This window comes from Prinia subflava, chromosome Z, assembly GCF_021018805.1.
Source record: "Prinia subflava isolate CZ2003 ecotype Zambia chromosome Z, Cam_Psub_1.2, whole genome shotgun sequence".
Lineage (NCBI taxonomy): Eukaryota > Metazoa > Chordata > Aves > Passeriformes > Cisticolidae > Prinia > Prinia subflava.
In genome coordinates, this window is record NC_086283.1 from 51,019,572 (window position 1) to 51,236,465 (window position 216,894).

General features: G+C 38.1%; 1 protein-coding gene across 7 annotated transcripts; it reads left to right on the forward strand.

Annotated features, from left to right (window-relative positions):
- The first annotated feature begins 21,233 nt into the window (after positions 1–21,233).
- On the forward strand, positions 21,234–207,698 carry AOPEP (aminopeptidase O (putative)). Of its 7 annotated transcripts, none has more exons than XM_063422452.1 (17): positions 21,234–21,378; positions 30,087–31,037; positions 38,833–38,999; positions 45,430–45,592; positions 49,669–49,917; positions 90,765–90,954; positions 92,685–92,794; positions 97,871–97,973; positions 98,081–98,188; positions 104,966–105,009; positions 110,973–111,033; positions 132,470–132,532; positions 133,163–133,246; positions 183,966–184,082; positions 201,174–201,260; positions 203,860–204,004; positions 206,896–207,698. In XM_063422452.1, the coding sequence occupies exons 2-16, from the start codon at positions 30,226–30,228 to the stop codon at positions 203,998–204,000; spliced, it is 2,499 nt and encodes an 832-aa protein (XP_063278522.1). In that variant the 5' UTR covers positions 21,234–21,378; positions 30,087–30,225; the 3' UTR covers positions 204,001–204,004; positions 206,896–207,698. The 7 variants fall into 7 exon arrangements, with proteins under 7 accessions (XP_063278522.1, XP_063278523.1, XP_063278524.1 ...); XM_063422453.1 differs by having other exon boundaries at positions 92,688–92,794; XM_063422454.1 differs by lacking the exon at positions 133,163–133,246.
- Positions 207,699–216,894: the final 9,196 nt, after the last annotated feature.

A 216,894-nucleotide genomic window follows, 5' to 3' on the forward strand; every position in this document is an offset into this window, starting at 1 on the left:
CTTTGCAGTTTTCTGGATGGGGACAAAGCTCTTAAAGTGCGGGCAGTGGATCCTGGAGAGGAAGTCTATATGCCTCTGAGATACAGATATTGAACCACAAGTTTTAAATCTCTGTACTTTTTACTTATCCACAAGATTCTACCAGGCAAGTAAAACAAAGATGTTAAATATAAGTTATTGCATTTGCTATCACTTCTCACATTGTAAAATGTATGCACTAAAAGCTTTTTAAGTAATCACAGCAAGTCTATGTAAAGAAAAAATAAATTAAAAAACCCAAACCAGACAAAAAAAACACGGAAAGAAACCCCAAAACCTCAGTTACAACCAGATAGAGATTTCAGTGCTGAGATGAGATTTCAAAACTAAGCTACAAAGGTAATTAAAGTGGAGTTATAATTATATAGTTATAACAGTTCCCTTTGCAGAAATAAATAATTTCTGTCAATACTGAGTGACATGATGTAGGATTACATGACACAATTTGTCAATGTAACAACCAATTGGAAAAACTTTTTTTTAACATTCAAGCTATAAACCTGCAAAATTCAAGGTTGATGGAGGAAGAACTCTTGATATAAATGCTCAAACTTCATTCTTAAACCCTAATCATATGTTAGATTGCTGGGAGATATCTTCCATTAATGTCATTGTATTAACTGTGTTAAATAACTGTTTATATTGTAGTATTTCCAAGTATAATCTGTCTAGGTTTTTCAGATCCTGTTCTTCAGGAGGCATTACATGGACAGTGTCACAGAGGCTCAGAGGTCCAACTCGTCATTTTTTTAGCTATGGTAATTTTAGCTGTACATGGTTCAATTCAGAGTTTCTAGATAATCTGTGTTCATCAGCACAGCTAAAGCTGTTTTCCTACATAAAGGTCCAGAAGAGTGGTTGGCTTTTCCAGGTTTATCAACAGTGTGAGGAGAGTCTGATTTGAACACTTCTAGCAGTGATATACATACTATGAAGCATGATGCAGAAATGCAACATATCCACAAAGGACTCCTTTTGTGTAAATGATGAAAAACGTGGGCAACAAATGAATGAGTGATGGTTTAGATGGTCATTCCCTGTTAATCTTTATCATACATATTCTGTTTCGTGCCTGACATACAGTCAATAAACCTATTTAAAATTACTGATAACTGTTACACTTAAAAAATTAATTTTATCCATAGTTTGCATAGTTTACCACAGCTTCTGAATATTGAATAAGCATTAGCTAATCTTTATAATCATGTTCTGATGTAAGGAGGGTGGTAAAGAAAATCAAAGGAAAAACTTTATCCTGTGCCATGTAGAAAAATTGTGATGGGATGAAAAGCTTACTGGTTACTTTGGGAATTCACTCAGTTTGAGAAAGAATGAAGGAAAATGGGATAGTGATGTATTTAACTCAAATATACAAGAATTGCATTTATATATATTATCTTTTGCTCTACTAACTTGATCTTTCTTTGGTGGTACAGCTGTGAAGAGTATAGAAGAAAGTGGAGAAGGGACACACCAAGAGCATACAGGGCCAGCTCTGGAGAACTGAAAAGAAAGTTGAACACATACAGCTAGGACATTACTGCAAGATGGTATGACTTTAAAAACAGGAATGATAGGTGGGTAGAAAGAATGCTTTAGATTGCTAAAGAGTCTACTTGATTGTGATAGGATTAATAAACAGCTCAAAATCCTCTTACATTAACTAGTTATAACTATTAAATCCAGTTCTAAAGTCAGATTTTTATCTTAAAACTTACCATCATTGCTGCAAATAATCTTTCCTTAGTGATGGCAGCAGTAGCAGAAACATTTCCTTTGACAATGGGAGTATCAGAAACACATTTTGTGCTTTCTGTGTACATCCTTCAGCAAGCAAGGGATCTAGTCCACAACTGAATCTTGTAGGTGACAGTGCAATACAGAAAAGGCAGTCATCACCCTTGCTGAGATGCGCATTGATCAACTTTGTCTTGACATCATATGCTTATGTTCTTACCAAATTATCTATTGTAAAATCCAGTTGACCCATTCATTAGTACATGTACAGGTTTAAATGAAAAGCATAATTTTTAAGACCACTTGAGATTCAATCTCATGACTCACACACATGTGTAGGTGCATAGGCTAAGCTCCAGGCCTTGCCTTGCATTGTCCCAGTGCCACTTCATCACACACCACAAGGTTGATACCCAAAACACAGTATGTGTCAAGACAGGAAGAACTCAGCCAGCTAGATGCCTATGTCAGAATCAGGCCTTTGATCACTGGGAAAAGTATTTCCATTTGCTCAAGCTCCAGTATCCAGGCATACAGGTTCCCACTTGAATTTAGAATGTAGGTATGAGAGCTGAGTGGCATTTCTAGCTCAGGGTTCACCTCCTGCAGGACCAGCTAGAGGTGCTGCTTAGAAGAAGAGATGAGTATGGCCTGCACATTTTCCCTTCCTTCTCCTTCCCTACATATGTGGACTAGTGCTGCTGGAAGGTGCTGTACTCCAGCTATTTTTGTGATCAATAACCTAATAGGAAGGCATAACCTAAACACTAATGCATTGCAAGATATGGCTCTGGCACCCTAGGAGCCTGTTACATTGTTAGGCAGGGGTATGTCTTTCCTCAGGTGAATCTGAGGAAAGCAGCATGAACAGAGAAAAGGCAATAAGGATAACACAGATATGTCTGATGCCCTCAACATCCCCACTGAAGGAGACTCCACAACCTCTCAGGGCAATCATCATAAAGTAGTGCCAGAAAAAAAATGCAATCGGGCGTTCAGTCATAGACACTTCATTTGTGGACAAGTCACTTGGTTTATTGCCGGCTTGCCCTGGGTACAGAGACTGTGCAGTACCAGGGCTCTGCCATCAGATGGCAATGCTTATTTGACAAACTATGCAGAACCAGAGCCTGTCAGCTCTCCGGAGGCAGGAGAGGCTGGTCTGGGCAGCTTCATGTCTCTTCCTTGGAAGGAGGCAGTGAAGCTCTTAGCACTGATGGTGACCAAGTAAACGCAGAGGAACCCAAAGGTCGGCTCTCTCTGTCTATACCAGAAGACAAGAGACTGTCACTGTATTTCAAACCTACTGTTAATACAAAACCATAATTTAGATCCTACTGGGAATGTGCATTCATAATCCCAAGGTCTCTGCTTGTGTTCACTGAATACGTCACACACTCCTGTCTCTGCATCAGTCCTCCCAGTCTGGTTGCTTTCAGACAGTTTCCCGTGGTTCAGCAGCACATGATTAGATTTGCATTTGACATCCTTACACACAGCTGTTGGTGATTATTGGCTGTGATTATTATTTTTAGTACAGGAGTTGTTTAGGTTGAAGGGCATGATTTCATGAAAGTAATTATTGGCACTGTACAGAAGGAAAAGAAAAACACAGTCCTTGCCCTACACAGTCCACATTCTAAGAATGAGACAAAACAGAAAAAAAAGAGGCATATAAAGATGGTTTTACAGAGGAGCTGCTGCAATGCTTCCACTGCCATTCAAAACTTTACTGTCAGTTATTCACCTTTCCCTCTTTGCATGGTGCAGTCTAGTGTTGATCTGTGAATGGCATTCTGCTAATATTTGCTGAATATATCACCTTAAGGAAAGAAAAAAACTTTAAAAAAACTTAACCCCCCCCCCAAAAAAAAAAAAAAAGAAAAAAAAAGGAGTTTTAGGAAAAAATGAAAAATATCCTGCAAGAATTACATATATTGAATAAAAAAAAATATTCAATGCTCAAATTATATGAGACTGTCAAGTAACACATCCCTAACTCTTCCAGCTTACAAAAACAAAAACCAGAAAGCTATCCCTGTACATTCAGTACTGCCTTCTGTTTGCAAACCCAGATTGCAGGTTCAGCCATTTACAGGCTGAATAGCAAAACCAATCAAGTAGGCCTCATATGTGTTTTGTGATGTGAAACCCTTCTGAGACAGAAGGAGTCAAAACATCCTGTCCTCAGTTTCCATCATGTCTTAATTGCAAAGGATGAGCAAGAACTGTCAAATTCTAGGCACAGCTGGAAGTTGATTTCGTTTTTTATAGCAAAGAAGAACCTGTTTTTATCATGACTAACAGGATTTCTCTTTCATAACACAGATACAGGCCTTAGTAGGGCATTATACATGTATTTTATTCATTACAGATGTAATAGCTGCATAGTGCTCAAAGTGAACTAGATGGTCTAGAGCAGAGGTCTAAATATTTTTGTCATTGTGCACCTGTGCAAGTGAAAAGTTCTTGAGTGCATTCCAATATACGTAGATTTATTTATAAATTATATACATGTAATATTATAATAATGTTAGGCACAGTAATAAAATATACACAAAATAGAAATGAAAAAATTATGATATAAAGATAAACAACACTTCAAAATTCTACTTTATTTAATTATTTATTGGTAGAAATATGCTTTCTTCCTGCACCACAGTGTCTTGTCTTCTGTATCGTGTGAGGTGCAAGAATGTCAGTTGGGAGATGACTGCTCTACAGACAAAACCTGTAAGGTCTAATATTCACTGTCTCATATCCAGCCAAAGGGATACCTCTGTTCTGACTTACACAGGATATGGCCTGTCTCTCCATATCCATTTAACCTTTACGCATGTGTATGTCTGCAAGCAAAAGGTGTTCATAGGTGAGAAGGACTTAAAGAGGACTTGTAAGGACTTAAGACTGACACCCACAGGTTAATAAGATCCTGGGATCTCACAGAGCAGACAGAACAGGTTTTGGGAGACAAAAAGATGTATGAGGCTGCTTGTTTATGAAGTATTTGAGCATTAAACCAGTTTCATGCAAGTGTTTTTTAACAGCATTTTGGGAAATACTTCAGTTTGAAGTGTAATAGAGAAGTGCTTTTAGAAACAAAAGAATGAGATTAAATAATATAAAAATTAGATATTGGGAAGGGAAAAAGTGAAAAGGGGAGGACAGGCAAACAGGGAAACAATAATGAAAGAAAATATTATTGCACTATTTTAGAACAGGAATTAGTGCAATTTATGGAAGATGTTCACAACAGCTGTGGAAATGTCATGGCAGATAGTTTCTCCAATGTTAACACTGTCTTTTAGAACACTTCTTTGTAATCCCTCACAGGAACTTCATTTTCCCTGATTTTTATGTAGCAACTTTATGTAATACAATCTTGAGCTCCTAAACTTGAAAACATTCATATTTAACCATAATTTATCAAGGTATACTATATTATTGCCTTCGTAATACCAGGATAATAATAAAGTATTACAAAGGCAATAATACTACATAATAAGAATTTTAAAATATGCCTTCAGGGAAACCACTGAGGCAAAAGACCTTGAGTTTCCAGTCCTGCTTCCACTCAGGCAGGACTGTTAATGCACTGACTCCTGAGAGCCCCCATCTAAAGCTAGCTGTGAGATACCTGCTCCCACCTCTCACAGCATCACATGGCAACTTCTTTGGTCTGGTCACATAAACCTAGCTGAACTAGTAGAACTGCTGTGAGACAGAACAGCACCCCCATGTCAGACTTTAACAGTCTGAAAACTTTTCAACTACAAACCTAGGGCTACTGAAGCTCTTGAGGAATAACTCCAGTTTATCAGTATTTTTCTGAAGTTTTTAGGGTCACATTTCTGCAAGTAACTTGAAGGCTGCTGTGAGCACCAAATTTAAACCAAATCTTAGCCAATAGCCTCTGCATGTCCTACATCATACCACAGTTGTTTGGCTTATAACCCAATTCTAACATTTATACCGGGTCATTTGATCCTTTCACACAGAAGGATAAATTGGATGAACCACACTTAGAGCTAAAAATGAAAACAGATTTAAGCAAGAGATAGACTTCTTGACCTCCTGCATTCTTAAAGACAAAAGCTGCAATGAACCATAGGCTGCTGTGGCAATGAAAAAACTCACTAATTTTTTTTTGGCAGCCTTCAGATATATGAATGTTTAATGATACATTTAAAGTAAAATAAACACTGTTCTCACATTTAGCCCATTTTTTTCTTACACTAATTTACCTTTTTCTTGTCTACAATCTAAACCAAGTAATTTTGGACCTGGAAAAGGTGATGTTCTGCTGTGATGTTCTGCTCTCCTCACGCTCCCCCCTGCCGCCCCTCAAATAATCTCATCATTTCCAACTAATAACATGTATTTAATTCACTTTAAAATATTAACATTAGTGCCAGGGAATGCAGGTTCTGTGCACAAAGGCTTGTCTGAATAAGTACATAATTTCTGAGTGGGCATGAGTTATGGTTATTTTGCTTAATATAAAAGAATTTTGCTGCAGGTATACCCTGTTGGTAGAGATTATATCCTCTACTCAAAGGTAAATTATCTTGTCAGCAAATTTGTGTGTCCTGATTTTACATAAATCACACAAATATTTAGCAAGTATGTTCTTGCTTCTCACTGAACTCCTTTTGTTTGAACGTTTTTTATAAAAGCATTGCTATCTAAAATGGCTTGGGGAATGTATGGCATTACTTTTTAATGAAAAGCTAGACTGGAGATTCTAAGGGAAGAAATGAAACACCCATGTGCCACCTTTGGTGTTGGTCTTGTGGAAGCCTTACAAAGTTGACTGGTACTTGATAGGACTGTGGCAGGACGATACAGGGTTTCTGCTCAACACCGTGCACATTTTTCTTAGCCCATGTTCCATGAGCTACTTATCTTCAGATCCTGGTCGCAACTGCCCTTTCCTTCTTAAAACCAAGCTAGGAGTGGTTTTTACAGGCTGACAGAATTTGAGTAACAATGTACTGATATGCTGCCAGAGCCTATCAACAACAGGGAAAAGGTAAAAAGGTAAGGTAAAGGGTTTTGTTGCCTGATGGTGTGAATAAAAAAGAGCTCTGAAGAGATATGAAGTAAAAAAAGAAAGATATACAAATGAAAAATAAAGTTTCTCTAAAATAAGGAGAGTGTTTGAATGAAGAACATAAGTCAGTGAAATGCTGGGAATCTCACTCTAACAGAATACCAGGCCACCTCTATACTAGGATGTATTTAAAATCTGATTTTGAACACTTGTTTTGGAAATGTAAGTCTCAGCTTTCTAGATCTTCTTGTTTGACTTCAGTAAGACATGCACTGCAACTGTTGGGATAACTCTTAGTTATTTTTTTAAATGATCTTTTATGTCTTGCTGGCTGAATAGCACTTGTGTGAAATATTGTCTCCTCTACCAAGGAAATCTGATAGGTTGTGATCTTTGCCTATAATTTTGTTTAGTCACTAAAGAGCATGCTCTTAAACTTATCTGAGGTGACAGCTCTCACTGGCATTCAGTTTTTACTTTGGATTCTGTTTCAGATATTGGTTTCTTCGTGGTTTGAGGGATTTCTTTCTTATACTGCCAGCCCTGTTATCTCAGTCTATTGTCTAAGTTCTTAAAAGCTTTGCATCACTATTAACAAGGAAGACTCCACAGCTCAGACTCAACATCTCTGTAAACTGGGGAAAAAGGGAGGATGTGTGCTGTTCCTCCTGGATCTCAATCTGCTCTGGAAGTTTAAGATTAAAAAGCTGGGAAAAGTCATTTTACCGAGAGAAGTAAGTAGATTTACTTATAGAAAAAACTAAGTAAAACTTTGGCCAAATGAGTGGTTACTAATTTTATATTTTCCTGGGTTTGGAACTTACAATTCTATTTTCAATCTGTTAATTTCAGTTTACACAACAAAATAAAAGCAGAAGATTGCTGGAAATGCTGATGGCTTTGAAAAAACAGACTATAGCTATGGCCAAGGTAAATGTGCTCTACTGAACAAGCAGAGCAAAAGCTATCTGGTTGCTATGATCAATACATGAACAGTAAACAGTGGCATACGTTAAGGTCTAGCACCCTATAGGAACCTAGGGTTATCTTATATCTGAACAAGAAATTAAAATTTACAATAATTTATGTAAAGCGGCATGCTTCAAAATGAGGCGTTGTAACGCCTCATAAATCAAGGATTTATGAGTAGTAGTGATGTAAGAACCAAGATATTTGAATGAATTAGTGGGTAGCTATCCATAAATGTTACTGTTTCTGTGTATTCATTGAACGTCAAACCAGCAAATTATCAATGGAAAGCTCTACACTCTAAAATAACCAAAAAGCCAAAGACCTCTCTATGATGGACTGCCAGAAGTACCCCTTGACCCATCTGTGTCCCATTTAAACTTTCAGTGGAATTGAAAATGAAGAAAAATGGAAGCACCACTTAGGTGAAACATGATCTGATATGTTATTACAATTTTTCTTCTCTTACACAATTATAACAGTCAAAAGGTCAGGCTACAAAATTCCAAGAGCATCTCCTGGCTGATTTGTTTATCCTGGGAATGCTTAAGAAGGACTGCATGGGCAGTCATAAAATTTTAAAGAGCTATGGTAAATCTCTTTGCAAATACCACCTTCATTTTTACCTTAAAGTAGTTCAGTCAAACAGGAACAGGTCACTCACCTGCAGTCATGAACCCATGTAGGCCCTAAGAGCACATCTTATTTAATCTCTCTTTCAAGGCTTTTTGCCTTCCCAGCAAACCTCTGAAAACACAGCTGGCTAAAGTGCCAGTTCAGAGCTCTTTTGCTAAAACTCAACTGCAACCTACTCTTCAGATGATCAAAACTGATACTTATGTGCTAAGCAATAAGTACTCGTTCATACACAGCATGAAACAGGAAAACGAAATCTAGAAGTAATGTTGTTATATTCTCCCTGAATTACAACCAAAAGAGATCTCACATACAAACTAACAATTACAAGAACAGCAGAGGACTGAGTGATGTTTTTCCACTGAAAAGCATTACCTCATTTTGGTTAAACTTTCAAGGATAACTATTTGTGAATGAAATTGCACAAAATTGCTGTCAATTTTTTTTCTTTCTATAGAAATATACAAATGCATAACAAGAAGGTTTCTTCTTGGACTTCCATTGAATTCCCAGGTTATATGAGAGTTTCAGTTCCCTCCCCAACATCAGTGATACAGATATATACAGGTACACGTCAAAACGGAGGCAAGGTGACTCCCTTTGCATTAGCATTTACAGTCTGTGCCGCATGTCCAGCAGTCAGAAGCAACAGGAACTGATTTTCGTACAGAAGTATAACTCAAATTCTGTCAGCATGGCTGTAGACTGACCTAAAAATATGACTACTAGATTATGTATTAGTTGTACATGTGTTGCAGCATAAGGAATCTTATCACTCTGTTCATATGCTGTCTGGAAAACATCACCTCAATTCTTCACCTTTGTTCAAGTCCCTATCCTGCTAAAACCAACAGAAAGTTATGAGAGGGAACATAAAATGTCTTTATACCTTTTCCAGTGACTTTTTCCTTCTTTACATAGGACAGAAAAGACCAGGCCTCCAAAAGTCCAAAGTGTTGTTGCCTAGTTCTAGCAGAGACACACCTTTCTTGTGCCAGAGAAACACAGGGGTGCTCACCAGAGCAATATGAACTCAAATACAGAAGAAAATCTGTTAAACATTATGGGGGACTTTGTAAAACTCAGCTTTGGATTTTGTCTTCAGGCAGAAAGTTTTGAAATGTTGTTTTGTAAAGTCATTTGTTCAGTTCGCCTTCATTAATGGAAGAATTGTCCCACAGACCTCTGAGGTGCTCATTTTATTAAAAAATCCAATGTACAGGAAACAAAAAGGAAAGGAAGAAATTAAGAGATTATGAGAGGTTTTGATTATGGAAAGAGAACAGATGAAAAAATAAATATATAGTATGTCAATAAAGAATAAGCAAACACAGCAGTTTTGAGTTATTATGACAAGAACTTATTTTGTGAATTTTTCTGTCACAGCATATGTGGGTGATCCCGTGATGAACTAATGGTAAAACGATAAGTTGTCAGTGTGTGACAGTTGTCATTTGCTAATATAAGCTCAACAGAACAAATTCACCACAGATGTAAGCAGGCATTTTGAGCTATAAATCTGAGATTTCCAGAGCTGAGCTTTACTATATTAGGCTTGATTTGGACACAACCAAGGGATTATAATTCTTGGTGGAATAAATATATAGAGAATTTGCATATGCTAAACCTGATATCTTGAAGATTTGCTCTCTTATTTTCTTACAATTCTTGTAGTACAATAACACTGAGTATTAGTACAGTAACACTAGCATTGAGTTAGTGCAAAATAAGTTTTATTTTAATGTATTTGTTTATATCTTCACTCTTACAGTCCAATCCTAGCTTTATATTCACATAGCATTTGTGAGCCTTCTGTCCCCCTGGAAGGGAAACATCTAGAGACAGCTGGAAAGGAAGCATTTTTCCATAGTTTGAACCTCTTTATGACACTGCAATATAAATACTTAATAGTAAATTGGAAGTTCCAAAGCTCCCATGACAGCTATTACCTGTTTCCAGCAGGTAGCATGGGATCTGTAGCTATTAATAGCCTGTGTACCCAGGACACAGTACTACCTGTATCTTTACACAGATTGTTATTGAAGTTTGTACTCAACTAAAACATTACTGATGAAAGAAATTTGTTCTCCCAATATTAGTCTTTTATCATACATTAGTTAGCTAATGAATAGTTAATATGATCTTAAGTATATATTTCTAATAGTTTAGGACAATGTTGTAAAACAGCTTGAGTTATTTTAGGATTTTCTAGGTCCGAAATTGTACTTAATTATATTTACTAGAAATGTACATACTTATATACAGATTTTAAAGTGCCATTAATTGTGTGTAATATAAACATGGTTTCTATTGGTAGGGGATGAAATTTTAAATAAAGAAGGATGAGGTATTAATTTAGTAGACATTACGATACAATGATTACAGACATAGAGGCAATGTTAGTGAATTTTTAATTAGTATCTGAAAATCAAACCATGAGCAGTTTTTGCCATAACTTTCAATAAATCCAGTTATCATCATTGCTTTGCTTCATTGTGTGTTTTACTTCTCTCAAGTGAAATATTACCTTCTGTACCTTTTTATTTTTATTAGATTTTTTTTTCTAGATTCAGGCAACTTATTTTAATAAAACAAAAAAAATTTGATTACTATGCCAGCTTTAAGTCAAAATGATGGTACTTACTTTTGCATCGAGGTAGACTTGCCTAAGTATTGAATTTTGCTTGCATTTCTGAACAGCAAACGCTCAAGTATTTGTCAAGATTCATTTTATCAAAGATTTAACATCCCCACAGACAGTATACATGCAAAACCAATATCCGTCCCCACAAAAGGTTTTTTACAAGTTGCTATTGATCATGGCTGCAAACCAGAACATATTCAATGCCATATTTGACTATGATGTAGAAATATTTATTACCTTTGATATAATTTCGTAGTGCCAAATTTAAAACCAACCATTCACTGCCACATAGCAAGTTAAGTCACTTCAAGCACAAACTGGCAGCAACAAATCACTAAGAGATGAATCTGCCTACCTAACACCTCCTCATTCAAGTCATTCCCACAAGCAGCAAGTTCTCTTATGACCTCTGACTAGTGAAAAAATATGGTGTTAAGTAGAGTTCCTAGGAAAATACAAAATTCTCAAGGGTTATTTTTACGTGTATTTAGATCATAAAAAAGCTAAAACCCCCCTTATGTGTAGCTGCATCTACTGCATGCCAAAAACATGGTTACATCAATTTGCTTAAAACAAGAAAAGTAATTTGAGATTTCTCAAAGAGTCCCTGATTCCCCATAAAACGTTCTTGTGTAGCCTACTTTGTTGACCCAATCCTTAAAATGGAGCTTGTGGGAATAAGAGAAAACTTGCCCCAAGATAAAATCATATCACTGGGATAGCTCACCAGTTCAAAACAGGCCACTGAGTTTTATCTACAAAGCCAGACCCCACCCTACACAAGCAGTGAAGTACAATGGGAAATATTAACTGTCCTTGAGAAGAGAGTTAGCCAGGTCCTTGACCATAAAGACAAATTGTTGGATACTGTTGAAAGAATATCACAGACTAAAAAAAGCCTGTACTTCAAGAAGACTTACCAATTGACACCTCCTTTCCAGTCTTCTTCCTTTTGTTAAGATTGGTGAAAGCTTGAACTCTTACATTATCTTAATCATGTAGATTGCTCAGTCATGCTTTCCACCCATGAATGCAACAAAATAGTCTCAGAACAGGACTAGAAGTTTTTATTTCTGATCCTCATAAATTAAATAAGCTTATTTAGTGATACTTTCAGATATCTCTGCAACCATTATTGTGTGATATCGGTGGCAAACTCACCTATACTTTACCTGGAGAGTATACAAGACAACACACAGAATTAATGCATTGTTAACCTACAGGTTTTAGAGAGCCATTATGGTCACCTTTTCCCTTCAAATATTTCAGTTCTCAAGTTATTCTCAAGTTATTATAACCGTCCTATATTTACATATGGTTGACAGTCTCTTCTCAGCTGGGAAAACCAGAGAGCCTATGACTTGCAGATTAGTTTTGGGACACAGATCCAGATCTTTAGTCCACTTTATCAAACTTAACCACAGAAACATAGTAGCAAAGAAGCACAAGGCTTGTAAATTAGGCAAATCATGAGCAAGATAGTGGTAATTCCAATTACACTTATTGTTCTCAAAGGTAAAATGAAGATTCATAAAGAATTTGATAAATCACTGTAATGGTTTAAGCAGCCCAAAGTAGCACAGTCCTACACAATTGTTTAAATTTTATTAGCAAAGGCTGAATAACTTGAATTAGCCTTAATACTATTCCTAAAGTATGTTTATTATAGATGTTGTAATTTTCTTTCAAATATTAAAACATTTCACATTATCACTGCAGATGGGGAATCATGGTTTAGGATTTGAACAGTTCCTCTTAACTGATGTTCTTATAATTTTAGAGTAACTTCAGAAAAATGTTTCCAAACTTGCAACCTTTAAAAATTACTTGATATATGATTGTTGTTTTATGTATGTATGTATGTATGTATGTATGTATGTATGTATGTATGTCGTTAGTTAGTTAGTTAGTTAGTTAGTTAGTTAGTTAGTTAGTTAGTTAGTTAGTTAGTTAGTTAGTTAGTTAGTTAGTTAGTTATATGATTGTTATAGCATTATAAACAAGTGTGTTTGGTTTGTGTGTATTGCTTCTTGGTAGATTATGTATACATCATCACAAGAGTCTCATAAGAATAAAACCTCTAATACATTGCTAAGCTGACAAAAGTTATCTTCCAAAATTTATAGCTGCTAGTAGTAAGAGTTAGAAACAAGTCATTTATGGTATGTAATGCATGTATTATAGAATGATGTGTTTAACAATATGTTCTCTTCTGGAAGGTGCAGTGTACACTTTTTGGAAAAAGTATCATAATACTAGTCTTGTGAAAATTGAGATTAATACATAATAGGAATTTCAAGAAATTGTTTTTCAGATCATCCTCTTTCACACATTATAATGTTTTGGTTTGAATTTCTTTGGCCTGTGTCATGCTGAATACACATAAAATGTTAAATCTTCCTCATAAGCAAGTCTACAATTTACTAGACACATATCAAATTAGGACAAAACCTTATCTTGAGTCCTGTGAAAGAAATGCTGAATTTTGTTTTCTAAATTTGATGCTTCAGAGATTTTTCCTCAACACCCTGGTGCTAAGATGATGGACTGATTGCCCAGAACAGGCATAAGTTGTGCCAAAGGTCCAATGCATACTCCATCAACCTCCCCAAACACAGTCTTCCAAGTGCTAACAAAAGGATTTTCACAAACAGTTGATAAAAAATACCACTTTGAGTTCTAAATGGCAACAGCTTTATTTGATAAAAAGCATACATGTATTTCCCTCACTAAAGCTGGCATAGGGTTTTTATATGTCACCATCATCCAATATCTCAACACTTTTAAAATGTTTTGAAGTAGAAATTCTGTCTCCAGTACATGTAATCTCTTCCTTGTCGAAACATGGAGTAAGAAAGTCAGCTACAGAAAGCAAACAACTTGTCCACAGCTCAGTTCCTAGGGTAGGAAATGTGGTGAACATGCAGAAGAAAGCCAAAACCAAGAATTAATTGTTGTTGGGGTTTTTTTAATTAATTCTTAATGGAATCACTTTAATTTATTATAGTCTCAGTCCAATTCTGAGATCTTCGTTCTCAGGTTCAGTAACCACAGGACAATTAAGAAAGGGGGAGATGACTTTGTCACACTTCTATGCTAAGCCACTTTGTAGTCAGTTCAATCAGTGCCTTCTCAGAGAGGTGTGTATGATACTTAAATATTGAGACAGTGCTTACTGGCCTGAAAGAGACAGAGAATTTTACAGAAATCCTTTTATCAGGTTCTCTCAGCTTGTGTCCTCACCATCCAGCCCTGGATAAGGTTTCTTGTAGATTTTGAATCAAATTATGTGGGAAGCTGAATGTCATATGACTGCAGATCTGAACCCTCTATCATATTTATTTTTTGGTATTGTCTGAAAAAGCTACACAGACTGCAGCCAAAGATTTCAGTCCATTCCTGTAGCTTCTTAGGATGTGATGGACACAGCTGCTGATAAGCAGGGGCACAGCTGGCAGGAAGGTGGAGGAGGAGAGCTGAGAGCAGAGGGGCCAGCAGCTGCATCTTGGACACCCTTTGCATCTCAGCCTGACAGCAGGCAGCTAAGAATACTAGACCTTGTTACCTTTCGACCTCTTCTTGCTTAGAAAAGGAAGAATACACACTGCAGGGTCAAGACATCTCCAGGCAACAAGTGAAACTTATTTTGGCACTGAGCAACCTATATTTTTAAGGAATACAATCATATTTCTTGCTGACATATATGGGGCTGGAAGGGTTACAGTGCCACAGGCCATTCCCTGCAGCCATTCTCCTCCAGTATTGTGTCAGACGTTTTACAGCCTGTCATATTATAAAATATTCTCTAGACACTCATTTGCTTATATTTAGTTCTACCCTCTAGCATTTTTTATGTTCCTGGCCTTTTCTTTCCTTTTGCTAGTGGCAAGTCACTATTAAATTATGCATAAGTTTACTTACATTCTTTGTTTACATTACATTTGGAGATCAGAGAGTGAACAAGAGTTTTTAATGATGATTCAGGACATTCAACTTCCCCTTGGTGTACCAGCTGGGAGGATTCATAATGAGCTGATCTCTCCATTAAGCATAATGAAATCCACAGTCTCGGGGGCAGCAAATATTTCTTTTGTTCTTGTTGAGAAAGGTTTTCTGAAGGCAAGACTTTTCAGTCTCTTTCTCCAATATATAAAACTATATTAAGGTCTGATCAGGCCAAATTTGTATCAAAGCATGAGGCCAAATTAAGACAACAATTATGTGGGGCATTTATCTGCAGACAAGGATAAGGATCATTGCAGCTGAAATAATTGGCTGGAAAAAAGAAATAATTATTTTAGGAAAACACAAGTTAAATTAGATCACAAAACTCCTGTGATAATAAAGATATAGAAAAATATTATATTTAGCAGTTTTAACCATAATACTTAAAAGTGATGAGCAGTAGTCACTGAATCCACATAAAATTTGATCCTAAGATCAGGAGTCCATTTTTATCTTTATATTTGCCTCCAAAAAGGTAACTTCATGTGAGAGATATCTCTGGAAACCCAGGAGTTCAAATGCTGTATGTGTCCAGCTAAGAGAAAACACAGCATCAAAATTATTTTTATCTTCTTTTTAATTATTTTAATTATTTTATCTTCTTCTTTTATTATTTAAATAATTTAAATTATTTACTGTTTCAAAATATGCACTCAGGCAAGGTATAATTTGTTTTTTCCCTAACTCTCCTGGAGCTTCAAGGATCTCTCCACAACTAATTGCTTTACAGGTTTCCACATATGGTATACTTTACACATTGATTTTGAATATTCTAGAAATCACTTGCAGGTAAGTCTCCCTTTATATATGGACAAAGTGGGACAGTGCCTCCCAACTTCAGCTTCAGAAACAATTAAAGCAGAAGGGGCTTCCTTGGAAGAGGATAAAGCTTAGCTGCAGCAGGCCCATCTGACCACTCTGAACTGTGAAAGAAAATGCACTAGTTTTAATGCCAAGTAGCATACCCAACAACTTAGGTTGGACAGAGGAGCAGAGATAAACAATCTGAAATTCATCAAAGGCAAAAGCAGGGCCATGCACTGGGGAGGAATAACGCCAGGCACCAGCACAGACTGAGGCTGATCTGATAGAAAGCAGCTCTGTGGAGAAGGACCTGGGGGTCCTGGTGGACAACAAGCTGTCCATGAGCCAGCACTGTGCCCTGGTGGCCAAAAAGGCCAATGTTGTCTTGGGTGCATCAAGAAGAACACTGCCAGCAGGACAAGGGGGATGATCCTGTCCTTTTACTCAGCCCTGGTGAGGCACATCTGGAGTGCTGTGTCCAGTTCTGGGCTCCTCAGGACAAGAGAGACAAGGAGCTCCTGGAGAGAGACCAGAAAAGAGCTACAGAGTTGCTCCAGGTTCCGGAATGTCTTGCAAGTAAAAGGCTGAGGGAGCTAGGCCTGTTCAGCCTGGAGAAGAGATGACTCAGAGGGAATGTCATCAATGTCTGTGAGTATCTGAAGGGAGGTGTCAAGAGGATGGAGCCAGGCTCTGCTCACTGCCAAGCAATGGGACAAAGGCAATGGGCACAAATGGATGCACAGGAAATTCCACCTGAACATGAGGAAGAACTTCTTTACTGTGCAGGTGACCAGGCACTGGAACAGATTGCCTGGAGAGGTTGTGGAATTTCCGTTGCTGGAGATATTCAAGAACCACTTGGATGCAATCCTGTGCCATGTGCTCTAGGATGAACCTTCTTGAGCAGAGAGGCTGAACCACGTGACCTACTGTGGTCCCTTTCAACCTGATTCATTCTGTTATATCCAGTGATACTTTTAAGAGCATTTTCTCTTTTTCTAAATATGTGGCATTGGGGGGAAAAAAAACATGACAAAACAAGTCAAGAGTTTGGTAGTAAGAACCCCTGTGAAAGCCAACAAAATAAAATAAAAAAGACGGAGGTATCCAAGTTTCCCAGGTTTTAAAGATGTTTTATTCATACCGGCTTTTATACCACCTTGTCTGCTGTGTTTTCTTACTCACACTTTTGTTTCCTTTATAAAATTTCTATAATTTATAGCAGTTCTTACTTACATGCCACTGTTACTACTGTGAAGGTGTGTGGGAGACCCTTGCTGCCATCACACTATTCCTGCTGCCTCTTTGTTAAATCCTTTCCCTGGATACTAAGTGTGTTCATTGTTCCTTCATGTGGTAACTCTCTAAAGTACACCATGCCTCTTCCTCTGTGTTGATAGAGCTTTTAGCTTAACTGGATTTTAAGCTCTATTGTCACAAGCAATAATTAACAGTGTAAGGCAAGCCATTTGCTCAAAGAAGTTTGAAAGCAGCCAACATCAAGTTTCAAACTATTACAAAATTGTGCACATTCTTCATCAAAAGCATCTTCAATATCAACTGCCAAATACAGTCTTCAACTACTATTTAACAGCATAGTTTGGTGTGCCGACAAAGTGCTATACTCACATGTACCATTTCTTTTTGTGGCCTTTAAGAGGTCCGTTTTTAACATGGGCTCATACTATTCCTGAACAGCACAACCTCGTAGTGTAATTGAAAAAGAATTTATATACAAGCTCCAATCTGCCTTGACTTCACAGGATGGAGAAAATACTAGTTACAAGATCACAGTAATTACAAGACAATGGGCATAGCAATTAGTATTATCAACTATGCTAGTTAATGGCAATATTAGTCACTCCAGAATACAATCTTTATGTCTTTTATTTCTTTGTCATTGGCATCTTGTGATCAATTAAAGGTGGTTTATAGATATAGTTTGTTAATTGTGAGCAGTCTAGACACCACTTGTTAGACTGAGTTTTCTTCTCTTTTCAATGTTTCAAGTATTCCCTACATAGAGCAACTGCTCCAAATAATTGCCTCTGCTGTCAGGTTTGGCACCAAAATACTAGTGATACATTATTTTTTAAAGTATTCAGCAATTACTTTCAGTATTTTTTTCTTTTAGGACTTAAGTGTGATTGTTAAAGGTGTTAAATATGAATAGTCCTGAAATATTGCCTGAATGAGCTGTTATAGAAATACCTTCTATGTAATCTAGTTTGGTAAGAGCCACAGTAGTATTTTTACACTAGGCTTTCTTTTTAGTAACAAATAAAATGCATTAATGAATTATAAGCATGTTAACGACTTGGCTTATGTTTAATGTCAAATAAAACAAGCCTCTAATATTCAAAATATCAGGCTATCCATTGTTCACTTGACAAGAGCAATCCAGAGTGATTTATTGTAAATGGGAAGGATGATGATAATGTGCCATGCCATGCCGTATGCATTTGGGCAGATGCTATTTGTCAGAGAACAGCTCTTCTTTCAAGAAATAAGTAGATTTTGGGTAAGTAGAGAGCAAGAAACAGGCTGATTTATGCTCATGATAATATTCTGGTTTATTTTCTGTAGGCCATAGTGGCACATTCTCTCAGTCCCTGAAAAAGCTGTCATGTTATCAAGTAAAAGTGATAATAGTAAACAATGATGACAATCTACAGATCTTTAACAAAATGAGTTAAATTAAAGAGCTCTGTACATCACTATTACATCAGTAGGAAGCTTGAACCATACAGTGCACTGAAAACAACAAAACCCTCAAAGGCTGCTGTAGTGCAGCATTTGCTTAAGCCTACAGCCCATTTTTCTGATCAGAAAAAATAATAGCTTCCTTTTCTAATATTTGCAAAGTATTGTGCAATTTCATTGTTTATATCTATATATATGTATCTGCATATCTCAGATCTTCTCAAACTGAATTGTTAAAATAGCGGTTTTATCGGGATTCAAGATAATTAAACCTAGCCAAAGTGGCATATTGATTTTTAGCCTTCCCTTGGTTACTGCAGACCTAGACCTAGTCAGAAAGTTCTTCCTGAGTATGGGTAGTGTGGATGCAATTCTCATACCAAAGACCCTGTACTGGATCTGGCTGTGTCAAAGATATTTTCTATTATGTTCCTACCAGCACTAGTATGCTCCAATTACTTTGGAAAGACTGAGATCTCTGGCAGGTTTTGATGCTTTAAAAACCATTTCCATTAGACCTGCTCTGAATAAGTTTGCAATTCACAAGGGCAAGTAGGCATCCAAATGTCATACGGGCTCCTGAGTCCAGTATTTGTGACCCTACATTTTCTGTGAGCAGGCATTTGCTACCAAAACCCAGGAAAAATAAAAGAACTCTTTAACACTAGTGTAGCATTAAGAAGTAGGCATTCTTTATTCAGCCAGATACATGGAGGGCTATCTCCTCCAGAAATTGTGCATGCTGAAAAAATTCCTGTTTGTATACTATTCTTTACATACATATTCATTGATTTTCCCAGAATAAACATGCATTGATTGCCCTGAAGTCGCTCTCATGTTTTTTCCCCTCTGCGCATGTGTTCTTCTGTCCTGTGGTCTCTTTGGGGGTCGCTGGTGGTCCCCAAAGTGCTACCTGGCTACCTGGTGAACTGGTAAAATTTGGCACACCTGAGCTGTCTACTTTCCAGTTGTTGTTCCTCCAGAATAAGCTCTGTGTGGTTCTACAGGCCAGTGGTTTTTGAAGAGTAAGCATTGTATTAGCCACCTGGTGCAAACAATTTTTCATCTGAAAATGCATTCACAAAACTCAGCCAAATCCTTCTCCTGAGGATGATTTTCAAATTACATTACTGCCTAGTATGATTTGTCCAGTGGGGACAGAAAGTCTCTGTAATCCAAGGATAACAGCAACTGCTTGGTGGAGAGAAATTTGTTTGCTATTTCTGCTGGTTAACAAGGATCTGAATCCAAATTTCCCACCAGCCTTAAAAATGGCTTAGAAAATGCAACAGGAAGTTCTGGGAGAGAATCCCGGTTTTGGCTGTCAGTGGCTTTCCATGTTGCATAAGTAATTAAATGTTCATGGGGTTGCTTCAGTGCTCAAAATCACTGGAAATGTTTCATGGCTCTTCATTTTACTGCCAGAAGTAACAGAACAACTTCCTGCTGAGGTGCATCCTTGGCTTGCCTGGGAACCTGCACCCAGCCAGCCCTGTCACATGGAATCAGCTTATCAGTGATGAACTGCTCCCAGAGCTTAATCATTCATTGCCAATCTACATGAAGCCTCTACTCACACATATGATGTAAAAATAAATGTTTTTATTTATGCTGTAAGCAGAGGCTACTGGGATTTGGGCTGCCTTGCAGATCAGTGATAGGGCCCCACCTCAGCGTGCAAGCAAAAAGTGTGTGTCTCCGTGTGGGTATTTCAGCGTACCCACCAGGGCTGGTACAAATGGCTGATGGACAAGGCTGACACTGGACACCACAACTAGAGACAGCACCACTGCATTTCCTGCCCTGCCTCTTTTCCCCCACAGCCGGGCAGAGGGAAATTCACAGAATCATAAATTAGGTTTGGAATGGACGTCTGGACATGATTGAGTCCAAACCTCCCCACTCAGGGTAGGGTCACTTACGGCAGGGTACACAGGAACACACCCATGTGGGTTTTAAGTATCTCCAGAGAGGGAAACCCTGCATCTCTTAGGCAGCCTGCTCCAATGTTCTGCCACCTTCAATTTAAAAGAAATTCTTATGTTGAAGTTCTTATGTTCTTATTTCTTATCTTTATGACCACTGGTCCTCTTCCTCTGTCTGCACACCACTGAAGAGTCTGGCACCATCCTCTTGGCACCTGCTGTTGAGATATTTCTATGTATTGCTGAGACCCCCTCTCAGTCTTTTCTCCAGACAAAACAGGCAGACTGCTCCTGCAGTCTCTCCTCATAAAAGAGATGCTCCAGACCCCAAAACATCTTTGTGACCCTCTGCTAGACGCTCTTCATCTAGCTCCTTGTCTCTCTTTAACTGAGGAGCCCAGAACCGCACACAACACTCCAGATGCAGCCTCACCAGGGCCGAGCAGACGGACAGCACCACCTCCCTCAACCTTCTACACTCCTCCCGATGCACCCCAGGATACGCTTGGCCCGCCTGGCCACCAAGGGCACTGCCGGCTGATGGGCAACTTGTCAACCACCAGATCAGCCTGCAGCCGGGGAGCTGCGGCCGCGTCTCTTGGCAGCGGACGCCTCACCCTGCGCGGAGGGCGGGCCGGGGCGGGCCCGGGCGGATGAGCTCATCCGCGGGCGCCGCAGCCGGGCCGCGGGGGCGGGAGGTGAGGTCGGCGCGGCGCCGGGCGCGGGTGGGCGGCGGCAGCGACAGCGGCAGCGGCAGCGGCAGCAGCTTGGGCGCCTGGCGGGGCTGGGCAGGGGACGGCGTGTCCCCGTGTGTCCCCGCACGGCCCGGGAGCCGGCACGCAGGCGGGGCAGTGGCCGCCGCTGTAAGTGTTCCTTCCTTGTGCGTCGCCCCCCGTCCCCGTGCTTCGGGCCGGGCCCCGCCGCGCTCGGCTGGGAGCGCTGGCATCCCTGTCCCGCGGCGCTTCCCGCCGCTCCGGCACGCCTCGTGCGAGGGAGACGCTGCTGGAAGTGACGGAACTGTCCGCCCTGCCTTTCCTTGTAAACTGAAAGGCTGCACGCAGAGCGCAGGGAGCAGTGGAGGGGCAGAGTGCAAGGCAGTAGGGAGTGTGCGGCCGGCAGTCGCTGCTGTCCTTTTTCACGCAGCTTGGGTCAATGGCCTTCTTGTGGGCTTCTAGTGTCCTGAATGAACTTTAAATGTGGATCTGTTCGACCCTTTCAAAGCTGATTAATGAACTGTTCCACTCATTGGCCTCTTTAACACTGGAAACATGTAGGTGAAACTCCTGTCTTAATAAATGGTGGTGTGCAATTCATCTGAGGATTTCATCTTAGTTGTATGTTAGTTCCTTTACTCAGGATAATGCTTAGATTGCAGAAGCCTGGTTAAATGGCTGAGGTGGCTTGCCAGTGTCAGCATTGCAAAGACTTTTTCTGAGTCCAGCTTTAGAGATTTAGTTCTTTGACACTGTGGATGGTACTCATTAACAACAGCTTAATTAAGCTGAAAACGGTCATTCTGTTTCAGCACTGATTTCATTTGGGTGCTTCATGTGTATGAGTAGCATCAGATGTGCGTGCTCCGTGTCCTGAAAGTCAGTCACACACAATCTTTCCTTATGTATTTGAATGGAAATAAAATCCAAGGTAGTTCTATGCCTCTTTAATGCTGTTCAGCGTGTCCATAGAATCACTCACTTTGGAGGGACCACTAAAGATCATCTAGTCCCTGTTCAAGGAGGAGTTAGGTATAGTGAATTACCCAGGTCCCTGAACACCTTGAAATCATCTTGTGAAATAAAACCTGAAAAATTCTGTCCTTACCCAAATGTTAGTCATAGGGTTTGTTTTTGGTCATGGGGTTTGTTTTTGGTCATCTTTTGTTTTTGCAGGATTTTTGGGGTTTTTTTGTTTTGTTGTGTTTGTTTGTTTTTCCATAAACAAAGTAATGGTACATTTGGGGACAGAAAATTCTAAAACACATATTTGATCTCTCTTTAATTATTCTAGGTATTCAGTCAGTACTGTAATACAGATAATTGTCAGTGGAGTAAAAATGGGTTAAGGGCAACATCCGGAGACTCTTCGTAGCTCTTTTGCCACTTCTAAGTTATGCTTCTTTCTCAGTCTTGGGTGTTTTTCTTTGGGAATTAGTATTTTGGGGGCAGAAGGGGACTTGTTTGTTTGTTTGTTTTGTATTTCTCTTTTTATTTAAGCTGAAAGATGGAGTTTTCTCTTTTGGCTTATAATTTCAGCTCACAGAAATAAATATCCCTCACTCCTAAGTTGCTGATGTAGTTGGTAAAGAAGGTCTTCCATTATGCTCATTATTCCTATAGTTTTCAGGCTTAAAAGGAGATTTCTGGAATGGTACCAATTGTTTTATCAAGGGATATCAGTGATTGAATTAATTTTCACATCAAAGCCTCATTATGAAATGCATTGTTTTTCTTGTGACTCACAGTGAGGTCTGTAAGCTCTCTTCTGTGGATTGTTTTATAGTAGTTTACCATGAGCAAATGTTTCTGTGAGTTTGTTTAAGCCTTGCTTTCATCAGTAGAACCCATTCTTGCCTTAAAAAGGCTTAAAATCACTTAGGTGTTTGTCTTGGATGTGTATGGGGAAAAAAAGTTTGTAACTACCAAAAATATTGTACATACTACTTGGTATTTAAAGAGTAAAATTATTGTTGATGCTGATGGTCAAAACTGAGTTCTTGGTAAGATCTTGGTGTCTTATATTGTATGGAAAATGTATAAACCTGGATTTGGAAGAAGCTGCCTTGAAAACAGTTTAAAGAGCATTAGTTATAAACGTCTTCTAATTATTAAAGAGAATGTTCATCCAAAAGGCACTTTTTTCATTTTTAAGTTTCTTTAAAAGCTAAGTAGAGAGCATTATAGCCTTAATTCTAACACCTGCTTGTTGAAAGAGATTGAATTAACTTTTATGTGCGGATGAAGAAAATCATGCTTGGCTGAAGATGAAGAGAGTCCAAACATGGCTTTATTTTCTTAGTATAAAAAGCCGATGTGTAAATATGTCTGGATATTTTCCAGTGGTGTATAGGGAAAGTTTGTGTCACTGAAATTCTTCTACACCTTTTGAAGAATATCGTGAGTACATAGCACAAACAAGCGAGTCTCTGTGCTTCAGAGAGCCTTGTTTGTGTATCAGGATATTAGCTGACATTACCAGCTCAGGTGCGTGTGCCAGGCTGTGTGCTCAAGCTGTGCGTGGAAGTTGCTAACTCTGTTGACTGTTGATCAAAGCAGATGATTCTGGCAGAATCAGCTGCTGGGAGAAATATCTTCAGACAGGCTTACCATAAATTGATAGGGTTCATCTGACTGTCCTTAGTTTGGTAGAAAACTCAATTTGCGTAAACTTCTATGGAATTACTTAAATGGACTGTTATTTCAGGGAATGAGTTTGTGTGTGGTGTGAAAAACAGAAAAGCTGAGCTAGAAATGGGCACTTTCTTAGGGATTGATGCCTGCTACTTGTGTCAGCTTTTGTGTATAGGTTTGTGCAACTGTGATTTTGCACAATAAAAAATACTGATATGGTTTGTAGGGCATTAACTGGTTTATGTATTCAAATATTTGCAACAACTCCATGTTGGGAGTTTTCCAGGACTTGGCAGATACCAAGTACAGAGCTGTAACTGTGTGGATTGGTTGGAGACTTGATCTTCTACTGTAAAGCCCTCTCTTTCATTCATTTTTGTTTTCTAAGATTTTGGAAATTCATGAAAAGTGACAGCTGCAGTTGTGCTCTGAAACAAGACATATTTTGTGTATGTTTCATGTTTGGCATACACCTTCATGACAAGATTCAGGACTGTATTAGGCAGCTGTGTTTTGTGTCTGCCTTTCAGAGTCATGTAAGCCATGACGGTGTCACATGTGGGACAGTCCTTCACTGGCTAGTGTAGTAGGAGTGCAGCGAAATTAGGCGTGTGCTTAAAAAGGGAGTAGATAATCCAGTGCCTTCTCAATAGTGTGTTTCTAGCTCCTGACACTATTATTATGAAGTCATCTCTAATGACCACGCATCTTCTGTTTTTCAAGGTGAGTTTGTTTGGATATTTTTTAAGTTTGTAGGCCTTTCACTTGATTCCACCTAGTAGTGCCTCTGAGGGACTTTTCAGCAAGTTCAGAGGCTTTCGAATTTTCCCATCTGGATTATTACTGTTAGAGTGGAGTTAGACTGGAGTAGTTAGCTATTAGCATTCAAAATAACAGCTTCTTGGAATAACAAAACATCAGTATCAGATGTCATAATTGATCACTCTAGTTTTTAATGTGCTGTTTACAAGTTTGACTGGACTCCTTTGTGTAATATTCTTCTTCTCCCCTTCCTGGTTCACCATTTGAAATGGATATTCTGGGTAGTTCAGCTGTCCCTGGGGTTTTTTTCCTCAACTTTCACTGGACATTTCCAAGTTCTTCCCTATCTCCTTATTTGCTTTTTCATTTTAACTGTAGAACCCGAGACTGTGAGTTACAGGGTATTCCCTGTCAAAAAGAAACTTTTTTTTTCCTATAGATATTTTTAGGAAGCTTAATCTTGTCTACTTTGCAACCATGTTTTATGTTGCCTGGAAACTTTTTTCTCGTGTTTGCTTTCAGAGACCTGTGTTTCTAATTCAGGCTGATGCTTTTTGTATTGAGTGGAAAACAATGTTATACAAATATAATTCCCTGAAGGATCATATCTCTCCTGTTTCCCATTCTTCATGGCTTTTATGCAACTCTTGTTATGTGCTGGTGATCAAGATTGACTCTATTAATGTTGGCCACCATCTGCTGTTATTGTTTATTCTTTTGCCAACATCTGTCTTCTAAAATATTAAAACATATAACCAAGTAATCCGCTTTCCCTGTAATTTTATTACTTTTATTACTTACAAAATGTACTTACACAGTACATTTAATAAGAAAGATGTATTGAATTTGAGGTCTGTCTTTAAAATATACTAGTAATTTTTTACATCTCTGTGTTTGGAAGAAGTATGACATGAAACACTATTTATGAAATAATCACCAGGACTTTGCAGCAGCAATAGAGTTTCTAATATTTTTTTTTTCATGCCTGGAGTTCAGCTAGTGAACCTCCTTTTCTAAAGGTGAAATGCATTAATTGCACAGAAATGAAAACCAGATACTCATATTATGGGCATAATGTAGCACAAAGTATTACAATGTTGAATAAGATATGTATTTCAAAAAAAGATGTCTAAAATCGTGTATCTTTTCTGTGATGCCAGTACCTTGAAATATGTGTAAGGTAGTGAAGAACTTATTGTACTAAATCTGAGGAATATTTCTCAGAACAGCTTATTTATGAAGCAGTAGTAAAAGGTGTACTGTTTGCATACACAAAGCTCGAATGCATGCCAAGAACTTCCTGGGTGTACAGCAAGGGTTTTGCTTCAGAAGGTGAGGTAGCGTGTTTCCTGTATTATGTCAACACCATGATTAGAATTTTCTCTCTTAACTGTTAATGAAAAATGAAAAGAAATACAGAATGAATGACAAATGCTAGACTCAATTAGTTACATGATCGTACACAGTTTCAGAGTTACGTTTTTTTACGCTCTGTCTCAATCTGTACTCAATTTCTCACAAGAAATGTAGGAAAGAATTCTTCCTTTGCAGGAAAGAATCCTTCCATTGTTCACCTAGGCTTGATTTGCACATTTGCATAGCTTTGCAGCTCCTATTGATTCTGCTTAGGATTTCGATAGGCTGTATTTTAGTACCTGCAGGAGTAGTCATGTTGGAGCCATAGTAACACTATGATTTGTTTACATTTTTTGGGAAGACTTGATTGAAGAAAAGACACCCAAAAGTTATATTTATTCAAATGCAGTTGAAATCAAATGGTAAATAAAATCATTATTTACAGCCTGCTCAGTTAAACTCCCTAAATGATCACATATTTATGAAAAGACATCACAGTCCATACAAAGAAGAGCATGGGATTTACATATTTGATAGTTGCAGAGCTACCTTTTTCCTCCTCACCAGTCCCTAGTACCTGTCATTACAACTTTTTGCTTCTGTGAGTGCACACATGCTTTGTGTTTATCATTTCAGTGGTTTAGTTATGTTGGACCAATAGGGATAGTCTGTGTGTAGATGCTAAATTTCAAACAAAGGATCAGTGTGTTGTTTTACAAAATGGTTGAACTAGCATTACTGATGAAAAGCAAATGTACAGATACCTAGACTTTAAACAAATGAAACAATATATATACATACAAGTAATTTTGTACTGTTCAGTTATGTGTTTTGGGAATGGTCCTTTTAAAAATGTGTGAAAAAGATCATTACCTTTTAACTATGATATTACATTCTGTTGTAATTTTTAACCTCTTTTGCTGAAGTGCATTCTTCCTTTACCATTTTTTGTTTGCATTTTTTTTTCACTTGGCTTTATTTCAAGTTTGCTTTAATATGATTCTTTTATGTTTTTATGTTACTTTTTTCATTGCTACAGAAGTTGTGTGTGTGGTCATTCAGTGCCCTGATATTTTACTTTTTCCTGGTAATAAAAAGGCTGTCCATTTAAGTGTCCACTGTCTGTTTCAGCATCCAAATAAACGGTTCATTCCTATCCTTTCTTCTTGAATAAAACTGATGCTTTCCCGAAGCGGTTGAAGTCCAATATTTGATAAGCTAACCAGAGCCTGAAGGAGGAGTAGATACCCATCTTGTCTGGGACACAAGCATTTATCCATGTATTTGAATGTCATAAAATTAGCAGTGCTGTTCATGACAATACATCTGTTCATCTCATGTCAAGTTAATTTTTATGTAACATAACTTTAAGCCCAAATGAAACATTAGATTATGTTTCAAGCTCCTAATTAGATGACTATCACATATATATGCATTAAACTATCTCTACTCAGTTGTTATAAATTCTGGATAACCTTCCATTATTGTGGTTTTGGTTGGTTTTTTTTCACCACTGTAAATGCTGTGTGTTTTCTAAAAGTACGTTCTTTAACCATCAAATTTCTTGCTTGTAAAGCAGGTTAAATAAAACAAGATTAAAATGCACAACTGTTTTGCAGCTCTATTAATATTTGCTTTAAAAAGAAATCTTGAAAATGCATTGTGTTAGCACTTCTATAGATTTTGGGCTCATGTAAGTCTGAAGTTGGGAAAATAATAGTTTAAAGGTAGTATATATTCATATTTTATAATGATTTGTAATTTTAGAGAGTTAATTTTATTGCATATGTGCTCAGCTGATATACTGCATAGAGGGGTAACACCTGCACACAACAGGGCACACTAGGTACTCTGGAATATAATTACAGAAAACCTTTTCAATTAGGGTAAATTAATATCTGTAGAGAAAATAATGAAAACACACTTTAATATAGTACTGGTTTTAATGTTGACAAATGTTCTGTATGAGTATTTTATGTATGTGCGAGAAAACGAATCTTATGTTTAAATCCATTTGGTTTAGTTTAATAAATATTGGGAAATTCTGTGGCTGAAGATTATTATTGTTGTTTTAAGTGGATTAAAGAAAAGAAAATATTCTGGGCTTCTATTGGAAGTGTAGAGAACATTGTTTACTGGGAGTATATTTTGGTATTCTTATACTTAAAATTGTATATTTCTGTTCTTATTCTTTATTCACTCATTCCCTTTTCATTTAGTGTTTCAGTTCAGTAACAAAAAAACCAGCTCTATAGAGTACAAAAACCAATCAATTTTTACAGTTTTAGAAAATTAGCTCAGTGTAATGGCTTGGAATGCATGGAGGATAGTTACATTTGCAAGATAGCCTAATTTTTTTCCTTGTCATTTCTCCATGCCCCTCTAGGGAGAGGCTGCCTGCATCTACTGTACACACCCAGTCAGGACTTTGGGTATAGCAGGTAATCTTCCCAAGCTGCCTCATCCCAAGGCTGGCCTCTCCTCCCTCTAATTGTGTGCATAGGATAGTAGTCAGATTTTATAAAAGGTGTCAGTTTTATATTATGAATATTTACAAATTATGCAAATACAAATTGTGCAAAACAGTTTTGAATGTTAGTTCAGTGTTGGGTTTTTCCCCACTAAATCACTTTATTTCTTTTCTCTATCACAAGTAATTACTTGACCTACTAGCAGTCATGAGGTTTTGGTAGTCAGAAAAAAATCCAGGTAATGTCAGGTTCAGTCCACAGCATTACACACAGACGTCATTGATGCATTGCGCATGTTGCCTGAATTTACTGCGCTATTTCAGTGAAAGAGAACCTTCTGATGTGAGCTTGTTGCCCTGGTATGTTTGCAGAAGTACTGAAAGATTGTTAAAAATTAAAAGAAAGGTTTTTCTCAGCTTGCCTTCAAAGGCAGTCCTGAAAGAGCTGTTTCTGACAGCTAGAAAGCTGCTGAGGCAGGGAGATACTTGCTGTGTTTTTGTGCTTTGTGTGACACTAGTTTAGGGACCTGTATGGACAGTTTCTTGCCCTGAGTCTTTCACTTAATGTCTGTACCTTGATAGGATGCCCTGAATTCCTACGAAAAAGATATAGCAAGTCTTTGCGGGTCTGAGTTCCCCTCTGTGCTGACTCCAAGAACTATATAAAAATTGGCTTTGGACAGTGAAGTCTATGATGAGGTGTAAAACTGTGAAATAATGTCACAATGGAGTATCTGTTCTCTTAAGGCACTTAGAAGCAGGCCCGGCTGCCTATCATGGTAAGTGTTGCTGAAATGCCAGAGAGGGAACTGTCTGAATTTCATCCTCTGATACCTATTCCTCGTCTAGAAGGTAAATAGAAAGAATTTAAGTGGGCTAAAAGTGCATGACTTTGGCTTAATGGTCATAGCAAAACAAAGAATGCATGTCATTTTAACTTTGTGATGAACTTCTGCCTATTACTGCAACAAATGTTGGTGCTTTTTAATATTTTTGTGCCTTTATAGTTATTTACATATTTTGCAGTGAGAAGACTTTTTGTTCTCTGTAGGGTGCTATTCTGAGTGTTGTGAGTTTCCAGCTACAAAAATGTAATTATAAACCTTAAGTATTTAATTATAGATTTAAAAAAATCTTCATGAGCAATTTCAAAGGAATAATTGGAATGCACTCCTTGTAAATTGGCTCATTTTCTTGTAAGTGCTGATATGAGAGTGGTTTTAATATGGAAAGTGTATGAATCTGTGGACAAGCATTGTACACAGGAATTTATTACTTTAAAAATATAAGACCTATGGGGTGAGTCAGACTTATTCTTGTTATTTAAAATCCCAGCAGAAGTATATCACTATCTTTTGATACATTTGGTTGTTTCTATCGATTTATAAAAGATGTCTAGAAATACTTTCATTTGAATTCTTATCTGGAAAAGACAGCCACTGGTCCTTGACAGGCAATCCTGAAGCCAACCAGATGCCATTCTACCCTGATGCCATTGTGTGGAGATACAATCACCCTTTAGCTGTACTATTGTAATAAAGGCAACTGGGCTTTAAATAGATTTAGAATCACTGCATTTCAGAAATGGTTGTAAGATGATTTCCTTTCTCGTCTTTTTTTTTTTCTCTCTCTGTAGAGTACAAGAAGTCAAGAAACTACAATTTCGATATTCTAATCTTAATTAAAATTATTTTTGGCACTGGGAGGCTGAATATTATCCTTCTGTCATCATATATCAGAACTGTGAAAGGCTTTGTAAAACTGTTGCCCGACAGATGAACATGGAGACACAGCTAGATCCCATGAAGGATGACTTGCCTTTAATGGCAAACACTAGCTACATGCTTGTAAAGCACTATGTATTGGACTTGGATGTGGATTTTAAAAGTAAAGTTATTGAAGGCAGCATAGTTTTGTTCCTTGAGACTGGGGGCCAGTACATGAGGACCAGCAATGCTGGCAAAGAATGCTGCCAGTCGCAGTTTGATGAAACTTGTAAAATGGGGGCATCTGAACCCTGCCACATTCCTATGATAAATGTGAGTACCTGTTCATCTAAAACAGACTATAATGACTTTGCTGTCAGTCGTAAAGAAGAGGAAACTACTTCTGATGAAAATAGTAACCATAGCAACAACGAACAGGTTTCTGGGATTTCTAGTTCAGAGGACTGCTGTGACATAGAGAATCATGGAAACAAGGATTTTCTGCTGGTATTGGATTGCTGTGATTTATCTGTGCTGAAGATTGAAGAGGTAGATGTTGCTGCTGTGTCAGGCATTGAAAAATTTACAAAGTCTGCCAAGCCAACTGGTGTTTCAAAGGAGCTGGAAAATTTCAGGAATCGGATTGTACATGAACTTGTGACTTTACCTGCAGATCACTGGAAGGAACAGCTATCCTATTTTACTCACTGTAGCCAGGCACCTGGCTGTGGGGAGCTTCTGTTTAGTACTGGCACCTGGAGCTTGGAGATAAGGAAATTAGGAATTCAGACTCCAGCAGACTTTCCTCATGCAATAAGAATATGGTACAAAACCAAACCAGAGGGAACGTCTGTTACATGGACTACAGACCAAAGTGGCAGGTATGTAACCTGAAAGCTAAAAGCTTTGTATGCTATAAATTTAAATAAGTGCAGGAGTGGAGAATCATATAATTGCTGATGAACTGTGAAGAGGATGAGTACACTTTTCCACAGTTTTCATTTCATCCTTGGCTTGAATCCTTTTGCTGTCCTGTAGAAGAACATCTCTCTGCTCATGAAACCCAAATGGGCTTGAGGATCTCAGGCTTGTCTTAGTGATTGTGTTTGCTCTTTCTGAGTGAGAGTAAATAACTTCTGTGTATTTCAATAAGTGTGTGCAGCAAATGGGGAATTATCATTTAGGGAAAGACAAGGTATGAATGACAGGTTACTTTGTGCTGTTTTTCCTTCCTGGCTTACACAACATACAGTTCAATATATATAACATTTAATAGAATTACTTCACAATTCGTCTTTTATCAATATTGTAATCAGCTTAGAAATACAGTCTGTTCCTGTTTAGTTTTTCATAATCAACTTTCAAAATCTCCCTTATCTATAACGTTAAGAACATTGATGATAGTAAATGGACTGCAAACTGAAAGAAGAATTATCTAGTGTTAGTGAAAAGGACATGGTATTGTACTGAAATCTTCAATATAAGCCTTTTATAGAAGGGAAACTACAATCCACTCTTGACTTCTACAACTGTAATTGTTTTATTGCAATGTTGAAAAGTGGATTTTAATGACTGTTATTTCTTTATGATGTCTAAAAATCAGGAACAAATTTGACCTAACTGAATACTTGCTTTTCTTTCCCAATCAAGAGATATATGGTTACATTTTATTTCAGTTATACTCTAGAATCTATGTTGGTGAGGAAAACAAGGGCTTTTGATTGCATTTGTGACGGTTAAGGAATTCTGCTTCTAGTCTATAAGCACCATCAAGTCCAGAAATGTCTCAGTCGTGTCCATTATTTCTTTGCCTTCCTTTCCTCACTCCCTGAGGAGTTACTTTTGGTATGAGTTTAGGAAATTTACCTCAATATAGTACCCTTATATCTGAAAATTCTGAATTTTGACTGCATCCAAAGGTTGAGCAATTGCCCATAATCACGTCTGTGTCTGTGTCTGCCTCCCTACTAACTAATGATAGCAACACTCAGCTGGTATAGGACTCCTCCTCTGTGTGTTTTGAGCATTTGAATGCTTCTTTTAAGCATCTAAATCGTGAACAGTTTTGACTCTTTGTAACTGTTTCACTGTAAAGCATTATTTTTACTTTAGTGACATTTCAGGGTAGTTGTACACAAATGGATAGAGTTTTATGATCAGTGGTGGAGCAGAAAAAGTAGGCTTGACATGGGTCTAGCAGTTTGATGGTATAAAATAGCATAAATGGATTTATTTTCAAGCCTGTGTAGGGTATTCCAAAAACTTATGCCTGTCAGAAAGTTTTCATAGCACAGTCATTAGAATCTTTCTTGGTATCTTTTTAAAATCAAGTGCTGTATGTGATGAGCCCATAAACATAGTGGTAAGTCTCATAATGCCATTGTAGGATTCTTCAAATTGTTCCATATTATGTATCTGGTGCTTTTTTTTCACATGTCATATCCTTTGCCAAAGGAGTCTGTATTGTGGTTCCAGCCCTGAAGAAACGTAAATAACAAAGTACAGACATTGTGTAGCCACTTCTAACGTTTCCTGTAATTTAACAGTAGTACAATGTTTTGAAGTGTAGCCTATGCACAATTTTATCAAGACTTCCATTTTATTTGTTTTAAAGAATGATGTATTTTAATACACAAAAAAAACCCCAGTTGAAACAAAGCTTTGTGGGATGAGTTGAAGCAAGATTAGATATGTGCATGTAAACATGTTACCACAGCAGGACACACTTCTATTTTTAGTAAAGGACCTGGACACATGGAATTTCAGATTTCCTTGTCTGAGCTTTTGGCAACCACTGAGCTGACTTGTGCTAATGGAAGGAGGGAAAGTGTAAAGGAATGACCAGGAAGCCTAACAAAGTACACGTGATGAAAGGAACACTTTTTTGGCCTCTCTAAACTTGGATGCTAGTTCCTTCCATCAATGGTATGATGACAGGTGTGTGTACAGCTGGATCGTAAGGCATATTAGGGAGCTAATCTAATTGAAAGTAAGTAGAGGTGGGAAGAGAATAGAAGAGAATAAGATGTGTTTGGAAAATACTACTGAGGCTAGTTTGGAAGGTTGAGTTATTTACTAAAAATCAGAAAATGTGTCATGAAAATATGTTTGTTTTTCAGTGGCATGAGTTAACATTGTTCTGTGTTCTTGGAAGCTGAAAATGCAGGAAGGGAATAAAGAATTTGGTTTTCTTCGTAGGTGAGGTTCGGTAGAATAACATAGTCCAGATTCCTGGTAGGTGATAGACCAAATCCTAAGAGACAATCTTTAACTGCGGGGAACCTCTACTGTTGTTTATTTTAGTTCCCAGTAATGGGAACATGGGAATATAAATATTTAAGCAATTAGTGAAGCATTTTGAAGTTTGTTGGATTATTCGTGTGCTATGCAGTGACTACTAAAGACTGACAAATGATGGGAATGGAATAGAAAAGTAAAACAAACAAACAGAACCCCACAAAAACAAGCACAAACAAATGAAAAACCCCAAAACCCAAAAAAAGTAGGCAAACCCTGAGTACAAAATAAATGGGTTTATTATTCCTGAAATGCGGACACTAACAAACAAATATTTGTAAAAAATTTAAATTCTCTCCTCTGAATTAGTTGTCCTAACTAAAAGGAAGACAATGAGAAACACAGGTGTTATTGACTGGTATTTTTTTCAATAGTAAAATGTAAACAAGGATACCTGCTCTGATGGAATCTGATGGCAGTCACTGGCACCTCGCAGATATGTAAATTGATAAGGCAGAGTAAAAAAAGTTCTTGTGATTTTGATGCAAAAAAATCCTGCTGCTTCGACAATGTAATTTAAAGTAAGAAACAGCTTTGAAGAGCAGTGCTTTTACAGGGATTGGCCTTATAGTTAAAGGAGGGTGCCCCCTTACATCCCTGAATAGAAACAACCTTTGCAGAAATAGGGAATGTAATTTTTCAAATACAGGAAAGGGATAGAGTTTCTGAGCTGGGCATTTTCCTTGATAATTTTTTTTATTACTTTCCTTGCCTGAGACATTAGGCAAAGCAGATTGAGATAGGTGAGCCTTAGAGGATGTTTCAGGTGTTTGATGGCAGGTATCTCAAGTCCTGCAGATTCCTGTTCAGAGAAAAGATTATCAACTGAACATTATTATTATTAGCTTAAAGGTAGTGTTAATTCATTATTATAGTGGATAGGCCTACATGGGAGATTTGCCAAGAGCTGCTTTGAACTGATTTTATTGTGTTGTAAAGATGTGTGGACTATTGATGAGTTACAATTGCATGAATCAAATTTTCATCAGAGACAACAGACAGTCCCATGTCTCCTTTTGGGGCAAAACCAAACATTACCACAACTAGTACTTGATTTTCCCAATCAGTCTGGACGGCTGTTCGCTTGGGAATATTTACCCATATTTCTCATGTTTCATCTTTGTTTTAGTTAGAATAACTGACTCAGAGGAGATAATTTAAATTTTTTATAAATATTTGTTTGTTGTTGTCCACATTCCCAGGAATCAAATAATTTTGTACTCAGGGTTTGCCTATTTTTGTATTTTGTTTTGTTTTGTTTATTTTTTATAGTTGTCCAGAGGAGTGACCAGAGATGTCGCTCCTGTATTTTGTGGATGCTTGTTTTTCCAGTGTAACAAATAATTAAAGAAATATTCTGATAATATCTCTGCTTATCTTTCTTTTGCTGCATGAAATTTTTTTAACTCTTGAAACATATCTTGACAATGATTGTGGTTGGCATAAATATTACATAAGTAGATGATTTGAGTATTACGAGGCCATTGAAAGTTAAAGAGCAGGGATGGAGGGGATAGGTAGTAGAAAGAGGAAAGGAACTGTGAAGTTTCTTGCTAGGAGGGATAGAGGGAAATGATTTAAAAAGTGCAAATAGGGTTACAACCCTAGGTTTTGTCAACTGACAAGTTGACAAAAGCAGTGTACACCTAATTATTTATCTTCGCTATTTTGTCATGTGCTTAGGTTAGCTGGTTATTTTTCTGTGTCAAATGAAGGAACTGATAGAAGAGGAAGAATTACATTTCTGGTCCTCTTATGGGCTGAAACTGTGCTACCTGACCCCAAACAAAGACAATTGTCAGCAGCAGTGGATATGGTAAAGTACCATTGCACTATTACCAAGGCTCTAAAAAGAAATGACCACTTTAAAAGAAATACAACAAATATCTAAAATTAAAGGCTGGTGTAATTGTTCTTCTGATAGTTTCCTTTAAAAATTTATAACTTCTGTGTTTCATTACTATTTTTTTAGCACACTGACATAATTTGGTATATTTAGGTATGAAATAATGAAGTTAATAAGCATACCTGAACAAAAATTGTATTAAAATGGGTGAGAAGTGCAAAGAAGTCCTAGTTCTGAAGAACAGATGATATACTTGACCAGTCTTTCTGCAATTATCTAACTCACTTTTTACTTGTCCTATTGTGGTAGAGATTGTGACCTTCCTATGTGTGTATTTTAACATTAAAATGTCTTAGGGAAAAAGAAGCTACTGTAGTGGAGGCTTAGCTGTAGGAGCAGCTTGAGTGCTAGCACTGTCTGCAAAATACTATTGACATTATCTGTGAAATACATTACTGTCTGCAGATAAAAGTGCTCTCTTGAGAGCAGATGACATTAATGTTCCTGGTAGCATCTACTCTTTGTGAAATTGATATTGTATTTGACACAGCACTATAACATTTAGTTTAGCACTATTCTGCCAGCCAGTTTTCTCCCTCATTGTGGCATTTCCCTCTACAGAGTATGAGGATCCCCTGTACTGCTCTTAAGAGTGGGTTGTACCAATGGCACCTGGCAAAACAGCCCTCACAGTGCATGGTGGATCATTGTGAAAGTGCGTGTACCAGTAATCACTAATCCCACCATTCCTCTACTAGGATCTCTTTTTATAAACCTGTGTGTTTTGATAAAGTTTTCATGAATGAGAAGTCACCTTTTCATGCCTTACCAGCACGTATGTGTTTTAGGGCAGATAATAAGCCCAGTAGCTTTGACTAACATTACTAGAAGAAAGCAGGTCTTCCTGGCAGGTGAAAAAACAGGTTCTTCATTTTTCCTGTGAATTTACTGCTGTGCACTCTTCCTTTTTATGGGAGAAAAGCCAATTGTATGTATATCAGTGTTGGTTACAGATTCAGTTTTATGATTTTAATTCCATCAAGTTAATTAAAAATCCATGCAGATGAGTGGTCTATTACATTTAGCTGTACATTGTGTTTTACTGTTTAAAAGATAACCAGTTGGCTTTCTCTCCACTGCAGTTACCTGAACTTCACTTGATGTCTAGGTCATACTCTTTTCACTCTGGTACATGATGGGGGAAGTTAGATTATTTTGTTTTGCTGCTTGTGTGCATTAAGAATAGGCCTACTTAAACTACAGCTTTTCATCCCTGTTTTGCTGGAAGATCAGCTGGCCTGCATTAGGTAAGCCACAGTAATTTAAATATGCCAAGACAGCTCTGGATCCAACAGCACAGATAGCAATGACAAGAGGACAAAAATGTCTTTGGAATATATTGCATGTATGACTGTCAGTATTTCCAAGTTCTTTCTCTATGTATAGTTTGAAGTTGGCTTTAGAGAAGGAATAATTTGAAAAGAAAAGCAGTTAGGAGAAGAGTAAATAAAATACTAAACTCTTAGCTGTTGCAAAATCACTTTTTCTGTAACAATTTGTCTCCTAGTTTCTAAAGTGTTTTGATAATTTTTCAACTCAAATGATGAAAGATACTGATCAGAATATTTTTAGCCGCAAGCACTGTCTTGGTTTGAAAGACAGGTGTCTGCTAGGGAGGGGCAGGACCTCCCTAGAGATGGAGAATTCAAATCACCTCCCTCCAAATTATTCTAATTTAGAAAATTAAAGGGGCTTTCAGGCAGAGGTATGGGGATAGGAATAACAGTTCTTCACTAGTATATATGACAAAACAACAAACAAACAACAACTACAGCATTAATAATAAACAGAACCAAGAACCTTGAGGGCTTTCTTTTACAAAAGCCCAGAGCAGTTTGATCTTGGTGCCCCTGCAGGACTCTGAGAGGCCGAACTGGAAGGAAGGAAAAGTCCCGGGCTGGTGGATGAGATGAGGTCTGCGCTGGCAGCTGGAACAGCAGGGGTGTCTTGACAGGGCTGGGCAGTGCAGGGCTACAGAGTAGCAGGAGAGCCTCAAAGCTCCGAAGAAGCAGCGGCGGTGGGGGAGGCTGGAGAAAGCGAGTTCAGGATTCCCGGTACACGAGCAGATGATGGTAGATATCCCAGGACGAGGCAGAGTGATGGCCGTGAACTCTTTGTGCAGCAAGCAGCAGCCCAACCATCCTCTCTCCAATGCTGAGAGCAAGAGAGACAAACTGCCCGCAGCTGTGTCCTTTACCTCCCTCAAAACTTGCGTTATCTTCCCCCTCTGGGAGGGAAACTCCCAGACCCCAAAGCAGCAGGTGTAGCCTGGTGCTGCCATCTCCTTTTGGTCACTTCTCTGTTTTAGTCAAGCATTCAGTCATTAGTCTTGTAGCAACTTATGGGAAAAAATTCTCAAAGTGAAAAAGAAACAAATCAACCCCTAACAAGCATTCACAAAATAATGTATTTTGCTCTCATAACATTTAGCTTTAAATATCATAGGTTTTAAAAAGTTCAGTGTAGTGAAGTAATGCTTTCAGGATTTTCTTTCTTTTACTGGAGAAACCTATTGACTGTAGATTTTTTATATAATTTATAATTGAAAAATTTGTTTTTTTTTTTCCTTAAGATAAGTGGTGTTGTTATACAGGTAGTAGGAATTTAGATAAAACTGCAAAATGCAACAAAATAAGTAAACCAAAAATCATTAAATCCATCCACCAACAAGAGCAAGTTAGAAGGAGGTAATGAAAGGCCTTGTTACCTTCCCACCTGTGGCTAAATGGCTAATAAGAAATTTAGTGGCATAAAATATTGCAGCTGAAATTGGAAAGGGGTGGTAGACTAAGAGGTTCTGCTGGGGAAAGGGTTGGAGTAACTGCAAAACCAGCAGTATTACAGGGAAGATGGCTATGTAAGAAGCAAGAAGGAGGCTGGAGCTGACAGAAATCAATTATTGTATGCCCTGTGGTCAAAATTCCCAAAGGCAGATGAGCTAGGGTGCATTACCTCTAAGATTAAATGTAAAGATGTCAGGATTTATTGAGGTTTGGACTAAGGAAGACTCAAAACTAGATCTACTGCTGAGTTTGCATGAGCTTCCAGGTTGCTAATTCAGGAGTCTGGATTCATGATAGTGAGAGCATTACTGGTATTATAGCAAGGGGGTGTCACTGGTGTTGGTGAAGTCCTGTAATCAGAAGATACTCAGAAGCCTCCTTTGGCCTTATGGTTTCAACTGGAAGCTGTTGTATGAGGCTGGTAGACTCATGCAAAAGCAGGAGAGGGAAAAGACTTTAGTCTTTTTAGAGTTAGTCTTTTCTAGTTTGAAGGTATTGTAGTAATCTTATATTTCTTATCTTAAATGACTTAGGTTGGACTTTGGTTCATGCCATACAGGTTTGAAACCTGCAGAGATGAAGTTAAAGAGAGAAACCACCTGAGTACAACGGCATCTTTGATTTTTTATGTAGAACTTAATTGTCTTTCCTATTGTAATTCCACCTTCAATCTTTTTTCCTTCCATCTAGGCCATGTGTTTATACAATGGGATCACCAATAAACAACAGAGCCCTCTTTCCATGCCAAGAACCACCCATTGCCTTGTCAACATGGCAAGCCTCAGTCCGAACAGCTGCAGGCTTTGTTGTGTTAATGAGTGGTGAAAACTCAGCAGAACCAGTCCAGCTTCGAGAAGGTGAAATGTATTTTTCAAGGCGAATTATTTATAATACTTTTATAATTAGAAAGCAAGCTTAGTAAACACGTGATTTGTGAAAGAATGAAGTTCCTAACTTTAAAAATACTTCTCTGTCTTTTTGTAATCTCCATGACATTCTGTGGTAAGTTACCAACTCAAGAATAACTCCAAAAGTAATCAAAGTATCTACATTTCTGCATTTAACTGCGTTGCTTACTTTTTTTCTGCCTCTGTGTTTCCAAACCTGAGCTTCACTTTTCATAAATTTGCATTATTTTGATCACACTGCACTCGAGTTTTGTAGATGAAGTACCTTATCAGGCTTCAACAACTTCAGGCCTTGGGAGATAATTATCTTTCAGTTTTAGTTCTGCAGTCTGAGTGTAGCATGTTATTAGGAGCAGCCATTGTGTCATATCTGCTGCCTGGAATACATGGAATAGCTGAAGAAGCTGAAGAATATCAGATCAGTGCCCTGAAAATCTGATCTCCGTTTTTTTTGCACTGATAAACCATACCTTTTTCAGCAGTATGCAAATAAGCATTTCTTCTGTGTTGGTTGTACTTTATTATCTAAACTTCTTTCTGCATAGAGAAGGAAGTTTTTGAGACTTGTGTAAGTTCTACATATAATTAAATATATCTTGTTCTCATGAGTTTCGATATAATCTGTCAAACTGGGTCAGTATTTTCTAGTGTGAGTAGTTCTGAAGAGAAATAGCATATAAGAAAAGGTTAGAATTAAGCTTTTCTGGGTAAAAGTATCTTCTGTTCCTGTTTAAATAGGCAGATTTATTCTTGAGTGGAAAAAATGAGAAAATTTCCTTGATTTGAGAATCATCAGTTAATCCAATTCCATTTTCATGGAATTGTTTTATATATATATATAGATATATATAGATATTATAGATATATATGAGCCATATATGAGACCTCTTTCAAGGCTTGTCTCTGCTGCGATGAGCTGCTCAGCTCCCTTAGAAAAGAATGCATTCCTGTCTCGGCATCAAGAAAGCAAGGACACTCTTGACTTTAGACTGGGATAGCAGCTTTTCCATCAGCATTTAACTAGTTCATTGAGAGACCTTCATTGTCTTGCTTACATACAGCTGGAAATGAAAAACCAGGAAGCTGTATGGAATTGTAAAAATTTACAAAACTAATACAGAGGCAAAAAAGGAAACCAGTAATATTCTGAGAAATGTTTTAAAATCCAAGTAAACCCGATTTAAGTGCTAATCGGAAGCCTTGAATAAATTCTTAATGAATTTAGGAATACAAATTCATGAGTTTAATTAATAGGACTTTTAAGAGTTAAGACTTTTGAAATGTCCTGTTGTTTTGAATAACCTGTCCACATAGATCTTGTTGCTTGGCAATTCTGGAATGTATGTGAAATGTATCTAACTTAAAATTTTGTCTTCACACACCAGAAAACCTTTCAGGGTAGCTTCAATTTAAATAAGTTTGGCACGTTGTTTACATACAGTGTGCTATTGCTGTGCTACATATTTATTAAACCATACATAACTGGCAGAATAATAAAATCTATTTTTAAAAATGCTATTTATTGGAAAGAATTAGCATTTTGGTAAGCAGTTGTGAATAAATTTATTATGAATAGAATAACAAGTTAGCTGAATAATTTAAAAGTCATATTTAAAACCAGTGTGCAGGCAGACAGTAAGAGAACATTAAGCAAAGTTGATTCCTTCAAGCGTTTAGAGATCTGCTTCACAGACACACATCTCTACATGTAAAGATGTAGTAATCCAGTGCATAGCTGGGCTAGATGTACTTTCATATGCAGACTCCTCATTTACCACTTTTATTTGCAGGTTTTGGCAAGGGTCTGTTTCCTCCCATATGTGCCATTTTTGCATTCTGCCTCCTGCAAAACTGTGGTTGATCCTGCCATTTGAAATAAAGGGAGGCTATGTTTGTATGAAAATAGTGATAGAATACTTACACAAATGGAAATGGTAGCTATTTTAGTATGACCAAAAGTGCCTAAAATGTCCTGCATTCTTTATGGGGTACTCAGAGAAGAGCAGTTAATCAGAAAAATGCAATTAATAATATCCTTTGGGAGGAAGCTTGATGGTGAGCACAACGTGTGTGTAATGTGAGCCATTTAAACGTTAGATTTGTTTTTCTACACTTGTCAGTTTTACTTTCCTTCAGCACATTACTAAAACACATAGAAGCTGCAAATGCATGTAGTCACAAACACCTTTCTATTTGTTCAATTCATATTCAAGAAGTAGATATTCAGCTTTAGGTGTGAAATAGGCTTGCTCTTCTACCATGTAATCCTTGATCTTGTTTTGACATCTGCACTCTAAGTGGGGAGTATACTGGTACTGAGAAAGAATACAGTGCTAGAAGAGCCACTGCTCCTGCGATGTAGTTAGCAGCAACAACAGTTGCCTTGGCTTGTGCTCCTCACTTTCTACAAGGCAAAACAAAAGAGTGCAGTACTTGTGTTGATTATCTCTAGCATTTATCAGGGACTACAGCAGGGTAGTTGAGTGCTTGTCAAGTGCTGCTCATTGCTCTGAGCCAGTGCTGAACTAATGCTCTGGCATGAGTGTGAGGGAGCTCTGTGGGAAGTTCTGATTTTCAAATGAGATAAAAAATCCCTACAAGTTACAAAGAGTTTCAGAAAGCTGGAGGGTTCTTAATGCTGGTGCTCCAGCCAAAGAGTAGTTTTTACAAAACTACTTATTTAGCTGCACGTCTATATATTAGCCCTAGCTCTTACTTGTATATCTGTTGCTATGAGGGGCTATCTCCTCTTTTTCGTAGAGGTAGTTGAACTTTGTGGCTTTTAGTAGAGTACAAGTCAGCTGTATTTTGTGGTGTTTTTGTTAGTGCAAACTATTTGACAAAAAATACACTTCTGAGTAAAAATGTTCATAATGTTCTGGCATTAACAGATACAGCCTTGGCATTTTTTTCAGTTATAATGAACTCTACAGGACTCAAACAATTTTAATGATTTCAAACATAGCTGAATGCATTAAAAATTCTAGGAAGTAATTACATCATTCATAATTATTATTTCAAGTAGGAGAAATAAACTATCTTTAAATTGTTCTGTTGCACAATTATAAATAGATTAAAACTTCCTGCTCTTGTTAAACACTTGCATGGAAAGTTTTTCACTTTTAACTCAGAGAATAGGTGATTGTTGCTGCATGATTAGTGCAGTTATGACACAATAGATTTGCTTTGCAGAACTGAAAAAAAAAAAATTTCAGAATTACGGGTAGAGAAAATAACAAACTGTTTTGAAAATATTCTAATTGCCTAAAAGAATTGTGTGTAGGAATCAAGTTGTTTTAAAATTACATTACAAGTGGAAGAACTGGGGTGATCTACTTCTGTTTTTCTCATGGACTAATTCCAGCTTAAGCTCTTGTTTTTCTCAATGTGTTCCTGCTTAGTCTGAAGATGTTTTTATGGTAGAAAATGCTGTGTTTGGTAAGGAAAGCCACGTCCGCATTTCACCTGCATTGTTTTCTGTTATCCTAGAGGTGGAGCTGTCTCCAAGGTTGACACTGAAAAGCAGTGCAGCCAAAAGGAATTGAGTGAAGCTTGTGATCCCAGTCTGGGATAGATCGTAGGATAGAGATGAAGGAAAACTAAACAAAGCCCTTTGACGTGAAGACAGTGTAAGGAAGTGAAGTTATGAGAGAGGTCAGGCTGGGAGACAATCTTACCAGTAGTGAAAGAAGACACAAGGTCAATAAGTTAGTTAAGCTGTCTTTGAAACAGTGCTTCATGGTTCTCTCCAGAGGGAACTTCTGCCACAGAAAGACCTTTTCAGTTGCTGATCAGCAAATGCACCATTTCCAAACCTGAAGGATTCTGGGGTTCTGTAGAGAGAACCCACTTGTCATGCCCATATGTGTGATTTCAATCAACACCTGCAGGATAAATATACAGGTATTCTACAGAGTTCTTGAGTATGAAATCTGAAGACATCAAAAAGCACTGCAGGAAACGGACTGGGCTCTGGGTAGATATGCAGAGACATTATAAAACTCAGATCTTGCTCTGGGAGGATCCATAGGTCATATGATTTCTAAAATCCTTGCAAAATAAAAGGGTCTTTGGTACCTTCACTCTTTTTGCATTGAGTCAGCTCTAAATAGCATGTGTTCATTGCTAATTTGTATAAATTTCTGAGTGCAGTACATGCTGTTCTTCTCTCTAGACTGCTAATCTGATTGCCATTCCTTTTAGACATTCTGTTCAAGCTGTTTGTGGAGTGTTTTTTAGAAAAATACATCTTGCTTGCTCTAACCTGTCTTACTAAACTTGTTTCTCACTGTAACCCTCTCTGATCTGTTTGCCTAGCACAGGCCAACACCCTTTCCTTTTAGACAATCTCACGGTTGTGAGAGCTTTCTCCTTTATAGCTCGTGCCATTTGGAACAGTTTTTCGTAAATGCTTTTTGACTTCAATGCTTTTTTCAGAACATAGTCAGAAACACATGACAGGTTTTTGATTACAATTTTCTCTGATGCTATTTAATTCTTAAGATATTACGATTAACATAACTACATGGAGCATTTTGTAATGCTTTATAGCATTTAGATGCAACACTTAAGTACAGAACCTCTGAGCCTTGTCCTGTATGTATGTAAGTTAATGGCATAGTTGTTACTAACTACAGTGTGTGCAGGCTTGGACCTCTGGCACAGTGTCTATCAATGAAACTCTGTGCATCAGGCATTCAGCATTCTGAAATAATGTATTATTGCTGCCCTGGATGACCTTTTTCTCTTAAGGTTGCATTTGCTTTTCTTGGCTTACTTGTAGCTTTGTTAAGTTAATTAAAAAAAAAAAGGCAGAATGAAATTTGGCAAACTTACTTCCTTATTCTTAATGTGTTAGGAGCAAATAAGACCATTCTGCTTATGTACTGACAGGAGATTAGGAAAAATACAGGAGTAATATATGTTCACCTGGCAATACTGACAAAATAGTTTTTGATGGTGGATGTTGCCTGAAGTGGAATGGGGTGAAGGAATATCACTGGTTTTCAGTGCATATAAGAGGCAAAGATTTCATCTGCCTCTCAGCAGACTGCACAAATGGTATTGTTTTTCATACTAAATAGAAGGTGGAAAACCTGTTGAGGCTTTTTTTCAAAGAAAAAAAAAGATTTTTTTCTTTGTCCTTCTTTGGTCATTAGGGCAGGAAATCAAGTGATGCTTTGCAGCAGCTGTCTGTTTCCCTTCCTCTGTGCCTTGTGGTCTCCACTTAGTTGTGTTTTTTTTCTTTTTTTTCCCCTTTTGATAGTGTTCCATAGCCCTAGTTGGAATACTTCTGCAAAAGAACAAGTACTAAGGTTCTCTCAAAATAGCTGAAGTTCGTATGTTTCCACTGTTTCCCTAGCTACAGTCACTTGCACACGATTCATCAGACTGTAACTCATGGTAGGCTCTTTTCAAGAGAATTAATCTATTAGTATGATGTAGCAACTGTATTATGACCAAATGAATACATAGATGTAATTCTTAAACTATATCTTTTCTTAAGGGAGAAACAGAAAATCTAAGCAATGTTTGAATTAATGAAAAGTTCTAAAACATACTGTTCTAAAACATCCTCAACCTTATGAAAATATGTTTGTACATACAGTAATCCTATACCATACTCTTTGTCTTCCCACATTGTGTTCCCATTGTGATAAAGCTTAGGATATTTTTACCTTCCACAAGATTCTCCTCTTGTTTTAGCACCTTTGAGAGGTAGCATGACCAAATTGCTTGGGTAATGACTTGGGTAATTACCCAATGACTTGGGTAATATCTTGTCTAAGCTTTGATTTCTTACTGCATGATTGACATATTGTGTACCTCAAATAGCTGGGTGCAATTCACAAGCTTTAGTGGTTTTTGTTAAAACTTGCCTATCTGTTTGGTACTGCCGAGAACACAAAGGAAAGGTTTTGGATTGTGTGAGATAATACAAACAAGAAAAAAATCATAAGATAGTAGATTGAGGTTGAAAGAGTTTATTTTTAATATTGTGTGTGTGTGTGTGTGTGTGTAAGTATTTAAAGGTGTTACTGTATTTCATGTCTGATGTAATTCTTGGGCAGTAACAGTGCAATCATGTTACATTGCATTAATAACATCCCACTTATGAATGATTTATTTACAGGTAAAGACATCAGCAGTTAGAGCAAAATTGCAAGTGTAAGTAAACAGTACTTAGAACACAGAATCCATGATGGGTAGACACAATTGTTCTTATCACGTCTCAGTGCAATTATTTTTATTTCCTCCACAAAAATACCAGGATGTAAGGTGGGAGGTTTGGCCCAAAATCTCAATTACATGAAAATGCCAAGTACCTAACATGTGCTGCAAGACTCATGAGTCTATACAAATGTTCTTTTGTTTACAGGTGTCTTGAGCTGGTACTACTATGTGTCTATGCCAATGCCAGCATCCACCTTCACCATTGCTGTGGGGTGCTGGCAGGAAGTTAAACAGCAGTCCTTCAAACAAACAACTGCTATTGAAACAAACACTGAGTTTTCCTTGCCATCACCACAAACTGATTTCAGGTTGGTGTTTATAATATTGTTGAAAAAATAGATATATGGGTAGCATTTCCATTTACTCTGTGGAATATGAAAATGAGTCATATTAGCATGGGAATCAAAATAGAACTTGTTTAATCTGAACAGAAAAATCTTAACAGGAAAATAATTCCAAAGGCATTATTTCATGGGAGTGGTTCTTTTTATGTGAAAACAAGCTGCTTAGTGAGCAACAGGGTTTGTAAATTCTACTGTCTGCTAGATTTGTATCCTATATCCTTAACACTCTGCTGAAGTGATGCTAGGTGCTGTCTTGTTTCTTAAAACACTCAGTCCATTCTGGATGCCTAATTACTCCTGCTACAATATTGCCTACTTTTTATTCTGCTCCAGTCTCATTGCACAGTTACAGCTGGCCTGTGCAATGGTTTGCCTGGGGTAATGTGTAATGACCAGGTACCTGCACGGTCTAGTACAGTGGTCCCATAAAGTAGAGTCGGACCAATGATTCTTAGCATTTTTTGGCCAAACTAGTAGAAATATAATTATTTTGGATACATCTATTCCTTCTCCCAGTCTGGTCAAAACTCACTGAGTTTGAATTATTACAGAGTGGTGGATGAGCTAAACAACATACGCGTGAAAATAAGATTTGAAGGTAGGACACAAGTTTCTGGAAAAATACCATTTGTTTTCACATGTATTCACCTTAGTTGGCAGAAGTTTCAGACATGGGACTTGATTTCCATATATATTACTCTCAGCTTTTCAATTTCATATCATAGCATCAGAGAACAAGCCAGGCTGTAAGGGACCTTGAATGTTCATCTAGTCCATTCTTTCATGGAAAGGAGCTTAGATGAAAATATCTGACATCCACTGGCTTTTGTCTTGGCCATGTGGCTCCTTGTAAAGAGTACCCTTTGTAGACGCCCTTCAAGTACTGAAATACTCTTTCCTCTTCCCTGAAAAGGCCTAACTCCTCCTGTCTTTCCTCACAGGGGAGGTTCTGCAGCCCTTTGTTCATTTTTGGCCCTCCCTTAGACCCTCTTGGGGCTTCCTTGAGCTGTGAGGATCAGAAGGAGACGCGGCCCCTCAGGTGCTGCCCCACAGGCTCTGTTCAGGGCGGTGTCCCCTCTGTCCCTGTGCCTGCAGTGCCCCTGCAGCTGCAGCCCAGGGGCCGATTTGCCCTCGTAGCTGCAGTGTCACACCGGTGACTCGTGCTCGAGCGATTGTCCCCTGAATTTCCGTGTCCCTTTCAGCGGGGCTGCTCCCCAGACACGCAGGCACAGCCTGTACTGGGCCCTGTGGTGGTGTCACCCCAGGGGCAGCACTGTGCACTTGTCCCTGCTGCCCCAGGCACTGCTCTTGGCAGCCACACCCTTCCAGCCTGTCCAGGTCTCTGAGATGGCTCTCCATTCTGATGTGTCCACCTCAAGAGCTAACATGGTGAGGGTGCTTCCAAACCCGTCATCCAGAACGTGTGTGAAAATGTTGAGTGTGGGGCCCAACATAGTTTCTTGGGGTACTCCACTTGTGACAGGCTGCCAACCCTAGTGAAAACCACTGATCACCCCTCTCTGAGTTTTGCCTGTTCGTCAGTTTTGTACCCATCTTACAGACCACGTATCTAGTTTGTACGTTGCCAGTTTGTCCAGGATGTAGGAATGTTCTGCAAAAGTCCAGGGAAACAAGGTCCACGACTCTACCCGCACTGACAGGAATTGTTATTTTATAATCACCTTATTGCACAAGGTGATTTGGGTTATGAATATTTATGTAACATTTTTCTGTTACTCAGTTTGAAACTTTGCTGAAAAAATACTTGTCTTTTAGACAACTCTTTTAGACAACTCTTTTGAATAATACTTTGTTAGCATTAAGACAGTGGAACTGCTGAGTCCTTGGAACTTGAAGACTTAATATGGATTCTTTTTCTTGGAATTTAAAATTAAATGATTCTAATGGCTTGCAGCTTGGCTGATTTTGGTTAAAAATGCTAATTAATGTTGAGAATAGAGATTTTCATACTTCACGTAGAATCAGTCAGAAATGCCTGTTCTCATTTTAAAATAGCCTATCAGTTTGATGAATTTCTAGAAATTGCTTTGCATTTATTTGTTTGCTACATATATGTTTATGATATGACTACCTCTGCAAAAATAAGCTGTAGATATACTTCTCTCAAAGGTACAGCACATTTGATAATAGGGATTTATTGGTTTTGGTGCAAAAGATTATTCTGGCTCACTGTTGATAGAACAAACGAAAGTTTCTGGGTTTTTTGTAAAATCTCTGAAAAGAGGGAAATATTTTTGCAATTTTTTGTAGCAAAAATTAGTGGGAGTTTTAATCAGTGTGATGGTTATAGTTATGAGTTTATCTATGTGATGGTTATTGGATAAGTTAATTGGCACAGATAGTGTGATGTATCTGCAGCAGTTAGTGAAAGAAACAGAACTACTGTGTCTTGAGAAAAAAGTGACCAAAAAAAATTCCAAAAATCCTCGGCAAATGTGGTATCTGTTGTATGTAGACAAAAAAAGACACCTTAAGTGTACAAGGTTGTTTTGCAGCTAATCAGTAAAAATCTGTGTCCTTAAAAATGTACTCTTACAGCTATATCCAGTTAATCTTTAGCTGGGAGTTTGCACATCAGAGATTGTTGTGTATTTTGGTCAGTGAGACCAGGTAACCAAACTAACATTACTCACAGTAGCATTTCTGGAAAGGATGTGAAATGGGTAAACAAAAAAATGTTAAGCTTGTGTCTCAGCTAAGATGGTGGAGATAAAATCCAGGGCAGCAGGAAAAGAAAGGAATTCTGAAAGAAGCCGTTGAAATGTGTAATGTAATTTTCATCCAGGTGCCAGTGACTTTGACCTAAGGAGGCTGTATCAAACTAAATGTTAAATGGAGCTATAATGACTATAACTTTTTATGTCCTAGTGGTCATTAAGGAATTGGCAATTTTTGTAAGAGATATGGTGCTAGCTTTCATGTCTCTGCCTAATCTCAACTCTGAATATAAAATACTAAGTGACATTGTTTTAGAGCAGAAATATACTTGATTAAACCACTCTTAGAAAAAAAAAATTGCATAGCAACAGATGTGGTTTCTTTACATATGTAGGTAATGACAGGACTTAGAGTCCACTTCTTTGGCAGAAAGACTTATGTAAAGTGCTAAAGTGTTAATACTTTAGCAAAATCTCATCCTTTTCCACATGTCATCATTTTGTTTTCTGTGTCAGTATGATCTTCTAAGGATAAGTGCTTTGGGCAATGCTACGTGCTTTGCCTGTTGAGGCATATTAGAACCAAATTACTTAAACTGAAGTTACAAACCAAGGAGAAGCTGTGTGCTGGAAAGGACATACGCTAACAGGTGAAAACATGAAGCTGATTTCTGTTTAGATAAGAATTTCTTTGGGCAGATAACTTATTGTGAAGCATATGACTCAGTGTTTAGCAGGATTTGATTTACCCCTCCTTTCTTCCAGCTAGAGCTCTAAATATTCTGTAAAAGTACTGTAAAGTAAGGTTGGCCTTACGTGGTATTATTAAATGTCTAGCATGATACGCCTGAATTGACATCTACTGGGGTTTTTTTACTTAATAATAATAATTTTAAAATTTAGTTGAAGTTTCTGGAGAATCTTAGTAACAACTACAGAAAAAATCCCTCCTGGAATTTACACTGTAATTGCACCTAAAATATTTGTGTTAATGTTATGTTAATGTGTATAGAATTTTATTTTTATAGCCAAGTTTGAATAGAAATTCTCTGAGTAAATATTTTTGTATTCTTATTAGTTCTCTGTACATAGCTTTTGAGCACTACTCTTTTGATGCATATCTGTTGTAAAAATAAGGTGAGACTAGTCTCTCCCTTTAGTTATGAGTTCTAATCAGATGTAGTAGTGAGTGTTTCAAAGTGCTGCACGTGTGTGAACAGGGTGAGAATGCAAGTGAGCTGATTCTATGGAAATTAATTCTGTCATTCTGATACCTATAGATTATCCTTGTCTTAGCGTAGTCAATTGTGAACATTTCTGATATGACAGTTAAATATTGTTTTGTTTATTTTGTATTGTCAGATGGCGTGAAGAAATCTGTGGTCATGTGGAATATCCCTGCCGTTTCCAAAATCCTGCTGCCAGGTTGCAGGCAGTCATTCCTTATAGAGTCTTTGCTCCCTGGTGCCTTATGGAAAGCTGCGAAGAATATTTGCTTCAGCTGATTCCTCAGTGTCTCTCAGCTGCTTATGCCACACTGGGTACCCATCCCTTTTCCAGGCTTGATGTTCTGATAGTTCCTTCCAACTTTTCCAGCCTGGGAATGGCTAGGTAAAGAAACTTCTTAGTATCCTATGTGCTGTATTTTGTTAGATTCCTTCTTATCAGCTAGGTAACGGTGTCAAGTTGCTGTCAATATATAGTTGCTGTGCTATTTTTGTTAAACCAAGCTTAAAACTCTTGGTCTGATTTTATGTGAGTGGGTTTGTTTGCATCCTTTTTGATCTTTAATTTTAGTTTTAACAGGGCCAAGGGAAGGGAAATATAAGATTATTAGAAATGTAGGTCTGAATTTTTGCATTTGTCAAACTAAAGTTCTTTTGGTTCTGTTGGTCTAAATACTTGATGACATTGTCTTGTTTTCTTTTGGCATTGATTTTAGCCTTCTTTTGACAGAATAGGAGTATGTTAAAATCGAGATCTAGAATTTCTTCATAAGTATTTCCAATGTATAAGTTTCTAGTCAAACACTTATCTTCAGGAGCTGAAGTCAAACACTAGTGATTATATTATCAAGTCTTCATGGAATTGTGAGGGCTCTCAAGCCTGTCCAGGTACATTTAAATGGGATCTGTTCTCTCCAGCAATTTGACTGTACCACTCGGATTGGTATCATCAGCAAACTGGCTGTGTGCATTTGGTCCCACTGTCTGTGTCACTTAAAAAGATACTGAACTTTGCCAGTCCCATTACTGACCCCTGAGGATAACACTCGTCTCCGCTTGGACAACGTGCCATTCATTGCAACCCTTTTGAGTGTGACCATCCAACCAATTCCTTATCCACTGAGTGGTCCTTCCATTAAATCCATGTCCAAAGGTGTTGTGCAGGACAGTGTCCAATACTTTGCATTCAAGTAGATGACATCAATTTCTTTTCCCTTGTCTATCACTGTTGTAACCTCATCTTAGAAGGCCACCAAATTTCTCAGGCATGATTTGTCATTAGTGCAGCCATGCTGGCTGTCACCAAACACGTCTTTATCTTTGATGTGTCTTCGTATAGTTTCCAGAAGGATCTGCTCCATACTTTTGCTGGACCTTGAGTAGAGACTGACTGGCCTGTAGTTTCCCAGGTCATCCCTGTGTACCTTTCTAAACATGGAGATTGTGGGGTTTTTTTCCAGTCAGTGGGAACTTCACTGATGCCAGTAAGATCACAGCCTTGCAGACCATGTTTATTCCCCATGCTGCATGCATTAGCATATAGGCTTTTAAGCTGGGCCCTTGAAGAAACTGACTTACTGTCTGGAACTCCTTTGTGCTGCACTTCAGGTGCCATTGTGCTGACCTGTGACCTCTCTCCAGGCTCTGGGCATCATATGAGTGGGGTGGATTGAGGTTGCCCTTCCCCAGCAACTTTATTTTAAAGCTCTCTTCGCCAGCCTGGCCAGCCTAGGACTGAAGATGCTCTTACCCTTCTCTGACAGATGGACCCCATCAGCAGGCCATGTTTTGCAAAGCAAGTCCCATGGTCCAGGTTGCCAGATTCCCGGTGTGGCACCAGTCCTATAACCTTTAGCTGATTTGCCAGATTTGACTGGTCCTTTCAAGCTGTAGGGTGTTTTTTTGACAGCTTTCGTCTTGCAGTCCTCTTTTGGATTGAAAGTAGAAAATTATGTTGGCACATTAACACTGTATTGGTATATGTATACTATACATATATTGTATAGTTTTATTTGAAGTTTGCTTCCTTTTTTTATTTCATTAAGAACTAGAAAATTTAAAACTTTCAATTTTAAACATTCAGTCACCCTCCTCTGTCATATAAGGCTTGTTGCTTTTTTGATCATTTTTGCTGGTTACTGCATTTTCAATGATAGTTCTTCAGTCAATGGAAGCATAAAGTTGGTTTGTGCATCTGCCACAACTTCTCCAGTTCTTTGCCTAGTGGTTTGATTTGTAGCGAGGTGTAGTACTGTGTGCTGTATTCTCAAAGCCATAAGAAATTTGCTGCTGCTCAGCAGTCCTCTGTGACTTCAAAGGCATGGTACTAAAGGGTTGGCACAGGGCCTTGTTACAATTGAGGAAGAAACCAGCATTTGACTTAGCTGTGAGATAGGAGCAGGGATCTGTGGAACTGTGAAAGACAAGATGCACAAATAGTTCAAAATGAAAGAGAAAGCAGATAGTGATGTCTGGGTCAAAATTACAGCAGTAGCAGAAATCTTCAAGATTTAGTTGTTGATATGCCATTGCTCTTTGGGAAATTTTCAGTGTCTTCCCTGCATGCACCTTTCCCAGAATTTATAGGGAAAAGGTACCTGCAGGGAATTCTGTTGCAAAACCATCTGTCATTATCTGAGTCCAGACTGCATGTTCAAAATGCTATAATTGTGTTTTCTTTGAGAAGGAGATGAGAAAAACCTGTGCTTTTATCCCCCTGTGCTTCATCTAACCACTGTCAGTTCCAAGCAATCCGTATCACTGAAAATAAGGATGAAAGAAGGGGCATGCATACTTCCTGATGCCTGTCATTTAACAGTGCCTCAAGCCACATACGTTCCAATTTTTCAAAATTTAACTAATTTAACAACTAATTTAAGATGTTTAAGTGTCTGGTTACATTTGGACAAGAGATTATTAAGTGACTCATAATAGCTCATTTGTTCTTGTTTTTGTGATTTTTCCAATAAAAGCTTCTATGTATATAGCAAGCAACTTAAATGGTTAATTCCTATGCATGCAATGATAATGGCATTAATTGCTTAAGCTAACAATAAGCTGTGTGCAAAACCATGTCAAAACCCATACAAAAAAAAAAAGTTAGCAATTACTTTGGGTTAAGAAGGTTGCTGTAGTATTTATTATCTTCTAGTCTATCTGTAGCAGTACAAACATAATACAGCATGCCAGCACATAGAAGCTGTTGTAATGAGAACTCCAATTGGACTCCTGTCCACCGCAGAAGGAAACAGACATGAATTTTAGTCATTATCTGAAGTATTAGGGCTTTACAACATTTGGTGCTTTTCTTTGTTCCTCCATTGATTATACTTATTGTGCTTTTCACATCTCAAAATGCCTGTTCTTATTTAGGAGGGATGTTTTCCCAACATTTTAGATCAGTGTGAAATTATGATAGTTCTTGCACAGAATTGTCTAATTAGGTGTTTTAAACTGTCTATTTCAGTGGCAGCTACTGTGGGTCAGCTGCATTTCTCTTGAAGTCTGACAGATGCATTATGAGCAAAACCGTAGTTGAAAGCATATTCATTTTACTTGTGTTTTCTGTTCATATTTTCCTGTGGTTTTTCATTTGCTACGGACTTATGTATGGAAATATATAATAATTGCAATAATTTCCTCTTGATTCCTACAGATCTTTGTGGATGGATGATTTAGTTTTGCACACTTTAGTTTTATACTATTTTAGTTTAAGTGATTCTGTATAACTTCCCCTAAATTCATGCTAGTAGAAGAACAATGTGGCCTACACATCTTTGTTGGTGATATTACTTTGAACTGTATAGAAATTAAATTCATAAAGCACAATAGCTTAAAAGCCTGAGATTCAGCACTTTCTCTAGAATGCTGAGAATCTCATGAACAGCTAACAGCATTTAGTTATCTAATTTTAAGTTCTTTCAGGAGCGGAAGAGAGCGAATTGAAGTAAAAGGAGTAGTGTCAGACTACAAGGTTCTAGAGCTTCTAATTAGGTTGTTCATGGAAGAGACCCCTGACCACACACTACACTGGAAGATGAATATCATTCATACACTCAGAAAACTAAGAGGGTAAAATCAGGAGATTAAAGGTAGTACTATATTTTGATGCTGTTGATGATATAGTACTTCCTGAGGAGTTATCGACCCCATTGGCATTTAAATATCAGAGGTATTTCACAGTTGCAGGTGCTCTCATATGAGCCAGCAGTTACTGACATGAACAGAGCTGAATGAAATATTTCAGATGAAAGGTAGGGTCTGTATATTCACTGGTTGTTTGGGCTCATCAAGTCAGTTCACTCCCAATCCAGTTTTTGTTGATCCCATTTGAAACCCTAGTGTTTTGATGTTTCTTCTCACTGACCTACAACTTGATTTCCTTTTTTCAGAACCTGAAGAGACTCTGAATTCCTTTTTCTTTTTCATTCTCTGAGGAAAAACATTCTTTCAAGTATAGAAACTAACTTTCGGTGCTACCTGAGCACTTGAGACTTTGACTTCTCTTGCAGTGTTTAACTGCTTTAGCTTTTTGACAGTCACACCAATCTCTTGTGATTCTGTGGTGTTAGAAATTGCATAGCAGCTTTCTACTTTTTCAGAGCAAATGTGCTGATGTTTATTATACTCCCCTAATAACTGTAAGCCTTAGCATTCAGTTGAAATTCTCTTTTTGAAACAAGGATTTTAAAGGGTTTTTTTGTTTCCAGCACATAATAACATAAGATTACTACTTTTTCTGTTTGAATTAATGTGTTAATGGACTAGTTTTATAGTAAATGCTAGCACAAGGGAATGTTCTTATCCATGTACTATGTATAAATAACCTTTATAGGTACATCACATGTTACTGGGATTTGTATACACTTTGGTGTATACCATACTCCTAGTTTTTCCTTAAACTCTTAGTACTAGTAGCACTGTGGGGTAGATAAACATTTGGTCCTAGTTTAACCTAGTTTAACCTTAAACCTAGTTTATCTGTAGTTACAGACAATTTTGCCTAGCAAAGCTAGTGGAACCAAAGAACAACTGAGCAAGATTCTGGTATTTTCAGGGTCCTAATGTTATTTGAATTCTGTTTAGGCTCTAAAATTAGTGGCCTTATTTTCAACTGTGCTGACACCTTTGAAATCCAAATGGTGCTTGATGATGAGGCTGCTTGGAATATTTATAAATCAGGTCAGCTTATATAGCAAACTAAATATGGATTTAGTAACCCAGCATTCAATTCCTGTTTCATAAAGATCTTGTTCATTCTTCTCCTGTCATGTTAAAAAATTGTCTTGGGTACATACACCTTTCTTCTTTAAAGAGAGAATATCAGTTTCTTAAAAAAATGTTATATCAGCAGAAATCTTGAGTCTTCTCAGTCTGTGTCACCAAGGTTGTTAGCTTCTTAAATTGAAGAGGGAGAAGGCTGAAGCAGCCTCTTTGATCAGTGCGTCCGTAGCCACCATTTGTCTGTCCTGTATGGCTGTTATGATGACAACTGATAAGCCCACAGAAAATCAACCAGGACTACTGGAAAACATTCAAATGTCAAAGTTAAATGTGAAACCTTTAATATTGTTCAGTCTTGCAGAAATGTGTTTTGCTATTTGATCCAACTGTAGAAGCCTTTTCTAAGTCAACACAATTGTAGACACACTTTTGTCCACATTTCCAGTTGTTTTAATTTGACAAAATACTTGCAAGAGTAATCCTTTAACATTTAGTTTATTTTTTACAAATCATTGTTTGGTTATCCACGCAGAAATAATCATGTACAAAATTTGAAACAAAAATAAAAATATGGTGAAAGAAAAATTGAGTCTTAGCTGTGACAGCAGTAAATCAGAGTATGTGGCTATACAACACATGCATACAGACTTAGTGGCATTTAGAAGTTGTGTGAATTGACACAAAGAGGTAACTGGGGCAACCACCAAGGCGCAGCTGAAATGCAAGGAGTGGATTTATTTCATTGACCCACTGTGGCAGAGACCCACAGGAACACAGGCTCTGTTAGGCTTAGTTCATCCCAGTGAAAAGAGACCCAGGAGAGCACAGGCTCTACCAGGCTTAGTTTGCCCTGGTACACAGTGCTTGCTGCCTGCTCCAATATATCTCATGCACATACAGTTTATTACAAGGCACTGTCTTTATGATCTCACTCTCTCCCTGCAGGAGGCTCAAGCATGTCTATAAGAGTGTTATCTCTACACAGGAATTCTATTTCTCCAAACAGATAGAGGATGAACATGAGGCATAATAAATGGAGTTTTACAACAATGACACTTGTAGCATTCCCACCTGCAAGGTTACTTTGAGAGAAACTATTCCTTCCTTCTCACCAAATCTTTTGGTTTTAACCCTTTCCTCCCAACTGTTGTTGAAGATATTTGCTGAAGTCTGAAGTATGCTTTCGTACCACTGCAATCACTGTCCTTCATCCAGTTGTCATTTTGGTATCACAACAGGATTTGGAGTACTTCAGGCATAATGTATTTCCTTATTAATGTGCCTTTTTGGTCTATTAACTCATAGCCAGTGCCATTTTAACAGGGAAGCCATATATGTGCAGTATCAGGGGATTTTCTTGTGCATTTCTAATAGTTTTCCACAGAGCTTTCTCAGTGCTATTGGAAGACAAGGTAGTACAGTATTTGCCTGTCATAAGATGCTTCTCTTACAGGGTGGTATGACAAGAAGATAACATCTCAGTCTGACATTACTGACCAAAATTAATACAGAAAAGACTGTTTTAGAATATGTGGACTTAACTTGTGTTTCAAGAATGCAACTTTACTTTGTTACCATTTGTAATTTTATGAGACAAATAAAGAATATTGTTTTAGGAGTTTAAAAATCGCTTCTTTTGTTGTGAGATGAATTCTTAAATAGGCTTTTTGTCATTGAAGCTGGAGAGGTAGTGGTGCTCTTTTCATACTACTGTAGAGTAGTAACTGCATGTTTTTAAATTCTAGGATTAGAATTGTGGCAGAGCCTGTTAACATCATTATAGTTAAGAGTGCCTAAACATTTCCAATATAAACTTGTATTTCAGTGATTCGTAACTGTAAAGTCTTGTTCAGTGGTTTGGCTTAGGAAAAGTGGGTGTGCCTATTGTACACACATATGTGAAAGGCCAGCATGTTCTTATGCATGTATTTGTATATCTATATATATAGTATATATGTATATGCCCAATATATGTCCAAACCTGCCCTTTTTATATGTACATGTATAGATAGGTATGTGTAGGTAATAAGAATGATATTATTTTTGTCATATGAGTTGCATGGCATTTATAAAGTGAAAGTATAATTTTCCCTCAAAAGTGACCTGTTTATATAGAGCTAGGATATGGAGAAGTGAAATAGTTAATTGTCATTATTGAACACTGGGTTTGAAATTTTTAAATTAATTTTCAGAATTCTTTCTCCCTGTGTCTTACTTTATCTCTGACTCTCAATTTTTTTCTCCTCTATACACCAATAGAGATGTATAAGATGACTGAAAATTACTTTTGTTTGTAGATCAGTAGCAATATAGTCTATCTACTGCTTAATATTCAGTCAGCAGCACTAGACTGTTCCACTTAATTTTCTGAATCACATAAATAGTAGAGTGCTTATAGATGCAGAGATTTGCATGTATATGCTGTAAGTGGCAAGAAAGAAGATAATAAATGCAGCCAATTGTTTTGAAGCCTTAAGCCTAATTTTAAAAGGGCTGAAGGAAAGACTGTGTTCAAAGCAGCCACAGGCTTCTGTCATGCAATTATCTCTGATCTGACTTGCCATACCAAGTATGTGAAGCTTTCTTAGTCTCTATGATAATTAGTAGTAGTCTGCAATTTACCAGCCCCACCTAGGAGGAGCCCAATCCAGGTAGATTTTAGATTTTAAATGTAGACTGCAAGACCAATGATACGTAAAACAAATGGAAGTACACAGAAATCATTAAAGCCATGCATAGTACTTGACCTCTGGCACCAATTGCCAGGTGCTAATATCAGTCTTTTTGCTGTGGACTTCATTTCAAGTTTAAACAAACCCCACAAAACTATGCAAACAAATTGGTGGCTTTATTTTCCTTTCTGTAGTTTTGTTTGTTTTGTTGCTAGTAGGAGTCTGGTTTAAGGATCCCTAGCCCTTTTCTTGTGTGAGTAGTAGTTTGAGTACTTGCTGGTGACAAGCTCAGAGAAGGCTAAGAAAATTCACATTCCTAAAAACCATGATGTTGCTGAGCAAAAACTATGCAATCCTGTCCTTATAAGTCGTAGTGAGGAGTATGAGCAGGTGAGTGATCCATTCCTAACCTCTGTCTTTTGATTCTGGCCAGGGAAACTTTTTGGTTAGTCAAAGAGAGTTCTGTAGGCAGTTTTGGTTTGTCCCTGCTCTGCTTGCCTACCCCTGGCCTGGAGCAATAGTTTTGTCTGCACCGATGACACCATACTGTGCCCAGTTTTGGTCTGCACGTTTATGACAGAGATACAAAGTGAATCAGGCCTCTGCTAGCTTTATTAGCAGGTAGGAAAATATGCTGTGTGAGGAGAGACTGATAGACCTAGATTTGTTCAGCCTGGGAAAAGGTATTACTGAGGCTAGTCACTGTCTCCTGCTGCCTGAGGGTGTGGTTGCAAAAACGCAAAGCCACAGTTCTCTCAGAAGCAGGGAAAATATATGGAGCAGCATTCACAACTTGTATTGATAGATTTCAGACTAGATACAAGGAACCACAGTCATTGTGGTTAGGCACTGGAACAGGTAGTCCAGTGAGCTTGTGGAACCTCCATCTCAGGAGGCAGTGAGAAGAGGCCTCTTCAAGCTTGATTGTTTTTCCTGAGATTGCAACAAGCAAACAAACTCCTCTTGCCCCCTCTTTCTCCTTCAATTCTACAACAAGTGTTCATGGTTAAGTCTGTGGAAAAATATGGAACCATGGACCAAAAATCACTTACTTCTTTTAGAACATGTAATTATATGAAATAATTTAAAAAGTAATCTAAATGGCTAAACGAGTGCAAAATCTGTTCCTTCTCCAAACATAGGATGTGGTTTATGATTAAATCTGTTTTTAATTTGGTTTTCCTGTTAATATGCCCAAAGAAGCAATTTAATTTTACCCATATGATTACAACTTCAGCAACCAGGTAATCTATGCAGATGATAGTTTTTCTTAATATACTACCATGAATGTTATGGTCCCTGTAATGCTCCTGTAAATCATGAGTAATTCCAGTAAGTTCTGGGTAGATCTGTCCTACGTGCATGAGATCATAATTTGTCTATGAAGCTTCAAATTTTATGGCTAAATTGTAAAAAAATATAGAGGTGGGTGTCCTTGTGCTTTTCAGCTGTTAGTTGACATGAGTATTATACACTGTTCCTAATTTTTATGACTTATACTGAGATATTGTTGAAAATAGGAGTTCTTGTGCAAATCATATTTACAGGATGGTTTAGGGTGTGTTGCATAAAAAGCTGATTCTAGTGACAACTTCCTCATCTTTTTATTTAAAACTTTTGGGACACTGGAATAGGAATTTGTTCTCTTATCTGTGATTTGTACAGATGTTGTCTTTGTTGGGTGACTGGTCAGTTGTATTCAAAGTCACTTTCTGTGAACATCTCAATTAAACATCTTTACCTTGAGCCCTTTTTGCCTATCAGATGAAACCAGGAAACAGAGCTTGAATTTTCTACTATATGTGTATCAGCTACTGGCTCTTTAGAGAGGGGTGTGAATGACTGTGTTGAGACGTTTCCACTGCAGTGCTAATAATGTGCATCACTGCTTCTTAAACATGGAAGAAAAAGATGGAAGAAAAAGAAAAGGATGGAAATTATCCCTTCACTGCATCTGTGTCTTGATTCCAGTGTATGTTATGCTGTGTTCTGAGTACATTTTGTTAATGATTTGAAAGAGGCCTAATTGCCAGTTCTCTCTTGCTTTCAGTTACGGGGGTATAGAAAATGCCAGGAGGCAGTGGGGAGAAAGGCAGAGCCATTGTTCTGAAATAGATGTGTTTTGAAGAAGATCAGAGAGAGGATAAGCTGAGGGGATAACAAAATCATTTAGACTGGAAAAGACTATTAAGGACATTGAGTCCAATCATTACCCTAACATTGCCAAGTCCACCACTAAACCATGCTACTGAGTGTCACATCTCCATATCTTTTAAATGACTCCATGGGTAGCAACTCAACCACTTCTCTGCACTGCCTGTTCTGCTGTTTAATAACCCTTCTGGTGAAGGAATTTTTCCTAATCTCCAATCTAAATGTCCCCTGGCACATCCTGAGGCCATTTCCTCTTGTTCTATTGCTTGTTACTTGGGAGAGGAGACTGATAGAAATGAGCAGTGACATAGGAACTGTGAGGGAGCAAGCCAGAAAATTTAGCTAGTGAGCATATTCCAGGCACACCATATCAGTAGGTGTGTTTTTGCACGGGTTTGTGAAAACCAGGAAATTTGTTTCTAAGCTTTCAAATTATGTCTGACACCTCTGAAGGGTAATTTTTTTTGAGTAGTTAAAGTTGCTTCAGTATCACTTTGTGAATGTTATTTCTGGCTGTTATTATTTTAATTTCATGTAGTGACTGAAAGCCACAGTAAAGGAGTAGTCTTCTAAAAGTGCCTAATTTGAGCAGGGACTTCATAGTCCTGCTAAACAATTCCCATGGAGTGCTTTTCTGTTTGGTCTTGTAAAATGAAAACTACAGTTTTCAGTACTTGTTTTCTGAAACTTGATAAGCTTCAAATACATTTTTTCATTGTGTAAATCCATAATTTCTGGAGACTTGGATTATTGCCCTGTTGAAGGCTTCTCTTCCATTTATTTGGAAATGTGTGCATGTTAGGATTGCTCTTTAGGGATCTGAGAGTCCTTGGTAACATTCTGAAGTGACAGAAGGAAACAGTAGACAAAAGAGATGAACATATTCAGTTGTTGTAGTTGTTGTTGGTTGATTTTGCAACTTGTTGAATATTTCGTAATTAGTAGTAGTTTGTGTCCTGTTTTGTGGGTCTTTTAAAAGAAATTGACCCGAAAGTTCTTTCAATTAAGAACAAAACCAAAATCCTGTCCAAAACTGTGAAACCAGGTTACCAAAGCTTTATGTATTTTTGCACTAAATTAAAGGATTTTTTTCACTTCTACTAGCAGGGCTTGTTTGAGTGGATTTCCTATGAACTGGTGCTAGAAGAGCCTGTTTTTCATATTGTTCCTTTTCCTTCTCAGAAGTTAAATTCAAAATAGAAGCTGTGATAAGAGGCAATTCAAGGCTAAATTGGTTGTGAAGCAAGTGGAAGGACCACGGAATGTTTACAGATATTTGTCTTAGCTTTATATTTCTCTTAGTCTGTGAGTCAGTCTTTTCTGGCTGATTTTGGTATTTTTCCAGAAGTGCTATTGTCAGGTAATTTCAAGTGAGCAACACGTATAGGGGCTTTTAGATCTTTTGAAATACACAAATACTAAACTATTTAATCTGGGGCAGAGATTCAAGGATTTGGGTTTTTTTCCTTCCAGAAAGCTTGAGAAGAAAGACAAATCAGAGGAAAACATAGTGTAAACTCAAAAGAATCCAGACAAAAATTCACTACAAAGTGGTGGAGATTACGTGTTTCTTTGCAAGTAATAGTTTTTCTTCTGACCATATATTTCTTCTATGTTGCTCTACAAGGCTTCCCGCAACTTATGACTACTGTCATCTTTTGTAGTTAGTCGAATCATTAAGAAAAATTCTTCTTCTATAGCCACCATCAGAAGTTGTAAGATTCTTGTTTTGATATTACTAATATTTCCTTATTGAGTCCTAAGTGGTTCGATAGCAGTTAAGTGTGGCCTTCTCCACCTTTGCAGTGGAGATTTGGATATTTTGGTTTTCCAGTAGTTTAGGGTTAGTTTCTGTTCCCAAAATTAAGCAGTTTCTTCAGTAAATTCTTATACAAACACAATCTGGTGGTAAAAGATCTGACTTTTTATAAATCAGGAGATTAGGAATGCCTCTCTCATCACAGTTGGGGTTTTATTTATATTTGTGGTTTTTTTGAGACCTTCTGCAAGTACTTCATGATATACCCATTGCTTCTGACTGGTAACTTTATCTTCCTAGATATCAGTTTAGTTTTAGATCTTATTTATGGTTGAGTTCTTTTAAAACTTATCTCAAGGTGTCTTTTTTAATAGCACTGGAACTCTGGATTTTTTTCCCACTTTTTTTCAGCTACTGCAAGTCTCTTTTCTCAGTTCCATAATATTCACCTCCACTGTGCTATTGTACAGTTAAGTCTCTTTTCCTTCTATATTGTAATTTAGTGCTAGCTTTGATCATGACCATTCAGTTAAGTCTTCCTCTGCTTAATGACTTGGATCCTATACTTCCTGCATTTGCTATTCTTACTATTTCTTTGCTGTCATATCAATCTGTCATTTGGGAGACTTCATTCCTGAAGGACAGTTTTATTGAATTTGTATTGTTAAGGAGCATATTTGAACTTAGAATGATGCTTTTTACTTGCACATTTTGCTAATCCCTTTCTTTCTGTACTCACCAACATGTGCTAGAATGGGGCTTCTCAAGGGCCTAGGTCACATTTCAGTTACTTTTGATGAGAGGTAATAGCGAAAACTTTTAGTGCCTCATGATCAATTCATTGCTAGTTAGAGTCTAAGCAAAGCTCTGATATTCCCTTGCCATGTGAGGTCTGAGGTTTTCCTTTAATTTTGGCAGTAGAGGGCTTCAAGCTGTTCTAGTGGCCCTTCCAGGTCTGAATTTGGCCTATGGTATTCAGGAGACACCAGCATGTGTCAAAAGGCATCATTTTCATCTGTCATGTGTTCTGTGCTTTTAGAAAAGTTAATCCAGTCTGTTGGCTAGTGTTACTCTTTTGACATTTTAATGCTGCATTACCTAAATTTGCTTCTGAATCCACTGCTTAGCTGTGATTGTGACATTCAATAAGCTGCTGATCCTGTTTAGTTAAGAGTGCAGTGCTTATTTTTCAACACTGCCACCATCACACCATCACATGCTGGCAGCTTGGGACCTATTTTGCCAAGGAATATAATTTCTTCTTTCTATCTGACTTCTTTCCACTGTGTGTCACTTCCAGTTGCTTTATACACCACTGTAGTACAGTATGGTGGTTTCTTTGTGGTGTTTTTTTTTTTTTTTTTTTTGGGGGGGGGGTTTGGGTTTTTGTTTGTTTGTTTGTTGGTTTGGGTTTTTTTTGTTTGTTTGTTTGTTGTTTTTTGTTTTGGTTTGGTTTTTTTGTGTGTGTGTGTGGGGGGGGGTTTTTGTGTGTGTTTTGTTTTGTTTTGACATTAAATAGCCTAAATAGCCTTCTGCTTATTTGGTTTGTGCAAGAACATGAGTGTTTGGGTGGTTTATCACACTTCCACAAGAAAGCTTTTTATTTTTAGATGAAAAATTCTGTTTGTTTACAAGGCCTGATGGATGGCAGAACTGCTAGGAATAGCTTGATCAGTGTTACATTTTCAGCAAAGTACACATATTTTGGTAGATACTACAGGAAACATTTGGTCCAGCAACTGTAGAGAGATCTTATGATCCTTTTCTGTTATTTCTGGAGTGTATGTGTTGAGAGGATTGGCCAGCCTTCTCTTTTTATTTTTTCCCTGTAACAACACGGGGAGGGATGTAGTTAGTACTGCCTTTTGTTGAAATAAACTCCATGGATGCTGACTTGAGTCACAGACGTTTTGTCCTGGAGGCCTATAAACCTGAGAAATTCAGTTGAGTTAAGTGATTTTTCATGATAGGTTTAGGTCAGTCCAGCTTTTAGGCAGTATGTTATGTACCTGTTTGGCATTGAAATCAGTGTCAAATGTTAGATGTTCACAATGACAGTGTTGAGATAAATTTCTAATTTATAGATCAGCTTGCTTAGACTCAGATCAGTAAGTTCTGAAATTCTTCTAAGTGTCTTTGTTTTGTATTGTATTGTATTGCCTGTTCAAAAAGTAGTCTTAAAAATCCCACACTTTTACTGGAGTTGACTGTGTTAACAAGTTATACAGTGCCAGTGTTGGATGAATAATAGTTAGTATGGAGACTCCTACATCTAGAGTCTGTACAGTTGGAGAGATGTACTTTCTACTTGATTTAGTCTGGCACCCTGAGCTAAATATTCCTTCCTCAGCATTGATGCTCTTCATAAGAGTGCTTATTTTTCACATATTTATGTTACTTTTGGAATGAAATGGTGCATGACTGGAACAGAAATTCATCTCTAGTTTCCACAAGGAATAATCCAGTTTGCCTGCACCAAAATCTCCCTGAGCCCTGAAAAAGTTTGGAACATGTGAATGACTGAAGGACTTGATTTAGAAACACACTGTTGATCCAAATGAAAACACTAATAGAGACATAACCATTATCATTGTCAGCAATAAACTCTGTTACCAAACTAAGTAGTTTGCATACAAACTATGTGGAATACTGTTTTACTGTACTATTGAAATGTACTAACCATGTAGTTAACAGCAATGAGGATATCTTATAGGTGGGAAAGGTGGTTTTATCTAAAACAAAGCCTGAAACAAAGTAGATTTCACTTGCTCACTGTCACACTGGCACCACAATGGGTACGATGTCCAAGAAGTCTGTCCAACAGTCTGGCACCATGATATTTTTGTCCAGACGTTAGGCTGTGGATTGGTTGCCATGACACAAAGGACTGCTTCAAGTCCTGACATCTTCTGAGTTCTTACTTGTAGGTTGCCTTTTTGGAGATAACAGTGTTTTCATTATTTTCCTCTTTGTGAGTGGTCAGGCTTTGATCACCGTTATTTATCTCTGGATTTGAATATCCTTTTGAAGCCTGAGTGACCTGGGAGCTTGATGACCTGCTCAGTTGTGTGCCATTAACACAGGACATTCTGAGAACCTCGTGTATCCCTTTGTGTTCCTCTAGGTATTCTCATACCCAAACATTACGACTTATTCTCCATTCATGCATATTATTGTGGTTCTCAGCATTACTCCTGCCAAAGATCAAACACTAATGAGATGTTACATTCTGTTACTTAGTTTTTGTTCTCTCTGATATTTTTTCACAAAAGTTTTGTTAAAAGGTAAATCTTGTGACAATTTTTGGCCGTGGTGGAAACAGAACAGTTTTTGGCAGGACATGTAGGCCAGTAACAACCTTATAATCTATAGGTATTTAAGGCACATGGAGATACAGAGAGGAGGTACAGAGCCATTCTGAATCCTGTGCCTTGTCTCGGCAAGATAAAGATGCTGATCAGCAGAGTACACAGACTTTCTCTCTGAAGAATATATACCACTAAGTTAAGTAAGCCCACTCAGGAGCCTGTGTGGTCCCAGAAGACTCAGACAATACAGAAGAAACCATAATGGAACATGTGGCTATATCATAACTAGCACGACAACCTGGTTGTGATGAGCCAATAATGCTTACAAAGCCTCTTGCTTGGCAACAATCAAATCAGCTTTGAGGGCTACAAGACTTCACTATATTTATGTCCAACTAACTGGAACTCTTGCAGAAGTCAGTGTGTAGAAGTAACACCTCAGAGAAAAGGTGTTGAACTAAAAACTTAATGAAAATCGACATGCTGATAGCATACCTGTATCTAAGAAACGTGTAATGACTGTACCAAGAAAGGATTTTACCATGAGAGCAGGATGTAGCAGAATTAGATTAGTAAAACTCTGAAGCAGTGTCTGTTCCCTGAGAGCAGCTTGGTATGATTAAACTTCTTGTGAGCTGGCACCAGCAGGAGCTAGACACATCACATAGATCTGGGTCAGTGTTTGAGCCAAGTAACTTTGATCTGAGAAATTGGTAACTTAGATTTTTGCCTTAGAATTAGTTAGAGGATATAATTGATGGAGAAATGAGCTCCAAGAAGCTGGTTAACCAGACCTCCTAAGTTTTCCTTGCTCAAGTCCAGCATGTGCAGTTTTCAGTTTCTTCCCAGCTCCCTCTTTTCCTGTATCATTTTAGTTAGCAGTAGAATCTACCAAATAAGTCATGGGTACCATATCATAACCTTCATGAAGTGGTCTCTGGATGAGACTGACTGGTGCTTTGAGAACTGATAGAAGCGGCTTTAAGATATGTGAGGTAGAGGAAGATTTCAGAAAGCTTGGAGTAAGACAGACATTCCTTTTATGTTCTGGCTGCCACTTTTTTTTCTGGCTTTTCATTTTTTGTTAACGCTATGTTGTTTGCTGGAAGGCATATTTCATCAAGGCTGAAATGTTTTCTTGCTTAGCCTGGAAACACCATCCTGTCTTGACAGGTGAAGGCTGAATTTCAGCTGTTCACACCTGTGTGACTTTCTGGCTAGACAGTGCAATCCACCTGTATTCAGTATGAACTGTGTAAAACAGGAAGTTTTCTGGGGTTTTTTGGAACAGAATTTGGATAATGTTTCAAGGCTTTTGGTGTCTCTGTCATATGGGCACAAAATCCTGAAAGACCCTGTGATGACGTGCAACACTGGGGAAAACTGAGGAACACTGACATTTATCCAGGGAATTAAATGTCAGTAAGGTTGCTCCAATTTTGCCCCATGAATTCTTCCAGGAAATAGGAGGCAGGATGTACTGTACCACCTTACTCTCACGAGCAAAAGAAATGTCATTGCCCATGCTTGCTTATCATAAATATTTAACACTGCATATATTAATAGAAATAGATGTATATCGAGAGAGAGAGAGAGAGAGGTATCAATATAGATACATGTAAAACCCCCAAACCCTATCAAAACAGGAAACATCTTTGCTTTTGCTTTTTTCCTGGAGGAAGGATCAAAGAAGAAACAACGTGCAATGTTAGTTACATGTTAGTCACATGTTAGTGACTAACATGTAATGTTAGTCACATGATTAGTCACATGACTTAATCCAGTGTGATATATAAAATACGTACAGAATACAAAATACATAAAATAAAATACGAATTTGCTTCCAGTTTGATTGTTCTTAGTAGGCTATCTCACCTGAAATCTGGTAAGTTTGATAAGGCAACTGAATTAGTCCTCCTCACACATCTGATTGATTTTGGGGTGGTAAGGCTTGAAGAAGACTTTCCAAACTTTCTGTGTATGTTACTTAAACCAGTACTGTTCAGTCATTAGCTTTTGTTTATAGACTCTATATTTCCAGGACTGGATTTCTCAAACATGTAGACTGTTAAAAGATTAAGATTATGAGTCCTGTAGCAGTTTATTTTTGTCTTATGATTAAAGCTGATTTATTAATGATGCTTTAAAGCTCAGCAAAAATGAGCATTTCTGCAGCTGGCAAAAACTTTTTTTCGGTTGTCAAACTATGAAAAATCATGTTTTACCAGTACAAGTCTCTGCACGCTATCTCAGTTGTTATTGCAGCAATGGTCATTTGAAAATTATGTGTATTTTGATAGTCTTTTCTTATAAATTATGTACTTGCATTATGATAGCATTGCTTTTTTAGTGCTTTACTGGTATTCAAGGGGAAAGTGCTCCTAAAGTTAACCAAAGCTGTTAGGATACATTGATACAAACCTTACACGTTGTGTAACAGAATGTAAACCAGCCCAGTGACTTCATAGGTAACTCAGTAATGTAACAAGAGCCCATTTAGAAAGTGACTTTAATGGTAAATGGTTTGTTTCTTGTGTAGTTGCACTACAGAAGTTAATGAAACTAAATAAAAGAGGTGTGTTAAGGTGACTCTGCATTGTGCTTTTGTTTTCAAAAACATGCTACCACCTATTATGTATGCATTAAATTAGTAACAGGTATAAGCTGTTGTATACAATTGCACATTTGGTGTGAAACTGTGTTATGGGTTTGCACTGGCTAGATGTTAGTGCACTTATGAATATATGTTTTTTCTCTAACAACTCTTGTGGGATGTGATTAGGAACAGAGCAGAGCAGGCTTAAATCTTGAAAACAAAAAAAAACTCACTAAAACTTTATTAATTACATAAGAACAGGGACAGAAATACTCTTAAACACACACAGAGACAGAAATAAAAACTTTTTAGAACATTTCTTCTCCCAGTTTCTACCTCCCCACCCATCACTCTTCAAAGACTAACTCTTGGGTTTTAGATTAAACAATCACTACTCAAAAACAAACTAATTTTCAATTCAGCAAGGGAGAGAGGAGTCTCTCTCGCACCACAGACTGTTCCTCAGAAAACACGGGTCTACCCCTTATGTGTTTCTATGTCACTCATAGCACCGCCCGGAGAAGTCTGCTAAGGTGACACTTTTTTTTTTTTTTATGTCTAGCGCTCTCACTGCTGTCTCATAGGCCAAAACTACATACAGGGCTTTTTAAGGATGCTGCATGTTGAGCTCTCTCCCTTTTTACTTAGGGGCCAGGGTTTTAGGAGCAGGTCTGCCTTGAGGGCAGAGGGCACCACCTCACCCTCCCCCTCTTTTCTCTGCTCGCTCTAACTCTCTAAGTGCCAGTCACTGTAGCAAAAGCAAGGGGCAGCTGTATCTACCTAAAAATGCAGTTTATGTTTAAAAGAGACTCAAGTTCAGTCTATGGCTGACATTATGCAAGAAAAGTCTAGCTCTAAGGCTACTCTTCTCATTCTTCTATCGAGTTCTTTCTAATCATGCTTTATCATCTCGGTCTTAGGCCGCTTCCCTCTCTCTGAAAACTACTAGTCATGAGAATCAATGTTTAAGAAAAGTTTCTTTTTGCTAAGCAAGGGTTAACAGTTTCTTCTCGGCAGGGTGCAGGCTGAAGCACTCTTAGGCTCCGCAAACTCCCACGTGGCTCGGGCAACTTTTCCCGGAGTTTGGGGGGGAGGAGGGGGGTGAGCACACACAGAAGGCACTTCTACAGTTTTCCACCCCTCCATCCTGGACGGGGCAGCTCAGTTCTAGTCTTGTCTATTTTCTTCTCCCCACCCCCCCCGGGGCCTAGCTTACTTTAGTTTCACCGCGTGGTTGTCTTGAGCTTGGCTACGTGGCTCCCCTCCCCCACTCAGCCTAGAGCTGAGCAGGGGAGAAGAGATGTTTCTACTGCTGAAACTAGAACCCGAAAAGAGGCCGAGCCCCCCAGACTCTTGCTTTTAACTCTTTGTGTCCTCAGAAGCGTGTCTAAACTTCTGAGTGACTAACCCAGGTGTCAGCAGAAAAGCTGATCACTGATTAGACTGCCCACATCTCCCTAGAGAAATTTACCTCCCCCCCCCAACCACGACAAACTGTATTGGGCAAGATTAGCAAGTACATTCTAGAGACTCTGAAATTTTTCTTTTAATGAGGAGTTGTTGGGTCTTCTGTTAAAACCTGAGAAGATAGGTGGCAACTTTTTGTAGAAATGTGCAAAGAACTTTTCCAGTGATTAATATCAATGTTAGCAGTTTACTTAATGCAAAAGACAGAGTCCCTTTTTCTGAGGTATTTTTCAGTTGTTTGACATTAGGGGCTGAGCATGGGTGCTATTTTTAAATAGAAACCAACAGATAAATACTTCATCCTTAGCAACGTCTGGCATCTCTCAGCAAAAGAAGTTTTAATTAACATTTGCATAACAAGTCTGAAATGCTCTAAATTTGTTACATTTGTATTCTAAATTGATTATAGTATTTCAGGAGCGTAGAGCAGGAATTATTTATATTTTTCTCCATCTCAAAGCAAATTTGTTTTTTACTTGTGTTTTTCTTTTTATTCATATATTATCTTAAATATGATCCATTGTGAAGGTAAGGAAGGGAGTTTGGGTATTTTTATGCCATTAGCGTTTGTTTATGAGCTTATATTTGTGGGCTGTTGTAATAATTTGACTTCCAATGGACATATTTGAACTCCTATGCAAAATTATTTTCTAAACAGTACACTGCTTAACAGGAATGTTGAATATGTCAAAAAAATACCTTTCCAGTAATAACCACGTTGAAAGTAGAAAATAACACAATTGTCAATTTTTTTACTTGATGCATGTGAATATACCAAACATTCATCATTGTATTTTCCTTCTACTTACAAATAGTGTCACACATAAATCACATTATTGTGATAGCAAACCATTAAAAATTGTGCAAGCTAAAACATTAGGAGGGTTTCACTTCTGGTTTTTTTGTCTGTGATTTACTGTTACTTAAAATGAATTTTAACATAGATTAATTTTAAGTTAAATGGACATGACACACACTGAGGATGACATAACCGTATAGCTATATTTTCATGAAGAGAACTCCTGCCGTCTCTAGATGTCTGCTTCTTCTCTGTCTATTCACATTTAGTCATCATTACTCCCACAGGTTTTTCTCAGAATTGGCATAACTTCTCAGTCTCATGAAAAAGTCAACATTCTCCACAGTTTGCATTCTTCACATTTTGAGTAATACATGTGTGGTGTCTTTGAAAGTATTGCTACCTGAATGCCTGGCTGAGGCATGACCACTGTTCTACTGTGTGCCACTTGCAACTGCATATGTTCTCTGTTTTTCTGAAAGTGCTCAGCCCTCCACAGATCACTCCACACGCTTTGTAGCCAGAAGAAATTTCATAAACGTAACTGGCCTAAGAAACTTTGATTTGATGTAATTCCTGTTTTTTTGAAACACCTACATCTTGTTAATTTTAATGGACATTGCATGCTTACAAAGAGGGGGAAGGATACCCATGGGTCTTAGATTTATATGGTCTTTGTGATGTTATTTGTAATGGTTTCTGCATTGCATTCAGGCATAAGTTTTTCTTCACAGAGTTCATATTGATGCCAGTAGGAGGTATGCTTTCGTAAATGCAGAGTAATTGTTTGTTTTTAACTACATAACATATGGATCAGTGTTCAGAACTCAAGATTATCGGAGCCAGAGAAATACCTTAATAGAGAGACATGGGGGAAATGGCTATAAATATGCATGTAGATTTAGATATCTTAATCTAACATATCTGAAAATGCAAATCATACTTCAGATGTTGATCTTGGCACTTGGAAAAATAAGAGAGATATGAGCATTCCCAATGAGTTTATAAATACAACTCTTCCTTGGATAAAAAGAAAACAAACTGAAATCAAACTCTGAATTAAACTGCTACCAGTCAATGGATAGATGGTCTAGAAAGCTTGCCTTCTATCTCATATTTTTTGCATAGCCAGACATAGCTAAGCACAAATAGTCTAGGTCTGAATGTAATGTTGTTGTGCTGTAATCTTGTTTTGAAGTTAATGATACAATATCAGATTTTTAAAAGGGCTGTTATTATATTAAAGTTTTCTTAGTCTGCCAGCTTGTTCCTTTAGATTAGATTTTGCTTTTAGTATTTCATATAGATACAGGAATAAATCCTTCATGTTTATAAACTGTTATCACACTGATCTTTTCTTTTTCTCTTCTTGACTTGACAGTCTCTGAGACATAAATCATAACTAGCCACTTTCTCACCTCACTTTAGCATTTTCATATGTGTATGGTACTTTGCCCTGTGAGTTTTTGAATAATCAGTTTTATGTCTCTTTGAGTTGATTGAAAAAGAATCCATGATTTGCAGTATATAGTGTTTCTACTTCTGCATATATCTTTATGTGTGCTGTCCATACAGTTGTGACTAATATTGCATGTAGAGTGAAAAAGATTGCATTATATGTGTCCAGTGTGTGTTTTAAACAGTTAAAATGCTTCGTCACTTTCTTCCTCCAAAGGGGTACTACTTCTGTTAGCTGGGCTTTTGGAATAAGTTAAAACTCTAAAAGAAAGAGATTTTTCGTTGTTGTTTATTTTTATATAATTTTATAAAATATTTTTCTACATATGAGTAATGTGGTCAAAATTATCTGCTTGTTTTAATAAGTATGATATTGTGTTATGGGTAACTTACGTATTGCATTTTATTATGGATAACCTGAGTAAATCAGATGGCTAAATTCCAATCTGATTCATTTATCTATTAATATTCTCATTTCCAAAATAATTGAGAAAAGTGTAGATGAGACAATTTTGTATTCTTTGTATTTGGTATCAAGTGACCAAGGTTTTTCATCTTGTGTGCAACTTCCTGTCATTAGACTAAACTAGCAAATTTTGTTTCAACTGCTTCCTCAAGACCCTGGCTTTCACCTGAGTTGGTTGAGTTCATTTGAGTAGTCTGGCAATATGATTCTTACTTAAGGCATTTTCTCTGTGTGGCTAATCTGTGGTGCTGTGATCTGGAAATAACCCTTGGATCTCCTAGGCATCCCACTCCTGTGGGTCTCAATACTTGTGCCAGAAGAACAGCTAGCTGACCTTGGACTCCTGAAGGAGAGACTGGAAAGAAAGAAGTAGCATCCAGGATTTTGTTGATGGTAGTGCCTGCCTTCTTAGGATTCAGGTCAAAAGTCATACAGATTTGAAATAGATTACATAGTGTCTCCTCTGAGTGACTATCAGTACACATGTTCCACTTTGGAGTGTAATTGCACCTGTGCAGCTGAGCTGATACAGCATTTTCTAGGCAAAAGAATCTGTATCTTCTACCTATCTAGGGGTTTTTTGTGCTCTGCACTGAGTGCAGGGAGAGCAGTGCACATCTTCCGTTCTTTAGTGTCTCTCAATTCTGGCTTTTGCTTAATAAAGCGTCCTGTGGCTTCTAGGTTGATGGCTAGATCCTGTGGCTTCTTCTCTTCTAAGATGATGAAAGTAAATTTAAAAAACCCGAAACAAACAAGTTTGTAAACAATCTCAAATATAAATATCTGTACTTTGTGTGGTATTTTAAAATCTGAGTTTGCAAAACCTGTGAATATGGATAGTATGCAAATGCATGTGTTACATTAAATCTAAGTGATTGTGCTCCAGCAATACTTTTGTTTATGATTCTCTTTCATGCTTTCCACAGGAATTAGACAAACAGAAAGTTGAATTATATGCAACATTTTAAAACCAAACTGGCTTTTCCCAAGTGCGTTATTCAAAGGAAGAAAAAGCCTGCGTTCAGATGGAAAGAATTGTGCTGATATAATCTGAAGTTACAGTTCTATAGTTCCTCTAGAGAGAGACAAAGAGTCTCAAGATAATTTACTTTTCTAGGTCATGAATTACCTGTTGCTGCTTACGACTAAGAGAAGTTAATGAAGAGATACGGATGTGACACTGACAGGCTCATTAGAACTTTTCACTGGATTGAGGAGTGGCCACATACTGTCTTTTACAAATAGGCTGGGTTTTTTTCTTTTCAAATTGTTGGTGTTCTCAACTTCGTTGAAAATATCTGCTCTCTTAATTTTCTTTGAGCAAATCAGAAAGACACCGTGAGGCTCTGGCAAAGGCTAACACCTGATGGCTTCTTGCCACTTAATGTCTAAACTGAATGTAACCTGGATCATTCACTAACAAGGAACTTGCATATGAGGATGGATTGTGTGGGGTTTTTTTGCATGTTACTAATTGCAGAGAGCAGTCTGCTGCTCCAGGAGCCATCGATGAAACTCAGTGCATTAGTTTCTATCACATGTTCCTTTATGAGATACCAGGGAATGAGGTGGTTTTTTTACTTGTGGGGTGTGTATTGTAATGTGGCAATTTCTGTGTGTGATATTTGTCTGGGCGGAGTGAGGGAGTGTTTGAGATGCTCCTGTGTCCTCAGAATGCTGAAGATACCCACCTCCCCATTGTTATACCCAGATGGTACAGGCTCTGCTTTCCCACTGTTTGATTCATAGAATTACATAAGAAGGAGTTGGCTGAGTTTCAGCTAGAGGTAATTCTCATAGAAAGCTATGAAATAATTGGTGATGTGTTATCTGATTCACTGTGGAGAAAGAATACTTCTTTAGGAAGTCTCATCTTCTACTGTTTAATAGATTCTGCTAATGCTATGAGATCATAGTTGGAGACAGCTTTTTTTGGTAAGAGGCACATTTTTACTAATCTGTCTGAGAACTACTGGTCAATGAGTGAATCTTCTCAATTCAGAGCCTTCCGTTTTTATTTGGCATCTGGGTATTGAGGGCCTGTTGTCTGTCGTGGCAGGTCAATTCTTGGACTTTTTAATTTACTTCTATTATAAACTTGTCCAAAGCTTTATGTGTTTAAATGCTGTGTAGATGTGAATATCAGAATAAAATTCTAGTCTGAGATACATGAATGTCTCCCTCCCACTGAAATAGCAAGAGTCATATGCACACATGTGAAGTACTGATCTAGGCTTTAAGCATTTTCTCAAATAGTTATAAAGCACGAGCATAATTTTCTTTTATTTCTCTGTATGAGGATCCCTAAAGGCCTCAGAACAGTGAAGAGCAACCTTTTCACAGATAAGTAATGCTATTATTTCAAGTGTTCATCTTCTACATTGGATTTCTTGCTTTATTTTTTTCTCTTTTTCAGCTTTGGTATTGCCTTTCTTTTTTATTTGTATGCAGCATATGCTTTTGACTGGCAAGAGGTCCTAAGCTGATGAACTGTTTTGAGTCTGATTAGAATCTTGCCCAAAGACAGTAACATAAGCATCAAACCTCTCATGCAGCCAGCCCTTATACCTCTAGGGAAGAACAGTTTGATAATGGCTATGCTTATGCTTTCTGTATTTATAGCATACTTGTACTGCTGTTTCTGCTTTGATACTAGAACTATTTCAAATTTCATTCCAGATAAATAAATAAATAAAGCCATGACACTGCAATGGCCAGGACAACAAGAGGCTGGACAGTAATAGGTTTACAATTGAAATTCTTCCAGTTTTTCAATTCTTAGGCTAATGTCTGTGTTCAAGAGTTGCCAGCAGCTGTCTACAATAACTGAAGAACTATTTCTTTACATATTTATTGGTTTGATTTTATTTTAGTTGAAAGAAAATTCTTCTGAACAAATAAACAAAACTGATAAAGTTTGAAAGTTGCCAAATAATTATTGTCATTCAGCATAGGACTCCATTATTTGGGTGATAGCTTAGTTCAACCTTTCTGCATATCACTGCTTCATCTTAACCCAAGAAAAAAAGTATATTTCTTTGTGAAGTTTCAGTTTAAAAACAGTACAGTACAGAATTCCTTGAAGACAAATCTGTATATTCATATTGAATCAGCACTATAGACTGGGGATTTCCTTTACTGGACTGTTTTATGCCTAAACACAGATTTCTCATACATACAGGACTTATTGATGCAGGCATCATATACTGATGTATGTGGGGGAGCATTTTTCCCATCAGAAATATTATGCTGTCACTTCCTTACCCAGCTTGTGTCTGCTTCTGTGTGTATATACTTAATAGTATATTTAATTTTGGTGTAGAATACTAGTTGATCTTCCTGACAGAATTCTGACTGGTGAATGAGAGTCGAGCCATTCTTTGTGGAGTGTGGGTTAATAAGAAAATCTAAGAGCATAGGAAAGCTCTCCGAAGAGGTTTGTGCTTGCAGTTGTACACACAAACACAGGCACCTCTAGAGTTTGCCAATGTCTTGGATTAGTTCCTGCTTGTTAATGTTGCAGCATTAAACTGCAAAGACAATATTGGTAGGAGCTTGAAGGAAACAGCTGGTAGTTGAGAATCTTAGTGGGGACAAAGAGCTTTTTTGTGGTCATGTGTGTTACTTCTGCCTTACATCTGATGCTTGTAACATAGGTAAAAGTGGAAATACAGGAGATCTGAAGGATGTTTCAAGACCTGTCTTTTTTGGAAGAGGGGATAGAACCACATAATTTATTCATAAATTCAGATATGTACATATTTTAGTCCTTTTGTCATAAAGCTGGAATTTAAAAAGATAAATGCTTTAACCCCATTAGCAGATGCTAAACCTTGTAACAGATTCAGTCTGAGTATAGATGTGAAATATGGGTGGAAGTTCCCATGCTGCCCTTTGCCACAGCTGTTACACACTGGTAACTGTTGTTGTTGTCATTGTCAACTGTTGTGCAGTTTTTAGTTAATACTTTACCTTTAATAAAAGGCAGAGAAGTGTTGGTAGTGCACCAAAACACCCCAGTAATCCCCTCACTGCAAGGCTCATAGCAGTTGTTTAGTATTTACTTACTAGGCTTAAGACACCCATGCTGACACCATAGTTCTTGCAAAATGTTTGCAAGCTGGTTACTTTCTGTTAATTTGGTAGTTTCAGATGACCTTGTTTCATTTTCCTATCTTTAGTTTTTTTATCGTAAACCGAGATGTTTTTATTGTAAACCAAGGAAAAGGGCTTTTTGTATTATTGTGACTACTTTGAACATAGTCCTATTCCTGTGATCACAGTGAAATTATAGCAATGGTCTGCTCTTTTACATGTAATTCTTCTTGGGAGTTTCTAAAACTTTCTGTTTTAATCCTATTCGTTATTTATCATCTGCCTAGAAACCACTCTCTTGATCACATAATTTTCAGACTTTTGACATTTGAATGCAATGAATACATAGAATTCTTAATGGTAGGTGATTTTAATCTTTACAGCGGCAATAAATCTGGCAAACCCCTCAAGCAATGGCATAGATTTCTTGATGTTTTGTTCCCTTTCTCCTTTTTGAAAAGGTTGCTTGATTTAAAAATGTAGGGCTGGTAACTATTGTTTTTATTACTAATGCTCAAATATCAAAGCAGGTGTTCCAACAAGCTTTACTTTCGACTAATCATTTAACCTGCTTGTTCTAAGCTTAACTGGTGTGAATTAGCTCTCTTTGGCAGTAGATTATTTCTCTTTCCTGAGGTGTAGGAAGCTGTTCTAATTTCTTCCTTGACATGCAAGTGCAAGCACAGAAGACTGAATAGAACTGGTTTGATACAGTTTTTTGTCATGACACAAATATCCACATGGTTGTTTTGGAAATGTTCAATGGAATATACAAGAACATTCATAAAATCACAATGCAGAATGTGGTGAAAGGAGAGGGGTCATTATAGGACACATTGTGGGGAATCCGGGCTATAGTGATATTAATGTTTTAGTTTATCCATGTAGCGAAACTGTTGCGGCAAATGCACTGATAAAGACAATAAAATGATGGTTGTTATAATTTGCTTACGCTAGACATCTGAAAAAAATTCTTTGCTAGCTTTTTGCACTTTCTGTGGTGCTGCCAAAGTTTTAAGGTATTTGTATTGTATGCAGAGCAGATTTCTGTGGTGTGTTGGTGATTTTCAAATAATTTTGTATCACTCTTATAGGGAAGAATATTATTTGAAAGGTACAAGTAGATTTCTATAGCTATATAAGTAAAGGAACAGTTTAGTTAGAACTTCTGAAATACATTAAACTACATCAGTTGCACTTTGTAAAGAATTTCATCTGAATTCTCCTTCCATCTATTCCAGGCAAATAATTGCAACATTTTTTAATTTTTAGAAAAAAATGCTAATGAAAAGCATCCGTGCTTTCCAAAGTGGATCTATACTACCATTAAATGCTAAACATTTAATACAGCTAAAACCAGCTTTTCCTGCCTTTTTTTATATTTCAGTGATTGAATTTCTGACATAGATTTCTTCTGATTGTGCTAAGGAAAAGTTGGATTGCTTGGGGGTTTTTTTTGAGAAAAGATGAATGGTGGCACTACAGAATTTTTCAGAGTATTGTCAAAATACAATAGTTTGTTCCATAAAAGTTAGCACCTATTGTTTGTGGGTCATTGTATTTGACTAGAAATTTGAATTTTTTTTTTTATTTTTCCAAGAGCTGATGTGTGATACATTACAGTTAGAGTGTTGTCATACGTATTTTCTCTGCACTCACTCATGCATCCTACCAGTTTGTGGCTATTGTAGATTCACTTTCAGACTAGTGGGAATCTTGTGATATAGACTGAGAGTTAAAACTGTTAAAATGGGTGGAGGAATGCATGCAAGAACAGTTTCTTGTTAGGGAGATCAGAAGAACAAGTATACTGCTGAGTTTGCTGCCAAGGACAAGAAAAGGGCCTGAGTGTTTCCTTTTTCTGAGAGGGAATTTGGTCTGTGGAGGATTTGGGGTAAATGAGTTGGGATGAATGGGTTTGAGTATACGAAAAATCTGCTTGGAGATTGTGGTTTGTGAATAAAATACCAACTCTGTTTTCTCAGATGGTTATTGGGTTTTCTTTGTCTGTGGTAGCATGAAAGAAATAGATGGATTTTAATTTCTTTCACTTTAAAGACCAGTCTGATTTTTTTGGTTGGTGGCAGGCATCTGGTTTGTGATAACTGTCTGCTCTTTCCACAGTATTGTGTGAATTCTACCTCTGCTTAACAAAACAGGTTACTATGTGCTTTGCTATTACAAGTTTATAACAATTTTGTCTTCTAAGTCTAGTTTTAAATGTTGAAACATTTTGAACAGTGAAGTCATATTCATTTGATAATGTGACATTTGTGATATGATGCTGCACTGATATTTATTAAAGTTTCATTTCCCCTTAAATATAGAATAATTTTAGATTTTCAAGTATCTCTAAGATTACTTGGAAAATTATTCTCCTCTGCTTAAATTGTTTGAAGATAAAAGTTAGGGTAATGTTTTGAATTATAAGGAGCCAGTACAGTGAATTTTATTTATATATACAGAGCTATTTTGTCAAATAAACATGAAGGAGTTTGCTCTTAGGAATATGGGGGGGTTTTTGTACAATCACCAGCTTGGTAGATTGCAAGTTAAAGCAATGAGATAATTCTGAATAGCCTTGTTAGTCTTCTTGACAATAACTTTATAGACCACCAAAAGAGAGGTGCATATCATTTGGTCACTGAACAAATTTTTTAGCAACCTAAATTAGACCTTAGCATGTTGAAATGCAGAAAGAGATTTGTTGTCAGTGATAGAAATGGCTTTGCTACTATCTTCTACATCCTACATACATATCTTGCAATATTTAATAGGCTTCTATCTTTGCATATGAAATTTTTTGCACTTATGACTAGCTGAAGCATCATTGTATTTTACTTACAGTACAGTGCTGCAGACGAAAATGCAGCATATCAGAGACAGAATTGATAGTTTGGAAAGAATGTAGAGTTATTTCTAAGTGGCTGTAGAACTTGACTTTGAACTGTTGGGGGAAAATTTTTCTCTTCCCACTGGCTTCGGTAGCATAAAAAGTTTAAATAATCTCCCACTTCTTCCAGGGCCAGTGCTACTTTTCTCATCTTGTGCAATGTATTTCTAGTGCTAGACATTACATATTGATAGAACATAGTATGTATGTAAAGGCAGTACGTGCAAGTTATGTCTTGGAACAAACATTACAGATAAATTCCTCTTTCTGAATCCCATTATTGAGTTATCATGTTTTCTTTGCACCAATTTGATAGACTAAGTATGTGCTGAAACAGTGCAAAGAAAACTGGTTTTATTCACTCTCTGCTCTAGAACAATTGGAATACTGTAATAATTCAGTGGCACAAGGATGCCTGATGTTAAAAAATATTTGCCTTTATTGCAAAGAAAGAGTTGAGGATAAAATAAAATTGTGCTGTTGGTCTACAGTCTCTGTGAAGTTTTATGTAAGTCATCACATAATTCTCTGGAAAAAGATCTATTGGCAGAGAAAGTAGAATTCAGCAAATTCTATTTATGCACTAAACAACTACTTTTTCTTAAAAGTCATGATGGACACATCCTTGTACAGCTGACGTATATACCAACAGTCTCTGCTTAACAGCTGTTTACCTTTTTTCTTAAAATATATGAGAAATAGGCCTCTGATTTTCACCAGTTCCTGGTACTACTCTGTTGTCTGGTAGTGTCAGGTTAGATAGGTTATTTTTCTCTTAAAGCTTAACTTTTTCTGTGGCTAGTTGTTCTGAGATAATACAACAGTGCACATGTATACATGGAAGTTCTTTAAGTTCCCAGAAAAGAAAATATACTACAGTCGCGGAAGTATTTCTTCTCTTTGTGAGAAAAAACAGCTACATCCTCTCTGTATAACCAATATTTGCAGTGGATTCTCAGTTAATTAAATTTAAACCTGCTGGAGTTATAGCTATAGAGTGACAGCTGTCAGCAGGAATGAGGTCACCGAAGAGCTTTTGGCTCCAGATCTTGGAATTGAGCCCTGAGAAATGCACTGAGAGATATTGTCCCTTGGAGAGTCAGCCCATGGAGACAGTAACAGGTTCTTATTTCTACCTGTGACCAACACGTGGTGAGGACAGCGTGGGAGACCTAGAGTTTTGAATCCAAGATATAAGCTGTACAGAATTTATATTTCTAGGCGTTTTCTAATCTAAAACTAACAAGCTATGTTACAGTTTAAGTTGCAGTCAAGCAGGTGTGTAAAGTTTGCCACAGACACACTCATATTTGAGACGAGTCTCAAGGAGTGTTGTCCAACTTAAAAACTAAAAATGTAAGGCAATTACACTTTCTGTGGAGATTAACTAGATTTACAGCAGAGTGACTGGATTTGACTGTAAAACTGCTAGCTATTTGGAAGCTCCCACTGGTACTCACTGAAAAATGATACTGTTTGTACAGATTTTTGGTCATCAGGTTCATAAATCTAAATTGATGTGAATGCCAATTACTATTTGAGGTTTAAAAAAATTGATCAATGCTGAGAAGACAGAGTAAGTAGACTTAATTAAGTCTTCAGGGAAGTATCCAGGAACTACTGGTTGTGCAACTGGTATTAACTGAATTTAACTGTAAACATAATTACTTTTGGTCTTGGAATAGGTTCACATCCTGTGGGTGGTCAATATCCACATGCAAATACAGATGTGTGGTCTCACAAAAAGAGAGAGGTTACAATGTACTAGGAGAACTTCTGTCAGGACAACACATGGGAAGCAATAAAATTTTTTCTGCTTATTTTAAAATTTAAAATCCATGGTGATTTAAAAGAAAATCCAAAGCAACTATACAAAACCACCTCAAAAATAGCATTTTTTGACACTTGGTAGTGTAGTTGCTGTGATCCTACAAGACAGGAAACCACCTCTTTGTATTCTTTTGGATTTGGAAAAATACATACTTATTAATATAATCTGTGTTAGAATTTTGCCAAATAATTTGGCATTATCAACAACTTCAAAACTGAAATTTTGTCTTCAAGGTTGACTGGCTAAATTCACAAAGCAGATGTTATCAGACCACAGAAGAAATGTTGGATGCAATAGATGTTTCTAGAATATAAAGGTGTTGCCTACTTTTTGGCATCTTTGAAAAGAACTCATAAATATAGTCTGTGGCAGTGTCATGAGCAACAGGAAAAGTGTTTGTTTGGTCCTTAGGATGGCCTGAAGCAAGTCTGGAGATATAAAAAAAGTTGAATTGATAGACGATGCAACAGAATATAAGTTCATTAGTATGTGATACATAGTATTACAAATAATTGATGCAGTTGTTAGTTATGCTAGCTATTTCCAGTTAGACTATCCCTTGCTGTGTGCTTCAGTAATAATAGCTGGATGTCTTTGTATGATGAATGAAGTAATTCACATGCACGCTAGCTACTTGAAGCTAAACTATCCCTTTGCTGTATGATTCTACATTAATAGCTGGATGTCCTGTATAATAGATAAAGTAATTCTCAGGCACACTGAAACTCTTTTATCACTAGATATGATGTAATTTAATCTTACTTCTCCATCAGCACAATAAATGGGACTGTGTGTGAAAGAGAATCTGTGTTTGTTTGTAAGATTTTACTTGGAAATAATCTTCCAAAAAGGAGGAAAATGAATGCATGGCAAAGAGTCCCATGTTCCCAAAAGATTCTGTTTATAGTTTTGTTGAACTTAGCATTTATTGTAAGGATGGCAGATTGTTCTAGTTTTAATAATCATAGTGCTGTTCTGTTTTAATATTGCATGATCTGTGGGCTGCTATAAAATTGTTACAAATCGAAGGGCTGATATAACATGAAACCTCTTCTGAGTGTTCCTTTTGTTCAGTATTTAACAAATTAGTATGTTGACATTTGTCACTGATGGATTTCATTATTTGGTGAAAGGGTTTTAGAGGGTTTGACAGCATGAATGGTTTGTCCTGCAGACTTTTGAGAATTGATAAAGGCATCTTTGTGCAAAAGCACAACAGATATCTTATTGACCAATGCATACAAAAAAGAAGGCTTGTATAGCTGCCGTGCAGAATAAACTAAGAAAATGAAGCCATTACTTATTCTCCTATGTTTTTCTCTCTCTTTTTTTGCTAACAGCATGAATCTCCTTAGTCAAAGTAGTCAGAAACATTAGATTCAGTAAAATAAAAACATGTAATTTTTATCAGTTTATATACTGTTTATCGATGACAAAAATACGAAAAACAGGTTATGGGTGATACTACAACTGATTAGATAAATGTCTAAATTTCTAAAATGAATGTATATTTTTATAAATGTATGATAAAGGCATATTAGAAATAGTGCATATTTGCAGTAATACTGAAAATCAGAAAGGACTTGATAGTATTGGATTTGCACCATTCTGCACCAAATTTTTAAGTAAACTGAAAGACTTCTACAAATGGATTAGTAACTATCAATTCTTAAAGGCAAGAATTATGGGTGATACTGCATGTGGGCAAAAATTAGCTTACATATGATTTGGATTACTATCTTAATCTTTTTATTTGCTCCCACATTTATAACTGGCACAAGGTGCAAGAGTGTAAGAAAGACCAACTGGAAATGAAAAAGAATTGTATCTGTGCCTCTTGTATGATCTGAGAAGTTCTGGTATTTAAAAAAAAAAATCTGAGATTTATCCCTTCATTTATTTTTTTCTTAGAAACATTAAGGATTTATAGGTCTTTTTCCTGCAGTAATGTTTGGGGTTTCCCAAATGATTTGGGTAGATATCTGGAGTTTCCTCTTTCTGCAGATGAAGTGTTAGTCACAGGAATCCTTAAAAAACAAGGGCGTTTCTTAGGTTTGGTTTTGTTTGTGATGCTACTTTTACTGTAGGTCATAGAGATTTAATAAGAACCACTTCTGCCTTCCAGCAGATTTAATTTCCTTTAAAACAGTGATACCACAAGGCTTTGAATTGAGAAGAAAATCCTGGGGAACTCAAAGAACGAGCAATCTGTTTTACGGTTTTGCATTGATTTGCTTTTTCATTGTGGATAAAATCTTGTATAAATTAAGTGAAGAAGAAAATTACTCATTCATTGGTTTGTCTTGTCCACATCACCTGGTGAGAGCACTGATGTATAGGCCCTTAACCTGAATGATTTTCACTGATTACGTTGAAGCATATATATATGTTGCTTTCTGTCTAATTGTTTACTATAGCTGGTCATTTACACTTTGTCTCTCTGCTGTAGTAATATTCACCAGAAACTTCATGATATAGTAAGAGGAAGTCCAAATCTTCCAGTAATAACAATGATGGAAAGCTACAAATAATGAAATCCATCCACGATCAAGTAATATCATCCATCAGTGGCAAAATGTCATCACTTAGACTGGAGCTGAGGGATGTTATTAGTGACTGTTCATCATATTAATCATTTTTAGCAAGAACAAAAAGAGTAGTTTGAAAAGTCAATGAAAGAAATGCTATATTAATTTCTAATATTAAACAAGAGAATCTTCTTTTTTAAAGCTTCCCTTTGGCATATGAGAAGAAAACAAAAAAATACACAGAACTATTTTATATTTATAAAAGGAGAGGTGTGAGTATCTGTATCTCTTTCCATTGGTCACTTCTTGCAGAAATAATATGATCAATTAAAATATTTCATTACAATGATTAACATCTATCCATTGCTATTTTCTGTTCACTTTTTGAATTTCAGCAAATACATAAGATTAATTTCATGGTCCTAATACAACTCAATGTTAAATGAAAAAAGGTTAATACAAACACATGGTTCACATAGAGACTTTCCACACTATTATTTGTTATTAAGTATTTTCACATGATCAATAGTATAACTGTTGGGTTGCTTTAATATTTTCTTCATTTGACCAATTTCTAATATTTGAAAGGACTCAGAAATGTGATAGAAACTTCATATAAAATCTGGAACATAGCAAATCTGTAATGTAAACCAAATATTTTATATACAGATATATATCTGCATATAAAATTCTTGGTGAAATTAGTGGAACTATATTTCCTCCATCTTCTTAGACGTGAACAAAATTTCTTCCTCAGCCTCTGACCTTTTGTGAAGCTACCTATATCAGCAAAGGTAAAGATGTTTCATTATCACTGTGCTCTATCAGCTGTCTTATATCAAACAAAAAACATAAGATGAAAAAGTCCATATCCTAAGATGCTTTGCAGAGCAATCTGAATTAGAAATAAGTTTATCTTCTGCATCTCTATTTCTTGCTCGGCAATTGAAGTACCGTAGATTGACTTACCTTATCAGGTTTTTAAGAAAAACACAAGTAACCGAATTCAGTTGTGTAGCTTGTAAGATTTGTTTGGAAATGTCTGCCATGATACAATGCAGTTTTATACTATGAATATTTAGTAAGTAATATTTAGTATCTGGAAAGTGGTTTCACAAATTATTTTCAGTGTTAGCAGTGTCAATATTTTTTTGAGGAGCAGTTGGAAGTGGACTGTGAAGGTTAGAAACTGAGCTGCCTAAAATACCGAGTTTGCTTTGTTGCTTTTTTCTAGAAGTGAAACAGGTGTTTGTATTTATTGAAGTCACTTTATTTGCACTTAGCCATTAATCAGTTAACCAAATCAATTAAATATGGAAAAGTCATCATGTGGCATACAACATGAAAAGCTGTATTCTCTCAAGGTGTTTCTCTTGGAAAGCTGGCTGTAAGACTTTTGACAATGTTGTTAGCTGTTTGTTACTAGGAGGTGTTGTGTAATTGATTTTTATGAAAGAGTGTGTTACTTCGTGGGTTTTTTAGACAAGAGATTTCAAAAAAATCTGTAAAAAAATCTTCATGGAAACCTGAGGTTTTGAAATTCTAATTCTTTGTCTTCCCCCACTCCATAATTTTTTGTGTTTCCTTCTCTTTACAATAGCAGGAAATTTGCTGTCATAAATATTGGGATTATGGAAGTTTCTAAATGAATAGATATTGTTGGAATTACATGCCATTAGTAAACAAAATATGGAGAGTTCAGAAATATGTTCATGCTCTGCAATTTCTTTATTGTGATACAGAATGTGGAAGATGTAAGTGAGTGAGTGAAAGGTGTTAGGCATTCTGGGGGCATCACAGGTCAACTGATGAATAACTCTTCAGCTCTACAGTTCTTACTTTACTTGACTCCTGGTTGTTCTTGTCACATCTAGTTACTAATGATCTTATTACAAAGTTGGGTTAACTTACTACTGACGCTTGATTCTCAGATCTCAGAGTGAAGTTTTTATGTAAAATACATCATTCTTTGTTTCCTTCTTTACTTCACAAGTCTGGATATTTTAAGCAGATAGGATATATTACCATGATATGAGTGCAGCAGGATATCAGCCACAGATAAATTATTCTGTGGTTTTTTGTAAAAACACAGTTAAAGCTTTTTCACTTAGCACTGTCAAAGAGTGTGTGCTCTGTGTGTGGTAGAGAGAAGATGAGACATGATCATATGTAAGAAAATTTATGTGCAGATCTCTGTGTGTAAAGAGGGAAAGGTTTCTACTTCAAAATGAATGGAACAAGTTTGTTAGAAATGAACTTCCATGTTCCCATCTGAAGTGCATATTTAGGTTCTTGCACATAGATTTGGCTACAGTTTGTGCTGTGTGTCTCATTTTTTATGTGTGGGCAGCCAAAGATACTACACTGTTGCAGACTGTGTGCAAAGCAGTACTTGCATCTAAGTCATGAGTCTAGAAAAAGTTTTGAAAAATTGCTGTTAGAGGTCTGGCTTCTCAAGTGGGCAGATTACTGTCCAGAGGTTTAGGACTCATTAGAAACCTTTTATTTGTTAAAGAGACTATTTATTAAGGACATCTGCATGGGTGGATTTGCATGATTGGAACATCATGACTCTTCGGCCTTTCACAACAACAATTTCTTTCCTTTTGGAATTCAGTTTTTTCCTTTATATGCATTCATGCCATAGTTACAGTGTCGAGATTTCCCTTAACTGCAATTTAACTGGGAGGGGAACTTGTTCCTTCTTTCAGTTGACTGATGAGAATATCTAAGTTATAAACATGGGATTCTGGTCAGAATAATGCTCCTTTGCTTTTGAAGGGTAACCAAGTGTATACTTGTCAAAAACAAGTCATTAACGTCTTTTTCTCTTGGACCCATTTGGAATCTTGTCCAGCTTCCTGGGAAGGACTGGTAGAGTTGGTGGGTTTTTTTGTTAACTGGGAGAGGTTTTCCATTTATCTTGCCACATCCAGCTTGCCTGTTCTGGCCTGCTTTAGAAACTTGGACCATACTTCCTAGAAGCATTTATAAGCTGCACAGTCCTTGTCAGGTCTTGATGTAATTTCTGACGTGAATCATCTTTGTCCATTTCTAATGTATGAATGAATTTCTTTCCTTTTCAATTAGAATCAAAGGAATGGATATCAAGCCTTATAATTTGTTCCTAGTAAATAAAACAGATAGTAAGAGGTCCAAATTTCTCTTCTTGTTAGGGAAAAAAAAAAAGGTAAAAAAAAGCTTTTGGGTTTTGCAATTTAATTACCACTCAAATTACCTTATTTTTCACTTAGACACTTCTTTGAATTATTGAATGTTTTAGGAGCAATGCTGCTAAGGAACAATGTGCAATTAATAACAGTCATAATGTTTTCCCAACACAGAGAGGACATCACCGTGTTCAGCTGAGTCCAGAGAAGGGTCACCGAGATGTTTAGAGGGATAGAGCACCTCTCCTGTGAGGAAAGGCTGAGAGAATTGCGTTTGTTCAGCCTGGAAAAGAGAAAGCTTTGTGGTGACTTAACTGCAGCCTTCAAGTACTTGAAGGAAGCCTATAAGAAAAATGGAGAAAGATTTTTTTGCTAGAGCGGGTAGTGACAGGACGAGGAGGAATGGCTTCAAGCTCAAAGATAGAAGGTTTAGATTAGATGTTAGGAAGAAATAATTTCTGTGAGAGTGGTGAGGCTCTGGAACAGGTTTCACAGAGAAGCTGTGGACTCCCCATGCCTGGAGGTGCTCAAGACCATCTTTAAGGTCCTTTCTGACACAAGCTATTCTATGATTCTATGAACATTGCACATCCTAGATGATACTAAGAAGGTAGATTTGGTTAGTATGAGTACAAGTGAAGCAGAATTTCTGCAATTCAAATATTTATTAAACATAGAGAATCTGTATTTTAAACAAATACTTCTTCCAAACTAATAGGTGGTAATAGGACGTCATCCAGAGATCTGTTCAGTCTTTAATAAAGTTACTCTTAAAAAAATGACAGCTTTTCAGTGGTTTGAACTGGAGATAATACTGTTTGTTAAGGGCAAACAAAACAAAAGAAATCATTTAAGGTGTTCTCAGGAAAGGAAGTTGCTGGCTCTAAAATTAAATTCTGCTGCAGCACATAATCTTATTTTAGCCTTGTAGGAAGCTGTACTCATATTCTTTGGCCAAAATTTAACTCATATACATTTTTCTTACTGAAGTGAATTGTAATCCATCTATGAAAAAGAATATTGTTTAAATGGGGTATTTCTGTTGTGATTGGAGATTGGAGATTGGATAAGTGATTGGAGAAAGCAGGAACTACAATCTTTATTGTATATTTACCTACAATAGACTTAAAATGCAAGCTGTTCTGTGAGCCAATTTATGAGACATGAAGATACTTCTGTTTTGCTGAACCAAGTGGCTGAAATGTTGCCACCAATATGTCTGGAATGTTATTTACTTGGTCTGTTTCTGCTGTTTTTCTTTGTAGCAAAAAAAAAACTTTTGGTTTTGTTTGTGATGCTACTTTTACTGTAGCTCATAGAGATTTAATTTACATGCCACAACCAGGGGTCATTGACTTAAAACTGACCAAAGCAGTACCCTCAAAACTTTGGTTATTATTCTCATTGGGGGTTTTATAATAAAAGATCTATCATGTTCTGCAGCTTCTGTGCTCCCACTTTCTCTTCACCTCTGTCTCCCTTCATTCTCTTAATCGGAATTGCTTTTGGCAAAGATTTAGAGAGCTGCTGTTTTCACTCGCTTTTTTTGTTTTACTTGATTCCTCTTAGTGCTTTAACTTCTTACATTGTTTATTACAATTCTGTCTGATTGAAAGGTATTAACTTTCTTGGCTGGGTGATCACTTTTTTTTTGTAACGAGATAGTTGTTGAGTATGTTTTTCTGTAAGTGTGTATCATATTTAATTGTCCCAGTTCAGACATTCAGCTGGTTGCAGGAAAACTGTGAGTGTTTTAACATTTCCAACGGAAGGGTTGGGTGGGTGGGGAAGCGCTTTGGAATGCTGACAAATAATATTTGACTCTTGGAAATGTCTTAAGGCCATAGACTCCCCTCCCATGCTTGGAAGGTTAGACTTAAAGACCTCTTGAAAGTATGCTTGTGTTTTATTTCCTTTGTAACTGAGAGAAAAGTGAGAACAGAGTTGAAATGCAGATCATGGATACCATAGGTTAATGCAGGAACACTCTGTGGATGGTGGTATTAGATTGTGTCCTTGCTACCCCCACCCATGATGTGGTGCCTCATTAACCCCTTGCATGTTAGTGAGATGGCTTAATTCTGCTACTTTTATTTCTTAGATGTACTTAGTTTCAAAAGTTGTATCGGTTTTGAGATGTTAACATCTGTAATGTCTGTAAGCATAGCAGAAATTGCCTTACAGTAGCACATGAGTTGAGAACTGCAGTTACTTGCAGTTCAGGGTTTTTTCAACAGAGCGACAATTCATAAGTTTTCCCCTGCAATTTCTTTTTACAGTGCATGAGGACAAAGCAGACTAGATACAGACTGGATTGTTCCCCTGCTTTTGTGAAAAGCAGGTATTTACTGCTTCTCCCTTCTGTGGCTGTAGTAAAATATGTTCTCTTATCTCTGCATTTGCAGAAATGATCAACTCTTACCATGAGATGGTGTCTTCCTAGCTTGTTTGAAGTTTTGACAAACACATGTGCTTTACCATGTATGATGCTTTTTACTTTTGGTTACTGATTTGTTTTCTTTATTAAATGCTTCTCCTTCATTTATTTCCATCTTTGTTCATTTACTTGATAAAACTTGTTGCCAGTATTAACATGCTTGTGTTTTATTATCCTAGCTTATACATAAATGTTTCTATTGAAATAAATCAGTCTTGTAACATGAAAAAGATAAAACTCTGGGTTAAGGTACTTCTTACAGTTAATAGCTGTTTGATGGCTGAATACTATACAACTGTATGGTGGAATCATAGTTTGATTTTCTGCCAACCAACAATAAAGAATAACTAAATTCCTACAAATTCGTGAGATATAAACTATTAGGCATGATCTAGCATGTGTACACTAATAAGAAGCTAACAGGCTAATGAATCCTACCTGAAGGGAGCCTGCAAGAAAGGTGGAGAGAAACTATTTACAGAGCATGTAGTGACAGGATGTAGTGGTTTCAGGTTTGCTAATTTCTGTTTCCCCGTTAGGGAACCAATTGGTATACTCGTTTGAGTGCCCACTAGAATTATTTACTCTGTTTCTGCTGTGAGATAGGATTAAGGGAGAAGCAAGGCAGACATAAACTTTAAAGGGTATAAAGACAGTTTTCTTAACAAAACTACAAGAGAGGAAAAAATTAATAAGAATTAGAATAAAACTTTCAAAACTCTCCTTCCTGCCCAACACCTTTTCTTTCTCTTTTCACTGATAATGTGTAAAGGCAAAACTTAGCACTTAGATTGGTACACCACCTTTAAAATACTCTTTTATCAGTACTTTTAGAGAGAGAAGTCTCTTTTGGTCTACCACGAAAATTTCCTTACAAGAAAAACAATTTCCTTGTAGCTTTTAATTCTCACAAAAGCAGCTGCCCATGAATCTGCATTTTGTGAAATCCCTCTTATATTATGCAGCCTTCCCATAGTTGCATCATGGGCCATGTAAACTCATGGGGTATTATTTTAAAGATGAGCAGTTCAAAAGCAAAGGTTCTCTTTATCCATTTTTAAAATCATCTTCATCTTTGGGAACAGAGATTCTCCTCTTCCTGGGTGCAGATTTTCATCTTCATCTCATCTCTTTCTCTGTCTGTTCAAGCTTCTTATAAGATCACAGCTATTTCCATATTTAGTTACTCTACTACATATGCCTGTGCTGATATTTGCACACTCCCATCTCAATCTGAACACTCCCATCTCCTCAATGCATATTTTCCACGTTTTAAAGGGGTATTCTAGTATATTGTAGTCCATTATCATGGTTTTACGAAAGAATTTTAGCTTAAGACTAGGCATCATCTCATTCTCCTTCATCTGAGACTCACCTCTTCTTCACTGACTTTGATGTCTTCATGTTGTCTCTACACATTTCCACTCTGTATTTTTCTTTTACTGAAGAGAGGATTAGTGTTTTGCAAGTTTCATCTGTGCAAGGAAAGAGTTCACATTCTTGCCTAGGCCCGCAAGAGGGTCATGATGGTTTTTTTCCCCTGGGCAGTGGCCAAAGGTGGTAAATTCAGGCCTTGCTGGGTCCGCGCCAGGATCTCGGGGTTCTGGCTGCTGCGGGGCCACTGCATGGCTGCAGAGCTGTCCCTGGCAGGGAAGAGGCTAGGATCTCAACAGCTGCATCCCCAGGGCTGGGGTTCCTCCCTGTCCTTCCTCTGCCTGGCAGCCCCTGGCTCTGGGGACGAGGCCCTAGCAGCAGGATGTTAACAGCTGCTGGGCCCCATCCTGCTGGGATGAGGCCCCCTCCCCTCCCCGGGGCCCAGCAGGCTTCCCAGGAACAGGGCTGGCCCCCACAGCAAGGAGGGAGCTGAGCCCGCTTGTTACCTCTTCCCAGTCTGGAAGAAAGAGAGCTTCCTGGGATCTTTCCCAATTTTTAACCTGTGTAGTCCAGAGGCATATCCAGCACTTTAATTACTTCCGCAGGTTGTCAATATTCAAAGCTAGTCACTGACTGGTTTTGCTACAGCTTTTCTTCAATCAGTGCCAAATCAAGCACACGGGACGAGGGGGAATGTCTTCAAACTCAAAGAGAGTAGGTTTAGATTAGATGTTAGGAGAAGGTTCTTCCCTGTGAGGATGGTGAGGCACTGGCACAGGTTTTCCAGGGAAGCCGTGGATGCCCCGTCCCTGGAAGTGTTCAAGGCCAGTTTGGATGGGTCTCTGAGCAACCAGGACCTGTCCAGAGCAGGAGAGTTGAAACTAGGGGATCTTCAAGGTCCCATCCTATTCAGGCCTTTCTTTGGTTCTGTTATTATTATGTCCATGCAATACACATTGTAACTGTCAGTAATGAATTCTGTCACTCATTTCTCTTGTGCAGCCCTCACATCATCTTTCTGTCACAAAGTGTACTGCCAGGAGGAAGACATCTCTGTGGAACACGTCTGTGCCACGAAATTGCTCATGCTTGGTTCGGACTGGCCATTGGTGCTCGTGATTGGACAGAAGAGTGGATAAGTGAAGGGTTTGCCACTTTTTTAGAAGATATATTTTGGGCTAGGGCACAACAGGTAAGGTGATGACACACTTCAAAATTAATGTGAAATTCAAAACTATATGTCAATTAGATAAAAATTAAATTGCTGTGCTGTCAAGCAAGATAATTTAGAATGGTGTTGGAATTTCTATGCTTATTTGATTCAAAAAAAAGCAGTGATCCACAGTGAATACAAATCTTTATGGAAGTAGAGGTCAGTACAAATGAGAATAGAAACATCTGTATGTCAGTGATTACCTTCCCACAAATTTTCTACTCAGTTATTGAGATTCAATTATCAAACAATTGCTGTGCATTCTTTTCACTTCCACCTGAAACTGGAAAAATCAGCAGTCTTACTGTATATTTTAATATTCCAGGTATGTAATTAAAATTGTTTGGTTTTGTCCAATGGATAATCAAGAAGTGTACCTCAGAGCAAAATGGAAGATGATTTTAAATAGGGCACACTGACATTTACACTTTTTTTCCCTTCTCTACTGCCCACCAAGTTACTGTCCTCTTGGAGACTTAGAAATCACTGCCTGCCTTAAGGTGAAAAGTTCATAAAGTACATGTCAGCTAGTAAAGTGTTTTTCTGATGTATTTCTTACTTTTGTAGTACCTTTGCTACTTTAAGCACTTTATGTGTCAGTCCTTTCTTCCTGTACCTTAGTGAGGTTCTATCCCTTTAGTCTGCAGATCTCCACCTGAGGAAAAGCATGGTAGAACTGAGAACTGGCATAATGCACTTTTCTGAAGCTCCATTTTATTAAGGATCTGGCTTATTTGTAGCACCAAACAAAAGCGAGTACCTTGTTATGTACCATATTTCTGGAAAAAGACAGAAAGGCTGTCCAAACACTTGGCTTTTGGTTCTAAAACTCATTTGTGCCCTCACATGGAGCATCACTACACTGCTGTGAGCTGTTCACATTAATTCTTTGCTTTTGTTAGTCACTTAAAAGCATTTTGATTGTAGTAGACATCTTCCTTGGAGCTGAGGAGAGAACAACAGAACAGTGTGATTAATTCCCTTGTTAATGTGTAAAGCATACCTTTTGAACATTACTGAGTAGTTTTGATGCAATATAATAATGGAATTTAAGGATTATAAGTGTATTCCACAGTACCTGAGAATAATTTCAGAATAATTTGTGACTGAGTGTAATGCAGGGTAATATTAGCTGCTTTTGCTTTCCCCAGTTTCCTATTTATTCTTATAATAGAGAAACATAAAATATAATGATGTTTGAAATAATTATTTTTCAGCTGGCAACCGGGAATTTATTTCGTAAGTAGGAATCTCTGTTAATATTATGTAAATAGGGGAAAAAAAACCAGGGGGCTTTCATGAGTATGGTAGAAGTAGTAGGAAAGAGGAATGAAGCCAGGACACAATGTAGCTCTTTGCTCTGAATTTGGGAAGAGCAAGGATGCAACCAAAACCTCTGTGCCAGGTATCTCTGCTGTATATTCTGTTTATTTCTTGCTATTCACTAAAAGGAAAACAACATGCCCATTTCTATCCTCATTCGGAGCTATTTAACTAGCTATTGATTTGATGTGCATAGTGAGGCTTTTTTTTCCTGAGTGCTGCTATTATCTCTCATAGCAGCAACTTATTTTTTTATCATGGATAAAAAATACTGTCTCCTGCCTCTTCTGCACATTAAAGAGAAACAAACCAAGTTTCTTCTTCTGCAAATTGTTATTGTCTGTTGGGAAACAGCAATCAATGATCTGTGTTTTTTGTTTACTAAGCAGCTGTCACATGATGAAATAAAGGGGCAACAGGAACTGAAGGCTTTACTTCGCTGGCGACGACTCAGAGATGAGGTGCAAAACTCTGAAGAAGAGCTTCAAGTTCTAAGGTAATAATATAATAGCATCATTGTTGTTTTTATATGTTCACTCTGTCCTGTTTTCCACATTTTCTCCCTTCAAAAGAGATACATCCAAATCATCTGATTAAATCCACTGCATTTCCTTATTTCCTTCTAATTAAAAAAAATGCAAATTAAACTGACTGGGTTATACATCTTGACTATAATGCAATTGCTTCTCCCTTTGTTACAAAAAGCTTTTAGAAACCATGGGATTTAGTTTGATATGAAATGGCTCTAAGCAGTTTACAAGAGTTTCTATTCAGGGAAAAAAATGGAAGACCATTTCCTGAAAAAGTTCACTGTTGGAAGCCATAACAGAGTCATTTTCTGTGGCTGAAGACAAGCACATAGATTAGTATGGTATCTAACTGATACCAAAGCTGAATGAAGCTTTAAAAACAAGGGGAAAGTATAATATATAAGCTGTATAAGGTTACTTTCTCATTAGATATTGCTAATATTTATATTTAAAATAGATTTTTGGTCTTTAGGTATCAGATGCTAAACTCAGTGCTCCTTTGTAGATAGCTAAAGACAGTCTTCCTTTGCCAGTGATTAATAATCCGGGCTATCCTGATTGGTGTGTTAGGAATTTTCCAGTGTTTGATCTTGAGTGTCTAGTTCAAGATGCACTGGGGCTCTACAGCTTGTCTCCTCACAGTTTCTGACAAAGAATAATGAGTTTACTAATCCTAGTCCAAATTAGCCATGATTTCTGACCAAATCATGGAAATATAGTGGCAGATTTCAAACAATTATGTAGTCTATTCCCCTGCTCTGAAATAAAGGCAATACACACAGACCATCCTGAGTGGGTTCTTACTAACATGTTCTTAGAAGGCTCCAATATAAAAGTTTTCATAAGAGAGACAAGCTGTATTAGTGTCTCAGTAAGACAGTTAGTGTTAACAGTTAAAAATTGCTTCCTAATGCACAACTGAAATACATTGGCAGTTGTGTTTTGTTTATTTCAAACAATGTTGATTTCATTTATTTCTTTCACCAAGCGGAAGTGAAGAATAAATTGATACCCGTCTTCTAGATGACAAACTTTTAAATGTTTTTGGATGACTGTTGACATCTCATTCACTTAATGCCTACTCTTCTTCTTGTGCTTGCCCAGTAGAACCCAAAAGGTTCTTCTGCATTTGGACACTCTACAGAGTGTTCACCAACACAGAAATTCGTCTCTAAGGCCTCATGTGATCTGAAAGCATATCATCATCTGTGTACCTGTAGTATTCCATTGGTCTGTTTTACTTTATTGATGAATTGTGTATTGATGTTTGTTGATGTATCTATGTGTAAGCAGAGTCAATGCAGTTACACGGTTGTGTAAATGTTCAGGTGTGTAATTTGACCATAGTTGTAAATGCAAAAGCAAGCTTAATCATTAGTTGTTATACAGCTCCTGCTGACACAACTACCAATTTACATGCTGAGGTTTTTATTTGTTTGATTTTTTTTTTTAATATTGGTTCTTGGGATATGATGCTTATCTGAATAAGTGTTTTCGATTTTCAACACTATGGAGTCACATTTGTTGCCTTTGTGTGATTTATATAACTGTTACTTTTAATCAAATGTTATGTAGTGTAAATTTTCAAAATAATTTTTCTAAGGGCCATGATCCTTTGTAGTTTGAAACTCAAGAAAGATTGATTTATCTTTGAAAATGAAACTTAAACTTTCTATTGACTTGTACATTTATTAGACATAATAATAAGTATTTTCTTACCTTTCAGATAGTAGTATTCCTAAGGCTAACACAAAAGACCGAAAAATTAATTTCTTATTTGAAAAATGTGTCTCCAATAAAGGCCAGAAACATGACGCCACCGTGATTCTGGCCATTTTTTCTTCTCAGATGCCTCTAGTTCCTTGATTGCATTTAAGGATGTCCTGCTGATATCAGTCAGATATAAACGCTTTCTACTATTTTTGTTGCATGGACATGAATATGTTCTCTTTTTGCATATTTACTGGGTATTTTTTATTTTCTTCATCCTTCTGAAAATATGTCCTTGTGCTTTCCAAAAATGGCATATAATTGAGAAAATCTCAGTCCTGGCTGTGGGTTGTGAGTCTGTAGTGAGGCTTGAGCTGGTTCAAACTTGTGTTTTTAATACAGGATATTAAAAGTAAATTCTAACTCTTTGTTACTTCTTGCCTATCATTTCAGGAAGAAAAATATCAATCAGCTCACTCTTCCCAAGCATAAACTCATTCTTCCATTATTTTTTGTTCCCTGTTCACTATATGATTATCTTTGATTTCTCCTGACAGCTGGAAAAATCTGCCCAAAACTTACCAGCTGATCCTATGAATTTTTGATCCATCAAATAAATACCTAATTAGACTGAGTGAAAGCCACTCAGCAAACTGATGATCAGCTTGATGTTTCTTCTTATTATGGATACTTGGTATTATATTATAGTAAGAAGCATGTCATAAGCTACAGTTAAAAAAGAGATCAGGTAAGAAAGAAATTGGAAGTGTCTTTTCAACAGGCAGCAGCTCTGAAAGGCAGCACCAGCAAATCATAATGTTGAAGGAGGAGTTTGTGGCACTTCCATGCTCATACAGGGTGAGACTTCCAACAGAACTGTGCCTATTTTCTTACAGAATTTGAAACAAACCTGCAGGGATAAAAGCACCTGTGAAGAATGTCTTTTCACTCATTTTACAGGTGATCATCAATACCAGCATTCATTTCTCATGTTAGGAAAGCAAAGAAGACCATTCTGTTCTGCAGAGTAAAGCTGGCCCTTAAGGCTGAACTGCAGCTTGTGGTTATTTATTAAGGCAAGCCAATGTTGATATCTAACTCTAAATTAGTCTCTGAGTTTCACTTGTGTCAGGTCCATTATGTCCTGAAGCAATGCTTCTGACTGCTCTGTAGGTGTTTGAAGAGTTTTATTCTATCTGATAGGAAATTTGCTTTCAAATGGTCTCTTACAGTCTCTGGATGAGTTTTCATGACCACCTGGCACATCAGAACATTTAATTACCAAGGACATCCCAGTGCATTATACTTTTATTAGTGCAATGTATCATCTGCCCAGCAAACAGAAAGCAACATTTTCTGCTTCAGAAATTTGCCAGTATCTAAAATTTGCCAGATGGCATCTTGAATATTTTGAGACAGCTCACCTTTAGCATTATGCTTGGCTTTATCTGCTAGGTTAGATGCAGCTTTTGTAGGTCAGTGTAACAAAATTTCAGTCTGGTAAATACAGTAAGCATAGAACAGGGTTACATTCTAAATAGTTACACTCCTTTATGGACATTTTCAAGCATATATAGCCTTTGCAGGAGAATGTGTATATGTTTTCTGTATGGAATTCTTCACTACCATCATCCAGATGCAATACTCCTTTCTAATCAGGCCTAGGATCTATACAGGCACAAAGTTGGAGGAGGAAGGAGGCATGGTTGCCTAGTTTAGAATAATTGTGATTGTGAAAGAGATTTCAATTTTGTGTGGATTCTGTAGCCTGTGCTCAAACTCCATTTATCAAAGTCAGTAGACTCGGCTGTTTATTAAGAGAGAAATGAAGCGGTGTTTGTATTTTACGTATGCAGAGAATGATGAAAAGCCATGTATGGAGTGTCAGCAGGTCTTCCTTCCAGGAGGCTGATCCAGAAGGGAAATAGCTGAATTTCTGCTTTCCTACAGTGGGTCTGCAACATTTACATAGTCTGAAAGGACTGGATTTGCCATAGAATAAGAAAACAGTTACTGGTATCTTTCTTTCAATGTTGAAGGAAAATCTTACTGGAAAGATATTTATGAATGATAACATGGAAGAGGACTGTGTTAGAAACACAGTGTAAAATTCAACCTTTTCTTTCTCTCTATTTTATTTCAAACAGTTACGTTTTGTGAAAATTTTGTGTATAGTGGTTTTCATGTGCACAGGCCCTAATAACAGTGTCTAGAAAAACCCCCAATTTAGCACTCCGGACAAAACTGTAACAAGAAACTGTGATACAAATATAAAAAAGGAAGTATGTTTTCCTTATCCTGGGTAAGGGATACCCAGATATTGAAAAAAATTTGATCACAAGGGTCAGCTCCTGAAATCCCTCCTGCATGAGTGCTGTGGTTTGAAGAGTCTTGCACTGCTGTGGCCCGTATTTCCCCTATTCAGTAGATACAAATGGGGAAGACATTTGGTTTTGAAGACTGGCCATTTCAAAATCCACATTTAGAATACGAGAGGTCGTTTTAGTCACATGGTTAGGCTCCTGACATCAGTTCTCAGACTACTGTTAGTTTGGGATGCTTTCTGAACGGAAGAAAAAAACCTAGACAATCTTCAGTACTATGCCTGTGAAGGCACTTCTAACAAATGAAGAAAAGATGTTTGCATAGCTTCTCTTTAGTTTGTCTGTGCTCTTTAGGGCCTATGAGTCCTCTACACTTAACTGTTGTAGATTTGTAGCATACCAGATGCTGTATTACATTTTAAATCAGGCAGTAAATAGTATTTTTCTTCTAGACATTGTTGTCTGTCAACCTCAGACCTGTGTGCACAATACTTCCTCTTACAAAATTTGAACTACTTTTCTTCCAACCCAAATGGAAAAATGAAAATCAGAACACTTTCTGCAGCAGTCTATTGCATGCAGATGAAACAGGTTATTCTTGCAACGATAGTCATGTAAACTGTTAAGCCAAAGCTCAGGTAAAAAAAAAAGAGAAAACAGTAGTTGAACATAATGACATGACTATCTTCCCCTCCCCTTCCCCTTAGAATGTTCTTTTTGTTTGTTTATCTTTGTTTGTAACCTGTCTACACTGGAGAATGACATGCAACCTGGTGTCATGCTGGCTGTAAGACTACACAAACCTACTGACGAATTTTATTTAGAGGAAAATTCACCTGTTTGACTAAGTCAATTTGTATACTTGTGGTGAAGAAAAGATTGTGACTTAACTAGTCACAGGTGTTTAAAGTTACTATGCTACACAATGCTTTCAACTATCGAAACCTGTTATGTATGACTTATCTCTTTACGTACTTATCCAAAATTTATTAAGTGTTTACATTTTAGGCCCAAAAAGGAGAACACAGGAGAATTCAGTGAGTCTGGAGCCTCGGTTGTCAAATATGGTCTTAAAGCAGAAAAAATCTTCATGCAGGTTCACTATTTGAAGGTGAGTGTTGTCAGCTGATTTTTATTGAGATTGCTTGATAAATATCATAAAGACTTTGGTCTTCTAAATATCAGAAAATTCACAGCTTCTGCCCTAATCTTTTGCAGGGTTATTTTCTTTTACGGTCTCTGGCAAGGACAATAGGAGAGGTCTCATACCTTGCATCTTTACGGAAATTTGTCAATAAGTTCCATGGGCAGCTCATCCTTTCTCAGGTATTGCGCTTGGGCTCGTTCTTCACCTTTTAGAAAAACAAACAACCCATACTCTTGGACTGGCTACCCAAATCATCACTCCTGGCTGTGATGTAAGGGGAGAGGCAATTGTAATTTGGCGATACAGGTAAAATTCCTACCTGCTAGAGGGCAGAACAATTTTTTCACAGTGACACTTGAATCACACCCTGCTAGATCCAATAGTGTAAACAATGAGGGAGTTTTTTTAAACGTGATACTTCAAAAGGCCAACGTTCATAGGTACTGATGTTCTCAAAGATAGGGTCATCCACCATACTGGAATTATCACCTGTAATCTTTTAGCTTGTGGTTTTTGGTTGTGATCAGTCAAGTCTTTTCCCTGATTCCTCTGTTTCTGAAGAAGAAATTTTACTTCTGAATTTATTTTCTTTCTCTCTTCATGCTGTTTCATTCAGTGCTTCTAATTTCACCCTATTTCTTACAAGGATAAAGCTAACTAGGATTAGAAGTAGAAATTTACCTCCTGCTAGATCTTTCTGTAGAAGTCATGTAACTATTGGCTCTAGTTTTGTTTTGATTTAGAAAATTACATAGCTCTCTGAGGTCAAAGTTCTAGGAATCCTGTCACTGGTGATGAGTCCAACTTGCACAAATAGCAGTGCAGCTTCTTGCTTCAGTAATGCTGTGAAAACAACCATTCATGGGAGTGTCTGTGAACCAGGTCACTGAACTCATTGTGGTGAAAAACAGGCCTGGAACAAAACCCATGACACAACAAATATTTAGCATTGCTAGAAGAGCAGTGTGATGACAGTGAGGAGCAGGGGAGGAAAGAAGGTGTATGAGTGACTTTCTGAAACACTTTTTTTGCTTAAGTTTGTCTTATGGTTGGAATCTTTGAGGATATGCAGGACAGTGATAAATGTCTCCTTGAAACACTGAGTAAGGGCCTCTGATTTTGTGTAACCAAAGTCTAACACTTCCTGTTTCTTTCACCAACAGTGATTTTTTTCTTGCATGCATACTGTTTTGAATCTCACTCTTACAGGGTGAGGTATATCCCCAGGTATCTTACAAATAGCTTACGGACCTGTGATTTCTTTTGTATGTCAGGTCACCCAGAAGTCAGGAGCAGTAGCTCTTAACCAGCATTTCTGCCCTGTGGAGGAATGTTTGGGGTGTCATGGGGGGGTTAACACTGCTGCAGCTGTTTCCTGTTCCATGTTATTGAGACTGTAAGCAGTTACATTTGGCATAGTGTGGAAGATGCCAGTGACTATATGACAGAGCTATATGACTATATGACAGAGCCTCGTTTACATTGTGGTGTCCAAAATCATAAAAATGATGCTTCACTATCACACAGATGGAAGAATTGTGAAAATTACAGAAGTAATGAGACTGCTAACAACAAGAAAAATCCCAGCATTTTAAGCTGGTGATAAGAAGGGTGCTCAAATTTTGGTACAGAAATGTCAGCTTGTTACTCCTGGTTGATGCGGAGTGAGGTGTGTCAGTAGACTGTTCGAATGCTGCAAAATGTTCAGCAGACTGTACTACTAGTCATGGTATCTAGCTAGCATATACACTAGAGAGTTCTCCCTTTCTCTAGCCATGTATGTCAATTTGTACCTTACCTACTCCAGTCTCCTAAGATGAAATACTACACCCAGGAACATCCATTTTGTTTGTTGGATAAAAAAAACTGCTCAGTGTTTTTATATTGAATTATTGGAGCAAAATTTAAACTTTTGTTTCTTAGGCTACTTTCTATTTGGATCTGTGCAATATGTCCATAACTATGTGTTTAGTATATGTAAAGAAATAAAAAAAGGCACTTCCCTTGATTTGAAAATAGCACCTGATATGCTGAAGAAAGAGTGTTGTACAATAAAACTTCTATTGTTCAGTCTTGTGCTTTTCCTATTTCAGCCATCAGCCTAAATTCAGCTCTTAGTGAAGTATTGGGAAGAGAATTTTTACATACTGGTTTTTAGTCACTGAAAAAATGCAGATGTGATAGGACTATATCAAATTAAAATGCATTTTCTTTCTTTGTAAGAAATCTTTAAGATTGTGTTTTTGTTGCTGTTTGGTATAGGTAGATAAGGAATCATAGCAGGAATTGTAAATGGAGGAGCAATGAAGTCAAGTTAGTACAAAGTTTCTTATTCAAGATCTTTCTTGAACAAACATGGCTGTCAGTGTTTAAATTAATAAAAGATTTAAAATAAATAGAGGTGCAAATTGTAAGTTTAAATATTATAGTGCTATACTTTAACCTTGTCCAACTGTAAAAGTTGCCATATTTAGGAATTGTGGGCATGAGGGAAAGTAAAACAGTGAAAAATTGCCCATGTTATGAATACTAGTCTTGTTTTCAGCGGTGTTTGTAGTAATTTTCCTAGATGGTAGCTGCAGGTGCAGCAGGAAATTACTTCAGATGTGAAACATTAATCAGTTTGCTTTTTTCCTTCATTTTGCTTGCATGCTCAGTAGATTTTTAATAGTAGCTTTATTTTAGTTGAGTTAGCAACAGATGAGTAACGCAAATCTGGAATCTTTGAGAAGGATTTAAAAATAATACTACATTTTTCTTTTTATGAGAGAATTCGCTTACTAATTGCTCTGAGTGAACTTTTAAAATAATGACTGGAGTGTTTTTTACTATAAGCAAAAAGAAATAAGTGTAGGTTGTTGGTAGTCCTAACAGAGTTAAAGCTGTTCTATTTCGTCTTGAAATAAAAATACCTTTGAAACTGAATTTTTTGCAGACTTTAATTTTCATGTGGTTCTGTCTGTTGTAATGGGCAACAAATTGACTTTTGACTTATGCTAGATGGAAGTTCCATCACCTGGAGTTTACACTGTTAAATTGTCTGGCTAATGATTGCTGCCTGATAATAAAATGTATAGTGGGGGATTCTTGCTTACTCTAGACAGGAAATTGTCCTCTTTCGAGATGCAGTTTGGGATTGTCACTAAAAGCCAGGAAGGAATGTCTAGGGAAGGAATTCCAGATAAACAGGAACCTAGAAGAGTTCTTATTATTTATTTTTCTGACCCAGAAGGGACAAATTAATATTTGCCACTTAGCAATGCCATTTACAAACTGCATATTTTAAGGAATAGTTTAACTTGAGCGGATTATTCCTTCAGGGAACTGGATGTAAATGTAGTTGAAGTTTATTTGTTGCCAAGTGAATGTTCATTTAGATCTATCATTTTCAGTCATGACATCTCCACTGTTTTTATGTACCTCATTATATTGCAGTCAGAGAATATAAACAAAAGTATCTGTTGGTTGTAGAGCACTTGAAATGTCTGGATTTGAGGTTTTAATATGAAGGCATAATTTCTCTTTTAATATTTAGTGTTCTTTATTTGATATCAATATGTGTGATCAGGGAGGAGTACTTGCTTGATGCTCCAAAACAGTTCAAGGGTAGAAACTTGCTGGCCACTGCTCCCAACAAAATTTGGAGTAGTAATAAAATATCTTTTGGCATGAAATAGAAGATCTTCTAACACCTCATATATCCAGTTACTGCATTAAGTAGCCTTCATTTCCATTTCTTCTTTCAACCTGCTTCTCAATTTTTGGGTCCTGACTCTTCTTTGCTTTTGACTCAGACATAGCACATCCGTTAACAGTGCAAAGAAAATTTCTCCTTGATGACAAATTCACAATCTGTATCCAGTTCTGATTTGCCCAGTGTTCTGCAGAAGCCCAGTGTTAAAGCTGTGATTAAAGCTATTGGCTTCAGTCAGGACTGTGATGAGAGCAGATGAGAGTCACCAGGGAATTTAATTATGAGGAGCTAGCAGATCCTTAGTAAATGTGTTGAATTCATTTTTTCAACAGTTTTTTCAGCTTGTCCAAATGTAAATAGAATTCCACAAACTGCAGAATAACAGTTTCTTTATACAGGGAAAAGTAGTCTAGAGAGTACATATGAAAGTACAATGAGAGTACATACAAAAGTGAGATTATTTAATTATATGAATATAAACTAGTTTGTTAGTATTGCAGCACTGTGGTAGCATGTGGTTTGTAACTAATATAATCCTTATGCCTTCATTGAATTACTTGCAACAAATACAAAAAACCACAAACTATCATTTGCTTTATGGTCTGATCAAGAATTTAGTTATGATTACCATAGTCATCCACAAGTCTTTGCTTCAAAGTGTAAAATTACTAAAGCATCTGAAAGAAGTGGCATCAAATCTTAAAAAACCCCACATTGTCCTCTGACTTTTCTCCTGGACACTTCTGAACTGTTTCATCTGTGGAGGAAGAAAAAGTAGACTGAGAGTAAAATTTTAAACAGCTGAAAAGTCAGACCTATAATGAGATGTGTCATGAAGACTTGATAATAGACAAATGCTAAAATTCATGCTAATATGAGGTAAGTGGTAATTTGCTTTCCTAATCTGTTTTGGAGCATGGAAATATGAGCAGTTAAAATAAGATATAATAGATTAATCATAATTTTAAGAAGGCATGTAGAATGACAGTGCCTTTTTTAACGGATTTTTGAAAAAAAGACAGTTTTAATCACAAAGGAGATACTGAATTTCATAGTATGGTATACAAATTATAGTGTAGTATTGTATACAGGTTATAGTATACAGATTATAAAACCATCCACTGTATGATTGATTATGAAAAGCTGATGGAATCTAACCAGGGAATCTGGCTGCATTAATGTATACACAGTGAAAATAGCATGAAAGATAACCACTTCAGGTTTACTATTCACACACTTCTGAAGTAACTCTGTGATCTTTTTGTATTCTTTATTTGCATTTTATTGCATGCATCAAAACTTCCACAAGTGAAAAGAGACAGTAGTTTTTTTATGTATATACAGAATAATGTAATGTTTACATACAGCAAAACTAGAAGGAGTTGTAGGAAATAAAGGGATTTCCACATCATCATCATCATCATGTCTGCAATACACTTTGACTGGGACAAAATTACTCCTGTCACAGTTAATTATGGCATTTTTGCCACAGCAACGCTGAGCCCAGCACTGTGTAATTTGTTGTTTGTCATAAGCCAATTTTGCAGCCACTGCAACACAGCCTGAATTTCACTTATAATCTAAAGAAGAAAGGCTTAACTTACTGTGTTACCAGTAGTTTCAGTTATGCAATCTGTTGCAGTGGTGTGTAATTTTGTGCTTTAATACTCTATGATTTTTTCTTGTTCCCCTCCCCGGGTGATAGGGGTTATGTTAGCCTGGGTTGTGTCCACCCATTGGGTTGTCAGTCTTTCCTGATACTTACCCCTTATTCCCAATGTTTTCTGTCAGTCTCCCTGTCAGTCTCTCCAGCAGCCCCTGTCTGGACTGCCACTTGGGAAGTTCCCTCTTCTTTGAAGCTCCATTGGTCTGTTCATATAAATCTCCTCACATTAACCTCTCCATTGGCTTGTGTTTGGTAAACCCCATCTGGTGTCCCTCCCCAGTCTTCTCCCTACTGGCCCCTTGACCCTAAACTCCACTCTGATTCTGTCACTTAAAACCCAAGGTCATGCCTCTGTTGCCTGTCCTCCCCTGCTCTGTACTGGGGTTATGTGATGTGATGTGATAATAAAGAAATCTCGGACTGCATGTGAAGCCCACTTTGCTCCTTATTACCCTGACCTTGCAGTGACCGCTTAGGACTCTCAGGACCCCAGGGGTTATGTCGCTCCCCTGCCAAGTGTCTTATCACCAGGCACAAAATGACAGTCTGTCTTACTTGGATTCCCTAACAATGCCATACTCAGACAGAGGAACAGTATTTTTTGTTTACTGTTATGGCATTGTCCATAAATAAAAGAATTCTGCCTTTTAGGAGACATTCCTCGAGACCTTAGAGAGCAACAATTTGCAATTGTTGTACAGTACAGTCAGCCTGAGCTGGTATACTGAAGTGAGGCACATTATTAGCCTTTGAAACTTGTCTCCACAAAGATTAGTATTAACAAAGCAGTTGCATTTGTTTTATGAAACAGCATATAAATGAATAATTCATATTAATATATTCTATTATTATGTGATTGTTCAAAGGAGTGTATTCTGTCAAAGTGATTGTCATTAAAATTAGGTTGTGTAGAGCACAGGGTGCCAGAGAACCTTTTAGTGATGTCAGATGTAACTTTCTTAAGAGGGCATATCATATTAGTATAAATGAGGGTGGTAGTAATGCTCTTCTATTGACATTGCATCATCTTTGTAAAACCATGAAAGAAATTCTAGCTATCTTTTGTCTGAAGAATTTATTCCTTAGATGATGTGGTTATTGGCAATATTGCGAATTTTGTCATGGAATGAGGAGTAAGTGTGGCACTAATCAAGCATGTGCACTAGAAAGCTTTATGTAGTTATGTAATTAAGGACAACGTGATAACATAAGCACAGTGAAGCAAGCGTAAACACCCTAAATTTGGTGTTTATTAACTTTTGCATGTAAATCTGCAGCCTTTAACAGTTTTAAATATAGTTTGTGTGTGTATTATGGATAAAATAAAAGTAGGAATGTGGGATTGTGTTAAAATAGTCAGCAGGCTTTTCAAGCCCATTTTCTTTCAATGTTGGCACTTCTTGCTTGAGTGGGTTGGAAAACTGATGATATAATGTATATTGGATAACTAACAATGCACATTATATCACCATAGTGGATATATAATTTTTTTCTTACCATTCTGTTATGTATAGTCTTCAATCTCTCACTGGCAGTGAAGACACAGGGTTACGGTTTCACAAACATAGTAACTGTGCTCGTCTGTTCATTTTCCAGGATTTTCTTAGCATGCTGTTAGAAGACTTTCCTAAACAAAAAGGGTAAGTAAGAACTGGGCTAGAAAAGCCAAATAAATATACAGAAATAAGATTTTAATATGTACTAGCCAGAAATAATGATAGCCTGAAGATTCCCATTACCTATATACACAAAAAATTATGAGACTTGCTGTGGTTTTCATGTACCATGCTCTCCCCAAACAGTGTCTTTACCTTGCACAATAGATCAGAGGTGATATCCTGTGTTCACTATGCAATCTGACGTGCCAAGCATAGCTGCCTGCTCAAACTAACATGTGGTTCTCCTGCCAGCTACCTTTGGCACATGGCACCCTAGAGCAAGGATGCCAGAACTTCTCTGTGAATATGAGATACCAGAAAAGAGATATTTTCAAGAAGTAGTTTGGTACCATCCCGTCTCAGTCATACATTGTGCTGCATGAGGAAAGATGGAAAATATGAATGGAAATCGAGTGTTAATTGCCTGACATGTCCTTAAAAATCCTCCTGTGTGTGACTGTGACTGGCTTGAAGAGGATAGTCTTTAGCAGCACTAAAGCTTTCATTTTGGTTTGTTCTGGTCTGTCCCTGCTTACATTTTGGTTTGTTCTGTGCTATTCTAGACTGTGCTACAAATACAGATTCGTTTGTAGTGGAGCTTTACTTATGTTACAGTTTTTTAAAATATTAACTTGAAAAATAGTGTTGAAGGCCAGAATTGCAAAAGTGTTCATAACTGTGTGTGAGTGCTTTGGAGAAAAATAAAAGTTGATATGAAAATATGTTTTGTGGCATCTCAGGTTTAATTCGGATGCTTTTTAGATTCTTCAATAATGTGGTGGATAATACTCTCTCTATATGATTAAATATAGTTTCTAGCCCACATAAAATGAGGTATATTATATGGAATAGATGTGAAAGTGATTTTTTAAATGGTATGATTATACATTGGCATGTTAAAAAACCTTGTGTTTTCCTTCCTTTTATTTTTTATTTGTGTTTCTCTGAACTCCAAACCCAGTGCAAAATGTTGTTGCATAAGCATCCATTTTTCTGCCTAAAAACATACTTACACTTCTGATGAGACTCATGCAAAAGAAGCATGGCTACACTGGTGATGCATCACATTCCAGAATGTACAAAAGAAATTTCAGATATATGGTAATTCATTTTACAGTCATGTGTATAGAGTATCTGAACTATCTATTGCCAAAATTACTTGGCAGATAGCAGCAGCGATGCAAGGAATCTTGATATACAGAAGGCCTTTATTTCTTATCTGCTGGGAGGATATTTTTTCCATTCTTGAATGCATTTTGTGGCTAGTACAGAAATAGTCACCTGAGGTAAAAGAAAAGAGAGGAAAAATAAAAATCAAGTATTTTTAGAGATCATCTGCAGATAAGAGCTTTTTTGTACAAAGTTTGATGTAGGAATGAAGTGCATTTCAGTATTAGAGCAAAAATACTTCATAGTACATAAAACCTCTCAGACTTGTTCTCAGTTCTACCAAGTAAAATTTAAATGTTTAAACTATGTACTTCAAACTTGACAAATATTAAACACTCTAATAAACTGAAGTTTGTAATGGAGGCTGGTCTTAATCACAAAAAAGAGTAAAGAGACATTTTTAATAGGTAATCAAACTAAATCTAGCCCTCAGCTGTGACAGTAGGGGCAAACTATGTAGCTAGTAATAAAGCTTGGCTTATGGGAGAATTTTGTAATGAGAATAGCATGAACATTGGCAGAAAACTATAATGAAATTATGGAAATTTTCTGTAGTTATTACAATGTAGTAATATAAGTTTAGTTTTCTACTATTGTATACAGAGACTAGATCTAAAATATTCTCACCTCCAAGTACTTAATTCCTTTAGTTTTTGTTCAAAGGAGATTTTTTTTAGCACGTTCCCAGTGATGAGTAGCTCCAAGATCCAGATGTAACTTTTTATTGATTTTTGCTGCCTTCTGTACTTGGAGGAGAACATTTTTATGCCTACCTTATAGAGCTACATCACTTCCTTCTCTGACTCAATTATAATGGCATGTTAGCTGCAGAAATCCATGCTGTGAGGCAGGATCATTCTGTTTCTGGACTGCAGCTGAATACTGACATCAGATAGCTGAGCAGTACCTTCTGGTCCTTTATAATTTCTTACCTTGCCTTTCAGACTGGTTGTTTGTCTGAGTGAAGGACTGATAGAAAGAATGACAAAAAAATACTGATCATTATCCTTCTCTGTTTACAAAGCCTTTTAAAATACCATGTGCACTGGTTAGAGTCTCATGTTATCTTGACCTTTCTGTGGAAAACCTACAATACTGCCCACCTGTAACCGAGGCATTTTATTTACTCATATAATTTGAAACTTCACCAATATTCATTGAAACAAACCAAATCAAGCAAATGAAACACCAAGAAACCTCCCTCTTATGTGTCTGTATATCAGAGTGCACTAGATTTGATAAAATTCCCGTGGCTCTATTCTCCCCAAGGCTTACACCCATAGTCTTTGCTGCAAGTTGATCCTTTCCACATCTGCTCAACATGTGAGCTGTGCAAAGAATTGGTGTTTAACATTGTAACAGAGGGTTACACCAGTCTTAGATAAATCAGAGTTGCTGCTTGTGCAGCTGCTTTATGACTGCAAAATTTTTTTGAGCAGGTCAGTTTTGCTCTTAGGGGTTTTCTGCTTGTATTTTGTATTTCGTTTCATTCAATAAAGTAAACAAATCTATAAATAAGCTATGATTTTAATAACACATGATACATGAAGGCTTGTGTTAGTTCTGCTGTTTGTACTGTTAATAACTCAGGTTCACTAATCACGTTCCTTGGATGTCTTCACAAATTGTCAATTAAGTACTAGAATAATTCTGAAATTTCAAACTATTCAGCTATATAGATGTACCTCTTTCTTTCACATTTGCTTTCTTTGATTCACATGCACACTGTTATGAATGTGGTGATTTTGAGTGAGACAAAGGGTGGTAGGCACCTATCTAGTGGAGCAAATCATTGTGAAAAATTATTCCCAGTGGTTTTGATTCCTCAATTTTTTTATATGTATGCTGTATAAAATCCAAAGAAAATTTATCTGCAGGAATGTATGTCTAGTTGTCAGAATTACTAATCCGTCATTGTGTTTTGATTTGCTCTAATTAATGCCTCCATATTTAGCTGGAATAGCCTACTTTGAAAATTTCTGACATGTATAAATGTATGATGGAACAGATATGCTTGTTTAAGTATTTTCAGTTGGATATGGCAAACTTTTCTATCTTCATTTACCCTAAAAAAATAAAAGTTGCACACTTCAGTGTTTTTTCTCCTTGGTTTAGGCATTAAGTGAGTTTATGTTAAAGTCTGTAGAGTACCTTGTGCAGTGAAAACTCCATGTATAGCCATCTTTTATAATGCTAATTTTCAAATTATCATTAATGTTAGTATTTTACAGACTTTGTTTTAAAATGTTGAATCTGAACTGTGTGTGATAGGAGATCATTCCTAGTCTGATTGGGCTTATCATCCAAACAAATAGACAAGGGATGAGATAATGGATGTAGCCATGTTCTCATTCTACAGTAGGGAACTGTAGTACAAAGCAATTGAAGAAACTTGGTCTTGTAAGAGTGCTAGTGAACTCCCCCAGATCCCACCGTTCAATACAGAACCTTAACCAGAAGGCTGTTCAGGAATTTACATAAAAACCAGATTGAAGTCTTTACAGATGCTTAACTGCAACATAAGCAGGTGGTAAATGCCCTTACTGAACTGCAGCCTCTACAGATATGGGGCTCTCTGTTCTTTCTCTAGGCCACTTGTTTTGAGATGGCAATCTGTTTGTGATAATTTTTGGGGGCCATTTCTAAGTCAAACGATTTAGCAGAAGCATTTTCAACATCTTCATAGTTCTTCAGTGGTGACAATTAAGAGATTCAGACTAGATCTTTGCAACAGTCTCCTCATTACTAATGTATTTAAAGAAATAGTGAGTGCCTCTTAATTTGCTTTTGTTGATAGGTACAAGAATATCCTGATTTGGAATTAAACAAAGTAGTTGTGTGCAAGTACAAACAAAGAAGATTGCATATGGTTGTATGGCAGGAGTTTTTCTGAAACTGTGGGTGCTGCAGCAGAGAAAAAACAGTTTTACTGGTTTTGCCCTTAAGAAAAATGACAAAGTTTTGGGAGATACTGAGAAACTTTGTAAGGGTTTCTGCCTGGATTAGTGTGGTGTCAAAACAGTGTGATTCCCCTCAGTGTCACAAGCTCATTTCCAAACCAATTTTTGAAATGAAATAGAGGGTGCATTCAACAACGGCTCTATGTAGCAAATATAACATAGGTTATTTTGAGGAGATTTTTTCACATGCTATAGGTTTAGTTGTTGGAGATGGGGGAAGAAGGGATTGCCTGACATGGTGAGGCTGTGTTTCCCTTGGTAAGACAAATTAAATGTGCAACTAAGGGACTTTTCCCCAGCTCCTAGCTCTGCTTCAGTGTTGGAACACTAAGCTGTATTGGGCTTAATTCATGCAATAACAAATAACAATTTTTTTAATCCTGCTTATGCTTCTTGAGACAGAATAAATGGTGATATCCAAGTGATCTACCTTTGCCTATATAAAATTTTGGTATCTGATTTTACGCTAGTTCTGTATCTCCCCCTTTTAATAAACAGGCAAATGTTGCCAAGAAATGAAGACCATCATCTTCTTCTGGGGAAAGTAAATTGACTGACTGTTTGGAAATATTTCTCGTGATTGCTATTCCCAGTCAAGGGATTCAGCTAGTCTGACTTAAGACTAGACACCAATTTTTAGAGCACAGTGGTAAGATGAACATAATTATAGTTTAAGGGATTAGCAGTCAATTGTTCTAAATTTTATAAGTTTGCTCAGATAATAAGGAACAAGTCTGGATGTTTAGTAATTTATTTTAATGTAGAACATTACACAAGCATCACATATATGTTCAATTTTCTGTAGAAAATTGATTTATATAGTGATCTAACACACACAATGGTAATTTCCTGAAAAATCAGAATCCTGGCTATGTGGAATTTCTCCTTCTTGACTGCTGTGATTATTTAAATTATATGATCAGTTAAAATTGTTTATTGGGTTGTTTGCATTCCTGATTCAGAGCTTGGAAATGACTGCTCCGTTCATGAATGCTTTGTTGGTTGAGTATACATAACACGTGTGAAAGTAAGGGCAAGCATTAGAATGAGTCTTGCCAAGGCATTACCCTGCACAGGACCATACACCTTTGTTCTGATTCTCAGAATATTTATATTCATTGAGAGCTTACTCAGCTTCCTTTTTTCAGTACTTGTATGTGTGATTTTTAAAAAACTTTTTTTAAAATTTTATTTATTTATTTCTATTTGGCTTCCCTGCAATTTTGGTAGTCTTCCACCAGACTCAAAGTAAATACCACAGAAGCTGCCTACAAAAATAATAGTGCAAATATAGTTTCTGAATTTACAAATACTTATGTGTGTGGTTATTTCAATCTCACACAGCTTCATCATGACAATATTTCCTTTTGTTGAAGCTCCAGACTATTCTATGGTTTCACTGTGAGTGTTATCCGGATATAAAGAAAGTGCAGAAAGGACAAAACTAAAGTATATTAGACACTTAGTAACTTTGAGAATCAATATCCATCAGTGCTTTTTTAAATCCCAAAGTTTATCCATGTAAGAAGTAGAGCACCCGTTCATACTTTATATGTTTCATGAATGTTTACTGCATAACACTTTGTCATTCATTATAAACAGTTAATTTATGATTTAAGTACACAAAACCTGATCTACTTACAATGTCATAGGACCCCTGATGGTTTTATTCATTAAAAAAGTCAAGAATGTTGTACCGCTTCAGTACAACCACTACTTGAATTTAGGGGGTTTGCCTAGCTTCTAAAGGGTTATTTTTCACATGAAAGAAACAAAGTATTTTTTTGCATATCGTCTAATTTTTTTTTTTTTAAGGTCGGAGTTAACTGTAGAAAATATCTTCCAGAACTGGCTGGATACTTCTGGAATACCAAAGGTAAATATAAAATACCGGGACTTCTTTCTGGAGACTTGATTTTCTCATTATATTATGTCTTAAAATCACTACCTGAACTTATAACAGGTATGATATTAAATAAACAGTTTTGATGTTGAGTGCGTTCCACACCTTTGTAAGGCTTTAACTTTCACCAATTACAGCTTTTTTCTTCTGCAATTTTGTCACAACAAATCTGCCAAAGGGAAAAATCTTACAAAATTTATCCTATAAATTTATATTATAGTCATATGAAAGTACACTTTACTGTATAATGATGGAATCTACTAAATGTAAGGAGCATTGTTCACAGTTGTTGGAATTACTTGAATTACTTGACAGCAGTAATTAAATGTTAAATTATTTGTACTTCAATAACTTGTGAATTTTGTGACTTGCTTATAAATCTGCTGCATAGAAAATGCCTACTATTGGTGTTCCAGCATTGAGACTGAGCTTTGTTTTCTGCTTTGAAAATGAAAAGATTTTATATTCATATTTTGAGTTCTGTGAACTGAAAATATTTAATTGTGTTTGTGCTATGTGAAGTGTCTGATTATTCAATTTGGACCATAACTGGGATGAGAAAACAAAATAACCTGTATATTAATATTTGTGAACCCCAATTTTATGCAAAGTAATTTTTTAGCATATGCTTGGGACACAGTTTTTAACTGATTTCCCCTAAGTAGGCATCCCTTAGGTTGCTTGTGATTTATCCTGCCTAGTGCTTGAATTTGTTTCCAGTTGCATTAGTATTAAAAAAAACCACCACCAACAACAAAAACCACTCCAAAAAAACCCCACACAAACAAAAAAATGCTTTTAAAAGTTAGAATTTTAAGTTCTGGCTTCCATGTGCAAAAGTGCAGATGCTTAGGCAGCATGACTGAGTGAGCATGTTTGCAGGTGGAATTGACAGAATAACTGGAGAGCTCTGACTTTGCCCAGAGGACCTGATCTGTACCCAGACACTGTGGTTGAGCTCTTCCCTTGACAGCTTGAGAGATGTGCATGGCCACTGATCCCTGTGTGCTGTAGAAAGCTTTAGGGAAAGATGTAGATCAAAGTGTTTCAGGACTATTTGAATATGCTGTAAAATCAAGGCCCAGTTTGTTTTTTGGTGTATTGAAAATAAAATTAACTTTAATTAGAAGGGAGGAAAGGAGGGGACAGTATTATTATGCATCTTGATGCTCAGTCATTTCCTAGAAGAGGACCTCGATTTTAGTTCTATATTCAACCAAGGTTTTGGTTTCTGTAAAAAAATTGCACACATTGTCAAACAGCTGATTCAAGTATATGTGAGAGATTGATGTTGCATATCTGTAGCTGTGAGAGGCTGAGCTGGCTCCTGAAATGTAACCGTTTTCTTGAATTTATCTACACATATATTTTTGAGGATTTGCTTTATTAATGTGTGACAATCAGCTTAAAATCACAAATTAGGAAGATAAGAGCAGACTAAAGAATTGAAAATGGTTTTGACTAATGTGTAAACTAACTGTTTTCCTGAGTACTATAAGTTGCTCAGAATGAATAGTGAGTAATTTCATTATACCCTGCAAGTATATCTGTTGCTTGTGTAAACAAAACATATCAAAAATATTTCCACACCCAGCAGGTTTGTAAGTTGTTTTAAGTTTTTTTAATGTCTGCAGAGATTTCCCTGGTAATTAGGCTGCTTGTATAAAAAATATCAACAGAAATTTTTGCATGCTGATGCTGACCTCTTCTCCCTCTCTCTCCCCTCCCTCAACAATACTGTTGATCATAAGATTGTAAATGGTTTGGATTGAAAGGGACATTAAAGATCATAGAGTTCCAACCCCCCTGCCATGGACAGAGACACCTTCCCCTAGACCAGGTTGCTCAGAGCCCCATTCAAACTGGCCTTGAACACATCCAGGGATGGAACATAGCTGGGAAATCTGTTCCAGTGCTTCACCACTCTCACAGTAAAGAACTTCCTCCTCATATCTAAACCTAAACCTACTGTCTCAGTTTGAATCCATTCCCCTTTATCCTGTCACTAGATACTCCGTAAAAATGTCTCTTTCCATTTTTATTGTAGGCCCCTTAGGTACTGGAAAGCTGCAATTAGGTCACCCTTTCTCTTTTCCAGGCTGGACAAACCCAACTCTCTCAGTCTTTCTTCACAGGAGAGGTGTTCCACCCCTCTAATCATCTGGACACTCTCCTCTGGACTCACTCCAACAGTTCCAAGTGTTTCCTGTGCTGGGACCCCAGAACTGAGTGCAGGGTTCCAGGTGTGGGGCAGAATCCCCTCCCTCTCCTGCTGCCCACGCTGCTCTGGATGCAGCCAGGACACGTTTGGCTTTCTGGGCTGGGAGTGCCCATGGCTGGGCCATGTCCAGCCTCTCACCCACCAGCACCCCAAGCCCTTCTCACAGGGCTGCTCTCCATCTGTTCATCCCCAGCCTGTGCTGGTAGTGGGGGTTGCCCTGAGCCAGGTACAGCACCTTGGTCTTGGTCTTGTTAAACCTCATGAGATTCCCAAGGGTGCAGTTCTTGAGCTTGTCCAGGTGCCTCTGGATGGCATCCTGTCCTTCAGGTGTGTCAAGAGCACCACTCAACTTGGTGGCATCTTCAAATTTGCTGAGGATGCACTTGATCCTTACGTCTATGTCATTAATTAAGATATTAAATAACAGAGATCCTGATGCAGACCTGAGGGACCCCACTTGTCACTGATGTCCATTTGGACTCTGAGCCATTGATCACCATCTGGATGCAACTGGCCAGTCACTTTCTGATTCATCTAACAGTCCACTCACTCATCAATTCCTTCCCTCTCCAATAGGGGGAGAAGGATGTTGTGTCAAAGACTTTACAGAAGTCCAGATAAATTACATCAGTAGCCCTTCCCTTGTCCACTGATCGAGTCATTCCATCAGAGAAAGTCAGGCAGGACTTGCCCTTGGTGAGATCCTGCTGGGTGTCTCAAATCACCTCTCTGTCCCCCATGATCTTTCCAGGCACAGAGACGATGTTGACAAGTTGGTAGTTCCCAGTTCCTCTTTTTTGCCCTTTTAAAAGGTGATTTAAAAGGTGATACTTGTCTTCATCACTTGTTAGGGTCTTATGGGAACCAGCTTCCACTTTATTGAAAGAACTAAAGTTGTCATCCAGTGACTAGGAAACCTTATTTCTTTATGCTTATTAAATCATTAGAGGAGCCTTTATTCCTGAAATTCAGACTGTAGATGTTGCTTAGTAGCTCTCAATACATTAGTATCTATAGTGTAAGTATGGCTATAATTACTGACAAGAGAACTGTAAATACTGTAGAACTATTTATGTGGTTTACAGGACCTGATATTGAAATCCCCTTTAAAAGTATTTAGATTGTTTCAGCAAACTAGTAACTTGGCTAATTTGATGAATCTATATGAAGGTACATAAGATCAAAACTTACATGCTATGAACTACCTGCATTATAAATAGCAGTCCAGGAATGGCACAGAATTTAGTATCTCTCTTATGGTTTACTAGGTGAGTGGAGTAGGGTATGCTCACAGGAAGGTTTCTGTCATCTCCTTTGGACACAGTCATATTACAGGCAGTGTGAGCAGGATGAGGTATAAAGTACCCACTACCACTGACTACCTTCTCTCAGTACAGGAGCAGCTGAAAAGTGTCTGGTGGATATCTGCTTCAGAGATGTCCCAAAGGCATAGAAGCAGCATCCTGCACCCTACACACAAGATCCAGCAGCTTTCTGCTTATAACCCTTGTAATATTGATTGTGGAGTCCTATAGCATGACAGTTGAAGTCACTCTTAATACTGCAGACCCTACTAAGAGAAATTACTTGACCAAGCATTTAAACATTTTAAATTACAAACACTAAGACTTCACTCCATTTGCAGAGGAAACCTCTTTACTGGATAGACTATACTTCATAATGGACTTGAGAAATGTGTACCATGCAGTACTTAAGTCTCAACATTATTCCTTTATATCACTCTCATATAAGAGTTTTTCTATTTTGTAGTTGCTGTAGTGTTTCTGTGGTTTTATTTCCATGTTTTGGTGGATTTTGAACAGGAAATTCTCTGAGTATAAAGAAAATTCACCTCAGGTGGTTCAATGACAGCATTAGCTATCAAGGTGATTTCAAGACTTTTCATTTGCGTTTATATTCAAATCTGTCCCCTGTATACAACTGGTACTCTTTAAAATCCAGTAACCAATTGGTCACTTAAAACCAGAGTTCTTAGCCCACCCCTTAGTTCACTGTCTTTACAACAGTGTCTAGCTTAAGGACACTGACAGGGTACAAAAAGGGTATGCAAAAGACTTGTAAAGGTAAATCCTTTCCACTCCTCAGACTGCTGAAGCAATTTTACCATCTTCCTTGCAGTACAGGAATCTTGTATTCTTTGCGTTTTGTATTCCTTATGATTGTAAGTCATGTCACCTGTCTAACTGAAGATCCTGTACTCCTTTATTTGTGCTTTGTTACATTTGCCATTCCAAGTTCGCTCTCCAATTCTGTCCAGGGAGTTGCAGATATATAGATATAGATGATATAGATGTTGTATGCCCCTTTATACTTGCAGCTTAAAATTATTGAACATTTAATATTTGTTACTGTTTTACTCTTGGAAAAGTTATCTGGGCATTTCTAAATACTGGGCTGGTTTCCAGGCTTGGGTATACACCAGCAGTAATCAAGAATAACTTGATGTAAGAGAGTCATACAAATAATTAAAATCAGAATTTGGCTTGCAGCCATGAAAAAAATTCTGCATGCCAACTAACATTTCCAATTTGTTATTTTCTAAAGCATTGAAGATTAATATTATGAAAAGGAAAGTGTGGTTATAACCTGGCCAATTCCTTCTTACACGGAAGAGTGCCACTGCACAATGGTTGGTTTCAGGCTTGCTGAGCAGGTTTTCTCACACACAATAAGGAATATAAAAGATGAAAATAAAGCATTTCTCAAATACAAGCTTTCATGAAGGTTTTTTCCAGGGGACATGTCATGTGTTAAATAAGGTGAAGCATATTGTGTGGTTGAAAATACCTTTTATCAAATCACACAACCTTCAGTATGTACTCTGTCTGAGTAGTGACTCATTGGGGGATTATAGAAACTTTTCATCCTGTGCAAATAGTAGTGAGTTAATACCATTAAATTTAGACAGTAAGTTAAGCTGGCAAGGAGTAGATCAGAAGAACCAATGAGCTTTGCAACTGGAAAACACCTATGAAATCACGGTAGTCCACTTCATACCTTCTCATGATTATTAGTTTTCCTAAGTACAGTTCTATTGTTTCCTTCAGTATATGCAGTGTTTAATTAGAATTTAAGGCTAAAAAGCGATTTGCTTCTTTAGAAAGATTTTCTCAGCTCTGCACAAACTTGTCTTTGTCTTATATTGCCCTGATTTTTTATTCTAGCCTAGGTAATTAACCTTTTTAAAATAAACTTAGTCTTTCCCCCTTTTTGGACTCTGTTGTACACTGTTTGTTTGACAAGCAGATCAATAAACATTAGGTAGTCTCTGCATCGCATAAACTTCTAAATGTACTTCTTTAACTCATTCCAGTTTTCATCTCTTTTGCTTTTGAAATGGCATGTGCTATTATTTACTGGTAGATTTACTATATTGATTCCTTCTTTCCTGTGTATTTCAGTTGGTATCTTGTGCAGTGAAAATTATCTTCTCCAGTTAAAAAAAAAAAAAAAAAAAAAGAGGGGGAAAGAAAATAACAAGAGTGGTTGGCCTCCTCCTTCACGATCCTCTGTTTCCAATATATCCTACACTGTAACTTTCAAGTCTCAGTATCACACAATGAGTTGATCAAAAGGGACCACAGGGGGTCATCTGTTCTAACTTCCCTACTCAAGCAGGGTCATCCTAGAGCACATTCCACAGGATTGAATATCTCTGGTGAGGGAGACTCCTCAGCCTTTCTGGGCAGCCTCTTCTAGTGTTTGGTCACCCATACAGTTTTGTTCTTGTGTTCAGGTAGAACTTCCTGTGCATCAGTTTCTGCCCATTGCCTCTTCTGCTATTGCTTGGCACTACCATCCTCTTGACACCCTCCCTTCAGATACTCACAGACATTTATGAAGTCCCTACTTGGTCATCTCTTCTCAAGGCTGAACAGGCCCAGCTCCCTCATCCTTTCCTCATAAGTGAGATGTTCCAGGTGCTTCTGTAGTACCTGAAGGTGAGTACCTTCTTAGCCCTCCTCTGGACCCACTCCAGGAATTCCATGTCTCTCGTGTCCTGAGGAGCCAAGAGCTGGACACAGCACTCCAGATGTGCCTCACCTGGGCTGACTAAAGGGGCAAGATTACCTCCCCTGACCTTTTGGTAATGTTCTTACTAATGCAGCTCAGGACACCATTGGCCTTCTTGGCCACCAGGACACAGTTCTGGCTCATGGACAGCTTGTTGCCCACCAGGACCCCCAGGACCTTCTCTGTAGAGCTGCTTTCTAGCAGGTTGAACCACTGTAGTGGGGTTATTCCTCACCAGGTGCAAAAAAACTTGAATTGGCAGACCCTGAATTTGCCTTCCTGACTTTCAGATGATTTATCTCTGCTCATCTCTCCATCCTTCTGAAGGGCTACACAGCCCTCTGGGGTACTGGCCACTGCTCCCAGCTTTGTGCTGTCAGTGGCCTGCTGAGGAGGCATCTGTCCCTTGTCTGAGTCACTGCTGAACAAGTTGAATAGCACTGGAGCCAGTACAACCCCTGAGGGGACACCCCTACTGACAAACTCCAAACTAGACAGCTAGACTCTGTGATAACAAACACAACCCTCTGGGATCTGCCATTCAGCCAGTTCTCATTCCTCCTCACTGTCCACTCATGTAGTGTGCACTTCCTGAGCTTGCTGGCAAGGTCATTATGACAGATGGTGTCTAAAGCCTTGCTGAAGTCCAGGTAGACAACATCCTCCTCTTGAACTCCTCCCTCATCTATCCAGTAGTTCTCCATCACAGAAAGCAATCAGGTTGCTTAGGCATGATTTTCCTTATGACATGTGATCAAATAGCTTCCAGCTTTAGGATAAACACCCCAAAGGTCACCTCACAATTACGAAAAATTGAAAGAGGTGATAGCACTGCTTTATCTGACTTGTAGTCCCTTTTGTTATTTTATCCTCCCATTAAAGTTTAGTTCTCATCCACTGTTCCACCTTAAACAGGATTTATTTCCTGATTAGGGTTGGAATTGCCAACAGCTATTTCAGAGTATATACAGCTCTTAGTGTATCTTGCAAGACTGCCACACCATGTTTTCTAATCATGAATGAACAATCGAGTATAGCTTCCAGCAGTTACAGCAATAAAAATTTTGCCATTTATTTTTTGCCAGTTCTTTTCTCCTATCTAATTCTTTTGTCCTATCTGCACTGCCTCTTGTGACTGTGATAAAGCAGTAGTTTAATGTCCATATACTAATGGAGTTATTTGTAAATCAACATGTCTGGAAGTATACAGTCAAAAGAAATCTTCTGGTTGAGAATACTAATTTATTAATAGTATTTCTGGTTTTGTTTGTAAATGGTTAATTCTTGGATTTCAGCAACCTGGTCTAGTGGAATGTGTCCCTACCCATGGCAGGTGAGTTAGGACTATACAGTCTTGAAGGTCTCTTTCAATTCACACCATTGTGTGATTCCATGATTTGAAGAAACAGATTTCAAAGGAAACTTATAGCAAAACTATTTTAAAATTTGAAGTCAAATTTAATTTTTGAAGGGTTCTATATCAATGCAAGTAGAATACTTCTCTGGTTTTTTAAATTTTTTAGGTTTTTTAGGAGGATGTTACAGCAGCAGTCCAAGTACTTAATATTTCTGATAAAGGAACCTGTTGTTGAGGAGGGCCCTGGTTTTTGTCCTAGTTATAAGCTTTATATATTTCCTGTTTCCTTTTACTAAGACAAAAGTACAGGTGAAGGGATAGCTCTACAGGAAAATGCTTCACAGGGTAGCAGTTATGATCAATAGCTAACAAACCAACCACAATGAAATACTTTTTAAAAGAATTCTCTTACTAAACTCTTGAATTATCTTTAGAAGTTGTTTACTTAGGTTTTACAGAGGGTACCCAAACCTATTTCTTGCATTAAAATCACTCTTATTGGATCAGAATGTAAGTTAAACCTATGGATTGTTAACACTTGGTATTTCTTGTTATTGTTAGTTGTGTGTTGCAGTTTTTGTTTCTGAATGTACATAACAACTACATATTGGTAGATGGCAACATTGGAACCAACTACACAAGTGAAATGCTCGTATTTGTTGAGATATAGTAAATTAGAATGTATTGGCAGTGAGAATGATCTGTTAAAATCTCATTCAAACATAAATGATTTTGAGAAAAAACTGTGAAGAGATATAATTTTATTCTGTACTTCATAGAGACTTCATGTACTTCATGTTAGATTAGTTTCAAAACTGATGTTAAATATTAGCCCCAAGAACAAAATGTTGCTGTTTAAATACTGAAGTTTGAGGCTTACTCCTTTATTAATTTATCTGAAGATAGAGATTTTTGTGTGTATTTTACTATGAGTGCAGAAAATCTAAGTGATTCAACTGATGGTTGGATTTTATTTGAGAAATAACCTGAAGAAAGCATAACAGCTACCTTAAGATAATGTACTTACTTTTGTACAGGGAAACCACAGTTTGAATAATAGGCACTTCTCCTCATGAAAATGGTGGGATTTTTTTCCTTTTTTTATGTTAGCTTTTTTATGGTGCAGATTGGAAGATGAAATGATCTCTCCAAAGTTCTTAAAAAATTAGGTCAACAATATAATTATTTAACATCTTCTGCAATGAAAACAAGCACAATAAGAAAGTTTTTGAGTATGAATCACCAGTGCTGAGGTCTTTCTAAAATCATCAGTTGTACTGACAACATTGCATCCCATTTTCTTAGAAGAAGGGATTTAGGAAAATATAAAAATGTCAGCAAACAATGTGTATGGTGCTACAACATCCATAAAAGTTTATCCATGAAGATAAACAAATCAAGAGAGACCTTGTCTGTATGTTCTTGACTCTTTGAAAATGCTTTAGATAAAGTCTACCACCTGAAAGTTCTTCTAGATAGATCATAGTATATAGAGAATGTTGTATTTTGTTTGTAACAAGCTATCAAAAAAGTTTTAAGGTCAGTGATTATTTAAATAGATTCTCTGTTGATCTGAAGAAGGTTATTGACATAAAATGGCCTTGTTATTTACTTAGCCATTCCTATAAATTGCCTTTAAGGTATGCTACATGAGACGCAACAGTGATGTATTTTAGTTTCTAGAACAGCTCGAAAAGTTCAAGAAAATTGCTTTTATTAAAAAAATACATCATTAAAGGTCAGTAAAGACCCAAATTTATTACAGAGCTCTTCAAGTTCAGGCATGGTTTAGTCTTGTTATAATTTTAGAAGGTTTGATGTAGGTTTCTTCTGCATTGCATATGATTGCTGATTTAGAGAAAAACAAATACATTCAAGATCCGAGTAGCATTGTTACACAGTATTGTGTGATCACATTCTAAAACTAGGTAACGTGCTGCCTCAGGTAAGATGCTCACATAGCACTGAGTAACTTGGTGTCTAGGCTGAATGTAGATAGTAATTTTTAAAATTTAGACTTGAAAACATTGATCATAACATTTTAGTGCCTCTGTTGTTCTAGTTTCTAAAAGTGAAGTTTAAACCAGAGTTTTAGGAGTCTCCATTAATTGAATAATTAAGAAAAAAACGCTTTTGAGATTCTCAGCTGGAACCATGAGTCTACATTACGGATGAGAAGGATGCATTACTGGTTTTAGTCTAATGACCTACTGAAACACTGGCTTGCCTCTCCAGTTAAAAGCAAGATTTTCACAAGTGTCCTTCTGTTTTTCTTCAGACTACTTTTCAGTGTCATGCAGCTCAGAGGTGAAGTACACGTAATAGTATAGTAAATCTGCATAAGTTTGAGAAGCTGAAGTGCATTGGAAACAAATGTTCCATTTCTGAAATAATTGTGGACTGGATTCATGTGTTTGTGCATTAGAATCTCTGTTAAGTTTAATAAATCTCAAGCAGTCATTTTCATTTCCTTTTGCTGTTAACTGCACTGCTGAACACAAAAGCTGTGTTATGTGCAGAATGAGTGAGGTTATCCGTTCTAGAATGGAGTTATGTTTGGTATCTAAAGAACAATAACAGTTTGCTGCCTGGCTGATCAATGCTGGATCAAGTTCACATTCCCAAGTTCCTACTCTCCCACCTACGTACTCAGGAAGTGGAAACATAGCAAACAGAGGGAGGACGGGCCCTCTTTTGCACAGAAATGTTGAACTTATATTTGCCCAGTAAGGACAAAGCTGGGCTTGCATAGCAACAAACATAGGTTTTAATTATTGCTTGTAAAAACATCGAAAGAAAAGCACAGAAGTTAGCACCAATTAATTTTTGGCCTGCTCATTGTTTTCTTTACTCCATGGAAACAAACTATAAAGGTTTAAAATATTTTTCATGCTACATTGCCAGAAAATTTTTCTGTGTTAGTGTATAATTAGGAAAGAATAGCCTTTGAGATACCTGAAACCTCTCCAGTTTCAAATTCCTTATAAGTAATTTTAGTGAATTGGAACCAGTGAATTGTATGAAATAACAAGAAGTCAAATGCTACTCTAGGAAACAATATTTGATAACTTTTTAATTCAGGAAGGTAAAGAATTGGGGCAGAAACGGAGGTAAAACTTTATGGGACAGGAACAAGTTGCTATATATCCTCCAGAGTGGTCTACAGTTTTTAAAAGAATAGACATTTTACTTCCTGTAATTTTCCCTAGGCTTTTAAAAAAACTTGTTTGTGGCTGTAAGAAGTGAATAAGTGGGGAAGATGTATTGCAACAGATACTTTGTATCTGAAATCTATGCAGCCCTCTGTGTGCTGACCTAAAAAACTCTAACCTATGGATTCATATGTAGTAATTCAGTCAGAAATTCAGAGTGATCCTGAGGGTTCAAGTGCTGCTGCTGTATTTCCAGCTGGCTAGACTTGAGAATGGAAGTTCTTGATTTTGAGCCCTATGCCTTTTTTCAGACACACTACAGAAATGCTGAGGTACTGAATACTTCTTGAGAGGAGATGGTAACTAAGTTTGTGTAAAAGTCATCATTCCATCTCCATCAATTCATTGTCTTCCACACAAGTCAGTGGGAGCAATGTTGAAGTATTTCCAGTTTATTGTACCTTCCTTATCTCTTTTGACTTAGTGATGATTTAGAGTCAAGCTGAAGACACAGGTGTTGATCACCTTCTCTTTAATCATGGAACATAAGTGATTTGCTAAAACTTATTCCATCTCCATAAAGAGGGAATACTTTATCTATTCTGTCTACCTCTTTGAAGGTCAAAGAAGAATTTAAATGCTGAAATGAGAATGTCTGGAGAAAGATAGTTTCAAAAAGTCTATTGGCTGACAGAGCTAGTATATGTCATGGTTCCGTTTATGATTAATTGTCCTTAACATATGGGTTAGCAGTATATAATGGCCAGAGGGCTGGAGAGCTTTTGTTTTGAATATGTTTCACTAGTAAAGCTGTCAGAAGTATTTTTGATTTCTTCAATAGATCAGTAAAACTCAAATTTCACTACCTCTGGAAGATGTATTTTATTTCTTCAACAAAAAATTCAACAAACAAAGTGAGGTTCTATCAAGTAACATCTGGGTCTTAGCCACACACTCTCTCAGCTACTGCAAAGTATTAACTCTGTCTTGGCTGAAACTAGGACATTATCCACTCATGATTCTTTACCATTTATATGGTAAAGAATCAGATCCTACAACTTCCAACAATATACATATACACAAGCACAGATATCATTTTCATAGTCAAGACCCATTCCTCGAAGTTGTCTATTGAGTTAAGTCAGTCCATAATTGTGCATTCTATCCATCCTAGATGTCTTCCAGGGCAGGAGAGCTGGTGTATTGTTGGGGTTGCAATCTGCATCAGGAGCTCATGACTGCTGGAGCAGTCCATACTCTTTGTCCATGGTAGTTCTGGCATACACTGGCAGTGTCATTCAGCAACTAATATTATACAATTCAACATTGCAGACTCTTCTCACCCCAGAATCAAATCCCCTTGAGGTACACATCACGTTTCCTGGTCCCTCTGTATTGCCCACCAAGAGTGCTCAGGTCCTTGAACAAAAATAATCCAAAGGATGAGTTTGCTTTGCTTGAGTCAGGACTAATCCAAACTGTATTCCCTAAAACTTTTCTTGTATGCATTAAGGAGACTTTATCCCATTCTACAGTACATGGGCATTTTGATTGGGCAGGGACAGACCTACTAGTGGAGCCTGGGGTGTTAACTAACCCAGGCAGGCATAGATAAATGTAGAGCCCAGTGTTTGAAGGTCCCACCACCCATTGCTTTCAATGTGGTTTTTAACAGTCCATTGTACAGTTCAATCTTCCCAGAGGCTGGTGAGTGATAGGGAATATAATATTGTCACTTAATACTGTGTTCACTGGCCTTGGTTGTCCAGGAGGTTGTTTTGGAATTGAATCGTGTTGTCTGTCTCAGTTCTCTCAGGGGTGCCGTGTCACCACAGGACTTGCTTTCCAAGGCCCAGGATGGTGTTCTAGGCAGTGGTGCAAGGCACAGGATACTTCTCCAGCCATCAGGTTGTTTACAAGAGTGTGTAGCACTTGCCTTGGCAGGCCTGCAGGAATGTGAGGTAACCAATCTGCCAGACCTTCCCTTATTTCTATTTTGACCATCTTCTACCATACCACAGATGCTTTATTTGGCCTGCTTGATCCCAGCACATGTTTCAGAGTTATGGATAACCTGGGATATAGAGTCCATGGCTAAGCCCATCCCTAGATCACGAGCCCATCTGGGTGTTGCATCTCTTCCCTGATGACTGGAGGTGTCATGGGCCCACCAAGTCAGAAATAATTCACCCTTATGCCAGCCCAGATCCTTCTGAGACATTTTAACCTTGGCAGCTTGATCCACCCATCCCTTGTTGCAATGTTTTCGGCAGCCCAACTCTTGGGCACATGGGCATCTCATCATGTACTTGTACAGCCAAATTCTCTGTCCAGGCAGTGTCATCTTGCCACAGTTCAACAGCTCAGGTGGGTTTGTCTCTGCACTCCCAACTGGTCTTTTTCCATCATTCCAGCCACCTCCCCAAAGCATTTGACACCATCCATGAGTCACTGTAGAGATACAGTGCTGGCTACTTCTGTCCTTCGGCAATATCTAAAGCCAACTGGGCAGCTTTCAGCTCTGCAACGTGACTTGATTCACCTTGTCCCTCAATTGCTTCTGTGACTTTCTGCACAGGGCTCCACACAGCTGCTTTCCATTTTTGATGTATCCCTACAATATGGCAGGAGCTGTCAGTGAAGAAAGCGTTTTGCTGTTCATTTTCAGGTAGCTGGCTACATGGTGGGAACTCCTGAGCACATCACCTTTTCCTTCTCTGATGATGAGGGTCTGAAATTTCTGTCTTCAGGACAGTTAGTGATTAATTCCAAGATACCTCAGTGACTTGGGATTCAAAAGCTTGTTGTTGTTCAGGACTCCACTTGAAATAATTTTTCTTGTGTGTCACATGACATGACCCTCAGAGAGGGTTTACAATCTGACTGTAATCAGGAATACACCTCTTCCAAAAATCCTCATCACCTAGGAGTGCCTGGGCTTCCTTTTTGCTGGTCAGTGACGACTGTCTTGGTTTAAGACAGTTTAAGGGGGACACTAAAATTACTTAATCAATCCCTTTTCACCAATATGGAGAAATGAATATGAGTAGTAGTTACAAGTGAAAAAATAATAGTTTATTTAAAAAACAAAATAACAAGAGGTAAAAAACCCCAGTAATAGTCACTAGTGAGATAGCTACAAAGTTGGTGAAATCTCTTGGACTCCCTGGCAACAAAGTGAAACTCAAAATGGTGCCACATATCCCCTTCCCCAAAACGGCACCAGGTATGGGCGACCACCTGTGGGGAATCAGAGGGCAGATGGCGGCCACCCTACCCACCTTTGGGGGCAGGCAGCAGCTGTGCTGGTAAATGCAGCTGGCAAATTCTGGCAGCTGGGACTTGGCTTGGGTGTAGGACTGGTAGGATTGATGTAGACTATCCTACACTGGGGTGTAGGACAAGGCCTTCTGCTGGCAGCAGACAGCGCTGCAGCTGCTGGGGTGCCTCGCACTCGCGCCTTTCCGCCTCAGCCAGGCACTGCTGGTGGGCTGGGCTGGCGGCACCCAGCGGGCTGCTCTGCTCCTCTGGGCCTGCAGCCAGGTGTTGCAAAATTCACTCTGAAACAGTTTTTGATTGTGAAATGTAGCCTCTTGAGCTGCTACTGTTGCAAGTATAGGCAAGAAAAAGCTAAGAGGCAAGCCAAGTGGCCAGAGAGACAAGAGAGAGACTCTGCCTGAGCACCTCGACTTTTAAAGGTCCTGGGACAACCCTGGCCCCAGCCCTACCGTTCTGTTTGCCAGCCACAGGATCTTACTTTACTCAGGATTTTTGGGCACAAAGAAGTATGGAATACAGTAACATTTTGGGTTACCCAGGACAGAGACATAGCTGCTACTTTGCTAACCATGTCCATTGGAATTCAATGTTGTCCGTCTTGCCATTTTACTCCTAAATACTGAATTTTCTGGGCAGATCCCTTGACCTTACTTTGCTTTATGGCAAAACTAGCCTTCAGGAGGATTTGGGTTATCCCCTTTCTCAAAAACCTCCTCTGCTGTGTTGCCCCATACTGTGATGCCATTAATGTACTGCAAGTGTTCTGGAGCCTCACCTTTTCCAGTGCAGTCTGGATCAATCCATGGCAAATAGTGAGGCTGTGTTTCCACGCCTGGGACAATTGATGCTAAGTGCACATCCCTCCAGCTGAAGGCAAACTGTGGACTGACTCAACTTCTGCTGCTAAAGGAATGGAGAAAAGCACATCAGCAGTGTCAGTGGTGGCACTACTTTGCTGCCTTGGACTCCAGTCCATGCTGAAGCTCCAACACATCCAGCAAAGCAGTGCTCAGAGGTGGCGTGGCTTCACTCAGGCCATAGCAGTCCACTGTCAGTTTCCATTCTCCACTGGACTTACACACTGCCCGTATAGGGCTGTTAAAGGCTGAGTGAGGCCTGCTGACCACTCCTTGGGTCTGCAGCTCACAAATCATCTCAGGGGTGGGGACCACAGAGCCCCAGCTGGTGCAGCTTTGCCGACAGTGCAGGGATGTGGTAGCGATCAGTACCTGTTGTTCTTTGACCTTCAGCAGCCCCGCAGCAGAAGGGTCCTCTGAGAGACCAGGCAAGGTATTCAGCTGTCTAATTTCCTCTGTCTCCACAGCAGCCATCCCAAAAGCCTAATGATGCCCTTTTAGGTCCTTGATTACCCTCTCCTGAGGTAATCTGTGCCAAGGATCCATGTGGCTTCTGGGCCAGTCACAGTGGGGTGTTTTCACAGAATCACAGAATGACAGAATCACTAGGTTGGAAGAGACATTCAAGATCATGGAGTCCAAGCCATGCCCTAACACCTCAACTAAACCATGGCACTGAGTGCCACATCCAGTCTTTTTTTTAAACACATCCAGGGATGGTGACTCCACCACCTCCCCAGGCAGGCTATTCCAGTACTTTATTACTCTCTGCGTGAAAAACTTCTTCCTAATATTCAACTCATATTTCCCTTGGTGCAGCTTGAGACTATGTCCTCTCGTTCTGTCAGTTGTTGCCCGGAGAAAGAGACCTACCCCCACCTGACTACAACCACCTTTCAGGAGGCTGTACAGAGTGATAAGGTCACCTCTGAGTCTCCTTTTCTCCAGGCTGAACACCCCCAGCTCCCTCAGCCGTTCCTCATAAGGTTTGTGTTCCAAGCCCTCACCAGCTTCGTTGCCCTCCCCTGGATGCACTCAAGCATCTCAATGTCCTTCTTAAACTGAGGGGCCCAGAACTGGACACAGTTTTTGACATTCATTCCCAGCCAGGCTCACTCCAGCTTCTGGTACAGTCAGCTGTTGGGATTCCCTTGTCACCCCAGAAACAGAGGTAGAGTCTACCCCTACCTATCTTGGTGGTGTCAGGGTACATTGTGCTCTACTGCCATACCCTTGCACGCCTGATGTGCCAGGGCATGGGATCCACACAGTCCAATAGAGCTGACTGTCCCTATCTTCTGCCTGGCTGGAGTCAGGGCCCCTCTGTTTCTGGTCATGGCACTCACTGCTCACTTCTTGAAAATATAAACTGAGATCCTTTCAAGAGGACCAGAAGTTACATCAATTCTTCTATTCTGTCTCAAGGAGGAGTTGCCCACTGGAAAATGGAGTGGCATTTATCCTTGAAAATTTCCTGTGGTACCTGTTCTTCCTTTCAGCTCATGTACCCATGCTGTTAGTGCAGAGGTGAGTTTTCCATCCCACTTCCTCTTGTCCTCTCTGAGGTGATTCAGGTAAAACCACAGGTTACCTCATGGTATGTACTCTCCCTCTTGAGCTGGGAGGTGGTTGCTGCCAATAGCAGACTCTGTTCCCATACTAGTGAGGCATGGGACACTTCCTCTCTAACTTGCTTGAGACATCTGCATAGTAGTGACACCGCTTGGTAAAATCAGGAGGGGAATTTTTTTAAAAAAGAGCATTTTAGCACACCTTTAAAATATTATCATATTCTAGATAGTATAATCTGATACATAAATTATTTATCTTACATGTTATGTAAGATTGTTTAGTAATAAATAATAAGCTTATTATTTAGAGATCCCGTGGTCATGTGGTCAGAGATATTTTCTTTATCAGATGATGATTCTGATCATGTAACTAAATAGGTGGTTGCAGTGACTCATCTGTACCTAGGAACTTTCTTCACAAAGCAGAGTTGCCAGTGTGGATAAGAAGGAAATATTTGCATAACTACTTTGAAAAAGTATTCCTGCCACAGTATATGAAAGTCTTGTTACAGTGTACTGAAAGTGCATCCTCTAAGTTATTGTTCCAACAAGTTTTTGTCTCTTGGAGGTAGAGATAGTTTTAGGAGGAGCAAGTTTGATTTAAACAGAATTTCTCTGGAGAGATTATATTGGAAAAATACCAGACACAGCATGCTGATCTGAAAAGATCATGTTTATACCAGCATAGCAACTGTCAGAGGAACTGCAACATTTAGATTATCAATATAAATTAGCATCTTTCCTAAAAAAAATACATAATGTCAGAAAAACTTGATTTTTCATTTCAGTGGATAAAGCTGTACGTGTGAAGATTGCACAAAATCAGTTGGGGAACTTGCTGTTCTAACAGGAGCACATCCTGGGCTGGATTTCTTTTCAGTAATTTTTATGTGGTGCTGATATACTGTTTCTTGCAATGTGGATGCACCAACCATCTTGTCATTTTCTGATGTGGCCCACTGCCTCCTTAGTCTCTCCGCAAAGTCCTGGTAGCAGTAGTGTTTCAAAATCCTTACGATTGTTTCCCAGTCAAATGTTTCAAGCCATACTTAATCATCTAGTGAGCTACCAGATAAAATACTTCTCTGTATTTTCATTTTCTGAACCTTTTAACAAAAGATTAGAAGCCACACTTTTCCTGCTGAAACTATTTTCAGGTCACACAGATTATTCTGAGGGCACATTGTATTCTTGGTTTATAAGTAAGCTAATTTTCTAATTTAAACTACGGTACTTTTTCCCCTCCTTTTATTCTCCTTTAAATTATCCTTTTCTGATATCACAGTGATGATGGCACTAGCTTGAGAAAGTAGTCTGTGTCATTCTAGTATGGTAGAAAGACTGGTGGGGGGAATTGTATTTTGTTTTCTGTTCAATGGGAATGCGTAGAAAGCTACAAAACTGCAATTTGTATACTGGTGAAGTTAACTATATCTTGTAGGAGAAAATGACTTCTCTGTGTAGTTGCTGGTGTCCATGTAGATCTGAATATATAAAAGTCGAGGTGTGTGTGTGTGATGTAAAATTCAGTAATTGAGATTCTAGAAATGAGAGGTTGGAAAATGACTTGACTGCATTAGTTGTCGATTTCCTCCATTTTGCAGGAGCTCTTCTGAAGTTCATTTACAGTAAAGATTTTTATTCCTGCATTTTCCATTTTTTGTTTTTGCCTTCTGGTATCTGAGGACTGTTGGAAAGACAACAAAATGGTATTGATTCAGTGTTCACCTTAGGTAAACCTACCTTCTTAGTTTATCAGTACTGGTTGTTTTTGTGTAAGAGTAGCACAGAGGAGCTGAAGTTATAGGCAACCTATGCAAAGGAAAAGTTCATGACTATAGTTTTTCACTGAGTTATGAAATACCATTAGTAGCCATCACAGCCAGAACAATTTAAAAACAGTTCCCGTTTCAATGTAGAGCTGTTTGCTGCAAAAATATTCTCTTGTTTTCTCGGCTGTGTATGATTCTGCATGTTCATTGTCTGATTGGGATCTGGTCTGACTTGAGTAAGAGCTGATGTAAATCATTACCTAAGTCCAGCATATTTGGTCTGTATTCACCCAATTCGTAGAAAGTGCTACCTCCTCCCCCAGTTTTTGAAAAGTCAGTTCTATTGAGTTCTAATCCTGCTGCTGAAAGAATGAAGGATCTTAATATGTTTTGACATGTGTAACTGCTTGTTCCCCATCTTAATTGTTGTACAGGACAGATCCATTAACAGTCGCTGAAAGACAGTCTTGCTAAGTAAAGAAGGACATGCAGGACAGACTAATCTCTAAATTTCTATTGTGAAGGGATTCAGGTATGACAGCCAGTGTCATGTGGACAGCAACTAGGACTGATGGAGGGTAATGCAGTAATTCCCATTTTAAATTGGGTGTGACGTCACCCTTTTATCTGGTGTAAGTAAGCTTTTCAAGTATGGAGGAATAAGTAGGAGACAAAATGTTCTTAAAACATCTTTCCTCCTCTCCTTTTTCTTGCCTTGTTCCCTCCTCTTTCATGGCTTCCCTTTTCTTTTCATCTTCCGGCTCTCTCTCTCCCCTGCTCTCTTCCACTGCCAGCAAAAGTTGCTGCTCTGATTATTCGCTATATCTCATTGACACATCAATAAACAGAAATAAGAGTTGACTGATAAGAGACACTGCCAGTGTGCTGTGACCACCGCTTGCTAGGCCCACCCTATTTCTGCCACAGCTTTTTGTCTTCTGCAGGCTATCTGTAATGGCAAGTTGACTTTTACCTCACACTGCAGTGCTATTGTCTTACGAATAGGTGAATGTTCAAGTTAGGATGTGCACAGCAGTCAGCACCAGGGAGCCTCAGATGTTGGTTCCACATGGTACATTACCATAAAAAGTAACAATTCCTCTTGAATTTCCGTGACTGCTCTGCAGCTGCCAACAAAAAAACAGGAGTCTCCTCTGAGTTTGAACCACACAGTATGTTTGTGTGTTTGTGGATTTTCATCCCTAATCATCCTCGGGATCTGTTGGTCTGAAAATCAATGTCTTTTGTAACCCTTTTTCCCCCCTAGTTTTCCCTAAATATTCGACAGAAAAGGAAGTGCAATTCTTTGAAGGACTTAGAGTATAAATGTTTCATTGTTTCTATGGTCCAGTGTTTCCCATAACTACTTCTGTGGTAATGCACCTTCTAATCTGTTAACTGATCCAAGGAAATACTGTTTAAGTAGTTGCATTAATTTGTGTTTGCCATTAACATGGTTTTTTGTTCATTCCCTTTGAACTGTGTTCTGCTCATCTTTCTTCACTCAAATACACTCAGTTCAATTTGTAGGCACTTTCAGAATTACCATTTAGTAGAAAAATCTATTGTGGCTTTACAAAATAAAAATACGTTGTTTATACTAGTTTCAGGTAGTTTATTCAGGTAGACCTGTTGTAAGTGTGAAATAAAAAACTACAGTAAGATTTTCTATAGTGATATATCTGTTAAAAAGTTCTTCTTTGTTTAATGCTTCATAGTGAAGTTGCTTCTATTTAAAGCATTGAGTTTGATCTTGGCTTTGATCTAAAGCTTTTGATCTTGGAAGAAGGATGTTGTGGCAGTAAAACAAAAAGGCAAGGAGAGGTTTTTTTTTTTCAAGTGATAAAGGGATACTCTCAAGATTTAATACACACTTATTGGATTACCTTTATTTACTTAAATCTGTTTACAAAGTACATCTAATTCTATATATTGAGGGTTTACTACATACATGTTTTAATGTGCCCTATTCTTTTGCTAGAGCAGAGATTTCCTTTTGAAGCTTTTGTGAAATACAGCAATATATAGTTTTCTAAAGAGTAGGAATAATTTTTAAAATACTGACAATACTTTAGTAACATAATTTTAACTATACCAAGTATGATGCACTCTATCCTTTACTGCCTCTTGTTTTTTAAATATGAACACAAAAGCACTTGATAAAATCCTAACTTAGGAATTAATTGTATTTGGATTTTGCATGCCTGACATAATCTTAGAATCTCCCAACCTACTGGAGTCTGAATATCATCTTCTGAGGGTGCAAGAATATCTGATGAAGTCCCATGCCTAATTGCCTGCTCGCGGCATCTCGTTGAATAAATAAAGCCATCAGCCGAGCCCTTGATAAAGGGCTTTCTGTGATGCAGTATGCTTACAAAGCTGCTTTGGATCTTGCTTTTAAGATGCATTTCAGATTCCCCGAAGTAGTTTAGTAGTTGGATTCTGGAGGTGAGAGCAAGTACCAAGGCCAATGTTGAAGAAGTTCGTGGTGATCATGCTTTCTTAAACTATCCCCACTAGGCCATTCCTCTGTCCTAAAGACCTGTGACAGAGCATGGTTATAGGACGGTTCATAGGAAATCTTCCATAGTAAGGGACTCGAAGAGAGAGCGTATCTCTCATGATTAGGCTGCAAACCCTGAGGAGCGTGGATGTGGAGGGTATGAATAGCCCTGCCGTCGGCTGCGCCGTCGCAGGGAGCGCGGGTTGGCGGCAGCACCGCCAGTGGCCGGGCCGGGCCGGGCCGGGCTCCGCACCTGCGAGGCGGGGCGGGGGAGCGTGGTGGAGCCGGGCCGGGCCCGCGGCCGCCCCGCTGCGGGTGTCTCAGGCGCGCTGGCCCCGCCGGGCCGCCCCGGAGCCGGCGGGCCCTGACGTCTTTAAGGCAGGCTCCTCCTCTCCGCGAAGCTCCGGCGGCCGGGGCGGGGGACCGTGCGGAGGTGTTTCATTTCCTACCGAGGGCTGCGGTGTGCCGCTGCCGAGCCCGGGAGTGCCGGCACGGCGTGGGACGGAGCGGGACGAGGCGGGAAGGAGCGGGCGCGCTCCGCGGGCTGGCGGCGGTCGGAGCTCGCTTCCCCCGCGCCTGCCGCCTCGGGGCCCCGCGGAGCGGAGCGCGGATCCTCCGCGGGCGATCCCGCCTCACGGTGCGCTTTCTCCCCTGTGCAGCCCCTGCTGGAGGAGAGAGAGACGTGGAAGGAGTGTCAGCTCGTCCAGCAAGTGTGCGGCGAGGTGAGGAGGAAACCTTTCGCAGCTATTACTGTGCACCCGCTTCTTCCTCTTGCAGATCTGCTCCTGGAGTTTTCTACCTGACACACCATCCCCACCCTGTCACACTTTTGCTTTAGAAAAGAATTGCTTTCATATTAAGAATAAACATATTGGTATGGGGAAAAAAACCCCACCAAGTGTTACGACTTTATTAAATAATAACAACCACGCCATCCAGATTTGGCATTGGTAGTATGGAACAATGTTCGAGTGGGTGGCTGGAAGTAAATCTCTTACTTGAAATAGAAGGCGAAAAGGGAGAAATCGGAGAGGTTTTCCCCACGAGTTTTTCATAGTGCTGTGATAACTTCCCATTTGGCAATCTGGTCTGACATCAAAATGTTCTTTGTGCAAAACCCCTTAAACCAAAAGCTCTAAGATGAAGAACATCACCTCACACTTTGATCATGTACAAGTAATAGCCAGATTACCTCAGACCACATCACTTAAGAGAGGTGAAGTGCATTTTCCTTTCCAGTGAAGCAATGAAAAAGTTGTCTTGATTATCTTTATAGCTTTTTACTAGTGCTGAGTAACTACAATCAGGTTGCATCTTCTACCTAAAAAAAGCACCATGATTTTGAACTCCAGGTCACAAAATGGATTCAGACAAACCGGAGGATCAGAAAAAGCAGCAAAAAGAAAATGAAGCGGGATGAAGTTGTTTTCCAGCAGGTAAGTAATCATGATGTCAGTTTGTGTAACTGGACAAAGGACAGAAGATCCAAAATGCTTTCTGGTTATGCCTTCTTAAGCTTGGTAGAGATGTTACTTAGTGTCTTCCACAAGATGACAGTAAGTGGGTGTATAAAGTTTCAGAGTCACTATGTAGTGACGATGGCAAGAAATTAATAACCCTTTTAGATGTCTGTATTCAGGAGACAAAATTTTCATGTGTTTGTATTTAACTGGGACATTCCCAGGAAGAAAGAGAGGGATGTTTTCATCAGAGGAATACAGCCCTTGAGAGCTTTTGACAGGATCTGAAGCACTATTTTCAGATACTGGTAGGTGAGAGGCAGTTTATGTGGTAGATATCGGGACAATAAAAGATGTGATGTGCATGTTGAAACAAAATATTTGGACTATGTTGTTGACTCCTCATTCAGAGGGTGAGTTTGAAAATCATCTATTTGTAGTATAGATTTCAGTTAATGAAAATGTGATGATTATTTTAAAAATTACTACAGAGGGTTTTAAAACCTGAATACAACCAAATTTAAACTGTTTTTAAACCAGTGAATTTTGGTTACTCTTTTGTGAAAGACCTGTTCTATAAGGTTGAGTTGACCATTTAAATTGCAATGTAGAAAGGTAAATAGTTAGCTGAAGCTAAATAGCTATTTTCTGTCCCTTGAGGGAAGAAAAGGTGAATAAAGATGCACTTCCAAATGCATTATTAGAACTGTGATTTTTTTTTTTTTTTTCTTTTTTTGGTTTCGAAAACAAATTTATGATTTTATTTTAGAGCTTTTGTTACTTTTAAAGGGTTAAAAGAGTAGTGTGTTGGGTTGCTGTTTTGACAGTGCTTCTAAAATGCGTAATGAATCATTGCTATTTCTCTAGCCAAATTCTTCCTGATAGCATGACTGCCAGCTCCTGAGATGTGTTGCCTTAGTATGGGCATTGCAAGTATATGACAAATGTCCACAAAGTGCATTGTTGTGGTGGATGATTTACCAGTTCCATGGTTAGCTACAAACTGCAAATAGCATCCTTTAATTCACGACTTTTATTTTGTAACTGGAATACATCATTTAGAAAAGATGTTTTGTGTTGTTGTGCTTTAGAATGGTGTGATCTAAATAGAGATAGCATAGACTGTTTCACAAGGTAATTTCATTTCTATTTATATTTCTATATGTGAATGTGTGTTTGTGTCTATGTGTAGCATTTGTACTTACAATCATTTTAGGCTAAGATGAAGATTTTGTAAGATAAAGATTGTATTGCCTTGGAAATTTGTGAGCAGAATGTATTGATGGTACAAATAACCCCAGTACAAACCAGATGGTGTGCATTTTGAAGAAATTTTTAGATGATATAAAGTAGGTCCTCTGAACAGTAGGTTTAAAAGTGCCTTGTGCTGTTATACCAATCCTAATCCCTTTTTATAGGAGAAGGCTTCATTAGTGCAAAATCCCTTTGTACAGATAAAATTCCTTTTCTGTTGAGGATGTTGTTCTCCAAGTGTTCCACAGTTTGTGAGAGAGAACATCAGCATGCTGGCAGTGATAGAAATGCAAAACCTGATGTGTAAACATAAGATAATACTCACTGTTTTTTCAAACAGTAATTCTAGAACAAGGTCTGTGAGTAGACATATGAATTAAAATTAAAGGCATGCATAACCATATTCTTCTAATATCTATAAGTATTAATTCATGGAGATCCAATGCATATTCACAGCACTACATTTGCAAGGTAGTTAACCACACGGGAAGGAAGAGGCGTAACAATAATTTTATATTTGATAGTAAACCACTGACTGTTCACTGAGACTGGAATTCTTTATGTTGCTTAGAAGTTTGGCCATTGCAATGGTGACTTTTTCAATGCAGTTACAGGTAAGGGAACAGAGGAGAAAAAGGGTAAGGGACCTCCCTGGTGCTAGGAGAGCTTTATTATTTGGTTTCAGATTTGGATGCACTAGGTTTCCAACCTTGACTTACCAGAGCAATTCCTACTCACTGTAGGTGGTGCTAACCTCTGTTCCATGAGAATTCTTGATTTTTAGTTGTGTCTGCTTGTAGAAGAAACGGCAATATACAGAAGTTAAAATGGCATTATACAGAAGTTAAAGTATCTTCAGAAATAAGAGAACAAGAAAGAGAAGAGCATGTAATAGAAAAGTAAGACTACCTTGAAGATAGCAGAGAAATAGAAATAAAGATATGGAGTGACAAGAGGGAGGTGAGAAGGTGAACAATAATAAAAGTCAGAGATTTGGTAACAGCTCATATTACAACTGTGATAAAAATCAAGATACTAATGTATTTTGCTGCACTAGAAAACTGCACCTTGCTTTGATCTTGCTTATCCTTTCAAAGCAAACACCAACTTCTTAAATGCAGCTTCTAAACTTTCAAAACAAGCGGTAACTTTTTATACGTAGTGTCTAAACTTCCATCTGCCTGTGCTGTCAGATTTTCCTCTAAGCTTTCACGTGCCTGTGTTGTCCAATTTTCTTCTATTATTTTTCTTCTTTGTAATAGGGTGTCCAATTTCTTATACAAGATGGATAACTTTGCTGTACTGAGTGTCCGCCAAATCAAAGCAACTGCATCCAAGTACAAAATGTAGGACAGAAAGATAACTGTATTGAATAAGTGAAACAGAATGGTGAAGGAAGGGTTGCTCCCCAGCTGCCAAGGAATTGCTTCTTGAAAAAAATTGCCTTTCAAATGGTTAAGTTTGTAAAAGCTGACTTTATATGCACTTACACACACTCAAAAAACATTTGAGGATACCATGTGCTGGATAAAACTATGTGACTGTAGTGTTAAGTGTGTTGGAGAGGAACCAGTGGGGAAACTTGTAGAAAGGTGTGGCGCTGCTTTCCAGTGTGGATCCACACGGTGGATTACAGCAGTGGAACAGAATTGGTGGGTGAGAAAGACTTCTAGCCGAATTGCTGAGGGTTGTCATACTTTTGCTCTTCTTCTTTATTTAGGTTTTTTGTTTGTTTGATTTTAAGCTTTTCTAAATTTCTAGCCTTTCTGCTGTTCTATCTCTGAAACTCTTATATTTTCTTAATGCCTTTTATGCCAATATTTTCTTTCCTACTTCTTTTTCATACTTCTTTTCTCTTCCTGTCTTCTTTTGACACATTTAGTCACCTTCAGTACTGTTCACTCCTTTCTATTTACTTTCAGTCTCTCTATCTGTTTCAAAGAAATGGAAAAAACCTTGAAAAATTGAAAAAAAGTTACCTTTTGCTCACCATGTTTTCTGCTTATAGTTCTCTGTAACTACTCTTCTTAAAATACATGTACACCTACACAAATTTAAACACATTCACCCTCTGCATTTCTACTTTTGTCCTCCTTTCTACTCTTGTACATTTTTTTACTCCTCATTTAATATTATGCTGTTTCTTCATGTTGCATTTATCTGGTCAGCACATTTAACAGTCAGTATGTGTATCAATACAGAATGCTGTTCTGGTGTGAAATTTAGGGAAAGTATAACAGAGTTGATAAGAATTACTTAGTTAAAATAAGCATTGTTTATAATGAAGAGTATGCTAGAACTGTTACGTGATGTTATGATGATGATGATGATGTTCTAATAGTTGACTGTGTGAAAAAAAAAGATTCCGTTATCCTATCTGTGTTAGGTAGAGGAAAATTATCTTCTAGTCAGACTAGTCGAATTGTGCCATGTGATCTGTATCTCCTGTGGAAAAACAGCTTTTCATTAGAAGACTAATTCACTTTTACATGATGTTCAGTGTCAAAACATAAAAGCTGATTTTAAAATATCCCAGTGGTATAAGAAGTGTCGTCAGTTGACATAACAATGATACACAGGATTTAGGAAAAACATTGAACTAAACATGAGTATATATTCACACTAGATAAGGAACATGTTTCCTGCTCATGATCAAAAATGCATTTGACTGTTTCAGTTTTCGTTTGATCATATACTGAAACTTTGGGGAGTAATTCAACTTTTCCAGAATAATTTCTGCTGCTTTCTCAGAAATATTGTTTTCTTTTGTTTAAGGTTTTTCTACTAGTTTTACTAGCAATGTGATTTTGATTCTTTTCCTATTGGTTGTTGCTATTGATCCTTTTTGTCACTCTAGAGATTCACAAATGTCAGTATTTAAGCTCTCTTAATAACCTGAGCAAAAATGACTTTGTTGATATAGCTTTAAAGTTTCTAATAAAAGATAGAAATCCCAAACCAGTTGCAATATGTATGACTGATGCTAAATGCTGTCTTTGCCCTTTAATAATCAATTCACCAGTGTAAGTGAAACACAAGAAACAAATCTTTCAATTCTCTAAAATAAGTTGTCTTGTTTCTGTAAGTAGAAAATATTTTGAAGTCTCATAAAAATACTGATTAAAAAAAAAAACTTGTGGTATAACAGACCTTTTAGTTAACTAGAATATTTATTCAGGATGGTGTGCTTCTGCAAATTCAAGTAGCAACTGTTAACTTGTAATGCATAAAAATCACATGAAATCTTTAACTGGCATGTATTATTGTTTGTCAAAATGAGTATTTTTATTAGAATCTACCAAACTAAGGATTAAAATAAGGATCAAATCTGAATTAATCTGTTGAGTTTATGCACTGCTTAACAGCTAAAAGAAACATGATGAAAAGTCCTAAACTGTTATTCAGAGATGCTTCAATGGTGTTATTTGCTGTACCAGATTCTATTAATTTCACAGAACTTTCTAGGCACGTTATAAACTGGCCTTTACTGATTAAAGAAAACATTTAATTCATTTCTCATTCAGAAATTTGAATTGAAATTTTTTCCAAGCTCATGTACAAGATCTGATTTGCATTATATGTTGTTAAGCTGTCTGAGAAATAGACACTGTCATTTAAAAGCTTTTTTTATGATTACATAGGAATATAATTTCAGGCCATTGGAACAAAGCAATTTTAGTATTTAGTTCTCCATCCCCCAAAGAATATTTGTATTTGTGAAACGTTTGGAACCTTCTTAATTGTGCTGTTCCAAAGTACTGTTGTTTTTCAGGGTAGTGCAATAGTACCACTTCACAATTCACCTAAGAAACATTTAATAGAACATGAAAATACTGTGTCTGTGTGTAAAAAACCAAACCAAAACCCAAAAAAAAAACCACCCACAAAAAAACCCCAACTGAACAAGAGTGAAATTTTTGGTTTAGTATTTTTTTCTTAATAGCCCACTTCTGACCATAGTATCAGTTGTATGTTATTTCTAGGAGTCGTATGCCAGGATCATAGTTTTCTTTTTAATAGCACCCATCTCTCGTAGCAAGGAATTGTTGTATTGCATTTCATATGAAGCCTCACAGATAGATATTAAGTTGTCAAATAGTGAATGTTCTCATTAGGCCACATTTTTAGATAAATGAAGCCATTATCACCATGCATATGCTAATACTTCCATGGTCTTTTTGACTCTGAGATGATCATCTCTAAATTAGGAGATCTCAGGCCAGAACAGCTATGCGTTGAAATAGTTTAAAGTTTGCAGATATTTACATCGCTGTTAATTATAGTTGTCCAAACAAGCAACCATCCCTCCCGTTCAATGGTAGATTAAGGCCTCTTGTTGTAAAGCACAAGGTTTGTCGAGAAAGGCAGAAAAAAGCAGTTTTAGTAGAGGAGTCTATTGTTTTTGATTCTTAGGAAGAATTAGTTACACATTTGTGTAACAGTTTGGCTATCAGTCTCACTGGAAGCATTTTAAGAAGGTGATGTTAGTGTATGTTATCATATGATGCTATCTAGAACTACTTTACTGAGATTGACAACTGCTGCTAACTTGTTCAGTCTGCTGCTGTTTCTAGTTATAAAGCCCTATTTTTGGTGGTTGAAACATGATGATTCATACCTTAGCTTAATAAAAAGAAGTTTTGTCTTTAATAAAACAGGAAATGGAAAATGTGAGAACAGTTTTATTCTTTCCAAAATAGAAAAAAAAACCAAAAAGCATTTGACTGTTTTTAGTACTGCTCAAGTGTATGCCCCCTCCAGTGTTTACACAGTGAATTCTGAGTGGTGATATAGTGAGTTCTGGGATCAGGCAGAGGGCTGTCCCTTTCAGGGCATTTGCAACTGGAGCAGCACTCCACATTTGGAAAAAAGTGGTACGCTGTATTCAAACACTCCATAAGTTTTTTTCCTACAGATTTTTCCTATGGATTTTTTTATTAGCTGAGAATATACACTTGTGCATGCCAGCTGAATAATCTACTTGATTTAAATGTCCCCAGGTTCTTCTTGATGTGATTGACTATAATGACTCCTAAGGAGGCTTATTGGTCTGCTGGCTCAAATGTGTGCTTTATTTCAGTATTACATGTGGTTTATTTCAGTCTTATATTTATTACACATTGTCAGAATAGGCTTAACTATTTTTTGATGACTGGTCTTAGCTATTGTCCTCATTGTATGTGTACTTTTGAGTTTGGATTATGTTCACATGCTATATAGTAAAAGCACATGTGTAGTAGTCTGTAAGTGCAGACATGGTTTTTTAAAGAAATGTCTGAGCACAGAAGGTAAGGCTAGGCCTTTTGCAAAAAGATTTGGTAGTTCTCAATCGGTTTTTTTCATGGCCACAGTACTAAAAGTAATTATGGGTACATTTATTTATATTTATATTGTCATAAAACATACTTTCTAGTAATGAATTTCAGCTATAGTGATTTTAGATTATAAGTATCAATATAGGTGTTGGCTTTGAGTCTATTTTAAATAATAATAATTCAATGGACAACTCTTTACCTTTTCATCTTTGAATGTACGCATGCAGCCTGTAACCTTTAATCCTAAGGGAGAATAATTAATGAAAGCTTGCTAAATCATGGGGTTTTTCAGTACAAAAAATTTTGATTGTAAAACTTTCAGGCATAGTGTGATAAGGTGTTGGAGGGCACGATAACAGCCAGAAGTCAGAATTGTGCCTGTGTGTTGTATCTTCACAGCACAGAGAGAGGTATGATGGCAAGTCTGTTCCTGTTTTATTAACTTGGAGGTAGTACAGAGTTGGAACTTATGATAAAGAAAATAGCATACATAGCCATTTGCAGAGGTGTACACAGAGGTGTATTTATTCTAGTGATGTGTGTTGCTTCACAACTTACATGAGACAGAAATGTAGAGTTAAGTGTCTTGTGTGAATGTCTTGTATGGCTATGCAGCCTTCTGGTATAAAGTGGCATGTAAGTAAATATTTAATGAGCTGCATTTAATAGAAAGTCAGACTATCAGATTCTGTTTTGCTTCATGAGGAAGATGGATTTTTTTCTGAAAACAACCCATTTTGTACTTCCAGAGAGTAGTTCATATCTTGCACTTGTTTTTAATCAGTTAAAGCCTGTGAATATCCCATATAGGAATTTGTTTGAAGTGTTTTTAAGAAGGAAGGTTGTGTAATACCAACGACCTAGATGGCATGTAGACACTAAGTCTCTTCTTTTGTTTTCTCTTGTCCAGAGCATTGAGATGGGAAGCATTCTTAGAATTATTTTTTCTTAAAAGTCATTTGATTTCCCTGTGTAACAGTAATCCCTTGGCTAGGCCTGAAAGCAGTACTGTTCACTCTTCAAAAGAGCCATGTGTTTGAATATTTTCGTTTCATTTTGGTGCCTGTGTTGGGGCGGGGGGGTTGTTTGTTTTGTGGTTTTTTGGGGGAGTTTTTGTTGTGGTTTTTTGGGGATTTTTTTTTTATTATTAAATAAAATACTCAAAAACTTCAACTTATACTGGATATTCATACATTAATTGCCTGGGTATAGAAGAAAGAGCTACCCAATGTATCCATGATTCTTCTCATAATGTGCCTAAATCACAAACTATTTTGATTTGTAGCTGTCTAGTTTGCATGTGTAAGACTGTGTGTAAAAGGTCACTTTCTTGCTCTATAGTTGTGTTGTCTTTATGACATCACATTTGCTATGACAGAAAGATGGCTGAGCAGTTAGGAGTCCGTGACTCTGGTTTCCTTCTTAGCTTATATCCTGCTTATTTTCCATGTACACATTCATCTCAGAAGTGAGCTATTGCTCCCAGCTCTTCTTTACACCTCCATTGCGAAGCTGCTGCTATTTTAGTTTATGTATCCTTCTTTCTAAAATAAAAAGAAATTGAGCACATTGGTGTGTTTCTCTAGCACCTACCATTGCTTCTCATTCCATTTACGGCATTAAAATCTGTGAAACTTGAACAGAGTTGTTGTCTTAATCATACATAGGCTGCTGAATTACAGAATATTACTATCCTTCTACCACACAAATGAGCTGTGCTATGTAGAGAGGGTAAGCAGTTTCAAGTTCTGTGTCTTTGTAAGCTAAAAATATTCTTATCTAAGTGTTTTGTTACTTGTGACATTAAGTTAGTACTTGTAAAACATACTGAGTTTGGTAAATGGGAGGATTCATGGAGTTTCTGTTTGTCATTGCTGGTGTTAGAGCAAGACTGATGGTTTCAGATAAGGGAACTGTGTTCTTTGGGCTACATATAAGCTTTTCACTACCATACCTAGATCTGTGGTGCAATACAACTTGATGTGTCCAAATCATATGGTATTCAATGTTTGACTACATTCCTTTCATCATTGAAAAGCAAGTGCTTTTCAGCTTGAGTCATCTTGATCTGAATGTTTCTATTACCATCAAAACTTAGAATAAGCCAAATGCATAAAGTGTTATAAAAATGTCTTTTCATGAGTAAAAATTCCTTGTGACTCAACAAATCTATGGAAAAGTTACTTTCAAAGGCTAGTGAGTTTTACTTGGCATGAACACTGTGATTATCTGTTAAAATGTATAAAAATCTGATTATGGATGCTGAGACCTGAACTCTGGATTACTCATTTGCAGATACGAAATAAACCTCACAGCAGAATATCTCAGCACTAGTTGCACAGAGGAAAAACAGGAAAATGAGAGAAGTTGGATCAATGTACCATCACCTTCATTATTGTGATTCTAATTATATTTAAAATTTTATTAAATTTCCGAGTCACAATATGTGTCGTGACCAGTTATTATCAACACAAATAATTATCCTTGAGATTTCACAATGCTCATTGCTACTCACATGTTGTCTGAGGTAGGCATAAGAAAGGAAGAAAGGAAAGGATAGGTTAGGGCAGCCTCACCTCCAGTGAGGTTTGCTATACGAGGAGCAGCTGAGGGCACTTGATCTGTTCAGCCTGGAGGAGACTGAGGACAGACCTCACTGTAGTTACAACTTCCTTGTGAGGGAAGCACTGATCTCTTCCCTCTAGTGACCAGGGACAGGAGCCCAGGGAATGGCCTGAAACTGTGTCTGGGGAGGTTTAGGTTGGCTGTTAGAAAAGGTTCATCACCCAGAGGTGGTTGGGCACTGGAACAGCTCCCCAGGCAAGTGGTCACAGCACCAACCTGACAGAGTTCAAGAAGTGTTCAGACAATGCCCTCAGACACATGGAGTGACACTTGATGATGGTGCTGTGCAGGGCCAGGAGTTGGAGTTGGTTCTTGTGGGTCCCTTCTAGGTCAGAGTCACCTGTGATTCTGTAATTGTAGAAGGAAACTTAAAGCTCAAGGTTTTCAGTTTGTGTTCAACCTCCCTAGCAAGCACCTGCATTTCCCACTTCTGGGTTCTGTTTCTGTGGGAGTTTTACAAACAACCCCACTAGAGGCCTGTAAAACACTCCAGAATAGAATACAGAATTAAAATTGCTTTAAGTTACAAGTGAGGAGAATTTGAATTTGATGTCAATGTTAGGAGTTGGGTGATGGGAATTAAAAGGTATATGAAGGGAATGTCCAGTTGAAGATGTCGTTCCCATTCTGGAAGCTAGCATATATAGTGCAAATGCCTTTTCTTTTTCCAGTTTCTTGAATTTATTGCCATCTTGGTTTAGTTAAGAGTGGATTGGGTGGGTGTTTTGCTATGCGGACTCTTTCCAAAGCACTGGCAAAGATTTACAGTAAATCCAGCTGAGTTTCCCTGAGGGTTTGAGCTGAAATTCTGACTTTCATATTAAATTAGGCATGGTTAGAACAGAAGAACTATTTGTGAAGTTTTTATGAAGCACGTGACTTGCAAAACAGGCAAGAGGGATGCAAATCATTGGTCAAAAAATATATCCAGGATACAAGGGCTCTTATATAACTTGAAGGGACAGAGATAAAAGGAAAAGCCTTTATATGTTTAAAATTAAAAAAACCCCACACCCCATCAAACTTCTTTATGCAAGTTACCCTTGCATAAAGGGAGGATTTTACCTCAAAAAATTGCTTCCCCTTTTTTTCTAAACACCTGAAATGTCACGCAACCATTCCATGTATTCCATCCAGACATTTTGGGGTTTGGTTTTGGTTTTTTTTCTGTTCAGTTGTGTTTTTGCAATGCTTGAAGATGTTTTGGCAAATATCTTCTGGGGTGTGGCAGTGACCAAAAGTGCTTGCTATTCATTTCCATGGCCTTATTTTTATCTATATTGCTGTTTGTCTTTATGGCAGGCTGCTGCTGCTATTTTTGCCAGTATTTTGGGTTATTTCATGAATGAGAATCATGGCATAAACATTTTCCCATGCCACTCCAGGCAGAAATCTCTATTAAACATTGAAATGACCCTTTGAACGTAATTTCTTTTTTTCCGAGTTCAAAATTGTGCTATGCTTTGAAAATAACTGTGTCTTTGACAAGTTTAGATTAATGTGTGATTAGAGAAAACTGTTAAAAATTCTGGCAGTTATCCATCTACACTTGAGTCTTCTTCATAGTTCATGCTGGATTAATCACTTGCTTATGTCACTGAGTGCTTAGAGAGAAATGAAAGATAGTGACATAATCATGAAGTTGGGCTCTGCACATCGTAAATGCAATCCTTTTATTTTCCTTTCCTGTCTTGCATCATATCCCATCTGTCTGCACTTCCACGTTGGTTCATTATAATTTTCCTCTTCATTTTTTAGGAAAAACTTGAGTTTCAGCATGGGAGTGAAAATCCATTTCTAACCGGGGAATATTTATAGATATATTACAGTAATGAGTACCTGTGTTTTACCTGATATAAACCTCTCTTACGCTTAGGGGTTTCTGGTTTGCCTGTGAACAAAAAGGAGATGATAAAAGGTTAATGTTGCTTGTTTTGTGATTTTTAATTGAATTAATGGGAAGCAAATACACTTTTTTATGGAGCAACTCCATGCTACTACAGATACACTTGTCTTTTGATTCTTTCTTTACCATTTTGCATCTGTTCTTGTAGAAGATAATGTTGTCATATAATATAAACTACAGAGACTGATTCTTTGTGACTATGCCTGTTTTAATGTGATGAAGGAACTTAAGCATTTTTGGATGCATAGAAAATGCTAAAATTGAAATTATATTAAGAATGTGATGGATTCATTTTAGCTCAAATGAATGAATGAATGAAACCTCATGTAGCTATCTTCACTTTGTCCCAGCTCGAAAACCCTACTGGTGTTGAAGTTGCACAGCAGTTCCTTGCCTTCACAGCCTCTTGGCTAGTTCAAGAAAATTTCTACATAAAATGTTCTGTGTTTTGTGGTTTTTTCCTAATGTCTTGGCTCCTTTGCAGAAGCAAAGTATTTAAATATTCTTTTACTGTGCTGCTTTAAGATTAGGTAATGGTGTGTCTTTTAAAATCTTTACAAAAACCTCTATCTTTGCTCCTTAAAAATCTTAAAAACTCCTGAAAGGCAGGAGCAAGGAGTGTGGGGGTAAAAGACAGCTTAAAGCTGGCAGTAAAAAATAGAATATGTACATACTTGAATCTCTGATAAAGTGGGTTTTGATTAAGTGCAGGATAAGTTACAACAAAAACCTAAGTGGTTAAACTGGGAGTTCCCATTATTAACATCATAAAAATATTAGGAATAGAATTCACAGCAAACAGGATGTCTGATCATAGCAGTGCAGCTTCAGCTGCCTGGTATTTATGCAGTTGACCTTCTGTACTGACATCAGAGCAGTGAGGAGCCTCGTGACTGTGAATAAGAGTCTTGTTTGATCTGCTCACACTAAGATGGTAGCTCGTGGAAGGAATGAGCTAGCCTTTAAGGAATAATGTGAAGAAATGAATTAGTACCTCCAGAGAACAGCACATACGCCACTCCTGATCTATGGTTGACACATCCTTCCTGTAAAGCTTTAGTTTTGCCTCCACTCGTGGCCAGTGGAACTTTTCAATTTCTTTTTAATAGTAGTGTCATTTATTTTTTCTCTGATATTAAATTTGAAAGTAGGATGTAAGTAGTATGGAGACTTTATTCCAAGTTTCTAAACTACTTGTCCCAAATGTTAAGGGAGATGGACTGTGTTGCCCAGGCAAAAGGACACAGTGAGTATTCTTTGCATCATGGAGTGCAGTCCTCCTTGACCATTTACAGTGGAACTCTTAAGGAAACACCTTCCTCAGCACAATAGGCACGCAAACTTTCCTGCAGTTTGAAGCCTGGATCAGACTGGCTGACATTGCAGCACAGAAAATTTTGTGTTCACAGTCCTTGCCTATTGTGTGATGACTTACAAGAGAGTCGGGCTGGCTCTTGAAAGCTGCAGCACCTAGGGCTCTCATGATTGCCATATGCAAATATATTATTTGCATTCATATTGTTGTGAAATGTGGTCAGCTGTGCCAACTGCACTCAGTTGAAATTAACCTTCTCTATTGTGTTCTTTTCTATTACTCACAAAATTTGCATCTCTTTCAACTAAAAAGCAGAGTGCCCTAAGTTTTGAGGGGAAAATCTGTGAATGTAGCAAAATAAGATGTAAAAGGTATCTAAGAATATTGGTCTCAATTTTGTGTATTAAATCTGTACCTACAGATCTTTTGTTTTGGCTCACTGCTAAGTTCTTAGGTTTTTGATTGTCCCCTAGTTTTGATTTTTCTTCCTCTTCCTTTTAAAGGAAAATTTTTGCTTACAGCATCAGAAATTCTGTCGTGTATCAGCATATGTATTAATGGCATATTTGAAATAAAAGTTATAAGCCAGGAATACCTATTTAAAATATCTGAATATCTTTTTGCCAGTCCATTTGTTTACTGAACCTTTGAAAACAGAGATATAATGTTCAATTAACTGAAGGAATGTACAACACTCAAATACCACACCCAGCGTGCTTAGGAGGACAATATATTTTTTGTGCCTACATGCCCTTGAATAGTTATGGGGAAGGTTTAGCGTTGGTGTCAGTCTATAGTGGAAAAATACAAATCTGAAGCTATTGTTTGAGAAGACAAAATGTGTATGTGAAACCAAAATGCTGGAAGAGCATATGGTACAAGAAATGTACCTTTCTTAAAGAAACATATCTATAATGGTGAAATGGGATTGACAAAAAACTCTTACCAAGTTTTGATGACCTCTCAGACTGGGGAAATTTTCTCTGAGATCTTATGTATGTTATTAAAGATGGCACAAGATGTAGTGTGTGCGTAATGATTTGGCTTTCTATCCTCTCAAAACCAAGAAGAAGTCCTGTGTCTTAAGAAATGTAACTGTACACTTTTAACTGGTTTCATTATAACTTATGTTTTAGTTTGAAAGAGGTGGTTTTAAAAAGAAATTTAGCAGTGCTGCTTTTTTAACCTTGTTGGGAAAGTGTGATTAATTCCTGTTAAGTCCTTGCTTGGTCCTCTTCAAGAATCATCTTTCTGTGCCATCAATATGTCAGCAAAGTGAGCTAGGCTTGCAGAAGACCAAACACTTTTGGGTCTATGACAGGAGAGGATGTGGATTTAATTCTGAAAAGGCGGGTTGGTCTACAGAAAATGTACTTGATACCCACAAAAGGCTTCCTTCCTCCCCACCTGATGTCCTCACCAGCTGTCCTGACTCCCTGCCTGTTGAGGTTCACATGTCCAAGTGTGGGCAGAGCTTCGCTTGCAGCCTGCTTGTTCTTTCTGCAAAGGTATGCAAGGGGTGCAGCAGTCTTTTCTCAGGAGTGTGAGAAGGCATCCCACAGCTCAGATGGTTTGAACGTTAATCATCGAGTAGAAGGCCAGGTCCTTAGGTGCATGAGGCTATGCTGAGGGTGTGGGCATTGTCTATATTTTTCCTTGCTGACTCTGAAGCTATACAAGAGCCAACCTGCCGTGGTCTCCTTGCCTTATCCCTTTTGCTTTGAACGAGCAGTAGTAATTCTTCAGAGGATGCTCTGCCAGTGTCATGCCAGCATGGAGTATGTTGAAGCTCCTCACAGCAGCTAATGCTAAAAACTGGACCTGGAAGCTTTTAAATGTGTTTTTGAATCCCTGTGTTACCAATTTATATGCTCTGAAGTGATCAGGTTGATAAAATTGCATGACTCTGGGGTGAGACTCTAAGAAAAATTGAAAAGTGTGTTCTTTCATATGTTCTGGCCACAAACTATCAGAAAACTGAAGTTTTCTTATCTTCTGTACATGTGTCTACAGGACAGTGAAAAGCTACAAATACTGCATTGTCAGTCATCAATACACCATCAATACACATGATTGATGGTAAGTTTTCATAGAAGATTAGCAGGCACTCATCTGTCGTGGATTGATAGTAACTTGGGCTACTTGGATCACTCCTTCGGCTTAAACGTCAGTAGATACTTACTTTGTTTCCAAATAATGATCTTTATGAAAAGAAGAAAAAGAGGGTGGTTAAAACCATAAACCATAATCTATTTAAGATTCAACAAATTCTGGTTTTTTGAGTCAGAAGCTCTATCTTCACTTTTCATTTTTGTGCATACCAGGTTTCTACACGTAGGTGCACAAATAGAGACTGCTGCATACTTCTGAGAAGCAGAGTTCCCAAAAGAGTAAAAGCAGATTTTCTAGTCCAAACCATATTTTACCTTTTATTAGTCAGTTAGACGTTTTAATTGTTGGGCCAATTTCAAATCTAAGCAACATAGTTCTGTAGCAATGTGCTGTTCAGAGGGTTCAGGCCTTAAGCAAGTTCATCACAGGCATGTGATGCCCATGTCCACAGTAATCTGCTGTTTGTCAAGTGGGGTAAAGGACTGAAGGATTGAAGAGTTCAGACTTAGCTGAAATTAATAGAAATTTTTACAAATGTGGCATGCACACAATTCCTGTTCTCGGAATGAAGCCACTGAAATAATCTTAGCAGATCTGGTCTTTTAAATTATTTTTTGTTGTTTTAAATTTACTTTTGAGTTGCAGTTTAAACTTGAGGACCTGAATAAAACACATATGTCTGTCAGCTGTGATGGAGAAGTACTATATGTTTTGAGTGAAGCCTTTTTTTTAGTCCCACTGTGTATTTAACTTCGGTTAAATGTTCCATGTTTTATAAGCTAGAATGCAATACTATATGTAACAAAAAGGTAACTGTACACTTGCAATGAATCTATGCTAGTTTAAAATAAATGCCACTACATATATTTTCTCTAATGAGAATCTGAACTGGTATAAAGTTCATGTAACACGAAGAATGCAATGGTACTCTACTGGCAGAAAGCAATACAGAACTTGTGCTCTACAACAGCTAATGGAAAACCTCAGTGGTTTTTGTGAGTGTTCTAGTTCACTTAAATAAATGTTTGTACTACAGTGCCATGACAACTATTTTAAAAGGTACTGAAAGAATAATTTACTGTCCAAATACATTAGCAATTGTTTTACTTCCTAGAGAAATTCAGCTGCATAAATAGAAAAGAGACTGAGCCTCCCCACTAGTTCACTGCAGGTTCAGTGTTCATGCCTTTCAAATTACAGCGAGTAGGTGTAAGGAGTGTAAATTGTCCTGAGACACTGCACAGTATGTATAGATAGAATGGCTGCACCCAGCAGTATCTGGATCTTGTTCCACAGTGCAGCAATACCACTTCATTTAGTGATCTGAGAAAGATCAGTTTGGAGAGACAGATTAGTGAAGGATAACAGAGGGTGGGCACATTACCATAGCATGGCTTGAAAAATAGGAATACTTATTGACTTGCATTACTTTTCATACTTCTTTACAGATATGTTCAGTACTCCACTTCCACAAAAGTAAAATTTGGTGTAAAGATGTTTTTTTAAGAAGTTTTCTTCTGCTGACTGTTAAGCCAATGACTTGGAGTTCTGCTATCATGTTTGTCGTGGCTGTTGTTACTTACAGTGAAGGAACTTTCCTATGTGTCCTGGAGGTTCCCCTGGACTTCACCTTTTTCAGATGAAACAGTGTAGCTCTGTGGAGGCTTGGGAAGGGAAAGAACGGGTTTTCTGGATGATGGTCCTCAGTGAAGTAGGCAGCTCTTTGTAAGAGTCTTGTGAGGCTTCCCATTCCTGAATGGAATGGTTGTGTGAATGTCCTCACAGTTCCTCTCTGCAAATATCTTTGTTCACTGATGGTTCCCCCCTGACTGTTAGTCAAGATATTTTACCCAGTTTATAGAGAATGAAATCTGAAAGGACCTAGTTCCTCTAAAACTGTTAATGCATGCTGACATAGTTGGGGTTTTTTGTTTGGTTGTTTGTTTTTTAATTTGATCTAGTACAATCTCATTTATATATTACCAGTGGATAGGTCTCAGGGTTTTTGTTCACAAGGGTGTTTTGGGGTTTGGGGGGGTTTTTTCCCTTTTTTTTTTTTTTTTTTTTACTTATTGTTAGAAAGATTTGCATTCACTGTGTAGTAATCTTGTTATAGAGGGCGACTTATTCCAATTCTCTTCTTTTGAGCTGCTGAATACTAACTGCCAGATAATTTTCCACATTGTGTATTCCTCTCTTTTTCAGGCAGGATGGCATTGCATGCACAGTACAGGATGTCAAGGCATGATCTTGCAGCCCCTGGAGTTGCTTTTTATCTTCAGGCTAGGCTGAATTCTTTAGCCTAAGATCCTCTAAGGCATAGAAAAGTGAATAGTTGGTAGATTGTGCTTCACCTAACTTGAGACCTTACCCTAGTGCCACACAGGTTTTTTTCTCCTTCCTGCTAAAGTCCAGGCCCTGGGCTATCATCACACTTCTCTAGCTACCAGGGAAGAGGCTAGACATGAAAATTGAGTCCTCTACCACTGTGTTGCTTTGGCAGTGTATGTCACTGACACTAAGAAGGCTTTTATCTAAAGTACGTGTCATTCTTTCTTACCCTTTACCCTTTTCCTTAGTTATAATTTCCTACAGTGATATATTTGCTTCAAGGACATTCCTGTCTGATTTCAGAGAAGAGGAAGAAAGCTGATCAGCTTCCAGGAAATTCCTTTGATAACTGCAGGTGCTGGGCTAGTGATGTTGTGGTATTAATAGTTGCTCCTCAGAGATTTTATGGATGCTGTCTTTCACCTCCTGAAAGAATCATTATTTTAGTTTTGTTTCCTATAACATATGCTCACATAAAGCTCATTTAGTGTATATGTGTTTATCCCCATATGTTTTCTCTGGTAACATGGTTTATTTTAATATGGTGTGGGAGAAAGATGTCAAAAACAACCAGTAAACACTAGCCAGACAGAGGAAGGAGAGTCATGACATGAGTAAATCATGACATTGAAATAGAGCTTATGATTTGTTAGACACAGGGGATCTCTGTAAAAAGATCCTAGAAGTTTCTGAATAAACTTCAGAGTTGACAATCAACCACATTGAGGGGAAACTTGGACTTCATGGATTCGGATGCTTCTGGGAACAACACAATTTGACTGCGTGATGGACAAAGTTCTTGCTTGTGTGACCTTGTATCATTCTCAGACAGTAGCGTCAAAGGGACAAGTAAGATGCTGGGTGCAACTCATAAGCAGGAAACAGGATGTGTAAGTCAGTTTCTCCTTTTGATGCTGATGAACTGAATGCCTTTAGGCAAACTAATTCCCCTTAGATTTTCTACAAATGACTCAACATAAACAGTGTGCACATTTCCAGGGTATGATCTGTAGACCTGTGCCCCTGCATGGGCTGGCTGGCCAAACATTAACTAGTTTTATCTTCCAGCCTCAAAGATCTATCCATTCTCTCCTGCACCTTGTAGTACTTTTTCAGGAATTACCTACATGAGCATAAAATTAAAAAACTTTTTTATAAGAGGGGTGTTGGAGATCATTCAAAATTCTCAGTGTTATAACCATGGTTTGTATAGCACTGCAGTTACTGCATGCCCCGCTGTATAAGGGGGACATACAGTTATATTCATTGTGATGTAAGCCACTTGATGTTCTTGTTTCACTGCAGTGTGGCATGAACAAGACTTCCTGATGTATCTTGCTTTTTGACTCTTTCAAATAGGATAGCATTATGTAGTTTAGTCAAAGCTGTGTATGATAGGACAAATGCATAGTCAATACATTCTGATGAGGTTTGTAGATTAATTAAGCTCTAGGGCTAACTGTTGAAATATCTTGTGGGGAGGTTGAAGAGAATGCAAAATCTGCCAATATGTATTTCCTAGTTTTTATTTGTGAATAAAAGTCTTAAGAGAAAGCATATAAGAGACGTAGAGACTGTTCTTTCAACATTGTGAAAAAGACTGGTCTTTTGTTTTCCTCAAAGTTAACTTATACCGACTATACTGTATTAATTTAGACAAAGTTAGTGATGAACACTCAGGTTGTCCAGTCATTTTAGTAGTCATGCTTGCTGTCTCTGAAGCTGGACTAAGATTCCTGAGCCAATTTCAAAAGATGCTTTTTGGCCTCTCCCACAAAGTGCTTGTGCATAATATTAACTAGATAGAAGTATTTTTTTCAGACGGCCTTACAGACAAATTTAAAATACAGGTGGAAACTCATCCCAGCTTGTTTAGGTATATTACTGCTCTCATAGTCTAGTAGCCAGATAGTGGTTGGCTGTAGTAAAATAGGCTGTATGTGCATCATTAGATAAGATGAATTACACTTTGGTAATGAAGAATCAATTTTTTAACTTGCCTAAAAATAAAAATCATTTATTTTTCAATTTATTCTTGATTCACCTAGTTTGCTGAGGTTAGCTAAAGATGTTATAATATGCATTTATATTTATATTTATATTTATATTTATATTTATATTTATATTTATATTTATATTTATATTTATATTTATATTTATATTTATATTTATATTTATATTTATATTTATATTTATATTTATATTTATATTTATATTTATGACAAGCATATATTTTACTTAATTTCCCCTTTAGGAGAAGGCTATTCAGACAGACATGTTACGGTACTAATCTTAGGAAATTTTACCAATCTTTCTTTCCCTGGCATGAACTTTGGCACTTGATGAAAAAGAAGAAGAGACAGAGCCAAGACAATATTCTTAGAGACTTTGGATAAAACAACTGACATCCCATCACAGCAACAATGTAGAAGTCTTGCATTATATGTGTGGGCAAAGCAAGTTGTGACGATCTCCCTTGAGATCTGAAAGTTCCACCTGAAAGTACAGTGGTCATCTCTTTGACATTGTGCACAGCCTTAAAGGACAGAAAAACCTTCATTCTCATGGTTGGTAGTTGCATTAACTCTGTTCCAAGATGTTTTTGGTGCTGATTCACACCTTTCTCTGGCATCTTATAGATAAGGAAGAAAACACAGTTTTTCTCTAAATATTTTGCTGCAAGGTACATTATATACATATAAACTGTGTGTTTATATGCATCATAACTTTGAAGGTTTTTACCTTCAAGAGGCCTGTCTCTGGCTATCATGGATGTTGCAGCTGTCACCAAGTGAGCATTTAAGTAAGCTAAACTCATTCTAATACCTGCCCCCTGGGTAATTTTTTGTGGTATTTTCCATGTTAGCAAACTTTCAGAATTGTCAGAGCTTACAAGCCATTCTTTCACAAGCTGAATCGTCCTTCCAAGTTTCCACACAGAGCTTGCAGAAATAAGTTGTATGATTAGCTTCCCCAACACTTGCTGTGGTCTTACACGATATGAACCAATAAACTCTTTAGAACAAGGGAGAAAGGAGCATCAAAAAGAAGGCATTATATCTCTTCTCCAGTCCTTTCATTCTCTGAGGATCTGATAGGCACAGGAAACATAACAGAGATTTGGGGGTTTTGGTCATGATAGGTCCCTCTGTGTGGTTCTGCTGACCCTTTTCTTTTGTTCTCTTTCTTACCTTTTTTGTCTCTTTGCCTCTCTGTCATTGTATTCTTCTCTCTTGTAATATGCACATAGGATGTGAATAATGGCTGCTTTAAATCAGTCCTTGCATTCTTCACAGAAGCACCCTGACACAATAAGGCCAGCTAGCAGGTTCTGAGTGCAGAATGCTTTATTGCTTTGCAGGCCAAGAAATTGTGCAATCATGGTCATCTTTGTTGTTTTATTTTACACCCTGTGTGCAACATCAACTGTCTTCTAGTTGATGAAGGTGTGTCCTTCAAAGAGTAGGCTATCACTTCTAAAGTCAGTGGCGGAAGAAAAGAGGCCATTGATGATTCCCTTTCATGCAAAAGAGGGGAGAGAATGCTTCTGCAGGAGTGCAGGAAAAACCATGGTAATGCCTGGTGCTGTTTCATGGAGTAGCTGCATCAGTTGTAAGAGCTATTGCACATGGTGGTGTGATGCACCTTGCACTGGAAGATTTCAGCTTTTGACCATATAGTTTGGCAGTATTTTCCATGTCACAAGAAGTGATCTGTAATAGCCTCTAAATGTAAAATACATAGAAGAAAATCAATCTTGAACCTAAATTTTAAAATATTTACTCAGTTCTTGCTGAATGTGTTCAAGTGATTGTCTGAAGATTAGTTGGATCTCCAGTGGTGATTGTGAGAGAAGCCTGTACTATCTAGTGGAGAGAGCCATTGGGTAAATTAACAAATTAACAAGCAACTTTTTATTTAGTGTTGTGAAATACTGTAACTGGATATTAGTTTGTGATTTTAGAAGTGAGATGGTGCCAATATATTTGTCACTGGGAAGTATATGCCTTTTCTCTCTCTGCTTTGCAATACACATCTTAGAATTTGTATTGATCAGAGTTGAAGAATTTTTTTTTTCTTCAAAGTCACACATGTAATATGAAAGACTCTGTCTTGTGTAAACTGCTTTTGAATGTCACAATGAAACTATTACAAAATATAAGCTTTAGGATAGGAGATGTTAATATAGTCCTTTGTTAATTTCTGGAAAGTTTCAACAGGAAAGAAAGAAATTTTACAGTCCTCATTAAGACATTTCACGACATACCCTTGTGCAATGCACCTATTTCACTACATCCTAAGCACGTTGGTTTTGGATTGATGCCGTTTATAGCCAGTTGTTCCAGTTTTAAGTTTGAGCTGGCTGGAAAGATCAATTCATGTAGCAGTTTTAAGTTCACGAATTTTAACTTTTCCCAGCCAGTGCACCAAACTTGTGATGGTTTTTGTGCCTACTGTTTTCTTTCTCTGAGATAGAATTAGGGAGGAAAAAATAGGCAAAACAGGCCCAACTTTAAAGGTTACAAAGATAGTTTTACTAGCACACACTAAAGGAAGGGAAAAAAAATGAAACTTTCACAACTTTTCTCCCCACAAACTGTTCACTCTCCCACAAACAACACAGAGAGACAACTGGTGATTTTCAGTCACACTTTGGAAAATAGTCTTTCCTTACTTCTTTAGGAGAAGGAGTCTCTCTTGGAATCATGGATCCTACTGAGGATTTTGGAACAGTTCTCTTGTGGGTTTTAACTCTCACAGAAACACCTGCCCAGGGAAAATCTGCTTCTGTGACCCCTCCAAGCCTTCCTCCCATTAGCAGTTTCCCAAGCTGTTCATGCTCGTGTGAACTCAGGCGTATTGGGGTGTCACCTTTTAAAGATTAGCAACTCCACAGGGAAAGGATTCTTCATCACAGGGAACAGAGATGTCTCTTCACTTCTTCACTGGCACAAAGGGCTTCTCATCTCTCTCTATTCCAGCATCTCATGGGACTACAAGATTCTAATGCAATATTACTCAGTCCGTCATAAACACCTTTGCTCAAAAATCCACAAAATAAACAATCATCTCCCCAAATGCATATCTTTCCCACGATTTAAAGGGATAATCTGCATATAGAGTACATTTCCACGGCTCTAATTGAAGTCCAGCCAGCAGGCAACTCCTCCATCCTTCCTCCAATTAATCCCTTCACTCTCTCTCTCTCTCCATCTGACTTCATGCTGGGTGTTCTCTGTGTTCTCTCTGTGCATCTCTCCTCTCTCTCCAGGAAGAGAAACCTCAGAAGCTTCCATGTTGCCAAGGTAGGGTTAAATCTGCGCAGCCTGCGATGGTCAGGTGCTCTCTGCCGGGCAGCAGCTTCTCCGGCCGCTGCTCCTCAGGGCGGCCGCGCTTCCCCCCTCTTCCCTCTCTGCCCGGGAGTCACCGGAGGAGAAGGAGAGAGGGGGCCCTGCCCACCCCTCAGTGGCAGTCGGGGTGGGCTCGGCCCAGCTGGGCCCAGTTGTTATCAGGGCCCGGCTCTGCCGGCTCCCTCCCGGCTCGGCTGGCTCCGGGGGCTGGGCAAGCTCCCCTCCCCTGCCGGGAGCCCGGCCAGGCCTCCGGCTGCTTCCCCTGCCTGACAGGGCCTGGCATGGGCCGGAGGCACGGCCGGGCCAGAGCCGATCCCCTCAGCGGGAGCGAGCGGCAGGGCCCGGCCGGCCTGGGCCGTTCTGACAGAACAGCCCGGCTCCACGTTACCTGTTGGTGTGGTCAGGAGGAAAGGGCTGGCTTAGACTCACTCTGAATGTTATATGGGTATTCCTCAAAGTCGCATCTAGCTTCCTCAATGGTCCAACACTATGTCAATATTAAAAATGAACTCTGATAGATGCCTGTCTCAAAACAATTCCGAGGTCCTGACAGGGAACTGTTTCAACTTTAACAAAAACCAAACCAGTCATTGGAAATGTGCACTGGGAAACATTGCTTAGCCTGATAGTAGTAGCAGTTGTGTCAGTGTTTCTTTTTGTGTTCAGGTAATCCAAAGTTTTTCATGTGCTGAGAATCTGTTCTGAATTCTTCAGTTGGTGGGAGCTGAAGGCATTGTTCAGCTGAGCCAATAGAGTAGCTCAATAGTCTATACTTGATGATAAAATTTTCCATTGTGAAACAGTGGTTTCCTAAGAAGGACGAAAAGGCAGAAAATGCAGATATTCACTGATTTATTTATAGACCATGTTTTAAAAAGTATCTGCTGTATCCATTTTCCAAGCAACATTGATTTCAGCCCTGGACGGGATTTGGGGGTTAGGTGGAAATAAAGTACAGCCCTGAGAATTTTAATACATGAGTACTTCCAAGAAGACAAGTAGGTATATATAAATACTCAATGTTCACACCATCTCTTAAGCTCAGGCATGTATTTTCTTGAAATAAAGTGTGTTGCTTAGAAGTTGCATGGCCTTGTCATTATCCCTTTATCCCTCCTGCAAAGAACAGTCATTGTTAATTTTAGTTCCTTCCATGATTCTTTGCTGCGTTTCCTGGCAGGTTTTTTGGTATCTAAGATAACTCTTTATTTGTTTTGTATAAATATCCAGTGTATGCCTAAAAAGTCTGTTTGTGCTGTGGTCTGGACATTAACTGATGCATTTATTCAACAGCTCTTTGTTTTACCCTAAAGCAGTGTTTCAGCTGTCTGCTAAAACTTCATAGTCTAGTTGCAAGATGTCAGGGACTTTGAAGTTCAGCAGAAAAAACTTCAGACACCTCTTCAACTGCAATCAACAGCCAGCGTTCCCTGTGGTAGAATTTGGCATGTGCAAACAGAATGGCATTGCTGTGGCAAATGTGAAATCTGTCAGCTCAAGTCCATCCTACAAGTCGAGACATAAATAAAACTGTATGTAATTTGGACTGTGTGAGGGATTTAGATTACCCCTCAAAGTATGGTGCTTCTGTGCTGAAGAATAGTTAGCATATGTTTTCAGTAGTAAGGCTCAGAGAAGAAAGGTCTAGGGAAAGTGTCAAAACTTCTACTGAATACTTTGGTTTGGGACTTGGATTTTAGAGAGAGCTTACTGGGGTGGGTGGGTAGGGGAATTAAAATGAGTGGGAAAACTAAGGAAAAAATTACACTTCAATTCTGGTGGCCTAGGACAGGATGAGGCTTTCCTGTGGCTTTAGTGAATGCCTGAAGTGAAGCGGTGGTATTCGCAGGAGCGGTGTCCAGGGGTCTGCATCTGGCTGCACTATTGGGGTGTGTTCTCCGAGAGGTGTACAGTGCAACCACAGAATCTCCCAGGCAGAATGTTTGGTAGACTCTCTGTGCTTAGGTGAAGGTTAATAGCAGCAGCATTGTGTAAATCACCATTGTCCCTTTTTGTGGGACTGAACACCGTTTATGTTCTTTGCTGGTTTCTTTAAGGTGAGGGAAACCAGAAGGAAACACATTTGAGTTAAATTCTGAGAGAATTTCTTAATTCTTAACAGAAAATGTACCAAGACAACAGTATTTTCTTGCTTCAAGATCTTTTTCTTTAAAAAAAAAGCAGCAAACCACGCAGCTGTTTAACTAGCATAATAGTGCACTTTTTGCATTAATGTCAGAGCACATTTGGTCATAGGATCTGTGCTGAAGCAGTGAGTTCAGTCTGATCAAAGGATGTTCAACTGGGTATTTTAATTTACTTTTTTTGTGCGTATACTTTCTCCCATGACAAAATATAACAGATCCTCTGTGACATATGGTCAGTAAGTAGTGCTGCCATCCGAAAATGCGTTTTAGTTGTAGATGAATAATCCATGACATTTTTTCATGTGATAATATTGTAGGAAGGTAAGAGGGAAAAATATTTTGAGGTTTTATTGCTGATCACTTTGCAAATGTGGTCCTAGAATTTTTAAAAATGCCTAAGGTTTTTATGTTTTAGTTGTTCATGTGAGATAGCTACTGTGTTTTAATGGCTTGTGTTCTTTGCCCTACGGGCTCAACAGCACAATATTATCCGCTTTATTCTATGGCTTTTTCTTTCACCATGTGTAACTTGTTATAGTTCAGCTAGTGTGTATTATTTCAAACCTCTTTTTGCATAGACAATGCCTGTAATAAAAGAGAGTGTGGAAAATGTCCTTTGAACACTGATCTGTTAGAATTTAAGCACTGGAAAATGCTCCTATCCAGAGCTTAACTGTTAAGCAGTGTTTCAGAGTTCCAGCTCCGTTCTGATGTCAAAGCATGAAGATCCACTCCTGAATTATTTCTTTGTTCCTTTTTATGTTACTGATACAAAATGCAGTTTTATGCCAATGACCCTAGTATCAGCAACTGTGGGAAATAACTTTCATTTTATTCCATATTTTAGAGGACTTCTTGCTACAAATGTAGGATCTCCTTCAGTTTGGTTTTGGTCTCCCTGCCCTCTGTCAAAAACCAAACTACCCCGACCAACAACAAAAACACAAAAAATGAAAGGTGTTTTGTTTGGGTTTTTTTTTTTTTCAGTGTTGCTTGGGCTGTCAGAAAACACCAGGGTTTTCCCAATCTCTTGGACTCTTTCTTTACAATGGAGGACTTTTTTTTTTCTTCTGAATATGGTCATGCTAGAACCTGAGGACTGAAGTCTAACTTGTTCTCTGCTGTTTTCAATTGACACTGAAATATTTAGCTGTGACTATCCCAGTAGTAAGGCAGTGATAGGTAAAACTATTTTCAGCTTGAGAAAAATGGTTTGATTTTGATGATGCCCAGGTTGTTGCGCCTGAAATTCTACCCCATGAAAAGAGTGGTCGCCCAAGAGAGTCGGCTGTGGAGCCTTTTTCATCTACAGCGGTTAGTAGATTCCAGGTTGACACTAGAAACTGCCATCTCCTTATGTTCCTGAATGTGCTTTGTTGTATGAGTTTTATGGACACTTGACTGCATTATGTATCAAAACTTGCTGATTTTTAAATGAAATATACTGCTTGGATTATGCACCATTGTTGACTAAAACAGTCTTTTTTCTTGTTGGTTTTGTTGCTGTGTCCTTTTAAGGTGGATTGAGGGAAGAGTATGGTTTGCTTTATGCATGAATCTTCTTTTTCTTTTCTCAGAATCTGAAATTGGTATATTTGGTGCTGTCTTACTTAAGTCATCATGTCTAAGCAGTCTTTTGCTGTAAAGTTTTCAGGAGGGGCCTTCAACTTTCCTAGATAGTTGAGTATGATAATTTTGAATGCAGTCATTCTATTCTAGAAACAAAGAGGAGAGGGCTGTGTTTATCAGCTTTCAAAATACTGCTTTACTAGTTTGAGAAGATGTGAATACTTTTAAATAATGTCAAATTCACTTGTTTTCCCCAAACTGTTAATCCTTTGCATACATAGTGAATCATAAACCAAAACAGAACTGCTGTTGTGTTTCACATGGACCCAGCTGTTACAGGGGACACAAGCTCCACCATGTCCTATGCTATTTCAGGAAGGCAAGAAGACACCATTTATAGCAGATACTGCAGTGGAGTTGGTCCTTGTGCCCACCCAGAACTTGAGAGCTTGATGATCCACTGGTTGTGTGGTTGTCACTGAGAGATATAACTGGGAGGTACAACTGTGCATTTGTGTTGGCTTCACGATAAGGAAAGTTGCCCCATCACAAGATGTCAGCAGCATCAAGTGAAGGTTACTGTTGTTTTAGATATATTTAGACTGGTCAGTATGAAAATACAAGTAGCCTCCTCATTTTTTGGTCAAAATGACAGTTGTAATGGGCCAGACCCCTGCTTTTTTACTGCTGATTAATACAAATAGTAGTTGCTATTAGCAACTGAATGGTACAACTGGATTTAGTCAGAGTTATAAAGTTTCCATAGCTTCAAAGTTTTATTGGCAGTCTTAGTAGCTCACAGTATTTCTTTTCCTCTCTTCCCACCATGTAAACATGAAGCTAAATTTATTTCTGGCTACTTCCAAGAGATATTAAAAATTATGTTTCTAGTTTGCAGCCAGGGTTTATTTAAGGAAAAGAAAGGGGGAGGCAAATTTGCCTTCAGGGGACTTCCATAAAATCTCTGTTTCTTGTCTTCTTTCAAGCTTCTCCCTAAGTCTTTGAGCACCATGACAAGGTCAGAAGTCAACCTGGAAATAAAGCGATTCATGGAAGAGCATTACTGAATATTTAAAAATATCTTTTTAGCTCCTGATTTTCTTGTATTTTTAGAGTTATTTTTTTAAGTCTTGCAGTATTGTCATCACAAAATATAAAGTTTGCAGCTTTTTCAGACATTCTGAGGTATGGACATTCTTGAAAGAGTTTTTCTCAGTTGTTATGTGACTGTTGAGCTAAGGAGCAGACTTCTATTTCAGAAATTATTCAGAAAAACAAGTATCACTGGTTCCAATATCATATGTATTTCATTAAAAGTAAGTAATACCACACAGAATATTCTCATGGTGTTGCAAAATAAGAGAACACTTGGTTATACTTCTTTTCAGATTCCAGGTTAAAATTGTTAGGTGTTTCAGGTTTGTGGTTTTACCCTCAGCCTAACAAAAAGCCTGTGCTTTTCACTCCTGTTGATCATATTTGCATGTATCAATGCATTTCTGAATCTACAATCCCTTAAATAATCCTGTTTGCTAAATGTGGGGTGTTCGGAGGGCATATTTGTGTAATGTAGCATGAATGATTTGTGTTTGACAAATGTAAAATTATAAGATAAGGAGTAATGAATACAAACTGAAAGAGGGCAAAATTAGGTTGGGTAGTAGGAAGTGGGATGAGTAATGAGACATTAGAACCAGTTGCCCAGGAAGGATGTGGATGCCCCAGCCCTGGCTGTGTTTAAGGCCAGGTTGGATGGAGTTCTGAGAAACCCTGGTATAGTGAGAGGTGTCTCTGCCCATCACACGAGGCATTGAGGACTAGATGATCTTTAAGGTCCATTCCAACCCCTTAACTTTATATGAGTTGAATGAATTTATAAATGTAGCCTTTGTTTGGTTATCTTCACACAGAGATAATATAGAATCATATCGAACCATGTGCAATGGTGGCCTGAAAGGGCTGGTTAGAGTAATGGCCATGTCTGAAGAATCTGCTCTGTTTTTGCTTTCTGTGCAATCATAGCTCACATATACAGCTCAGAAATAACAGGAAGGGCAGCTGAACCTGAGCTAACAGAAAACAGGCTCTTCGTTTCAAATATTCTGGAATGATTTGGTTGCTAAATTAATACCTACTTATCTGGCTGCTGACTCATACAAGAATTGGAGTCATTCAAAAAGAGGTGATTTTGAGTCTAATTTCAGCAAGTTAATGTGGCCTAACAGTGCTAATTGTGCTTTCTATTTCTGTTGAATATGCTGCTGCATCAAAAGGGAGCTAGAATGCAGTAGTCAGTGGGCTATAGTACCGAGGCTGGAGTTAAAACACAGCACTAAGATGCTTGCTGCTTTGAAAAATCATAGACTCACCAAATAGTTTGGGTTGGAAGAGTGTCTTTTAAATGTTTTTAATGTTTTAAATGTTAAATACACCTTCCTGCCATGGACAGGGACATCTTCAACTAGACAAAGAGTGTCTGTGCTTCCTACACTTGCATCTATTTTGCTGCAAACTTGAACTTAATGGGTTTAATGCATAGTCATTATGTTAAGCCACACAAACGTCCGATCAAGCGAAGCCAGAGCGGTTTTAATTTCCACTAGGATCCAGATCTAGTTTTAAACTTAAAATTAGGACTGAGGCTTTGCCCAAATTGTCAATACTGTTCACCCGATCATGCTTCTTGGAAGGAGATCCCTTGTGGCAGGCTGTGTACAGCTGTGCCAGCTTTCCTGTAAACAGGCTCCCAAGAGCAGAAACCGTTCCTTCTCTTGTCCAGAGCAACGCAGTGCAAGAAAAAGATCTGACTATATGTTTCCATTGTGCAGAAGGTTTCTGTGGCTCCTTGTTGTCTTAGAAATAAAATAGTTTTACTATGACGCAAAGCAGCATGATAGTAATTTCCTTTCAGCAGATGTTGAAATTATTGTGGTTTATTTTTCTGAGAAGGAAACTTCTGTTAAATTCAGGTGTTATGAAGCCTGATGCAACTCGACATGGAGAGAAAGCCATAGCCATGGGAGCAGTAGGCTATCTTTATAAGCACAGCATGGTGGGGCCATTTTTATATAGTTCCTTTGATCATGTGTATGTTTTGGTCTGGCCACAAACACTGCATTTACAGTCATGGCCATGTGAATGATCTGAAAGATGATGTGATTGTCATGGGATTAAATTACTCACTGAGGTTTGTAGTGCATGAATTCTGGATCTCTTGCTTGCAAATGAAGTTGTTTCTCTGAAAATATAGTTAAAAGTATGCAGGATACAACATTTTTACCTAGTTGCACAAATTTGCCTAGCTGTGCTAACTGGAAACCAGGAACTCTTTGAGATCACTCTGGAAACTGCTATAGCATGCCTCTGAAAACAGTGTCCAGTTCTGTCTTGTTGAACATGCTTTTGTTAGTAATAAAGCCTGCACCAAGACAGTGTTTTTCTTTCCTTGATAAAAGGAAAAATGCACTATTTCCCGGAAGGCATAGGTTAAAAATATACCTGGATATCTTGATTACTGTGCAATAAGCAGAGTAAGTAATTTTAGTTCTTGCCACTTGCAGACGTATTTTCCATTAATGAATATATTCTCTGAATTTTCAGACATTAGGTAATAGTATCTTTTCCTGTTTGTTTTGGGGGCTAAAGTGTAATTTAGAGGGATATGCCAATTTCTACTGAAACTTTAATTTTTTATTTCTAGGAGTGCAGCCGGCTTCATCTTACAGTATTTCCTGAGCTGTGTGTTAAATATTTGTTTTAAAGAGAAAGCTATGAAAAACAAGAGAGGAGGCAGTGGGGGTCAGGAGTATGTGTGTTTGTGTGTGTGTGTGTGTGTGTGTGTGTGTGTGTGTGTGTGTGTGTTGTGGCATTGCTGGCCATCCAAAGATAGCAGTTTGTGAGTTTAAATGAAACACCAGCCAGGAGAACTTTGATGTATCAGCTAGCAACAGCAAGCAATTCAAAACAAGATGATGATTATGGTGAGAGTACTTCGGTATTCCCCATGGTTGTTTTTCTCAAAGTGATAGAAACATCTAGTTGTTTTTTCTTGAAAAGAGAATACTAACAATGCACTAGCCATGCCATGAATTTTTGCATAAGAACAAAGCATCTCTTTGTATCCTGCTGGTAGACTGTTTGTGGGTTGTCTCTTGATACCTGCCCTATTGTGGATAGAGGGAGTGCATGCAAAAAGGAACAGTAGACTTGATGCTCTGGACTGAGTTATTAATCTAATTAGACATACCTTGATGAGTGATTTTGAATATCTTAATTCATTGTTTAAATTTGGATGTCAGTATTTACCTTCCATTTTGAAGCGAATGGTGGAATTCCTAGCATTAGGAAATTTAAGAGAGTCATGTGTCTTGATTTTCCAGTTGTCTTAAAGGAGTCCTCCATGTAATTATGGAAGACCTGAAGGGAAGAAGTGCCTTTATTCAAAAACTGTTTTGAAAGTCTCTGAAAAACATTGTGAGGCTTCAGTTTGTGCCTCATAGATTATCTGTTTTGACATTTTGGATCATGATTTCTGTCCTGCCTATTGTTACTCACAAAATGAAGCTTCTATGCACAAGAGGAATTACCAACTACTACTTTTAAAATTAAAAGTCATCCATGCCTGGACTGAAAGTTGTTAGAATCATAATAGGAATAATCATGTATTAATTATTAGTATATTTATTGTCACTACTATTAAATGTAGAACTTGAAAGCAGACAGTGTGGGAAAACACATCAGACTTCTCAGTGGTGGGGTGCATTAATGGCAGTCTCATCAATGTGGTGTGTACACCAGATATTTTCTCACAGATGGTAGTTTGGCACACACGACACACACGAGGATCTGAATTCTACACAAGTAGAATTAGTCTACACAAGTCTAAAAACCTAATGTAATTGCATAACAGTGTAATAGTACAAATCCCTTGTGTAATTCCTAAGCTAAGGCAAACAAATTTTCAGCATACCCTAACTGTGTAACAAGTGTGGCTGTCGAACTAGGAATTGTGGTTGTGAGCTACTGGATACTTCATCTTTCTGTAGGAGCACTGTTCAAGAACAGCTAAATTAATGTAAGCTTCCTGAGTGGAAACAAAATCATGCACAAATCAGATTAGCAGGAGTCTGCAATGAGAGTTCCTATTGCAAATGTCTGTTGCTAATAGATGTTTCTCTTAGATTGCAGCTTCAAAGAGAGATTTTTAAAAAATGGTATTAATTTCCTTGAATAGTGTCATACTGAGAAAGCTGCAGTCTGAAGGATTGTGTCCAGGGAACAGATGCATCATGGACAACAGTGGTCCCGACTTCTAACACACTTGGATACACTCAGGACCACCTACAGGGAGGGAGAGTGTAACTCAATTTCCACATTAATTCAATCCCATGTCTTTCAATGTTGATAGTTGTGAGGGCAGCTTGTGCCCTCACATCATCATCCATCCATCCCTTTTATGGATGGCTTTTCCAGTAGGGGCGGAACCGGGGCGACTAAGCTGATTTCACCTAGCTATCTTTTTCTTTTATTGGTTGATTTGGTTTTGGTGTTGCCTTTCTTCAGAAAGAAGCTATAAATAGTTATGCCTTTCTATCCCATTTGTTAAATCTTTTTTTGCATGCGAGATCATATGCCAAAAGTACATTAGTCTTTTACAAGGCTGGAAGTACATAGAATAGACACTGTAAACATATTTCCTTTAATTCAGAAGCCAAGATTCACACAGCGTATGAGGGGGCTCATCTGTCTGTCTGAATTTGCTCCTAATTCCAATAAGGAATAGTACAAAAATCCCATTCTGCCACTGCTGTACAAAGCAAAAATATTGAGATACGGCTATGTAAAGGTGTCAGGACTGGCCTCAAAGTGTGTGTATAAATAAAAAGCTCTAATTTTCCTCATGCAATGAATTATTGTAATAGTACATTACATTTTGGGTTTATAGCTGAGATGTAAATTTTTAGCCTTTCAAAGTTCCTGTTTTCCTCATGCAAATCTGGCTGTTTCCAGTTGCTGAAGTGAAGGCTTAGCATTTGTCTATTTACCTTCATGGCCACAAATCATTTCTTTAAAGCATTTAGAGACATCCAAAGTCAATTTACTGGAACAAGTTTTTTGGCATATCTCCAGTGATCAAAACACATGTCAGAAAATGCTTTGATAATTCATGCTTCTCATGCACTAGTTACGTGCCTTCTTGGTTTAGATTCCATAGCAGCTTCCTGCTGGTTTCTAAAAACCCTTTGTGTTACAGTTGGAAAATATAACCACCGAATTTCATCCCTTTATTGGCATGTAGGTTACATAATTTTGTGCTGCTCTGCATATACATTATTTTGAAACCTTTTTATTCCTATATATAAAATTAATTTGACCAAACAGTATACTTGGTATTGCCAAATAAGAATTGACAGTGTGCAGATGTCATCAATAATAAAATCTGTGAACAAGGTGTTTGGGATTGTGTAATGTGTTGACTTCAACCTCTACCAAATTTGAGCAAGTCTATTCCCTGCAGCACTCTGTTTTATGCTATGCTCTTTAATGTCTTCATGTTTCAGCATTGCACTGAAAGTTTAAAGTTAACCAAATAATATAAAATGTCAAAATAAATTTAAATGATCACAGTGTGTATGTTTTAAAATGATTACTCAGAAGGTGTTGTATGCTCCACCCTACAATCCTTGCAGATGAGTTTCACTGAAATCTATGGTAATTTTGTCTCAACAAGTTCTGCTGCTAAAATCAAGTTTGTTATGTCTGAAATGCTTAACGTATAAATCTAGCACAAAGCAAGGCAGTTGCAGCTCAGATTCCCTGGTTTCTAAAAAGTATGAACAAGTCTGGTTTAGATAGTCCATGCAGTGTAATGAAAAATAAAGTCACTATTAATGTTCCAAACTAAAATTTTTTGATATTAATATTTCCAGAAATAACTTGTCACCTATTTTTTGTTTCTTTTTCTTTAATGTTGTTACAAGATGGTTCTCTGATGTTCTCTTCAGAAGTTTTAGCCTGGAGTCATTTAGTTAGATCTGATCAGTCAGAATTCATCAGCTGTTGCAAGTATCCACTCAATATATTTTGTTTAAAGTGCTGTATTGCTTGTTCTTAAAGTGTTTGTATGGATTTACAATTTTCCCAGTAATAGCATAACATTACATGCACACATGTCAGAAAAGTAAAACTATACTAGCATTTTACATCAGTTCCTGCTAGTTTGCTCTGCAAAACAGTTTGTTTGCAAGTTGTGATGAAGCTGCAAATATGCAAAAGAAGGAGTATTTTTTAGACATCTGAATGGTAATTTCTCCTGCTACTCCATTCAAGGTCTAATAAAATCTGTAATTAAAAATGTGCGGCACAGGAGTTTTTCTGCGTAATTGTTGATTTGTGTAATTGGGGAAATTGGATTTATAGTTAGATTCACTGTAGCATTTTTTCCAGAGTAGCAGTGTATCAGGAAAAGCAACTAATTTTAAATACATGGCCAAGCTCTCTTGTGCTGAATTAAAGTGTCTGTGATGTTTACCTAATGTGTTTTTTGAAGTGTCACATTATATAATTTAATTATGAAATTGTATGGGTAAGCTAATAGTGCTGGAAAATTACCATCAGAGTTAATGTGGAAAAATGCAGAGATTTGATTTGAGCCAGTAGTAACCAGTGCTTGACTTTCTTTCTAATATTGTTTTTCTTCTTACTTTTTATTGAGTAGTAAAGGCATTTCAGTGAAGAGTACTTCTATCTGCCTTTTGTAATATGGTACTTTAAATAAACCTTTGAGCATTGTTCAAATATAAGCTAATTGTGGGCTACTGAAGGTTTTTGTCATAGAAGTAGAAATAGAAATAATAGAAATAGATATATGGGGTTGTTTCATAGTAATTACCATAATTTTACTTTTGTTTATAGACACCTAATTATGTTTTAATTTTCTTTTTATTAAAGTTTTTAAATTAAAATATAGTACAAAATGAGTCACAGCAAAATATAGTTTGACAAAATCGTTCTGTAGGTGTTAGGTGGCATCGTGTTCAGCCTTGAACTGTGCATTATTCTGTATCACAGCTTTGAATTACAACTGAATTTAGTTGTTTCAACCACAAATAACAAAAATTTAATAGTAGTGATTCCCAGTTTCCAGAGATGTTTGGCTGTCTTTCCTACATAAACAACAGCCCCGAGAGCTGTTGGGCAGAGCTCAGGAGAGTTGCACAGAAGGAGCCATTTAGGAATGGCTTTAGGAAACCAAGTAGAGGTATGTTCTGCAGGTGAAGTGCCGGCGGTATGTGTGGCTCCCGCTGGCCGCAGCCTCTTCGCAGCTGCGGTTTGTTCCGCTGCGTTTCAGCTCAGCCCGCGCCTCCCTCTGCGCCCACCGTTCTGGCCGTACCCCTCCTGGGGAAGTGCATGCTCCTAATCAAGTGTCCCATACAGAAAATGTGGGAAAATGAGACGCGAAGCAGAGTTTCAACTTCAGATATATTGAAATACTGGAAAAAAATACTGGTGCTCTAAAAAGTGGTGAAAACGTGGAAGTCTCAGAGGGAAGACAATTTCATCCTATCAGTGGATTTTTCTCCCCATCGTTTTTGCTTCCCATAATGTTTTCTTTCTAAATTTTGTAGCACAAGTCTTTTGGTCCTATCCACTTCCTCTACAAATCTAGAGTTTCAGCTAAGCAAAGTATGGTAATTTTCCTTTTTTTAAAAAACCTCAGCTTTATGTAAAAATATGTAAGGTTCTCCCCTGCTTTGACGCCCTGCCAGATTTTATGGTTTTACAACCCAGTTTCCTGGAGAGAGTTTTAAAAAAATTGTTACTGGTTTGTTTTTTTTTCTCTTCCCTATTGCTGTGTGAGTAATTTAAAAACAAAACAAAACAAAAACCAACTGGAGGAACTGATTGTTGGGAGGAAACAGTGAGATGTCAAACATTAAGTAAACATTCCAAAAACAGAGGAAAATCCAGTCACCAAAACCAAAGGAAAACACCCTAGCCAAGCAACCCAATGTCTGTATAACAAAAAAATGGAAAAAAAAATTAAAAGAAACAGAAAAGTATGTCACTGTAAAGGAACTCACATTTTTCTCTTATAAATAACCTACAATGTGTTTTTTAAAAGAGAAGCAATATTTGATTTAAACAGTAGCAGGTATAAGTGGAAAGGGGGAGAGGCATTCAACAAACAGCTGGCTAAAAGCCATCTAAAGTATGTTTTCCCATGATTGTGAGGTCTCAACAGCCTGACTCACCAGCCTCCATTCTATCCTTTGCAATTTTACATAATCAAAATCTAGATTAAACGAATCTGTCTTGCTGTCTGCTGCTGCAGTTTAGAACTGTGCTGTGATATAATGTGCATGTGTGTATCACCACAGTATCACGGCTCTACAGAGAGAGCACTTACTTGGTGGAACTGGAAACCTGAGCTTTAAAAAATAAATATATATAAATGGAAGTTCTGTATACATTGAGAGGCCCTTAAATTGGTTGCCTTACCGTGAGCAGCAATGGTTGTCATTTGCAAGGTTGCTAAGCATAAATCAGTAATTTTCAGTGTTCGGGCCAATAAGCTCTAATTGTCTTGGCAATACAAATTTAGCCATGTAAATGCTGAAAACGCCAGTCGCAACAGTTTGGGGTTTTGTCTGTCCCCTGCTGCACTACCCCTGCTCTCCCCTGACCCTCCCTCCTCTGCGTCTGCTTTACTTTTCAAGTCAGTTCAAACTTATGGTCAGAGATCCCAGTGGGACTGAAAAAAGGGAAAACAAGTTTTCCAGAGAAAAACAGTCCCAAGCACTGTATGCAATTTAGGCATCAGTGAAAAAAATTGCTTTCTGTTAATGTCACAACATGTTTTTGTTGTCACAGTCCTGTTCTTCCCCTTGAGACACGTCTCAGAAAGGTTCAGATCTCTAATTTGCTCCATGCAAATACATTCAAAATTAATCAGTATTGTAAATTAATCACTATGTTTCTATTGGGGCAAACTATTTTCTGACTACAAAGGGTAATACAGAAAGGTAGTATGTACTGGAAAGGCTGCTTATTTATCCTGGCTTTGTTAATGATACAGACCTGCTGAAATACAATTGCTACATTTGTTTCTCCCAACCAGATTGCCTATGAGCTGGGCTTGGTGTTGTGAAATCACAGAGACCAGCACTTGTCATTTACTGTAAGCATGCAAATTATTCATAATATTCATAATGCTAATATTAACAATGAGCAGAAACTACAGTTGCAGTCGACTTTTTCCCTTCATTGCTTTTATTTGTATTAAAATTTTATTTACAATACACAAAATGCAGTTATTTTGAAGATTATGAAATATGTGCTGTCCTTGCACTTGGTTTTTCAACTACTAACGTAAAATAGTATGTTTATTGACTATGTTTTCTGGAAGTCAATGCAGTAGAACCTGAAATTAAGAGTCATTCTGCAAATGGACACACTCATCTTGTTATAGAAAGCAAGAGGGTAACATTTCTTCTTTTGGCTTTACTTTTTAGAAATGCAAATATATTCAGAGGCAGATGAAAAAGTGGTTAACTTTTACATTGTTATTGCCCCTGGAATTGTAAGATTTGTCAAAACTAGTTTTGTGTTGTTTAATGCCAAAATTAAAATTTCTAATTAATGTGATTATTAGATGAGAGATAATATTCCCAGAAGATCACTGAGAAAAAACGCCTTTACTATGCAAAGGGGGTAGGGAAGGAAAGAAGTGGAATAGGATCACCGAGAGCCAGATGTAATTGCAAGGGTGGAGCATATCCAAGACTGGTTTGTGATTGGATTGAGATTAAGAAGAAGAACTTGTGTATTTAGTCTGAGAGAAGACAAATATTAGAGGCACAACAGCACAGCTGTTATCAGGTTAAAGGACTTCGTGCTCTTGCTAACAGAGTGGAACTGAAATTGCATTTGCAGTAAGTACGCTCTCCTCTTTTGGCCTTTTTAGAGTAACAGTGAATTTCTTTTATGCTTTACCAATTCTTGGAGTAACTCAGCTGTTACGGGTTACAGCACTCATTTTGAGTATCAGTGGAATTCCTTTCCTGTCACCTTCTTGCCTCTATTGTCCATTTGCAATCAGAAGTTGATAAGAAGTTGGATTTATCATTAATCACTTGTTTTAAGTGTGTTTATGAGATAAAGTCGCTGTGTATTGCAGTGTTCAATCACAATATTCAAACTCAGCTGAGAGTGTTTTACCTGCCAGTGCCACACTGGGCATTTACGGTACAGCTGGTATCTGTTCCGTGACTTTAGGAGTATATGAAATACAGACTTGCTTAGGAAAGGTTGCAGGGGGGAAAATATTTCTAATACACATGTAATCAGCTTGCTTTGCATGTTTGGATTTTTTCCTAGGTATTTTTTTTTAAATGGCGAAATCTTTGACAGTTTAACATGCTTTTCCTTATTTAAAGTGGATCTTTCTGCAATTTATGCAAAGATAATTGACAAAATGAAGACCTATCCACTGATTCATAGCTAAGCTGATTGTGGGCAGCAGTTCGCCCTCTTAAGAATCAATGGTGAAATAACCATGAAGAGAAACATATTTCAGTGTACAGTGCCTGCTTTGCTTAGGCCTCTACAATGTATGCACTCTGCCTGGGCAGTGTTAATTTGCAGAGGTGCTGAGTGTGCCTGGTTCCCAGCTTTCTGGGACTTACAGGTATGTATCCATCTGAAAGTCAGTGCTGCAGCTGCTCCCCAGGTTGGAGTCAGTGATGCACAGAAACTGCAGCATATTGTTGGAGCCGAGATGTCTGTGTTTGAAAATACCAGGGTAGTAAAAAGAGTTAAATTTCCAATAAGACGCTGTTTATTTTAATGTATTTTCAGGCTGGGCCAACTAAAGTTTTATACAAATTAATGATTTTGTTAGATTCTGCTGAAAATAAGCAGCTTTTAACAGAAATTGGTCTAAGTCTCTACAATACTATGCTTTGAGCTAGTTTGAAAAAGCAGTAGCTCTACTATAACTGCAAAATTCTTCAGTTTTGCAATTAATTTATTAAGGCTTCTAATGTAATTGTGAAAGGTACATTTAAGAGGGCCAAGTGCATAAACCAATGAGCAAGCTGCTTCTTTCTCTGGAGGTACTCGTGCACATCAAGTTAATTACACCTGAGTGTTTGCGGCATTGTGCCCATAAACTGTGATTGTCATGGGGTATAGGTGATGATGTGGCTGGGATTTTGAGGCATATTCAGGGGATTACTTTTAAGCATGGGGAAAAAAGTGCAGAGCAAGCTAAATCTCTACTGCCTAATTTGAAAGAAAAGGAAAAAATGCTATTGATTTTCGTTGCTTGATTTTGGTTTTGGTTTTTTTTTTAAGACAGAACTATGAAGGTTTAATTTTGCCAGTGGAAAGTATTCCTTAATCATAGCTGTTTGCTCCTTGTTAACAGTAGCTTTCCTAATTTCAAAGACTTGCAAATGTCATTTAGACTCAAGCTAGAGTAATCAACTGTCAAGTTTTCATTTGTTAATAATAGGAGTTCAGTGATAAGACACTTGTCTTAAATCAGTAAGACACCTTGGAAATTTTATCTGGAAAAATAATAATGAAAGTGGTATTTTTACAATCTTTTATAAACTAGGAACTGTTATGCCAAATTTTTTGCTGGAGGGAGATTTTTATAGTGAAGTTATAAACACATGAGCACTGCAGTTTATAATGGAAACTTAAGGTTCATTTTTCCTGCAGCAGCACACACATTTCTAAAATGAAAGAGACTGACTTCACCAGAAGAAAAGAGCTGATAGAGCAGCTGCTTGCCTTTGCTTTTTAAGAACAAGACTCATACTAAGCAGATATTTTGCTTGTACAGTGGAATAGGTTGCCTTTCAGTATTCAAATCATCCATTACTTACCTTAAATTAGGTTTAAATGATTGTTATCAAGCCATTTCATAAATTAGAACGTTTAAACATTAGAATGTTTAAAACTTTTATGTGAATAACTTGGCGCTGTCACTGTGTAGCACTGCAGGTTCTTGCAAAAGCCAACTTTCAGTCAACTATTTCCATAGCAGATAAGATTATGAATTACTGTTGAAGTGCTGTACTAGTGGTTATCCAGCCGTCTGTATTATAAATAGTGCTCTGCTACTGCACAGTCGGCCCACTGCTCCCTGGCATTATCTGCTTGATTGTTTTCACATTTCTATTAAATCCAGTGACGAAGTGCTGTTCTTACTCTTCTTAGCAGAAAAAAATAATCCCTTGAAGATAATGGGAACTCTCCTTCCATAAGAAGTATGTGATGACCCCATAGGTCAGCAAATTTTCCAGGTATCCTTCTTGGAGGTCAATATTCTTTCTCCCCCCTGCTTTCCTAAAGAGGTAGGAGTGAAATACCATGCAGCCTTGGAAATAAGGAAGTGAATGCTGTTTGAAGGAGGGTCGGCTCCCCTGCTGTCAGTAGCAGTGATTTTCTCGAATCTGCCCTTTTACCAGGAAGTCCTGCTGCGGCCCATCCTGGTTCCTCCAGGTCCATGTGCAAGGGCTTAAGCAGAACATAAAATATCTGGTGTGGAACCCAAAAATGCACAGATCAGGATATGGAGTGCTCTCTGCTTAACACACGTTAGGTCCTTTTGCTAAGGGGAAAAGTACTATGGAAAGGAATGGCAGTAAATTGAATAGATTTTCTGCACATTTGCAGAATAACAATTAACAACTTTAATCTGGGGATTTTGGTTAAGGATTTATTTTAATTTTTCTGCGGCTTTTACCATTGCTTTGTCAGTCATTTGTAAAGCATTGGAAATGTTCAAGTATTAATAAAAATGAAGATTGTAGTAAATTATTGACTGAAAATATGGTAGAGGATCTCTATTTGAAAATGCAGAACCTAGGAGACTCTTTGATTTCAGCATGAAAACTTGTCTTTGTGCTTGCTTCTGGAAATCAAGTTGCAGGTACCTCTGGTTTATGTTAAGTTATTCCAGGTACTCTGCAATGTGATGCATAAACCTAATGGATGGAGGTCATGAAATAAAGTTACTTTAAGCACTTCATTGAATCTTCCTCACAGATGCATAAAACCCAACCAACCAACCAAAAAAACCAATAAACCTTTAAACACCACCACTACTGTTTGGAGACAGGTAAAAAAAAAATTAAATTATTGCATGGGGAAATATTTATGTACTTGCATCCAGTATTACAAAAGCATAAAAACCTGCATGCAATTAATATATTTAAAGCCTCTAATTTTGCCTCAGCTATTTATAAGGGAGTTTATGCCTTTAATGTCATTTTTATTCTTACCCCTTTATCAGCTTAGTAGTTACTTAGTATGTTTGAAATATTTTTTCTGTTTCTGTCACATATTCATAAAAATCAACATTTCTATAATCACAAGAAAGTACTAGTTTTGGGGATTTTTTTAAAAGAAAGCTGTTTGGAGGCTAGTGCTTTGATGCAATCCTGTTTAATTGAATAAAGTTCCCGCACAAAGCTGTATTTATGAGTCAAAAAACAAATCCATTATCAAGATTGAAAAGTCATTATTAATGTGTCTGTATGTGAAAGTACTGGTCAGTACATGTGATGAAATAGCTCCTGATTCCTTTTAATGATTCACCTATCCCAGACGTTACAGAAAGTCTCATCTGAAAAACATGAGCAGAGTGTAGCTCTTATATTACATTTTAAACTCATTTTATATGACAGTTACTTCTGAAAACATTAATACTTCAACTAAATTTTTGGGTTTGGTTTTTCTTTTTTTTTTTGCTTTTTAAGAAGTTCTGCTCCTGCACACACTAATGGTGGGCCAGTGCTGTCTCAAGCCACTCAATTTCTTGCACTCCTTCAAGCTAAAAAATCTGTGAGTCAAATTGCAGTTCTGGAAAGTTCATGTCCAACAGGTTTGACCTTGGATTATTTTTATAATTAGTTCTCATGCTCCCGTATAGGTGAAATACAGATTTTGAAAGAGAAAATCTGGCAGTGAGATCTTTGCTAGTATCTTTTTGAATAGCACTGGCATAGTGAGGACGCTGTGCAACACTCATCCACTTGTTCTCAGATCTTTTAAGGCCTTGATTTTTTTTTTCCAATGTTAATTGTCTTTTGCAACAGTTTAATTTAAAACCTTATCCATATTTTTAAAATCAGGAATAAAAAGTAGTGGGATACACGTCTTCTGTCCCATATCATACTCATCACAATAGGATTTGAGTAGCTTTCACCAAAGTGTTAATCAATGAAATGTTGTCAAGTATATTGTTGTCTTATCCTCTGTCCCTGGAAAGCTGTGTTCAGTGAAGTATTTTGTTTCAGAAGGGTTTTTTTGGGAGATAGAAGTGGTCACGTGCTGCTTTTTTTACCTTTCTTTTTTTCTTCCCTTTTTTTCCCCCTTTAACTACACCGTGCTATGTATTTGTAGTAGACCAGGCAAAACTGAGAAAGTTGGCCTATATCTGGAGTGAGAGGTAATGCCTGGCTGTGACCTGTGATCTTTGGGCAGCAGTCAGAATTCATCAGTGTAGTCTGCATTGGTTGATTTTGTGGGCATTGGGGTGGGAACCACAAAAGAACTTGAAAACCAGTATAACAGGTAACCGTATGGTAAGCTGTGTTGCTAGAGTCATGGTGCAGTGTTCAGTGCCAGTTATCTTCTGAAGTGCCAAAGGCTTCCTTTTGAGGTGATGAGGCAATTGGGCTGAGAAGTGACAGCACCTGCTGAACTAGATGACTTTCCACCACAGTGAAAGTGTTCTTTCAGACAACTGGATAGTTTTAGTCATGGCCACAGTGAGATCTTAGTTAAAAAAAGTATTCTAGAAGCTGATGGTGGTGGATTGGCATCTCTGCATCTTTGATCAATGGGGACAGTTTCATGATTGCAAACTCTATATACTGCTTTTCTAGATTACCAGCAGCACCTACTCTTAGGTTTAGATGGTTAGAACTACATCTGTTTTAAGGTTGTCTATAATTAAGACTTGCTTGGAGGTATGTGTGTGTTTCTGAACAGTCTGGTCAACTGTATTCTCAACAAATGCAAAAAAGCCCAAGACCAACACACAAAACAACAACCAACCAGCAAACAAAACAACTCTAAAATAAAAAAGGGATCAAATGGATGTGGTATGGTGAAAAAATTGTTGTGAGTATGCACAGGCTGTGGTGGATACACAGTCCACCAGAGCAAGATTTCAGATCTGAAAAAAATATGGTCTGGAAATGCAGTTTATCTACAAATGTTAAAAGACACATGACATAATTAAATATGAAAGCACTCATTACCTGTTGTAATGTTGCAGAAAAGAGAATTGATTCTTGTGGATTCCAGTCGTAAAGGGTTAAGAGATGGAAGTGCAGGTTCCCATCTGTGCCTTAATGCTTTTCTCCAGGAAGGCTTGTGACACTGTTAGTGCTTTGTGATGAATCTCAGACAGCCCTCCCTGAAGTGGTGTTGTATCCTGCAGCTCCAGCATGATCTGAGTTGATAAAATTGAGTTGATAAAACTTCCTTCAGCACAGCCGTGCTAGTGAAAGCTTTGAAGAGCAAGTTCTTTCCTCCTTCTTCAGGTTCTTTCTCTGAATGTTTGGGCCATCTAGCAGGTACTAGATCTAGAACCTTTGTACTTGACTTGCCAGAAAGAAAAGCGTTCTGGTGAACAAGCTGAGATTTCCCCAAGACCTGACCACACCGTAAGAGAGTTGGAAAACCTGTAGTGAATTCCTTGAAGATAACAATCTCAGCTGAACTCTGGGCATTGTATTGGTAAGTATAGGCAAAAAAAAATTCTGTGCCAGAAGTAGCCAAATGTGTACCACACTTAAAAGGAAAAGAACGATACTTCTTCAAGCTGGCCCCTGCTCAGTTCTGTTGCAAGGATTTTTCATACTGAAGAGGTATCTTAACTTCCTGGGCTAGTTTCCAGAGACAGGATTTTTCATTTTCAGTGCTGGGAGGTGAGGTTACTTGCCCAGTAATTTGCAATTTATCAAAGCTTTGAAAAATCAGTTAATTTTCTTTGGCTGTCAGGTTTTTGTCGTTCTTCTAGTACTTCAGATGAGTAGAATAAATCTCTTTGGGTTCTGAGGGTGTTCTCACTGACAGTTGTGGCTCATTGTTCTTCTTCAGCTCTTCATTTTTCAGTGTCTGCTGTAGTCTGCCACTTTCTTTTAATGCTTCAGAGGACACTTGATAGCCAGTTGGTTCCAGAAGATCTAGATGTTGGTCATTGAAGATGATATTATTTATACTGCCACTGATCAGCTTAGGCACATGATTTGGAGCAGCTGAGACCTACAGGGTGGACAAATTAGGAGGCAGATACTTACTTGCACTTCAGGATCTGCTACAATGTGTGTATGAAAGCTTTCCACCAATTGCTAAGACTTGGTAGTCTTTTCTATGAATTCTCTAGTACATAATAGTCAGAGACTCTGCAAAACACCCCAAAAGGTCTCCTTGGCTTTGCTCTTTGTAGTTAGATGAATAGTTTGCTGAACCTGAGTGCCTCTGCTGAGTGTGCTGTTAGATGAGAAAAGGTGGTCTTAATGCCGGGTGCTTACAGCTGACGAGCGCTAACCACAGCTGATATTCTGAGCACCTCCCCACTGCTGGGGACTCCTGAGATCGAGTGGAGGGACGCCTGAAGATCCTGCTGTTGCCAACTTCAGCTTTGGTTTGTGTCACAGTAATGCTGTCTGTGAAGTATGAATTTGGCTTCCTGTGTCCACTTTCTCTTGATGTGGCCATTTCATCTGAAAGCAGGAGCAGCACATACTGGAAGCATGATAGTAACTGGCAGGGCTGGTGATCTGCATAGAATAAAGAATGTGTAGCCTATTATGTTTAAAAGGGAATTATTATGCTTGAGGGTAAAGTTACAGTGAAATGTTTCTTTGAGAAAGCTAAGGATGAGAGAAGCACTGCATAACCTGACTGAACCTGTAGTTGAAGCCACCTGTTTTTCATTTTGCTGGCTCAGCAGTGTGTTAGATCATAAAGGTTTAATCATTTTTGACATTTCAGTGCATTTATGTTAGATTGCAGATGCTGAATTTCTTTATAAGTAGATCTTCTGTCCATTAAGTAAATTATGGGAAAATACTTCATACTAAAGCCTAAGAAAAAAAGCTTCAGTTTAAGGACTGGTAGACGTGGCTGGCCTTTTAAAAATATTACTGGTCATCTGTAACCAGAATATCAGACACAGAACATAAAACAGGGCTTTATGTCCTTCATTCAGCAATGTTTTCATATTTGTGGCCAGCATATGTCTAATCTTTCTGTTTTAGTAGGTATTGACCTTAAAATTATACCTGACACAGCTTACCTGCTTTCAAAAAAAAATCCTTAATTTTGATATTATAAGGAGGAAAGTAACTGGGAACAATATCCCAGTGCAATTGTTTATTAAATAAATTGGTCTCAGTGTCATTTTTATGTTCTGCTAGTAAGAAGTAAGTGATGCCAGATGTAAATGTCCCAGAAAATGCATTTTGAAGTATGACACAAGTGAAATGCTGATGAACTTGTTGGAATTAATACTTTTTGAAATAAGGCTTTTTGAAACAAAGTTCATAGGAATATGTTTTTCATGATAATTACCAGGCACAATTCCTGGTTTGTGTTTTCAAAATGGTTGTTGAAAAATGAGTTCCTGATCAGATATTGAGAAAAACCACACACATTGGGAAGAGATATCATAGAAGTGCAGTTCATAAGTAGATGAGAATGTGTTACAGACTGAGATATTTTGCTTTTAAATATAATGAGGACTAGTTATCTGTCATAAACATTGAAAGGGGAGCTGACTTTTCATCAAGAGAGAAGTCAAACTGGCCCAAAGAAGTTCAGCAGGACTGTCTTTTTCACTACATGCTTGTGAGATTTTGTCAGCCTCTGGCAAAGATGGGTTTTATTTTGCAAACCATTTCAGAGCATTTTGATGTCAGCTGCAGAATACTTTTTTTCCTGCTTATTAATCAAACAGCAGACTAGTTCTTTCAGAGTTAAACTGTCTTAGTGTTAGAGTCTCTCTGTAGTGTTTTACACTACACTAGTTAACAAATGTCAGTGTGGACATTTTTTATTGAATTCATATGTTACTTGATATGAGTACGTTTTAGCCCCTGAAAGGTGGCAAGGGAGGGTGGAACATGCCTTTTTTTCATTTAAAAGAAGTCACTGTGCTGATCAGAATCTGAAGAATATTGTTTGAGGTAAACAATGACAAGATCTGGTTTAAAACATGGTTGAATAAACAGCATTTTCTTGAATTTTCAAACTATCAATTTTCTAGACAGTTTAAAGAATGAGGGGATTTGTTCTTCAAAAGTTTTTTATTTAGTTGCAGCCTGCAGAAAAGAGCATTCAAGGCAGTGGGAGAGAGTTTAAAAAATAAAATTCATTCAGGGATTTGTTTGACCAGTGTGACATAAAAGTGCAGAGATGGCCTGGATCTATAAATCCTGTCTGTTGGACAAGTTGCATTGCTTTCTTGACTGCAGTTTATGAGGAAATTGAGCAGGCTGCAAAAGGCTGAGTCAGTGTCTCTGGAGGTATTTAAAAAACATGTAGATCTAATGCTTAGGGACATCATTTAGTGGTCAACATGGCAGTGCTGGGTTAGTGGTTGTACTCGTTGACATTAGAGGTCCATTCCAACCTAAATTATTCTGTGGTCAAATTTTGTCTGAAGGAAACCATTCACAACTGAACTATGGGGTGGAGAGTTTCCCTTTCTTTTCTTAGAGGGGAGTGGGAAGGAACTTGGTTTTGAGTTGGGAAAATTTTATAAATACATAAATGAAAATACGTTTCATGGTTTTGGGGTTAGGACACAAGACTATCTTCCACCAAATACAGGAGAAATACACTGTGCCTTAGAAACTTTAAACATTTCTGTGTAATTTTTAAAGGTTAAATTGCTTTAATTCTCTATAAGGCTTTGTTTTTCTTGTATTTCAGCCAGCATTTTCCAGTGCACAGTAGTGATTTTTTTTTCCTTTCCCCCCCTGTTTTTTGCTCAGTGTAAACAGTTCCTTGCTGTGGTTACACAGACAAATATAGCAGAGAACCCTTTTCTTGGAGAAGATTCTCCCTGTGCATTTTTTAACCATTTTTGGGAAGAATTGATCTATGTGTGCATGCGATAGAAGGAGGCAGTAGCTGTAAATTGAAGTGACATCATATATATTACTCCCATTGATCCACTTTTAGACTAGAGCCAGGATAAAAGGAAATGGCATCAGGGAGGAAGTATGCTCATTTAGGCACAGATCCCAGTGTGATAATGGAGTAATAATAGAAATCACGCCACTGTCAATCGGTTGCTGCATTAGTCTGAGGCAGATTTCCCCTCCAAGGAGGTTTTCAATGACTTCATTCAAGTGCAGGCAGGAGCAAATGGGATATTCAGCATACCAGCTGTACAACTTCAGTGATTTGTGTCCTGGCGGAGGGGTGCAGTGCAAGTGCTGGTGCTGTGGATACTCAAGTAGATATATCTGTGTCACATTTCATGGCTGTGAAAGGTCAGTAGTCAAATGTTTCAGCAGGATTTTTTTTTTCCTAGTATAAAGGGTGAATCTGGCATTTATTGCATTTGTTAATGTAGGAATTGATAAATACACTCTTTCGCGTGGGTGGTCTTCTGGGATGTGAGGTCGATGACCTGTAGAGCTGCTATACCAGACCTCTGAAGAGGAAAGATCTGTTTTCTTTGTGCTTTTTACAGATTAGGGATTGTACCTTGAAAATTCATGGTGTTGTTCAGAGAAAACCTTTCAGTCCTACTAATGCATTAAGATACTCTTGTAACGTACTATAATGGCTTAAGTGTTTTGTGTACTGATATGAATAAAATACAAAGTGTGCTTCTCTTACTTCCAAGAGATTTGATATACAGTGAATCTCAGTTATATTTTCAGCTTGTTTATGTTTTCTTTAATTCTTTCATCTTGCATTTTTCAAATACAGATCCAGTTTTGATATTCACTATCATTTACAGTTTGTTTTAAGGGTAATAGCCTCGTTACTCAAACTTTAAAACCACCACATGAGGTAACTTAGGGGAAGCAGGGGTCAAATTGTTGTTTAGTGTCAGGACAAAGTGAACTTTTTCTGAAGGCTGAAGAGTTGGAGGAGAGGTTTTACAGTCTTAAGGGCAAGATAGTAGATACACAGTGCTGGGATACAGCTTTATAGAGGGGATGATGTTTAAGTACGTGTGACATGACAGAAAGCCTCTAGTGTGCTTGAGGCACACTATACTCATTTGAGGCACAACATATTCATTTATTTCTTCTTTGTAGTGTCCATAGTCACAGCTGGGGGAGGGCCAATGCAGCAGGAATCAGTTGGGACAGGAACTATCTACTTTACAGTATAAATAGATGGTGTTGGAGCAATCATTGACATATATGAAAACTATTTCTTTTCTATATCTCTTTTGTAATATGAAACTATTTCTTTGCCACATTTCTTGATTGAAGCGATCTGCTTTCATGGTTGCATGTATTTGAACATTTTGATTGAGCATTCTCTGTTATAGTTCAGAGTATGGAGGGGTATATTTTATTTTATTTTATTTTATTTTATTTTATTTTATTTTATTTTATTTTATTTTATTTTATTTTATTTTATTTTATTTTATTTTATTTTATTTTATGAGGAACACTGAAATTTTGCATTTAGGGTGTTGTGGTTGTCTTCTGAATGTTTTCAGCCTGAAGACACGACTGAGACTGTGATGATTATCCTGCTGTAACTTGCTGTGTCTGTGTTGTGTACTTTCCTATGGGTGTTAGATATTCGATATGCATTCACAGAATATGAGTTGTACAGGGAAGTGGTTATACAGTGATTAAAAAGAAATTTGCATTTAGGTCTCTACAGTATTTATGTTTAGATAGCATTTAAAGCAAGGACCTCTTTGTATTCAACATAAGGCAAACAAATTGAAAATTGACAAGATGCATCCCAAATAATTCTCCTGGTATGAAAGATGGAAAGTAACAGGTAGGCAGGACAAATAAGGGTGGTGATGAGAAAAGAAAAAACAGTGAGTGGGGTTTCTGACAGAAAATTCCAAGTGCAATTTTTTGAAGCTTATTTATAGCTATAAAAGACTGGTGTGGTGAGAATGATTCTCATATTGTTGTGTTTCGGGAAAAGAAAATGTCTGCACCCCGTGAAACTCTAGTCAAATTTTCTGTCTCTTGGCCTAAGATAGGGAGTTTAAGCAGAGTCTCTTTTATTGAAAGGAAAGGGTAAAAGTGTAGATGAGAACGTTCCTCCTTTTTTGTCAGAAACAAGTCGGGGAGCAAACTGTAATCGCTGCGCCCACTAGCGCCGCTGCGGGGAGAGGGCTGCCAGCGTTCCCCTGCCAGCCCCGCCCTCTCCGCCGGTGTTCGCTGGCTCCTGCCTTGGACTGTAATTAATCCATGAGCGGGAAACTGGTATGTAAGGTATCATCTTGGGCAGCTGGAACGTGGGAAAACAGCAGAGGCCATGGTCTCGTTCATAGAATTGTACATGCTGAGTTTGAAGGGGCCCACAAGAGTCACACCATATGCCTGACAGCATTGTCCGAACACTTAGTAAACTCTTGGGTTTGTTTGTTTGTTTGTTTGTTTTATTGGGGTGGGGGTTCTTTCTTTGTTTTACTGACCCTCAAATCTAAATTGATAGGATTTTAACCTGTAATTCTGAAAAAACTTCAGCCATGATGCAGCACTCGACAGCCATAAAATAAGGGCATGGCTGCTTCTCTGCTGCTGCTCTTTTGTTGGCTTCAATGAGATTCTGTAATGCTACCTTAAACAATAGCTTTCTGTGGGTGAATCTGTATAGCAATTATACTGGAGATATATTATAAAAAGCTCAGCTGTTCTGTGCCTACGTATTCAAGCAGCTGTTCTATAGTTTCTACAAATTAAGTATTGTTCTGTCTTTTTAGTTAGCAAGGAAATATTTCTAAATCTAACAAAGAAGTTACCTTTCTTTGTGTGGTGTTCTGCAACATTTTGTATTTTATTGTTGTTCAGAGTTAATTTTGTTTTCAAGTAGAGTGACTTCCCAGAGCTTTCCCTGTTTTATTTTTTAACTTGTCTCACCAACCCCCTGGCAGCTGCTGTTGGACTCTGTAGTAAGCATTTAAGCTGCCATTTTAGTAGTTGTCCAGAAATGAAATATTCAATATTTGTAAGTATCTGACCACTTTTAAAAATATCGTTTGATTGGCAGGCTTTGGTATTACTTACAAAATGTTCCATTAAGAGCTAGTAAGATGTGACATGTTTTCAGTCTTCAGGAATACAGTTAACTTTACTAATAAAAAAATGGAAATAAATCAAAATGCAAAGAAACCAAATTACCACACTATATATGTCTTTTCCTCTTTATTCTGATTTAGGTACTAATCAGTCTAAAAGGGAAGAAAATGTCATGTAGCTTAATTAGTTGTTAATGTAGATATTTTACAGATTAACACTTATAAGAAGATCCTTGATATCTTGATGGACTTACTGTCAGAGATTGGGAATGCAGTCTTGTTCAGTCCACATAAACAGCCCTGGCTGTGGGATGTGTTGTTGGAAGAGGCATTTCCTATAGCTGACTTCATTTCACCCCTGCTTAGTGCATTGACGTGGCAAAGCAGACATGGGCAGGCCGCGAGGTGGGAACAGAAAATTGCCAAATGTGGTGAAAGCTGGAAATACTGTCAAAGTAACAGGGCATCTTTTTTCATCAGTCTGTCTCAAGAACATTAGAAGTGGGTTGGTTTCTTTTTGTACGCCAAAGCTTTACTGACAATCTTTTCCCTTCCCCCTTCCTCCCCTGGTGCACCATGAAGATGAATAGTGGGGAAATTCTTGGGGCATATAACAAACTTCTAACTGATCACCTTGGAGCCTGAATTTCCAATAGATGTTTCCTGGCAGCTGGTGCAATTTCTCTCTGAGGTCTGTTTGAATTATTTATTTGTTCATCCAATAAGCCTATTAAACAGAGCACTTAAGCACTGGCTACAACAGGCTTCTAGTGCTTTTTTTTTTTTTTTTTTTTTTTTTTTTTCTGCATTAGGTTCCAGTTCAAAATGGTATATTCTGGAGTCAAGCAACAAACTACTGAATATATATCCATTTATAGATGCTATACCGTGTGTGCCACAAACACAACATTCATGTGTATTTCCATGAAAGGATGGATGGTTTGTGACTCATTGCACTAAAATATGCCTCAAAATATGTTTTTACAACAATTGTTTGGTGGCTCACTTATTTGTTTTGTGTTCCTTTGTTCACTGTAAACATACCATGCAAATGCTTGTATATCAGATAAACATGTCACTCAAAAATTATTTATTCATATGCCTTGTTGATTCCTCATATTATGCACTGTAAATTATTCTCTCTTTTTATTTCTTCCAAGCCCAAACAAAATAGAATTACTTATTTTATACATTCCTTAAAAATCTTACTTATTAAGCCACGATTATATTTCTATAAGATAAGCATGTTTTAGATCTGACCTAACCACAACAATGGAAACCATGGAAAATGAGTCCTAATTGTGCCCCAGGACAGTCTTTCAGAACACAGACACATAAACCCTGAAGTTTTTCAGAAACCAGCTAGATGTCCAAGTTGTATTTCAAGCACGTGCTGGAAGTACAAAGGCTATCACAATCTTGTCCTCTTTGGTTTGGTTCCATTTACATTACTCAGCTAGAAATCTCCATTCACACGTGGTATTTATTTTTCTTTTAGCTTCTCCCTGACCAGCTGGTCTTACTTCTGGAGTCCCTCTTGGAGGAGAAGACACTGTGTCCTAGAGTATTGCAATACTTGGAGAGAACATACCAGCTCCGGGAACAAGATGCTGAGGTAAGTCACTTAAAAACAAATCTCCCTAACGTACGCTGCTGTGTTGTTGACTGGGAATGACAGTTTTCCACTGGGAACCAGGCTCACTGCAGTTCTTCTTTTCCATGTCTGAATCTGGAATTGGATGATCTTGACTCCAGTATTGTTGCAGGTTCATATGCCGTAATGACTCGGTATTTCTGTGTGTTTTGTGTAGGTTCAGGTGTGGTTTGCATACTGTAGTAGTTAAGTACAGCAGAACCCAGATGTCCAAACTACTTTACATGTACCTTAGGCAGCACATTTGTTCAAGTGTTAAATTTTTCACTATGTTTTTTTGTGTAGTGGAGCCCAGTTTGTTTTCCTTGTGATATTGTCTCCAAATGTAATCATGTCAGTGACATTAATATAAGCCCCCGAGGAAAACACTGCTTTATATGATATTGTAAAGGATAGCATCTCTGCTTCAAAGTGCTTTATATCTTTGTAAGGCAAACCAGTAAATATTCGTTAAGATATGCAGAGAGGACTCTTTTAAGTCCCATGGTTTTCTTGAGCTGGGAGAGTTCTGGCAATTAAGGCAGCAGAAGAAGTGGCTGAAAGTGTCCTTGCAACAAGCCTTTGCTTCAAGTATGTAGTATTGAGGAGAAGAGGTAAAAAAGTGCAATGATGAAAATAAAGGATGTGTAGAGATGTGTGTGTGTGTGTGTGTATATGTAGAAAACAAGGGTTAATTATGATTAGCATACAATCAAGCTATTGTGCAATGAAGGAATATAGTGAACTTAACATTTGGCTCCTATTTATTTAAAAACTTCCTTGCAGAAGTTTACAGAAAGCCAGTGTGTCTTATTTACCGTGTTATAGTTGGAAATTTTTTGGCAATTATTAGAATTGAAGGAGAGAGCAAAATCTGTATTGTTACTCTTACGTTGAAGTTGCTGTGTGGGTCCTTGGAAAGACTTGGAAATCCAAACCTTAGTGTAAAGATTGATAGGACAGATGTCTACCTTTTTCTCAGGAAAAAAACCAAACAAAAAACACCCAACATTTCAACTGCTGTTTACTAAACCTTTTTACTTTTTGTTGATACAGTTTTCCAAATGCCAGATTTGTTTTTAATTAGTACTTTAACCAACATTTCTATTTATAGGTATTAGAATATATTTTAATCACATCTGAATACCAGTGAAATGTCAGTCGTTCTATTATGGGAAGAGGAATTAACAGGGAGATAGATCAAAGCAATAACTGTGTTGTTGCTGTTTCATGCCTCTGTAAGCATGTAATTGTAAGCACCAGGCCACAAGCTTCAGTTTCTCAGGTTTTTCCTTTCTCTTCACTTTCATGCTTTCTTTTTTCCTTGCATTGTTACGTAAAAGTACACAAACGATCTGTCAGAATTTTTTTGTGACGAAACTCCACAAACCCACAAGATTAGGACCTCTATGAAATGAACATAATCTCCATTTTATTTTACAAGGTGAAACCAAGGGCTCAGCAGACAACTCACTTAGAAGTACAACTAAGGTAACATTACCATTAGCATTTTACCAGTCATCAGATCCCAGACGCCTGCAGTCCTTTAAAGGGAACTAGCTCTCATGGCCTCACCTACCTGAGGAACAGACTATTTGTGCCTCATTCTCATATATGTGCACAGCAGATTTTCATGACACTAGGAGAAAGAACTGCAGTCTGAGCCTGCTCTTGTCTAGATTGTAATCTTGTTGTGTTACTACAGTTCAAATGTTCTCAGTAGCTAAAGATCAGAAATGGATTACTAAAAATAAAAGCATAAAAAAGCTTGCAGGCAGGCCAATAAAAAAAGAAACTCAATGTCAGAGGGTTTATTCCAGGATTTTTGGTAGTAAGGTTGTCAGCTGTGTTCCATCCAGCAGCAGAAAGTTAAGAAATAAATGTTTTCCTATTTTTGAAAACTAGTGTTTAAATTCACAATCATCTTCCAGTAGGGATAAGCAATAGTGTGAGAGAGTACACCAAGCAGTGTGGGTGTTCTGTATTTTCACAAAGTCTGGTCTTCAAATTTGTCCATAATACTTTTGAAGATTATTACTGGTAGTCCTTCTGTCCTGCACAAGTACAGCATGGAAAGTCCTTGTTTGTATTTCTTAAAGCTTTTCTGTCTGTATCACTGAAGCATTTTTATTTTGACTTTAAAATTGACTATGCTTCTTGTAGTAAAGCATTGCACACCTAGTGGCATCTGCACATGCCCACAGCAAACTGCAGATCTGTCCCCAGCCAGTGAAGCTGCCAACAACACTGCTTGGTACTTCTGACCATTGCTTACCATGTGCACGTCCAGGCCTAACAACCTACGGGCATGTGTTGCTTCAGAAAGGAGTGGAGGATTTGCAGCAGGTTATCTGCCTTGTTTCAATTCCTTTGTATCAGTCGGGAGAGGAGAGAGGCTAGAGTCAGCCTGGGCCTGGAATGTAAAGGTTGATCTCTGCTAAAGACATCTCCTTAGCTACTCAGTGCAGTTCCTCTACAAACTAGTAGTTCTCTCTCAAATTAGGTTTCAATGCAGATATGTGGGCTTAGTGTCTGTCTCCCTTCTAAGACAGACACTCATTTGAATACTTCTTTTAACGAACAAAAAATAAATCATGGGTTAAGTAACATATTTGTGATTCATAGTGCTTAACTTTCAAGCCACAAGAGCCAGAACTGCTGGTGACTTATTCACATTTTAGACTGATCTCCCCCTAGTCTGGGTGCCAAGAGAGTCTTGTAGGACGTCTGCCAAATTGCAGAATTTGTGACTCCTTTCCACTTTTTGCAGTCCACCTCTGTAACAAAAAATGTATTTCATTTTCCACTTACTCCTCAAACCTTGGAACATCTGAGCAGGCACAAAACTAAAATTTTCTTTTCAAAAGATTAAACTTATTGATCTGAGCGATTTGAATTGAGCATATCCAAGAGGTCTTTGTTTTGAAAGCAATGAAGGTTTCAATGTTTAAAGCCATTTTTTCATTCTTCTCTCTGTGCCTTGAGCCCACTGTGGCTCAGACAAATGATGTCAGACAAGTGGGAGGCAATTCCATAGAAGAATGATTGTGTCCTCAATTTTCTCTTTCTATTCCCCCTATCTTGTGCTGCTTCCTACTACATAAGAAAATAACTCATGCACAGGCTACACCTCCATGGGATACCACATCTTGCATCCGAGAGAAGCATTATAGAAGCTGGCTGCATTTTGAACATGACAAAGTCCAGCTGGAAGTTCAGCTGGCTGAGGAGAAATGGGATATGCTATAAAGCAGCAGTTACAGTTGCCATCAGACAGCACAGTAGGATAACAAAATTTAAAGTGGTCTGGGATTGGTTTTGTTTTGTTTCTTTCCAAAGTGGCTGTTCAATGCAGCTGTTTCATTTATTCAATATCTAGCATCTGGCAAAATGTGTAGAGTTGGTCTAGATGGAAAATTTTGGGTGGCTAGTATTTTTTAAAATCTGTCTAACCTTAATGACATCTCTTCTGGTACAACAGTGCAATCTTATCTCATTTGAATAAGCTATTGAGAACTTTCATATAAATGAAGTGGAGTCAGTCATTTACAAAAGACAACACCGTGAGATCTGAATTAACACTCAATGAATCTCTTAGCTAGAGGAGCCCTCTCATTACTCCCATTATTTCTGTTCTTCATTTGGTCAAAGGCCTGTAATTTGTGGGCACACAGGGTCACGGGATGGCTGGGTAGTCTGCAAAGTGTGACAGGAGGAAGATCACAGCCATCGGAGAGGAGCAGTGTGTGTGACACTTTCAGTCCTATTTAAAACTTGACGATATTTCTGCAACTGTGTTTTTACTTGTTCCTGAATTATCTAAGAAGTCGTGATAAAAACTACAGAATGTGGATGAAGCAGAAATATTTATGGTGTATTTCCCCAGATTTTTCACTGTAGAGTTAGCTTTCCTTTCTTTCATACTACAGAGACCACGTTTATCTTGCCTGCACAGCATATGGAAAGTTGCTTTGTTGGTTTTTCTTGTCTCAGCAAGTTGACTGAAATGTTCTTCACTTACATAATGCTTTCCCTGTATTTGGGGTCATAATGTGGTATGTTTTGGGAAGAGAAGAGAAACCAGAACTCTATCTGCAGTAAATGTGAGTAAAAGGAGTTAAGATCATAATATCATCGGTCATGTGGGTGGCATAAAGCCATTCTCACACAAGTACTTTATTGTGCATGAGAGAATGCCCTGTGAGACCAGAGCTATGAAGTGGTGGCATCTTGTTTCACAGAAATGCAGTCATGGTAATACAAACCATTTAAAGTGCTTGGCATCCTAGAAGTAGTGAGAATTGTGTTAGGACAAAATAACTTTGATTCATTGATCTTTCCTAGCCTGTAAAAAGCTGGCAGACATGGAAGTACAAATGAATTCTTGTCATTTCCCATCTGATGGTGACTGTGTTGAGCTGAGCACATTCTCAGGTTGCATAATTCAGCTGTCGTGCTGATTGTGGATGGGCATTGTTTGAAGGCACACTTATGGAACAGAGTTCTGTAGACAACGCCATAAAACTGGGAAAAGGGAACTGCTCGGGACAGGTCAGTGCTTTTAAGAAGGCACTTAGTGAGCTTTCCTTTCAGCACATCCACTGGGCCAGTCCTCCTTTGGGGCAGGGACTCAGAAGCTTTTGAGTACAATTAGTAATGTATTGCAAATACCTCCACAGGCTTGCTAGTCCTTCTTGACTGTACTCTGTAGCAGCAGGTAGGCGTGTTTCAGATACGAGCATTGCAACCACAGAGGGGGAACCATGGTTCTTTTCCTTAACTGATGTCATTGTTGGTATGAAACTCCAAATCAGTAGATTAAAAAGATGACAGCTTGAGCTGGTGACCATATTACAGGGTGTGGCTTTCTAGTGAATTTATGGTTTTTCTGGAAAAGTAGTTTCTGTACTTATTTCATATTTAAATATACAGTTTATTATTCAAGTCAGGAGGAGATGCCTTAATTTGGATACGACAGTATGTTTTGCCAGACTTACATATCTGCTGTGAAAATTTACCAGGAGTGCAAAATAAATCTCACCTCGTTTTCCTTTCTGAATGTTTTAGTTAGAGCGTTAGAACATTATTGTGCCACTACACATAGGTGTGATTACATTGAATAATTTTTTACTTGCAAATGAACAGCAATTAGCACATCAGGAGGAACTTGATATAAGGAATCTGGAAAAGAAAAATAAGGAACATAGAAAAGACTCTATACATGAATCAGCCTGCGTGGTAAGTTTTTTTCTGGAATAAATCATATTTGAATTTTATACACCCAACCATTACTGGGACCATACCTTCATTAAATGGAAAAGAAAGAAGAAATGTGTGTTTTCACAAAGTGAAATCTCTTTACTGTTATGAGTCTTATGCTTTTCACACACACATCCTCACAGAAATACTGTTTTTTTTCTCCTGCTCTACTTTTCCTACCTCCTTATGCAAATCCGAGCAAGGAATATATCTCTGTCATAGAAAGCATTTCCCATTTTCACTAGAACAAGGGCTAATTTCAGGACGTATTGTAGAATATCCTCATTGCTGATAAATGCGTTGACTGAAGCTGCAGCCACTTGTAAAATGTCCTCTGTGATCTTGAAAAATTTTGAGTCTTCACTCTGTTTCGTCTTCTTGTTCATTTTGCATCTAAATGCAATTTGCAGGCTCTTTGGCACAGACAGTATTGATATTGGTTAAGGTAGTTTTTCAAAAGCGTGCATATGGAGGAGTTGGATCTTTTTCCCAGTGAAAGGCACTTAGAAAAAGGGTAGCTTCTAGGAAGGTGGCACTTGTTACCCAAAGATGAGGTCCAAAATTTAGTGTGAAGCTAAGAAAATTGGAACAAGATGAGGGAAATACACGCGTCCGTTGACAGCCATGGGAATTGTCCCATGAGACTTACTGTGGCTCATATGCCCATTGTGCCTGAGTGGATATGTTGAGGTGAATTCGCAAGACTGGCTGAAGGATAATCTCGAGTAGCTATAATTTGGGTTTGTTTTGTTTCTACATGCAAAGTAGGGGGGCTTTTCCAGCCACTTGAGAAGAACAGAAAATCCCTCCATCAGCATTAGCTGAAGGGCATGATCAGAGCACGAGATTTATGGAGCACTGGAAATAGCTTTGCACCAGTCAGCACTCCTGGTCCCACACCCCTCCAGGAGCCAACAGCAACACATTTGTTCCAAGTGATCTCAGTGGCTGCTGGGTGGCATGAGCAGGAGTTTTTGTGCCCTGACTGCTGCCAATGCTGGTGCTGTTCACTTATCACCCCTGATTTTTCTAACCAGTTTTGGACTTAATTTCCTCTATCTGGCAGCCCAGCAACTTAAAAAGACTTGGAAAGCAGGGAGCTCATGGTAAGAAGGGACCAAATGGGGTTGGCTTGGCATTTTTTTACTGCTTATCCAAAGAATCTGTGGAGGAAGGGATTGGAGATAATTCTGTGTCCTGTTGTCCAGCAAAGAAAATGAAGTGGTGGAATCCTCTGGGATTCTGAACTCAGTCCTAAAGGTTTTCTGAATTGGCTGCAATTGCTTTGTATAAAATTTTACTCAGTATTTCTGTGTCAGGCAATACAAATACAGTGCTGTAGCACAACTTCCTGCCTTTGTAAAGACATTTAAAAGGTTACTCTGTTTGCATATATATGATAGCATTGGCATAGTGGCCATGGAGAGGTAAAATACAAACAAAATCCCCTAGCTATCAGCAGTAGGGATGTTCCTCTGAGGTTTGCTTTTTTGGGGAGGTTTTTTGATTGGCTTGTTTTGGTTTTTAATTCTGAAAAACAATCTGAAAATATTTTTACTTAAAATAAACTTATTTTGAGACTTCATCCAAAAAGCTCATCTAATGCTTCTAATTCCTATTTAAAGGCTGGCTGCAGATGCAGGGTATGCCTGAATAGGACAACAGATTTGGAAAAAATATACTGAGTTCTCTGAGGTCTAAACATTTCAAGAAGCAGTACAATTCAAAGGTGCAGGTTCTGATGTCATTTCTTAACCACACAGATATGATTCCACCACTGAATCACTGACTTAATAACATGTGGGTAAAGTCTGCTGTACTACTTTCAACTCTTGTACCACTTGGAGCTGCAGTTTCCTGAAGAGGAATTTTGTTGTGTTTCATGTGGTGCAAGCATTGTCCTAAGCAACAGCCGTCACTGTATTCCAGCAGCAGGGAATAAAAGAGGTGGAGAAGATAACTAAAAAATGTCAAACACAGAGAAAAATAGAAATGTTCTGATTGCGGGAATGAGCATGTTTCTTTTGAGTTTATAAAATCAATGTATTTTTCACTTTAAAAATTTTGCTGAGCATTGAAGAAAGAAGAGTGAGTATGAGAGTAATGGAAAAGGTCTTTGACTTTGGAGTCAAAATCTTGTATGTAATTAATTTGGAAGCCAGGTTTTAAGCAATGTGAAATTAGAAGGATGTGAGCAGGGGCCAAGTAGGCTGGCTGTGGCCTAAGTCGTGGAAAAAAACGGCAGCCACATTTTTCATTGCTTGGAATTTGAGTCTTATTTTCCTATGAAGTTCCAGATTCTGTTTTGAGAGTAATCTTGCCTGGAAATAACAAGTATTTTGACCACAGTCACTGTGGGAGTCCAAAGATAAAAGGATTTTTTGCCTCTAGTTACAAGACAGATGAGCTAGAAGCAGAGGGATGGAGAGAGGAGCTTAGGCAAAGAGAATAGCTAACTGTTGCCTTGATACTTACAGCAGCCTTTCCTTTTGCTGAACAGGAGATATAATTTAATAATAATTGGTAACAGACTGTTCATGTGCTTCATCTCAGACTCTTCAGGGTTGAATTTCTGCATCAGATGTTTATGTGCTTTTTTCCACTATAACATTTGGGTTTATAGACCCATCATTCTTTTATGTGCATATATAAATAATCTGTGTTGAAACACATATGCAGACACTATATGGGTAAAAATTATAAGCAGACTCTATCTGGAGACAGCCCGAAGAGACAGTGGTAATGGGAAGTGTTTGAATTGCTTCCTATGGTGATGTAAAATAAGTTTCTTCTGATTCCAGAGATATTGTTGGGGTAGGACAAGGGGTGACAACTTCAAACTGAAAGTGGATAGGTTTGGATTAGCTATTAGGAGGAAATTCTTTCGTGTGAGGGTGGTGAGACACTGGCACATGTCACCCAGAGAAGCTGTGGATGCCCCATCCCTGGCCATGTTGAAGGCCAGGCTGGATGAAGCTCTGAGCAACCTGGTGTAGTGAAGGGTCTCCCCGCCACTGGTGGGGGAGTTGGAACTAGGGATCTTTAAGGTCTCTTCCAGCCCAACACTTTCTATGATAATGTAGCCATTACCGTGGATAGGTGTTTTAGCAGGGTGTCAGAGGGAACATGGATGGAGCAGTATACGAGATAGCAGACAGGTGTGTTGGTGCATTTTGACGAAAGTCTCCATTTGGATGTGTATGTATGCCGAGCTCACCTTTCTGAAGGCATGAGGCTTGTCCTTGCAGTACCTCTCTGATGTTGGTTATACCCAAGGCTGGGACCTGGTCTTCCTTCCCCTCCCTCTGAGGTGCAGGATCTCCTGGCCTCCCAGCACTCTCTCCATACTCACCCTCAGACTGTCTTCACATATGCAGCCATCCTCACCAGAGCACCCTGCTGAGGAGGGAAGGAGTGAGAATGGAGAGCAGGCAAGGTGGCACAGGCATCGCTTCTGTCACCAGCCAGAAGGCAGCCTTGCTCCTGAGACCTGGCAGCACCACAGCAAAGCAAAGCTCAACACACGTCTCCAGTGAAATTGTTGAAAAGGCAGATGGTGACATCTTTTCTGCCATCTTCATCTTGCTGCAATCTGTGAATGGCACTGGTGTTCCAGCATGCTGAGCAGGCAATGCTGAAAATGCAGGCAAAGGGGAAGCATTTGGTTCCACTGTAAGTAGTGTATCTATGTTTTAAATTAAGGCTTATTTTTTTAAACCTTTCTTTTTGAAATTAAGTGAGTTCACATGCTGTGTTAAACATTTCCTTACCTTGCATACAGTATGATGTAGGAGCTGCTCTCCCCAGCATGGGCACGGTGGCAGCACAAATGTTTATGCCAGGAGAAAAGCCTTCTGGCACCATGACAATGTGGTCTCCCAGACAGTGCTGCTGAAGCTGTCACACTGCTTTAGTGCTGGTGGCCTTTTTCTCATCTAATTGTTCTCTGGGCCATTTCCCTATCATCATTTTGTTGGTGTGCTGTAAAGCTAGAGACCATCCTGTTTTGTATCCATCTCCTGTTAGACAGCATAGGGAGGGGCTGGCTGAAGAGCATTGAGATTACAGAATTAGGCATCCCGAGCAAGCCTCTTATTCACAGTGACAGCTTTGACATCAGAAGAGACACACAGCCAGTGCCACCTTTGAAAAAGGATTAGACATGGCTTCTTAGTCTCTTGCCTTTTCTGACTTCTTTTGGAAAAAATTTTTTCTACCAACACAGCTGTCATTGATCACAGATGGGGCTCACACAGGGAGAATTGTGTCTGATTTGTAATTGGGAGCTCTCTGCTGTAAGCTTGAAGTGGGGGAAAAAAGGGCATTTGTCTTCTCCAAACAAGTCCTCAGCATTTGCTGCTTGCAAAGAGTGAATCTTGTCCTGAAGTGCTATTCTTTTGTTGTAATGCCTTTCTGATCATGGAGAGCAGCAAGGTTGCCCACTGCTTTGCCTGGGCCTTCTGAAGCAGTATGTTTTGTGATTCCTGGTTTCTGTTTGGTCATGTAGAAAAGAACTTCTGTGCTGGCTGTGGGAAAGATACATATTTTATTTGCAGATGGAAGCGGAGTCATGTTTACAGCCTGTGGAAACTGGTGAGGTTGCTCTTGAGCAAGGCCATGGTACTATATAAACTTTTTAACGTTGTGTTATGCAGAACTGAGTGAACACCAAAACAGGACCATGTGGTTGGAGGAGAGGAGAAAGGACTGGAAGGAAATACATGCCCCTAAATCACATTTACAAATATGAGAAGGTTCAAGCAGGCACCTGTTGCTGCTTGAGGCTTGCACAGCTGTGGAAGTATGCTGCCTGGCCCATGGGCACACCTGCACAGGTACAGGTTCAAATGCTGCCGGCTGTCCCATAGCCTGCCATTGACCAAGCAACAGAATTTGCCTTCCAAACCTTGATTATGCCACACCTTTCTTTTCTGCAGTTGCTGCATGAACTCCACCCACAGGAAGGAGACATGGGGCTTCCATGTCCTTCTCTCCTCCCAGCACCCTTTGTAGTGTGGAATTGCTTGATCTCTGCAGAAACACAAATTGGAAGGAGTAAAATTAATTAAGGAAGTAGAATGTTGCTACCAATATTACTGTCTGATACTCTGCTAAAATTAGCTTTTAAGTGACTTCTTAATGACCAGTTCATACTCCAGGTTTTAAATTACTTTAGACCTCTACATAGTCCTCCTCAAAATGACACTTAGCTCTTGACAAAGTTTTGATCTCCCACTACTGCCTTAGGGTTTCCTGAATGACAATGGGGGTCTTTTTGGTTTGGTTTTTGTGTGTGTGTGTGTCAGTGGGCTGTGCTACACTGTGCTGCACAGATGGAAAGGAGGTTGTCCAAGGTGGTGGGAATGGCCTGTACAATCTGCCTGTACAACCTAGGGCTGCTTATACAATCAGTGATGTCAAATGCAGAGAGTGGGGGAACTCCATGGGATCAGTCTGCCTCAGGTCCAGCTACTGAACAGCAGTTCATTCCAGTCCTCAAAGCAAAATACAGCTTGAGTACAGCTACCAAAAGCCATTTTAAAAATTTAAAATGTTATCATCATTTTGGCCATAGCTCTGGAAAATTAAGGGTTTTACACCAAAACAGAGCATTGCACAGTGAGAAAGAGCATTGACTGAACCTTGATGGAACAAGGGTCTCAGGAAGCAAGATTGCCTTCAAGATTGCTGCTGCTGTGGTGCTGTATCCAGCCTTTGGTTTCTTTGGGCTCTGCAATACTGTCAGAGCAAGTGCTACAAGACCTGAGAGAAAACTTAGGCTATGAGAAGTCTAGTTTCTGGTCTAAAATAAAACTAATTTAAGCTGATAGACAGCTCCTTTACTCATTTTCCTGACAAACCCTTGGCAAACACAGTAATCCCCATTACAGAATCCTTATAAAAAGAATGAATCCATTCTGTTTGCATCCAGTAGGTTTTTAGCTATTGAGCACACTCTTCCAGATTGCCAAACCAATAGTCTATCAACACAGTTGTAACACAAAAAGCTATTTTTGCTCCTGGTGAGCTGCTTCATCATCTCTCACTTGGGAAAGTTTCACTGAAATCAAATTCACCTTCTAAAGTATGTGTTTACTGTGGCATGAAAGACAGGAGTGCCCACTTGAAACTCAGACTATATAGAATGAAAAGTCACTGGTCTATTAAAGAATAACTATTTCAGCTAAGATAGAGGGCGGAAAAAAGTTATTTAATGCACTGTAAAACTGGCAATTCTTGAACTGTAATTCTTCCATGCTAAACAACTGTAAAACCTGGTTTTTAGTTCAAATGTTGTCCAGCAATATTTGTTCTTTGTTAGGCAAATGATCTAATATTTGAATCTAATTTATATGTAGATAAGAAAAGACTGGAGATAAATACTTTCAGATGGAACAGAGCAGCATTCCGGTGCTCTGGAATGCTTCCTTATTGTTAATTAAAATTAATCTGTTGTAGCATAGCTTGGTTATTTAAAAAAAATTCTGTTTTTCCTCTGTGCATTAGACTGGGGTCTGAGACTCTTTAATTAGTATTTAAGAGTCAAGTTGAATAATTTTTCAATAGACTCTGAACCTGTATTTTGTAAAGATCAGAGATGCCTCATACCTTTAATAAAGGTTCCATTTTGCTGGACAATACCTGTTACTCTCTTTTAAATGATCCCATTTTCTAAGATCTTTAAGTGTGTTACTTTTGTTCGGTGATTAAGATTTGTTGTCTTATGGCACCTTTTAAATTTGATCAGCTATTAGCAAAATGTACTCATCTTCCCTGAAGCTAGGCTCCCATTCTGCAGACCAGAACTTGGTAAAGTCCAACATTTTTCTCCCTTTAATAAAGGTGTGGTTTAAATTACTTGTTTTCTGAATCTTATGGGTAGACCTCAGAAGTAAAATATTTATTTTTTTGCTTGTATGCAGCTCTGAGAATTGGACTCTATTATCCTTAATAGTCCCTTCCAATTCAGCTGTGATTCTGTGAGATTCTGTGATTCCTGTGAAGAAAGGCTGAAGAATTGGGTTTGTTCAGCCTGGTGAAGAGTAGGAGTGACCTAAGTGCAGCCATCCTGTACCTGAACAGAGCCTGTAAGAAAGATGGAGAGGGGCTATTTGCAAGAGCTTGTAGTTACAGGACAAGGGAGAATGGTTTGAAACTGAGAGTAGCCTTAGATTCGAGATTACAGAAACAATGAGTATCTCTTTAATTTAAGACATGCTCAAAATATCTTAAGATTTTTTTCTCAGGTATGTCACTTTCCTTTTGAAAGGAAAAAAGGGATCTTATCTTTTGCAAAAAAAGAAAAGCCCTATATTTGGTACCTTACATGGCTTTAGTCTGTCAGCTTGAAGCACTATTTCCCAAAAGGTCTTGGCCCAGGTTGCTTACACACAGGGACTGCCATCGAGCTAGATGCATTATTGGATTTTTTTTTTTTTTTTTTTTTTTTTGGAATATTTTAATTTTTCCCCCGTCAAATAATCTCATGCAGCAGCTTGCATTGTCCGAAAACAGACCAAGCAAAATTTTAGTCTTAGTATCTTCCACTGAGCTGTCAAAATGCAGGTAATTTTTTAATTACAAACAGTATTGTGCAATACTGTGTTTTCTTCTTAAAAATGAAATTAAAGGATATTAGGAGACTCCTGGAATTACTTGTATAATCTGCTGTTCCTGTGTTTAGGACTCTGCTATCTGACAGTAGCATCCCTTCATGATGTTCCGTGTAGGTACATGCCAATACTTAGATCTCAATATTGTTGATACTTACATAAAATAAATTTTGTATCTGGACATTGAGTCTCTCTGTCTTCATGTTACTGGACTGTGCCTCAGAAATGCACTACAAGTACGAGTATTGTGTTGCAAAACACACAATAACAAACTTCATTTATCTTAAAAACCTGGCAGTGGAGAAGCCCCCACCATCTGCAAAAGCAGAGTGGTAGGAAAAAACAATTTCCAAGCAATGAGGATCCATCCACAAGGAATCTGAGGTATCAGCAGGCCTCCATCACTCCTCTGCCCCACTTTCCCTGTTCTTGGGAGTGCCAGTCATCAGTCCTGGACTTGAGAAGACAGCTCTCACCCTGGTATTGCAGGCTGAGGAAATAAATTTCAATTCCAACTTCAGCATGTGGGCCCTTGCAGCTGCCAAACCAGTAAGAGTGTGTGTGGGTGGGTGAGCAGTTAAAGGTGTTGCTTCTGATCCAGCAACATCCTATGTGCTTTCTGCCAGCAATAACAGGATGGATTGCTGTAAATTACTTTTCAGGTTTAGTTTATATTGCTCGTGGTGTAACCAGCCAAAACGACAGATGCTGTGAATCTCTGAACTGTAGAAGAGCACAGAGAAACGTGCAGAGAGAAAACTGTGAGAGGAGTAATGAATTCTTATTTTTCCACTGAGTATTTGCTCCTGGGAGGAAAAGAAAAGCCAAGAAGAGCATATACAGGATGTGGTATGGTTAGCCCAGTCCTACCACAAGCTACTTGGTTTTCAAAATTTCCTTTTGAGGCTGTTTTGTTGAATGCCCCTGTTCACATGACTCATTCATTAGGCTGTGAGGCTCTGGGGTCCATTTTGCTCTTGCCACTTCTAAGCACTGGATGTGATGTTTGGAATTGATTTTTTTTTTTTTTTGCACCCTACTCTTATGTGACTAAAATGTTTATGTGACTTCTTATGACTAAAATGTTTATGTGACTTCTTATGTTTGTGGAATCAGCCTTCTATGATACTATGGAGTATCATAGAAAAATTACTTCTTTATAGTGCATGTGTCTGAGAAACTGTTTTAGTTGCAGTTTAGGCACCACGGCGGTCTACACACACTGTCTACACACCATATGGCGCAGGAGGCAGGAATGTAACCAATACATTTTGGTCCACATTGTGCAAAGAAAGCCCCCCCTCCCCCTCTCGCACTCCGAGCCAGCCATGGTTTCTGTGCTCTGCTTTCTGGGGTCTCGTACAAATCACACAGAGCCAACAGGGCTGACTGAGCTGATGGATTCACAGGCCCTTCAGCAGCCATTGGTTCTCCTGCAGTTTGCTCTGCCACGGGAACATTTGGGACAGACAGGAGGCAAATGTGTAATCTGAGGATAAGAGGCATGCTGCTCCTGCCCCAGCTGGCAAAGTGCCAGTGTTTCAGGTCTGGGAATGTGCTGGGATTTGTACTCACCCTGGGAAAGAAAGGGGAAAAGGCAAAAAAGAGAAGAAGTGTGTGCTGTCTCAGATCTCACTCAGCAAATAAATATTTTTCTTTTTAACTATTTGAATAGATGTTGGTTGCCAAGGACAGAAACCATATGGAGGAAGGAACAGTTAAGGGAACAGGCACAGCTTAGTTCTGTGCTTTCCAAACTCAGTGGAATTTAGATGATCAGATCATGATGCAGCGTCAGTCACACGTGATGTTAATATGTGAGGAAGTAAGACCACATAAATGCCCTCACAGAGAGAGCTTCTGTTCTGCTCTCTGTGCAGCTATGAGGGTTGCACCAAGAAAGGTGTTTTGGGGGCAAACTGGCTTCTGTGCCCTTTAAGCCAGGTCCCTACTTGTTATCAAGAGTACTCAGAAAGGTAGGCTCTTAAGTCTTGTGACTCCACCTTTAGATCAATAAACACTTTTAATAACTGCAGGGGAAATAACAGCTCCACCAGGAGGTATTAAGAGGACCCCATCCCAGAATATTTTATAATCTGCTGTTGACTGAAGGCACTGTTTGAGGTCATGAGCAGGCACAGAAGCTGCACTTGATTGCTTACCTCCTGGGTAAGTGCTGTATCTGCTGGATCATGAGATGTAGAAGAGCAGAGATCACAGGAGGGAACCACAGACCCTTTCTTCTCCTCTTGTTTCTCCTTGTTGCTATCAGAATACATTAGGAATTTTGTTTGGACTTTTTGTTCGTTATATATGGAAGAATGTGCAGAGTAACGTGTATCTACAGTCTTTTAAATATGTTTATATTGTTTGATTAACCCATCTTACAGCTAGGAGAGGTGTACAGTTAAGTTTTGAGTGTGGGTAGTTTCATCCAGGCAAGGAGCTGCTTAGTGCTGTGAGAAACACCCTGTAACAAAGCTGGATTGCCTGGGAAGATTTACTGGAGAAACATTTAATGTCTCCTGGGAGAAGCAGCAGCTGGGTAGGGTTTTGAAGGTCTACATTTTGAATATGGGCATCTTCAGCAAAGTGAGTTGAATCTTGGAAATATACTTCTTTTGTCAGTTTAGCTCTGATTCCACTAGCAGGAATCCTAACAGCTTCTTTTTTGTCAGCAGAAAGCTGCAAGAGACAGCAATTATTCCCTATCATGCACAGCACTGTAGCTGTTCAGTATCCTAAATGCAGCAAGTGCAAAATCCACCCAGCCCCAAAACCTCACAGCTTTTTATTTTCATAAGGTGTGTTCAAACTGTTTTGTGTAAGAGGTCAGCTGAAAGGAGATATCAAGTGCACAGGACTTACGGGCATTTATCACTTGTTATTATGCCAATGGGATTAGCATCTAATCTAATGTAATTCTGTGAAATTTTTTCCGGAGCTATAAAGTTGGCAGGGACTAGGATGAAGAGGAAATTATTTTCAAAACCTTATTTCCAAAACCTTATTTCGAAAAGCAACAGTACCTTTTTCCCTGTCATCAGTTCTCAGGGTAATCGCTACATCTGTCATTCAGAAAAAGGTTCACATTCAGCTACTTGCTACAAGCACAATTTGGACTCAGTGTTGAAAACTATTAAAAATGCTAACATTTCACTCTTAGTATGAAAGGTGATTTTCATTAGGTGCCCTGTCTTTTGAAAGATGGTAAGAGAAAAGGCTGAAACAGAAGCATTTGGAGTCATTCCACTTAACTGTTTTCCTTTACTGTGAGTGCTGAACCGCTAATGGAATATGAAATATTAGGCTGATCACTGCCTGCAGTCAGGCAAGCTGTGCTGGAGAGTAAGATGACACATGCCACAAGAGAGGCTAAGAGCAAAGTCAAAATGTAAAGACAACGCAGATGTACTTCATGTTCATACTATTTAATTAAAAACATTTTTTCAGTTGTAATTTGCTTGAAAACTTCATTTCAGTGTGTCGATAACTGTTTTTATCAATGTGTTTTGGTAGAACAGTATGACAGCTTTTTAAATGCAGATGAATTTTAAATGCTTAACAATGTGTTTAAAATCTATTAGTAGCAGAACTGATTCATTTAAGTGAAAGCTCCCTGTTTCATGGGTTGATATCTAACTTTTTTCCTTTTGGCATGGATTTAATATTGGTACAGAATTACATTTAAACCTTTTTATCCCTTGTATGATACACTTACATAGGGGATATTATCAGTTATATATTTTGGCTTCTCCAGACCTTTGTAGTGGTAATTTCTGTTTCCCATCACCTCCACACCCCCTTTTTTGACAATATGGAAGAAATAACCTCTAGCCTAACTCAAAAGAAAGAAAGTCAAGACTGGAGACAGTGGAAGTGAAAATGCTGCAGATGTGTGCCTGGATACGGGTTAATTTCTATCACAGAATGAGGAGTTTGTCTTTAGGGATCCTGTGTTTCCAAAGCCCAGGCTGAGGTGCGCAGAGCTCTGGCTCCTCTGTCCAGCTGACTGACTTGCCAGGCTGGAACCTGCCAAAACCACAAACTCAACAAAGATGAAAAAGCCAAACTGGTACGGATATATTATCAGCACTCAAACAGAAAAAATACAAGAGTGAGTGAGCGAGTGAATTAGTTTGTTTGTTTGTTTGCTTGCTTGCTTGCTTGCTTTAACCTAGTTTTATTTGTCTTCCCAAAGGTTCGTCATCGGTGGTGTGAACTTGTCATTAAACACAAATATGAGCCTGGGTATAGAGACATTGAGAGATTCCTCAGAGAGGATCAGGTAAGTTACATTTAACTAGCATTTTGAAAACAATTAACCTTTTGACATCCTTATGCTGAGATTAAAAAAAAAAAAATTAGTATATGTTCTTGCTGTAGTTTGTCAAAAACTTGGCTGTGTATTCATTTTTTCCTTCTGGGGTCCCCTAAACATTGTAGTTTAAGGAAGCCACCTAGGGTAGGGGTATTCAACACCACCTAAACATGCTCATCTTCTATCAAGTGGTGAAATAGATAGAATTCCTCCTCTCCTTGCATTTTATGTGACCCAGAGGTAGGAGTGATGCTAGGAGGATACTTCTCAGCAGGTTCCTTTTGCAGGATGAGGAAAGCAAGTGCGGCTGTGAATGTCAGTGCAGGTGTGACGTAGGTGTGAAGCAGTTGGTGCTGTGGTAACCTCAGTTTTGAAGATGACAGCCAGAAGTAGTATAGCACAACAGAGTACATCCAGGGAATGCTAGCCTCTCCATGGGTAGGGACATGCTAAAAGAGGATTATGAAGGCCTTAAAAGGCTGGACACACATGATTCCCTTACTGTGGCCTTTTTATTTTGGCCGTTGTGAACTTAGAATTCTAATTGTACCTCTACCTTGTTCTTTTCTATTTCACTTTTATTTATCTCTATTAACTATGAACCCTGTAAAATCAAGACATTCACTGCCTAGGATGAATTTTAAACATTTAAATGTATGTTAAAAAATAAAAAATGGTGAAGATATGTCAAAAATTAGGCAGCATATTAACGTCTTTACCTTTTATGCAGGCAATGAACAAAGCTATTTACAGCCAATGAGGATTTTGTGCTTTCAGGCAACACAGCACAATTGAATTACTGCAGTTTGTCATGTGTTCTTCTAGCTCAGAAGTATACCTCCTATTTATATCTCAGCCAGTAAACAGGCCCCAGAGCTCTTGGGAAGCTCTGTATTAAAACAAACAAAAAAAAGACATAAAAGAACATTATTTCATAAGGAGCTACATATATTGTGCATATTTGTATTCTATGAAAGGATGGAGATAATCACCAGCACAACCTGGGGGTTCAGGGTTTGGAAAATCCTTGAGCTGATAAAACCATGCAGAATTGCATTATGTTTGGAATAGCTATTATGCCAACTAAAGACATTTTCTGCAATGTAGGAAAATAATTTTTGAAACTTTTTAATGTAATCTTCATTTCATTTACTTCAGCAGTGCATCCAGTTAATGGCACAACCAGCTTCTGGTGTGATTACTGCTTAGAGCAGTTGTATGTCCATACTGGATATTTAACATGGCTTTTTTAAAAGTCTGAAAAACTGCAAATGAACTATTTAAATCCTTTGAAATTCAACAAAACACCAGTGTGTTTACTGCATGTTAGTGTTTAGGCCTAGGGGAGAATTATTAATGCTGGGTAGAAAAGGTAGTTCCTATAGTAAGAAAATTTCACCATTTTAAAAATACTCAATGAGAGCAATTGGAGCCCAGCTCCAAGGCCATTTGTGTGGCTGCCAGACTTTGGTGCAGCAGGAAACCTTGGAAATCTGAGGTTTTGGTTCTCTTGGTGTCAGAGCATGCTTAGGAATTGGCAAGGAGTCTGGCAGGTTTCTGCCACTCTGAGATTATCTCCTTTTACTTCAATTGTTCACTTTAAAGCTAAACTTTAATTTTTTTAAAATTTTACCAGTCAATGCTAGAAATTGCAAGGAATAGCATTACAAATTGTATTTTCTGAATGCTACCCAAATTTTTTCACTTGTGCAAGTGTCCAAACAATAACTGTAAAAGTCAGTAGGCCAAGCTGCTAATATTTTGTCACATATTGTCACATGTGTAGTCCTGTTTTGGTAGATTCAGTTTAATATTTACTGAATTCCTGTAATCAGCTTAAAAAAATGTATCATCAGGAAAAAAGGCAATCTCCAATATGTTTCCTGTTAAGTTGACCAGAGCTTTGTTGGCAGGGGTCACAGGGGCCCATATCTCCCTATAGGGGGCCCATTACCTTTTTTTTGTAGCTGCTATGTCCAGACTAAATAGTTAGGAAAAAGCCTGCCTTCATACCCAACCAGAATTCATGCACGTTAAGCTGTATCTCTGATATAAAGGGACCATATGCAGTTGATGAACAGTTACAGAATTACCAAATGGGAATTTTAGAGTGGAGTACGTCAGTCTTTGTTCATGAATGCGTGAGTAAACATGACAATTGGAAAGAAAATGTATATCCTGTTGAAGGAAAGAGAACATTTTTTCTTAAGGGACATTTGGAAAAAAATCACATAGTGGGTAAAAGTAAACAGTATTCAACTTGAAAAGGGGCAAGGAAAGGTTTCCTTTTCATGCCATAACACAGAACTCTTACATTAATAATCTGTTTTTACATGGTCAGCACAGCAGATAGACCACCATCCTTAGGCTAAAGAGACATAGAGAAAATTAGTTCTTTTATGAGGGGGAGAATAGGCATTAGAGAGTAAATGGTATTTTTTATGGTTTGGATTGTCTATCTTGTTTCATTTTTAGTTTAAATAAATGCTTGGAGGTCCGTGGCAAAAAGCCAGCTAACTAGTTATTACTGGTGATAGGATGCTTGTGTGTTCTGTTCCTCTTTCAGGCTATGGGTGTGTATCTCTATGGTGAATTAATGGTGAATGAAGATGCAAAACAACAAGAACTTGCACGGAAATGCTTTGCTGAAGCACAAGAACATATGGATGCATCCTCAGCCAAAGTGGTGGCAGAGATGCTATTCTGAAAAGGTGATTCTTCATTTTAATTCTAATGCTTCAATTTTGCTTCATGTAGAAAGAATATGCAGAGCTCACTGAACATGGTAAACTTTGGCATACCATACTGCTTGTGGCTACTTAGACTGAGAAATAACTCATGTTACATATCTTGCTGGCTTGTTTTCTTTCTTTTTCTTAAGCCCAGCTGCGGGAGCAGTGTGTTACATACATGTAGGCATAGCTGGAGAATGTGGAGAATGGCTTTGTTGTAATGAACTGTACAAGTGGAAAGTGTAAGTCCAAATGGCCAGAGAAGGCCAGGTGCTGCCTTGAGTTGTTTCCCATTCTGTATTCTTAACTCTGCTTACAAAAATTTCAATTGTGCAAGGAGCATTTCTGTTTAATAGAGCTGCATGTTTACTTGACAGGCAGCACAGTCTTTGAAAAGAGCCTGATCCCATAGTGGAAATACGAAACTATGGACTTGGAAGCAAATATGAATCATGTGAGAACAAGCTGATAATTCAAATGTTTTTGTGTTAAGGGTGTTGAGGTTTTGAAGATTGATTACGAGGTAAGAAAAGTAGCCTTAACATGAAGAAGGTAGCTTTTTTGTGAAATTAAAGGAGAGGAATCACCAGAGAAGGAGTAGAATTACAAAAATATTTATGGAATAAAGATTGTCATAGCTATAAATTGCAAAGATACTTTCCAATTCTCTCTCTGAACAGTTGGATGTAGCCTTACAGTGTCTGCACATGTATGTTTAACATATAACCTATTAAGATTTGTATGAAAGTTTCTTCCACTACAGCATGCCTCAGATTTTTGGTTAATCATATAACTCATCCGATAGGCTGATTGCCTTGGTTGTTCACAAAATTTTACAGCTGATTTGTGGTATCAAAATCCAGGCTTCAAATTTAGCAAAAAACATTGTCACCTTGATACCAAGCAAAAATCTTAATTCTCTCCTGTTCTAGCAGTATTTGACTCTGAGTTCCACTTGATTTTGTAGTGTTTTTTGCTATGTTTGTATGAAATACTGCCAATGACAGATACTGTGAAAGCGAGCTCGATTATGAAAAGCCATGTTGTTCTTCTGTATAGACAAGAACTGTGCCTGCCAAGAAAACTTTTCTGGGAAAGGTGGATCAGACTCTAGAGGGGCAGAGTATCAGTTGTGGGGTAGGAGAGACACCTTTTAAAATAGTTAGAGCTAAAGAGACTCTCTTGTGTACTCCCAGTTATCGAGGACTCACAAGGGATTTGAGTTATGTTCAACAATTCTTAATCTGTTAGGTGTCTTCGAGTGTCTGAAGGCCAGAAACATTAAAACAAAATTTTCTGCAAGTTTCTGGTGGTAAGTATCTAGCACAGGAAAATTACACAGTATGCAGGTGTTAGCAAGAGTCTAGAATTCCCTCTTCGACTCTACAGACAGTGGAAGTTCATAGTGAGCTTCAACATAAAATCTAACTGAGTACACTGTTCTGTGTGACTGCACAGCTTTCTTTTAATGTTATGGCTGTTTGGGTTCCTGGCATGATGATTTGTGACTTAAGATTAAAATCACATTGCCAGGGATTACCACACAGCCATGACCACAGCTGCTAGCATGAAAATCACCATTGATGGTCTGATGTGTGCACAGCGCGGAGTCCTCTCCATCTATCAAACAAACAAATAAAACACACACACCCCCCCAAAAAAAGAGGGAAAGAGAGAAAAACAAACCCCCAAACCCACCAAAACCAGAGGAAAGCTGCAGAGCATCACAGAAGAACCTCCTCCGAAAACTATCTCTGCTGAGACTGAGATCTCTGGCGAGGTGCAGAGCTTAGCTGATTGGTGAACAGTGATTGTTTTCCTCTTTGTTCACAGTGGCTAAGTTCTGCACCTGAAGAGAAGGGAGAGGAGATTCTCTGCAGGGCAGAGAGCATTTGCTGGTTGAGATTCCTTGCTGCTGAATGGGCAGATTTGCAATGAATGCACGTGTCTGAACGTTCAGTGTATGGTGGATAAGAGGCAGAGGCAACCTGGGAAGGACTTTCAGTTTTAGTTGAGAATAAACAGTGTTCCTTAAGTTCTCAGTCTGATTGCAAATGTAAGGCATTGCCTACAGTAATTTGGTTACCATGCTTTCCTAAAGGTCAGAGGAAATAAATGTTTGTGACTTTAACCCGAAATTGTCAATAAAGCTTTTGTTTAATAGTCTTCTCTTTAATGGATGCTGTCATGATCTCTCTGCAGTTTTAGCTTAGCACTATGTGTCGTTTGCAGGAAATGGTGGCAGCTCCAGTCGGAAACAACTTACGGCTGCTGCTGTTGTTCCAGGCTGTTGATGGACCCGTCCTCCGGTGCCTACTGAGCTGATATCAGTTCTGATTTTACACACTGGCTCAGTTCAGCAGGAACAGGAGTCGAGCCCTAGAGCAAAAAAAAAAGATGTACCTTTCCTAAGAGCATTTGAGAAATGTTGTTGCTGTTTTCTCTAAAAAAATGAATCAATATACATTATGATACCCTGATGTTAGACATCAAATGGCCTAAGGTGGAAAAACTACCTCAGTACTGTTTAAGAGGACTGTTGGCTAAAGATGAGAAGGTATGTGGATATGTAGCACATGACACAGCATTGCTCTGGTAACTTGTCTCCAACATTATTTTCAGAGTAACCTACTAATAACCAAGAGAGTTAGTGCTTCCAACATGTATCCTCCCTGTCTTCTCCAGACCTTCTTCAGACCTTCTTGTGGTAGCTCTAGGAAGCGAAAGAGATCATTGTTAACTCTGTAGCTACAGTCACACTCTACTGGTAACCTAAAAAATAACTCAACTTGGAAAGCTGGTACAATCAAGAATGCAGATACTCCTTCACTGTGACAGAGTAATAACTTTAAATGCTGTTTCCGTTGCAGGAAAGATCACAGACAACTCTTTTAATAGATCTTCTGCTAAACCCTGATGGTACTAGGATTTCATTGACCCAGGACATCAAAGGAAGGATTATGTGACTGTTAAAACAATCAGCTGACAGAAATATTTACCTTTTGTATTTCTAGAGGCTCACTGTAACTGAGAACACATGCACACAAAACAAACTACACACATACGTGTTACTCTGGCTTTAGGTAATTCTTTGATACAGAATTTTGGGATTTATCCTTGTACTTTGGTAATACAATTATTCTGGTTTGCAGATGCTAAAGATTCTTGATTTGAACAACTTCATTAATTTGGGCATTCTGAAAATGGATGAAACTGTATTGTGTACTTAAAATTGTGTTTGTAACTTTTATGTCATATTTAAAAAACCTTAAGATAAAATCATCAGGGGCTGGGGCGGGGCTTGTAAGATTAGATAGAAGCAGAAATAAACTGTGGAAAGTTATCTGCCATCATCCTGGTGATGGGATGGGACTGAAGAAAAGGCAAAGGTCATCAGATGTTTTCTCTATCATGTTTAGGTTAAATTTTACCAGAAATTTCAGGCCTTCCACTTTCTGAAAGTGTTGTTCATACCCCTGTGATGCTTCTTTTGCAGTGATATGTAAAGTGTCTCTTCTTTCCTAATCAATGAACCTCTACATTTTTAGAAGACATCTTAATTGTTCCTTTCAGAGAGTAAGAATTTAAATCACAAAAATCTGTGAACTTATTTCCCTTGTACCCTATTGTTCTATATCAAATCCTCTGGTAAAAATAAAATTTTTTTCAAGTACATAGTCTTTCCATTGCACAGTGGTTCAATACTAATTTAAAAACTTGGGAAGAAGAATTACTCCATTTCTGCTTTTGTGGCAGGAGAAAAGCACCTGGAAATCATTACTTAAGGGATGTTAATGAGAAAAAATAAATGGTGTATTCTTTTTTAAAGTTCTTAGCTTCAGAATCTGAAGTAAAAGCCTGCCTCAACAGTGTCTTCAGTACAAAGAGTATGGTTCCTTTTCATGTCACCGCATTTTCTGACCTCCCTTTTGCAGGCATACAGTGTCAAAATCTGAATTAAGGGATGCTCAGCAAGTTCTTTCAAATGCAGTAAGAATTAGGAAATTGTCCAAGGAGGCGCTGAGACACCACAATGACTTGTGATGTAGTGACAGTCACAGACGTAGTTATTACAGCATCCCGTTCACAACAGTTACACTTCATTTCACAGATCTTTTCTGCAAAGGCCAGCAAAGGAAACCGGCTTGCCTTTTGCATTTTCCATTGTGTAAGGAAGAAAATGCAGAGCTGGATAAGACTCTTGCACAAAATATGCAGAAATTAAATACATTGTATGCCTCGTCATAGCCAGTACTGTTAAAACTACAGGACAAGTAAGATATTGCACATTTTTTAAAATATCACCAAATTTTTCTCCTTTCAAAACAATCTACTTGCCTTTTTTTTTTTAATATTGAGCATAGCAGTAGTTTGTTTTGTTTGCTACAGCTCTTACAGTCTGCTTCAGTAGTATTAACTTGAACATTTCTCCTCACGACAGCTTCATGACCCATCATGCATGGTAGCAACTGAGAAGATGAACAAAAAATAAAACACAAACATGAATAAAACAAAAAAAAATGGGAAACAGGTAGGCAGTCTGGCAGTCTTGACCCTTCATCAGGGCCTTTTGTTGCTAATTCAAGCATTGTGATAAAGAGTGAGGCTCCAGATTAAGAAGAAAGCTGAAGGTGGCGTTGAAGAGTTACTGTCACCATAACTCATCAGAGAGCACAGGTGACTCACGTATATATTGTTTAGTAGGGTCATTAACATGATATAAACATTTTATAAACATTACCCTTCGTTTAAAATCCTTCTGAATCATGTAAAAAGCACTAGAAGTGAACCATGTAATTATTTACAGAATCATAGAATAAGATGAGTTGGAAGGGACCTATGAAAGTCATTGAATTCAACTCCTGGCCCTGCACAGGACACCCCCAAGTGTCACTCCATGTGCCTGAGGGCATTGTCTGAACACTTCTTGAACTCTGTCAGGTTGGTGCTGTGACCACTTGCCTGGGGAGCTGTTCCAGTGCCCAACCACCTCTGGGGGTAGAACCCCTTTCTAACAGCCAACCTAAACCTCACCTTAACACAACTTAAGTTACCTGGGGTCCTGTCACTGGGTAACACAGAGGAAAGATCACTGCCTGCCCCTCCTCTTCACCTCACAAGGAAGTTGTAACTACGGTGGGGTCTGTCCTTAGTCTCCTTGGAGCTGAACAGATCAAGTGCCCTCAGCTGCTCCTTGCATAACAAAACTGCCCCCAGCACTGGAGGTGAGGCTGCCCCAGCTCAGAGCAGAGCAGGACAATCCCCTCCCTTGCCCAGCTGTGCCTGATGCCCCCCAGGACAGGGTTGTCCCTCCTGGCTGCCAGGGCACTGCTGGCTCAAGTTCAACTTGCCAGGACCCCCAGGTCCCTTTCCATGGCCCTGCTTTCCATGTCTCATTCCCATGTCTGTCCATACACACAGGGTGCCCTATCCCAGATGCAGAATCCAGCAATCCAGCACTTTCCCCTGTTGAAGTTCATAGGGCTGGGGATTGTCCAGAGCCCTGATTTGTCAAGGTCTCTCTGCAGGGCCTCCCTCCCCTTGGAGGAGTCAACAGCTCTTCCCAGTTTTGTATCATCTGCAAACCTGCTCAGTGTCCCCTCCAGTCCTGTGTCCAGGTCATTTATGAGGATGTTGAAGAGCAGAAGGCTGAGGATGGGGCCCTGTGGAGCCCCTCCAGGGACAGATTCCCATTCTGATGTCACCCCATTCTCTGTAACCCTTTGTGCCCAACCTGTGACCCAGGTGCTCACCCATTCCATGATGTGTTTGTCCAGCTGTGGGCTGCACATTAGGCCCAGAAGGATCCTGTGAGAGACAGTGTCAAAAATTTTACTGGCTTCCCTTGGTCAGCTGTGTGGGTTACCTTGTCATGAAAGAAAACCAGGTTGATAAGCAAGAATTTCTTATGAAGCTGTGCTGGCTGTGACCAATGGCTGCATTGTCTTCCAGGTGTTTTTCAGTACCCCCAGAATAAACTTCTCCATAACTTTATTGAACTGAGACTGACAGGTCGGTAGGTTCCTGGGTACCCCTTTCATTCCTGAAAATCAGGACAATATTTGCCAGCTCCAGGTCAGCTGGGCCCTCTGGATTCCCAAGACCACTCAAAAGAGACATTTTGTGATTGCATCAGCCAGCTCTTGAAGGATTCTTGGATGAATCCTATCAGGCCCCATAGGTTTGTAGGGATCCAGCTGGATGCATGTACATCCTGCACATGTAAGTTTTTAATAGGGCCTATCAAATGCCTTAAAAAAAAAAAAAAACAAAACAACAAACCACCACCATTATTGTTCATTTTATTCACGATTTTCTCTCAAGATGGGTGTTTCTATATTGAGTTCCTGACAGGAGGAAGTTGCAGAATCTAATTTATTGTAGTAAATAAAAGTAAACAACAAAAAGAATCTTATTTCCAAACTTTCTGTACCTAAATCATTACAGGAAGCCAGGTCTTTTCAAACAATACCTCCATCTAAGAGATGGACTTAATGGTCCTTGTGGGTCGCTTCCACTTCAGTGTATTCTATGATTCTATGTGGCTGTGACAACACAGGCATCATCTATACAGGTATGCCTTTGCCCTTAGGTTTCATTTACTTGTTCCGTAGGCCCCTCTGAATAAAATACAGCATTTTGTAGGGTTTTTCCCCCGCTCCCATCCCTAGTTCAGTCCTTTCCAAACAACAGTCATAATTTTACTCTGAACAGCTTTAGAATGCCCAGTGCTGGACTATCTCCCACTTCATCAGGTCTGCATCTAGTTAGGATCTCAGTGATTCTTTGCTGGATGTACCTTTTAGCTCTGAAAATGAATCTCACATGGAAAATTAAAACTGTATCCCTACAGTTAGGCAAGGATCACCATCCACTTTCTCATGCTGCTTACTGGGTTGCTTTTTCAGAGTAAAGGCAGAACATATCAAGGAAGCGGCCCTGCAAGTCCTGTGGCCCCTCAGTGGGCATGCATTCATTCCTTGGCATACACTTTCTGTTGCAAGCAGAGTGAAACACACCATTTTGCTGACAGCTGTTTTCTGTCTGCAGCTTTGCTGGGAAGTGTTTGCAGCTGCTGCTGTGTCTGTGATTTCTCCTCTAAGAGGGAATTAGCTGTACCCTATTGCCCATGCCACACACAAAACAGGGAAGGAAAAAGATGGGGAAACAAAGGTCTGACCAGAAATTCAGCCTGAGCAAGTGGGCAGCTTGAAGAAACAAGTTGGCATAAGGAGCCTAAGGATTTCTGACATACAAAAAGCACTATGAAAAAGGATATTACCAAAACAAATTTAAAAAGTTACATGGGGCATTAAAATGTATCCTGCAGAGCACTGCAGCCAGCCAATTAATCTCCACAACTGATGCGAGTCTTGAGAACTGGTATTTGTACTACAGAAAATTTAGATGTTTGCAGGTTCCTCTGCATAAGAGGTATGTGGGAGGAAACCATGATGCTTTTTAAAAAATCAATGAGCAGCTGAGTTACCATGGGCCATTATGTTCCAAAGGCTCTATTAGCTAGGGGTTCATTCTTTTCATGCAGAAACTGGACTGTAAATATCTGGAAGATCCATACCTTCCAGGCCCCCGTATTACAGGCAATTGCCAGCTGGCAAATGTGTGTGCTGCACCACGTCTCACTTTCACTACACATGACTCGAGTGAGAAGTAGTATATGAAATATCTAAGGCCATTCAAATTTTTACCAGTAACTTACCAATAACTTTTACCAGTATTTTGCCTAAAAACCCCACATAATAATGTACTAAGATAAGAGTAAGATTTGAATAAGCCCACATACCGAGCACAAAACCATACTCTAATTTACTGAAAACCCTATTCCACAACACTAATTCTTAATTTCTAAAAAAAATTTAAATTAATACATCTTGTGGTCTTTTAAAGCTATAAAATACCTACCTTTGTGCTACAGTTCCAGTAATAACAAGTCATGTCTGATGTCTTCTCTAACAGTCCAAGATTTCACCAGACACCTAAGTGCATTTCTCCACATGGCCTCAATCACTGATGCTCAGACTAGTCAGAAGAGAAAACATTTGCAAGAAAGGAAAAGGAAGCAACCAAATAGAGGAGCCTGACTCATCTAGAATCTCACAAGTATACTGAGGTTAGGCACATTAAAAAAATATGAACATATACACTGATATGGCTATGTTCCTTTGTTTCTGTGGGTACAATATCCTGGAAAATTTATTTTAAAATCTTACCCTGCTGCCAGGCTGACATTTTATGTCAGTGAAACATGGCAGTGCTTAAAGAAATTAAGATATTTGCACAGTTCTTGGGAGACTAACTTTGCATGCATTTGTCCGTTTGCCATGATTTAAACTTAAGTGTGTATTTTCTGCACAAAATTAGGGTCCTGATTCCTGCTGCCTGTACCTGCTTTCAGAAGAACAACAGGCATTTGCTCTGTTACCTGAAAGCATGCAGAAATGGTGGGTCTGTAAAAGTTTGCTTTTGCATGATCATTTACACATCAGAAAGCAGAACTTGGTTTTCAACTGACACCACTTCATGTTAGCACAGTACCCCAACAGACATGCCCACAGTAAAACCTGCAAAACCCTGTTTTTGCTCATTGTTCCATTGCAGAGATGACAGCTCTGCTGTCTTCTCACATGCTCCTGAGCAGCGGCTGGATGTTGCTGTACCCTTTGGTTAATGTAGTTCCCTTCAGGTATCTCTGAAAACTGTGTGTCTGTGAGTATATCCAGGCTTTTCCTCTCATCTTGTTGGGACTCATGTCTTAGCACTGGAGCTCTCTGCGGAAACTCAATCTGAGACATTTTATTCACGGCCCAATGTTGGCTGCTTTGCCACTGGCATCAGCCCAAGCCATCCTGACTGGATCTAAACAGGCTAATTTGAGAAGCTGGTGCTTGGCACCATAATGGGATTCACTTAATCTATAATCCTGAAAGGACAGTGTTCTTCATCTACCACACAGAAAATTTTTTTTTCTTTTTTTTCTTTTTTTTTTTTTAACCTCAAGTTATTTCTTCACAGTAGCTTTGTCCAGTTTGTCTTCATATTTGGTAGTAAAAGTTATTTGCTCTACAGCTGTACCTCCTTACAGTCAACTTTTGCAAGTACAATAGAACTAAAAATCAAAATATCTCAGCAACCATCTTACTCCAGTCTGTGTCTGTCGCTTGGTGTGCCTGAAACTCACCTATTGTTAAATTGCCAAGCAGGACCAACTGAAGTTTCATTCTGATTTATTCTGTTTTACACCTGAAGAGTACTTTACTTCTTTTTTTTCTTCCTTAACGTAGGAACTGCCCCACCTCCCTCACTCCACTTTTCACATGTCCCTTCAGCCAACATTTCCCTACACTCAGGCTACATGTCCCTACAGGCATCTTTGGTCCCATGAGTAACATGGTAATATTACCCCCCAAAACCGACATTAAGATTTTGTAATTGCCACAATGTGTGTTGAAACTCCTCACAATGCCCCTTTTGCACTATAATCTTCTGTTGCTTTTGATTGTATATGAAGGCTTTTTAATAAGCCCCCAGTTTTAGCTGAGGGAAAATATTGTTCCTGTTTGCTCGAGTATTAAAAAAATGCAATTATACAACATAAATGTTGAACTTTTTTTTTTCTTGTCATGGTTTAATCCCAGCAGCCAATCCTCACGCAGCTACTCGCTCACTCTTCCACCAGCAGGATCAGGGACAGAATTGGAAAGGTAAATGTGAGAAAACTTATGGGTTGAGACAAAGACAGTTTAATAGGGAGAGCCAAAGCCACACACACAAGCAAAGCAAAGCAAGGAATTAATTCACTGCTTCTCAAGGATAGGCAGGTGTTCAGCCATCTCCGAGAGAGCAGAGCCCCATCATGTGTCATGGTGACTTGGGAAGAGAATCACCCCCTCTTCAAATGTTCTGCATTCCTCTGTCTTTCCCCGCTTTATATCCCAAGCATGATGCCACATGGTCTGGAATATCCCTTTGTCAGTTGGGGTTACCTGTCCTGGCTGTGTCCTGTCCTGTCCAACCTCCCTTGCACCCCCAACTTCCAACCCAGCATGGCTCTGTGGAAAGCAGAAAAGGCCTTGGTTCTGTGAAAGCCTTGCTCAGCAACAACAAAAACATCTCTTGTATTGTCAACTCTGTGTTTAACACAAATCCAAAGCCTAGCCCCAACACCAGCCTCTGAGAAGGAAACTAACTCTACCTAAGCCAAAACCAGCACATTCTTTACACAGATGAAAAGTCAGATAAATAATCACAAGATTTGGTTTTATACAGGAATAGGAAAGCCCACCTACTCACATTTTGCAGTTTCTGCACACACCTTCTCCCCAGCACTTGCCTCTCCTTTCTTCAATCAAATCACGGGAATGTAAATTTTTTACTTAATAAAAATTCCAGCTACTTAATAGCTGGAAGGAAGGAATGGCAATTAGAAAGCATCCAAAGAAAACAGAAAGACCAGTCTTATTTATATCTTAAGCTAGCTGATTCACTGTTACCTGTATGAAGTAATGCCAGCATCAGCTGAAGGGTAGATGTGACACTGAGAAAAGCTCTACATCACAGAACTAAGGTCAACGCTAAAAGCTTGTGCAGCACTGTATTTTTCATCAAGAGCAGTCAGCATCAAAACCACAGGTTTATAACATGCAAAAACCAAAAATTATTTCCCCCTTTGTCTTGAAATACAGCTATTAAAGACTTGCATTTTGGTTATGTTTTAGAGGTGGTAAGGAACCAATACAGTCCTTCTGAATGGCTCTTCCTCCTGCTTACTCTCTGTCTGTCTGAAAAATCAAGAGCTAAACAGTCTTTCAGATTCACAAAACTGAATTGATAGGAAAATTATGAAAATGGCACCACAACAGGATGCCACATGGCAGTTCTTTTATACTTTCCTTAAATGCATGTGCATTGCCAGACTCTACAATGCATTTTGAAGAACTGTCCCAAAGCAGTGTTAACCATTTTAGTGGTGCACCAACTGGGCTGTTCAAATGCATGATTTTTGAAGCAGAAGGGGGACAGCATTGGTACCAAATTTTGTTCTTTCATTCTTCTACAACAAGTTTGCCAGATCTGAAGAAATCATGGCAGGGAACAATTGACTTAGAGATTGCTGTGTGGTTAGACACAAGTCTGTGAGTGAAGGACCTCAGCAGTAAAATCGATATCCAGCCCATACTTGATTTTATATGCAAATTCTTAAACTTCCTTCTGTGATGTTTGCATAGGTTTAGGGCATTCCATTTTAAAAATAAAAACAACAAAAGAAAAATAAAGAGACTGGATGTACCATTTGTACATTCATCTTGGATCCTGGCCTCAAAGGGAGGAAAAAAAAAAAAAAAGGCAATGCTTCTGCCTAAAGAGTAGACAAATCTGAGAACTTGTTCTGCCAATACAACAAACAGAACTCAAGAAATCAAGATCAGAAGAGCCTTGATGAAAAATAATCAACAGCTGTCATCCGGAGACTTTAAATCTCATTGAAATTATCTTGACAAAAAAAAGCAGTATTGCTTAATTGCAAGGTTTGGGCTTACATTTGCTCAGTATCCACTCATGGCCTAGGTCAACCCAGTCAAAGAAAGTAGCTACAGCAATTCAGTCTGGCCTGGACAGTGTGCTGTGCAGCAAATTGCTCAGCATGGGCCGTTTGTACTTCAGCAAAGAAGCAAACACACAAGAAAAGAAAGTTGAAACATAATAGTGGGGTTTGCAATGAACTTGGAGAAATTAACTGGTCTATGGAAAAAATATTGGTACTTTTGTCATGTTTCCAGGAAAGATGCTATTGGTCCTCCCTGCTAGAAACTCACAACTGCCTGAGTTCACAGACACGTATCACCGATTTCCATCTTATAAATTAATCCTGTGTCATATTTCAAGGCTTCTCTCCTCTTCCATGGAATCTGATACTGGCTTTTCCCTCTCTATTCGCAGACATAAAAAGCTGGTAAGGAAGTGTAGCACAGCCATGAGATTAGACGCACTTAAACACTTACTGGTAGTCTCTGCAGGGAACAATGGTACAGATGGGAAATTTGTATCGCCAGCTGCCACTACAAGTTAGTTGGAAATAGAAAAGCCAAAGTCCTATTTTCAGAAAATCTGTATATAGTAGAAGTTATGGCATCATTAGTCAAAACAAGAAAAGCTGGTTTCTCATATGTGACATACTAAGGAAATTTTCAACGCTAGCAGTTGCATGCACCTGTTTTGGAAGCCTCAAAATAAACTCACAACTTATGAAATAAAATGTTAAGGAGTGAACTGTACATGCAGGCTAACTGGCACATACATATGAGACATCTCAGCAGTAATTCACAATGTTAATCAGGAATATGTAAAAACATAATCTCTTCAAGATGGCATTTAGGCATCTGCAAAAGTTCATGGGCCTAAGATAGATTTATTGAAAAGGATAAGAAAGAGAGGGTCATTGTTTCTGAGGGTCTACTTTTTATTTAGTGAGTCTTATCTGACATAGTAAAGAAGAGTTATGAAAGAGGCTTTTAAAGTAGTAAGAGCTGTGAAGTTAGTTAAATGTACAGACCTATTAAAGACACTATTGCTGGATTTTTTTTCTGCTACTTGTTGATATGCAGGTTAATGGAATGTCATGTATGGAATTGTTACTTCCTAATTCTATCAGTATTGAACATAAAAACCACAGCTAAAGTTGTACAGCTGAGTTTCCAACATGTTGGGTTTTACCTTTTTTTGTCACTCCCTCCCTTCGCACGCATGCAAGAATGTAGAATGCAAACTAAAGCACCATCCTTGCCTATGAACTACATCACTACAAGTCAGCTAGAGCCAGCTGACATTTCAAATTTTTGTTTCAGTGGCTG

Bases quoted from the DNA above. Each gene is read 5' to 3' on its own strand.
- AOPEP (XM_063422452.1), top strand. From the start codon at position 30,226: ATGAACATGGAGACACAGCTAGATCCCATGAAGGATGACTTGCCTTTA. The intron at 31,038-38,832 runs GTATGTAACCTG...CCTTCCATCTAG, and splicing joins ACTACAGACCAAAGTGGCAG to GCCATGTGTTTATACAATGG. The intron at 39,000-45,429 runs GTGAAATGTATT...TTTTGTTTACAG, and splicing joins ACCAGTCCAGCTTCGAGAAG to GTGTCTTGAGCTGGTACTAC.